The sequence below is a fragment of the Anomaloglossus baeobatrachus genome, chromosome 2 (assembly GCF_048569485.1).
Source record: "Anomaloglossus baeobatrachus isolate aAnoBae1 chromosome 2, aAnoBae1.hap1, whole genome shotgun sequence".
NCBI classification, from domain to species: Eukaryota; Metazoa; Chordata; class Amphibia; order Anura; family Aromobatidae; genus Anomaloglossus; species Anomaloglossus baeobatrachus.
The window spans coordinates 789,505,226-789,793,583 of NC_134354.1; the positions used below are offsets into that span (position 1 = coordinate 789,505,226).

General features: G+C 49.9%; 1 long non-coding RNA gene across 1 annotated transcript; it reads right to left on the bottom strand.

The window, feature by feature from the left end:
- Positions 1-5,342: 5,342 nt before the first annotated feature.
- Positions 5,343-184,168, bottom strand: LOC142290761 (uncharacterized). The gene is made up of 3 exons (XR_012750381.1): positions 184,084-184,168; positions 183,777-183,849; positions 5,343-5,434 (listed from the first exon to the last, which is right to left on the bottom strand). It is a non-coding gene; the product is annotated as an uncharacterized LOC142290761 (long non-coding RNA).
- Between the last annotated feature and the right edge of the window lie 104,190 nt (positions 184,169-288,358).

Below are 288,358 nucleotides of genomic sequence, written 5' to 3' on the forward strand. Positions count from 1 at the left end.
TGCATGGGGGACGGGCGATCGGTGCATGGGGGACAGGCGATCGGTGCATGGGGGATGGGCGATTGGTGTATCGGGATAGGCGATCGGTGCATGGAGAACGGGCGATCGGTGCATGGGGGACAGGCGATCGGTGCATGGGGGACGGGAGATCGGTGCATGGGGGATGGGCGATTGGTGCATGGGGATAGGCGATTGGTGCATGGGGGACGGGCGATCGGTGCATGGGGGACGGGCGATCGGTGCATGGGGGACGGGCGATCGGTGCATGGGGGACGGGCGATCGGTGCATGGGGGACGGGCGATCGGTGCATGGAGGACGGGCGATCGGTGCATGGGGGACGGGCGATCGGTGCATGGGGGACGGGCGATCGGTGCATGGGGGACGGGCGATCGGTGCATGGGGGACGGGCGATCGGTGCATGGGGGACGGGCGATCGGTGCATGGGGGACGGGCGATCGGTGCATGGGGGATGGGCGATTGGTGTATCGGGATAGGCGATCGGTGCATGGAGAACGGGCGATCGGTGCATGGGGGACAGGCGATCGGTGCATGGGGGACGGGAGATCGGTGCATGGGGGATGGGCGATTGGTGCATGGGGATAGGCGATTGGTGCATGGGGGACGGGCGATCAGTGCATGGGGGACGGGCGATCGGTGCATGGGGGACAGGCGATCGGTGCATGGGGGACAGGCGATCGGTGCATGGAGGACGGGCGATCGGTGCATGGGGGACGGGCGATCGGTGCATGGGGGACGGGCGATCGGTGCATGGGGGACGGGCGATCGGTGCATGGGGGACGGGCGATCGGTGCATGGGGGACGGGCGATCGGTGCATGGGGGACAGGCGATCGGTGCATGGGGGATGGGCGATTGGTGTATCGGGATAGGCGATCGGTGCATGGAGAACGGGCGATCGGTGCATGGGGGACAGGCGATCGGTGCATGGGGGACGGGAGATCGGTGCATGGGGGATGGGCGATTGGTGCATGGGGATAGGCGATTGGTGCATGGGGGACGGGCGATCGGTGCATGGGGGACGGGCGATCAGTGCATGGGGGACGGGCGATCGGTGCATGGGGGACAGGCGATCGGTGCATGGAGGATGGGCGATCGGTGCATGGGGGGCAGCGATCAGTGAATAGGGGATGGGCGCTCGGTGCATGGAGAACGGGCGATCGGTGCATGGGGGACGGGCGATCGGTGCATGGGGGACGGGCGATCGGTACATGGAGGACGGGCAATCGGTGCATGGGGAACGGGCGATCGGTGCATGGGGGACGGGCGATCGGTGCATGGGGGACGGGCGATTGGTGCATGGGGGACGGGTGATCGGTGCATGGGGGACGGGCGATTGGTGCATGGGGGACGGGCGATCGGTGTATGGGGGACGGGCGATCGGTGTATGGGGGACGGGCGATCGGTGTATGGGGGACGGGCGATTGGTGCATGGGGGACGGGCGATCGGTGTATGGGGGACGGGCGATCGGTGTATGGGGGACGGGCGATCGGTGTATGGGGGACGGGCGATCGGTGCATGGGGGACGGGCGATCGGTGCATGGGGGACAGGTGATCGGTGAATAGGGGATGGGCGCTCGGTGCATGGGGACGGGCGATCGGTGCATGGGGGACGGGCGATCGGTGCATGGGGGACGGGCGATCGGTGCATGGGGGACAGGCGATCGGTGCATGGGGGACGGGCGATCAGTGCATGGGGACGGGTGATCGGTGCATGGGGGACGGGCGATCGGTGCATGGGGGACAGGCGATCGGTGCATGGGGGACAGGAGATCGGTGCATGGGGGATGGGCGATTGGTGTATCGGGATAGGTGATCGGTGCATGGAGGACGGGCTATCGGTGCATGGGGGACCGGCGATCGGTGAATAGGGGATGGGCGCTCGGTGCATGGAGACGGGCGATCGGTGCATGGGGGACGGGCGATCGGTGCATGGGGGACAGGCGATCGGTGCATGGGGGACGGGCGATCAGTGCATGGGGGACGGGCGATCGGTGCATGGGGGACGGGTGATCGGTGCATGGGGGACAGGCGATCGGTGCATGGGGGATGGGCGATTGGTGTATCGGGATAGGCGATCGGTGCATGGAGAACGGGCTATCGGTGCATGGGGGACCGGCGATCGGTGAATAGGGGATGGGCGCTCGGTGCATGGGGGACGGGCGATTGGTGCATGGGGGACGGGCGATCGGTGCATGGGGAACGGGAGATCGGTGCATGGGGGATGGGCGATTGGTGCATGGGGGACGGGCGATTGGTGCATGGGGGATGGGCGATTGGTGTATCGGGATAGGCGATTGGTGCATGGAGAACGGGCGATCGGTGCATGGGGGACAGGTGATCGGTGCATGGGGGACGGGAGATCGGTGCATGGGGGATGGGCGATTGGTGCATGGGGATAGGCGATTGGTGCATGGGGGACGGGCGATCGGTGCATGGGGGACGGGCGATCGGTGCATGGGGGACGGGCGATCGGTGCATGGGGGACGGGAGATCGGTGCATGGGGGACGGGCGATCGGTGCATGGGGGACGGGCGATCGGTGCATGGGGGACGGGCGATCGGTGCATGGGGGACGGGAGATCGGTGCATGGGGGACGGGCGATCGGTGCATGGGGGACGGGCGATCGGTGCATGGAGGACGGGCGATCGGTGCATGGGGGACGGGCGATCGGTGAATAGGGGATGGGCGCTCGGTGCATGGAGAACGGGCGATCGGTGCATGGGGGATGGGCGATTGGTGCATGGGGGGCAGCGATCAGTGAATAGGGGATGGGCGCTCGGTGCATGGAGAACGGGCGATCGGTGCATGGGGGATGGGCGATCGGTGCATGGGGGACGGGCGATCGGTGCATGGGGGACGGGCGATCGGTGCATGGGGGACGGGCGATCGGTGCATGGGGGACGGGCGATCGGTGCATGGGGAACGGGCGATCGGTGCATGGGGGACAGGCGATTGGTGCATGGGGGACGGGCAATCGGTGTATAGGGTATGGGCAATCGGGGGACGGATGATCGGTGCACAGTGACCTCTCCGTGGTCCCATCCATCACTATGGTACACAGCGTCCCCGGATGGACAGGTTCAGGTGGTTGGGTAGAGCCATCATTGGAGCAGTCATAGTTCCCAGCGTTCGGTGGTCCGGTCCTCACCAGTTTGCAGCACTTTTCCTGGCTCCTTGTCTCCGCTGTATCTGGGACGTTGCGGGGCGTCGCGCCGTGGAGCACAATCTAGGACGCACAATCTAGGACACAACCAAGTTTCCGTTCTACTAACACTTGCTGGTGCCGGGGGAGCGGAGCCGGTATCTGTGCCACCAGAGCGCCTTTATATCCCGACCTCAGCAGCTCCGTCTCCCCAAACGCCGGACCCCCACCCCTCCGCGCAGCTGTGACCGGGATCTGCAGCACATGGCTAATTCCAAATTCTGCTTCTCTGCACTGCACCCCCCGGGGTCCGCAGAGGACGAGGCTCCACGGTCTGCGTTACAGCAGCACTCCCCGCAGACGCCGCGCGCTCATTCATTATTCACTGTCCTCATTCACACAAAGTCAGCAATCTGCCGAGAAAGCGGAAAAACCGCCAAAAGAGGATATCAAAGGACGACCACGAGGGAGGCGAAACCCGGACACCGAGGGGAGGACAGTCAGGAGGTCACACCGCAGCCAGTATAACCAGGCGTATGACAGCAGGGGGCGCTAGAGAGCAGAAAGGGTGAAATGCAGCCATCACTGCACCCAGAGCATCCAACAGGGAGAGAAGGAAGACCCCCCACACACTGGATATAGGGAGACCCCCGACACACTGGATATAGGGAGACCCCCGACACACTGGATATAGGGAGACCCCCGACACACTGGATATAGGGAGACCCCCGACACACTGGTCATAGGGAGACCTCCGACACACTGGATATCAAGAGACCCCCGACACACTGGATATAGGGAGACCCCCGACACACTGGTTATAGGGAGACCTCCGACACACTGGATATAGGGAGACCCCCGACACACTGGATATCAGGAGACCCCCGACACACTGGTCATAGGGAGACCTCCGACACACTGGATATAGGGAGACCCCCGACACACCGGATATAGGGAGACCCCAGACACACTGGTTATAGGGAGACCCCCGACACACTGGATATCAAGAGACCCCCGACACACTGGATACAGGGAGACCCCCGACACACTGGATATCAGGAGACCCCCGACACACTGGATATAGGGAGACCCCCGACACACTGGATATAGGGAGACCCCCGACACATTGGATATCAGGAGACCCCCGACACACTGGATATAGGGAGACCCCCGACACACTGGATATCAAGAGACCCCCGACACACTGGATATAGGGAGACCCTCGACACACTGGATATCAAGAGACCTCCGACACACTGGATATCAGGAGATCCCCGACACACTGGTTATAGGGAGACCCCCGACACACTGGATATAGGGAGACCCCCGACACACTGGATATCGGGAGACCCCCGACACACTGGATATCGGGAGACCCCCGACACACTGGATATAGGGAGACCCCCGACACACTGGATATAGGGAGACCCCCGACACACTGGATATCGGGAGACCTCCGACACACTGGATATCAAGAGACCCCCCACACACTGGATATCAAGACAAACCCGACACACTGGATATCAAGACAAACCCGACACACTGGATATCGGGAGACCCCAGACACACTGGTTATAGGGAGACCCCCGACACACTGGATATCGGGCGTCCCATCTACATCAGTGTCTGCTCCCAGAGAAAAGATGAATCTCAGGAGACACCAGAGACCCAGAGCCACAAATACTACACAGCACCGCAAGCTGCAATATTACACCACTATTCACACAGTGCACTGCATATACACAGGAAAGGGTCAGAAATAATGGAATCATCATATACTCCACAGCTGCACTCACTATTCTGCTGGTGCAGTCACTGTGCACATACATTACTGATCCTGTGTTACCTCCTGTATTATACTCCAGAGCTGCACTCACTATTCTGCTGGTGCAGTCACTGTGTACATACATTACATTACTGATCCTGAGCTACATCCTGTATTATACTCCAGAGCTGCAGTCACTATTCTGCTGGTGCAGTCGCTGTGTACATACATTACATTACTGATCCTGTATTATACTGCAGAGCTGCACTCACTATTCAGCTGAGGTGTTGTGGTAGAGCCTATCTGAAAGACAACTCTTTCAGTGACAATGACAGCTGTATTATGAGCGCTGCACTGGAGTATAATTCTGCCTGTGATCGGTGACTTTGGTTTGTGTTGCTCCATGTTGCACTCACCACTTTTGGCAGGACAGAAGTGATGGCATCTTTGATGGCTTCGCGGAGGCGCGGGATGTCGATGGCGGAACCAAGTGTCAGCAAAGCGTCCTGTGGGGAGAGAAGGCAGAAGTGAATGAGCGGAAAGAAGAACACTGCAGCCTTCTAGGCCAATCACTTAAGGAACGCTGTGTCATCTAATTCTCAGAGCTGAGGGTTTGTTACAGTTGTATCCAGTCTGCACTGACTTCTGATGAGTTTTCCCTGCACTGACACATTGTAACATTTTTCCTATCTGTAATTTGTAATATACGTGAAAAGATGAAGAATCCCCACAAATAGTGCTGAATGTTCTGATCGCAGAAGGCGCCGTTCGAGGACACAATGCTTCTCCTCCGGTTATTTCATTTTTCATTATTATTTCAATTTTGTTTATAATAAAGGATGAGATTACAATAAAATGATAAATTCTCCCCCCTCACTCCTCCCCTCTGCTCTGGCGGACGTCCCCGTCCCCAGCTCCGGCAGACGACGCTCCACGTGGCGCTATCCATCCTATACATTGCTGTGATCACTCCTTTGTACCATATCTGCGGGTGCAGCCGCCGCCGGCTTACAGCTTTGTTCATTTCTACAGTCACATCATCAGATCACAGACAGTGCGCTGCAGTGTAAAGCACAGGGGACTGAGATCCATCCTCTATACAGACTCCTGAGCCCCCCTGTATGAGCACAGAATGATGATTCTGGACCTCGCTGCCGAGCATGGATATCTATATCGATCTGCCTCATCCACCTCCTGATAGATATACAGTACCTTGAAAAAGTATTCATACCCCGTGAACTTTTCCATACTTACACTTTCACGTTACACCCACAAACCTACTTGTATGTTATTGGGATTTTATGTGTAGGACCACTTTCTCTGTCCTTTGGGGTCTGTTTCTCCAGCTTTGCGCATTTATGCTCTGATCTAAACCCTCCATTGTGGCTCTGCAGGATGTTGGGGGTTGTTGTCTTGCTGGAAGGTGAACCTACGCCCCAGTCTCACGTCTTCTGCAGCCTCTAACAGATTTTCCTCCAGGATTGCCCTGTATTTAGCTCCATCCATTTTCCCATTAACTCTGACCAGCTTCCCTGCCCCTGCTGAAGAGAAGCCTCCTCACAGCAGGATGTGGCCTCCACCATGTGTGACGGTGGGGAGGGAGTTTTCAGGGTGATGTGCAGAGTTAGTTTTCTGCCACACATAGCATTTTGTATTTGGCCTAATAAGTTTTACTTTGGACTCATCTGACCAGAGACCTACTTCCACCTTCCATTTAGATGGGGACATTATATATATATATATATATATATATGAGTGTGAGATTTGGGGGGGGGAACTATATATACTGTGTTTCCCAGAAAATAATGCAGGGTCTTATAATATTTTTTGCTTCGAAAGATGCACTAGGGCTTATTTTCAGGGAATGTCTTACATTTCTTTGCTTTTTTGATGAAGGGTCCTGCTGTGTTCTTCAAGAGGAATCTGTCAGGCCATAATGATACCTAGTATATCCTGAAATAGTGCTTGGACAGGATATGTAACTTTTACTGATGTATGTTGCCCCGTTGTGTTACTGTAAATCATGGAAAACTTAGCATTGCACATCGGCTGTTAATGCAAAATGAATATTCGCCCCTTCCCCCACCCATAATTCCTCGCACCTCCTGACCTGAGCATGACAGCTGCCTTGAAATACAAGCCTTGCAATCTAAGAAAAAGACTGATGGTACATCCTACCCTTCTAATGTGAACAGGTGCAAACTGAAAATGAAACATAGTACCATAAAGAAGTGCAGCTGTCTCCTTTTTGAAACACACGCCGTCACGCTCGGGTCAGGAGAGCCGCCGGTCAGTCCGAGGATGGCTAGCGAGCCTCGAGTGAGTAATACGGCAGTCTGACTGCCATGAATCATTGACGTTGGCACAGAGCGGTGGGAGGGATTATGGATGGGGGAAGAGGGGGGAAGAGGTGAATATTCATTTTGTATAAACAGCAGGCGCAATTATACATTTTCTGAGTTTTACATTTACACAACGGGGCAACATACAGCAATAAAAGTTACATCTCCTGAAACGGCTGTACAGGCCCTACCGCAGGATACTATCAGCATGGTGCACAAAAATGAACCCCAAATGGGGCTTATTTTTTGAGTAGGGCTTATATTTCAGGCAAACTGCAAAAAGCTTGAAAAATCCTACTAGCACTTATTTTCAGAATAGGTCATATATATATTGTCACGGGGTCCTTCTCCGATATCACACAATCAACAGAATGAAAGATGAGTGCGCAATCCAAAGAACATTTACTCCATGCAATCCAGAGGGTTCATAAAAATAATCCACCACAAAGAGGGTAAAATAGTCCAGGAACAAGCATACAGTCCAGTAAGGGATACATGTCTAGGTCTCTCTGGGAAGCCTCAGCTTCTCCCACAGAGAATAAGTCAGTCACAATCCTCCAGCAGTCATTTTCCAGGGAAATCGGGGTGTCTCAATGGCTCGCTGGGGTGCTGCCTGTAGCCGCAGCTTCTAACCTCAGAGGATGAATCTTCTTGCTTTTCTTTGTAGTTTCCAGCCGGACTAACTAATCTCCAGGTAAAACAGAGAGTTTAGGTGGATCCCAGGCCCCCTCCCCCAGACTTAGTGACAAAAGCCCAGCAGGGGGTGATTAACCTGCAAACAGGACAATGTACACACAAGGAATACAGAATGGACAGAGCAGCACACCTAAAGTACGAACCTGCACAAAACTATACACAACCCCCCATACTCCACCATCACATATATCCCAGGGCAAACTGAGACCAAATTACAGGACGGTAGACAGCAACCACCTACCAGTAAGCACATAGCCCCACAAAAGTAAAGAACGTTCCCGATAACCCCATTAATTCGAGGTTGTAAAGAGCGGTCAGATGACTTGCAGCGTCATTCCTTCCCATGCACTTTAACATCACCCGAAAAACTCTATTTCCACTAAATTTCAGCCTCACCACAGAATGAGCGGCTTACATAATTTCCGTAATCTCACTGCTCTTGAGAAAGGGTTAACAAGAACAAGGCAGCTGATAGCAATGTGTTATGTGAATTATAAGAGCAGACTGGCTCCTTTAACAGAGGGCTGGTGTTTCAAATCATTGTCTTCTGTGCCATAATCACTGCATTACATCAAAAGGGATTTACAGGCAAGGACATTGCTGCTTGTGAGACTGCCCCTAAATCAACCAATTATTGGTTCACCAAGAAGTTCAAAGAGACAGGTTCAATCACTGTGAAGAAGCCTTCATATTGCCCAAGAAAAATCAGCAAGTGCAAGAATCGTCTCCTAAAGAGGAAACAGCTATGGGATCGTTGCAAGAAACCATTGCAGAGCTTGCCCCGGAATGGCAGCAGGCAGGTGTGAGGACAAGGCGTTTGGGGGCTGCCTAGTGTCAAGAAAGGCAGAAAAGCAGCCCCTTCCCTCCTATGATAAACACCAGGACCAGACTGAAAGTAGAGGGATTGGACTGGAGAGGCCGGGGTAAGGCTATCTGCAGACTGCTGGGACGTCTGGAAGGATGAAACGCTGCTCGCTGCCCTGAGTCCCTCCGCTGACCATTCATGTATGAGGTTGCTTCCATCCGTGGCCCTTATCTTCAGTGTATCTGGTAGTTGGGGCCCCTGTTATTTTGTTTTCCGTCGTCGTTGAGTGTTCGCAGCCTCGCTCTCTCAGGGTTCGGGGCGGCGGGGACGTGTCGGGGAGACAGAGAACATGATGGCCTCCTCCTCGGCTTCTGACCTTCCTCGCTGATTGAGGTTTTTTCGTGCCTTATGGAAATGTCACGAAATGCATGAGCGAGTCCCTGCGAAGCAAAGGCCGCACATAGACTGACAGCTAGAAGATGGAGGTCGGCGGTGTACTGTAAGGTGTGTGCTCTCATCACATTATATCAGTGATGTCATCACCAGGGGGAGGGGCTGACAACTCCTCACACACTATATACAGGCAGGTTGTCAGTAACAGGGGGCGGGACTGACAACCTCTCACACTATATACAGGCAGGTTGTCAGTAACAGAAGGTGGGACTGACAACCCCTCACACACTATATACAGGCAGGTTGTCAGTAACAGAAGGTGGGACAGACAACCCCTCACACCCTATATACAGGCAGATTGTCAGTAACAGGGGGCGGGACTGACAACCCCTCACACCCTATATACAGGCAGGTTGTCAGTAACAGAAGGTGGGACAGACAACCCCTCACACTCTATATACAGGCAGATTGTCAGTAACAGGGGGCGGGACTGACAACCCCACACACTCTATATACAGGCAGGTTGTCAGTAACAGGGGGTGGGACTGACAACCTCTCACACCCTATATACAGGCAGGTTGTCAGTAACAGGGGGCGGGACTGACAACCCCACACACTCTATATACAGGCAGGTTGTCAGTAACAGGGGGTGGGACTGACAACCTCTCACACCCTATATACAGGCAGGTTGTCAGTAACAGGGGGCGGGACTGACAACCCCACACACTCTATATACAGGCAGGTTGTCAGCAACAGGGGGTGGGACTGACAACCTCTCACACCCTATATACAGGCAGGTTGTCAGTAACAGGGGGCGGGACTGACAACCTCTCACACCCTATATACAGGCAGGTTGTCAGTAACAGGGGGCGGGACTGACAACCCCTCACACTCTATATACAGGCAGATTGTCAGTAACAGGGGGCGGGACTGACAACCCCTCACACCCTATATACAGGCAGGTTGTCAGTAACAGAAGGTGGGACAGACAACCTCTCACACCCTATATACAGGCAGGTTGTCAGTAACAGAAGGTGGGACAGACAACCTCTCACACCCTATATACAGGCAGGTTGTCAGAAAAGGGGGTTGGGCCGACAACCCCCCACACTCTATATACAAGAAGGTTGTCAGCAACAGGGGGCGGGACTGACAACCCCTCACACCCTATATACAGGCAGGTTGTCAGTAAAGGGGGTGGGGATGACAACCATTCACATTCTATATACAGGAAGAATGTCAGTAACAGTAACAGGGGGTGGGGCTGACAACCCCTCACATATTATATACAGGAAGGTTGTCAGTAACATGGGGCGGGACTGACAACCCCTCACACCCTATATACAGGCAGGTTGTCAGTAACAGAAGGCAGGGCAGAAAACCCCTCACACGCTATAAACAGGTAGGTTGTAAGTAAAAGGGGTGGGACTGACAACCTTTCCCACTCTATATATAGGCAGGTTGTCAGTACCAGGGGGTGGGGCTGACAACTTCTAACACACTATATACAGTCCAGTTGTCAGTAACAGGGGACGGGGCTGACAACCCCTCACACCCTATATACAGGCAGGTTGTCAATACCAGGGGGCGGCACTGACAACCCCTCACACCCTATATACAGGCAGGTTGTCAATAACACGGGGTGGGGCTGACAACCCCTCACACACTATATACAGGCAGGTTGTAAGTAAAAGGGGAGGGACTGACAACCTTTCCCACGCTATATACAGGCCGGTTGTCAGTAACAGAAGGCGGGGCTCATAACCCCACACCCTATACACAGGCCGGTTGTCAGGGGGCGGGACTGAAAACCTCACACCCTCTATACAGGCCGGCTGTCAGGGGGCAGGACTGACAACCTCACACCCTATATACAGGCTGGTTGTCAGGGGGCGGGGCTGACAACCTCACACCCTATATACAGGCCGGTTGTCAGGGGGCGGGGCTGACAACCTCACACCCTATACACAGGCCGGTTGTCAGGGGGCGGGGCTGACAACCTCACACCCTATACACAGGCCGGTTGTCAGGGGGCGGGGCTGACCTCTCTCCGCTGTGCACTGTGGACGCTGTTGCAGATTTTCGCTGCTCAAATAGAACGGATTCATCACATCGGGAGGAATATCGGCCACGAGATACGGGGGATACAGACGTGTGATGGAGGCGAGGACGGATGAAGGGGACAGATGCGGGGCTGAGCGGGGGATGGCGGACGACGAGAGGAGAGGTCACAGGCGTGAAGGGAAAGTGTAAAACAGAGGAATAATGGGACGACTTGTAATGGAGTCCTCCCAGTAATGAGGTATCGATCCCGCCGCCCGGCCTCCATCTGATCAATCAGCAGGAGCGGGGGAGGGGCGGACACAAAATATCCCATCACTGGGGTCCCTGAAGGCGGAAAACAACAGAAGACTTTACCGCAGAGACCGGGGACCACCATTATCCGGGTGATTCATCAGTTTATATTGGAAACTTCTGATATTTCCCAATATATCTGTTTCTAAAGCTCCTCAAGACCCCGCAAAGGGGAAGGAAAGGAGACGACGCAGCTGGAAAAGGTGACGGTAAACGAGCGCTGCAGGGGACCACCCATTATAACGGGGGTTTATAGCTGGAAATACTGATGCTAAAACGTAAGACAGACCCATAATGAGAATAAACCCTGCAGAAATGAAGAACCGAGGGGAAACACTAATCAAAAACGCAGGACGGTCCCGTCCTCACCGCGAATCATCCAACCGCAACCCCACGAGTCAGACACCCGCCCATAAGAAGCTACAGCACAAGAAACTACAGCACAACAAAAGAAAGGAGTCGGCGCATAAATCGGTGCAACACGTACCTATGGCTGTAGGTAATAAATAAAAATGTATCGTCCGTGCGATATTACAGGTGCCGAGATTAAAGGGATCCAATAGTTGTGTAAGGTCGGCTAGTGGTGAGCAAAAAAGCAAAACGAGGAAGAAAAAAAGGAGGAAGAAAAGGAAGAAGAAAAGGAAGACAAAAAAGAAAGAGAAAAGGAAAGAGGAAAGGAAGACGAAAAAGAAGAAGAAAAAGAAGAAGAAAAGGAAAGAGAAAAGGAAGAAGAAAAGGAAGACGAAAAGGAAGAAGAAAAGGAAGAAGAAAAGGAAGGAGAAAGAGAAAAGGAAAGAGAAAAGGAAAGAGAAAAGGAAGGAGAAAAGGAAAGAAAAGGAAGGAGAAAAGGAACGAGAAAAGGAAGAAGGAAAGGAAGAAGAAAAGGAAGGAGAAAAGGAAGGAGAAAAGGAAGAAGAAAAGGAAGGAGAAAAGGAAGGAGAAAGAGAAAAGGAAAGAGAAAAGGAAGGAGAAAAGGAAGGAGAAAAGGAAGGAGAAAAGGAAAGAGAAAAGGAACGAGAAAAGGAAGAAGGAAAGGAAGAAGAAAAGGAAGGAGAAAAGGAAGGAGAAAAGGAAGAAGAAAAGGAAGGAGAAAAGGAAGGAGAAAGAGAAAAGGAAAGAGAAAAGGAAGGAGAAAAGGAAGGAGAAAAGGAAAGAAAAGGAAGGAGAAAAGGAACGAGAAAAGGAAGAAGGAAAGGAAGAAGAAAAGGAAGGAGAAAAGGAAGGAGAAAAGGAAGAAGAAAAGGAAGGAGAAAAGGAAGGAGAAAAGGAAGGAGAAAGAGAAAAGGAAAGAGAAAAGGAAGGAGAAAAGGAAGGAGAAAAGGAAAGAGAAAAGGAAGGAGAAAAGGAAGGAGAAAAGGAAGGAGAAAAGGAAAGAGAAAAGGAAAGAAAAAGGAAGAAGAAAAGGAAGGAGAAAAGTAATGAGAAAAGTAATGAGAAAAGGAAGGAGAAAAGGAAGAAGAAAAGAAGAAAAGGAAGAAGAAAAGGAAGAAGAAAAGGAAGAAGGAAAGGAAAGAGAAAAGTAATGAGAAAAGGAACGAGAAAAGGAAGAAGAAAAGAAGAAAAGGAAGAAGAAAAGGAAGAAGAAAAGGAAGGAGAAAAGGAAGGAGAAAAGGAAAGAAAAAAGGAAGGAGAAAAGGAAGGAGAAAAGGAAAGAGAAAAGGAAGGAGAAAAGGAAGGCGAAAAGGAAGGCGAAAAGGAAGGCGAAAAGGAAGAAGAAAAGGAAGAAGAAAGCATGAAGAGAGTACTGGAAAAATGCTACAGATAAAGGAGGAAACTGGAAGAGGAAACTGATGAAGAAAAAAAAGGAACATAGGAAAAAGAGGAATAATACAGGAAAAAAAGAAGAAAAAAAGAATTAGTCACAAAATAAAGTAGTAAACAGAAGAGAATAATAAGAAAAAAATAGAAGAAAATAAAAGGAAAAAGAGGGAACGAAAATGAGGGAAAAAAAGATAATGAATAATAGCAAATAAACAAAAAAGAGGAATTGAAGTATAGAAAAAAAAGAAAGAAGATGAAAGAAAAAAGACGGAAGAAAAGAAAAAAGTAAAACAGAAAGAAGAAAGAAAGAAAAGGAAAGAAAAAAAGAAGGAAGGAAGGAAGGAAGGAAAGAAAGATGGAAGGGTCAAAAGAAGAAAGAAAGACAAAAGGAAGGAAGGAAAGAAAGAAAGATGGAAGGGTCAAAAGAAGAAAGAAAGATAGAAAAAAGGTAAGACGGAAGGAAGGAATAAAGAAAGACAAAAGGATAGAAGGAAAGAAAGATGGAAGGAACGAAAGAAGAAAGACAGAAAGAAGAAAGAAAAAAGGAAAGATGGAAGGAAAGAAGAAAGAAAGACAGAAGACAGAAAGAAAGAAAGAAAGAAAGAAAAAGGAAAAGAAAGAAAAGGAAGGGAAGAAAGAGAAAGAAAGTTCAGTGTCTTTGTGATTGTCGCACTTTGCATGGCTGCGTTTCCTCCAGATGATTTAGATTCAGAGAATGCCTCTTTCTAGAAGGCTCGCAGGCTTTGCTGACCCTCTGGCACCGGCTCACACCGCGGTTTCTTTACTTGTCGCAGGCTTTGCTGACCCTCTGGCACCGGCTCACACCGCGGTTTCTTTACTTGTCGCAGGCTTTGCTGACCCTCTGGCACCGGCTCACATCGCGGTTTCTTTACTTGTCGCAGGCTTTGCTGACCCTCTGGCACCGGCTCACACCGCGTTTTCTTTACTTGTCGCAGGCTTTGCTGACCCTCTGGCACCGGCTCACACCGCGGTTTCTTTACTTGTCGCAGGCTTTGCTGACCCTCTGGCAGCGGCTCACATCGCGGTTTCTTTACTTGTCGCAGGCTTTGCTGACCCTCTGGCACCGGCTCACACCGCGGTTTCTTTACTTGTCGCAGGCTTTGCTGACCCTCTGGCACCGGCTCACATCGCGGTTTCTTTACTTGTCGCAGGCTTTGCTGAACCTCTGGCACCGGCTCACACCGCGGTTTCTTTACTTGTCACAGGCTTTGCTGAACCTCTGGCACCGGCTCACACCGCGGTTTCTTTACTTGTCGCAGGCTTTGCTGAACCTCTGGCAGCGGCTCACACCGCGGTTTCTTTACTTGTCGCAGGCTTTGCTGAACCTCTGGCACCGGCTCACACCGCGGTTTCTTTACTTGTCGCAGGCTTTGCTGAACCTCTGGCACCGGCTCACATCGCGGTTTCTTTACTTGTCGCAGGCTTTGCTGAACCTCTGGCACCGGCTCACATCATGGTTTCTTTACTTGTCGCAGGCTTTGCTGAACCTCTGGCACCAGCTCACATCGCGGTTTCTTTACTTGTCGCAGGCTTTGCTGACCCTCTGGCACCGGCTTACATCGCGGTTTCTTTACTTGTCGCAAGCTTTGCTGACCCTCTGGCACCGGCTCACATCGCGGTTTCTTTACTTGTCGCAAGCTTTGCTGACCCTCTGGCACCGGCTCACATCGCGGTTTCTTTACTTGTCGCAGGCTTTGCTGACCCTCTGGCACCGGCTCACATCGTGGTTTCTTTACTTGTTGCAGGCTTTGCTGAACCTCTGGCACCGGCTCACACCGCGGTTTCTTTACTTGTCGCAGGCTTTGCTGAACCTCTGGCACCGGCTCACATCGCGGTTTCTTTACTTGTCGCAGGCTTTGCTGAACCTCTGGCACCGGCTCACATCGTGGTTTCTTTACTTGTCGCAGGCTTTGCTGAACCTCTGGCAGCGGCTCACATCGCGGTTTCTTTACTTGTCGCAGGCTTTGCTGACCCTCTGGCACCGGCTCACATCGCGGTTTCTTTACTTGTCGCAGGCTTTGCTGAACCTCTGGCACCGGCTCACATCGCGGTTTCTTTACTTGTCGCAGGCTTTGCTGACCCTCTGGCAGCGGCTCACATCGCGGTTTCTTTACTTGTCGCAGGCTTTGCTGAACCTCTGGCACCGGCTCACATCGCGGTTTCTTTACTTGTCGCAGGCTTTGCTGAACCTCTGGCACCGGCTCACATCGCGGTTTCTTTACTTGTCGCAGGCTTTGCTGACCCTCTGGCACCGGCTCACATCGCGGTTTCTTTACTTGTCGCAGGCTTTGCTGAACCTCTGGCACCGGCTCACATCACGGTTTCTTTACTTGTCGCAGGCTTTGCTGAACCTCTGGCAGCGGCTCACATCGCGGTTTCTTTACTTGTCGCAGGCTTTGCTGACCCTCTGGCACCGGCTCACATCGCGGTTTCTTTACTTGTCGCAGGCTTTGCTGAACCTCTGGCACCGGCTCACATCGCGGTTTCTTTACTTGTCGCAGGCTTTGCTGACCCTCTGGCACCGGCTCACATCGCGGTTTCTTTACTTGTCGCAGGCTTTGCTGAACCTCTGGCACCGGCTCACATCGCGGTTTCTTTACTTGTCGCAGGCTTTGCTGAACCTCCGGCACCGGTTCACATCGCGGTTTCTTTACTTGCCGCAGTTTTGGTAACGTTTATGAAACAAGTGACTTTTCCAAAAAAAAAATACAATTTTGGGCTTTGGTTAAGATTCATGAATTGTTTCCGCCAAGTTGTTGAATTTGGCACAAAAAATATCAGCAAAAACCAGAAGTCACTTATGAGAAAAACAGGACAGATGAATCCAGCCCAAAGTGGAGGGAAAAGATGCAGAAGAGGAGGAAAAGGAAGAAAAAGAAGACGTAAAAAAGAAAAGGGGAAAATAAAGAGGAAGGTGAAGGGGAGGCAAAAGAGGAAAAAAGAAAGGATAGGAAAATAGAAACAAGATGAGAAAAATAACGAAAATAAATACAAGAAAGATGGGAAGAAAAAGTGAAGGATGAGGAGAAATCTACAGAAGCCATAAATAACAAAGAATGAAAATATAAAAGAGCTACAAGAGGAAAACAGAAGAAAGGAAAGAAAAGGAGAAGAAGAAGAATGGAAAACGAGTGATGACGAGAACAAAGAAGAAACATAAGAGGAATAACCAGAAGATAAAGAAAGATAGAAGAAAAGAAACGGGAGGATAAAAAGAGGAACAAGAGAAAAAAGACAATAAGAAAATCTTAGCTGTTATGATCAGTAACTAAATAGCGCCCCCCAAAAACTGGATTTTCTCCCTGGACCCCCCTAGTTCTGATTCTTTAGGCCCTGATTGGACAGTTCACCCTGACCCCATCCCCCGGCCCCGGAGGTCACACACTTCTCTGCTATTAGTAAATATGAATCTCCTGATAAGGGCCCGCGTGACGTCCCTGGGGGTCCTGGGTTCGCTGAGACCCCCCCATGTGACTCGCAGATATAACTTTATGGCTGAGCACAGCCGATTTCTGGAAATTAAACCCAATTTTGATTTGGGAGCGGCGAGCGGTGGAGCGCTGGGGCGACCTGCATCAAATCTCATGAGTGGAGCGGTTTCACCGGTGTCAGGAGATGGCCAACGCTATAAGAAGATTGTCACCACCCTGACCCTGAGCTGCACACAGGGGCCAAGACCATACAGCGGTATAACCAGACAGGATCCACTCAGAACAGCCTCGCCATGGCCGACCACAGGAGCCGAGAGCATGAGCTCAGTGCCATATCCAGAGGTCGTCTGTTCAGAATAGATGTATGAGTGCTCAGAGCATAAACACTGCAGAGGTTACAGGGGTGGGGGGTCCGCCTGTCAGTGCTCAGACCATACACCATACACTGCAGAGGTTACAGGGGTGGGGGTCCGCCTGTCAGTGCTCAGACCATACACCGCATACTGCAGAGGTTACAGGGGTAGAGGTCCGCCTGTCAGTGCTCACACCATACACCACACACTGCAGAGGTTACAGGGGTGGGGGGGCAAACCTGTCAGTGCTCAGACCATACACCGCACACTGCAGAGGTTACAGGGGTGGGGGGGTCCGCCTGTCAGTGCTCAGACCATACACTGCACACTGCAGAGGTTACAGGGGTGGGGGGTCCGCCTGTCAGTGCTCAGACCATACACCGCATACTGCAGAGGTTACAGGGGTGGGGGGGCAAACCTGTCAGTGCTCAGACCATACACTGCAGACTGCAGAGGTTACAGGGGTGGGGGGTCCGCCTGTCAGTGCTCAGACCATACACCACACACTGCAGAGGTTACAGGGGTGGGGGTCCGCCTGTCAGTGCTCAGACCATACCCCACACACTGCAGAGGTTACAGGGGTGGGGGTCCGCCTGTCAGTGCTCAGACCATACACCGCACACTGCAGAGGTTACAGGGGTGGGGGGTCCGCCTGTCAGTGCTCAGACCATACACCACACATTGCAGAGGTTACAGGGGTGGGGGGTCCGCCTGTCAGTGCTCAGACCATACACCACACACTGCAGAGGTTACAGAGGTGGGGGTCCGCCTGTCAGTGCTAAGACCATACACTGCAGACTGCAGAGGTTACAGGGGTGGGGGGTCCGCCTGTCAGTGCTCAGACCATACACCGCACACTGCAGAGGTTACAGGGGTGGGGGGTCCGCCTGTCAGTGCTCAGACCATACACCACACACTGCAGAGGTTACAGAGGTGGGGGGTCCGCCTGTCAGTGCTCAGACCATACACCACACACTGCAGAGGTTACAGAGGTGGGGGTCCGCCTGTCAGTGCTCAGACCATACACCACACACTGCAGAGGTTACAGGGGTAGGGGGTCCGCCTGTCAGTGCTCAGACCATACACCGCACACTGCAGAGGTTACAGGGGTGGGGGTCCGCCTGTCAGTGCTCAGATCATACACCGCACACTGCAGAGGTTACAGGGGTGGAGGTCCGCCTGTCAGTGCTCAGACCATACACCGCACACTGCAGAGATTACAGGGGCGGGGGGTCTGCCTGTCAGTGCTCAGACCATACACCGCATACTGCAGAGGTTACAGGGGTGGGGGGTCCGCCTGTCAGTGCTCAGACCATACACCACACACTGCAGAGGTTACAGAGGTGGGGGGTCCGCCTGTCAGTGCTCAGACCATACACCACACACTGCAGAGGTTACAGAGGTGGGGGTCCGCCTGTCAGTGCTCAGACCATACACCACACACTGCAGAGGTTACAGGGGTGGGGGGTCCGCCTGTCAGTGCTCAGACAATACACCGCACACTGCAGAGGTTACAGGGGTGGGGAGTCCGCCTGTCAGTGCTCAGACCATACGCCGCACACTGCAGAGGTTACAGGGGTGGGGTCCACCTGTCAGTGCTCAGACCATACACCACACACTGCAGAGGTTACAGGGGTGGGGGGTCCGCCTGTCAGTGCTCAGACCATACACCGCACACTGCAGAGGTTACAGGGGTGGGGGGGTCCACCTGTCAGTGCTCAGACCATACACCGCACACTGCAGAGGTTACAGGGGTGGGGTCCACCTGTCAGTGCTCAGACCATACACCACACACTGCAGAGGTTACAGGGGTGGGGGGTCCGCCTGTCAGTGCTCAGACAATACACCGCACACTGCAGAGGTTACAGGGGTGGGGGGTCCGCCTGTCAGTGCTCAGACAATACACCGCACACTGCAGAGGTTACAGAGGTGGGGAGTCCGCCTGTCAGTGCTCAGACAATACACCGCACACTGCAGAGGTTACAGGGGTGGGGGGTCCGCCTGTCAGTGTTCAGACCATACACCACACACTGCAGAGGTTACAGGGGTGGGGGGTCCGCCTGTCAGTGCTCAGACCATACACCGCACACTGCAGAGGTTACAGGGGTGGGGGGTCCGCCTGTCAGTGCTCAGACCATACACCGCACACTGCAGAGGTTACAGGGGTGGGGGGGTCCGCCTGTCAGTGTTCACACCATACACCGCACACTGCAGAGGTTACAGGGGTGGGGGGTCCACCTGTCAGTGCTCAGACCATACACCACACACTGCAGAAGTTACAGGGGTGGGGGGTCCGCCTGTCAGTGCTCAGACCATACACCACACACTGCAGAGGTTACAGGGGTGGGGGGTCCACCTGTCAGTGCTCAGACCATACACCACACACTGCAGAAGTTACAGGGGTGGGGGGTCCGCCTGTCAGTGCTCAGACCATACACCACACATTGCAGAGGTTACAGGGGTGGGGGGGTCCGCCTGTCAGTGCTCAGACCATACACCACACACTGCAGAGGTTACAGGGGTTGGGGGTCCGCCTGTCAGTGCTCAGACTATACACCACACACTGCAGAGGTTACAGAGGTGGGGGTTCCGCCTGTCAGTGCTCAGACCATACACCGCATACTGCAGAGGTTACAGGGGTGGGGGGTCCGCCTGTCAGTGCTCAGACCATACGCCGCACACTGCAGAGGTTACAGAGGTGGGGGGTCCGCCTGTCAGTGCTCAGACAATACACCGCACACTGCAAAAGTTACAGGGGTGGGGGTCCGCCTGTCAGTGCTCAGACCATACACCGCACACTGCAGAGGTTACAGGGGTGGGGGGTCCGCCTGTCAGTGCTCAGACCATACAGTGCATACTGCAGAGGTTACAGGGGTGGGGGGTCCGCCTGTCAGTGCTCAGACCATACACCATACACTGCAGAGGTTACAGGGGTGGGGGGTCCGCCTGTCAGTGCTCAGACCATACAGTGCATACTGCAGAGGTTACAGAGGTGGGGGGTCCGCCTGTCAGTGCTCAGACAATACACCGCACACTGCAGAAGTTACAGGGGTGGGGGTCCGCCTGTCAGTGCTCAGACCATACACCGCACACTGCAGAGGTTACAGGGGTGGGGGTCCGCCTGTCAGTGCTCAGACCATACAGTGCATACTGCAGAGGTTACAGGGGTGGGGGGGGGTCCGCCTGTCAGTGTTCACACCATACGCCGCACACTGCAGAGGTTACAGGGGTGGGGGATCCGTCTGTCAGTGCTCAGACAATACACACTGTATCACATTGCTCTGCATGGCTGTTGTCCCTGAAGGAAGCCTCTTCTAAAGATGATGCACAAGAAAGCCGCAAACAGTTTGCTGAAGACAAGCAGACTAAGGACATGGATTACTGGAGCCGTCCTGGGGTCTGATGAGACCACGATAAACTTGTTTAGATCAGATGGTGTCAGTGTGTGCGGCGACTCCAGGTGAGGAGAACAAAGACAAGTGTGTCCTGCCTACAGTCAGGCATGATGGTGGAGGGTCAGGGTTTGGGGCTGCACAAGTGCTGCGGGCTGTGGGGACTACAGATCATTGAGGGAACCACGAATGCCAACATGTCCTGACACTGAAGCAGAGCAGGATCCCCTCCCTTCATATTCCAACATGAAAACGACCCGAAACACCTCCAAGACCCCCACTGCCTCGCTAAAGAATCTAAGGGTAAAGGTGCTGGACCGGCCGAGCGTCTCCAGACCTAAACCCTATGGAGCATCTGTGGGGCCTCCTCAAACAGAAGGTGGAGGAGGGAAGGTCTGTAACATCCACCAGCTCCGGGATGTCGTCATGGAGGATGAAGAGGATCCAGTGGCTCCTGTGAAGATCTAGTGACCTCCAGGACCAAGAGACGAAAATAATGGCGGCCACTCAAATTATTCCTTATAACATACAATTTATAAGATTGTATAATAAGTGATGTTTCCTGGTATTGCTGCTCTCAGCGGAGCGCCCCCTCTCCATGGTCATGTGTTACTGCAGCGCAGCAGATCTTCATCACAGCTGTGTCCATGAAGGAGCCGTGGCCACAAACGGAGGGTGAAATAAGTCATTGAACATGTCACCAACTTTCTAAGTGAATATATTTCTAGTGCTGCTAGCAACATGAATTTCTCCCCAGATGTCAGTAACAACCCGTCCAATACACACAGGCAACATGCTTGGTGTTTTGGGGTGATTTGCCTTTTCGCCTCCAAACATGGTGTATTATAGCCTCCAAAGGATTCAATTTTGGTCTCATCTGCCCAGACTATATTCTGCAGTATTTTACAGACTTGTCCAAATGTTGTTGAGTAACGTTTAAGCTCTTGAATATACTTTTTGTTCAAAAGTGGAGTCTTGCATGGGTGGCGTGCATACAGGGGCGTACACACAGGGGCGTACATACAGGAGCGTGCGTACAAGAGCGAGCATACAGTGGCGAGCATACAGGAGCGTGCATACAGGAGCGTGCATACAGGGGGCGTGCACACTGGAGCGTGCATACAGGGGGCGTGCATACTGGAGCGTGCACACAGGCCATGGAGGGGGAGAGCATTACTTATTGTTTTCTATTGAACACTTGTCCCTGCTGATTGCCGCTCCGTCTGTGGCCTCCTCAGGTGCGCTCGGCTCTTGGACAACTCTTGTGATAATTCCTTCCCTCCTCAGCGCCTGGTCGTGGCCGGTTTATGGTGGAACAATGTTCCTGCCACTTCTGGATTTCGGCCCCAGCAGCAGCTGTGCGCATGGCCCGGCACTGTGACTGACAGCTCGTGCTGCAGCGCATCTGCGCCCAAAGTGCCGGGGAACTTGTATCCGCGGCTCACAGACTTTAAGTGCTGTTAACATGCGGATTAACCCCATATCTGCAGATTCATAGCATAATGCAACGTGACAGGGGCCCTTTAAGCGCAGCACGACCTCTCCGCTTTGTTTTTGTCTCTGCGCTTCCTGATTCCTTTATGTTATGATCCTACAGAGACAGCGGCCGGGGAACCCCAAGAAAAACACTTTATTGTCCCCAAAACTGGTCTCGAGCGCTGAGGAGGCAGCGGAACCCCGAAACATGCAACAGGTTCTGACCCAAACAAAAAAAAAGAGCACAGCACAGCACAGCATAGTGCAACGCACACAGCAGAGCACAGCACAGCACATACAGCAGAGCACAGCACAGCACATACAGCAGAGCAAGGCATAGCGCAACACACACAGCATAGCGCAACACACAGCATAGCGCAACACACAAAGCATAGCGCAACACACACAGCAGAGCACAGCACAGCACATACAGCAGAGCACAGCACAGCACATACAGCAGAGCACAGCACAGCACATACAGCAGAGCACAGCACAGCACATACAGCAGAGCACAGCACAGCACATACAGCAGAGCAAGGCATAGCGCAACACACACAGCAGAGCACAGCACAGCACATACAGCAGAGCACAGCACAGCACATACAGCAGAGCACAGCACAGCACATACAGCAGAGCACAGCACAGCACATACAACAGAGCACAGCACATACAGCAGAGCACAGCACATACAGCAGAGCAAGGCATAGCGCAACACACACAGCATAGCGCAACATACAGCATAGCGCAACAAACACAGCATAGTGCAACACACACAGCATAGCGCAACAAACACAGCAGAGCACAGAACACAGCATAGCGCAGCACACACAGCATCGCACAGCATAGGGCAACACACACAGCAGAGCACAGCACAGCACATACAGCAGAGCACAGCACAGCACATACAGCAGAGCACAGCACAGTACATACAGCAGAGCACAGCACAGTACATACAGCAGAGCACAGCACAGCACATACAGCAGAGCAAGGCATAGCACAACACACACAGCATAGCGCAACACACAGCATAGCGCAACAAACACAGCATAGTGCAACACACAAAGCATAGCGCAACACACACAGCAGAGCACAGAACACAGCATAGCGCAGCACACACAGCATCGCACAGCATAGGGCAACACACACAGCAGAGCACAGCACAGCACATACAGCAGAGCAAGGCATAGCACAACACACACAGCATAGCGCAACATACAGCATAGCGCAACATACACAGCATAGCGCAACACACAGCATAGCGCAACACACAGCATAGCGCAACACACACAGCATAGTGCAACACACACAGCATAGTGCACCACACACAGCATAGCGCAGCACACACAGCAGAGCACAGCGCAGCGCATACAGCATTGCACAACACAGCACATACAGCAGAGCACAGCATAGCACAACACACACAGCATAGCACAGCACACACAGCATAGCGCAACACACACAGCAGAGCACAGAACACAGCATAGCGCAGCACACACAGCAGAGCAAGGCATAGCACAACACACACAGCAGAGCAAGGCATAGCACAACACACACAGCATAGTGCAACACACAGCATAGCGCAGAACACACAGCAGAGCACAGAACACAGCATAGCGCAACACACACAGCAGAGCACAGAACACACAGCATAGCGCAACACACACAGCAGAGCACAGAACACAGCATAGCGCAACACACACAGCAGAGCACAGAACACAGCATAGCGCAACACACACAGCAGAGCACAGAACACAGCATAGCGCAGCACACACAGCAGAGCGCAGCACACACAGCATCGCACAACACAGCACATACAGCAGAGCACAGCATAGCACAACACACACAGCATATGTGACGCCCTGGACTAGTCAGGTTGTCCCAGGTAGTCCCATGCACACACCCCCCTCCTTAAAAAGGTGACAGCAGCAAAACTTCAAAACCTTGTCACCACCCTCCAGTTTTGATGTCCACACCAGGGGGCGGAGCCAGGTGGTTGGCTCCGCCCACCGAGGAGTTCACCGGCCTGGAGGCGGGAAAACAGAGGGTAGATGATTAGCCTTGACAGTGAAGGAGAGAAGTCGAGCTCAAGGGCAGACCGGCGTCCAGGTCTGCCATAGTCTACCAGGTGGCTGGGTTGGAGCCCAGTCACCTCTGGTAAGGAGGCAGACGGTGGTGGCCGCCTGCAGGAGCTGGGATTACAGCCGGTGGAACCGTACGGCCCGGGGACGGGCGGTGGCCCGCCGGTACCGAACCGGGGAACCGATTGGAAACCGGAGCACCAGGAGGGGTACTCAGACCCAGTACGAGGCCCAGAACCCACAGGCTGAGTCAAATCAACTGATTGAGGACTGGACTTTAGGACCTTTCCCACACAAGACCCGACTGAAGACAACAGCCCAACCATAGGGGTAAAGCCACCGCCCAGGCATAGAGTCCCAAAGGGCCAGCGTCTGTGGGCACACAGGGCTCTCCCGACATACAGCAAGTCGGGGAGCGGACTACCATTGCTCAGGCATAGGAGTCATAACGTCTACACTAAAGAGGTGCAGGAGAAAGGTGGAAACCACCAACCCGTTAAGGGAGAAGCTGCAGCCGGCTGCGGGGACCGTTCATCATCCTGTTTGGTTTACCAGAGACTCCAGTGTATTGTGTCATAGTGAGTACACCAGTGCCTTCGGGCCGCGCACCGCGCCGCACCAGCACTCAGCACCTCCCTCGAGCCCCCGGGACCATCACTCCCCTACCCACGGAGGGGTCAACACCAAGCTGCACAACACCGTCCCCGGGAGGCCTAGTTAACGGCAGCGGTGGTGTCCATCCATTCACCACAACCCGTGGATGGCGTCACGAACTTAAATCCCCTACAAACCACCGCGGCCCCGGCCGTGGAACTTCCCCCACCAAAGTCCCTGCGTGTAGCGCCATTCCCCTTGCAGAGCGACGTGACCCCCGGGTCCGTGAAGAGCTGGAGCCACCACCCACCGTATGAGCACGGATCCGAGCGGCTCGACAGCCGGCCGAGCCCGCGGGGCGGTACACATACGCTCTTCTGGCGCTGTGAACAGGATTGAACCCATCCACTTACCTGTGGAAGTGCGCCTTGAAGTTATTGTCAGCGGAGTCCCCGTTGAAAAATTTGACGAATCCGCCATCTTGTCACTATCCAGTGGCGCGAAGTTTCCCGCCCAAGCCGTCTTCTCCAAGCAGAAAGGGCGCGAAAATGAAGTCCTGCCCCCTGAGAGCAGATCGGTGCAGAAAGCAAGCGGAGTGCCCCGAAAAGACCAAGGGGGGGCGGGCGAAGGTCCTGCCTCATGTGACTGAGGGGATAAAGGGCAGGGGCTCCAAGACTCTGCCACCCGTCTGGTTCCTGGACAAACAAGCTGCAACATGTCCGCCCCGTCAGAGAAGCCCGAATTCCCGGAGCCCGCGCCCGGAACAGCGGCATGGGTGGAAGCCTGGACGACTCTCATGTGTTGCCGCCTGCAAGTGCAGGTGAGGTACCTAATGGAGCAGTGGGCAACCGAGATGGGGGAGATAGCTTCGGCTGTGCGGGCACACGAGGTGGAGGCGAATTTGGATGAGCGGGTGAGCGACCCACGCCCCTATGTCCTGGAGGGACCGGCCACTGCGGCTGAGGGACCCGGTCTGCCCCCGCTTCCCCTGTCGCCTCCTCCACGGCCTGTTCTAGCTGTGGCTGCCCCCCCCGCTCGGTCTGCCGCCCCTCACACCGGCGGTGGAACCCATCCCAACTGCCCGTGAGGACCCACCTGTAGAAGCGGCCCACGGACGGCCGTATGCTCGGCCCGCACCGACCCCGTTACCCTGGAAGGTGCCCATCCCAGATGTAGCCCCGCCAGTCCCGGAAAAAGCGACGCCCAGAGAGACCCCAGCCCCGGCAGTCCGCCCAGCCAAGAGGGAGGCTGTCGCACACCGGAGACCCGCCCAGCCGGTAAAGCTGGCCGTTTCCCGACCCCAGGCCTCGGCTGAGGCAGCGCAGGGTTGTTGCTGTGAGGCAGCGCTCCAGGCCGCGACACAGCGGGGTTCCCCAGATGAGGTGCAGGTCGTGGCCGGCACGGGGGAACTCCAGCTGGGCCCAATCCGCGCGCAAGGAGGGCAAATGGACGCCCCATACTGGGAGTGACAGCAGCGCCAGCTAGGCCGGGAAATTGAAGCCCGGGAGAGGAAAAAGGAGGAGGTCCTGGCCCGCACCATAAAGGAGAAGGACAATCTCCGTAATGCTACCTTTCGGGTACGGGGCCCGAGGCACGAAGGCCAGGTCAGGAGGTTTGACCCCGACAGAGGGTGGGGGTTCGTGTTTGAGCCCGGCTTGGAAGCGGAGGTCTTTGTGTCCCGTCAGGACGTCTACCCCCACCTGCCCATGGGCCACCCGGACCGTGACCTGATCCCCGGAGAGCTGGTTAGCTACACCCGCCAATGTGGGGAGAGGGGCTGATTTGCCCTGCGTGTACAGAGGAGGGCACGCCATGAAGGCCCGGTGCGCTCCCAGACCCTTCCCCCACCGTACAGCCCTGGAGTGACCGTTGAGGCTGAGTACGAGGAGGATGAAAGTTAAAGGCAGCGGATCCCGGTTGCCAAGTTGAACAGTCCCCGTTGGGACCATACTGCTCGTTGTTTTTGCCCCGTTTTCATAAAGACAAGGCCAAGAACTTACAGGCCAACCCAAAAACTATTGGGCTTGTAAATAATCCCTAACTGGCCTTCCCGTTTCACAGCATCCGGAGAGGCAGACTGGGGAAACAGATGGCCGAGGCCCGCCACCATTGCAACCAGTGGCCATCCTCCGGGTCAGGGGCCCCCTGGACGTGGGGCCTCCGAGAGACAAGCAGATGTGAAACCTGCACCCGTCCCGTTGGACAACACCTGGGCCCGTTCCTGGACTGGGAAAAAGGGGTGCTGCCCACTTCTTAGAGGCAGCATCAAGGCTAGGATTGTTTGGGTGGGTGACTGAAGGATCCGGTCCCATTCCCGCATTAATAAAACTGTTGTTATGGTTTGCAACGTTTAAGCATGTGCCTCCCATAAGGGAACATTCGAAAAAAATGCATACTGTTTAAAAATCTTTTATCTTTTTGTAGTTACAAAATAAACCGGCGATGGACAGGCAACCCGCGGACGTTCTGCATTCAACCAAGGTGAACACACAGCATAGCGCAGAACACACAGCAGAGCACAGAACACAGCATAGCGCAACACACACAGCAGAGCACAGAACACAGCATAGCGCAGCACACACAGCAGAGCGCAGCACACACAGCATCGCACAACACAGCACATACAGCAGAGCACAGCATAGCACAACACACACAGCATATGTGACGCCCTGGACTAGTCAGGTCGTCCCAGGTAGTCCCATGCACACACCCCCCTCCTTAAAAAGGTGACAGCAGCCAAACTTCAAAACCTTGTCACCACCCTCCAGTTTTGATGTCCACACCAGGGGGGGCGGAGCCAGGCGGTTGGCTCCGCCCACCGAGGAGTTCACAGGCCTTGAGGCGGGAAAACAGAGGGTAGATAATTCGCTTTGACAGTGGAGGAGAGAAGTCAAGTTCAAGGGCAGAGCTGTGACCAGGCCTGCCATAGTCTACACCAGGTTTCTGGGTTGGAGCCCAGTCACCTCTGGCAAGGAGGCAGACGGTGGTGGCCGCCTGGAGGAGCTGGGATTACAGCCGGTGGAACCGTAGGGACCGGGGACGGGTGGTGGCCCGCCGGTACCGAACCGGGGAACCGATTGGAAACCGGAGCACCAGGAGGGGTACTCAGACACAGTACGAAGCCCAGAAACCACTAGGCTAAGCCGAATCAACTGATTGAGGACTGGACTTTAGGACCTTTCCCACACAACACCCGACTGAAGACAACAGCCCAACCATACAGGATAAAGCCACCACCCAGGCATAGAGTCCCAAAGGGCCAGCGTCTGCGGGCACACAGGGCTCTCCCGACATACAGCAAGTCGGGGAGCGGACTACCATTGCTCAGGCATAGGAGTCATAACGTCTACACTAAAGAGGTGCAGGAGAAAGGTGGAAACCACCAACCCGTTAAGGGAGAAGCTGCAGCCGGCTGCGGGCACCGTTCATCATTCCGTTTGGTTTACCAGAGACTCCAGTGTGTTGTGTCATAGTGTGTACACCAGTGCCTTCGGGCCGCGCCGCACCAGCATCCAGGCCCCCGGGACCATAACTCCCCTACCCACAGAGGGGTCAACACCAAGCTGCACAACACCGTCCCCGGGAGGCCTAGTTAACGTCAGCGGTGGTGTCCATCCATTCACCACAACCCGTGGGTGGCGTCACGAACTTACAAACCATACCACCGCGGCCCCGGCAGTGGAACTTCCTACCGAAGTCCCTGCGTGTAGCGCCAACCCCCTTGCAGAGCGATTTGACCCCCGGGTCCGTGAGGAGCTCGAGCCACCACCCACCATACGAGCACGGGTCCGAGCAGCTCGGCAGCCGGCCGAGCCCGCGGGGCGGTACACATAGCGCAACACACACAGCAGAGCACAGCACATACAGCAGAGTACAGCATAGCGCAACACATACAGCACAGCACAAGACAGCACAACACAACCAGCAGAGCACAATATAGCATAACACACAGCACAGCACAACATAACGCAACATACACAGCACAAAACGAGCACCGGAGATACGAGCACTGGAGATACAAGCTCTAGAAATACGAGCGCTGGAGATACGAGCGCTGGAGATACAAGCTCTGGAGATACGAGCTCTGGAGATACGAGCGCTGGAGATACGAGCACCGGAGATACGAGCACCGGAGATACGAGCACCGGAGATACGAGCACCGGAGGTACGAGCACCGGAGGTACGAGCACCGGAGGTACGAGCACTGGAGATACGAGCATTGGAGATACGAGCAATGGAGACACGAGAACTGGAGGTATGAGAAACTGGAGCTACGAGATCTGGAGATACGAGATCTGGAGATACGAGATCTGGAGAAACGAGTTCTGGAGGTACGAGCACTGGAGGTATGAGCACTGGATGTACGAGCACTGGAGGTACGAGCACTGGAGAAACGAGTTCTGGAGGTACGAGCACTGGAGAAACGAGTTCTGGAGGTACGAGCACTGGAGGTATGAGCACTGGAGATACGAGATCTGGAGGTATGAGATCTGGAGATAAGAGCACTGGAGGTACGAGAAACTGGAGATACGAGAACTGGAGATACGAGCTCTGGAGATACGAGCTCTGGAGGTACGAGAACTGGAGGTATGAGCTCTAAAGATACAAGATATGGAGATACGAGAAACTGGATATACGAGAAACTGGAGGTGCGAGAAACTGGGGAAACAAGAAAATAGAGATACGAGTGCTGGAGATACGAGCGCTGGAGATACGAGCGCTGGAGATACGAGCACCGGAGATACGAGCACCGGAGATACGAGCACCGGAGATACGAGCACCGGAGGTACGAGCACTGGAGATACGAGCACCGGAGATACGAGCACCGGAGATACGAGATCTGGAGATACGAGCATCAGATATACGAGCACTGGAGGTACGAGCGCTGGAGGTACGAGCACTGGAGATACGAGCACTGGAGATACGAGCAATGGAGACACGAGAACTGGAGGTATGAGAAACTGGAGCTATGAGATCTGGAGATACGAGATCTGGAGATACGAGATCTGGAGAAACGAGTTCTGGAGGTACGAGCACTGGAGGTACGAGATCTGGAGGTATGAGATCTGGAGATACGAGCACTGGAGGTACGAGAAACTGGAGATACGAGCTCTGGAGATATGAGCTCTGGAGATACAAGATCTGGAGATACGAGATCTGGAGGTACGAGCACTGGAGGTACGAGCTCTGGAGGTACAAGATATGGAGATACGAGAAACTGGATAGACGAGAAACTGGAGGTGCGAGAAACTGGAGATACGAGCTCTGGAGATACGAGCTCTGGAGATACAAGATCTGGAGATACGAGATCTGGAGGTACGAGCACTGGAGATACGAGCACCGGAGATACGAGCACTGGAGATACGAGCACTGGAGATACGAGCACTGGAGATACGAGCACTGGAGATACGAGCACTGGAGATACGAGCACTGGAGATACGAGCTCTGGAGATACGAGCTCTGGAGATACGAGCACCGGAGATACGAGCACCGGAGATACGAGCACCGGAGATACGAGCACCGGAGATACGAGCACTGGAGATACGAGCACTGGAGATACGAGCACTGGAGATACGAGCTCTGGAGATACGAGCACCGGAGATACGAGCACCGGAGATACGAGCACCGGAGATACGAGCACCGGAGATACGAGCTCTGGAGATACGAGCACTGGAGATGCGAGCACTGGAGATACGAGCACCGGAGATACGAGCACTGGAGATGCGAGCACTGGAGATACGAGCTCTGGAGATACGAGCACCGGAGATACGAGCACCGGAGATACGAGCACTGGAGATACGAGCACCGGAGATACAAGCACTGGAGATACGAGAACTGGAGATACGAGCACCGGAGATACGAGCACTGGAGATACGAGCTCTGGAGATACGAGCACTGGAGATGCGAGCACTGGAGATACGAGCACTGGAGATACGAGCACCGGAGATACGAGCACTGGAGATGCGAGCACTGGAGATACGAGCTCTGGAGATACGAGCACTGGAGATGCGAGCACTGGAGATACGAGCACTGGAGATACGAGCTCTGGAGATACGAGCACCGGAGATACGAGCACTGGAGATACGAGCACTGGAGAAACGAGCACTGGAGATACGAGCACCGGAGATACGAGCTCTGGAGATACGAGCACCGGAGATACGAGCACCGGAGATACGAGCACTGGAGATACGAGCACCGGAGATACGAGCACTGGAGATACGAGCTCTGGAGATACGAGCACCGGAGATACGAGCACTGGAGATACGAGCACTGGAGATACGAGCACCGGAGATACGAGCACTGGAGATACGAGCACCGGAGATACGAGCACTGGAGATACGAGCACTGGAGATACGAGCTCTGGAGATACGAGAACTGGAGATACGAGCACTGGAGATACGAGCACTGGAGATACGAGCACTGGAGATACGAGCACTGGAGATACGAGCACTGGAGATACGAGCACTGGAGATACGAGCACCGGAGATACGAGCACTGGAGATACGAGCACTGGAGATACGAGCACTGGAGATACGAGCACTGGAGATACGAGCACTGGAGATACGAGCACCGGAGATACGAGCACTGGAGATACGAGCACTGGAGATACGAGCTCTGGAGATACGAGAACTGGAGATACGAGCACCGGAGATACGAGCACTGGAGATACGAGCACTGGAGATACGAGCACTGGAGATACGAGCACTGGAGATACGAGCGCTGGAGATACGAGCACTGGAGATACGAGCACTGGAGAAACGAGCACTGGAGATACGAGCACTGGAGAAACGAGCACTGGAGATACGAGCACTGGAGATACGAGCTCTGGAGATGCGAGCACTGGAGATACGAGCACTGGAGATACGAGCTCTGGAGATACGAGCACTGGAGATACGAGCACTGGAGATACGAGATCTGGAGATACGAGCACTGGAGATACGAGCGCTGGAGATACGAGCGCTGGAGATACGAGCGCTGGAGATACGAGCACTGGAGATACGAGCACTGGAGAAACGAGCACTGGAGATACGAGCACTGGAGAAACGAGCACTGGAGATACGAGCACTGGAGATACGAGCTCTGGAGATGCGAGCACTGGAGAAACGAGCACTGGAGATACGAGCACTGGAGATACGAGCTCTGGAGATGCGAGCACTGGAGATACGAGCACTGGAGATACGAGCACTGGAGATACGAGCACTGGAGATACGAGCACTGGAGATACGAGCTCTGGAGATACGAGCACTGGAGATATGAGCACTGGAGATACGAGATCTGGAGATACGAGCACTGGAGATACGAGCGCTGGAGATACGAGCACCGGAGATACGAGCACCGGAGATACGAGCACCGGAGATACGAGCACCGGAGATACGAGCACCGGAGATACGAGCACCGGAGATACGAGCACTGGAGGTACGAGCACCAGAGATACGAGCACTGGAGATACGAGCACCGGAGATACGAGCACTGGAGGTACGAGCACCAGAGATACGAGCTCTGGAGATACGAGCACCGGAGATACGAGCACTGGAGATGATACGGCACTGGTTGTTATTCCAACAGAGATGTATCTCCAGCTTCTCAATACCACTGGAGACACATGCACTGTAGAATACACCCAGGCCACAGCCTCTTCTTCCTGATGTCTCCTCCTCTGTAGACTGCGCCAAGACGTCTTCTCTGCCCGGAGGAATATGTCACTGCCATCGGATGGTAGACAGATACAAGACAGAAACCCGACCAGTGACCAGTAACATCGTCTTAGTGATAATGGCTGCCAGACTCCGTGCCCACCGCGGTGTTACCCCGTTATTAGGGGGGTGAATGGCGTCCGGAGTACAATGACCGCGGTCTCTTCACTCTCCATCACTTGCTCCTCACATTTGCAGCAGTTTGTGGTCGGTCGCTGCCGGCGCTGACAGATTTCAGGCTCGTCAACAAAATGGAAAATATGGTGTCATGCCGCTCAGCAAGAGGCAGGTGTGTAACAGCTGTCACCAGGCCGCCGCCAATCACCAGCTGCCGCCAATCACCAGCTGCCGCCAATCACTAGCTGCCGCCAATCACCCAGGCAGCACCACTTACAGGACACAATTCCAGGAGCTCCCAGGACCAGAGGAATGTCACAGCCCCTAATCAGTGCTTACCTATAGTGCCCGCCGTCCCCACAAGTGCCCCCTGAACACTCCACCACAGTGCCCTCTGCACCCTCCCCTGCAGTGCCCTCTGCACCCTCCTCCCCTGCTGTGCCCTCTGCCCTCATCACCCTCCTCCGCTGTGCCCTCTGCACCCTCCTCCCCTGATGTGCACTCTGCACCCTCCTCCGCTGTGCCCTCTGCCCTCAGCACCCTCCTCCACTGTGCCCTCTGCCCTAAGCACCCTCTGCCGTAAGCACCCTCCTCCCCAGTGCTCTCTGCCTTCAGCACCCTCCTCCCAGGGGCCCTCAGCACCTTCCTCCCCAGTGCTCTCTGCCCTCAGCACCCTCCTCCCCAGTGCCCTCAGCACCCTCCTCCCCAGTGCCCTCAGCACCTTCCTCCCCAGTGCTCTCTGCCCTCAGCACCCTCCTCCCCAGTGCCCTCACCACCTTCCTCACCAGTGCTCTCTGCCCTCAGCACCCTCCTCCCCAGTGCCCTCAGCACCCTCCTCCCCAGTGCCCTCAGCACCTTCCTCACCAGTGCTCTCTGCCCTCAGCACCCTCCTCCCCAGTGCCCTCAGCACCCTCCTCCCCAGTGCCCTCAGCACCTTCCTCACCAGTGCTCTCTGCCCTCAGCACCCTCCTCCCCAGTGCCCTCAGCACCTTCCTCACCAGTGCCCTCTGCCCTCAGCACCCTCCTCCTCAGTGCCCTCAGCACCCTCCTCCCCAGTGCCCTCAGCACCTTCCTCACCAGTGCTCTCTGCCCTCAGCACCCTCCTCCCCAGTGCCCTCACCACCTTCTTCACCAGTGCTCTCTGCCCTCAGCACCCTCCTCCTCAGTTCCCTCAGCACCCTCCTCCCCAGTGCTCTCTGCCCTCAGCACCCTCCTCCCCAGTGCCCTCAGCACCTTCCTCACCAGTGCTCTCTTCCCTCAGCACCCTCCTCCCCAGTGCCCTCAGCACCTTCCTCACCAGTGCCCTCTGCCCTCAGCACCCTCCTCCTCAGTGCCCTCAGCACCCTCCTCCCCAGTGCTCTCTGCCCTCAGCACCCTCCTCCCCAGTGCCCTCAGCACCTTCCTCACCAGTGCTCTCTTCCCTCAGCACCCTCCTCCCCAGTGCCCTCAGCACCTTCCTCACCAGTGCTCTCTGCCCTCAGCACCCTCCTCCTCAGTTCCCTCAGCACCCTCCTCCCCAGTGCCCTCTGCCCTCAGCACCCTCCTCCTCAGTGCCCTCAGCATCCTCCTCCTCAGTGCCCTCAGCACCCTCCTCCCCAGTGCCCTCTGCCCTCAGCACCTTCCTCACCAGTGCCCTCTGCCCTCAGCACCCTCTTCCCAGTGCCCTCAGCACCCTCCTCCCCAGTGCCCTCTGCCCTCAGCACCCTCCTCCCCAGTGCCCTCAGCACCCTCTTCCCCAGTGCCCTCTGCCCTCAGCACCCTCCTCCCCAGTGCCCTCAGCACCCTCCTCCCCAGTGCTCTCTACCTTCAGCACCCTCCTCCCCAGTGCCCTCAGCACCTTCCTCCCCAGTGCCCTCTGCCCTCAGCACCCTCCTCCCCAGTGCCCTCAGCACCCTCTTCCCCAGTGCCCTCTGCCCTCAGCAATCTCCTCCAAAAGATGGGTAACAACCAATGCATCATTATAGCTCCCATACGTGATGTCACCCAGCTTTCCTACTCTCCTGATTGGAAAATCTATATCTAAAGTGATCCATCTCCAGCTATTGGAGTTCTGTATAACTTGAAGATCTGACATTCAGGAGTCTCAGAAAGCTGGGTGCCTGCCCGCATAGTGCCTCAGTCAGCCGCAGATTGATGGTGGTTACTAAAACCGATGCTTGGGGGTCTGCATGTGCACATACTCCCATGCAGGAGCTCAGGAAAGCTGAGTGACAGCCCCAGTGATAGTTGGTCTCCATGTATCAGCGGCTGCAGATTGATACAATGTATCTTGTATCTGACCACGTCTGGGATAACAGCTCCGCGACAGATGGCTGCATGTTCCGTACGGCTGCGGAGAGGTTTCCCAGCAACGTGAGCGCGGAGGAATGCTGTTTACTGATCTCAGAGCGGAGCATACAGTGAATAGTGTGTGACAGCACAGCCGGATGTGTCACACAACCACCGGCGACACAATCACTGGCGGCACAACCACCGGCGACACAATCACTAGCTGCACAACCACCGGCGGCACAATCACTGGCTGCACAACCACCGGCGACACAATCACTGGCTGCACAACCACCAGCAGCACAACCACCGGCAGCACAACCACCAGCAGCACAACCACCGGTGGCACAATCACTGGCGGCACAACCACCGGTGACACAATCACTAACTGCACAACCACCGGCGGCACAATCACTGGCTGCACAACCACCGGCGGCACAATCACTGGCTGCACAACCACCGGCGACACAATCACTGGCTGCACAACCACCGGCGGCACAATCACTGGCTGCACAACCACCGGCAGCACAATCACTGGCTGCACAACCACCGGCAGCACAATCACTGGCTGCACAACCACCGGTGGCACAATCACTGGCGGCACAACCACCGGTGACACAATCACTAACCGCACAACCACCGGCGGCACAACCACCGGCGACACAATCACTGGCTGAACAACCACCGGCGGCACAATCACTGGCTGCACAACCACCGGCGACACAATCACTGGCTGCACAACCACCGGCGGCACAATCACTGGCTGCACAACCACCGGCGACACAATAACTGGCTGCACAACCACCGGCGGCACAATCACTGGCTGCACAACCACCGGCAGCACAATCACTGGCTGCACAACCACCGGCGGCACAATCACTGGCTGCACAACCACCGGCGACACAATCACCGGCTGCACAACCACCGGCAGCACAACCACCAGCAGCACAACCACCGGCGGCACAACCACCGGCGGCACAATCACTGGCTGCACAACCACCGGCGACACAATCACTAGCTGCACAACCACCGGCGGCACAATCACTGGCTGCACAACCACCGGCGGCACAATCACTAGCTGCACAACCACCGGCGGCACAATCACTGGCTGCACAACCACCGGCGGCACAACCACTAGCTGCACAACCACCGGCGGCACAATCACTAGCTGCACAACCACCGGCAGCACAATCACTGGCTGCACAACCACCGGCGGCACAATCACTGGCTGCACAACCACCGGCGACACAATCACCGGCTGCACAACCACCGGCAGCACAACCACCAGCAGCACAACCACCGGCGGCACAACCACCGGCGGCACAATCACTGGCTGCACAACCACCGGCGACACAATCACTAGCTGCACAACCACCGGCGGCACAATCACTGGCTGCACAACCACCGGCGGCACAATCACTGGCTGCACAACCACCGGCGGCACAATCACTACCTGCACAACCACCGGCGGCACAATCACTGGCTGCACAACCACCGGCGACACAATCACTAGCTGCACAACCACCGGCGACACAATCACTGGCTGCACAACCACCAGCAGCACAACCACCGGCAGCACAACCACCGGCAGCACAACCACCGGCGGCACAATCACTGGCGGCACAACCACCGGCGACACAATCACTGGCTGAACAACCACTGGCGACACAATCACTGGCTGAACAACCACCGGCGACACAATCACTAGCTGCACAACCACCAGCAGCACAACCACCGGCGACACAATCACTAGCTGCACAACCACCGGCAGCACAACCACCAGCGGCACAATCACTGGCGGCACAACCACCGGCGACACAATCACTAGCTGCACAACCACCGGCGACACAATCACTGGCTGAACAACCACCGGCGACACAATCACTGGCGGCACAACCATCGGCGGCACAACCACCGGCGGCACAATCACTGGCGGCACAACCACCAGCAGCACAACCACCGGCGACACAATCACTAGCTGCACAACCACCGGCGACACAATCACTTGCTGAACAACCACCGGCGACACAATCACTAGCTGAACAACCACCGGCGACACAATCACTGGCGGCACAACCACCAGCGGCACAATCACTGGCGGCACAACCACCGGCGACACAATCACTGGCGGCACAACCACCGGCGACACAATCACTGGCTGCACAACCACCAGCGGCACAACCACCGGCAGCACAACCACCGGCGACACAATCACTAGCTGCACAACCACCGGCGTCACAATCACTAGCTGCACAACCACCGGCGACACAACCACTAGCTGCACAACCACCGGCGACACAATCACTAGCTGCACAACCACCGGCGACACAATCACTGGCTGAACAACCACCGGCGACACAATCACTGGCTGAACAACCACCGGTGACACAATCACTGGCGGCACAACCATCGGCGGCATAACCACCGGCGGCACAACCACCAGCGGCACAATCACTGGCGGCACAACCACCGGCGACACAATCACTAGCTGCACAACCACCGGCGACACAATCACTGGCTGCACAACCACCGGCGACACAATCACTAGCTGCACAACCACCGGCGACACAATCACTGGCTGCACAACCACCGGCGACACAATCATTAGCTGCACAACCACCGGCGACACAATCACTGGCTGAACAACCACCGGCGACACAATCACTGGCGGCACAACCATCGGCGGCACAACCACCGGCGGCACAATCACTGGCGGCACAACCACCAGCAGCACAACCACCGGCGACACAATCACTAGCTGCACAACCACCGGCGACACAATCACTGGCTGAACAACCACCGGCGACACAATCACTGGCGGCACAACCACCAGCGGCACAATCACTGGCGGCAGAACCACCGGCGACACAATCACTGGCGGCACAACCACCGGCGACACAATCACTAGCTGCACAACCACCGGCGACACAATCACTGGCGGCACAACCACCGGCGACACAATCACTAGCTGCACAACCACCGGCGACACAATCACTAGCTGCACAACCACCGGCGGCACAATCACTACCTGCACAACCACCGGCGGCACAATCACTGGCTGCACAACCACCGGCGACACAATCACTAGCTGCACAACCACCGGCGACACAATCACTGGCTGCACAACCACCAGCAGCACAACCACCGGCAGCACAACCACCGGCAGCACAACCACCGGCGGCACAATCACTGGCGGCACAACCACCGGCGACACAATCACTGGCTGAACAACCACTGGCGACACAATCACTGGCTGAACAACCACCGGCGACACAATCACTAGCTGCACAACCACCAGCAGCACAACCACCGGCGACACAATCACTAGCTGCACAACCACCGGCAGCACAACCACCAGCGGCACAATCACTGGCGGCACAACCACCGGCGACACAATCACTAGCTGCACAACCACCGGCGACACAATCACTGGCTGAACAACCACCGGCGACACAATCACTGGCGGCACAACCATCGGCGGCACAACCACCGGCGGCACAATCACTGGCGGCACAACCACCAGCAGCACAACCACCGGCGACACAATCACTAGCTGCACAACCACCGGCGACACAATCACTTGCTGAACAACCACCGGCGACACAATCACTAGCTGAACAACCACCGGCGACACAATCACTGGCGGCACAACCACCAGCGGCACAATCACTGGCGGCACAACCACCGGCGACACAATCACTGGCGGCACAACCACCGGCGACACAATCACTGGCTGCACAACCACCAGCAGCACAACCACCGGCAGCACAACCACCGGCGACACAATCACTAGCTGCACAACCACCGGCGACACAATCACTAGCTGCACAACCACCGGCGACACAACCACTAGCTGCACAACCACCGGCGACACAATCACTAGCTGCACAACCACCGGCGACACAATCACTGGCTGAACAACCACCGGCGACACAATCACTGGCTGAACAACCACCGGTGACACAATCACTGGCGGCACAACCATCGGCGGCATAACCACCGGCGGCACAACCACCAGCGGCACAATCACTGGCGGCACAACCACCGGCGACACAATCACTAGCTGCACAACCACCGGCGACACAATCACTGGCTGCACAACCACCGGCGACACAATCACTAGCTGCACAACCACCGGCGACACAATCACTGGCTGCACAACCACCGGCGACACAATCATTAGCTGCACAACCACCGGCGACACAATCACTGGCTGAACAACCACCGGCGACACAATCACTGGCGGCACAACCATCGGCGGCACAACCACCGGCGGCACAATCACTGGCGGCACAACCACCAGCAGCACAACCACCGGCGACACAATCACTAGCTGCACAACCACCGGCGACACAATCACTGGCTGAACAACCACCGGCGACACAATCACTGGCGGCACAACCACCAGCGGCACAATCACTGGCGGCAGAACCACCGGCGACACAATCACTGGCGGCACAACCACCGGCGACACAATCACTAGCTGCACAACCACCGGCGACACAATCACTGGCGGCACAACCACCGGCGACACAATCACTAGCTGCACAACCACCGGCGACACAATCACTAGCTGCACAACCACCGGCGGCACAACCACCGGCAACACAACCACCGGCAGCACAACCACTAACCACCGGCGCCACAACCACCGGCAGCTCAACCACCGGCAACACAACCACCGGCAGCACAACCACTAACCACCGGCGCCACAACCACCGGCGGCACAACCACCGGCGGCACAACCACCGGCAGCACAACCACCGGCGACACAATCACTGGCGGCACAATCACTGGCTGCACAACCACCGGAGGCACAATCACTGGCGGCACAATCACTGGCAGCACAATCACTGGCAGCACAACCACCGGCGGCACAACCACCGGCAGCAAACCACCGGCGACACAATCACTGGCGGCACAATCACTGGCTGCACAACCACCGGAGGCACAATCACTGGCGGCACAATCACTGGCAGCACAACCACCGGCGGCACGATCACCGGCGGCACAACCACTAACCACCAGTGGCACAATCACCGGAGGTTCGACCTCCAGTGGCATGATCACCAGCGGCAGAATCACCGGCGGCACTTCACTGACCCCAAACACATCCCAAGAAAATGGATAAAATGTCCGCGGCGGGGAGAAATCCGGTCCATGCTGCATAACTGAAGTGTCCGGCATACGGGGAGGGGGTGAAGATTTATACACAACAATTCTGTAACCCAGGAGTCAGGAAATTATAGCACCCATGTAACAGTACTAGTATCCAGCAACATCCACACATTGTATACAGGGGGGATGAAGACTTATATACAACGGTGCTGTAATCCAGGAGTCAGGAAATTATAGCACCCATGTAACAGTACTAGTATCCAGCAACATGCACACATTGTATACAGGGGGGGTGAAAACTTATATACATTAATGCTGTGGAGGGTGAAGACTTATATACATTGATGCTGTAACCCAAGAGTCAGGGAGTTATAGCGCCCATGTAACATTACATGTATCCAGCAACATCCACACATTGTATACAGGGGGATGAAGACTTATACACATTGGTGCTGTAACCCACAAGCCAGGAAGTTATAGCGCCCATGTAACATTACATGTATCCGGATGGGGGTGTGTGTGAAGACTTTTACACATTGGTGCCGTAACCCAGGAGCCAGGGAGTTACAGCACCCAGGTAACAGTATATTCTGTGCACAGCCTCCAGTGTGTAATCCCAGTGACCTGTGTGAGGGGATTATGTGTTCTGCTCCAAAACCACAGAAAATGGAAAAGCCAGGACTCTACAGGAGCACAGAGTATTTCAGGGAGTGAGTTGGCTGATCCTGTGGAAGGGCGGGTAGATCAGCGCTCTCATTGTGGAAGGCAACAGACATGGTAAAATAGTACAATTAGCAGAAGCGCAGCTCATCTTGAGAGAGATGACGGACAGCGGAAGTGACAGGTTCTCCCAGCAGCACAGAGTATTTCAGTGAGTGAGTCGGCTTCAACTGTGGAAGGGCGGGTAGATGAGCGCTCTCATTGTGGAAGGCAACAGACATGGTAAAATAGGTAATTTCAGCAGAAGCGCAGCTCATCTTGAGAGATATGACGGACAGCGGAAGTGACAGGTTCTCCCAGCAGCACAGAGTATTTCAGGAGGGTTCCCTGGTGTGTGCACAGCTGCAGCAGGAGGCCAGTTATTAGAGGCTATGACTCTCGGGTCCCCCTCTGTGCCCTCACGTCGCGTCATCTGTACTCCGCGCTCCACACACAATTCCAGGCAGATTCTTGTTTATGAATCTGAAATGTGACCCCGCGACCTATAAATCAGGAGGGTGAAACGTCATCAGCTCCGAGCTCCAGAAAGCAACCGGACTCCAGAAAACGCCTCAGGACTCCAGAAAACGCCCCAGGACTCCAGAAAACGCCCCAGGACTCCAGAGAACACCCGGACTCCAGGGAACACCCGGACTCCAGAGAACACCCGGACTCCAGAGAACACCCGGACTCCAGAGAACACCCGGACTCCAGAGAACACCCGGACTCCAGAGAACACTCGGACTCCAGAGAACACTCGGACTCCAGAGAACACTCGGACTCCAGAGAACACTCGGACTCCAGAGAACACCCGGACTCCAGAGAACACCCGGACTCCAGAGAACACCCGGACTCCAGAGAACACCCGGACTCCAGGGAACACCCGGACTCCAAGGAACACCCGGACTCCAGGGAACACCCGGACTCCAGAGAACACCCGGACTCCAGGGAACACCCGGACTCCAGAGAACACCCGGACTCCAGAGAACACCCGGACTCCAGAGAACACCCGGACTCCAGAGAACACCCGGACTCCAGAGAACACCCGGACTCCAGAGAACACCCGGACTCCAGAGAACACCCGGACTCCAGGGAACACCCGGACTCCAGGGAACACCCGGACTCCAGGGAACACCCGGACTCCAGGGAACACCCGGACTCCAGAGAACACCTGGACTCCAGGGAACACTCGGACTCTAGAGAACACCCGGACTCTAGAGAACACCCGGACTCCAGAGAACACGTGGACTCCAGGGAACACCCAGACTCCAGGGAACACCCGGACTCCAGGGAACACCCGGACTCCAGGGAACACCCGGACTCCAGAGAACACCCGGACTCCAGAGACTGCCGGCAGCGATAGGAAACGTAAGAAAAACGGAGAAGTGACGGGAATGAAACCAGCTCAGCAAGAAATCCCCATTGTGGACGAACTACAAGAACCAGCAGAGCGGAGGAACACTCAACATAACAGACTGCGCAGAACACCGCGGCTAAATAACAGGAGAAACAATTCCTGATGTGCGAGGACTTATCGATCTGTTATATGATTATTCAATTTTGTTTTAGAAAGTGAGATCATAAATCGGGGTGGGGGCTCCCATCATTCCCCCAAAGAGAGCTTCATGGCCGAGCAGCTGCAGCCGTACATCACCAAGCACAATGCCGAGCCGTACATCACCAAGCACAATGCTGAGCCGTACATCACCAAGCACAATGCCGAGCCGTACATCACCAAGCACAATGCTGAGTCATACATCACCAAACACAATGCCGAGCCATACATCACCAAGCACAATGCTGAGCCATACATCACCAAGCACAATGCTGAGCCATACATCACCAAGCACAATGCTGAGCCGTACATCACCAAGCACAATGCCGAGCCGTACATCACCAAGCACAATGCTGAGCCATACATCACCAAGCACAATGCTGAGCCGTACATCACCAAGCACAATGCTGAGCCATGCATCACCAAGCACAATGCCGAGCCGTACATCACCAAGCACAATGCCGAGCCGTACATCACCAAGCACAATGCTGAGCTGTACATCACCAAGCACAATGCTGAGCCGTACATCACCAGGCACAATGCCGAGCCATACATCACCAAGCACAATGCCGAGCCGTACATCACCAAGCACAATGCTGAGCCGTACATCACCAGGCACAATGCCGAGCCGTACATCACCAAGCACAATGCCGAGCCGTACATCACCAAGCACAATGCTGAGCCGTACATCACCAAGCACAATGCTGAGCATTGGATAGAGCAGTGTAAAGCTGCCACCACTAGATTCTTTAGAAGTGTCTAATATGCAGCAGCCGTACATCACCAAGCACAATGCTGAATGTTGGATGGAGTGATGTAAAGCCACCACCACTGGACTCTGTAGAAGACGTGTCCTGTATGCAGCAGCCGTATATTACCAAGAACAATGCTGAGCTTCGGATCAAGCGGTGTAAAGCCCCCAGCAATGGACTCTGGAGGAGAAGTATCCTGTATGCAGCATACATCACCATTTTTGGTGATGCACTTGCTCCATGTTTGGTGATGCACTTGCTCCATGTTTGGTGATGCACTTGCACCATGTTTGGTGATGCACTTGCTCCATGTTTGGTGATGCACTTGCTCCATGTTTGGTGATGCACTTGCTCCATGTTTGGTGTTGCACTTGCTCCATGTTTGGTGATGCACTTGCTCCATGTTTGGTGATGCACTTGCTCCATTTTTGGTGATGCACTTGCTCCATGTTTGGTGATGCACTTGCTCTATATTTGGTGATGCACTTGCTCCATGTTTGGTGATGCACTTGCTCTATATTTAGTGATGCACTTGCTCCATATTTGGTGATGCACTTGCTCCATCTTTGGTGATGCACTTGCTCCATCTTTGGTGATGCACTTGCTCCATCTTTGGTGATGCACTTGCTCCATCTTTGGTGATGCACTTGCTCCATCTTTGGTGATGCACTTGCACCATCTTTGGTGATGCACTTGAACCATGTTTGGTGCTGCACTTGCTCCATGTTTGGTGATGCACTTGCTCCATATTTGGTGATGCACTTGCTCCATGTTTGGTGTTGCACTTGCTCCATGTTTGGTGATGCACTTGCTCCATGTTTGGTGATGCACTTGCTCTATGTTTGGTGATGCACTTGCTCCATGTTTGGTGATGCACTCTCTCCATGTTTGGTGATGCACTCTCTCCATGTTTGGTGTTGCACTTGCTCCATGTTTGGTGATGCACTTGCTCCATGTTTGGTGATGCACTTGATCCATGTTTGGTGATGCACTTGCTCCATGTTTAGTGATGCATTTGCTCCATGTTTGGTGATGCACTTGCTCCATGTTTGGTGATGCACTTGCTCCATGTTTGGTGATGCACTTGCTCCATCTTTGGTGATGCACTTGCACCATGTTTGGTGATGCACTTGCTCCATGTTTGGTGATGCACTTGCTCCATCTTTGGTGATGCACTTGCTCCATGTTTGGTGATGCACTTGCTCCATGTTTGGTGATGCACTTGCTCCATCTTTGGTGATGCACTTGCACCATGTTTGGTGATGCACTTGCTCCATGTTTGGTGATGCACTTGCTCCATATTTGGTGATGCACTTGCTCCATGTTTGGTGTTGCACTTGCTCCATGTTTGGTGATGCACTTGCTCCATGTTTGGTGATGCACTTGCTCCATATTTGGTGATGCACTTGCTCCATGTTTAGGATGCACTTGCTCTATATTTGGTGATGCACTTGCTCCATCTTTGGTGATGCACTTGCTCCATGTTTGGTGATGCACTTGCTCCATCTTTGGTGATGCACTTGCACCATGTTTGGTGATGCACTTGCTCCATGTTTGGTGATGCACTTGCTCCATATTTGGTGATGCACTTGCTCCATGTTTGGTGTTGCACTTGCTCCATGTTTGGTGATGCACTTGCTCCATGTTTGGTGATGCACTAGCTCCATATTTGGTGATGCACTTGCTCCATGTTTGGTGATGCACTTGCTCCATGTTTGGTGTTGCACTTGCTCCATGTTTGGTGATGCACTTGCTCCATGTTTGGTGATGCACTTGCTCCATGTTTGGAGATGCACTTGCTCCATGTTTGGAGATGCACTTGCTCCATGTTTAGTGATGCACTTGCTCCATATTTGGTGATGCACTAGCTCCACATTTGGTGATGCACTTGCTCCATGTTTGGTGTTGCACTTGCTCTATATTTGGTGATGCACTTGCTCCATGTTTAGTGATGCACTTGTTCTATATTTGGTGATGCACTTGCTCCATGTTTGGTGATGCACTTGCTCCATGTTTGGTGATGCACTTGCTCCATGTTTGGTGATGCACTTGCTCCATGTTTGGTGATGCACTTGCTCCATGTTTGGTGATGCACTTGCTCCATGTTTAGTGATGCACTTGCTCCGTGTTTGGTGATGCACTTGCTCTATATTTGGTGATGCACTTGCTCTATATTTGGTGATGCACTTGCTCCATGTTTGGTGATGCACTTGCTCCATGTTTGGTGATGCACTTGCTCCATGTTTGGTGATGCACTTGCTCCGTGTTTGGTGATGCACTTGCTCTATATTTGGTGATGCACTTGCTCTATATTTGGTGATGCACTTGCTCCATGTTTGGTGATGCACTTGCTCCATGTTTGGTGATGCACTTGCTCTGTATTTGGTGATGCACTTGCTCTATATTTGGTGAAGCACTTGCTCTATATTTGGTGATGCACTTGCTCCATGTTTGGTGATGCACTTGCTCCATGTTTGGTGATGCACTTGCTCCATGTTTGGTGATGCACTTGCTCCATGTTTGGTGATGCACTTGCTCCATGTTTGGTGATGCACTTGCTCCATGTTTGGTGATGCACTTGCTCTATATTTGGTGATACACTTGCTCTATATTTGGTGATGCACTTGCTCTACATTTGGTGATTAACTTGCACCATAATTAGGCACATCCATAGAGATCTAGTAATAACAGGACTAATAATACTGGTAATAATCCCGTGAGTCACGCGACGCCTGACCTGGAGCTGGTTATTACCAGCAGAGTCATCCGCTATTTTGGGAGCGCTCCGCGTCTACAACTAACAGAGTTCGGAAGAAATATGTTACATTTATAGATGATTAGGAATTCACACAAGACGAAAGCGGCGCAATCTGTCATTCATCAGGGAGACGAGTGCGATTAGTGCTGCAGATGTCAGCAGAGCCGGCTGCCAAGAGGCGCCGAGCAGCAGAGCCGCCCCGTCCGGTCATCCGGCATCCGATAGTCCAGGAATCTCTTTACATAGACTCCTGAGTTGTCATGCAAGAGCCGAGGGAAATTTTTTAGGAATAGCCCCGACGGCAGCAGAATGTCAGCCATTAATGCCAGAATCTGGAGCTCAATCACAGAAACAAGTCACCAGAACGGCTCCGGCGTCCTCCATCATCTACACGAAGGATCTGGGATATTTGTCATCTCCTCCCCAGGGTCCGCCGGTCCCCGTCCCCTCCATTGTTGGAGTCTTTGCCTGCAAACAAATTGAGGAAATCCTGTGGAGCTGCTCGTGTTCTGCGACCAATGTGTCCAGGAATAAAGACACCGAGAGGGCGGAATCTGCCGATAACAACGTGCTTAATGGCGAGCGGCCGCGGCGTTATCTCTCCGGCCGCCGCGGCGTTATCTCTCCGGCCGCCGCTCAGGATGTTATAACCAGATTCTCTACAAGATCAATGCACAAAACAGGAGCCGAGACAACAAACGCCGAAAACAGCTGATAACTGCGAGCAAAAGAGCAGCCATAATACTGAGGACAGATTACATAAATCATGTACCCAAAACACAACCCGCAAACCACGAAGAAGAGCAGCATCATAGCAGATATATTATTACACACAGGGGCAGTATTATAGCAGATATATTATTACACACAGGGGCAGTATTATAGCAGATATATTATTATACACAGGGGCAGTATTATAGCAGATATATTATTACACACAGGGGCCGTATTATAGCAGATATATTATTACACACAGGGGCAGTATTATAGCAGATATATTATTATACACAGGGGCAGTATTATAGCAGATATATTATTACACACAGGGGCCGTATTATAGCAGATATATTATTACATACAGGGGCAGTATTATAGCAGATATATTATTACACACAGGGGCCGTATTATAGCAGATATATTATTACACACAGGGGCAGTATTATAGCAGATATATTATTACACACAGGGGCCGTATTATAGCAGATATATTATTACATACAGGGGCAGTATTATAGCAGATATATTATTACACACAGGGGCCGTATTATAGCAGATATATTATTACACACAGGGGCAGTATTATAGCAGATATATTATTACATACAGGGGCAGTATTATAGCAGATATATTATTACACACAGGGGCCGTATTATAGCAGATATATTATTACACACAGGGGCAGTATTATAGCAGATATATTATTACACACAGGGGCCGTATTATAGCAGATATATTATTACACACAGGGGCAGTATTATAGCAGATATATTATTACACACAGGGGCAGTATTATAGCAGATATATTATTACACACAGGGGCAGTATTATAGCAGATATATTATTACATACAGGGGCCGTATTATAGCAGATATATTATTACACACATGGGCAGTATTATAGCAGATATATTATTACACACAGGGGCAGTATTATAGCAGATATATTATTACACACAGGGGCAGTATTATAGCAGATATATTATTACACACAGGGGCAGTATTATAGCAAAAAAATTATTACACACAGGGGCCGTATTATAGCAGATATATTATTACACACAGGGGCCGTATTATAGCAGTTATATTATTACACACAGGGGCCGTATTATAGCAGATATATTATCACACATGGGTAGTATTATAGCAGATATATTATTACACACAGGGGCAGTATTATAGCAAAAAAATTATTACACACAGGGGCCGTATTATAGCACATATATTATTATACACAGGGTCAGTATTATAGCAGTTATATTATTACACACAGGGGCAGTATTATAGCAGATATATTATTACACACAGGGGCAGTATTATAGCAGATATATTCTCACACACAGGGGGCAGTATTATAGCAGATATATTATTACACATGAGGCAGTATTATAGCAGTTATATTATTAAACACGAGGGCAGTATTATAGCAATTATATTCTTGTATATAGGAGCAGTATTATAGTAGTTATATTCTTGTACATAGGGGCAGTATTATAGCAGTTATATTATTGTACATAGGGGCAGTATTATAGCAGTTATATTCTTGTACATAGGGGCAGTATTATAGTAGTTATATTCTTGTACATATTGGGCAGTATTATATTAGTTATATTCTTGTACATAGGGGCAGTATTATAGTAGTTATATTCTTGTACATAGGAGCAGTATTATAGTAGTTATATTCTTGTACATAGGGGCAGTATTATAGTAGTTATATTCTTGTACATAGGGGGACAGTATTATAGTAGATATATTCTTGTACATAGGGGTAGTATTATAGTAGTTATATTCTTGTACATAGGGGCAGTATTATAGCAGTTATATTCTTGTACATAGGGGGCAGTATTATAGTAGTTATATTCTTGTACATAGGGGCAGTATTATAGTAGTTATATTCTTGTACATAGGGGCAGTATTATAGTAGTTATATTCTTGTACATAGGGGGACAGTATTATAGTAGATATATTCTTGTACATAGGGGTAGTATTATAGTAGTTATATTCTTGTACATAGGAGCAGTATTATAGTAGTTATATTCTTGTACATAGGGGCAGTATTATAGTAGTTATATTCTTGTATATAGGGGCAGTATTATAGCAGTTATATTCTTGTACATAAGAGCAGTATTATAGTAGTTATATTCTTGTACATAGGGGGCAGTATTATAGTAGTTATATTCTTGTACATAGGAGCAGTATTATAGTAGTTATATTCTTGTATATAGGGGCAGTATTATAGTAGTTATATTCTTGTACATAGGGGGGCAGCATGGAGCTGTAGTGAGGGTCTCTCGCTGTCCCATTCTCCGCACATCAACCCCATATTCATGTATTGGGGGCTTCTCCTGTCGGGGGTCTTAGCTGTTTATCCGGGGACATTTCTCCTTCGCCGCCATTTGGTTGTCACTAATGTAACACTTGACCTCGTCACAGTACAGCTATAATTCCCCGTCCTCCGCTTTTTTCACAGTTCACAGAATGTCACCGGATGAAATAAATAGCGGCAGTGACACCTGTCAGTCGGGCTCCGAGGCTCCTCATTGTGACGGAGGAGGGAGAGCGACGTAGCGAGACAAGATGCCTCCGACTCCGGCACGTTCAGAGCTGGTGGCATAGTGGTTACAGCAATCCTAGGCGGTGTATGCAGTATGTCACAAAAATGAGTACACCCCCTGACATTTCTGGAAACGTTTTATTATAACTTCTTCTGTGACAGCGCTACATATCTGACCCGGTGATACAATGTACAGTGTCAGTGTGCAGCTTGTATACAATGTACAATGTCAGTGTGCAGCTTGTATACACTGTACAGTGTCAGTGTGCAGCTTGTATACAATGTACAATGTCAGTGTGCAGCTTGTATACAATGTACAGTGTCAGTGTGCAGCTTGTATACAATGTGCAGTGTCAGTGTGCAGCTTTATACAATGTACAGTGTCAGTGTGCAGCTTGTATACAATGTACAGTGTCAGTGTGCAGCTTGTATACAATGTGCAGTGTCAGTGTGCAGCTTGAATACAATGTGCAGTGTCAGTGTGCAGCTTGTATACAATGTAGTGTCAGTGTGCAACTTGTATACAATGTACAGCATCAGTGTGCAGCTTGTATGCAATGTACAGTGTTAGTGTGCAGCCTGTATACAATGTGCAGTGTCAGTGTGCAGCTTGTATACAATGTGCAGTGTCAGTGTGTAGCTTGTATACAATGTGCAGTGTCAGTGTGCAGCTTGTATACAATGTGCAGTGTCAGTGTGCAGCTTGTATACAATGTGCAGTGACAGTGTGCAGCTTGTATACAATGTGCAGTGTCAGTGTGCAGCTTGTATACAATGTGCAGTGTCAGTGTGCAGCTTGTATACAATGTGCAGTGTCAGTGTGCAGCTTGTATACAATGTGCAGTGTCAGTGCGCAGCTTGTATAACAATGTGCAGTGTCAGTGTGCAGCTTGTATACAATGTGCAGTGTCAGTGTGCAGCTTGTATACAATGTGCAGTGACAGTGTGCAGCTTGTATACAATGTGCAGTGTCAGTGTGCAGCTTGTATACAATGTGCAGTGTCAGTGTGCAGCTTGTATACAATGTGCAGTGTCAGTGTGCAGCTTGTATACAATGTGCAGTGTCAGTGCGCAGCTTGTATAACAATGTAAAAAACTCATCACAGCCATTAATGTCTAAACCGCTGGCAACAAAAGTGAGTACAGCCTTATGTGAAAATGGCCAAATTGTGCCTAATTAATTAGCCATTTTCTCTTCCTGGTGTCATAACTCAGGTGTGAATGGGGGGCAGGTGCGTTTCATTTGGGGTTATCGCTCACACTCTCTCATACTGGTCACTGGAAGTTCAGCATGGCTCCAAATGGCAAAGAATTCTTTGAGGATCTGTAAAAAAAAGAATTGTTGCTCTACATAAAGATGGCCAAGGCTATAAGACGATTGTCACATCGTGAACCTGAGCTGCACACGGTGGCCAAGACCATACAGCGGTATAACCAGACAGGATCACTCATAACAGGCCTCACCATGGCCGATCACAGAAGCTGCGTGCACGAGCTCAGTGTCATATCCAGAGGTCGTCTGTTCAGAATAGACGTCTGAGTGCGGCCAGCATTGCTGCAAAGATTACAGGGGTGGGGGTCTGCCTGTCAGTGCTCAGACCATACACCACACAGTGCAGAGGTTACAGGGGTGGGGGTCCGCCTGTCAGTGCTCAGACCATACACCACACACTGCAGAGGTTACAGGGGTGGGGGGTCCGCCTGTCAGTGCTCAGACCATACTCCACACACTGCAGAGGTTACAGGGGTGGGGGGTCCGCCTGTCAGTGCTCAGACCATACACCGCACACTGCAGAGGTTACAGGGGTGGGGGGTCCGCCTGTCAGTGCTCAGACCATACACTATACACTGCAGAGGTTACAGGGGTGGGGGGTCCGCCTGTCAGTGCTCAGACCATACACCGCACACTGCAGAGGTTACAGGGGTGGGGGGTCCGCCTGTCAGTGCTCAGACCATACACCACACACTGCAGAAGTTACAGGGGTGGGGGGTCCGCCTGTCAGTGCTCAGACCATACACCGCACACTGCAGAGGTTACAGGGGTGGGGGGTCCGCCTGTCAGTGCTCAGACCATACACCGCATACTGCAGAGGTTACAGGATGGAGGGTCCGCCTGTCAGTGCTCAGACCATACACCGCACACTGCAGAGGTTACAGGGGTGGGGGTCCGCCTGTCAGTGCTCAGACCATACACCGCATACTGCAGAGGTTAAAGGGGTGGGGGTCCGCCTGTCAGTGCTCAGACGATACACCACACACAGCAGAGGTTACAGGGGTGGGGGTCCGCCTGTCAGTGCTCAGACCATACTCTGCACACTGCCCTTTACTACTTTAAAAGGGGTGACCCTGGTACATCACATAGGAGACCCAGAGTCTGTACAATGTGATGTATATGCAGCAGTCTTGGTGTCTCACATATGGAAGAAACCAAAACTGCAGTATATACATCACACAAGAGACACTGAGACTGCTGCATATACATCACACAGAAGACATGCTTGGAGTAGCAAAATCAACAGTCGGGTACATTCTGAGAAAAAAGGAATTTACTGGTGAGCTTGGGAACTCAAAAAGGCCTGGGCGTCCACGGATGACAACAGTGGTGGATGATCGCCGCATACTTTCTTTGGTGAAGAAGAACCCGTTCACAACATCAACTGAAGTCCAGAACACTCTCAGTGAAGTAGGTGTATCTGTCTCTAAGTCACCAGTAAAGAGAAGACTCCATGAAAGTAAATACAAAGGGTTCACATCTAGATGCAAACCATTCATCAATTCCAAAAATAGACAGGCCAGAGTTACATTTGCTGAAAAACACCTCATGAAGCCAGCTCAGTTCTGGAAAACTATTCTATGGACAGATGAGACAAAGATCAACCTGTACCAGAATGATGGGAAGAAAAAAGACTGGAGAAGAAAGGGAACGGCACATGATCCAAGGCACACCACATCCTCTGTAAAACATGGTGGAGGCAACGTGATGGCATGGGCATGCATGGCTTTCAATGGCACTGGGTCACTTGTGTTTATTGATGACATAACAGCAGACAAGAGTAGCCGGATGAATTCTGAAGTGTACCGGGATATACTTTCAGCCCAGATTCAGCCAAATGCCGCAAAGTTGATCGGACGGCGCTTCATAGTACAGATGGACAATGACCCCAAGCATACAGCCAAAGCTACCCAGGAGTTCATGAGTGCAAAAAAGTGGAACATTCTGCAATGGCCAAGTCAATCACCAGATCTTAACCCAATTGAGCATGCATTTCACTTGCTCAAATCCAGACTTAAGACGGAAAGACCCACAAACAAGCAAGACCTGAAGGCTGCGGCTGTAAAGGCCTGGCAAAGCATTAAGAAGGAGGAAACCCAGCGTTTGGTGATGTCCATGGGTTCCAGACTTAAGGCAGTGATTGCCTCCAAAGGATTCGCAACAAAATATTGAAAATAAAAATATTTTGTTTGGGTTTGGTTTATTTGTCCAATTACTTTTGACCTCCTAAAATGTGGAGTGTTTGTAAAGAAATGTGACAATTCCTACAATTTCTATCAGATATTTTTGTTCAAACCTTCAAATTAAACGTTACAATCTGCACTTGAATTCTGTTGTAGAGGTTTCATTTCAAATCCAATGTGGTGGCATGCAGAGCCCAACTCGCCAAAATTGTGCCACTGTCCAAAGATTTCTGGACCTAACTGTACATAACATGGGAGACACTGAGATTGCTGTATATACATCACGTGAGAGACACTAACCCTGCTGTATACCTCACATAGGAGATACCGAGACTGTTGTTTATACATCACATAGGATACACAAACTGCTGTATGCATCCCATTGGATGCACCAAGACTACTGTATATACATCACATAGAAGACATCGAGACTGCTACATATACATCACATTGGAGACACTGAGACTGCGATATATACATAACATAGAAGATACCAAAGCTATTGCATATACATCACATGGGAAACATCGAAACTGCTGCATATACATCACATAAGAGACACCAAGACTGCTGTATATACATCATATAGGAGACACCAAGACTGCTGTGTACATCACAAAGGATATGCTGAGACTGCTGTATATACATCCCATAGGGTAAACTAAGACTGTCATTGAGACTGCTGTATATACATCACATAGGATACACTAAGACTGCAATATACATCCTATAATAGACACTAGACTGCTGTAAATACACATATCAAATGGGAGACACAGACTTGTATATGGGTCATGAGACACAGACTGCTGTATGGACATCACATGGGAGACAGTGACACTATTGTATACATCACAACATCACATAGGATACACTAAGACTGCTGAATTATACAGGAGACACTGAGACTGCAGCATATATATCATATATTATGCACTAAAATTGCTGTCTATATATCACATAGGATATACTAAGACTGCCATATACATTACATAAGACACTAGACTGCTGTATATACACATCACATGGGAGACACTAAGACTGTTGTATATACATCACAAGAGAGATACAGACTGCTGTATACATTACATAAGATACACTGAGACTGCTGTATATATATATGAGACATCGAGTTTGCTGTATAAATCACATAGGATACACATAAAAGACATACATAACAAAAGAGTCACTGAGACTGCTGTATATACACATCACATGTGAGATACAGAGTGTTGTATATACATCACAAGAGAGACACCAAGACTGCTGTGTATATATTGCATATAAGATACTGAGACTGCCACATACATCACATAAGAGAGACAGACTGCTGTATATACATCACATAGGATATACTAAGACTGCTGTATAAAACACATAGCAGACACAGACTCAGACTGCTGTATATACATCACATAGAAGACACTGAGACTTCTGTATATACACTGATGAGAAAAAAGGGTAACAATGTTCTGAACGTTTGCCTTTCAGGCTCCAGATCTCTCCATCCTCTACAGCTTTGAGCGTGAGACGACCTTCATTTTATAGACAATCATCTTGGCTTCTCATACATAAATGTGACTTGTAACTATTTAACATATGATTAATCATGCAGATTATTGTTACTGTTTTGCTCCTGATGGTGGGAAAAATGTGCACATTATTATAGCCATCACAAGAAGTCATAAGAAGTGAGGCCGAGTCTTCTAGTCACTAAAGACATAATAGTAATGACGTGTCTTGGCCTTTAAGAGAAATCTTAAGAAGCTAGCACAGACCAAGAAGGTGCAATAGACTCGGACACTATTGGGTCCCACAAGAATCCAGCATTAATGGATCCTAAACAGTCATTACCATTGTGGACAGCGGACCACAGCAATTAGAGATGAGCTAATTAATTCAAGAAATATTCAGACGCCGGTCACTTCTAACATTTTGCAATTTGATTTTTGCAAATCAGCAAAAATGTGTCGGTCAACGTACGTTTTACACATTGCAGAATTTAGCATCAGTCACAGGAAGAGGACATGAGCTCAGGGGCATCTGCACAGACCTCCCCATAATGAACTGCAGCTAGTGCATCACATGGTACAGCTCAGCCAATCAGAATGGACTATCACAGCCAGTATAAAAACCAAGGCAGGGAATGCAGCAGCCAAAGGGTAAAGAGAAAACATCAGGGCTTCCAGCTCAGCAATAGGAGGGAGGGTGACCCTGACTGTTAGGATCAGCGAATATTTGACTTCACCTTAAAACGCGCAGTATCCGCCCTCTCTAAACACTTTTGCACCAAGGAAATATTTCAGCTCTATAAAATATAGGTCTAGAAGGGGTTAAAAAGCCTCATTAGTGTCAGAAAGCGGAATAAACTGTTACTTGCGTGTGAATCAGACGGATCCGCGTCCTGCAGGTCCCAGTATAAACCCCTCATTGTCTATTTCCCACTGCCGTGGCTATAAACCCACCATGGGTGTGAAACGCGTAGTCTGTGTGTTTCTTTTTTGGATACTTTTAATCACCGTATTGCAGCAGGATCTACGTCACATTTATCCTGTTGTCTACAAGTTCGGGAACGATCCGTGAAACCATCTCAACTTACTATTGATAACAGATAAAATACTCTGCTGAACGGTGACCTGACTGCTTCTTTTTCTATTTGTATAGATAAGGGAGGTGCCAGATCCAGTGTGATTGATCGTGATCTGGGGGAGCTGAATCTGCACAGTTTTTTCATTTTTAATGCACTAGAAAGCAACAGTTTGTTGTTTTCACTCTTAATGCACTAGAAAGCAGCAGGGTTTTTTCAATCTTAATGCACTAGAAAGCAACAATTTGTTTTTTTTCATTCTTAATGCACTAGAAAGCAGCATTTTTTTTTCAATCTTCATGCACTAGAAAGCAGATTTCTTTAATTCTCATTGCTCTAGAGAGCTGCAGTTTTTTACATTCTTAATGCACTAGAAAGCAGCAGGTTTTTTCATTCTTAATGCACTAGAGAGCAGCAGGTTTCTTTCATTCTTAATGCACTAGAGAGTACCAGGTTGTTTTTTTTTCATTCTTTCTGCACTAAAAAGCAGCAGGGTTTTTTTCAGTCTTAATGCACTAGAAAGCAGCAACTTTTTTCACTCTTAATGCACTAGAAAGCAGCAGGTTTTTTAATGCTTAATGCACTAGAAAGCAGCAGTTTTTTTTTTTCATTCTTAATGCACTAGAAAGCAGAAGGTTTTTTCTTAGTGCTTAATGCACTAGAAGCAGCAGTTTTTTTCATTCTTAATGCACTAGAAAGCAACAGGTGTTTTTCATTCTTAATGCACTAGAGAGCAGCAGGTTTCTTTCATTCTTAATGCACTAGAGAACACAAGATTTTTTCATTCTTTATGCACTAGAAAGTAGCAGTTTTTTCAGTCTTAATGCACTAGAAAGCAGCAAGTTTTTTAATTGTTAATGAACTAAAAAGCAGAAGGTTTTTTCACTCTTAATGCACTAGAAAGCAGCAGGTTTTTTAATGCTTAATGCACTAGAAATCAGCAGGTTTTTATCATTCTTAATGCACTAGAAAGCAGAAGGTTTTTTTCTTAGTGCTTAATGCACTAGAAGCAGAAGGTTTTTTCATTCTTAATGCACTAGAAAGCAACAGGTTTTTTTCATTCTTAATGCACTAGAGAGCAGCAGGTTACTTTTATTCTTACTGCACTAGAAAGCAGCAGGTGTTTTTCATTCTTAATGCACTAGAGAGCAGCAGGTTTCTTTCATTCTTAATGCACTAGAGAACACAAGATTTTTTCATTCTTTATGCACTAGAAAGTAGCAGTTTTTTTCAGTCTTAATGCACTAGAAAGCAGCAAGTTTTTTAATTGTTAATGAACTAAAAAGCAGAAGGTTTTTTCACTCTTAATGCACTAGAAAGCAGCAGGTTTTTTAATGCTTAATGCACTAGAAATCAGCAGGTTTTTATCATTCTTAATGCACTAGAAAGCAGAAGGTTTTTTTCTTACTGCTTAATGCACTAGAAGCAGAAGGTTTTTTCTTAATGCTTAATGCACTAGAAGCAGCAGTTTTTTTCATTCTTAATGCACTAGAAAGCAACAGGGTTTTTTTCATTCTTAATGCACTAGAGAGCAGCAGGTTAGTTTTATTCTTACTGCACTAGAAAGCAGCAGATGTTTTTCATTCTTAATGCACTAGAGAGCAGCATGTTTCTTTCATTCTTAATGCACTAGAGAACACAAGATTTTTTTCAGTCTTAATGCACTAGAAAGCAGCAAGTTTTTTAATTCTTAATGAACTAAAAAGCAGAAGTTTTTTTCACTCTTAATGCACTAGAAAGCAGCAGGTTTTTTTAATGCTTAATGCACTAGAAAGCAGCAGGTTTTTATCATTCTTAATGCACTAGAAAGCAGCAGTTTTTTTAATTCTTAATGCACTAGAGAGCAGCAGGTTTCTTTTATTCTTAATGCACTAGTAAGCAGCAGGTGTTTTTCATTCTTAATGGACTAGAGAGCACCAGGTTTTTTACATTCTTTCTGTTTTTTCCAGTCTTAATGCACTAGAAAGCAGCACTTTTTTTAATTCTTAATGCCCTAAAAAGCAGCAGGTTTTTTTTTCATTCTTAATGCACTAGAAAGCAGCAGCAAGCTACAGAAAAAAATATCTGCAATTTAAAAAAAAATAAAGACATTTAAAGGTGCTGTCCGGCTTTAGGGGTACTTTGCACACTACGATATCGCAGGTATGATGTCGGTGGGGTCAAATCAAAAGTGACGCACATCCGGCGTCGCTGTCGATATCGTAGTGTGTAAATCCTTTATGATACGATTAACGAGAGTAAAAGCGTCGTAATCGTATCATCGGTGTAGTGTCCGACATTTCTATAATTTAGCTGCAGCGACGGTACGATGTTGTTCCTCGTTCCTGCGGCAGCACACATCGCTGTGTGTGAAGCCGCAGGAGCGAGGAAAATCTTCTACCTGCGTCACCATGGCACACACCGTCTATGCGGAAGGAAGGAGGTGGGCGGGATGTTTATGTCCCGCTCATCTCCGCCCCTCCTATTGGCCGCCTGCTGTGTGACGTCGCTGTGACACCGCACGACCTGCCCCCTTAGGAAGGAGGCAGTTCGCCGGCCAGAGCGACATCGAAGGGCAGGTGAGTGCATGTGAAGCTGCCGTAGCGATAATGTTCGCTACGGCAGCAATCACAAGATATCGCTGCTGCGACGGGGGCGGGTACTATCGCACTCGGCATCGCAAGCATCGGCTTGCGATGTCATAGTGTGTAAAGTAACCCTTAGAGTACTGCAGTCACCCTATGTGGGGGCAGACTTGTGATTCCTCCCATTGCGCACACTGCAGGCTGTTAGATTTCTCCACTACCAGTGCAATTTGCATATATGTGGTCACATGCCGATTAAACGTGTGTGGCCTCTCTCAATGAAAGTGAACTGAGCAATTCTCCGCTACCAATGCAGTTTGCATATATGCTGTCACATGCCAACTAGACGTGTGCAGCCTTGGTCAATGCAAGGGAACTGAGCGAGGTCAGATAAGTCTAGTAGGAATGTGATCGAAAGTATGAGAATCACATAGTTGTGGTGACCTGACCACCCGCTCCCGGCACTGGAGAATCCTTCACAGCACTGGCACCAGCTGTCAGGCCGCATTACTGCCAGTTGTCTCCAGCAAGCATATTAGTGGGGAAGAAGCAGAGGGCATTAAAGAATACATGGCACATCACTTGTCTCACTGACAGAGGAAGATGTTACCTCTGGCAGCAACACTATCAGTTTGGTTAAAATGAGGATGCTTTTGGCTGCTGCTTGACGCTACTTACTACCAACCATTCGAATCAGGACGTCCTGGAGTACATCTACGAGTTTTGCACTTGAGAGACTACAACCCTCAGCAGGTGTTCACCACCCCCTTGTAACAGAGCAGGCGACGAATATGAGGATATCTGCTTTACCAAGGGGCATTTATCATATTACATCCAGAGTAATTAAAATGCATCGTCTACATTCTCCTGTTATAGGAAGGGTGATCGGGGGGGAGTCAGAGGTGCGAGATCCGGGATAATGGACTGTGTATAATTGAGGCGATGGGCTGCGGCGCAGGAACGATAAGTTTATTAGTGAAGAAAATGCCGCACGCTGTTCTAATAAACATTTTTATGGGAAACCTATTTATCTATCGAGGGTAATGGCCCAGAATGGCGGAATGGCTGCTGGTAGTTTATGGAGCAGACGATCATCTCACCCCAAGAAAACACAAAGTCAAACCTCTCCGTGTAATGGGGACGCGAGCATCATCCACCTCTCAGGGCTCAGTCTTTACACTTTCATGTCATTTAATTGAGATTGCAGTAAATAGTTTTTTTTCCCATTTTCAGGACCACCAGGGGGCGACCTCATTATGTTACTCATCTATATTATATATAGACTGATACCTGACTTTCCAATATAGTAACAACCAAGAGATTATTCATATGGAAGTGACTGGTGATGTCATAACTGATGACATCATAACGGGCCGAAGTCATCAATAAGATGCAGATTGTGACATCCATTATCATGGACAGGGCATTAAAGGAGTTAAAAATAATGGCACCAGCCCTGTTTATAGGAATTGCAGCTCAGGACTTTGAAGTGAATGGCGCAGAGATGCAGTACCACACACAACCTGTAGACAGGCGCTGTTTTTACAGTGCCTTGTGAAAGTATTCACCCCCCTTGAATTGTTCAACCTTTTCTCACATTTCAAGCTTCAAACATAAAGATAAAATGTTAATGTTCTGGTGAAGAATCAACAACAAGTGACACAATTGTGAAGTTGAAGCAAATTTATTGCTTATTTTAAACTTTTTAAAAAATAAATAACTGAAAATTATCCTAGCTATAGCAGAATGTCTCGACCCACCAGCTCAGCGAACCGCAAATGAAAGGGCGGCTACTGATGGCTGAATCGCAGTGCCGATAGCATTGGAGCGGCGCTGGTCTGGCTGGTGCCAGTAGATGCCTGGTGAAAATGGAGGATAGAAGTTCTCAAAAGTTACGTGAAAGTCCGGTTACCCCGAAGATTTATTGTTCGGACCTCGCAGATTTCGCCATGATTGTTGGATCCTCACAGTATGACATTTCCAGCCCCTGTGTATGGGCACTGCTGCTCTTACCCCCATTAACCCCTTCATGCCCGGCCCCATGCACCCAGCCTTAGCACCGTGCCAATGTGACGTGGTGCCAGTTGTATTTCCTACTGGAATAAATGGTGGCAATCTCTCATCTCATATTATCCGGGGCAGATGGAGGGGTTTATGTTACATTCCAGCCCACAATATCCAGATCCTTCTGACGTTACTAATTCCTGGGATGTTTTATCGGAGACTCGTCCAGTAATTATCTCTATACCCCCCCTTCCTCGGTCGCAGTTGTCTGCGCCGCTCCGTGCCATTACTGAGGTCAGGAAAGCGACTGCCCGGTAATATCTGGGGAAGAGTGCGGCTCAGCCTCATCCTGCTGATTAGGGGACGGGATGTGGCAGCGTCACCTCTATTTGTTGCTCTCGCTAAGTGATTGTCTGATTAATAACTTCCTGATGAAGTGAAGAGGTGCGATCCGATCATGTGGTGACAGGAGGCCGCCGGGGGTTAGATGTGGGGACCGGACCCTGCTGGACCATGTCACCCAATCACAAAAAAAACTAGAAATCCAAAAAAATCATTAAAGAAGCAGAATAAATCTTCAGTCCTTGGAATTCTATTTGTAACCACAACATTCTATCTGTAAACACAACACTCTATTAGTAAACACAATATTTTATTTGTAAACAGGATATTCTATTTGTAACCACAACGTTCTATTTGTAACCACAGCGTTCTATTTGTAAACACAACATTCTATTTGTAAACACAACATTCTATTTGTAAACACAACATTCTCTCTGTAAACCCATTCTATTTGTAAACACGACATTCTATTTGTAAACACGACATTCTATTTGTAAACACGACAATCTATCTGTAAACACAACATTCTATCTGTAAACACAACATTCTATTTGTAAACAGAATATTCTATTTGTAAACACGACAATCTATCTGTAAACACAACATTCTATCTGTAAACAGAACATTCTATTTGTAAACAGAATATTCTATTTGTAAACACGACATTCTATTTGTAAACACGACATGCTATCTGTAACCACAACATTCTATTTGTAAACGCGACATTCTATTTGTAAACCCAACACTTCATTTGTAAACAGGATATTCTATTTGTAAACAGGATATTCTATTTGTAAACACAACATTCTATTTGTAAACACAACATTCTATTTGTAAACACAATATTCTATTTGTAAACACAATATTCTATTTGTAAACACGACATTCTATTTGTAAACACAACATTCTATTTGTAAACACGACATTCTATTTGTAAACACGACATTCTATTTGTAAACACGACATTCTATTTGTAAACACAATATTCTATTTGTAAACACGACATTCTATTTGTAAACACAATATTCTATTTGTAACCACAACATTCTATTTGTAAACACGACATTCTATTGGTAAACACGACATTCTATTTGTAACCATGACATTCTATTTGTAAACACAACATTCTATTCGTAAACATGACGTTCTATTTGTAAAAACAGCATTCTCTTTTGCTACATTGTATCTCAGTGATACATTATTACACAGTTCTCATGTTTTCGAGCCCCGGGTGCTGCAGATCTGCTGCGGGGATCGAGCTGCTTCATGGATTCTACTTTTCCTACGGCTGTGAATGTTTCATCCAGAGATCTGGAATATGATCCGGTGCCAGCTGCCCGCTCTCCACAGCCGGCGCCGGTGATGGATGCTCCACCCAGGGTGACCCTCCGGTTGCCCCCAGGGGCTGATTTGTTCTACATTGGTAATAAATGACCTGTGAAGACCAGTTCAGAACCTTTCTGAGATACTTTGTGTCGGCTGTTCTGCAGATTATCTACATTACTGATTATCTTCCTTCAGAGCAAAGTACCAGTAATAATGTGCCGGACATGGATGACAGCCCCCAATATCCCCCAGCATCAGCCTATCTGCACCCGCTGTGTAAACCAGGTGACATTGGAACAATGCAGAAGAATGCACGGACCAAAGACAATAAGTGGGGACAAAGATCATCCTGAGCCGCCTGCTTCATCTGTGGAAACCTAGAGGGCTCCCCTGGGAGATATTGCACAGACTCTGCTCACAAGCTCCGCACCTGTGTTATGTGCGGCCCGGCCTCATCCTCCAGTCACAGCTCAATCTGTAATGTTTCATATTCTTATGTTTGGGCCGAACAAGAACTCAGAGAAAGGCACCAATGTATTACACAGCCGCCATGCTGCCAGATTATGCCCCCAGGAGCAGAAAACTGGCACAGTGACCCCCACCAGCAGCTGGCACGCAGAAATGAGCAGCGGGTACGGGGCCTGCAAGTGCAAAGGATCAGGGAGCGCAGATGGAGGGGGACTCGGTGCAGAGAATGTGACTATATATCAATCACAGCAGCACCAGAACAGACGTCCTCACTGACCACCGGGCACAGATCACGTCTACAGATACCACATAACCACAGCAGAAAAGAGGACCCGGAACATCTGCCAGATCCACAGCAAAGACAGGAAGAAGAGGACACAGAAACACCCAAAGGATACGACCCGCAACCTCCGACCCCCAGAGACGCCCGACTGTAATCAGTGCTCACAGGAAGATATGGAGATTATACAGAGCCCCCCGAATCCAACAGGAAAAGTACAACTACAACTAAAATATTACCGCCCGTATGTACAAGGATATACTGGAACTGCTATAATACTGCCCCCTATGTACAAGAATATAACTACTATAATACTGCCCCCTATATACAAGAATATAACTACTATAATACTGCCTCTATGTACAAGAATATAACTACTATAATACTGCCTCTATGTACAAGAATATAACTACTATAATACTGCTCCTATGTACAGGAATATAACTACTATAATACTGCTCCTATGTACAAGAATATAACTACTATAATACTGCCCCTATGTACAAGAATATAACTACTATAATACTGCCTCTATGTACAAGAATATAACTACTATAATACTGCTCCTATGTACAAGAATATAACTACTATAATACTGCCTCTATGTACAAGAATATAACTACTATAATACTGCCTCTATGTACAAGAATATAACTACTATAATACTGCTCCTATGTACAAGAATATAACTACTATAATACTGCCTCTATGTACAAGAATATAACTACTATAATACTGCCCCTATGTACAAGAATATAACTACTATAATACTGCCTCTATGTACAAGAATATAACTACTATAATACTGCCTCTATGTACAAGAATATAACTACTATAATACTGCTCCTATATACAAGAATATAACTACTATAATACTGCTCCTATATACAAGACTATAACTACTATAATACTGCCCCCTATGTACAAGAATATAACTACTATAATACTGCTCCTACAGTTAGGTCCAGAAATATTTGGACAGTGACACAAGTTTTGTTATTTTAGCTGTTTACAAAAACATGTTCAGAAATACAATTTATATATATATATATATATATATATATATATATATATATATATATATATATATATATATAACATGGGCTGAAAGTGCACACTCCCAGCTGCAATATGAGAGTTTTCACATCCAAATCGGAGAAAGGGTTTAGGAATCATAGCTCTGTAATGCATAGCCTCCTCTTTTTCAAGGGACCAAAAGTAATTGGACAAGGGACTCTAAGGGCTGCAATTAACTCTGAAGGCATCTCCCTCGTTAACCTGTAATCAATGAAGTAGTTAAAAGGTCTGGGGTTGATTACAGGTGTGTGGTTTTGCATTTGGAAGCTGTTGCTGTGACCAGACAACATGCGGTCTAAGGAACTCTCAATTGAGGTGAAGCAGAACATCCTGAGGCTGAAAAAAAAGAAATAATCCATCAGAGAGATAGCAGACATGCTTGGAGTAGCAAAATCAACAGTCGGGTACATTCTGAGAAAAAAGGAATTGACTGGTGAGCTTGGGAACTCAAAAAGGCCTGGGCGTCCACGGATGACAACAGTGGTGGATGATCGCCGCATACTTTCTTTGGTGAAGAAGAACCCGTTCACAACATCAACTGAAGTCCAGAACACTCTCAGTGAAGTAGGTGTATCTGTCTCTAAGTCACCAGTAAAGAGAAGACTCCATGAAAGTAAATACAAAGGGTTCACATCTAGATGCAAACCATTCATCAATTCCAAAAATAGACAGGCCAGAGTTACATTTGCTGAAAAACTCCTCATGAAGCCAGCTCAGTTCTGGAAAAGTATTCTATGGACAGATGAGACCAAGATCAACCTGTACCAGAATGATGGGAAGAAAAAAGTGTGGAGAAGAAAGGGAACGGCACATGATCCAAGGCACACCACATCCTCTGTAAAACATGGTGGAGGCAACGTGATGGCATGGGCATGCATGGCTTTCAATGGCACTGGGTCACTTGTGTTTATTGATGACATAACAGCAGACAAGAGTAGCCGGATGAATTCTGAAGTGTACCGGGATATACTTTCAGCCCAGATTCAGCCAAATGCCGCAAAGTTGATCGGACGGCGCTTCATAGTACAGATGGACAATGACCCCAAGCATACAGCCAAAGCTACCCAGGAGTTCATGAGTGCAAAAAAGTGGAACATTCTGCAATGGCCAAGTCAATCACCAGATCTTAACCCAATTGAGCATGCATTTCACTTGCTCAAATCCAGACTTAAGACGGAAAGACCCACAAACAAGTAAGACCTGAAGGCTGCGGCTGTAAAGGCCTGGCAAAGCATTAAGAAGGAGGAAACCCAGCGTTTGGTGATGTCCATGGGTTCCAGACTTAAGGCAGTGATTGCCTCCAAAGGATTCGCAACAAAATATTGAAAATAAAAATATTTTGTTTGGGTTTGGTTTATTTGTCCAATTACTTTTGACCTCCTAAAATGTGGAGTGTTTGTAAAGAAATGTGACAATTCCTACAATTTCTATCAGATATTTTTGTTCAAACCTTCAAATTAAACGTTACAATCTGCACTTGAATTCTGTTGTAGAGGTTTCATTTCAAATCCAATGTGGTGGCATGCAGAGCCCAACTCGCCAAAATTGTGTCACTGTCCAAAGATTTCTGGACCTAACTGTATATACAAGACTATAACTACTATAATACTGCCCCCTATGTACAGGAATATAACTACTATAATACTGCCCCCTATGTACAAGAATATAACTACTATAATACTGCCCCCTATGTACAAGAATATAACTACTATAATACTGCCCCCTATGTACAAGAATATAACTACTATAATACTGCCCCTATGTACAAGAATATAACTACTATAATACTGCCCCCTATGTACAAGAATATAACTACTATAATACTGCCCCCTATGTACAAGAATATAACTACTATAATACTGCCCCCTATGTACAAGAATATAACTACTATAATACTGCTCCTATATACAAGAATATAACTACTATAATACTGCCCCTATGTACAAGAATATAACTACTATAATACTGCCCCCTATGTACAAGAATATAACTACTATAATACTGCCCCCTATGTACAAGAATATAACTACTATAATACTGCCCCCTATGTACAAGAATATAACTACTATAATACTGCCCCCTATGTACAAGAATATAACTACTATAATACTGCCCCTATATACAAGACTATAACTACTATAATACTGCCCCTATGAGCAAGAATATAACTACTATAATACTGCCCCTATGTACAAGAATATAACTACTATAATACTGCCCCCTATGTACAAGAATACAATTACTATAATACTGCCCCTATATACAAGAATATACCTACTATAATACTGCCCCCTATGTACAAGTATATAACTACTATAATACTGCCCCTATATACAAGACTATAACTACTATAATACTGCCCCCTATATACAAGAATATAACTACTATAATACTGCCCTTATATACAAGAATATAACTACTATAATACTGCCCCTATGTACAGTATATATCTGCTATAATGCTGCTTTGTATGTACAGTATATGATTGCGGTATTTCTCGGCTGGTTTCCCGGTTCTCGGTGGCATAGTGCGGAGTTTGGTCGCATATATAGGGTGCGGTTGTCAGTGATTTGTCAGGAGACCTTTCTCTACCCCCTCTTTATTCGGCATTATGGGGGCTGCGGGTCGCTCTCGGCTCCGGGGCTCCCGGTTTCTTCTCCTCTCTGGAGATGGTGACAATCATAAATAATAATGGCGGCTGAGGAAAGCTCCGGCCATTAGCCTCATGACGTTTTGCATTATTGACGCCTGTCTTGTTGTAAATCCACAAACCGGCTGTTTCTTTTAACCCTGCGCACGCGGCTGGAGCGCGCTGTGTGGACTATGGCGCCTCGGGGCCCGCGCAGCGTTTCTGTATACTAATGCCTCCAGTGCTGTGTATATTAGGCATGGCGGACTCCAGAAAGCCTTCTGTTCACGGCTCTGATTGATGTTGACTTATTTCTACGTATACCTTAAGGTCCAGTCACACTAAGCAACTTACCAGCGATCCCAACAACGATAGGGATCGCTGGTAAGTTGCTAGGAGGTTGCTGGTGAGCTGTCACACTGCGACGCTCCAGCGATCCCACCAGCAACCTGACCTGGCAGGGATCGCTGGAGCGTGGCTACACGAGTTGCTGGTGAGCTCACCAGCAACCAGTGACCAGCCCCCAGTCTCCTAGTTACAGCACACATCAGGTTAATTAACCCGATGTATGCTGCAGCTAAATGTGCACAGAGCAGGGAGCAGCGCACACTGAGCGCTGGCTCCTTGCTCTCCTAGTTACAGCACACATCGGGTTAATTGCCTGATGTGTGCTGCAGCTATCTGTGCACAGAGCAGGAGCCGGCAGCACAGGCAGTGAGAGGGAGGAGGCTGGTATCAAAGGTAAATATCGGGTAACCAAGGACAGGGCTTCTTGGTTACCCGATGTTTACATTAGTTACCAGCCTCAGCAGAAGCTGGCTCCCTGCTCACTGCACATTAGTTGTTGCTGTCTCGCTGTCACACACAGCGATCTGTGCTTCACAGCAGGACAGCAACAACTAAAAAATGGCCCAGGACATTCAGCAACAACCAACGACCTCACAGCAGGGGCCAGGTTGTTGCTGGATGTCACACACAGCAACATCGCTAGCAACGTCACAAAAGTTGTTCGTTACCAGCGATGTTGCTAGCGATGTTGCTTAGTGTGACGGGGCCTTTACCATCACATAAAGATAAACACTGGACAGTATCAAAAAGGATTAAAAAATACATTGACGTGGGGTCCCCTCCATTTTTCTAAAATCAGCCAAGATACAGCAGACAACTGGGGGCTGATATTATTAGGGTGGGAGGGCCATCGTTATTTGGTCCTTTCCAGCCTAATAATAGCAGCCCAGAGCCACCCCAGAAGCGGCGCATCCACAAGATGCGCCAATTCTGGTGCTGGACCCAACTCTTCCCGTTGCCCTGGTGCGGTGGCAATCAGGGTAATAAGGAGTTAATAGCAGCCCACAGCAGCCACTAAGTCCTAGATTAGTGATGGCAGGTGTCTATGAGACCTCACCCCCCATCACTAATCTGAAAGTGACAGTAAATAAACACAAACACTGAAAAAATCCTTTATTTGAAAAAAAAAGACAAAAAGACCCCTCTTTCACCACTTTATTAACCCCCAAACACCCAACCAGGTACGACAAAATCCACATAAGGTCCGACAGCAATTCAGCTCTGCTACATCCCTGTCCTGTCACAGTGACTACCATAGAGCATGACTGCCCACTGACAGCAGACAGAGCCGCGCAATAAGAATGAACTCAGGCAGTAGTGCGGTGCCCCGCAGCTGTGACGTCAGGGGTTCACCTGAGTTCATTCTCGGCACACGGCTTTGTCTCTGATTTGCGGTCACAGGTGAAGGACTCCAGCTGTGAATGGAAATTACATGAGTGACGTCACCACTGATCGCGCTGCTCACTTCAGTCAATTGGGTGATTTGGTGTCACAGGTGGAGGACTGCAGCTGTGGCCGCGGGTAACCTGAGTGACGTCACCGCTGATTGTGCGACTCACTTCAGATGCTGTGTGTAGCTCACAGCGAGGGGTCATGCTCTATGGCCACTCGCTGTGAGTGTCAGATGTAGCAGTGCTCGAAGTGTCATGGGACGTCGTGTGGATTATGACGGACCTGGAAGAGTGTTTGGGGGGTTAATAAAGTGGTGAAAGAGGGGGCTTTTTTGTCTTTTATTTAAAATAAAGGATTTTTTGGTGTTCGTGTTTATTTACTGTCACTTACAGATTAGTGATGGGGGTGTCTCAGATGCCTGCTGTTACTAATCTAGGACTTAGTAGGAGCTGTGGGCTGCCATTAACTCATTATTACCCCGATTGCCACCGCACCAGGGCAATCGGGATGAGCTGGGTAAAGTCGCATCTAATGGATGCAGCAATTCCGGACGGCTGCAGACTGATATTTTTAGGCTGGGGGGCTCCCCATAAAATGGGTCTCCCCAGCCTGAGAATACCAGCCCCCAGCTGTGAGGCTATATCTTGGCTGGGTATCAAAATTGAGAGTGAACCACATGGCGATTTTTTTAATTAATTATTTTACTGTACTATATAGACTCGCCCACGAGTGGCTGTGATTGGTTACAGTCAGACAGCTGTCACTCAGCGTGGGGCGTGTCTGACTGCAACCAATCACAGACGCCGGTGGGCGGGGAAGCAGCTAATATGAAATGAGCCTGATGAGCGGCCGGCACTTTCAGAAGCAGGAGAGAGTTTAGTCATCTGTGCTTTCTACTCATGCAGGAGGGGAGACCCGGAGATCAGATTCCTTACACCTCACACATACCTGCTCTAAGCCTTGGAGGGGGGGGGGTTCTTCTTTCCCCTGAATGTTGCTGCCTGCTTATGATTGGCTGGCATATACCCCACACACATCCAGAGCTGTATTCATTATTCTGCATATACCCCAGACACATCCAGAGCTGTATTCATTATTCTGCATATACCCCAGACACATCCAGAGCTGTATTCAGAATTCTGCCTATATCCAGTAACTTCCAGAGCTGCGCTCATTGTTGCACTGCCTCTGTTCTCTGGTTATTGGGAAGCAGCTCTGGGTGTGACAGCCGTTTCCCTCAGACGAGCCGCCCGCGGGATGACACAGGGTTTGTGTAAGTGTCGCCTGCTTGGCTTTGTAGTCAGTCGCCACTTCCAGGAGACTCGGCCCGTGTCAAGGACGGACGCTTCCTGTTGATGTCCTATTGTGGAAATATCCGCAGCTCCAGCGAGCGGCCGCCGACTGCACGGAGCGCAGGAAATGGCAGGTACCGGGGCAGATCTTCTGCGCAGCGACCTTGAACCGGAGGAAAGCAAGAACGTGTCAGTGCGGAGAAGAATAGTAGGAAACGAGCAGTGCACACTGACACTGCTGAGTGCAGAAAACACAAGGAAACGAGCGGTCCACACTGACACCGCCGAGTGCAGAAAACACAAGGAAACGAGCGGTGCACACTGACACCGCCGAGTGCAAGAAACACAAGGAAACAAGCGGTGCACACTGACACCGCTGAGTGCAAGAAACACAAGGAAACAAGCGGTGCACACTGACACCGCTGAGTGCAGAAAACACAAGGAAATGAGCAGTGCACACTGATACCGCCGAGTGCAGAAAACACAAGGAAACGAGCGGTGCACACTGACACCGCCGAGTGCAAGAAACACAAGGAAACAAGCGGTGCACACTGACACCGCCGAGTGCAGAAAACACAAGGAAACGAGCGATGCAACTGACACCGCTGAGTGCAAGAAACACAAGGAAACAAGCGGTGCACACTGACACCGCTGAGTGCAGAAAACACAAGGAAATGAGCAGTGCACACTGACACCGCCGAGTGCAGAAAACACAAGGAAACGAGAGGTGCACACTGACACCGCCGAGTGCAGAAAACAGAAGGAAATGAGCGGTGCACACTGACACCGCCGAGTGCAGAAAACACAAGGAAACGAGCGGTGCTGACTGACACCACTAAGCGCACAAAACACAAGGAAACGAGCAGTGCACACTGACACCGCCGAGCGCAAGAAACCCAAGGAAACGAGCAGTGCACACTGACACCGCTGAGTGCAGAAAACACAAGGAAACGAGCAGTGCACACTGACACTGCTGCGTGCAAGAAACACAAGGAAACGAGCAGTGCACACTGACACCGCCGAGTGCAGAAAACACAAGGAAATGAGCAGTGCACACTGACACCGTTGAATGCAGAAAACACAAGGAAACGAATGGTGCACACTGACATCGCTGAGTGCAGAAAACACAAGGAAATGAGTGGTGCACACTGACACCACCGAGTGCAGAAAACACAAGGAAACGAGCGGTTCACACTGACACTGCCGAGTGCAGAAAACACATGGAAACGAGCGGTTCACACTGACACCACTGAGTGCAAGAAACACAAAGAAACGAGTGGTGCACACTGACACCGTAGAGTGCAAGAAACACAAGGAAACGAGCAGTGCACACTGACACCGTTGAGTGCAAGAAACACAAAGAAACGAGCGGTGCACACTGACACCGTTGAGCGTGCAAAACACAAGGAAACGAGTGGTGCACACTGACACCACCGAGTGTACAAAACACAAGGAAACGAGCGGTGCACACTGACACCGCCGAGTGTACAAAACACAAGGAAACTAGCGGTGCACACTGACACCACCCAGTGTACAAAACACAAGGAAATGAGCGGTTTATACTGACCCCGCCGAGTGTACAAAACACAAGGAAACGAGCGGTGCACACTGACACAACCGAGTGCACAAAACATATGGAAATGAGCGGTGCACACTGACACAACCGAGTGCACAAAAGTAACAAAACACAAGGAAACAAGCGGTGCACACTGACACCGCTGAGTGCAAGAAATTCAAGGAAACGAGCGGTTTATACTGACGCCGCTGAGTGCAAAAAACACAAGGAAATGAGCAGTTCACACTGACACTGCTGAATGCAAGAAACACAAGGAAACGAACGGTGCACACTGACACCGCCGAGTGCATAAAAGTGACAAAACACAAGGAAACGAGCGGTGGACACTGACACCGCTGAGTGCAAGAAAACACATTTCTATCAGTAATACCAGAGTCGTTGGCGGCGCACCAGGAGCGCAAGTCAAAGGAAAATCGAATCGCAGCCAATCACAACAGTCAGAGGGGTCACATAGGAACTGCTGCTCTGCTCATCCTGAGCCTCCTGCTTCATACATAGAATGACTCAGTGAAGAGTGACACCGAGACATCACGGTCAGCCATGGGCAAGGTGGGGGCCACTACCGATCAATGGGGCCCCAGCGTCTGCATTCACTATGTCTGCCTATACAGAAGCCCAGCATAAACCCTCTGTGCTGCTGTGAGCAGCGTTGGGCCGCTGCACAGGTGAATGGCAGAGATTTTCCAGCTCCTCACCTCTCTGCTTGCTGTCAGTGAATAGGATCATGAAGAAACGCTGGTCACAGCTGGTGGTGTCTGCACAGAACTGTCATCCTACAATGTCATGGAGCGGCGCCCCCCGGGAATATACTGACGGCCCCTCGCAGGTGTCAGCCATGGCCTCTGACTGACAGGTGGTGACAGGAGGAATTGCCAATGGACGTATCTAATCCCCAACAAACCAGGGGGGCCTGTCCTGCCGGGGGTCGCGCTGTCCCCGGGCTTCTTCCTCACAGACAGTGCCACAATGCGGCAGGACGGTTTCTACATTGCAGGGAGAGGCCGCACAGGAGGGAGAGGCCGCACAGGAGGGAGAGGCCGCACAGGAGAGAGAGGCCGCACAGGAGAGAGAGGCCGCACAGGAAAGAGAGGCCGCACAGGAGGGAGAGGCCGCACAGGAGGGAGAGGCCGCACAGGAGAGAGAGGCCGCACAGGAAAGAGAGGCCACACAGGAGGGAGAGACCGCACAGGAGGGAGAGACCGCACAGGAGGGAGAGGCCGCACAGGAAAGAGAGGCCGCACAGGAAAGAGAGGCCGCACAGGAAAGAGAGGCCACACAGGAGGGAGAGGCCGCACAGGAGGGAGAGGCCGCACAGGAGAGAGAGGCCGCACAGGAGAGAGAGGCCGCACAGGAGAGAGAGACCGCACAGGAGGGAGAGGCCGCACAGGAGGGAGAGGCCGCACAGGAGGGAGAGGCCGCACAGGAGGGAGAGGCCGCACAGGAGAGAGAGGCCGCACAGGAGGGAGAGGCCGCACAGGAGAGAGAGGCCGCACAGGAGGGAGAGGCCGCACAGGAGGGAGAGGCCGCACAGGAGGGAGAGGCCGCACAGGAGAGAGAGGCCGCACAGGAGAGAGAGGCCGCACAGGAGGGAGAGGCCGCACAGGAGGGAGAGGCCGCACAGGAGGGAGAGGCCGCACAGGAGGGTGAGGCCGCACAGGAGAGAGAGGCCGCACAGGAGAGAGAGGCCGCACAGGAGAGAGAGGCCGCACAGGAGGGAGAGGCCGCACAGGAGGGAGAGGCCGCACAGGAGAGAGGCCGCACAGGAGGGAGAGGCCGCACAGGAGAGAGAGGCCGCACAGGAGAGAGAGGCCGCACAGGAGGGAGAGGCCTCACAGGAGAGAGAGGCCGCACAGGAGGGAGAGGAGGGAGAGGCCGCACAGGAGGGAGAGGCCGCACAGGAGAGAGAGGCCGCACAGGAGGGAGAGGCTGCACAGGAGAGAGAGGCCGCACAGGAGGGAGAGGCTGCACAGGAGAGAGAGGCCGCACAGGAGGGAGAGGCTGCACAGGAGAGAGAGGCCGCACAGGAGGGAGAGGCCGCACAGGAGGGAGAGGAGGGAGAGGCCGCACAGGAGGGAGAGGCCGCACAGGAGGGAGAGGCTGCACAGGAGAGAGAGGCCGCACAGGAGGGAGAGGAGGGAGAGGCCGCACAGGAGAGAGAGGCCGCACAGGAGGGAGAGGCCGCACAGGAGAGAGAGGCCGCACAGGAGGGAGAGGCTGCACAGGAGAGAGAGGCCGCACAGGAGAGAGAGGCTTCACAGGAGGGAGAGGCTTCACAGGAGGGAGAGGCCGCACAGGAGGGAGAGGCCACACAGGAGGGAGAGGCCGCACAGGAGAGAGAGGCCGCACAGGAGGGGGAGGCCGCACAGGAGGGAGAGGCTTCACAGGAGGGAGAGGCTTCACAGGAGGGAGAGGCTGCACAGGAGGGAGAGGCCGCACAGGAGGGAGAGGCCGCAAAGGAGGGAGAGGCCGCACAGAAGGGAGAGGCCGCACAGGAGAGAGAGGCCGCACAGGAGGGAGAGGCCGCACAGGAGAGAGAGGCCGCACAGGAGGGGGAGGCCGCACAGGAGGGAGAGGCCGCACAGGAGGGAGAGGCCGCACAGGAGGGAGAGGCCGCACAGGAGGGAGAGGCCGCACAGGAGAGAGAGACCGCACAGGAGAGAGAGGCCGCACAGGAGGGAGAGGCCGCACAGGAGGGAGAGGCCGCACAGGAGAGAGAGGCCGCACAGGAGGGGGCGGCCGCACAGGAGAGAGAGGCCGCACAGGAGAGAGAGGCCGCAAAGGAGGGAGAGGCCGCACAGGAGGGAGAGGCCGCACAGGAGAGAGAGGCCGCACAGGTGGGAGAGGCCGCACAGGAGGGAGAGGCCGCACAGGAGGGAGAGGCCGCACAGGAGAGAGAGGCCGCACAGGAGAGAGAGGCCGCACAGGAGAGAGAGGCCGCACAGGAGAGAGAGGCCGCACAGGAGGGAGAGGCCGCACAGGAGGGAGAGGCCGCACAGGAGGGAGAGACCGCACAGGAGGGAGAGGCCGCACAGGAGGGAGAGGCCGCACAGGAGAGAGAGGCCGCACAGGAGAGAGAGGCCGCACAGGAGAGAGAGGCCGCACAGGAGGGAGAGGCCGCACAGGAGAGAGAGGTCGCACAGGAGGGAGAGGCCGCACAGGAGGGAGAGGCCGCACAGAAGGGAGAGGCCGCACAGGAGGGAGAGGCCGCACACGCACAGGAGAGAGGCTGCACAGGAGAGAGGCTGCACACAGTGACTGCACAGGAGGGAGGGGCTGCACACAGTGACTGCACAGGAGGGAGGGGCTGCACATAGTGACTGCACAGGAGGGAGGGGCTGCACACAGTGACTGCACAGGAGGGAGGGGCTGCACACAGTGACTGCACAGGAGGGAGGGGCTGCACACAGTGACCGCACAGGAGGGAGAGGCTGCACACAGTGACTGCACAGGAGGGAGGTTGCACACAGTGACTGCACAGGAGGGAGGGGCTGCACACAGTGACTGCACAGGAGGGAGGTTGCACACAGTGACTGCACAGGAGGGAGGTTGCACACAGTGACTGCACAGGAGGGTGAGGGTGTCAGCCATTAGATTTAGGAGACTTTTAATGAGCTGAATGCAGAGCTTTCTTCTTCTTCATCCCTGTCTGGGCGCCAGCTGTGTGCGCAGCCTCCTCCCCAGACCCCGGCTGCTCCTGAGAATCCGCCTCTGACAGTTACACATCACAGTGCAGAATCTGGCTGCAGGAGGGTGATATCGTCCAATCACACATCACACGGATCCAGCAGCTCTGGACCCCACATCTACCCGGCACTCAGGACCCTGAGAAAGCTGGGTGTGTGGGAGCGGTGGGGGATGAGGCCTGCTGGGACATTAGTTGTTGCTGAGTAATATGGGGTCTTCAACCTGTGCTGCATTGTTGGTGCGCAGACTCCTGCCCCCTCATTGTGAGCTCATTAGCACTCTCTCCGCATCCGGGCATTAATGAGATGCCAGTCTCACCCACACAGAGCTGCTAAAAACAGGCGGCAGCCGGGAGAGGGGGCAATGCAGGCATCTGATAGAATCCCCCCTCACTTACACCTCTGCTTGCTGTCAGTGAATGGCCCCAATATCTAGACCCATAAACCTCTTATCTCTGTGTCCATGGAAAGTCGACTGTGCAGACTGTGCAATGACCGGCGCCTGGGACTGTGCAGACTGTGCAATGACCGGCGCCTGGGACTGTGCAGACTGTGCAATGACCGGTGCCTGGGACTGTGCAGAGCGTGCGGTGACCGGTGCCTGGGACTGTGCAGACTGTGCAATGACCGGTGCCTGGGACTGTGCAGAGCGTGCGGTGACCGGCGCCTGGGACTGTGCAGACTGTGCAATGACCGGCGCCTGGGACTGTGCAGACTGTGCAATGACCGGTGCCTGGGACTGTGCAGACTGTGCAATGACCGGTGCCTGGGACTGTGCAGAGCGTGCGGTGACCAATGCATGGGACTGTGCAGAGCGTGCGATGACCGGCGCCTGGGACTGTGCAGAGCGTGTGATGACCGGCGCCTGGGACTGTGCAGAGCGTGAGATGACCGGCGCCTGGGACTGTGCAGAGCGTGCGATGACCGGCGCCTGGGACTGTGCAGAGCGTGCGATGACTGGTGCCTGGGACTGTGCAGAGCGTGTGATGACTGGTGCCTGGGACTGTGCAGAGCGTGCGATGACCGGCGCCTGGGACTGTGCAGAGCGTGCGATGACCGGCGCCTGGGACTGTGCAGAGCGTGTGATGACTGGCGCCTGGGACTGTGCAGAGCGTGCGATGACCGGCGCCTGGGACTGTGCAGACTGTGCAATGACCGGTGCCTGGGACTGTGCAGAGCGTGCGATGACCGGCGCCTGGGACTGTGCAGAGCGTGCGATGACCGGCGCCTGGGACTGTGCAGAGCGTACGATGACCGGCGCCTGTGACTGTGCAGAGCGTGCGATGACTGGTGCCTGGGACTGTGCAGAGCGTGCGGTGACCGGTGCCTGGGACTGTGCAGAGCGTGCGATGACTGGCGCCTGGGACTGTGCAGAGCGTGCGATGACTGGCGCCTGGGACTGTGCAGAGCGTGCGATGACCGGCGCCTGGGACTGTGCAGAGCGTGCGGTGACCGGTGCCTGGGACTGTGCAGAGCGTGCGATGACTGGCGCCTGGGACTGTGCAGAGCGTGCGATGACTGGCGCCTGGGACTGTGCAGAGCGTGCGATGACTGGCGCCTGGGACTGTGCAGAGCGTGCGGTGACCGGCGCCTGGGACTGTGCAGAGCGTGCGGTGACCGGCGCCTGGGACTGTGCAGAGCGTGCGGTGACCGGCGCCTGGGACTGTGCAGAGCGTGTGATGACTGGTGCCTGGGACTGTGCAGAGCGTGCGGTGACCGGTGCCTGGGACTGTGTAGAGCGTGCGATGACTGGCGCCTGGGACTGTGCAGAGCGTGCGATGACTGGCGCCTGGGACTGTGCAGAGCGTGCGATGACCGGCGCCTAGGAATGTGCAGAGCGAGCGATGACCGGCGCCTGGGACTGTGCAGAGCGTGCGATGACCGGCGCCTGGGACTGTGCAGAGCGTGCGATGACCGGTGCCTGGGACTGTGCAGAGCGTGTGATGACCGGCGCCTGGGACTGTGCACAATGTGTGATGACCGGCGCCTGGGACTGTGCAGAGCGTGCGATGACCGGCGCCTGGGACTGTGCAGAGCGTGCGGTGACCGGCGCCTGGGACGGTGCAGAGCGTGCGGTGACCGGTGCCTGGGACTGTGCAGAGCGTGCGGTGACCGGTGCCTAGGACTGTGCAGAGCGTGCGATGACCGGTGCCTAGGACTGTGCAGAGCGTGCGGTGACCGGTGCCTAGGACTGTGCAGAGCGTGCGGTGACCGGTGCCTAGGACTGTGCAGAGCGTGCGGTGACCGGCGCCTGGGACTGTGCAGAGCGTGCGATGACCGGTGCCTGGGACTGTGCAGAGCGTACGATGACTGGTGCCTGGGACTGTGCAGAGCGTGCGATGACCGGCGCCTGGGACTGTGCAATGACCGGTGCCTGGGACTGTGCAGAGCGTGCGATGACCGGCGCCTGGGACTGTGCAGAGCGTGCGGTGACCGACGCCTGGGACTGTGCAGAGCGTCTGATGACCGGCGCCTGGGACTGTGCAGAGCGTGCGGTGACCGGTGCCTGGGACTGTGCAGAGCGTGTGGTGACCGGTGCCTGGGACTGTGCAGAGCGTGCGATGACCGGCGCCTGGGACTGTGCAGACTGTGCAATGACCGGCGCCTGGGACTGTGCAGAGCGTGCGGTGACCGGCGCCTGGGACTGTGCAGAGCGTGCGGTGACCGGTGCCTGGGACTGTGCAGAGCGTGCGGTGACCGGCGCCTGGGACTGTGCAGAGTGTGCGGTGACCGGTGCCTGGGACTGTGCAGAGCGTGTGGTGACCGGCGCCTGGGACTGTGCAGAGCGTGCGGTGACCGGTGCCTGGGACTGTGCAGAGCGTGTGGTGACTGGTGCCTGGGACTGTGCAGAGCGTGCGGTGACCGGCGCCTGGGACTGTGCAGAGCGTGCGGTGACCGGCGCCTGGGACTGTGCAGAGCGTGCGGTGACCGGTGCCTGGGACTGTGCAGAGCGTGCGATGACCGGTGCCTGGGACGGTGCAGAGCGTGCGGTGACCGGCGCCTGGGACTGTGCAGAGCGTGCGGTGACCGGCGCCTGGGACTGTGCAGAGCGTGCGGTGACCGGCGCCTGGGACTGTGCAGAGCGTGCGGTGACCGGCGCCTGGGACTGTGCAGAGCGTGCGGTGACCGGCGCCTGGGACTGTGCAGAGCGTGCGGTGACCGGCGCCTGGGACTGTGCAGAGCGTGCGATGACCGGCGCCTGGGACTGTGCAGAGCGTGCGGTGACCGGTGCCTGGGACTGTGCAGAGCGTGCGGTGACCGGTGCCTGGGACTGTGCAGAGCGTGCGGTGACCGGTGCCTGGGACTGTGCAGAGCGTGCGATGACCGGTGCCTGGGACTGTGCAGAGCGTGCGATGACCGGCGCCTGGGACTGTGCAGAGCGTGCGGTGACCGGCGCCTGGGACTGTGCAGAGCGTGCGATGACCGGTGCCTGGGACTGTGCAGAGCGTGCGATGACCGGTGCCTGGGACTGTGCAGAGCGTGCGGTGACCGGCGCCTGCGACACTTTACTGACTGGATAAACACATATAAAGTTTATTGTCAGGAGCTTTTATATGATGGATACGAACATCCACGCGGCAGCCCGGACCCCGCGTCCTCATCATCCTGTTTACCCACAATCCCAGCAATTTACTCACCGAGGACAGAAATTTACTGCCCTGTAAAAAGTGCACATAAAAAAAACTATCATCAGCTGCCGGGAGCCCAGACCGTTACAAGGGTCATCATCACCGCAGATTGTCAGCTCCACGGACAAGACACCAGCGAGGAATCAGCTCTGACCACAGCTGTACTGATCCTTAGTTACCTCATGTATTATACTCCAGAGCTGCACTCACTATTCTGCTGGTGCAGTCACTGTGTACATACATTACATTACTGATCCTGAGTTACCTCCTGTATTATACTCCAGAGCTGCACTCACTATTCTGCTGGTGCAGTCACTGTGTACATACATTACATTACTGATCCTTAGTTACCTCCTGTATTATACTCCAGAGCTGCACTCACTATTCTGCTGGTGCAGTCACTGTGTACATACATTACATTACTGATCCTGAGTTACCTCCTGTACTATACTCCAGAGCTGCACTCACTATTCTGCTGGTGCAGTCACTGTGTACATACGTTACAGCTGCCTGGTGCAGGCCATGTCATACTTTGTGGCTGATTTGTGTCCCAAAATGTTATTCTAGGATCCTGTCGAAGGTTCTGCCAAAATAATAAAACATAAGAGGTATGAAAACTTTTGCAAAACTCATATTTCCCACTTTTTCGTGGTTCTGGCTTTGTGGTCCCTCCGTCTCGTGGTCCTATGGTAGAGGATGGCGGCGCCCGCTCTATAGCAGCTGCGTTAATTGACATTTTAATCACACTTGATGGTGTAATTAGTTGGTGGCATGGCGCCCATCAGGCAGAACGCAGGGTCTCTGGATGCAGAGGCGCGACGCAGCACCTGGCAGGAGTCTGCAATAACTGGCACCGCACAGCAGAGCCCCGCGCGGCTGCAGATACCGCTTATCTCCACGCTGGACACAGGCTGACATTTCTAAAGGGTAAATCAGCAGCAAAGGAAACAGGGATAAAGGGAACGAGCAGGATACAAATGTATCTAGTGCGATTAACCCCGTCACTGCCAACTGCTAGATGAGCCCGGGAGATAAGAAAACCGATGGAACTGTCTATGTGATTGTTATTATCTGCTGATATATGAATAAATATACGGTCCTGTTTATATATCTCAGTATTGTGTATACTCTGCCTTGAAAAAGTATTCATACCCTGTAATCATTTCCACATTTTTTCACATTACACCCACAAACTTAATTGTATGTTATTGGGATGTTTTGTCATTTTATGTGATATCAACACAAAGTGACAAGTATTTGTGCATTCTAAACAGAATGATACATGGCTTTTAAAGTATTTAAAATATATAAATGTGAAACTTGGGACGTGCATATGTATTCAGCCCCCTATAGTCCGATATCCTCAAATAAAAACCTGAGTGATTAATCGCCTCCAGAAGTCACATAATTAGTAGATTGCGTCCATCTGTGAGTAATAACTACAGCTGTTCTGTGGCCGAGGAGGTTTGTGTGAGAACCTTAGAGATCAAACAGCATCATGAAAACCAAGGAACACACCGGACAGGTCAGGGATAAAGAGGAGGAAAGCAGGGTTAGGTTATAGAAAATAGCCCAAGCTCTGAACATCTCACAGAGCACTGTTCAATCCATTATCCAAAAACGTAAGGAGTGCGGCAAAACTGCAAGACATGGCCGTCCACCGAAAATGAGATCCTAAGAAGAAAAGCAACCAAGAGACTCATAATGATTGGAGGAGCTGCAGAGATCACAGCTCAGGTGTGAGAATCTGTGCACAGGACGAGTATTAGTCATATATTCCACAAATGTGACCTCTATGAAAGAGGGGTAAGAAGAAAGACACTTTTGAAAGCAAGAAGCCCTAAGAAGGCCATGTGAGGGACACAGCGAGTATGTAGATGAAGATGCTCTGGTCAGAAGAGAAGAATGGAGAACTTTTTGGCCAAACACAAAATGCTATGTGTGGTGGAAAACTAACTCTGCACATCACCCTGAAAACACCATCCCCACAGTCACACATAATGGAGACCGCATCCTGCTGTGGGGAGGCTTTTCTCCAGCAGGGGCAGGGAAGCTGGTCAGACGTAATGGGAATCCTGGAGGAAAACCTGTTAAAGGCTGAAGAAGACCTGAGACCGGGATGTAGGTTCACCTTCCAGCAGGACAACAACCCCCAACATCCTGCAGATCTCGAATGGAATCTGTGTGTGAACGGCCGAGTCACAGTCCAGACTGAACACCACTGAGAATCTGTGACAAGACGGGAAAGTCACCGATCACAGACGTCTCCAAACAATGTCACCTCTAAATGTGCAAAGCTGGGGAGACCCCAAAATACAGGGAAAGGTGGTCCTACAGAGTGCTGACTCAGCAAGGATGAATACACGTCACAATTTTCATATATATATATTTTTACAAAACCAGGAGACATTTCCTTTACGCTTCAAGAATACTTCTACTTAGTGTTGGTGTCACGGAAAATTGCAATAACATACAGTTAGGTTTGTGGGTGTAATGTGAAAAAACATGGAAACTTTCTCAGGGTATGAATACTTTTTCAAGGCTGGGTGTTATCCTCAGTATCTGTATTATTCTGTATATATACACTGCACAGTACCACTTCTCCTGTCCTACAGTGCTGACCAAAACTATTGGCACCCCTGTAATTCTGTCAGAGAATCCTCAGTTTCTTCCTGAAAATGATTGCAATCACAAATTCTTTGGTATTATCTTCATTTAATTTGTCTTCAATGAAAAAAAAAATTGACATAAAGCCAAATTGGATATAATTCCACACCAAACATAAAATGGGTGTGGACAAAAGTATTGGCGCTGTTTGAAAAATCCTGTGCTGCTTCTGTAATTTGTGTAATAACAGCGCCTGTAACTTACCTGTGGCACCTAACAGGTGCTGGCAATAATAAATCACACTTAAAGCAGGTGACATGGATTAAAGTTGACTCAGCCTTTGTCCTGTGTCCTTGTGTGCACCACATTGAGCATGGAGAAAAGAAAGAAGACCAAAGAACTGTCTGAGGACTTGAGATTCCAAATTGTGAGGAAGCATGAGCAATCTCAAGGCAACAAGTCCATCTCCAAAGACCTGAAAGTTCCTGTGTCTACGGTGCGCAGTGTCATCAAGAAGTGTAAAGCCCATGGCGCTGTGGTAACCTCCCTAGATGTGGAGGGAAAAGAAAAATTGACGAGAGATTTCAACGAAAGATTGTGCGGATGGTGGATAAAGAACCTCGACTAACATCCAAACAAGTTCAAGCTGCCCTGCAGTCCGAGGGTACAACAGTGTCAGCCCGTACTATCCGTCAGTGTCTGAATGAAAAGGGTCTGTATGGTAGGATACCCAGGAAGACCCCACTTCTTACCCCGAGACATAGAAAAGCCAGGCTGGAGTTTGCCAAAACTTACCTGAGAAAGCCTAAAACGTTTTGGAAGAATATTCTCTGGTCAGATGAGACAAAAGTAGAGCTTTTTGGGAAAAGCCATCAACATAGAGTTTACAGGAAAAAAAAAGAGGCATTCAAAGAAAAGAACACAGTCCCTACAGTCAAACATGGCGGAGGTTCCCTGATGTTTTGGGGTTGCTTTGCTGCCTCTGGCACTGGACTGCTTGACCGTGTGCATGGCATTATAAAGTCTGAGGACTACCAACACATTTTGCAGCATAATGTAGGGCCCAGTGTGAGAAAGCTGGGTCTCCCTCAGAGGTCATGGGTCTTCCAGGAGGACAATGACCCAAAACACACTTCAAAAAGCACTAGAAAATGGTTTGATAGAAAGCACTGGAGACTACTAAAGTGGCCAGCAATGAGTCCAGACCTGAACCCCATAGAAGACCTGTGGAGAGATCTCACAATGGCAGTTTGGAGAAGGCACCCTTCAAATCTCAGGGACCTGGAGCAGCTTACAAAGAAGAATGGTCTAAAATTCCAGCAGAGCATTGTAAGAAACTCATTGATTGTTACCAGAAGTGGTTGTGCGCAGTTATTTTGGCTAAAGGTTGTCAATACTTTTGTCTGGCCCATTTGTGGAGTTTTGTGTGAAATGATTAATGATTTGATTTTTGTTTCATTCTCTTTTGTGTTTTTTCATTGCAAGCAAAATAAATGAAGATAATAAAACCAAAGAATGTGATTGCAATCATTTTCAGGAAGACACTGGAGTATTATCTGACAGAATTGCAGGGGTGCCAATACTTTTGGCCAGCACTGTATATACTGGGTGTATTGCTCAGCACCTGATGCTGCCTGTATGTTATCACTACTGATGATCGGGCGTCCTGCTCTAGGTTAATGTGGCAGGTGATATTCGCTGTCATGGAGAAGCACAAAAAAACAATAGCTGCTCCCGGAGACTTCCTCCACAATTACCTTATACACTCATGTGTGGATTATATTCTGAGACGCTCTGATCCGTCCTGACAGCTCCACAATGAGAAAGAAGACGCCGCACCGCGAACGGGTGATAAGAGGAAACCGCCGAGGCAACGGAGAAAGAAGGATAGATAGATACGGTCATATGAAAAAGTTTGTGCACCCCTATTAATGTTAACCTTTTTTCTTTATAACAATTTGGGTTTTTGCTATTTCAGTTTCATATATCTAATAACTGATGGACTGAGGAATATTTCTGGAGTGAAATGAGGTTTATTGTACGAACAGAAAATGTGCAATCCGCATTTAAACAAAATTTGATAGGTGCAAAAGTATGGGCACCTCAACATAAAAGTGACATTAATATTTTGTAGCTCCTCCTTTTGCAGAAATCACAGCCTCTAGTCGCTTCCTGTAGCTGTTAATGAGTTCCTGGATCCTGGATGAAGGTAGATTTGACCATTCCTGTTTACAAAACAATTCCAGTTCAGTTAAGTTTGATGGTCGCCGAGCATGGACAGCCGCTTCACATCATCCCACAGATTTTCAATGATATTCAGGTCTGGGGACTGGGATGGCCATTCCAGAACATTGTAATTGTTCCTCTGCATGAATGCCTGAGTAGATTTGGAGCGGTGTTTTGGATCATTGTCTTGCTGAAATATCCATCCCCTGCGTAACTTCAACTTCGTCACTGATTCTTGCACATTATTGTCAAGAATCTGCCGATACTGAGTTGAATCCATGCGACCCTCAACTGTAACAAGATTCCTGGTGCCGGCATTGGCCACACAGCCCCAAAGCATGCTGGAACCTCCACCAAATTTTACTGTGGGTAGCAAGTGCTTTTCTTGGAATGCCGTGTTTTTTGCCTCCATGCATAACGCCTTTTTGTGTGACCAAACAACTCAATCTTTGTTTCATCAGTCCACAGGACCTTCTTCCACAATGTAACTGGCTTGTCCAAATGTGCTTTTGCATACCTCAGGCGACTCTGTTTGTGGCGTGCTGCAGAAACGGCTTCTTTCGCATCACTCTCCCATACAGCTTCTCCTTGTGCAACGTGCGCTGTATTGTGACCGATGCACATTGACACCATCTGCAGCAAGATGATGCTGCAGGTCTTTGGAGGTGTCTGTGGATTGTCCTTGACTGTTCTCACCATTCTTCTTCTCTGCCTTTCTGATATTTTTCTTGGCCTGCCACTTCTGGGCTTAACAAGAACTGTACCTGTGTTCTTCCATTTCCTTACTATGCTCCTCACAGTGGAAACTGACAGGTTAAATATCTGACACAACTTTCTGTACCTTCCCCTGAACAACTATGTGAATAATCTTTGTTTTCAGATCATTTGAGAGTTGTTTTGAGGAGCCCATGATGCCACTCTTCATAGGAGATTCAAATAGGAGAGCAACTTGCAAGTGGCCACCTTAAATACCTTTTCTCATGATTGGATGCACCTGCCTATGAAGTGCAAAGCTCAATGAGGTTACAAAACCAATTTAATGCTTTAGTAAGTCAGTAAAAAGTAGCTAGGAGTGTTCAAATCAAGAAATTCATAAGGGTGCCCATACTTTTGCACCGGTCAAATTTTGTTTAAATGTGGATTGCACATTTTCTGTTAGTACAATAAACCTCATTTCGATCCAGAAATATTCCTCAGTCCATCAGTTATTAGATATATGACACTGAAATAGCAAAACCCAAATTGTTATAAAGAAAAAAGGTTAACATTAATAGGGGTGCCCAAACTTTTTCATATGTCTGTAGATATATAGAGGGATAGATAGATAGAGGGATAGATAGAGGGATAGATAGATAGATAGATAGATAGATAGATAGATAATAGAGGGATAGATAATAGATAGATAGATAGATAGATAGATAGATAGATAGATAGATAGATAGATAGATAGATAGATAGAGGGATAGATAGATAGATAGATAGATAGATAGATAGATAGATAGATAGATAGATAGATAGATAGATAGATAGATAGATAGATAGATAAACAAGCCATAGAGACCCTGAAAAACAAGGCCTTCAAGACCTTCTATGCCATCCGAAGGAAATTGTATCATCTGAAGCCACCAGTGAGGGTCTGGTTAAAAATCTTCGATTCCATCATTGCCCCAATCCTCCTGTACGGCAGCGAAGTCTGGGGCCCTCACACTTACCCAGATTGGTCAAGGTGGGATTCCAGCCCAACAGAAATATTCCACCTGGAATTCTGTAAGCACCTTCTCCAGGTCCATCGAAGCACCTCCAACAGCGCCTGTCGAGCCGAGCTGGGCAGATTCCCTCTACACCTAGCAGCTCTGAAGAGGTCACTATCATTTCAGGCTCACCTACAGAGTAGCAATCCAAGCTCCCATCACCACAAAGCTCTGATACATATACGTGGGCCAGATGAACCAGGACCCCGGGCACAGCTCTCCCAAACCCAACTGGACAAAATAACCAATCACAGCAGCCTGACAAGAACCAGAATCAGGAAGGTGGTAGACGAGGGCCAGGAGAGGTATGTCAGTGACTGGAGGACCGACATCAACACCTCACAGAAACTGACCACGTACCAGAGTCTACAGAGAGACTACAGACTGGCCCCATATCTGGAGAAAATCCCGGACCCCAGAGACCGCAGGACCCTGAGCCGATATAGACTCAGTGCCCACAGTCTAGCCATCGAATCCGGCCGACACAAGCAGAGCTACAAGCCCAGGGAGGACAGACTGTGCCAACACTGTGACCTGGAGGCCGTGGAGGATGAAACCCACCTCCTGCTACACTGCACCAAGTACTCAGCAGTGAGGGACACTCACTTCAGGAGACTCTCCCATCTCTTCCCGGATTTCAGCTCCATGAAGGAGGAAGAGAAAATATATATCCTGCTGGGGGAAGAAGAGAGCGCAGTGGAGATAGCAGCGCGGTATGTGAGCGAATGCCATAGACTCCGAGAAAGAGAACTATGATAAGCCATGGACTTCCATAGCCCCCCATCCCAGATGTGGCCCCCCCAATCCCCACCCTGGATATGTCCCATCCACCGTTACCACAGTCCCCACCGTGGATATGCCCCATCATAAGCCATGGACTTCCATAGCCCCCATCCTAGAAGTGCCCCCACAGTCCCCACCGTGGATATGCCCCATCATAAGCCATGGACTTCCATAGCCCCCCATCCCAGATATGGCCCCCCAATCCCCACCCTGGATATGCCCCAACCACCGTTACCACAGTCCCCACCCTGGATATGCCCCATCCACCGTTACCATAGTCCCCACCCTGGATATGCCCCATCATAAGCCATGGACTTCCATAGCCCCCATCCTAGAAGTGCCCCCACAGTCCCCACCCTGGATGTGCCCCATCCATCCTTCCTACAGTCCCCACCCCCCATCCCCACAGCCCCAGCCCCTAATGTACACTTGCTTTGGCAAAACTAATTTGTATTTGGTCCTGCCAATAAAGCTTATTTGATTTGATAGATAGATAGATAGATAGATAGATAGATAGATAGATAGATAGATAGATAGAGGGAGAGATAGATAGATAGATAGATAGAGGGATAGAAAGATAGATAGATAGAGGGATAGATAGATAGATAGATAGATAAAGGGATAGATAGATAGATAGATAGATAGATAGAGGGATAGATAGATAGATAGATAGATAGATAGATAGATAGATAGATAGATAGATAGATAGATAGATAGATAGATAGATAGATAAAGGGATAGATAGATAGATAGATAGATAGATAGATAGATAGATAGATAGATAGATAGATAGATAGATAGATAAAGGGATAGATAGATAGATAGATAGATAGATAGATAGATAGATAGATAGATAGATAGATAGATAGATAGATAGATAGATAGATAGATAGAGGGATAGATAGATAGAGGGATAGATAGATAGATAGATAGATAGATAGATAGATAGATAGATAGAACCTGCCCTTAATATTTGTAAGCCAGGAGAGGAATGTCTGATACAAGTGGTTCATGTTCTTTGGTATAACTGTGAGTGACCCCCTCCATGGATGAGAAGCTGCCATACATTGTGAGTGACCCCCTCCATGGATGAGAAGCTGCCATACATTGTGAGTGAGTCCCTCCATGGATGAGAAGCCCCCACACATTGTGAGTGACCCCCTCCATGGATGAGAAGCCCCCACACATTGTGAGTGGCCCCCTCCATGGATGAGAAGCCCCCACACATTGTGAGTGACCCCCTCCATGGATGAGAAGCCCCCACACATTGTGAGTGACCCCCCCATGGATGAGAAGCCCCCACACATTGTGAGTGACCCCCCCATGGATGAGAAGCCCCCACACATTGTGAGTGACCCCCTCCATGGATGAGAAGCCCCCACACATTTTGAGTGACCCCCTCCATGGATGAGAAGCCCCCACATATTGTGAGTGACCCAATGGATGAGAAGCCACCACATATTCTGAGTGACCCCCTCCATGGATGAGAAGCCCCCACATATTCTGAGTGACCCCCCCCCCATGGATGAGAAGCCCCCACATATTGTGAGTGCCCCCTCCATGGATGAGAAGCCCCCACATATTGTGAGTGACCCAATGGATGAGAAGCCACCACATATTCTGAGTGACCCCCTCCATGGATGAGAAGCCCCCACATATTCTGAGTGACCCCCCCCCCATGGATGAGAAGCCTCCACATATTCTGAGTGACCCCCCCCCCATGGATGAGAAGCCACCACATATTCTGAGTGACCCCCTCCATGGATGAGAAGCCACCACATATTCTGAGTGACCCCCCCCATGGATGAGAAGCCACCACATATTCTGAGTGACCCCCTCCATGGATGAGAAGCCACCACATATTCTGAGTGACCCCCCCCATGGATGAGAAGCCACCACATATTCTGAGTGACCCCCCCCCATGGATGAGAAGCCACCACATATTCTGAGTGACCCCCTCCATGGATGAGAAGCCACCACATATTCTGAGTGACCCCCCCCATGGATGAGAAGCCACCACATATTCTGAGTGACCCCCTCCATGGATGAGAAGCCCGAAGCCCCCACATATTGTGAGTGACCCCCTCCATGGATGAGAAGCCCCCACATATTGTGAGTGACCCCCTCCATGGATGAGAAGCCCCCACATATTGTGAGTGCCCCCTCCATGGATGAGAAGCCCCCACACATTTTGAGTGACCCCCTCCATGGATGAGAAGCCCCCACACATTTTGAGTGACCCCCTCCATGGATGAGAAGCCCCCACACATTTTGAGTGACCCCCTCCATGGATGAGAAGCCCCCACACATTGTGACTGACCCCCTCCATGGATGAGAAGCCCCCACATATTGTGAGTGACCCCTTCATGGATGAGAAGCCCCCACACATTTTGAGTGACCCCCTCCATGGATGAGAAGCCCCCACACATTGTGAGTGACCCCCTCCATGGATGAGAATCCTGCACTCAGAGTTCATTGATTTGTCGATAAATGTAACAATTTATGGAATGTTTACAGTTACAGATGATACATGCTGTAGATCGATGAAGCTTTTAACTACATTCTAATGAATTATCTTGGTGGTCTCTGCCCCTCGGGGACCCCCGTATATTATATTTCGCCCTCTTTTCTTCTTCTGACATTCGTTGCCATTTGAAGTCCGGACAATTCGGAGTCTTGACACAATGGTGGCGATTTTCCCCTCATTGTTCAGTGGAGACGAGGAGATTCCCTGTGGGGCGATAGTCAGCCGCCCGGACCACTGATAGATGGGGCCATGTGCGTCTGGTGACGTCATGGGTAGTGTTACCATGGTGGGTGTGAGGGGGTCCGGCTGCCACAGTGCCAGTCACAGAAGGTCATCACACGCCTGCTCATACCAGGAGAATTACCCAAAGGCCAGCCATGTACTGTTAGTGTTATCATAGGGCCGCTGGGCCTTAAAGCAAATGGAACGCGCCCTTCAGCTGTTTTGCACAGGTATAAGGACCGGAGAGACAGATTTATTATAGGGAGCTATAATAACAATGAGCTAAGGGTCAATTAGTGTTGTCATAGGGCCACAAGCAAAATTAGTTTTTTTCACCATATATATTACTAAAACCAGCATATAACTGATTATTAAAAGAGACAGTACTTCAAACAAATCAGAAATATTAGGAAATCAATGGTATCATTCACTGACTGCAAGCAGAGATCTTAAAGATGCTGCATAATACACAGTGCACATAAGAAAGATCCAGAACGGGTCAGAAAACTCACTGACAGGTGCAATGAGGTCCTAGGGACCACCCAGTGCAGGAGCCCACCCCCCGGCTGTGGAGATCTAGAACAATCTGACAAGTGCCCCCAATAAGGGCTGAAATGAAGGAGCCGCAATGACAGAGGACTGGACGCTGCACTTCCTGAGATGTGTAGGCTGCTGACAGGACGTCTTGTGAGGAGCCCCCCAGCGCTGGTCAGGGGCGCAGGGCCGAGCGCTTCCTGTGCTTTAGGATTTCCTGGACAATTCTGAAATGATAAATACGAGATGGACAGAGGAGAAGCCAATCCGAACAAGCAGAGCTGCAGTGTAAAGCATGGGAGGATGGACAGAGGAGGAGCGGGCTGTGCAAAAAGCCAATCTGAACAAGCAGAGCTGCAGTGTAAAGCATGGGAGGATGGACAGAGGAGGTGCGGGCTGTGCAAGAAGCCAATCTGAACAAGCAGAGCTGCAGTGTAAAGCATGGGAGGATGGACAGAGGAGGAGCGGGCTGTGCAAGAAGCCAATCTGAACAAGCAGAGCTGCAGTGTAAAGCATGGGAGGATGGAGAGAGGAGGAGCGGGCTGTGCAAGAAGCCAATCTGAACAAGCAGAGCTGCAGTGTAAAGCATGGGAGGATGGAGAGAGGAGGAGCGGGCTGTGCAAGAAGCCAATCTGAACAAGCAGAGCTGCAGTGTAAAGCATGGGAGGATGGACAGAGGAGGAGCGGGCTGTACAAGAAGCCAATCTGAACAAGCAGTGCTGCAGTGTAAAGCATGGGAGGATGGACAGAGGAGGAGCGGGCTGTGCAAGAAGCCAATCTGAACAAGCAGAGCTGCAGTGTAAAGCATGGGAGGATGGAGAGAGGAGGAGCGGGCTGTGCAAGAAGCCAATCTGAACAAGCAGAGCTGCAGTGTAAAGCATGGGAGGATGGACAGAGGAGGAGCGGGCTGTGCAAGAAGCCAATCTGAACAAGCAGAGCTGCAGTATAAAGCATGGGAGGATGGACAGAGGAGGAGCGGGCTGTGCAAGAAGCCAATCTGAATAAGCAGAGCTGCAGTGTAAAGCATGGGAGGATGGACAGAGGAGGAGCGGGCTGTGCAAGAAGCCAATCTGAATAAGCAGAGCTGCAGTGTAAAGCATGGGAGGATGGACAGAGGAGGAGCGGGCTGTGCAAGAAGCCAATCTGAACAAGCAGTGCTGCAGTGTAAAGCATGGGAGGATGGACAGAGGAGGAGCGGGCTGTGCAAGAAGCCAATCTGAACAAGCAGAGCTGCAGTGTAAAGCATGGGAGGATGGACAGAGGAGGAGCGGGCTGTGCAAAAAGCCAATCTGAACAAGCAGAGCTGCAGTATAAAGCATGGGAGGATGGACAGAGGAGGAGCGGGCTGTGCAAGAAGCCAATCTGAACAAGCAGAGCTGCAGTGTAAAGCATGGGAGGATGGACAGAGGAGGAGCGGGCTGTGCAAGAAGCCAATCTGAACAAGCAGAGCTGCAGTATAAAGCATGGGAGGATGGACAGAGGAGGAGCGGGCTGTGCAAGAAGCCAATCTGAACAAGCAGAGCTGCAGTGTAAAGCATGGGAGGATGGACAGAGGAGGAGCGGGCTGTGCAAGAAGCCAATCTGAACAAGCAGAGCTGCAGTGTAAAGCATGGGAGGATGGACAGAGGAGGAGCGGGCTGTGCAAGAAGCCAATCTGAACAAGCAGAGCTGCAGTGTAAAGCATGGGAGGATGGACAGAGGAGGAGCGGGCTGTGCAAGAAGCCAATCTGAACAAGCAGTGCTGCAGTGTAAAGCATGGGAGGATGGAGAGAGGAGGAGCGGGCTGTGCAAGAAGCCAATCTGAACAAGCAGTGCTGCAGTGTAAAGCATGGGAGGATGGAGAGAGGAGGAGCGGGCTGTGCAAGAAGCCAATCTGAACAAGCAGAGCTGCAGTGTAAAGCATGGGAGGATGGACAGAGGAGGAGCGGGCTGTGCAAGAAGCCAATCTGAACAAGCAGAGCTGCAGTGTAAAGCATGGGAGGATGGACAGAGGAGGAGCGGGCTGTGCAAGAAGCAAATCTGAACAAGCAGAGCTGCAGTGTAAAGCATGGGAGGATGGACAGAGGAGGAGCGGGCTGTGCAAGAAGCCAATCTGAACAAGCAGAGCTGCAGTGTAAAGCATGGGAGGATGGACAGAGGAGGAGCGGGCTGTGCAAGAAGCCAATCTGAACAAGCAGAGCTGCAGTGTAAAGCATGGGAGGATGGACAGAGGAGGAGCGGGCTGTGCAAGAAGCCAATCTGAACAAGCAGTGCTGCAGTGTAAAGCATGGGAGGATGGAGAGAGGAGGAGCGGGCTGTGCAAGAAGCCAATCTGAACAAGCAGTGCTGCAGTGTAAAGCATGGGAGGATGGAGAGAGGAGGAGCGGGCTGTGCAAGAAGCCAATCTGAACAAGCAGTGCTGCAGTGTAAAGCATGGGAGGATGGAGAGAGGAGGAGCGGGCTGTGCAAGAAGCCAATCTGAACAAGCAGAGCTGCAGTGTAAAGCATGGTACAAGAAAAAAACAGGAGCTAGAACCTCTAATGGGTCAACAGAAAGATTTCAGACTGCCTGATACCACTGTGGACAATGCAGCCGAGACATGGAGCATAGCTTTCCTCTAATAGAGCAGCGTGGAAGTGTAAAACATGGGGCAGGGACAAGGCAGCAGCAGGAATCTCAAATGACAGAATGTTAATTCTAGAAGACATCTGTCTCCCATAGACAGCAGCTGAGCTGGAGATGATCGTAGATGTGCCTGAAGAGAGCAGAGCTGCAGTATAAAGCACAGAAATAGAATACAGCCATAAACTGAGGCTATAAAGAGACAGAAAACGATTTCCGACCACTGTGTACTCCAATGCACAATGTAGGTAAGCTCCAGTCACTGATCATACATGTGCCCCTATAAAGCAGAACTGCAGTATAAAGCATGGTGGAGGGACAGCAGCAGTCTGAACCTCATTTCAGACCTCATCAGAGCCTAGTCAATACGGAGATGAGCTCCAGTCATTGATCATAGCTGAGGCCTGATGAAGCAGAGCTGCAGTGTAAAGCATGAAGCTGTGGACATGATTGAGGGCCAGGCCTCAAATAACACAGAAGGCTCAGTTATGACTCCTTCAGATTCTGATACCCAATACAGCAATGCTTCAGTCATTGATCACAGCCCTGGTCTAATGAAGCAGCGCTGCAGTGTAAAGCATGAGGTAAGGACAGGGCAGGAGACTTGGCTTCTGGTGACACAGGAGGTGGATTTCAGAATGTCAGCATCTAATACACAGGTCAGGTAAGCTCCAATCACTGATAAAGATCCATAGCCTAATGAAGCAGCGCTGCAGTGTAAAGCATGAGGCAAGGCTGAAGCTTAAGCTTCTGGTGACACAGGAGGTGGATTTCAGTATATCTCCAGTTATCAATCATAGCTGTAGCATAATGAAGCAGCGCTGCAGTGTAAAGCATGAGGCAGGACTGCAGACTACGCCTCTGATGGCACAGGAGTAGTGATAGCACAAATGATGGTAGAAATGCTCAGAAGTGACACACCAATGGCTCCAGTACAGCGAGGGGCACAACCTGGGGGGAATAAAGACCCCTGTGTCTCCGGGATGCAGCCTGTCAGGTCGCTGCACGTCACGGGCGGAGGTAACATGCACGCGCTGAAAATGATATTTGTCTGTTACTCTCCAGCTCCTGGGAAGGTAAATACCGGCGACGCACAACCATCAGCCCCCCACTGCGGAGACCCTCGTGTCATGTGACCCAAGGAAAGACAGCGCTGATACAATGTAACATCCCACATCCAGAGCAACCAATCACAGAGCAGCATTATTTTATCATTGTAGATAAATGAATGAACTCTGCATTCTGATTGGTTACTAAGAAGCCCATGTTCATAATCGCAATAGTGCACCCGGTCTTGTGACGATGGATGATGATGGATGTCGTAAGAAGCCACAGAGAGCCACGAGCCACAACATCCACCGACAACACGTGCAAGAGCAGCGCTGCCTCTGCCACCCCCATCCACAAAGGCCGCAGCGTGTTATGTCACCCAGCGGCCACTGGGGGCACTGTTGTCTCCAGAGACATTCCCACTGGTGGTCAGTTTGAAGGGTTTCAGGTTTGGGCTTCTGGTTGGGTTTTGGGAATCATTTGTTCCAAGTTGGGTTTGGCCTTCAGTAATGGGACCTCAAGGTCTGGACTTGTGATTGGCTGTAGATGGTGAATGGTCGTGGTCAGGATGGGTTTGGGGCCATGAGAAACTGCTTGAGGTTTGGTTTTGGCTCTTAAGGTGTGAGATTAAGGTTGGCCAAATGCCTTGAATAGTGAGATTCAGATGAATAGTGAGATTCAGGTTGGGTCGAGGCCTTGGATCCAGAGATTATGGTTGGATTTAGGGCTTGAAGCGTGAGATTTAGGTGAATTGTGAGATTTAGGTTGTGTTTAAGCCTTGAAATGAAAGATTCAGGTTGGTTTTAAGACTTGATACAGGTGAATTTGTTGATGCAACTTGGGATTTACGTCTTAAGGTATGGGATTCAGGTCCAGCTAAAGCCTTGAAGTGTGCGATTCCGGTTGAGTTTAAGCCTTTAATTGTGCGATTCAGGTTGGGTTTAGGGCTTGATTTCTGAGATTCAGATGAATTGTGAGATGAAGATTGGGATTTAGGTCTTAAAATATGGGATTCAGGTTGGGTTTAATTCTTGAAGTATGGGATACAGGTGAATTGTGAGATTCCGGTTGGGTTTAGTGCTTGAAGAGAGGCATTGATGTTGGGTTTAGGCCTTGAAGTAGGGGACACAGGTTGGGTTTAGGTCTTGACTTGTAAGATTCAGGTTGAGCTTAAGCCTTGAAGTGTGGGATTCAGATGAATTGTGAGCTTTAGGTTGGGTTTAAGACCTGAAGTGTAATATTCAGGTTGCGTTAAAGCCTTGAAGTGTGGGATTCCAGTTGAATTTAAGCCTTTAATTGTGGGATTAAGGTTGAGTTTAGGCCTTAATTTGACAGATTCAGGTTGGGTTTAGGCCTTAATTTGACAGATTTAGGTTGGGTTTAGGCCTTAATTTGACAGATTCAGGTTGGGTTTAGGCCTTAATTTGACAGATTTAGGTTGGGTTTAGGCCTTGATTTGACAGATTTAGGTTGGGTTTAGGCCTTGATTTGACAGATTTAGGTTGGGTTTAGGCCTTAATTTGACAGATTCAGGTTGGGTTTAGGGCTTGATTTGACAGATTCAGGTTGGGTTTAGGCCTTAATTTGACAGATTCAGGTTGGGTTTAGGCCTTAATTTGACAGATTCAGGTTGGGTTTAGGCCTTAATTTGACAGATTCAGGTTGGGTTTAGGCCTTAATTTGACAGATTCAGGTTGGGTTTAGGCCTTAATTTGACAGATTCAGGTTGGGTTTAGGGCTTGATTTGACAGATTCAGGTTGGGTTTAGGCCTTAATTTGACAGATTCAGGTTGGGTTTAGGCCTTAATTTGACAGATTCAGGTTGGGTTTAGGCCTTAATTTGACAGATTCAGGTTGGGTTTAGGGCTTGATTTGACAGATTCAGGTTGGGTTTAGGCCTTAATTTGACAGATTCAGGTTGGGTTTGGGCCTTAATTTGACAGATTCAGGTTGGGTTTAGGCCTTAATTTAACAGATTCAGGTTGGGTTTAGGCCTTAATTTGACAGATTCAGGTTGGGTTTAGGGCTTGATTTGACAGATTCAGGTTGGGTTTAGGCCTTAATTTGACAGATTTAGGTTGGGTTTAGGCCTTAATTTGACACATTCAGGTTGGGTTTAGGCCTTAATTTGACACATTCAGGTTGGGTTTAGGCCTTAATTTGACAGATTCAGGTTGGGTTTAGGCCTTAATTTGACACATTCAGGTTGGGTTTAGGCCTTAATTTGACAGATTCAGGTTGGGTTTAGGCCTTAATTTGACACATTCAGGTTGGGTTTAGGCCTTAATTTGACAGATTCAGGTTGGGTTTAGGGCTTGATTTGTGAGATTCAGGTGAATTGTGAGATGCAGATTGGGATTTAAGTCTTAAAATATGGGATTCAGGTTGGGTTCAAGCCATGAAGTGGGGGATACAGGTGAATTGTGAGATTCGGGTTGGGTTTAGGGGAAGGGGGGCATTGAGGTTGGGTTTAGGTCTTTAATTGTGACAGTCAGATTGGGTTAAAGCCTTGAAGTGTGGCACAGGTTGGGTTTAAGGCTTTATCTGTGGTATATCAGGTTGGGGTTAAGCCTTGAAGTGTGGGATTTAGGTCGGGTCTTGAGTCTTGGGGAACAGACTTAGAGTTTGGTATTGAGAGGTGTTCTGCTTGGGTTTAAGCCTTGAGGTGCATGATTTCAGGTCAGGTCTCGGCAGTCAGGTGATATATTTTCTTTTTTAATGACAATTATACTTTAAGTCAATGTCTCACTATTAAAGGTCCTAAGGTGCTGATATGGGGCTGATATGCGGCTGATAGGGGGCAGATATGGGGCTGATATGGGGCTGATATGGGGCTGATATGGGGCTGATATGGGGCTGATATGGGGATGATATGCGGCTGATAGGGGGCTGATATGGGGCTGATAAGGGGCAGATATGGGGCAGATATGGGGCAGATATGGGGCAGATATGCGGCTGATATGGGGCTTGAGGAAGACAACCACATATATGTACATTACATATTCCGGACCCAGTACAACCAGTGCAATAATCCTCCATACCATATCAGACTGAGGACACAACCAGCTGTCCATTGGCTTATTTAGGATTAATGATTAGTTTCCATGGGCCAAAAATGTCTGTGTTGCAGAAGTATGTGCCCCCTAAGCTCTGGGTCACATAGCAGCCTTTGCCCCGAAATTCAGACCTCAAGATCATATTCTAGGCTCTAAACAAATGACATGTAAGAAGACCCCCAGAGCCATGGAAGCCCCCAAACACCGGGTCTGGTGTCCGCTGTGCCATTCTAGAACAGCTCCTGCCAAATGACGCAGGTTATCGGTGTCTATTAAAAACATTTTTGAAACTGGCAAAAACCTTTGAGGGCAGCTGTAACGCACAATGTCCGTCACACACGGTGCCCGATGTGATCCACGAGCCCTGCAGTCACACACAGAGCTTAAAATAACCACAAAGATAAAAAGAGCCTAAAATAAAACGCAGAAGACAACTGCAACAATGTAACATCTACAGCGCAACATCACACATTGTGTCACATGTACAGTGTAACATTGTATCATACATTGTGTCACATGTACAGTGTAACATTGTATCATACATTGTGTCACATGTACAGTGTAACATTGTATCATACATTGTGTCACATGTACAATGTAACATTGTATCATACATTGTGTCACATGTACTCTGTAACATTGTATCATACATTGTGTCACATGTACAGTGTAACATTGTATCATACATTGTGTCACATGTACAGTGTAACATTGTATCATACATTGTGTCACATGTACTCTGTAACATTGTATCATACATTGTGTCACATGTACAGTGTAACATTGTATCATACATTGTGTCACATGTACAGTGTAACATTGTATCATACATTGTGTCACATGTACAGTGTAACATTGTATCATACATTGTGTCACATGTACTCTAACATTGTATCATACATTGTGTCACATGTACAGTGTAACATTGTATCATACATTGTGTCACATGTACAGTGTAACATTGTATCATACATTGTGTCACATGTACAGTGTAACATTGTATCATACATTGTGTCACATGTACAATGTAACATTGTATCATACATTGTGTCACATGTACTCTGTAACATTGTATCATACATTGTGTCACATGTACAGTGTAACATTGTATCATACATTGTGTCACATGTACAGTGTAACATTGTATCATACATTGTGTCACATGTACTCTGTAACATTGTATCATACATTGTGTCACATGTACAGTGTAACATTGTATCATACATTGTGTCACATGTACAGTGTAACATTGTATCATACATTGTGTCACATGTACAGTGTAACATTGTATCATACATTGTGTCACATGTACAGTGTAACATTGTATCATACATTGTGTCACATGTACTCTGTAACATTGTATCATACATTGTGTCACATGTACAGTGTAACATTGTATCATACATTGTATCACATCTACAGTGTAACATTGTATCATACATTGTGTCACATGTACTCTGTAACATTGTATCATACATTGTGTCACATGTACAGTGTAACATTGTATCATACATTGTGTCACATGTACAGTGTAACATTGTATCATACATTGTGTCACATGTACAGTGTAACATTGTATCATACATTGTGTCACATGTACAGTGTAACATTGTATCATACATTGTGTCACATCTACAGTGTAACATTGTATCATACATTGTGTCACATGTATAGTGTAACATTGTATCATACATTGTGTCACATGTACAGTGTAACATTGTATCATACATTGTGTCACATGTATAGTGTAACATTGTATCATACATTGTGTCACATGTACTCTAACATTGTATCATACATTGTGTCACATGTACAGTGTAACATTGTATCATACATTGTGTCACATGTACAGTGTAACATTGTATCATACATTGTGTCACATGTATAGTGTAACATTGTATCATACATTGTGTCACATGTACAGTGTAACATTGTATCATACATTGCATCACATGTACAGTGTAACATTGTATCATACATTGTGTCACATGTATAGTGTAACATTGTATCATACATTGCGTCACATGTACAGTGTAACATTGTATCATACATTGTATCACATGTACAGTGTAACATTGTATCATACATTGTGTCACATGTACTCTGTAACATTGTATCATACATTGTGTCACATGTACAGTGTAACATTGTATCATACATTGTGTCACATGTACTCTGTAACATTGTATCATACATTGTGTCACATGTACAGTGTAACATTGTATCATACATTGTGTCACATGTACAGTGTAACATTGTATCATACATTGTGTCACATGTACAGTGTAACATTGTATCATACATTGTGTCACATGTACAGTGTAACATTGTATCATACATTGTGTCACATGTACAGTGTAACATTGTATCATACATTGTGTCACATGTACAGTGTAACATTGTATCATACATTGTGTCACATGTACAGTGTAACATTGTATCATACATTGTGTCACATGTACAGTGTAACATTGTATCATACATTGTGTCACATGTACAGTGTAACATTGTATCATACATTGTGTCACATCTACAGTGTAACATTGTATCATACATTGTCACATGTATAGTGTAACATTGTATCATACATTGTGTCACATGTACAGTGTAACATTGTATCATACATTGTGTCACATGTATAGTGTAACATTGTATCATACATTGTGTCACATGTACTCTAACATTGTATCATACATTGTGTCACATGTACAGTGTAACATTGTATCATACATTGTGTCACATGTACAGTGTAACATTGTATCATACATTGTGTCACATGTATAGTGTAACATTGTATCATACATTGTGTCACATGTACAGTGTAACATTGTATCATACATTGCATCACATGTACAGTGTAACATTGTATCATACATTGTGTCACATGTATAGTGTAACATTGTATCACATCATACACTGGATCATGATCGGCCCCGGGCAGAACTCAGTCCTGGGAAGATATTCATTTCATACAGTTCCCAATAGTAGGATCTTGGGATGAGGGACCCCCCGGGACCCCCGTCGTCCCCTCGCACACCCAGGGCGCAGGGAAGTTACCTGCAGGTCTATAGAGGCTCCGCAGCCCATCGTCATCGTCGTCTCCAGCAGCTGCTGTCACAATGGTGTGGAGTCCATGAGTTTGAGTGACTGGATGTGACAGCGGAGCGGGGAGAGGAAATGAAGGTGAAGCTCCGGCCGAGCGCAGGCTTCCTATGAAGTTGTGTACAGGAAAGAGGCGGATGACAGGCTGCCCGGTGCAGGGTCCCATCTGTGTGCTCTGGGCGCAGCCTCCTACCAGGGACGTTACACTGAACCTGACCTACATTGTCACCAGCGAGGATATGGAGTGTGGGACTATGCAGAGCGTCAACCCTAAACCTATAGAGACATGGAGATCTGGAGTGTGGGACTATGCAGGGCATCACCCCTAAACCTAAAGAGACATGGAGATCTGGAGTCAGGGACTATGCAGAGCGTATCCCCTAAACCTAAAGAGACACGGAAATCTGGAGTGAGGGACTATGCAGAGCATCACCCCTAAACCTATAGAGACATGGAGATCTGGAGTCAGGGACTATGCAGAGCGCCCTAAACCTAAAGAGACATGGAAATCTGGAGTGAGGGACTATGCAGAGCGCATCCCCTAAACCTATAGGGACGCTGGACATCTGGAGTGTGGAGACTATGCAGAGCACATCCCCTAAACCTATTACAAAACAGAAATCTATTAAATGTTTATGTGACCCCCCTTCAAAAAGTCACTGCGTGGGAAGTTTTTTTGGTGTTATATCACAGTCTGGCCACTAGGAGCGCTGCTCTCTGCTGTCTCTTGTGACATTTCCAGCACAGGTTGCACTCATGGTAGTCACCTAGACTAGAAACAAACAGTTGCTAGGCAACCTGTAATCACACATTCTATAACCTACACCAAAAAGAAAAGAAACAAGATCACTGAGAAAGGGTCAACTACTGAGAATACAGCCTCAATCACTGCAGAGGAGGAAGGTGTACAGGGCAGTATATACAACCACCTGCCCGAAGCATCAATGCCCCTACAGCTACATGCACTGTCACATGCTGAGACCTGTAGTGCTCCACTGGCCCTGACGTTCCAAGGCTACAATGCAACACTTGTCACTCCTCCTCCAAACACCCAGCAGCCGTCACATATATATATACACACAGTATATAAAGCCGAGAGGATTCACATTCCTCCAGACCGAGAGAAACAAGATTCCTAAAGTAACAGCAGCCATGGGATTCTCACATACACCCCGACAAAAGATCAGGTGGATCTTTAGATCTCCTTCCAAAATACAGGAACATATGTACTATAATACTGCCCCAGTGTACAAGAATATAACTACTATAATACTGCCCCAGTGTACAAGAATATAACTACTATAATACTGCCCCAGTGTACAAGAATATAACTACTATAATACTGACCCAGTGTACAAGAATATAACTACTATAATACTGCCCCTATGTACAAGAATATAACTACTATAATACTGCCCCTATGTACAAGAATATAACTACTATAATACTGCCCCTATATACAAGAATATAACTACTATAATACTGCTCCCTATATACAAGAATATAACTACTATAATACTGCTCCCTATATACAAGAATATAACTACTATAATACTGCCCCTATGTACAAGAATATAACTACTATAATACTGCCCCCTATATACAAGAATATAACTACTATAATACTGCCCTTATGTACAATAATATAACTACTATAATACTGCCCCCTATGTACAAGAATATAACTACTATAATACTGCCCCAGTGTACAAGAATATAACTACTATAATACTGACCCAGTGTACAAGAATATAACTACTATAATACTGCTCCCTATATACAAGAATATAACTACTATAATACTGCCCCTATGTACAAGAATATAACTACTATAATACTGCCCCCTATATACAAGAATATAACTACTATAATACTGCCCTTATGTACAATAATATAACTACTATAATACTGCCCCCTATGTACAAGAATATAACTACTATAATACTGCCCCTATATACAAGAATATGACTACTATAATACTGCCCCTATGTACAAGAATATAACTACTATAATACTGCCCCCTATGTACAAGAATATAACTGCTATAATACTGCCCCTATGTACAAGAATATAACTACTATAATACTGCCCCTATGTACAAGAATATAACTACTATAATACTGCCCCCTATATACAAGAATATAACTGCTATAATACTGCCCCTATGTACAAGAATATAACTACTATAATACTGCCCCCTATGTACAGGAATATAACTACTATAATACTGCTCCTATGTACAAGAATATAACTACTATAATACTGCTCCTATGTACAAGAATATAACTACTATAATACTGCTCCTATATACAAGAATATAACTACTATAATACTGCCCCCTATGTACAAGAATATAACTACTATAATACTGCCCCCTATATACAAGAATATAACTACTATAATACTGCCCCTATGTACAAGACTATAACTACTATAATGCTGCCCCTATGTACAAGAATATAACTACTATAATACTGCCCCCTATGTACAAGACTATAACTACTATAATGCTGCCCCTATGTACAAGAATATAACTACTATAATACTGCACCCTATGTACAAAAATATAACTACTATAATGCTGCCCCTAGGTACAGGGATATAACTGCTATAATACTGAGCACAGAGTTCGCTCTGCCCGTCCTCCGGGTTCTGTGTGTTGCCAATCATCCGGGCTCACAGATACAATCACAATATACTGGATTTACTGACAAATAGCACACAGAGTGGAGACGAGTGGTGGGAGCAGTAATCCACTCTGCGTCTCGCTCATCGGCCGCCGTTCGGGGGATTAGAGACAGATTTTCATATCTTTCTTCCTGCTCTTATACAGAATAATAGAATGTGACAATGACATAAAGAGCGACCTCACCTAGAAAGCTGCAATTTCATCATGCAATCAGATCTGCACAATCTGCAATATTCATACCTGTAATGTCAGGCATATTATGGGCTGTCGTTAACCTTTACACAATGAGACTTTAGAAAAACCCATTTCTTATGGCAATAAGTTATTAGATGAAGAAACCCCCCGGTCATGAAGGATGGTGGAGCGAGAAGACGATCGCCGCTGCCCTATGGCTCCGGAATGAGTTAAGTGTCAGTGTGACATCAGCATTGGAAGCATTGCACTAATTAGATTACAGTAATTATGCTACCTGAGGGAAGAGCCGCTAATAGGGAAGAGTGGACGCAAACGACATGGAACTAATTAATGGTAACTGGTAGCGGAAAATGCTGGAGTTCAACGCACTTCAATGCACTGCTCCTTCTGAGGAGACCCCTCTAGGAGGCCACAAATTTCATCCCTGGTCCTCAACATTCATTAGACTCATTCACCCCATTCCTGGTCCTCATCCTTCTATAGACTCATTCATCCCATTCCTGATCCTCATCCTTCTATAGACTCATTCATCCCATTCCTGGTCCTCATCCTTCTATAGACTCATTCACCCCATTCCTGATCCTCATCCTTCTATAGACTCATTCACCCCATTGCTGGTCCTCATCCTTCTATAGACTCATTCATCCCATCCCTGGTCCTCATCCTTCTATAGACTCATTCATCCCATTTCTGATCCTCATCCTTCTATAGACTCATTCATCCCATTGCTGGTCCTCATCCTTCTATAGACTCATTCATCCCATTCCTGGTCCTCATCCTTCTATAGACTCATTCATCCCATTCCTGGTCCTCATCATTCTATAGACTCATTCATCCCATTCCTGGTCCTCATCCTTCTATAGACTCATTCATCCCATTCCTGGTCATCATCCTTCTATAGACTCATTCATCCCATTCCTGGTCCTCATCCTTCTATAGACTGATTCATCCATTCCTGTTCCTCATCCTCCAATAGACCATTCTTGGTCCTCATCCTTCATTAGACTCATTCATACCATTACTGGTCCTCATCATGCATTATACTCATTCATCCATTCCTGGCCCTTATCCTTTATAGACTCATTCCTCCTTTCTTGGTCCTCATCCTTCTATAGACTCATTCATCCATTCCTGGTCCTTATCCTTCTATAGACTCATTCATCCCATTCCTGGTCCTCATCCTTTTATAGACCATTTCTGGTCCTCATCCTTCTATAGACTATTCCTGGTCCACATTCTTCTATAGACTATTCCTGGTCCTCATCCTTCTATAGACTCATTCATCCATTCTTGGTCCTCATCCTTTTCTAGACTCATTCATCCATTCATGGTCCTCACCTTCTATAGACTATTCATGGTCCTCATCCTTCTATAGACTATTCATGGTCCTCATTATTCTATAGACCATTCGTGGTCCTCATCCTTCTATAGACCATTCGTGGTCCTCATCCTTCTATAGACCATTCCTGATACTCATCCTTCTATAGACTCATTCATCCATTCCTGTTCCTCATGCTTCTATAGACTCATTCATAAATTCCTGGTCTTTATCCTTCTATAGACTCATTCATCCCATTAATGGTCCTCATCCTTCTAACGAGTTATTTCTCCATTCCTGGTCCTCATCCTTCTATAGACTCATTCACCCCATTCCTGGTCCTCATCCTTCTATAGACTCATTCATCCCATTCCTGGTCCTCATCCTTCTATAGACTCATTCATCCCATTCCTGATCCTCATCCTTCTATAGACTCATTCATCCCATTCCTGATCCTCATCCTTCTATAGACTCATTCATCCCATTCCTGGTCCTCATCCTTCTATAGACTCATTCATCCCATTCCTGGTCCTCATCCTTCTATAGACTCATTCATCCCATTCCTGGTCCTCATCCTTCTATAGACTCATTCATCCCATTCCTGGTCCTCATCCTTCTATAGACTGATTCATCCATTCCTGTTCCTCATCCTCCAATAGACCATTCTTGGTCCTCATCCTTCTATAGACCATTCCTCCATTCCTGGTCCTCATCCTTCTATAGACCATTCCTCCATTCCTGGTCCTCATCCTTCTATAGACTATTCATGGTCCTCATCCTTCTATAGACTATTCATGGTCCTCATCCTTCTATTGACTATTCATGGTCCTCATCCTTCTATAGACCATTTCTCCATTCCTGGTCCTCATCCTTCTATAGACCATTCCTCCATTCCTGCTCCTCATCGTTCTATAGACTCATTCATCCCATTCCTGGTCCTCATCCTTCTATAGACTCATTCATCCCATTCCTGGTCCTCATCCTTCTATAGACTCATTCATCCCATTCCTGGTCCTCATCCTTCTATAGACTCATTCATCCCATTCCTGGTCCTCATCCTTCTATAGACTGATTCATCCATTCCTGTTCCTCATCCTCCAATAGACCATTCTTGGTCCTCATCCTTCATTAGACTCATTCATACCATTACTGGTCCTCATCATGCATTATACTCATTCATCCATTCCTGGCCCTTATCCTTTATAGACTCATTCCTCCTTTCTTGGTCCTCATCCTTCTATAGACTCATTCATCCATTCCTGGTCCTTATCCTTCTATAGACTCATTCATCCCATTCCTGGTCCTCATCCTTTTATAGACCATTTCTGGTCCTCATCCTTCTATAGACTATTCCTGGTCCACATTCTTCTATAGACCATTCCTGGTCCTCATCCTTCTATAGACTCATTCATCCATTCTTGGTCCTCATCCTTTTCTAGACTCATTCATCCATTCATGGTCCTCATCCTTCTATAGACTATTCATGGTCCTCATCCTTCTATAGACCATTCGTGGTCCTCATCCTTCTATAGACCATTCGTGGTCCTCATCCTTCTATAGACCATTCCTGGTACTCATCCTTCTATAGACTCATTCATCCATTCCTGTTCCTCATGCTTCTATAGACTCATTCATAAATTCCTGGTCTTTATCCTTCTATAGACTCATTCATCCCATTAATGGTCCTCATCCTTCTAACGAGTTATTCCTCCATTCCTGGTCCTCATCCTTCTATAGACTCATTCACCCCATTCCTGGTCCTCATCCTTCTATAGACTCATTCATCCCATTCCTGGTCCTCATCCTTCTATAGACTCATTCATCCCATTCCTGATCCTCATCCTTCTATAGACTCATTCATCCCATTCCTGATCCTCATCCTTCTATAGACTCATTCATCCCATTCCTGGTCCTCATCCTTCTATAGACTCATTCATCCCATTCCTGGTCCTCATCCTTCTATAGACTCATTCATCCCATTCCTGGTCCTCATCCTTCTATAGACTCATTCATCCCATTCCTGGTCCTCATCCTTCTATAGACTGATTCATCCATTCCTGTTCCTCATCCTCCAATAGACCATTCTTGGTCCTCATCCTTCTATAGACCATTCCTCCATTCCTGGTCCTCATCCTTCTATAGACCATTCCTCCATTCCTGGTCCTCATCCTTCTATAGACTATTCATGGTCCTCATCCTTCTATAGACTATTCATGGTCCTCATCCTTCTATAGACTATTCATGGTCCTCATCCTTCTATAGACTATTCATGGTCCTCATCCTTCTATTGACTATTCATGGTCCTCATCCTTCTATAGACCATTTCTCCATTCCTGGTCCTCATCCTTCTATAGACCATTCCTCCATTCCTGCTCCTCATCCTTTTATAGACCATTCCTCCATTCCTGGTCCTCATCCTTTTATAGAACATTCCTCCATTCCTGATCCTCATCCTTCTATAGACTATTCATGGTCCTCATCCTTCTATAGACTATTCATGGTCCTCATCCTTCTATAGAGCATTCATGGTCCTCATCCTTCTATAGACTATTCATGGTCCTCATGCTTCTATAGACTATTCATTGTCCTCGTCCTTCTATAGACCATTCCTGGTCCTCATCCTTCTATAGACTCATTCATCCCATTCATGGTCCTCATCCTTCTATAGACTCATTCATCCATTCCTGGTCCTTATCCTTCTATAGACTTATTCATCCATTCCTGGTCCTCATCATTCTATAGGCTCATTCCTCCATTCATGGTCCTCATCCTTCTATAGATCATTCCTCCATTCCTGGTCCTCATCCTTCTATAGACTATTTATTCATGGTCCTCATCCTTCTATAGACCATTTATGCATTCCTGGTCCTCATCCTTCTATAGACCATTCATCCATTCCTGGTCCTCATCATTCTATAGACTCATTCCTCCATTCATGGTCCTCATCCTTCTATAGACCATTCCTCCATTCCTGGTCCTCATCCTTCTATAGACTATTCATCCATTCCTGGTCCTCATCCTTCTATAGACTATTCATCCATTCCTGGTCCTCATCCTTCTATAGACTATTTATTCATGGTCCTCATCCTTCTATAGACCATTCATCCATTCCTGGTCCTCATCCTTCTACATTAATCCCGTTCCCAGTACTGTAGGATTCTGAGACACATCAGTAAAGATTATTCATCCAATTATCGATATCTCAGTAAGACGGTGGAGATGTTTCCATCTTGTTGATCTCCATTTTGAGACATCTTTTTCTCCTTTCCGTTCTCTGGGAATTATAAATCTTCCCCTGTCCTCACGTTTATCATGTCTTAGGACGTCCAGATCCTCGCAGCAGATTGGGAAATCTTCACCGCTTCTTGGCTCTATGTCATTTGCTCTGGAGGTTTCCATCAGATGAAGGATCACATTCATCTCCAGGAATAATCAGCTTCTCCCGGATCACAATCGATAACGTGAGTTATAACAGTGATAATTCAGCCGAATTCTGGATCCTTATGTAAAGTTCTTACAGATTGTTCATGGTTATTGGGAGAATTTAAATGGTCATAATCCATGATATTTCGTATATCATCTTTATTCATAAGAATCTTTTATATAAGTCCTATTCATTGGAAGGGAACAAATAGTTCCTATCCATTGGGAGAGATCACATGGTCCTCCTTATCCATTAGGATTGATCCCATGGTACTTACCAATTAGGATAGATCACATGGTCCTTATCCATTGGGAGAGTTCACATGGTCCTTAACCATTAGGATAGATCACATGGTCCTTATCCATTAGGATAGATCACAAGGTCCTTATCCATTAGGATACATCACATGGTCCTTATCCATTAGGATAGATCACATGGTCCTTATCCATTAGGATAGATCACAAGGTCCTTATCCATTAGGATACATCACATGGTCCTTATCCATTAGGATAGATCACATGGTCCTTATCCATTGGGATAGATCACATGGTCCTTATTAATTGGAAGAGATCACGTGGGCCTTATCCATTGGGAGAGATCACATGCTCATTATCCATTAGGAGAGATCACGTGGTCCTTATCCATTGGGAGAGATCACATGGTCTTTATCCATTAGGATAGATCACATGCTCCTTATCCAATAGGATAGATCACATGGTCTTTATCCATTAGGATAGATCACATGGTCCTTATCCATTAGGATAGATCACATGGTCCTTATCTATTGGGAGAGATCATATGGTCCTTATCCATTGGGAGAGATCACATGGTCTTTATCCATTAGGATAGATCACATGGTCCTTATCCATTAGGATAGATCACATGGTCCTTATCTATTGGGAGAGATCATATGGTCCTTATCCATTGGGAGAGATCACATGGTCTTTATCCATTAGGATAGATCACATGGTCCTTATCCATTAGGATAGATCGCATGGTCCTTATCCATTAGGATAGATCACATGGTCCTTATCCATTAGGATAGATCACATGGTCCTTATTCATTAGGATAGATCACATGGTCCTTATCCATTGGGGTAAATCACATGCTCCTTATCCATTGGGAGAGATCATATGGTTCTTATCCATTGGGAGAGATCACGTGGTCCTTATCCATTGGCAGAGATCACATGGTCCTTATCCATTGGGTGAGATCAAGTGGTCCTCATCCATTGGGAAAGATCACATGCTCCTTATCTATTGGGAGAGATCACGTGGTCCTTATCAATTGGCATAGATCACATGGTCCTTATCCATTAGGATAGATCATATGGTCCTTATTCATTAGGATAGATCACATGGTCCTTATCCATTGGCAGAGATCACATGGTCCTTATCCATTGGCATACATCACATGGTCCTTATCCATTAGGATAGATCATATGGTCCTTATTCATTAGGATAGATCACATGGTCCTTATCCATTGGGAGAGATCACATGGTCCTTATCCATTGGGAGAGATCAAGTGGTCCTCATCCATTGGGAGAGATCACATGGTCCTTATCCATTAGGATAGATCACATGTTCCTTATCCATTGGGAGAGATCACATGGTCCTTATCCATTGGCATAGATCACATGGTCCTTATCCATTAGGATAGATCACATGGTCCTTATACATTGGGATAGATCACATGCTCCTTATCCATTGGCAGAGATCACATGCTCCTTATCCATTGGCATACATCACATGGTCCTTATCCATTAGGATAGATCATATGGTCCTTATTCATTAGGATAGATCACATGGTCCTTATCCATTGGCAGAGATCACATGGTCCTTATCCATTGGGAGAGATCACATGGTCCTTATCCATTAGGATAGATCACATGTTCCTTATCCATTGGGAGAGATCACATGGTCCTTATCCATTGGCATACATCACATGGTCCTTATCCATTAGGATAGATCACATGGTCCTTATACATTGGGATAGATCACATGCTCCTTATCCATTGGGAGAGATCACGTCGTCCTTATCCATTGGGAGAGGTCACATGGTCCTTATCTATTAGGATAGATCACATGGTCCTTATCCATTAGGATAGATCACATGGTCCTTATTCATTAGGATAGATCACATGGTCCTTATCCATTGGGAGAGATCACATGGTCCTCATCCATTGGGAGAGATCACATGGTCCTTATCCACTGAGAGAGATCACGTGGTCTTTATCCATTGGCAGAGATCACATGGTCCTTATCCATTGGGAGAGATCAAGTGGTTCTCATCCATTGGGAGAGATCACATGGCTCTTATCCATTGGGAGAGATCACATGGTCCTTATCCATTGGGAGAAATCACATGGTCCTTATCCATTGAGAGAGATCACATGGTCCTTATCCATTGGCAGAGTTCACATGGTCCTTATCCATTAGGATAGATCACATGGTCCTTATGCATTGGGAGAGAACACATGGTCCTTATCCATTGGGAGAGATCACATGGTCCTTATCCATTGGGAGAGATCACATGGTCCTTATCCATTGGGAGAGATCACATGGTCCTTATCCATTGGGAGAGATCACATGGTCCTTATCCATTAGGATAGATCACATGGTCCTTATCCATTGGGAGAGATCTCATGGTCCTCATGTATTTGGGAAGTTCTCATGGTCCTTATCTTACCAGGATCCTTCAGTCCATTCTTTGATTCCGGGTCGATACAATGTCCTTCTTGACCCCTCTTCTTCCGGACTCATCATCCCACGAGTCCATTAGAACTTTTTGTTTATTCCCGTTTCTTCTAAATCTTCCCTGGAAACATTTTATCACTTTGCAATCTATAATTCTTTTCGCTGGATACTTATTTTACCGTTTTTTTCGGTCTCTTCCACATTTTGACCACAGCCGTTGCCAAGAACGAGCAGATCCAAATTCTCATTCTCGCCCCCAGAAGAGGACAGGTGTGCGCAGCCCGCGCTCATGAAGATTAATGAGGCCGTCACTGCAGCCAAATGAGGTCAAAAAGCTGCTTCCGACACTCATTCATCTCTATGGAGCAGAACCTCATCGTCCTCCACTGTCTGGGAAGAAGGATTTGGGGAAACTTCTTATTGACAATAGTGGGAATTACAAAGTTCAGACCCCGACTATTGTAACACTGAAGAGCGGAAAATAGCAAAAAGGTTCTTTATACAAAGTATCTCTAATTGTGACATCAGCTCAATCCAGAAAGTATCAGTCCCCTCCCTCCACTGCCAGCGGCACACATTCTCCCCCTCCACCCAACAAATGAGGCAAGATATGGTATTTGCTACCAAAACTTTCTAATAGAGGAAAAAAACTATGATTTTATAAAGTAAATAATTGAAAATAAATAACGAGTATATCCCTCCCTGCAGCAAGAGCAGAGAGAATGTATTATTTCAGAGGAATACAATTGCCGTCGACTAACGAGACGAGTGTCAGAGGCCGGACGGGATGAGACCCCGGTGATGAGCGACGGCTCTGCCCGGATAATTACATCAGACAACGTTTAATGTACAGGAGTCAAGAATCCTCAGTACATAAGACAGACCCCCAAACTGATCAATATTCCTCCCCCCCACCCCCGGAGTAATGTAATCAGGCCGAAGAGGGTAACAGGGGACTAACGATGGAGACGTATACGAAAAAGAGAATATAAGGAGCTCCACTGTATAGAGACACTGGAGGAGCACAACACAGTATAGAACATAAAAAACAAGAAAATACTGCCCCTATATACAAGAATATAACTGCTATAATACTGCCCCTATATACAGGAATATAACTACTATAATACTGCCCCAGTGTACAAGAATATAACTACTATAATACTGCCCCCTATGTACAAGAATATAACTACTATAATACTGCCCCTATATACATGAATATATCTACTATAATACTGTCCCCTATGTACAAGAATATAACTACTATAATACTGCCCCTATGTACAAGAATATAACTACTATAATACTGCCCCAGTGTACAAGAATATAACTACTATAATACTGTCCCCTATGTACAAGAATATAACTACTATAATACTGCCCCTATATACAGGAATATAACTACTATAATACTGCCCCAGTGTACAAGAATATAACTACTATAATACTGCCCCCTATGTACAAGAATATAACTACTATAATACTGCCCCTATATACATGAATATATCTACTATAATACTGTCCCCTATGTACAAGAATATAACTACTATAATACTGCCCCTATGTACAAGAATATAACTACTATACTACTGCCCCTATGTACAAGAATATAACTACTATAATACTGCCCCTATATACATGAATATATCTACTATAATACTGTCCCCTATGTACAAGAATATAACTACTATAATACTGCCCCAGTGTACAAGAATATAACTACTATAATACTGCCCCCTATGTACAAGAATATAACTACTATAATACTGCCCCTATATACATGAATATATCTACTATAATACTGTCCCCTATGTACAAGAATATAACTACTATAATACTGCCCCTATGTACAAGAATATAACTACTATACTACTGCCCCTATGTACAAGAATATAACTACTATAATACTGCGCCCTATGTACAAGAATATAACTGCTATAATACTGCCCCTATGTACAAGAATATAACTACTATACTACTGCCCCTATGTACAAGAATATAACTACTATAATACTGCCTTTATGTACAAGAATATAACTACTATAATACTGCCCCTATGTACAAGAATATAACTACTATACTACTGCCCCTATGTACAAGAATATAACTACTATAATACTGCGCCCTATGTACAAGAATATAACTGCTATAATACTGCCCCTATGTACAAGAATATAACTACTATACTACTGCCCCTATGTACAAGAATATAACTACTATACTACTGCCTTTATGTACAAGAATATAACTACTATAATACTGCCCCTATGTATAAGAATATAACTACTATACTACTGCCTTTATGTACAAGAATATAACTACTATAATACTGCCCCTATGTACAAGAATATAACTGCTATAATACTGCCCCTATGTACAAGAATATAACTACTATAATACTGCTCCTATATACAAGCGTATAACTACTATAATACTGCCCCTATGTACAAGAATATAACTACTATAATACTGCTCCTATATACAAGAATATAACTGCTATAATACTGCCCCTATGTACAAGAATATAACTACTATAATACTGCTCCCTATGTACAAGAATATAACTACTATAATACTGCCCCTATGTACAAGAATATCACTAATATAATACTGCCCCTATGTACAAGAATATCACTAATATAATACTGCTCCTATGTACAAGAATATAACTACTATAATACTACCCCTTATGTAAAAGAATATAACTGCTATAATACTGCCCCCTATGTACAAGAATATAACTACTATAACACTGCCCCTATATACAGGAATATAACTACTATAATACTGCTCCCTATGTACAAGAATATAACTACTATAATACTACCCCTTATGTACAAGAATATAACTGCTATAATACTGCCCCTATGTACAACAATATAACTGCTATAATCCTTAGTTACTTATTAATCACAAAGTTGAAACCTTTCCATTTAAACAGAAGTCAGTGGATAGACCTTCCCTGTATATTAGTACCCAGGGTATTTCGGTGAAGGACGAGGTGTGAGCACTATATAGTTGTGGGCGAGGGGTGAGAGCGGTTAATTTCTGATTTGCACCTCGGGCACAGTGGTTGAACCAGTCACAGCAAAGCTGGAAAAATGTCTTCGCTCCATAAATTACCAATTAACTGTGAATATGAATGAATGGCCGACCGCTCGCTTCTCTGCCCCCGGGAAAGTCAGCGGATTCATGTGTACGGCGCCAGGAACATGGCGTGCGAAGCAGATCGCAGGAGATACACCAAGATGGCGACTCTGGCTACACCAAAAGCTTACAGTGCAAGGGCACCTCACGTATACTGTCTGATAACAGAGAATAGTAGCAGTGGAATTATCCCGGCGCTCTCATATAACCAGGACAGGTCGGATTCTACCGCCAGTTAATGAAGAACAAAATCAGCTGGTCTAATTAATGGCCGATAAAAAGGTGTCTCATTACCAAGGTGCCACACAAGAAACATCTCATGATGGGTAAAACCAGTGAGCTGTCTCAAGACCTTCACAACCTTATTGTAGTAAAACATACTGATGGCATTGCTTATAGAAGAATTTTTAAACTGCTGAAGGCTCCAGTACTCTCATATAACCGGGATAGGTCAGGATTTCCCCCCGGCGCTCTCATATACCCGGGACAGGTCAGGATTTCCCCCCGGCACTCTCATATACCCGGGATAGGTCAGGATTTCCCCCCGGCACTCTCATATACCCGGGATAGGTCAGGATTTCCGCCCGGCACTCTCATATACCCGGGACAGGTCAGGATTTCCCCCCGGCACTCTCATATACCCGGGACAGTTGAGGATGTCCCCCCGGCGCTCTCATATACCCGGGACAGGTCAGGATTTCCCCCCGGGCATTCTCATATACCCGGGATAGGTCAGGATTTCACCCCGGCACTCTCATATACCCGGGACAGGTCAGGATTTCCCCGGCACCCTCATATACCCGAGACAGGTCAGGATTTCCCCCCGGTGCTCTCATATACCCGGGACAGGTCAGGATTTCCCCCGGCACTCTCATATACCCGAGACAGGTCAGGATTTCCCCCCGGTGCTCTCATATACCCGGGAAAGGTCAGGATTTCCCCCCGGCACTCTCATATACCCGGGACAGGTCAGGATTTCCCCCCGGCACTCTCATATACCCGGGACAGGTCAGGATTTCCCCCCGGCACTCTCATATACCCGGGACAGGTCAGGATTTCCCCCCGGCACTCTCATATATCCGGGACAGGTCAGGATTTCCCCCCGGCACTCTCATATACCCGGGACAGGTCAGGATTTCCCCCGGCACTCTCATATACCCGGGACAGGTCAGGATTTCCCCCCGGCGCTCTCATATACCCGGGATAGGTCAGGATTTCCCCCTGGCGCTCTCATATACCCGGGACAGGTCAGGATTTCCCCCGGCGCTCTCATATACCCGGGACAGGTCAAGATTTCCCCCCGGCACTCTCATATACCCGGGACAGGTCAGGATTTCCCCGGCGCTCTCATATACCCGGGACAGGTCAGGATTTCCCCCCGGCACTCTCATATACCCGGGACTGGTCAGGATTTCCCCCCGGCGCTCTCATATACCCGGGAAAGGTCAGGATTTCCCCCCGGCACTCTCATATACCCGGGACAGGTCAGGATTTCCCCCCGGCACTCTCATATACCCGGGACAGGTCAGGATATCCCCCCGGCACTCTCATATACCCGGGACAGGTCAGGATTTCCCCCGGCACTCTCATATACCCGGGACAGGTCAGGATTTCCCCCCAGAACTCTCATATACCCGGGACAGGTCAGGATTTCCCCCCGGCGCTCTCATATACCCGGGACAAGTCAGGATTTCCCCGGCGCTCTCATATACCCGGGACAGGTCAGGATTTCCCCCCGGCGCTCTCATATACCCGGGACAGGTCAGGATTTCCCCCCGGCACTCTCATATACCCGGGATAGGTCAGGATTTTCCCCCGGCGCTCTCATATACCCGGGACAGGTCAGGATTTTCCCCGGCACTCTCATATACCCGGGACAGGTCAGGATTTCCTCCCGGCACTCTCATACACCCGGGACAGGTCAGGATTTCCCCCCGGCACTCTCATATACCTGGGACAGGTCAGGATTTCCCCCCGGCACTCTCATGTACCCGGGACAGGTCAGGATTTCCCCGGCGCTCTCATATACCCGGGACAGGTCAGGATTTTCCCCCGGCACTCTCATATACCCGGAACTGGTCAGGATTTTCCCCCGGCACTCTCATATACCCGGGACAGGTCAGGATTTCCCCCCGGCACTCTCATATACCCGGGATAGGTCAGGATTTCCCCGGCGCTCTCATATACCCGGGACAGGTCAGGATTTCCCCGATGCTTTCATATACCCGGGACAGGTCAGGATTTCCCCGATGCTCTCATATACCCGGGACAGGTCAGGATTTCCCCCCGGCACTCTCATATACCCGGGACAGATCAGGATTTCCCCCCGGCGCTCTCATATACCCGGGACAGGTCAGGATTCCCCCCTGGCGCTCTCATATACCCGGGACAGGTCAAGATTTCCCCCCGGCACTCTCATATACCCGGGACAGATCAGGATTTCCCCCCGGCGCTCTCATATACCCGGGACAGGTCAGGATTTCCCCCCGGCGCTCTCATATACCCGGGACAGATCAGGATTTCCCCCCGGCACTCTCATATACCCGGGACAGATCAGGATTTCCCCCCGGCGCTCTCATATACCCGGGACAGGTCAGGATTTCCCCCCGGCGCTCTCATATACCCGGGACAGGTCAGGATTTCCTCCCGGCACTCTCATATACCCGGGACAGGTCAGGATTTGCCCCCAACACTCTCATATACCCGGGACAGGTCAGGATTCCCCCCTGGCACTCTCATATACCCGGGACAGGTCAGGATTTCCCCCCGGCACTCTCATATACCCGGGACAGGTCAGGATTTCCTCCCGGCACTCTCATATACCCAGGACAGGTCAGGATTCCCCCCTGGCACTCTCATACACCCGGAACAGGTCAGGATTTCCCCGATGCTCTCATATACCCGGGACAGGTCAGGATTTCCCCCCCCCCGGCACTCTCATATACCCGGGAAAGGTCAGGATTTCCCCCCGGCGCTCTCATATACCCGGAACAGGTCAGGATTTCCCCCCGGCACTCTCATATACCCGGGACAGGTCAGGATTCCCCCCTGGCACTCTCATATACCCGGGACAGGTCAGGATTCCCCCTGGCACTCTCATATACCCGGGACAGGTCAGGATTCCCCCCTGGCACTCTCATATACCCGGGACAGGTCAGGATTCCCCCCTGGCACTCTCATATACCCGGGACAGGTCAGGATTCCCCCCTGGCACTCTCATATACCCGGGATAGGTCAGGATTTTCCCCCGGCACTCTCATATACCCGGGACAGGTCAGGATTCCCCCTGGCACTCTCATATACCCGGGACAGGTCAGGATTTGCTCCCGGCGCTCTCATATACCCGGGACAGGTCAGGATTTCCCCCGGCGCTCTCATATACCCGGGACAGGTCAGGATTTCCCCCCGGCGCTCTCATATACCCGGGATAGGTCAGGATTTCCCCCCGGCGCTCTCATATACCCGGGACAGGTCAGGATTTCCCCCCCAGGAACTCTCATATACCCGGGACAGGTCAGGATTTCCCCCCGGCACTTTACTACACCCAGGACAGGTCAGGATTTCCCCCCGGCACTGTCATATACCCGGGACAGGTCAGGATTTCCCCCCGGCACTCTCATATACCCAGAACAGGTCAGGATTTTCCCCCGGCACTCTCATATACCCGGGACAGGTCAGGATTTCCCCCGGCGCTCTCATATACCCGGGACAGGTCAGGATTTCCCCCCGGCGCTCTCATATACCCGGGATAGGTCAGGATTTCCCCCCGGCGCTCTCATATACCCGGGACAGGTCAGGATTTCCCCCCCAGGAACTCTCATATACCCGGGACAGGTCAGGATTTCCCCCCGGCACTTTACTACACCCAGGACAGGTCAGGATTTCCCCCCGGCACTGTCATATACCCGGGACAGGTTAGGATTTCCCCCCGGCACTCTCATATACCCAGAACAGGTCAGGATTTTCCCCCGGCACTCTCATATACCCGGGACAGGTCAGGATTTCCCCCCGGCGCTCTCATATATCCGGGACAGGTCAGGATTTCCCCCCGGCACTCTCATATACCCGGGACAGGTCAGGATTTCCCCCCGGCACTCTCATATACCTGGGACAGATCAGGATTTCCCCCGGCACTCTCATATACCCGGGACAAGTCAGGATTTCCCCCCGGCACTCTCATATACCCGGGACAGGTCAGGATGTACCCCCGGCACTCTCATATACCCGGGACAGGTCAGGATTTCCCCCCTGGCGCTCTCATATACCCGGGACAGGTCAGGATTTCCCCCCGGCACTCTCATATACCCAGAACAGGTCAGGATTTTCCCCCGGCACTCTCATATACCCGGGACAAGTCAGGATTTCCCCCCGGCACTCTCATATACCCAGAACAGGTCAGGATTTTCCCCCGGCACTCTCATATACCCGGGACAGGTCAGGATTTCCCCCCTGGCGCTCTCATATACCCGGGACAGGTCAGGATTTCCCCGATGCTCTCATACACCCGGAACAGGTCAGGATTTCCCCCCGGCACTCTCATATACCCGGGACAGGTCAGGATTCCCCCCCCCGGCACTCTCATATACCCGGGACAGGTCAGGATTTCCCCCCGGCACTCTCATATACCCGGGACAGGTCAGGATTTCCCCCCGGCACTCTCATATAACCGGGACAGGTCAGGATTTCCCCCCGGCACTCTCATATACCCGGGACAGGTCAGGATTTCCCCCGGCACTCTCATATACCCGGGACAGGTCAGGATTTCCCCCCGGCACTCTCATATACCCGGGACAGGTCAGGATTTCCCCCGGCACTCTCATATACCCGGGACAGGTCAGGATTTGCCCCCGGCGCTCTCATATACCCGGGACAGGTCAGGATTTGCCCCCGGCGCTCTCATATACCCGGGACAGATCAGGATTTCCCCCCGGCGCTCTCATATACCCGGGACAGGTCAGGATTTCCCCCCGGCGCTCTCATATACCCGGGACAGGTCAGGATTCCCCCCTGGCACTCTCATATACCCGGGACAGGTCAGGATTTCCCCCCGGCACTCTCATATACCCAGGACAGGTCGGGATTTCCCCGATGCTCTCATATACCCGGGACAGGTCAGGATTTCCCCCCGGCACTCTCATACACCCGGAACAGGTCAGGATTTTCCCCCGGCACTCTCATACACCCGGGACAGGTCAGGATTTCCCCCCGGCACTCTCATATACCTGGGACAGGTCAGGATTTCCCCCCGGCACTCTCATGTACCCGGGACAGGTCAAGATTTCCCCCCCGGCACTCTCATATACCCGGGACAGATCAGGATTTCCCCCCCGGCGCTCTCATATACCCGGGACAGGTCAGGATTTGCCCCCAACACTCTCATATACCCGGGACAGGTCAGGATTCCCCCCTGGCACTCTCATATACCCGGGACAGGTCAGGATTTCCTCCCGGCACTCTCATATACCCGGGACAGGTCAGGATTTGCCCCCGGCGCTCTCATATACCCGGGACAGGTCAGGATTTCCCCCGGCGCTCTCATATACCCGGGACAGGTCAGGATTTCCCCCCGGCGCTCTCATATACCCGGGACAGGTCAGGATTTCCCCCCGGCGCTCTCATATACCCGGGACAGGTCAGGATTTCCCCCCCCCCCCCCGGCACTCTCATATACCCGGGACAGGTCAGGATTTCCCCCCGGCACTCTCATATACCCGGGACAGGTCAGGATTTCCCCCCGGCACTCTCATATACCCGGGACAGGTCAGGATTTCCCCCCGGCACTCTCATATACCCGGGACAGGTCAGGATTTCCCCCCGGCACTCTCATATACCCAGGACAGGTCAGGATTTCCCCCCGGCACTCTCATATACCCGGGACAGGTCAGGATTTCCCCCCGGCACTCTACTATACCCAGGACAGGTTAGGATTTCCCCCCGACACTCACATATACCCGGGACAGGTCAGGATTTCCCCCCGGCACTCACATATACCCGGGACAGGTCAGGATTTCCCCCCGGCACTCTCATATACCCGGGACAGGTCAGGATTTCCCCCCGGCACTCTCATATACCCGGGACAGGTCAGGATTTCCCCCCGGCACTCTCATATACCCGGGACAGGTCAGGATTTCCCCCCGGCGCTCTCATATACCCGGGACAGATCAGGATTTCCCCCCGGCACTCTCATATACCCGGGACAGGTCAGGATGTCCCCCCGGCACTCCCATATACCAGGGACAGGTCAGGATTTTCCCCCCGGCACTCTCATATACCCGGGACAGGTCAGGATGTCCCCCCGGCACTCCCATATACCAGGGACAGGTCAGGATTTTCCCCCCGGCACTCTCATATACCCGGGACAGGTCAGGATTTCCCCCCGGCACTCTCATATACCCGGGACAGGCCAGGATTTGCCCCCAGCGCTCTCATATACCCGGGACAGGTCAGGATTTCCCCCCGGCACTCTCATATACCCGGGACAGGCCAGGATTTGCCCCCAGCGCTCTCATATACCTGGGACAGGTCAGGATTTCCCCGGCACTCTCATATACCTGGGACAGGTCAGGATTTCCCCCCGGCACTCTCATATACCCGGGACAGGTCAGGATTTCCCCCCGGCACTCTCATATACCCGGGACAGGTCAGGATTTCCCCCCGGCACTCTCATATACCCGGGACAGGTCAGGATTTCCCCCCGGCACTCTCATATACCCGGGACAGGTCAGGATTTCCCCCTGGCGCTCTCATATACCCGGGACAGGTCAGGATTTCCCCGGCACTCTCATATACCCGGGACAGGTCAGGATTTCCCCCCGGCACTCTCATATACCCGGGGCAGGTCAGGATTTTCCCCCGGCGCTCTCATATACCCGGGACTGGTCAGGATTTCCCCCGGCGCTCTCATATACCCGGGACAGGTCAGGATTTCCCCCCGGCACTCTCATATACCCGGGACAGGTCAGGATTTGCCCCCGGCGCTCTCATATATCCGGGACAGGTCAGGATTTCCCCCCGGACCTCTCATATACCCGGGACAGGTCAGGATTTGCCCCCGGCACTCTACTATACCCAGGACAGGTCAGGATTTCCCCCCGGCACTCTCATATACCCGGGACAGGTCAGGATTTCCCCCCGGCGCTCTCATATACCCGGGACAGGTCAGGATTTGCCCCCGGGACTCTACTATACCCAGGACAGGTCAGGATTTCCCCCCGGACCTCTCATATACCCGGGACAGGTCAGGATTTGCCCCCGGCACTCTACTATACCCAGGACAGGTCAGGATTTCCCCCCGGCACTCTCATATACCCGGGACAGGTCAGGATTTGCCCCCGGCACTCTACTATACCCAGGACAGGTCAGGATTTCCCCCGGCACTCTCATATACCCGGGACAGGTCAGGATTTCCCCCCGGCGTTGACCCATCGCTCCTCCGCATGTTGCGCCCGTGTCCGTCACAGACACCGGTTACGGTGATAGCGGTTTGGTGGCGGTTCGCTGGTAGCGGTGGGCGGTGTAATAGATGAGTTCTGCTCACCGTGTCTGCGGCAACAGCGCACCGGGACAGCGATCACCATGTTTATTTAGCGGTGGTAATGCTCACTGATGTGACGAGCGGCGCCGAGGAGCGACTGACCCCGCTGCTCCCAATCATTGTAATTACAAGACAATATTCTACCTCCATCTCCATCACCCCGACCCTCCGGAGGAAGAAACGAGACTTCACCAGCGGGGGCAGAACGGTTATTAAAGGAGCAGGCGCCCCTCAAATCCTGCTCCATACAAGATAATGCTAACTCCAATCACTTCCAGAGCTGCATTCACAATACTGCTGCTTGCTATAACAAAACCATCCGTAATTGAGGGAAATCATGTCATATCCTCCAATCACTTTCAGAGCTGCAGTCACTATTCTGCTGTTACATTGTGTCTTATCCTCCAGTCACCTCCAGAGCTGCAGTCACTATTCTGCTGTTACATTGTGTCTTATCCTCCAATCACTTTTAGTGCTACATACACAATTCATACAGCAGAATAGTGACTGTAGCTCTGGAGGTGACTGAAGGATAAGACACAATGTAATAGCAGAATAGTGACTGCAGCTCTGGAGGTGACTGAAGGATAAGACACAATGTAACAGCAGAATAGTGACACTGCAGCTCTGGAGGTGATTGAAGGATAAGACACAATGTAATAGCAGAATAGTGACTGCAGCTCTGGAGGTGACTGGAGGATAAGACATGATGTAATAGCAGAATAGTGACTGCAGCTCTGGAAGTGACTGGAGGATAAAACACGATGTAACAGCAGAATAGTAACTGCAGCTCTGGGGGTGACTGGAGGATAAGACATGATGTAACAGCAGAATAGTGACTGCAGCTCTGGAGGTGACTGGAGGATAAAACACAATGTAACAGCAGAATAGTGACTGCAGCTCTGGAGGTGACTGGAGGATAAGACACAATGTAACAGCAGAATCGTGACTGCAGCTCTGGAGGTGACTGGAGGATAAGACACAATGTAACAGCAGAATCGTGACTGCAGCTCTGGAGGTGACTGGAGGATAAGACATGATGTAACAGCAGAATAGTGACTGCAGCTCTGGAGGTGACTGGAGGATAAAACACGATATAACAGCAGAATAGTAACTGCAGCTCTAGGGGTGACTGGAGGATAAGACATGATGTAACAGCAGAATAGTGACTGCAGCTCTGGAGGTGACTGGAGGATAAGACATGATGTAACAGCAGAATAGTGACTGCAGCTCTGGAGGTGAGGACCTGATGTAACATTGTAGTAATGAATGGCGGCTGCAGGTTGCTGTGCTCTTGCCCCTGATCTTTAGGTTATGTAACCAGTGATCGGGGTCCGCAGCCCCCCGGGGGTCGCACCCGAGACTCGTCCTCGTACAGAACTTTCCATATGAGGATGAGCTGAATCGCAGATGTGTCGCAGACACAAGATTAAGGCGATGACGGCGGAAATAAATATTTTTAGCTCCCTGATCCCCAGATGCTGGACATGAAGCGCATGGGAACGCGTGTAAGGCACTGGCCTCATCAGCAGCAGCTGCATCCAGGGGAGGGGGTACAGTGTATCCGAGGAGAGAGGAGCCCACATGGAGGGGGTACAGTGTATCCGAGGAGAGAGGAGCCCACATGGAGGGGGTACAGTGTATCCGAGGAGAGAGGAGCCCACATGGAGGGGGTACAGTGTATCCGAGGAGAGAGGAGCCCACATGGAGGGGGTACAGTGTATCCGAGGAGAGAGGAGCCCACATGGAGGGGGTACAGTGTATCCGAGGAGAGAGAGGAGCCCACATGGAGGGGGTACAGTGTATCCGAGGAGAGAGGAGCCCACATGGAGGGGATACAGTGTATCCGAGGAGAGAGGAGCCCACATGGAGGGGGTACAGTGTATCCGAGGAGAGAGAGGAGCCCACATGGAGGGGGTACAGTGTATCCGAGGAGAGAGGAGCCCACATGGAGGGGGTACAGTGTATCCGAGGAGAGAGAGGAGCCCACATGGAGGGGGTACAGTGTATCCGAGGAGAGAGGAGCCCACATGAAGGGGGAACAGTGTATCCGAGGAGAGAGAGGAGCCCACATGGAGGGGGTACAGTGTATCCGAGGAGAGAGAGGCCAACATGGAGGGGGTACAGTGTATCTGAGGAGAGAAACCAATCCACATGGAGGGGGTACAGTGTATCCGAGGAGAGAGGAGCCCACATGGAGGGGATACAGTGTATCCGAGGAGAGAAGAGCCCACATGGAGGGGGTACAGTGTATCCGAGGAGAGAGGAGCCCACATGGAGGGGGTACAGTGTATCCGAGGAGAGAGAGGAGCCCACATGGAGGGGGTACAGTGTATCCGAGGAGAGAGAGGAGCCCACATGGAGGGGGTACAGTGTATCCGAGGAGAGAGAGGAGCCCACATGGAGGGGGTACAGTGTATCCGAGGAGAGAGAGGAGCCCACATGGAGGGGGTACAGTGTATCCGAGGAGAGAGAGGAGCCCACATGGAGGGGGTACAGTGTATCCGAGGAGAGAGAGGAGCCCACATGAAAGGGGTACAGTGTATCCGAGGAGAGAGAGGAGCCCACATGGAGGGGGTACAGTGTATCCGAGGAGAGAGAGAGGCCAACATGGAGGGGGTACAGTGTATCTGAGGAGAGAAACCAGTCCACATGGAGGGGGTACAGTGTATCCGAGGAGAGAGAGGAGCCCATATGGAGGGGGTACAGTGTATCCGAGGAGAGAAACCAGTCCACATGGAGGGGGTACAGTGTATCCGAGGAGAGAGAGGAGCCCACATGGAGGGGGTACAGTGTATCCGAGGAGAGAGAGGAGCCCACAAGGAGGGGGTACAGTGTATCCGAGGAGAGAGAGGAGCCCACATGGAGGGGGTACAGTGTATCCGAGGAGAGAGAAGAGCCCACATGGGTTATCAACATCCCATAGAGACACAGAGGAGTCGGCGACCCCTAAAGCGATGGCGGCCGCCCCTGAGAGAGGGGTCGGGGGGGGGGGGGATTGGACATCGTATGAAGGAGGAATCCACAGAATTCAGCCCCATCCTAACATTGTATCCTAAGCCTTAACCCCTCCACTGCCAACCAGAATGTCAGGGGCAGCAGAAAAACTAATATTCCACGTCCTGTCCATCACTCTGCACCCAGGTAAAGACCAGGGGCAACTTCTTCATTTTATCACCACCAGGGGTCACTGTTTTCTGATTCAGTAAATTGTGACAGCGCCATCTGCAGGTCACATGAGGAGTTACACAAAACCGAAAAACTGAGGGAAATCCACTCAAAATAACACCGTAGCATTCCACTAATACTGTGATCACACGGCAGCTGAGATCACACTGGATCATTTCCACATTGAATTGTTCCTTATTTCTATCAATGTCTCCTGCAGTGTAAAGAATGGAGATGGAGGGTCACTAATATGACGGATCCCATAATCTGTAGAAAGCCACTGAGAGACAAACTGAAGTCTTTTCAGGTAGAAAATCAATACAGGAGATTGTCACATTCATGCCACAACCAGGATTGGCCAAAAATTCCTGCAGCTCCTTTAATGTTGCCGTCGGCCTCCTGGACCAGTTCTAGGTAATTGGTGCAAACTGTAAGCCCCTTCTTGATGGCGTCGTCACTTTGCTCTATGGTAGATCTTAAGCTTTGGAAACGTTTATGAGCCTTCTCCTTACTGACAACTTTCCCCATTGAGACCCTTTGCTGTGTTGTCAGCAGTTTACAGACCAGAACATGTCAGGAAAATCCGCTCAGAACAGCGACACTTTTCTGGGGTTAATCAGAAGCGCTGTAAATGACGGCGGCCGAGCGCTGATATTGTGTACTATGGGGATAATGTCAACACAACCACATGTATAAGAGGGTGTGAACACTTACGCAACCAACTTACTTTAGTTTTACTTCCACTTTAAAATGATTTCAACGTTTCGCAATGGATTTGTACAGATAATGGGCGACATTAAAGGGGGAAACAGTTGTGAAATGTTTCTTCTTGTGACAATTATTTTACATGACAAATACTGGCATTTTAACATGGATGAATCCTGCAGTGTAAAGCATGGTGGGTCTGACACTGATATAATCACGGGGACGCATCGTACGGCCGCTGGACGATCAAGGCTATACCAAACGTTTTGGTAAAAAGTTATCACTCTCCGTTTTTTCCTCCTTTTTCCATTATTTTCTTTAGCCCCCGTGATACCCCCTCCCTGGCGGGCGCGGTCACGTCTCCTCCGGACGCCGGTATTTGATATTCATCATTGGAAGCATCAATCACGCGGCTCCGAGCGGCCCAGGAACGTGAAGCCACCGACGGCAGCCGGCGCCGGCTAATGTGTGTGCACAGCGCAGACCGAGCGAGACGGCACAAAGGAGCGAAAACATGACAAAATGGCCATAAAAAGAGACAGAAGCAAATAGAGGATACATGGACCAATATTACGGGTACATGCACTTTATAGGCTGCGGTGGGGGGTAATGACCGGAGAGCGGAGGATGAGGGGGGTAATGACAGGAGAGCAGAGGATGAGGGGGGTAATGACAGGAGAGCGGAGGATGAGGGGGGTAATGACAGGAGAGCGGAGGATGAGGGGGTAATGACAGGAGAGCGGAGGATGAGGGGGGGTAATGACAGGAGAGCAGAGGATGAGGGGGTAATGACAGGGGAGCGGAGGATGAGGGGGATAATGACAGGAGAGCAGAGGATGAGGGGGTAATGACAGGGGAGCGGAGGATGAGGGGGGTAATGACAGGAGAGCGGAGGATGAGGGGGGTAATGACAGGAGAGCGGAGGATGAGGGGGTAATGACAGGAGAGCGGAGGATGAGGTGGTAATGACAGGAGAGCAGAGGATGAGGTGGTAATGACAGGAGAGCGGAGGATGAGGGGGTAATGACAGGAGAGCGGAGGATGAGGGGGTAATGACAGGAGAGCGGAGGATGAGGTGGTAATGACAGGAGAGCGGAGGATGAGGGGGTAATGACAGGAGAGCGGAGGATGAGGGGGGTAATGACAGGAGAGCGGAGGATGAGGGGGTAATGACAGGAGAGCGGAGGATGAGGGGGTAATGACAGGAGAGCAGAGGATGAGGTGGTAATGACAGGAGAGCGGAGGATGAGGGGGTAATGACAGGAGAGCGGAGGATGAGGGGGTAATGACAGGAGAGCGGAGGATGAGGTGGTAATGACAGGAGAGCGGAGGATGAGGGGGGTAATGACAGGAGAGCGGAGGATGAGGGGGGTAATGACAGGAGAGCAGAGGATGAGGGGGTAATGACAGGAGAGCGGAGGATGAGGGGGGTAATGACAGGGGAGCGGAGGATGAGGGGGGTAATGACAGGAGAGCAGAGGATGAGGGGGTAATGACAGGAGAGCGGAGGATGAGGGGGGTAATGACAGGGGAGCGGAGGATGAGGGGGGTAATGACAGGAGAGCAGAGGATGAGGGGGTAATGACAGGAGAGCGGAGGATGAGGGGGGTAATGACAGGAGAGCGGAGGATGAGGGGGGTAATGACAGGAGAGCGGAGGATGAGGGGGGTAATGACAGGAGAGCAGAGGATGAGGGGGTAATGACAGGAGAGCGGAGGATGAGGGGGGTAATGACAGGGGAGCGGAGGATGAGGGGGGTAATGACAGGAGAGCAGAGGATGAGGGGGTAATGACAGGGGAGCGGAGGATGAGGGGGATAATGACAGGAGAGCGGAGGATGAGGGGGGTAATGACAGGAGAACGGAGGATGAGGGGGTAATGACAGGAGAGAGGAGGATGAGGGGGGTAATGACAGGAGAGGGGAGGATGAGGGGGTAATGACAGGAGAGGGGAGGATGAGGGGGTAATGACAGGAGAGCGGAGGATGAGGGGGGTAATGACAGGAGAGCGGAGGATGAGGGGGTAATGACAGGAGAGCGGAGGATGAGGGGGTAATGACAGGAGAGCGGAGGATGAGGGGGTAATGACAGGAGAGCGGAGGATGAGGGGGTAATGACAGGAGAGCGGAGGATGAGGGGGTAATGACAGGAGAGCGGAGGATGAGGGGGGTAATGACAGGGGAGCGGAGGATGAGGGGGTAATGACAGGAGAGCGGAGGATGAGGGGGGTAATGACAGGAGAGCGGAGGATGAGGAGGTAATGACAGGAGAGCAGAGGATGAGGGGGGTAATGACAGGAGAGCGGAGGATGAGGGGGGTAATGACAGGAGAGCGGAGGATGAGGGGGTAATGACAGGAGAGCGGAGGATGAGGGGGTAATGACAGGAGACCGGAGGATGAGGGGGTAATGGCAGGAGAGCGGAGGATGAGGGGGGTAATGACAGGAGAGCGGAGGATGAGGGGGTAATGACAGGAGAGCAGAGGATGAGGGGGGTAATGACAGGAGAGCGGAGGATGAGGAGGTAATGACAGGAGAGCGGAGGATGAGGGGGGTAATGACAGGAGAGCGGAGGATGAGGGGGGTAATGACAGGAGAGCGGAGGATGAGGGGGTAATGACAGGAGAGCGGAGGATGAGGGGGTAATGACAGGAGACCGGAGGATGAGGGGGTAATGACAGGAGAGCGGAGGATGAGGGGGTAATGACAGGAGAGCGGAGGATGAGGGGGGTAATGACAGGAGAGCGGAGGATGAGGGGGTAATGACAGGAGAGCGGAGGATGAGGGGGGTAATGACAGGAGAGCGGAGGATGAGGGGGTAATGACAGGAGAGCGGAGGATGAGGGGGGTAATGACAGGAGAGCGGAGGATGAGGGGGTAATGACAGGAGAGCGGAGGATGAGGTGGTAATGACAGGGGAGCGGAGGATGAGGGGGTAATGACCGGAGCGGAGGATGAGGGGGGTAATGACAGGGGAGCGGAGGATGAGGGGGGTAATGACAGGGGAGCGGAGGATGAGGGGGTAATGACAGGAGAGCGGAGGATGAGGGGGGTAATGACAGGAGAGCGGAGGATGAGGGGGTAATGACAGGAGAGCGGAGGATGAGGTGGTAATGACAGGGGAGCGGAGGATGAGGGGGTAATGACCGGAGAGCGGAGGATGAGGTGGTAATGACAGGGGAGCGGAGGATGAGGTGGTAATGACAGGGGAGCGGAGGATGAGGGGGTAATGACAGGAGAGCGGAGGATGAGGTGGTAATGACAGGGGAGCGGAGGATGAGGGGGGTAATGACAGGAGAGCGGAGGATGAGGGGGGTAATGACAGGAGAGCGGAGGATGAGGGGGGGGTAATGACAGGGGAGCGGAGGATGAGGGGGGTAATGACAGGAGAGCGGAGGATGAGGGGGGGGTAATGACAGGAGAGCGGAGGATGAGGGGGGGGTAATGACAGGGGAGCGGAGGATGAGGGGGTAATGACAGGAGAGCGGAGGATGAGGGGGTAATGACAGGAGAGCGGAGGATGAGGGGGTAATGACAGGAGAGCGGAGGATGAGGGGGTAATGACCGGAGCGGAGGATGAGGGGGGTAATGACAGGAGAGCGGAGGATGAGGAGGGTAATGACAGGAAAGCGGAGGATGAGGGAGTAATGACAGGAGAACGGAGGATGAGGGGGGTAATGACAGGAGAGCGGAGGATGAGGGGGGTAATGACAGGAGAGCGGAGGATGAGGTGGTAATGACAGGAGAGCGGAGGATGAGGGGGTAATGACCGGAGCGGAGGATGAGGGGGGTAATGACAGGAGAGCGGAGGATGAGGGGGGTAATGACAGGAGAGCGGAGGATGAGGGGGGTAATGACAGGAGAGCGGAGGATGAGGGGGGTAATGACAGGAGAGCGGAGGATGAGGGGGTAATGACAGGAGAGCGGAGGATGAGGGGGGTAATGACAGGAGAGCGGAGGATGAGGAGGTAATGACAGGAGAGCGGAGGATGAGGGGGGTAATGATAGGAGAGCGGAGGATGAGGGGGGTAATGATAGGAGAGCGGAGGATGAGGGGGGTAATGACAGGAGAGCGGAGGATGAGGGGGTAATGACAGGAGAGCGGAGGATGAGGGGGGTAATGACAGGAGAGCGGAGGAAGAGGGGGGTAATGACAGGAGAGCGGAGGATGAGGGGGTAATGACAGGAGAGCGGAGGATGAGGGGGTAATGACAGGAGAGCGGAGGATGAGGGGGTAATGACAGGAGAGCGGAGGATGAGGGGGTAATGACAGGAGAGCGGAGGATGAGGGGGGTAATGACAGGAGAGCGGAGGATGAGGGGGGTAATGACAGGAGAGCGGAGGATGAGGGGGTAATGACAGGAGAACGGAGGATGAGGGGGGTAATGACAGGAGAGCGGAGGATGAGGGGGTTAATCACCGGAGCGGAAGATGAGGGGGGTAATGACAGGAGAGCGGAGGATGAGGGGGGTAATGACTGGAGAGCGGAGGATGAGGGGGGTAATGACAGGAGAGCGGAGGATGAGGGGGGTAATGACAGGAGAGCGGAGGATGAGGGGGGTAATGACAGGAGAGCGGAGGATGAGGGGGGTAATGACCGGAGAGAGGAGGATGAGGGGGGTAATGACAGGAGAACGGAGGATGAGGGGGGAAATAACCGGAGAGAGGAGGATGAGGGGGTAATGACAGGAGAGCGGAGGATGAGGGGGGTAATGACAGGAGAGCGGAGGATGAGGGGGTAATGACAGGAGAGAGGAGGATGAGGGGGGTAATGACAGGAGAACGGAGGATGAGGGGGGTAATGACCGGAGAGCGGAGGATGAGGGGGGTAATGACAGGAGAGCGGAGGATGAGGGGGGTAATGACCGGAGAGAGGAGGATGAGGGGGTAATGACAGGAGAGCAGAGGATGAGGGGGGTAATGACAGGAGAACGGAGGATGAGGGGGTAATGACAGGAGAGCGGAGGATGAGGGGGGTAATGACAGGAGAGCGGAGGATGAGGGGGGTAATGACAGGAGAGCGGAGGATGAGGGGGGTAATGACAGGAGAGCGGAGGATGAGGGGGGTAATGACAGGAGAGCGGAGGATGAGGGGGGTAATGACAGGAGAGCGGAGGATGAGGGGGGTAATGACCGGAGAGAGGAGGATGAGGGGGGTAATGACAGGAGAACGGAGGATGAGGGGGGTAATGACCGGAGAGCGGAGGATGAGGGGGGTAATGACAGGAGAGCGGAGGATGAGGGGGGTAATGACCGGAGAGAGGAGGATGAGGGGGGTAATGACAGGAGAGCGGAGGATGAGGAGGTAATGACAGGAGAGCGGAGGATGAGGGGGTAATGACCGGAGAGCGGAGGATGAGGGGGGTAATGACAGGAGAGCGGAGGATGAGGGGATAATGACAGGAGAGCGGAGGATGAGGAGGTAATGACAGGAGAGCGGAGGATGAGGGGGTAATGACAGGAGAGAGGAGGATGAGGGGGTAATGACAGGAGAGCGGAGGATGAGGGGGTAATGACCGGAGAGAGGAGGATGAGGGGGTAATGACAGGAGAGAGGAGGATGAGGGGGTAATGACAGGAGAACGGAGGATGAGGGGTAATGACCGGAGAGCAGAGGATGAGGGGGGTAATGACAGGAGAACGGAGGATGAGGGGGTAATGACAGGAGAGAGGAGGATGAGGGGGGTAATGACAGGAGAACGGAGGATGAGGGGGTAATGACAGGAGAGCGGAGGATGAGGGGGGTAATGACAGGAGAGAGGAGGATGAGGGGGGTAATGACAGGAGAGCGGAGGATGAGGGGGGTAATGACAGGAGAGCGGAGGATGAGGGGGTAATGACCGGAGAGCGGAGGATGAGGGGGTAATGACAGGAGAGCGGAGGATGAGGGGGTAATGACAGGGGAGCGGAGGATGAGGGGGGTAATGACAGGAGAGCGGAGGATGAGGGGGGTAATGACAGGAGAGCGGAGGATGAGGGGGTAATGACAGGAGAGCGGAGGATGAGGGGGGTAATGACAGGAGAGCGGAGGATGAGGGGGTAATGACAGGAGAGCGGAGGATGAGGGGGTAATGACCGGAGAGAGGAGGATGAGGGGGGTAATGACAGGAGAGCGGAGGATGAGGGGGTAATGACAGGAGAGCGGAGGATGAGGGGGGTAATGACAGGAGAGCGGAGGATGAGGGGGTAATGACAGGAGAGCGGAGGATGAGGGGGTAATGACAGGGGAGCGGAGGATGAGGGGGGTAATGACAGGAGAGCGGAGGATGAGGGGGGTAATGACAGGAGAGCGGAGGATGAGGAGGTAATGACAGGAGAGCGGAGGATGAGGGGGTAATGACAGGAGAGCGGAGGATGAGGGGGTAATGACCGGAGAGCGGAGGATGAGGGGGGTAATGACAGGAGAGCGGAGGATGAGGGGGTAATGACAGGAGAGCGGAGGATGAGGAGGTAATGACAGGAGAGCGGAGGATGAGGGGGTAATGACAGGAGAGAGGAGGATGAGGAGGTAATGACAGGAGAGCGGAGGATGAGGGGGTAATGACAGGAGAGAGGAGGATGAGGAGGTAATGACAGGAGAGCGGAGGATGAGGGGGTAATGACAGGAGAGCGGAGGATGAGGAGGTAATGACAGGAGAGCGGAGGATGAGGAGGTAATGACAGGAGAGCGGAGGATGAGGGGGTAATGACAGGAGAGCGGAGGATGAGGGGGTAATGACAGGAGAGAGGAGGATGAGGGGGTAATGACAGGAGAGAGGAGGATGAGGGGGTAATGACAGGAGAACGGAGGATGAGGGGGTAATGACCGGAGAGAGGAGGATGAGGGGGTAATGACAGGAGAGAGGAGGATGAGGGGGTTAATGACAGGAGAACGGAGGATGAGGGGGTAATGACAGGAGAGAGGAGGATGAGGGGGGTAATGACAGGAGAACGGAGGATGAGGAGGTAATGACAGGAGAGCGGAGGATGAGGGGAGTAATGACAGGAGAGCGGAGGATGAGGGGGGTAATGACAGGAGAGCGGAGGATGAGGGGGGTAATGACAGGAGAGCGGAGGATGAGGGGGTAATGACAGGAGAGCGGAGGATGAGGGGGGTAATGACAGGAGAGCGGAGGATGAGGGGAGTAATGACAGGAGAGCGGAGGATGAGGGGGTAATGACAGGAGAGCGGAGGATGAGGGGAGTAATGACAGGAGAGCGGAGGATGAGGGGGGTAATGACAGGAGAGCGGAGGATGAGGGGGGTAATGACAGGAGAGCGGAGGATGAGGGGGGTAATGACAGGAGAGCGGAGGATGAGGGGGGTAATGACAGGAGAGCGGAGGATGAGGGGGGTAATGACAGGAGAGCGGAGATGAGGGGAGTAATGACAGGAGAGCGGAGGATGAGGGGGGTAATGACAGGAGAGCGGAGGATGAGGGGGGTAATGACAGGAGAGCGGAGGATGAGGGGGGTAATGACAGGAGAGCGGAGGATGAGGGGGGTAATGACAGGAGAGCGGAGGATGAGGGGGAGTAATGACAGGAGAGCGGAGGATGAGGGGGTAATGACAGGAGAGCGGAGGATGAGGGGAGGTAATGACAGGAGAGCGGAGGATGAGGGGGGGTAATGACAGGGGAGCGGAGGATGAGGGGGGGGGTAATGACAGGAGAGCGGAGGATGAGGGGGGTAATGACAGGAGAGCGGAGGATGAGGGGGGTAATGACAGGAGAGCGGAGGAGTGAGGGGGGTAATGACAGGAGAGCGGAGAGGGATGAGTAATGACAGGAGAGCGGAGGATGAGGGGGGTAATGACAGGAGAGCGGAGGATGAGGGGGGTAATGACAGGAGAGCGGAGGATGAGGGGGGTAATGACAGGAGAGCGGAGGATGAGGGGGGTAATGACAGGAGAGCGGAGGATGAGGGGGGTAATGACAGGAGAGCGGAGGATGAGGGGGGTAATGACAGGAGAGCGGAGGATGAGGGGGGTAATGACAGGAGAGCGGAGGATGAGGGGGGTAATGACAGGAGAGCGGAGGATGAGGGGGGGTAATGACAGGGGGAGCGGAGGATGAGGGGGGGTAATGACAGGAGAGCGGAGGATGAGGGGGGTAATGACCGGAGAGCGGAGGATGAGGTGGTAATGACAGGAGAACGAGGATGAGGGGGTAATGACAGGAGAACGGAGGATGAGGGGGGGTAATGACAGGAGAGAGGAGGATGAGGGGGTAATGACAGGAGAGCGGAGGATGAGGGGGGTAATGACGGGAGAGCGGAGGATGAGGGGGGTAATGACAGGAGAGCGGAGGATGAGGGGGGTAATGACAGGGGAGCGGAGGATGAGGGGGGTAATGACAGGAGAGCGGAGGATGAGGGGGGTAATGACAGGAGAGCGGAGGATGAGGGGGGTAATGACAGGAGACCGGAGGATGAGGGGGGGGGGGTAATGACAGGGAGAGCGGAGGATGAGGAGGTAATGACAGGGGAGCGGAGGATGAGGGGGGTAATGACAGGAGAACGGAGGATGAGGGGGGTAATGACAGGAGAGAGGAGGATGAGGTGGTAATGACAGGGGAGCGGAGGATGAGGGGGGTAATGACAGGAGAGCGGAGGATGAGGGGGGTAATGACCGGAGCGGAGGATGAGGGGGTAATGACAGGAGAGCGGAGGATGAGGGGGGTAATGACAGGAGAGCGGAGGATGAGGGGGGTAATGACCGGAGCGGAGGATGAGGGAGTAATGACAGGAGAACGGAGGATGAGGGGGGGTAATGACAGGAGAGCGGAGGATGAGGGGGTTAATCACCGGAGCGGAGGATGAGGGGGGTAATGACAGGAGAGCGGAGGATGAGGGGGGTAATGAAAGGAGAGCGGAGGATGAGGGGGTTAATCACCGGAGCGGAGGATGAGGGGGGTAATGACAGGAGAGCGGAGGATGAGGGGGGTAATGACAGGAGAGCGGAGGATGAGGGGGGTAATAACAGGAGAGCGGAGGATGAGGGGGGTAATGACAGGAGAGCGGAGGATGAGGGGGGTAATGACAGGAGAGCGGAGGATGAGGGGAGTAATGACAGGGGAGAGGAGGATGAGGGGAGTAATGACAGGGGAGAGGAGGATGAGGGGGGTAATGACAGGAGAGCGGAGGATGAGGGGGTAATGACAGGAGAGCGGAGGATGAGGGGGGTAATGACAGGAGAGCGGAGGATGAGGGGGGTAATGACAGGAGAGCGGAGGATGAGGGGGGTAATGACAGGAGAGCGGAGGATGAGGGGAGTAATGACAGGGGAGAGGAGGATGAGGGGGTAATGACAGGAGAGCGGAGGATGAGGGGGTAATGACAGGAGAGCGGAGGATGAGGGGGGTAATGACAGGAGAGCGGAGGATGAGGGGGTAATGACAGGGGAGCGGAGGATGAGGGGGGTAATGACAGGAGAGCAGAGGATGAGGGGGTAATGACAGGAGAGCGGAGGATGAGGGGGTAATGACAGGAGAGCGGAGGATGAGGGGGGTAATGACTGGAGAGCGGAGGATGAGGGGGTAATGACAGGAGAGCGGAGGATGAGGGGGTAATGACAGGAGAGCGGAGGATGAGGGGGGTAATGACAGGAGAGCGGAGGATGAGGGGGGTAATGACAGGAGAGCGGAGGATGAGGGGGGTAATGACAGGGGAGCGGAGGATGAGGGGGTATGACAGGAGACGGAGGATGAGGGGGTAATGACAGGGGAGCGGAGGATGAGGGGGGTAATGACAGGAGAGCGGAGGATGAGGGGGGTAATGACAGGAGAGCGGAGGATGAGGGGGGTAATGACAGGAGAGCGGAGATGAGGGGGGTAATGACAGGAGACGGAGGATGAGGGGGGTAATGACAGGAGAGCGGAGGATGAGGGGGGTAATGACAGGAGAGCGAGGATGAGGGGGGTAATGACAGGAGAGCGGAGGATGAGGGGGGTAATGACAGGGGAGCGGAGGATGAGGGGGGTAATGACAGGAGAGCGGAGGATGAGGGGGGGTAATGACCGGAGAGCGGAGGATAAGGTGGTAATGACAGGAGAGCGGAGGATGAGGGGGGTAATGACAGGAGAACGGAGGATGAGGGGGGTAATGACAGGAGAACGGAGGATGAGGGGGGTAATGACAGGACAGCGGAGGATGAGGGGGGGTAATGACAGGAGAGCGGAGGATGAGGGGGTAATGACAGGAGAACGGAGGATGAGGGGGGTAATGACAGGAGAACGGAGGATGAGGGGGGGTAATGACAGGACAGCGGAGGATGAGGGGGGTTAATGACAGGAGAGCGGAGGATGAGGGGGGTAATGACAGGAGACCGGAGGATGAGGGGGTAATGACAGGAGAGCGGAGGATGAGGAGGTAATGACAGGGGAGCGGAGATGAGGGGGGTAATGACAGGAGAGCGGAGGATGAGGGGGGTAATGACCGGAGCGGAGGATGAGGAGAGTAATGACAGGAGAACGGAGGATGAGGGGGGTAATGACAGGAGAGCGGAGGATGAGGGGGTTAATCACCGGAGCGGAGGATGAGGGGGGTAATGACAGGAGAGCGGAGGATGAGGGGGGGTAATGAAAGGAGAGCGGAGGATGAGGGGGTTAATCACCGGAGCGGAGGATGAGGGGGGGTAATGACAGGAGAGCGGAGGATGAGGGGGGTAATGACAGGAGAGCGGAGGATGAGGGGGGGTAATGACAGGAGAGCGGAGGATGAGGGGGTAATGACAGGAGAGCGGAGGATGAGGGGGGTAATGACAGGAGAGCGGAGGATGAGGGGGGTAATGACAGGAGAGCGGAGGATGAGGGGGGGTAATGACCGGAGCGGAGGATGAGGGAGTAATGACAGGAGAACGGAGGATGAGGGGGTAATGACAGGAGAGCGGAGGATGAGGGGGTTAATCACCGGAGCGGAGGATGAGGGGGGTAATGACAGGAGAGCGGAGGATGAGGGGGGTAATGAAAGGAGAGCGGAGGATGAGGGGGTTAATCACCGGAGCGGAGGATGAGGGGGGGTAATGACAGGAGAGCGGAGGATGAGGGGGGTAATGACAGGAGAGCGGAGGATGAGGGGGGGTAATGACAGGAGAGCGGAGGATGAGGGGGTAATGACAGGAGAGCGTGAGGATGAGGGGGTAATGACAGGAGAGCGGAGGATGAGGGGGGTAATGACAGGAGAGCGGAGGATGAGGGGGGTAATGACAGGAGAGCAGAGGATGAGGGGGGTAATGACAGGAGAGCGGAGGATGAGGGGTAATGACAGGAGAGCGGAGGATGAGGGGGGTAATGACTGGGAGAGCGGAGGATGAGGGGGTATGACAGGAGAGCGGAGGATGAGGGGGGTAATGACAGGAGAGCGGAGGATGAGGGGGTAATGACAGGAGAGCGGAGGATGAGGGGGGTAATGACAGGAGAGCGGAGGATGAGGGGGGTAATGAAAGGGGAGCGGAGGATGAGGGGGTAATGACAGGAGAACGGAGGATGAGGGGGGGTAATGACAGGGAGCGGGAGGATGAGGGGGTAATGACAGGGGAGCGGAGGATGAGGGGGGTAATGACAGGGGAGCGGAGGATGAGGGGGTAATGACAGGAGAGCGGAGGATGAGGGGGGTAATGACAGGAGAGCGGAGGATGAGGGGGGTAATGACAGGAGAGCGGAGGATGAGGGGGTAATGACAGGAGAGCGGAGGATGAGGGGGGTAATGACCGGAGAGCGGAGGATGAGGGGGGTAATGACAGGGGAGCGGAGGATGAGGGGGGTAATGACAGGGGAGCGGAGGATGAGGGGGTAATGACAGGAGAACGGAGGATGAGGGGGGGTAATGACAGGGGAGCGGAGGATGAGGGGGGTAATGACAGGGGAGCGGAGGATGAGGGGGTAATGACAGGAGAGCGGAGGATGAGGGGGGTAATGACCGGAGAGCGGAGGATGAGGGGGGTAATGACAGGGGAGCGGAGGATGAGGGGGGTAATGACAGGGGAGCGGAGGATGAGGGGGTAATGACAGGAGAGAGGAGGATGAGGGGGGGTAATGACAGGAGAGCGGAGGATGAGGGGGGTAATGACAGGGGAGCGGAGGATGAGGGGGTAATGACAGGAGAGCGGAGGATGAGGGGGGTAATGACAGGGGAGCGGAGGATGAGGGGGTAATGACAGGAGAGCGGAGGATGAGGGGGGTAATGACAGGGGAGCGGAGGATGAGGGGGTAATGACAGGAGAGAGGAGGATGAGGGGGTAATGACAGGAGAGAGGAGGATGAGGGGGGTAATGACAGGAGAGCGGAGGATGAGGGGGGTAATGACAGGAGAGCGGAGGATGAGGGGGTAATGACAGGAGAGCGGAGGATGAGGGGGGTAATGACAGGAGAGCGGAGGATGAGGGGGGTAATGACAGGGGAGCGGAGGATGAGGGGGGTAATGACAGGAGAGCGGAGGATGAGGGGGGTAATGACAGGGGAGCGGAGGATGAGGGGGTAATGACAGGAGAGCGGAGGATGAGGGGGTAATGACAGGAGAGCAGGAGGATGAGGGGGGTAATGACAGGAGAGCAGAGGATGAGGGGGTAATGACCGGAGAGCAGAGGATGAGGGGGTAATGACAGGAGAGCGGAGGATGAGGGGGGTAATGACAGGAGAGCGGAGGATGAGGGGGGTAATGACAGGGGAGCGGAGGATGAGGGGGTAATGACCGGAGAGCGGAGGATGAGGGGGGTAATGACAGGAGAGCGGAGGATGAGGGGGGTAATGACAGGAGAGCAGAGGATGAGGGGGTAATGACCGGAGAGCGGAGGATGAGGGGGTAATGACAGGAGAGCGGAGGATGAGGGGGTAATGACAGGAGAGCGGAGGATGAGGGGGTAATGACAGGAGAGCGGAGGATGAGGGGGGTAATGACAGGAGAGCGGAGGATGAGGGGGGTAATGACAGGAGAGCGGAGGATGAGGGGGGTAATGACAGGAGAGCGGAGGATGAGGGGGGGTAATGACAGGAGAGCGGAGGATGAGGGGGGTAATGACAGAAGAGCGGAGGATGAGGGGGTAATGACAGGAGAGCGGAGGATGAGGGGGGTAATGACAGGGGAGCGGAGGATGAGGGGGGTAATGACAGGAGAGCGGAGGATGAGGGGGGTAATGACAGGAGAGCGGAGGATGAGGGGGGTAATGACAGGAGAGCGGAGGATGAGGGGGGTAATGACAGGAGAGCGGAGGATGAGGGGGGTAATGACAGGAGAGCGGAGGATGAGGGGGGTAATGACAGGAGAGCGGAGGATGAGGGGGGTAATGACAGGAGAGCGGAGGATGAGGGGGTAATGACAGGAGAGCGGAGGATGAGGGGGGTAATGACAGGAGAGCGGAGGATGAGGGGGTAATGACAGGAGAACGGAGGATGAGGGGGGTAATGACAGGAGAACGGAGGATGAGGGGGGTAATGACAGGAGAGCGGAGGATGAGGGGGGTAATGACAGGAGAACGGAGGATGAGGGGGGTAATGACAGGGGAGCGGAGGATGAGGGGGGTAATGACAGGAGAACGGAGGATGAGGGGGGGTAATGACAGGGGAGCGGAGGATGAGGGGGTAATGACAGGAGAGCGGAGGATGAGGGGGGTAATGACAGGGGAGCGGAGGATGAGGGGGTAATGACAGGAGAGCGGAGGATGAGGGGGGTAATGACCGGAGAGCGGAGGATGAGGGGGGTAATGACAGGGGAGCGGAGGATGAGGGGGGTAATGACAGGGGAGCGGAGGATGAGGGGGGTAATGACAGGAGAGAGGAGGATGAGGGGGGTAATGACAGGAGAGCGGAGGATGAGGGGGGTAATGACAGGGGAGCGGAGGATGAGGGGGTAATGACAGGAGAGCGGAGGATGAGGGGGTAATGACAGGAGAGCGGAGGATGAGGGGGTAATGACAGGAGAGCGGAGGATGAGGGGGTAATGACAGGAGAGCGGAGGATGAGGGGGGTAATGACAGGGGAGCGGAGGATGAGGGGGTAATGACAGGAGAGCGGAGGATGAGGGGGGTAATGACAGGAGAGCAGAGGATGAGGGGGTAATGACAGGAGAGCAGAGGATGAGGGGGTAATGACAGGAGAGCGGAGGATGAGGGGGGTAATGACAGGGGAGCGGAGGATGAGGGGGGTAATGACAGGAGAGCGGAGGATGAGGGGGGTAATGACAGGAGAGCGGAGGATGAGGGGGGTAATGACAGGAGAGCGGAGGATGAGGGGGGTAATGACAGGAGAGCGGAGGATGAGGGGGGTAATGACAGGAGAGAGGAGGATGAGGGGGGTAATGACAGGAGAGCGGAGGATGAGGGGGGTAATGACAGGGGAGCGGAGGATGAGGGGGGTAATGACAGGAGAGCGGAGGATGAGGGGGGTAATGACAGGGGAGCGGAGGATGAGGGGGTAATGACAGGAGAGTGGAGGATGAGGGGGGTAATGACAGGGGAGCGGAGGATGAGGGGGTAATGACAGGAGAGCGGAGGATGAGGGGGGTAATGACAGGGGAGCGGAGGATGAGGGGGTAATGACAGGGGAGCGGAGGATGAGGGGGTAATGACAGGGGAGCGGAGGATGAGGGGGTAATGACAGGAGAGCGGAGGATGAGGGGGGTAATGACAGGAGAGCGGAGGATGAGGGGGTAATGACGGGAGAGCGGAGGATGAGGGGGGTAATGACAGGAGAGCGGAGGATGAGGGGGGTAATGACAGGAGAGCGGAGGATGAGGGGGTAATGACGGGAGAGCGGAGGATGAGGGGGTAATGACAGGAGAGCGGAGGATGAGGGGGGGTAATGACAGGAGAGCAGAGGATGAGGGGGTAATGACAGGAGAGCAGAGGATGAGGGGGTAATGACAGGAGAGCAGAGGATGAGGGGGTAATGACAGGAGAGCGGAGGATGAGGGGGGTAATGACAGGAGAGCGGAGGATGAGGGGGGTAATGACAGGAGAGCGGAGGATGAGGGGGGTAATGACAGGAGAGCGGAGGATGAGGGGGGTAATGACAGGAGAGCGGAGGATGAGGGGGGTAATGACAGGAGAGCGGAGGATGAGGGGGGTAATGACAGGAGAGCGGAGGATGAGGGGGGTAATGACAGGAGAGCGGAGGATGAGGGGGTAATGACAGGAGAGCGGAGGATGAGGGGGGTAATGACAGGAGAGCGGAGGATGAGGTGGTAATGACAGGAGAGCGGAGGATGAGGGGGGTAATGACAGGAGAGCGGAGGATGAGGGGGGTAATGACAGGAGAGCGGAGGATGAGGGGGTAATGACAGGAGAGCGGAGGATGAGGGGGGTAATGACAGGGGAGCGGAGGATGAGGGGGGTAATGACAGGAGAGCGGAGGATGAGGGGGGTAATGACCGGAGAGCGGAGGATGAGGTGGTAATGACAGGAGAACGGAGGATGAGGGGGGTAATGACAGGAGAACGGAGAATGAGGGGGGTAATGACAGGACAGCGGAGGATGAGGGGGGTAATGACAGGAGACCGGAGGATGAGGGGGTAATGACAGGAGAGCGGAGGATGAGGAGGTAATGACAGGGGAGCGGAGGATGAGGGGGGTAATGACAGGAGAACGGAGGATGAGGGGGGTAATGACAGGAGAGCGGAGGATGAGGGGGTAATGACAGGGGAGCGGAGGATGAGGGGGGTAATGACAGGAGAGCGGAGGATGAGGGGAGTAATGACAGGGGAGCGGAGGATGAGGGGAGTAATGACAGGGGAGCGGAGGATGAGGGGGTAATGACAGGAGAGCGGAGGATGAGGGGGTAATGACAGGAGAGCGGAGGATGAGGGGGTAATGACAGGAGAGCGGAGGATGAGGGGGGTAATGACAGGAGAGCGGAGGATGAGGGGGGTAATGACCGGAGCGGAGGATGAGGGAGTAATGACAGGAGAACGGAGGATGAGGGGGGTAATGACAGGAGAGCGGAGGATGAGGGGGGTAATGAAAGGAGAGCGGAGGATGAGGGGGTTAATCACCGGAGCGGAGGATGAGGGGGGTAATGACAGGAGAGCGGAGGATGAGGGGGGTAATGAAAGGAGAGCGGAGGATGAGGGGGTTAATCACCGGAGCGGAGGATGAGGGGGGTAATGACAGGAGAGCGGAGGATGAGGGGGGTAATGACAGGAGAGCGGAGGATGAGGGGGGTAATGACAGGAGAGCGGAGGATGAGGGGGGTAATGACAGGAGAGCGGAGGATGAGGGGGTAATGACAGGAGAGCGGAGGATGAGGGGGTAATGACAGGAGAGCGGAGGATGAGGGGGGTAATGACAGGAGAGCGGAGGATGAGGGGGGTAATGACAGGAGAGCAGAGGATGAGGGGGTAATGACAGGAGAGCGGAGGATGAGGGGGGTAATGACAGGAGAGCGGAGGATGAGGGGGGTAATGACTGGAGAGCGGAGGATGAGGGGGTAATGACAGGAGAGCGGAGGATGAGGGGGTAATGACAGGAGAGCGGAGGATGAGGGGGGTAATGACAGGAGAGCGGAGGATGAGGGGGGTAATGACAGGGGAGCGGAGGATGAGGGGGTAATGACAGGAGAACGGAGGATGAGGGGGAGTAATGACAGGGGAGCGGAGGATGAGGGGGTAATGACAGGAGAGCGGAGGATGAGGGGGGTAATGACAGGAGAGCGGAGGATGAGGGGGGTAATGACAGGAGAGCGGAGGATGAGGGGGGTAATGACAGGAGAGCGGAGGATGAGGGGGGTAATGACAGGGGAGCGGAGGATGAGGGGGTAATGACAGGGGAGCGGAGGATGAGGGGGATAATGACAGGAGAGCGGAGGATGAGGGGGGTAATGACAGGGGAGCGGAGGATGAGGGGGTAATGACAGGAGAGCGGAGGATGAGGGGGGTAATGACCGGAGAGCGGAGGATGAGGGGGGTAATGACAGGGGAGCGGAGGATGAGGGGGGTAATGACAGGGGAGCGGAGGATGAGGGGGTAATGACAGGAGAGAGGAGGATGAGGGGGGTAATGACAGGAGAGCGGAGGATGAGGGGGGTAATGACAGGGGAGCGGAGGATGAGGGGGTAATGACAGGAGAGCGGAGGATGAGGGGGGTAATGACAGGAGAGCGGAGGATGAGGGGGGTAATGACAGGGGAGCGGAGGATGAGGGGGTAATGACAGGAGAGCGGAGGATGAGGGGGGTAATGACAGGAGAGCGGAGGATGAGGGGGGTAATGACAGGAGAGCGGAGGATGAGGGGGGTAATGACAGGAGAGCGGAGGATGAGGGGGGTAATGACAGGAGAGCGGAGGATGAGGGGGTAATGACAGGAGAGCAGAGGATGAGGGGGGTAATGACAGGAGAGCGGAGGATGAGGGGGGTAATGACAGGAGAGCGGAGGATGAGGGGGTAATGACAGGAGAGCGGAGGATGAGGGGGGTAATGACAGGAGAGCAGGAGGATGAGGGGGGTAATGACAGGAGAGCGGAGGATGAGGGGGGTAATGACAGGAGAGCGGAGGATGAGGGGGGTAATGACAGGAGAGCGGAGGATGAGGGGGTAATGACAGGAGAGCAGAGGATGAGGGGGGTAATGACAGGAGAGCGGAGGATGAGGGGGGTAATGACAGGAGAGCGGAGGATGAGGGGGGTAATGACAGGAGAGCGGAGGATGAGGGGGGTAATGACAGGGGAGCGGAGGATGAGGGGGGTAATGACAGGAGAGCGGAGGATGAGGGGGGTAATGACAGGGGAGCGGAGGATGAGGGGGGTAATGACAGGAGAGCGGAGGATGAGGGGGTAATGACAGGAGAGCGGAGGATGAGGTGGTAATGACAGGAGAACGGAGGATGAGGGGGATAATGACAGGAGAGCGGAGGATGAGGGGGGTAATGACAGGAGAGCGGAGGATGAGGGGGGTAATGACAGGAGAGCGGAGGATGAGGGGGGTAATGACAGGAGAGCGGAGGATGAGGGGGGTAATGACAGGAGAGCGGAGGATGAGGGGGGGGGGTAATGACAGGAGAGCGGAGGATGAGGGGGTAATGACAGGAGAGCGGAGGATGAGGGGGGTAATGACAGGAGAGCGGAGGATGAGGTGGTAATGACAGGAGAGCGGAGGATGAGGGGGGTAATGACAGGAGAGCGGAGGATGAGGGGGTAATGACAGGAGAGCGGAGGATGAGGGGGTAATGACAGGAGAGCGGAGGATGAGGGGGGTAATGACAGGAGAGCGGAGGATGAGGGGGGTAATGACAGGAGAGCGGAGGATGAGGGGGGTAATGACAGGAGAGCGGAGGATGAGGGGGGTAATGACAGGAGAGCGGAGGATGAGGGGGTAATGACAGGAGAGCGGAGGATGAGGGGGGTAATGACAGGAGAGCGGAGGATGACGGGGGGGTAATGACAGGAGAGCGGAGGATGAGGGGGGTAATGACAGGAGAGCGGAGGATGAGGGGGGTAATGACAGGAGAGCGGAGGATGAGGGGGGTAATGACAGGAGAGCGGAGGATGAGGGGGGTAATGACAGGAGAGCGGAGAATGAGGGGGGTAATGACAGGAGAGCGGAGGATGAGGGGGTAATGACAGGAGAGCGGAGGATGAGGGGGGTAATGACAGGGGAGCGGAGGATGAGGGGGTAATGACAGGAGAGCGGAGGATGAGGGGGTAATGACAGGAGAGCGGAGGATGAGGGGGGTAATGACAGGAGAGCGGAGGATGAGGGGGGTAATGACAGGAGAGCGGAGGATGAGGGGGTAATGACAGGGGAGCGGAGGATGAGGGGGGTAATGACAGGAGAGCGGAGGGATGAGGGGGTAATGACAGGAGAGCGGAGGATGAGGGGGGGTAATGACAGGAGAGCGGAGGATGAGGGGGGTAATGACAGGAGAGCGGAGGATGAGGGGGGGTAATGGACAGGAGAGCGGAGGATGAGGGGTAATGACAGGAGAGCGGAGGATGAGGGGGTAATGACAGGAGAGCGGAGGATGAGGGGGGTAATGACAGGAGAGCGGAGGATGAGGGGGGTAATGACAGGAGAGCGGAGGATGAGGGGGGTAATGACAGGAGAGCGGAGGATGAGGGGGGTAATGACAGGAGAGCGGAGGATGAGGGGGATAATGACAGGAGAGCGAGGATGAGGGGGGTAATGACAGGAGAGCGGAGGATAGAGGGGGGTAATGACAGAAAAGCGGAGGATGAGGGGGGTAATGGACAGGAGAGCGGAGGATGAGGGGGGTAATGACAGGAGAGTGGAGGATGAGGGGGTAATGACAGGAGAGCGGAGGATGAGGGGGATAATGACAGGAGAGCGGAGGATGAGGGGGGTAATGACAGGAGAGCGGAGGATGAGGGGGGTAATGACAGGAGAGCGGAGGATGAGGGGGGTAATGACAGGAGAGCGGAGGATGAGGGGGGTAATGACAGGGGAGCGGAGGATGAGGGGGTTAATGACAGGAGAGCGGAGGATGAGGGGGGTAATGACAGGGGAGCGGAGGATGAGGGGGTAATGACAGGAGAGCGGAGGATGAGGGGGTAATGACAGGAGAGCAGAGGATGAGGGGGGTAATGACAGGAGAGCAGAGGATGAGGGGGTAATGACAGGAGAGCGGAGGATGAGGGGGGGTAATGACAGGAGAGCGGAGGATGAGGGGGGTAATGACAGGAGAGCGGAGGATGAGGGGGGTAATGACAGGAGAGCGGAGGATGAGGGGGGTAATGACAGGAGAGCGGAGGATGAGGGGGGGTAATGACAGGAGAGCGGAGGATGAGGGGGGTAATGACAGGAGAGCGGAGGATGAGGGGGTAATGACAGGAGAGCGGAGGATGAGGGGGGTAATGACAGGAGAGCGGAGGATGAGGTGGTAATGACAGGAGAGCGGAGGATGAGGGGGGTAATGACAGGAGAGCGGAGGATGAGGGGGGTAATGACAGGAGAGCGGAGGATGAGGGGGGTAATGACAGGAGAGCGGAGGATGAGGGGGGTAATGACAGGAGAGCGGAGGATGAGGGGGGTAATGACAGGAGAGCGGAGGATGAGGGGGTAATGACAGGAGAGCGGAGGATGAGGGGGGTAATGACAGGAGAGCGGAGGATGAGGGGGTAATGACAGGAGAGCGGAGGATGAGGGGGGTAATGACAGGAGAGCGGAGGATGAGGGGGGTAATGACAGGAGAGCGGAGGATGAGGGGGGTAATGACAGGAGAGCGGAGGATGAGGGGGGTAATGACAGGAGAGCGGAGGATGAGGGGGGTAATGACAGGAGAGCGGAGGATGAGGGGGGTAATGACAGGAGAGCGGAGGATGAGGGGGGTAATGACAGGAGAGCGGAGGATGAGGGGGGTAATGACAGGGGAGCGGAGGATGAGGGGGGTAATGACAGGAGGAGCGGAGGATGAGGGGGTAATGACAGGAGAGCGGAGGATGAGGGGGGTAATGACAGGAGGAGCGGAGGATGAGGGGGGTAATGACAGGAGAGCGGAGGATGAGGGGGTAATGACAGGGGAGCGGAGGATGAGGGGGGTAATGACAGGAGAGCGGAGGATGAGGGGGTAATGACAGGAGAGCGGAGGATGAGGGGGGTAATGACAGGAGAGCGGAGGATGAGGGGGGTAATGACAGGAGAGCGGAGGATGAGGGGGGTAATGACAGGAGAGCGGAGGATGAGGGGGTAATGACAGGAGAGCGGAGGATGAGGGGGTAATGACAGGAGAGCGGAGGATGAGGGGGGTAATGACAGGAGAGCGGAGGATGAGGGGGGTAATGACAGGAGAGCGGAGGATGAGGGGGGTAATGACAGGAGAGCGGAGGATGAGGGGGGTAATGACAGGAGAGCGGAGGATGAGGGGGATAATGACAGGAGAGCGGAGGATGAGGGGGGTAATGACAGGAGAGCGGAGGATGAGGGGGGTAATGACAGAAAAGCGGAGGATGAGGGGGGTAATGACAGGAGAGCGGAGGATGAGGGGGGTAATGACAGGAGAGCGGAGGATGAGGGGGGTAATGACAGGAGAGCGGAGGATGAGGGGGATAATGACAGGAGAGCGGAGGATGAGGGGGGTAATGACAGGAGAGCGGAGGATGAGGGGGGTAATGACAGGAGAGCGGAGGATGAGGGGGGTAATGACAGGAGAGCGGAGGATGAGGGGGGTAATGACAGGAGAGCGGAGGATGAGGGGGGTAATGACAGGAGAGCGGAGGATGAGGGGGTAATGACAGGGGAGCGGAGGATGAGGGGGTAATGACAGGAGAGCGGAGGATGAGGGGGGTAATGACAGGGGAGCGGAGGATGAGGGGGTAATGACAGGAGAGCGGAGGATGAGGGGGTAATGACAGGGGAGCGGAGGATGAGGGGGGTAATGACAGGAGAGCGGAGGATGAGGGGGGTAATGACAGGAGAGCGGAGGATGAGGGGGGGTAATGACAGGAGAGCGGAGGATGAGGGGGGTAATGACAGGAGAGCGGAGGATGAGGGGGTAATGACACGAGAGCGGAGGATGAGGGGGTAATGACAGGAGAGCGGAGGATGAGGGGGTAATGACTGGAGAGAAGGACGTACAATGTCACATAACAGACTGCACGCCTGAGGCACGATAGGTGTGGGGACCGCGCTCATCCACGTTTGTTTCTTTATTTCCTGTTACTTTGTATTTTACAGATGTTGAAGAAATTATCTATTTTCCATCCAATTAATCATAAAACGAAGCAGCGAGGAAGGGGCTAAAAAGATAGCAGCAGAATAGAGACTGCAGCTCTGGAGGTGACTGGAGGATAAGACATGATGTTACAGCAGAATAGTGACTGCAGCTCAGAGGTGACTGGAGGATAAGACATAATGTAACAGCAGAATAGTGACTGCAGCTCTGGAGGTGACTGGAGGATAAGACATGATGTAACAGCAGAATAGATACTGCAGCTCTGGAGGCGACTGGAGGATAAGACATGATGTTACAGCAGAATAGTGACTGCAGCTCTGGAGGTGACTGGAGGATAAGACATGATGTAACAGCAGAATAGAGACTGCAGCTCTGGAGGCGACTGGAGGATAAGACATGATGTTACAGCAGAATAGTGACTGCAGCTCAGGAGGTGACTGGAGGATAAGACATAATGTAACAGCAGAATAGTGACTGCAGCTCTGGAGGTGACTGGAGGGTAAGACATGATATAACAGCAGAATAGTGACTGCAGCTCTGGAGGTGACTGGAGGATAAGACATAATGTAACAGCAGAATAGTGACTGCAGCTCTGGAGGTGACTGGAGGGTAAGACATGATGTAACAGCAGAATAGTGACTGCAGCTCTGGAGGTGACTGGAGGATAAGACATGATGTAACAGCAGAATAGTGACTGCAGCTCTGGAGGTGACTGGAGGATAAGACATGATGTAACAGCAGAATAGTGACTGCAGCTCTGGAGGTGACTGGAGGATAAGACATGATGTAACAGCAGAATAGTGAGTGCAGCTGTGGAGGTGACTGGAGGATAAGACATGATGTTACAGCAGAATAGTGACTGCAGCTCAGGAGGCGACTGGAGGATAAGACACGATGTAACAGCAGAATAGTGAGTGCAGCTCTGGAGGTGACTGGAGGATAAGACATAATGTAACAGCAGAATAGTGACTGCAGCTCTGGAGGTGACTGGAGGATAAGACATGATGTAACAGCAGAATAGAGACTGCAGCTCTGGAGGCGACTGGAGGATAAGACATAATGTAACAGCAGAATAGTGACTGCAGCTCTGGAGGTGACTGGAGGATAAGACATGATGTAACAGCAGAATAGTGAGTGCAACTGTGGAGGTGACTGGAGGATAAGACATGATGTAACAGCAGAATAGAGACTGCAGCTCTGGAGGCGACTGGAGGATAAGACATGATGTTACAGCAGAATAGAGACTGCAGCTCTGGAGGTGACTGGAGGATAAGACATGATGTAACAGCAGAATAGAGACTGCAGCTCTGGAGGTGACTGGAGGATAAGACATGATGTAACAGCAGAATAGTGAGTGCAGCTGTGGAGGTGACTGGAGGATAAGACATGATTTAACAGCAGAATAGAGACTGCAGCTCTGGAGGCGACTGGAGGATAAGACATGATGTTACAGCAGAATAGTGACTGCAGCTTCAGGAGGTGACTGGAGGATAAGACATAATGTAACAGCAGAATAGTGACTGCAGCTCTGGAGGTGACTGGAGGGTAAGACATGATGTAACAGCAGAATAGTGAGTGCAGCTCTGGAGGTGACTGGAGGATAAGACATAATGTAACAGCAGAATAGTGACTACAGCTCTGGAGGTGACTGGAGGATAAGACATAATGTAACAGCAGAATAGTGACTGCAGCTCTGGAGGTGACTGGAGGGTAAGACATGATGTAACAGCAGAATAGTGACTGCAGCTCTGGAGGTGACTGGAGGATAAGGCATGATGTAACAGCAGAATAGTGACTGCAGCTCTGGAGGTGACTGGAGGATAAGACATGATGTAACAGCAGAATAGTGACTGCAGCTCTGGAGGTGACTGGAGGATAAGACATGATGTAACAGCAGAATAGTGACTGCAGCTCTGGAGGTGACTGGAGGATAAGACATGATGTAACAGCAGAATAGTGAGTGCAGCTGTGGAGGTGACTGGAGGATAAGACTGATGTAACAGCAGAATAGTGAGTGCAGCTGTGGAGGTGACTGGAGGATAAGACATGATGTAACAGCAGAATAGTGAGTGCAACTGTGGAGGTGACTGGAGGATAAGACATGATGTAACAGCAGAATAGTGAGTGCAGCTCTGGAGGTGACTGGAGGATAAGACCTGATGAATGCAGCAGAATAGTGAGTGCAGCTCTGGAGGTGACTGGAGGATAAGACCTGATGAATGCAGCAGTGGTTATGGACCTGGACCTTGCTGCTTTTGATGTTGTTCCCACTGTTCATATTCACTTTTGTTTTCTTGTTGGAATTTATCTTGGATGAATAATCTCTTTCTATGAATAGGACCGGCGCTGTCCGCTTTGGAGTCTGCGTCTTCTGCTCTTGATCCCTGGGACCGGGCTCTGGAGAGGGGACTTTGGCTTCTTTTAGTAAAACAAAAATAGTTTTAAAACACAGAATTCCCCTTTATTTGCGGCATGTCAGGCAGTGAGGGGTAGATGAGTGCTCGGAGGGTCAGGCAGTGAGGGGTAGATGAGTGCTCGGAGGGTCAGGCAGTAAGGGGTGGATTGAGTGCTCGGAGGGTCAGGCAGTGAGGGGTGGGTGAGTGCTCGGAGGGTCAGGCAGTGAGGGGTAGATGAGTGCTCGGAGGGTCAGGCAGTGAGGGGTAGATGAGTGCCTCGGAGGGTCAGGCAGTGAGGGGTAGATGAGTGCTCGGAGGGTCTGGCAGTGAGGGGTAGATGAGTGCTCGGAGGGTCAGGCAGTGAGGGGTGGATGAGTGCTCGGAGGGTCAGGCAGTGAGGGGTGGGTGAGTGCTCGGAGGGTCAGGCAGTGAGGGGTGGATGAGTGCTCGGAGGGTCAGGCAGTGAGGGGTAGATGAGTGCTCGGAGGGTCAGGCAGGGAGGGGTGGATGAGTGCTCGGAGGGTCAGACAGTGAGGGGTGGATGAATGCTCGGAGGGTCAGGCAGTGAGGGGTGGATGAGTGCTCGAAGGGTCAGGCAGTGAGGGGTGGGTGAGTGCTCGGAGGGTCAGGCAGTGAGGGGTGGGTGAGTGCTCGGAGGGTCAGGCAGTGAGGGTGGGTGAGTGCTCGGAGGGTCAGGCAGTGAGGGGTGGGTGAGTGATCGGAGGGTCAGGCAGTGAGGGGTGGATGAGCGCTCGGAGGGTCAGGCAGTGAGGGGTGGATGAAGTGCTCGGAGGGTCAGACAGTGAGGAGTGGGTGAGCGCTCGGAGGGTCAGGCAGTGAGGGGTGGGTGAGCGCTCGGAGGGTCAGGCAGTGAGGGGTGGATGAGCGCTCGGAGGGTCAGGCAGTGAGGGGTGGATAAGTGCTCGGAGGGTCAGGCAGTGAGGGGTGGGTGAGTGCTCGGAGGGTCAGGCAGTGAGGGGTGGGGTGAGTGCTCGGAGGGTCAGGCAGTGAGGGTGGGTGAGTGCTCAGGGGGTCAGGCAGTGAGGGGTGGATGAGTGCTCGGAGGGTCAGACAGTGAGGAGTGGGTGAGCGCTCGGAGGGTCAGGCAGGGAGGGGTGGATGAGCGCTCGGAGGGTCAGGCAGTGAGGGGTGGATAAGTGCTCGGAGGGTCAGGCAGTGAGGGGTGGGTGAGTGATCGGAGGGGTCAGGCAGTGAGGGGTGGATGAGCGCTCGGAGGGTCAGGCAGTGAGGGGGTGGATAAGTGCTCGGAGGGTCAGGCAGTGAGGGGTGGATGAGTGCTCGGAGGGTCAGGCAGTGAGGGGGTGGGGTGAGTGATCGGAGGGTCAGGCAGTGAGGGGTGGATGAGTGCTCGGAGGGTCAGGCAGTGAGGGGTGGGTGAGTGCTCGGAGGGTCAGGGCAGTGAGGGGTGGGTGAGTGCTCGGAGGGTCAGGCAGTGAGGGGTGGGTGAGTTCTCGGAAGGTCAGGCAGTGAGGGGTGGATGAGCGCTCGGAGGGTTAGGCAGTGAGGGGTGGGTGAGCGCTCGGAGGGTCAGGCAGTGAGGGGTGGATGAGTGCTTGGAGGGGTCAGGCAGTGAGGGGTGGATGAGTGCTCGGAGGGTCAGGCAGTGAGGGGTGGATGAGCGCTCGGAGGGTCAGGCAGTGAGGGGTGGGTGAGTGCTCGGAGGGTCTGGCAGTAAGGGGTGGATGAGTGCTCGGAGGGTCAGGCAGTGAGGGGTGGATGAGTGCTCGGAGGGTCAGGCAGTGAGGGGTGGGTGAGTGCTCGGAGGGTCAGGCAGTGAGGGGTGGGTGAGTGCTCGGAGGGTCAGGCAGTGAGGGGTGGGTGAGTGATCGGAGGGTCAGGCAGTGAGGGGTGGATGAGCGCTCGGAGGGTCAGGCAGTGAGGGGTGGATGAGTGCTCGGAGGGTCAGACAGTGAGGAGTGGGTGAGCGCTCGGAGGGTCAGGCAGGTGAGGGGAGGGTGAGCGCTCGGAGGGTCAGGCAGTGAGGGGTGGATGAGCGCTCGGAGGGTCAGGCAGTGAGGGGTGGATAAGTGCTCGGAGGGTCAGGCAGTGAGGGGTGGGTGAGTGCTCGGAGGGTCAGGCAGTGAGGGGTGGGTGAGTGCTCGGAGGGTCAGGCAGTGAGGGTGGGTGAGTGCTCAGGGGGTCAGGCAGTGAGGGGTGGATGAGTGCTCGGAGGGTCAGGACAGTGAGGAGTGGGTGAGCGCTCGGAGGGTCAGGCAGGGAGGGGTGGATGAGTGCTCGGAGGGTCAGGCAGTGAGGGGTGGATGAGTGCTCGGAGGGTCAGGCAGTGAGGGGTGGATGAGCGCTCGGAGGGTCAGGCAGTGAGGGGTGGGTGAGTGCTCGGAGGGTCTGGCAGTAAGGGGTGGATGAGTGGCTCGGAGGGGTCAGGCAGTGAGGGGGTGGATGAGTGCTCGGAGGGTCAGCAGTGAGGGGTGGGGTGAGTGCTCAGAGGGTCAGGCAGTGAGGGGTGGATGAGGTGCTCGGAGGGTCAGGCAGGTGAGGGGTGGGGTGAGTGCTCGGAGGGTCAGGCAGTGAGGGTGGATGAGTGCTCGGAGGGTCAGGCAGTGAGGGGTGGGTGAGTGCTCGGAGGGTCAGGCAGTGAGGGGTGGGTGAGTGCTCGGAGAGTCAGGCAGTGCGGGGTAGGTGAGTGCTCGGAGGGTCAGGCAGTGAGGGGTGGGTGAGCGCTCGGAGGGTCAGGCAGTGAGGGGTGGGTGAGTGCTCGGAGGGTCAGGCAGTGAGGGGTGGGTGAGTGCTCGGAGGGTCAGGCAGTGAGGGGTGGGTGAGTGCTCGGAGGGTCAGGCAGTGAGGGGGTGGGCGAGTGCTCCGAGGGTCAGGCAGTGAGGGTGGGGTGAGTGCTCCGAGGGGTCAGGCAGTGAGGGGTGGGTGAGTGCTCCGAGGGTCAGGCAGTGAGGGGTGGGTGAGTGCTCGGAGGTGTGAGCTGCTCGCCTGTCACTTTTAATTCCTGTGTTATTACAATGTAGCAAATCTGTGTCTTTATTTAGAACCTTGGAGAGTTCCAACATTCCGAGGAGGGAGGGGCATGAGATGACTGAGGAGGAGGGAGGGGCAGTGAATGAGGGGCATGAGATGACTGAGGAGGAGGGAGGTGCAGTGAATGAGGGGCATGAGATGACTGAGGAGGAGGGAGGTGCATGAGATGACTGAGGAGGGGGGAGGGGGGTGCAGTGAATGAGGGGCATGAGATGACTGAGGAGGAGGGAGGGGCAGTGAATGAGGGGCATGAGATGACTGAGGAGGAGGGAGGGTGCATGAGATGACTGAGGAGGGGGGAGGGGGTGCAGTGAATGAGGGGCATGAGATGACTGAGGAGGAGGGAGGTGCAGTGAATGAAGGGGCATGAGATGACTGAGGAGGAGGGAGGTGCATGAGATGGACTGAGGAGGGGGGAGGGGGTGCAGTGAATGAGGGGGCATGAGATGACTGATGGAGGAGGGGGGGCAGTGAATGAGGGGCATGAGATGACTGAGGAGGAGGGGGGCAGTGAATGAGGGGCATGAGATGACTCAGGAGGGAGGGGGGAAGTGAATGAGGGGCATGAGATGACTGAGGAGGGGGGGAGGGGGGGCAGTGAATGAGGGGCATGAGATGACTGAGGAGGGGGGAGGGGGGAAGTGAATGAGGGGCATGAGATGAATGAGGAGGGGGGAGGGGGTGCAGTGACTGAGGAGGAGGGGGTGCAGTGAGTGAGGGGCATGAGATGAATGAGGAGGGGGGAGGGGGTTGCAGTGAGTGAGGAGGAGGGGTGCAGTGAGTGAGGGGCATGAGATGAATGAGGAGGGGGGAGGGGGGTGCAAGTGAGTGAGGAGGAGGGGGTGCAGTGAGTGAGGGGCATGAGATGAATGAGGAGGGGGGAGGGGGTGCAGTGAGTGAGGAGGAGGGGGTGCAGTGAGTGAGGGGCATGAGATGAATGAGGAGGGGGGAGGGGGTGCAGTGAGTGAGGGGCATGAGATGACTCAGGAGGGGGGAGGGGGTGCAGTGACTGAGGAGGAGGGGGGTGCAGTGAGTGAGGGGCATGAGATGAATGAGGAGGGGGGAGGGGGTGCAGTGAGTGAGGAGGAGATGGTGCAGTGAGTGAGGGGCATGAGATGAATGAGGAGGGGGGAGGGGTGCAGTGAGTGAGGAGGAGGGGGTGCAGTGACTGAGGAGGAGGGGGTGCAGTGAGTGAGGGGCATGAGATGAATGAGGAGGGGGGAGGGGGTGCAGTGACTGAGGAGGAGGGGGTGCAGTGAGTGAGGGGCATGAGATGAATGAGGAGGGGGGGAGGGGGTGCAGTGACTGAGGAGGAGGGGGTGCAGTGAGTGAGGGGCATGAGATGAATGAGGAGGGGGGGAGGGGGTGCAGTGAGTGAGGAGGAGGGGGTGCAGTGAGTGAGGGGCATGAGATGAATGAGGAGGGGGGAGGGGGTGCAGTGAGTGAGGGGCATGAGATGACTGAGGAGGGGGGGAGGGGGGCAGTGAATGAGGGGCATGAGATGACTGAGGAGGGGGGTGCAGTGAATGAGGGGCATGAGATGACTGAGGAGGAGGGGGGGCAATGACTGAGGGGCATGAGATGACTCAGGAGGGGGGAGGGGGTGCAGTGAGTGAGGGGTCATGAGATGACGGGGGAGGGGGTGCAGTGAGTGAGGGGCATGAGATGAATGAGGAGGGGGGAGGGGGTGCAGTGAGTGAGGGGCATGAGATGACGGGGGAGGGGGGTGCAAGTGAGTGAGGGGCATGAGATGACTGGGGAGGGGGGAGGGGTGCAGTGAGTGAGGGGCATGAGATGAATGAGGAGGGGGGAGGGGTGCAGTGAGTGAGGGGCATGAGATGAATGAGGAGGGGGGAGGGGGTGCAGTGAGTGAGGGGCATGAGATGAATGAGGAGGGGGGAGGGGTGCAGTGAGTGAGGGGCATGAGATGAATGAGGAGGGGGGAGGGGGTGCAGTGAGTGAGGGGCATGAGATGACTGGGGAGGGGGGAGGGGTGCAGTGAGTGAGGGGCATGAGATGACTGGGGAGGGGGGGAGGGGTGCAGTGAGTGAGGGCATGAGATGAATGAGGAGGGGGGAGGGGTGCAGTGAGTGAGGGGCATGAGATGAATGAGGAGGGGGAGGGGTGCAGTGAGTGAGGGGCATGAGATGACTGGGGAGGGGGTGCAGTGAGTGAGGGGCATGAGATGACGGGGGAGGGGGTGCAGTGAGTGAGGGGCATGAGATGACTGGGGAGGGGGGAGGGGGTGCAGTGAGTGAGGGGCATGAGATGACGGGGGAGGGGGTGCAGTGAGTGAGGGGCATGAGATGACTGGGGAGGGGGGAGGGGTGCAGTGAGTGAGGGGCATGAGATGAATGAGGAGGGGGGAGGGGTGCAGTGAGTGAGGGGCATGAGATGACTGGGGAGGGGGTGCAGTGAGTGAGGGGCATGAGATGACTGGGGAGGGGGGAGGGGGTGCAGTGAGTGAGGGGCATGAGATGACGGGGGGAGGGGGTGCAGTGAGTGAGGGGCATGAGATGACTGGGGAGGGGGGAGGGGTGCAGTGAGGTGAGGGGGCATGAGATGAATGAGGAGGGGGGAGGGGGTGCAGTGAGTGAGGGGCATGAGATGACTGGGGAGGGGGGAGGGGGTGCAGTGAGTGAGGGGCATGAGATGAATGAGGAGGGGGGAGGGGGTGCAGTGAGTGAGGGGCATGAGATGAATGAGGAGGGGGGAGGGGTGCAGTGAGTGAGGGGCATGAGATGGCCGGGCATGGGTACAGTGGAGTGACAGAACCCCGCATTGTCCTGCAGACACCGCTCTCCCAGTAATAGTTCATGCAGTGAAATCCCCGCTCTCTCATCTCCCCATACATCCAGTGCAGTGGCTCCTCGCTCGCTCCGCTGCGCGCCCCCTCACAGATAGCGGCTGCTCCATTTATACTCCCAGGTGTCCAGAAAATCGATAAGACGATAATCGCCAAAAGCGGAGCGGTGTCTCCTCCTCACCTCCGATCCCCACATTCCAGGACAGAGGCGTCCACCGCCCCCCATCCCCGATAACTATAAAGCCCCCTCCTCCCTCTCGCAGCATGCTGGATATTGACAAATCTTTACACTGAAGTTAATTGCAGCATTTATCTATGCATCAAGAGCGGCGCGCCCAAGCAGAACGCTGCACTTACCGAAGCCCCGCAGCGCAGAGCCAGTCACTCAGCAAAGAGCCACTGACTAAATCATGAGAGAGCCCACACCTGGGGACGCCGCACAGCAGGGCTAATCTAATACACAGCAGTATTATAGCAGTTATAGTCCTGTACATAGGGGCAGTATTATAGTAGTTATATTCTTGTACATAGGGGCAGTATTATAGTAGTTATATTCTTGTACATAGGGGCAGTATTATAGTAGTTATATTCTTGTAAGTAGGAGCAGTATTATAGCAGTTATATTCTTATACATAGGGGGCAGTATTATAGTAGTTATATTCTTGTATATAGGGGCAGTATTATAGTAGTTATATTCTTGTATATAGGGGCAGTATTATAGTAGTTATATTCTTGTAAGTAGGAGCAGTATTATAGTAGTTATATTCTTGTACATAGGGGGGCAGTATTATAGTAGTTATAATCTTGTACATAGGAGGCAGTATTATAGTAGTTATATTCTTGTAAATAGGAGCAGTATTATAGTAGATATATTCTTGTACATAGGGGGCAGTATTATAGTAGTTATATTCTTGTACATAGGGGGCAGTATTATAGTAGTTATATTCTTGTAAGTAGGAGCAGTATTATAGTAGTTATATTCCTGTACATAGGGGGCAGTATTATAGTAGTTATATTCTTGTACATAGGGGGCAGTATTATAGTAGCTATATTCTTGTACATAGGGGCAGTATTATAGTAGTTATATTCTTGTACATAGGGAGCAGTATTATAGTAGTTATATTCTTGTACATAGGGGCAGTATTATAGTAGTTATATTCTTGTATATAGGGGCAGTATTATAGTAGTTATATTCTTGTATATAGGGGCAGTATTATAGTAGTTATATTCTTGTATATAGGGCAGTATTATAGTAGTTATATTCTTGTACATAAGGGCAGTATTATAGTAGTTATATTCTTGTACATAGGGGCAGTATTATAGTAGTTATATCTTGTATATAGGGGCAGTATTATAGTAGTTATATTCTTGTATATAGGGGCAGTATTATATTAGTTATATTCTTGTACATAAGGGCAGTATTATAGTAGTTATATTCTTGTATATAGGGGCAGTATTATAGTAGTTATATTCTTGTATATAGGGGCAGTATTATAGTAGTTATATTCTTGTATATAGGGGCAGTATTATAGTAGTTATATTCTTGTACATAGGGGCAGTATTATAGTAGTTATATTCGTGTACATAGGGGGCAGTATTATAGTAGTTATATTCTTGTACATAGGGGGCAGTATTATAGTAGTTATATTCTTGTACATAGGGGGCAGTATTATAGTAGTTATATTCTTGTACATAGGGAGCAGTATTATAGTAGTTATATTCTTGTATATAGGGGCAGTATTATAGTAGTTATATTCTTGTACATAGGGGCAGTATTATAGTAGTTATATTCTTGTACATAGGGGCAGTATTATAGTAGTTATATTCTTGCACATAGGGGCAGTATTATAGTAGTTATATTCTTGTACATAGGGGGCAGTATTATAGTAGTTATATTCTTGTAAGTAGGAGCAGTATTATAGTAGTTATATTCCTGTACATAGGGGGCAGTATTATAGTAGTTATATTCTTGTACATAGGGGGCAGTATTATAGAGCTATATTCTTGTACATAGGGGCAGTATTATAGTAGTTATATTCTTGTACATAGGGAGCAGTATTATAGTAGTTATATTTTTGTACATAGGGGCAGTATTATAGTAGTTATATTCTTGTATATAGGGGCAGTATAATAGTAGTTATATTCTTGTACATAGGGGCAGTATTATAGTAGTTATATTCTTGTACATAGGGGGCAGTATTATAGTAGTTATATTCGTGTACATAGGGGGCAGTATTATAGTAGTTATATTCTTGTACATAGGAGCAGTATTATAGTAGTTATATTCTTGTACATAGGAGCAGTATTATAGTAGTTATATTCTTGTACATAGGGGCAGTATTATAGTAGTTATATTCGTGTACATAGGGGGCAGTATTATAGTAGTTATATTCTTGTACATAGGGGGCAGTATTATAGTAGTTATATTCTTGTACATAGGGGGCAAGTATTATAGTAGTTATATTCTTGTACATAGGGAGCAGTATTATAGTAGTTATATTCTTGTATATAGGGGCAGTATTATAGTAGTTATATTCTTGTACATAGGAGCAGTATTATAGTAGTTATATTCTTGTACATAGGGGCAGTATTATAGTAGTTATATTCGTGTACATAGGGGGCAGTATTATAGTAGTTATATTCTTGTATATAGGAGCAGTATTATAGTAGTTATATTCTTGTACATAGGGGGCAGTATTATAGTAGTTATATTCTTGTACATAGGGGGCAGTATTATAGTAGTTATATTCTTGTATATAGTAGTTATAGTATTATGCACCTGACTCTCGTTCGTTCCTGGATTTTATTACAGCATTATTTTGTATTTTCTGTGTTCCCCTAGCTCTATCTGGCTGCCGCACCAGCGCCCATGTCTCCACCCAGACCAGCGGACTTAGAGGATCCACCGTGTGAGCCCTCATATTATAGTGGTATACTCCTGCACAGTATATAGCCAGTAATATCTCGTCATCTGACGCTGGTGTCTGTATACTGCGCAGTGAGCATCCGCAGACGAGATTCAGGACAGTTATTCGCTGTAATTTATTTCCCTGTGATTAGAGGTCATTTCTGATAAGACATCACATAATAAAGGTGCGTTATATATTACATATCCTCCCCTCCTGCAGATATACGGATGATATTATTACCCGCGCCACAAGCCGGAGACGTTTCCAAATTAAGAGAGACAAACATTGTGGATTCCTGTAATTGGGTTTTGGCTGAGGGGCTCTGCTTTTCCTCTAGGTGAAGTGCGGAGTCCTCAATGACAAACTCCAAGAGCTGCTCGTTTCCTCCGGGCAGGACCAGTGCACAGCGGACCCCACGGATTGTGAGCTCTGAGGGTCAGTGTCAGACGTGTCTATATGAGGAGAGATTGGAGACCCTCCCCCAGCAGCAAAAACATTATTGTACAAAATGTTAAAAGTTTTTAAAGTTAAACTTTTGCAATCCTTCACATCCTAACTTCCCCTTTTTTTCCTCCTTCCCTATCCATCAACAATTGTTTATTAATTGTAAGAAATCATTTGACTTATTACAAATTAATATGATGTTTTTACATGACCTTTCCCATATATGTTATATAATCCCTAATAAAAATATTTTAAAACAAAAAAAAAAGTTTTTAAAGGCCGGGGACGCAGGCCGGGGAGGGGACGCAGGCCGGGGGAGGAGAGCCGGGGAGGGGACGCAGGCCGGGGGAGGGGACGCAGGCCGGGGGAGGAGAGCCGGGGAGGGCCGGGGAGGGGACGCAGGCCGGGGAGGGGACGCAGGCCGGGGGAGGAGAGCCGGGGAGGGGACGCAGGCCGGGGGAGGAGAGCCGGGGAGGGGACGCAGGCCGGGGAGGAGACGCAGGCCGGGGAGGAGACGCAGGCCGGGGAGGGGACGCAGGCCGGGGAGGGGACGCAGGCCGGGGAGGGGACGCAGGCCGGGGAGGAGACGCAGGCCGGGAGGAGACGCAGGCCGGGAGGGGACGCAGGCCGGGGAGGGGACGCAGGCCGGGGAGGGGACGCAGGCCGGGGAGGAGAACCGGGGAGGGGACGCAGGCCGGGCAGGAGACGCAGGCCGGGGAGGGGACGCAGGCCGGGGAGGGGACGCAGGCCGGGGAGGGGACGCAGGCCGGGGGAGGAGAGCCGGGGAGGGGACGCAGGCCGGGCAGGAGACGCAGGCCGGGGAGGGGACGCAGGCCGGGGGAGGAGAGCCGGGGAGGGGACGCAGGCCGGGGAGGGGACGCAGGCCGGGGGAGGAGAGCCGGGGAGGGGACGCAGGCCGGGGGAGGAGAGCCGGGGAGGGGACGCAGGCCGGGGAGGAGACGCAGGCCGGGGAGGAGACGCAGGCCGGGGAGGGGACGCAGACCGGGGAGGGAACGCAGGCCGGGGAGGGGACGCAGGCCGGGGAGGGGACGCAGGCCGGGGAGGGGACGCAGGCCGGGGAGGAGACGCAGGCCGGGGAGGGGACGCAGGCCGGGGAGGGGACGCAGGCCGGGGAGGGGACGCAGGCCGGGGAGGGGACGCAGGCCGGGGGAGGAGAGATGTACAGACATGACGGCACAGCATCATAGCTGATTCTTTCTTTAAGGTAAAACATAAAGCTAATATGAGCTAATAACAGTGTCTTGTTTTTATTTTTTTAATCCCCTCTGTTCATGTCCTTCAGGTTTCCATATTTTGGACTACATCGGATTCAGTGGATTACTTTGGCATCATCATGGCTTTTGTTATTATTTATTTATTTTTTTTAAATATTTTTTGGGGGGTGTGGTTTTTTTTCTCTCTATGGTTTGGTGTGGTGTTACTTGCCGGGTTAGTAAAGGGGGAGTCTCATAGACGCCTCTCCATTACTAACTCCTAGGCTTGATGCCAGCTGTCAATTCACAGCTGACATCTACCACCCCCCCCCCCAAAATATTACCCCGATTGCCACCGCACCAGGGCAATCGTGAAGAGCCGGGTAAAGCTCCAGAATTGGAGCATCTAATGGATGTGCCACTTCTGGGGTGACTGCAGGCTTCTATTTTGAGACTGGGAAGGGCACAATAACCATGGGCCTCCCCAGATTCATAATACCATCCCCCAACTGCCTGCGCTACTAGCACTGGTTTATCGAAAATAGGGGGACCCCCAAGTAATTTATTTACTTTGTTCCTAGCAGCATCCGGGCATTTTCCCCACATGGAAAAGCTTGTTGATTGGCTGCGCTGCAGACTTTCAGTAAACTTTATTCAGCTTCCCGAATTGTAAACTCGACCACAGACTCCCTGAGACGTCCGTATCTGGATCTGAGCACAGGACTGAGATTTTACCTGTATCTTCTATGGGGCTGTTATTGTTTCGTTATACCTGTGTGCTGCAGAGAAGACTGTTACTGACTGTCGGAAGTTTATGGAATCAATAAATCTTCTTTGTTTGCACAAGAAACTGCGTGCCTGTGTGAACGCTGCCACCTGGAAGCGAGTGAATCCCTACAACTGGTGTCTGAAGTGCGGGAGGAAATCCCATTGAGCCCAGGTGATTACTGAGTGGTATCTGTATGTCCTGGTGAAAACAGCTACAGCACTGCAAACTGGGGCCGGAAGCACGGCGGAGCGGATAAAGCAGCTACAGCACTGCAAACTGGGGCCGGAAGCACGGCGGAGCGGATAAAGCAGATACAGCACTGCAAACTGGGGCCGGAAGCACGGCGGAGCGGATAAAGCAGCTACAGCACTGCAAACTGGGGCTGGAAGCATGGCGGAGCGGATAAAGCAGATACAGCACTGCAAACTGGGGCTGGAAGCATGGCGGAGCGGATAAAGCAGCTACAGCACTGCAAACTGGGGCCGGAAGCACGGCGGAGCGGATAAAGCAGCTACAGCACTGCAAACTGGGGCCGGAAGCATGGCGGAGCACATAAAGCAGCTACAGCACTGCAAACTGGGGCCGGAAACACGGCGGAGCGGATAAAGCAGATACAGCACTGCAAACTGGGGCCGGAAGCATGGCGGAGCGGATAAAGCAGGTACAGCACTGCAAACTGGGTCCGGAAGCATGGCAGAGCGGATAAAGCAGGTACAGCACTGCAAACTGGGGCCGGAAGCACGGCGGAGCGGATAAAGCAGCTACAGCACTGCAAACTGGGGCCGGAAGCATGGCGGAGCGGATAAAGCAGCTACATCACTGCAAACTGGGGCCGGAAGCACGGCGGAGCAGATAAAGCAGATACAGCACTGCAAACTGGGGCCAGTAGCATGGCGGAGCGGATAAAGCAGCTACAGCACTGCAAACTGGGGCTGGAAGCATGGCGGAGCGGATAAAGCAGCTACAGCACTGCAAACTGGGGCCGGAAGCATGGCAGAGCGGATAAAGCAGCTACAGCACTGCAAACTGGGGCCGGAAGCATGGCGGAGCGGATACAGCAGATACAGCACTGCAAACTGGGGCCGGAAGCATGGCAGAGCGGATAAAGTAGCTACAGCACTGCAAACTGGGGCTGGAAGCATGGCGGTGCAGATAAAGCAGCTACATCACTGCAAACTGGGGCTGGAAGCATGGCGGAGCGGATAAAGCAGCTACAGCACTGCAACCTGGGGCCGGAAGCATGGCAGAGCGGATAAAGCAGGTACAGCACTGCAAACTGGGGCCGGAAGCATGGCAGAGCGGATAAAGCAGGTACAGCAACTGCAAACTGGGGCCGGAAACACGGCGGAGCGGATAAAGCAGCTACAGCACTGCAAACTGGGGCCGGAAGCATGGCGGAGCGGATAAAGCAGCTACATCACTGCAAACTGGGGCCGGAAGCACGGCGGAGCGGATAAAGCAGATACAGCACTGCAAACTGGGGCTGGAAGCATGGCAGAGCGGATAAAGCAGATACAGCACTGCAAACTGGGGCCAGTAGCATGGCGGAGCGGATAAAGCAGCTACAGCACTGCAAACTGGGGCTGGAAGCATGGCGGAGCGGATAAAGCAGCTACAGCACTGCAACCTGGGGCCGGAAGCATGGCAGAGCGGATAAAGCAGCTACAGCACTGCAAACTGGGGCCGGAAGCACGGCGGAGCGGATAAAGCAGCTACAGCACTGCAAACTGGGGCCGGAAGCACGGCAGAGCGGATAAAGCAGCTACATCACTGCAAACTGGGGCCGGAAGCATGGCAGAGCGGATAAAGCAGCTACATCACTGCAAACTGGGGCTGGAAGCATGGCAGAGCGGATAAAGCAGCTACAGCACTGCAAACTGGGGCCGGAAGCACGGCAGAGCGGATAAAGCAGCTACAGCACTGCAAACTGGGGCCAGAAGCATGGCGGAGCGGATAAAGTAGCTACAGCACTGCAAACTGGGTCCGGAAGCATGGCGGTGCAGATAAAGCAGATACAGCACTGCAAACTGGGGCCGGAAGCATGGCGGAGCGGATAAAGCAGCTACAGCACTGCAAACTGGGGCCAGTAGCATGGCGGAGCGGATAAAGCAGCCAGTCCAGGGGCTCCTGGCAGAAGATGTCCGGTCAGGGAGACGGCACTGCCTGCAAGCCAAAGCGGGCGAACAGTACCTTGCAGACAATGACTCTGGGGGGCGCCGTTCGAGGCTTTAATGACTGTATTTCAGAAAGTGGCAATGGGCAGAGGTCCTGCTGCCTCCATATCTTACTGGGGAACCACAGAAAGGAACAACAACCTCGCCCTGCAGGATACAATGGAGTACGGCAGCTAAAGGTGGAGAATATGGCTCCTCTGGGCGTAACCCCGGCAGTCCGGGTACGACGGGTGCACCACTGGGGCCATCATAGGGACAAGCCGCCTCACTCCGAGATGTTTGACCTCCAGCACCTGGTCCAAAAATGGCTGCGGCCCGAGAGCTGCTCTCTAGCCCAGATAGTGGAGTGGTGATGGACCGATTTCTCCACTCACTACCTAAGTCCGTACAAGGCTGGGCTGCCCAAGGAGAGCCCCAGAATGCAGATGTCCTGGTGGGCCTCGTGGAAAGATACTCAGCTGTGGACAACTCCCTGAACTATCAAGGGAGCCTGAGGTCATCTGTCTACGATGCCCAAGACCTCGGAGGGAGCGCCCAAAGACCCAGGAGGAGTCACAGCTGAGTTTAAGGGGTACATCTCGTTGCATTGTCTCTTGGAGGTGTCATGCCTATGTCATATACCCGGCCGATGTTCCCTGACCTCAGAACCAATGGACAGGAGCATGGGCCTGCGCTGCTCCTACCTCGCCTACCATGTTCCTCATCCGGGTGAGGGGCTTCAGGTTTGCCGGGTAACGGTGTGCAAGTAGCTGGACTTCTGGACTCTGGGAATTTTGGTGACCTGGACACATGTGTCAGGCCCTGGGAGGGTGGAAGCCATCAGGTGTGTTCATGAAGACGTGAAGAACCTACCTATGGCCCAGGTCCACATTGTGGGACATGCAAGCATATCCTGTGCCAAAGTGATGGCCGGGTAAAAGTGCACCGGCCCAAGCATCAAGTAAGACAATCGAAGCCTGAGGATCGTATATTTGGGAGGGTTCCCACAGTGTAAGGCATTTACCAAGTGGCAGTGACCCCATGATGGGATGGCAGCCCCCGACTTTGGGCAGAGGGGAAGGTATGTAGCCAAGCCACGAAGGACTGGGCTCATTCCCCAGCTCGGCAGGACCTGATTAGAGGCACCAGTCTAGCTTTTTACTAGAGCTAGGAAATGGGTTCACTGGATGTTCAGTCCCCTGGGGGAAAAGGGGGCAACTAAGATCCGGGGGGCTGCAATGTAACACTTTTGGGCACCCAGCGACCATATGATCTCCAGGTCCCGAGGAAGGACCCTTCTACTGACTGCATTGTGGTCTCTGAGTATTATGTATCCGTCAGCGGAATACAGAGGTGGTAATAAACCCATTCTGTCTTCTTCCCCGGATGAGACCTAATGTTGTTACATTGTAACAGTTTTAACCCCGCGCTCTAACTTTACATTGCCGCCGAGGTTGTCGCTTTACGGTCAGGATGGGATAAATCTGCAACTAATATGTAATTTCAGCAGGAAATCTGGGAAGTGGGGGATATTGACCCACAAAGACCGGGGACATCTTTTAAAGGGTGGAGTGAAAAAAGCGAGAATCCTTATGGGGAAACAAGTGCACAAAGGCAGTGATCCTTCAGGATGGATAATAATGGGGATCCGTGCTCCGCTGAACGGACAATCCCCGTGTCCAGCGATGGGCACTCAGGATAATTGACCATTTGCTTCTGCAGTCACTCGCCTGTCAGTCCGGCAGCCTTATTACCGCCGCCAGCGTCTGCAGCCGGTCAGCATGAGAAAGCGATAATCGATAGCTGCCCTGACGGTCAATCATTTAAAGTGACCATCACCCCTGAGTGCTCACTAGCCTCCAGGTCTGACGGCTAACCAATGGCGTTTATAATGCACAGTCAATAAGGGGTGACAGACCGCGGCCCCCACAAAGCAAAAGCCCCCGAAACAGCAAGAAAAATATGTTTCTTAATTAGCTAAGAGGTGTGTATTCTGGCCAAATCTAATAGCACAAACCCTGCAATGTGCGCACCATTCACACAATGATGATTACACTGCGGGATCCCACTTTACTTATCAATGTGTATTAAAAAAACTAAACCGCAATTTATATACATTGAAGGGTATATAACTAATACAATACTGCCCCCTATATACAAGAATATACCTACTATAATACTGCCCCCTATATACAAGAATATAACTACTATAATACTGCTCCCTATGTACAAGAATATAACTACTATAATACTGCTCCCAATATACAAGAATATAACTACTATAATACTGCCCCTATATACAAGAAATATACCTACTATAATACTGCCCCCCTATATACAAGAATATAACTACTATAATACTGCCCCTATATACAAGAATATAACTACTATAATACTGCCCCTATATACAAGAATATAACTACTATAATACTGCCCCTATATACAAGCATATAACTACTATAATACCGCCCCTATATGCAAGAATATAACTACTATAATACCGCCCCTATGTACAAGAATATAACTACTATAATACTGCTCCTATGTACAAGAATATAACTACTATAATACTGCCCCTATGTACAAGAATATAACTAATACAATACTGCCCCCTATGTACAAGAATATAACTACTATAATACTGCTCCTATGTACAAGAATATAACTACTATAATACTGCCCCTATGTACAAGAATATAACTAATACAATACTGCCCCCTATGTACAAGAATATAACTACTATAATACTGCTCCTATGTACAAGAATATAACTACTATAATACTGCCCCCTATATACAAGAATATAACTACTATAATACTGCTCCTATGTACAAGAATATAACTACTATAATACTGCCCCCTATATACAAGAATATAACTACTATAATACTGCTCCTATGTACAAGAATATAACTACTATAATACTGCTCCTATATACAAGAATATAACTACTATAATACTGCTCCTATGTACAAGAATATAACTACTATAATACTGCCCCTATATACAAGAATATAACTACTATAATACTGCTCCTATGTACAAGAATATAACTACTATAATACTGCCCCCTATATACAAGAATATAACTACTATAATACTGCTCCTATGTACAAGAATATAACTACTATAATACTGCCCCTATGTACAAGAATATAACTACTATAATACTGCCCCTATATACAAGAATATAACTACTATAATACTGCACCCTATGTACAAGAATATAACTACTATAATACTGCCCCATGTACAAGAATATAACTACTATAATACTGCCCCTATGTACAAGAATATAACTACTATAATACTGCCCCCTATGTACAAGAATATAACTGCTATAATACTACTCCTATGTACAAGAATATAACTGCTATAATACTGCCTCCTATGTACAAGAATATAACTACTATAATACTGCCCTTATATACAAGAATATAACTGCTATAATACTGCCCCTATGTACAAGAATATAACTGCTATAATACTGCCCCTATGTACAAGAATATAACTACTATAATACTGCCCCCTATATACAAGAATATAACTACTATAATACTGCTCCTATGTACAAGAATATAACTACTATAATACTGCCCCTATGTACAAGAATATAACTACTATAATACTGCTCCTATGCACAAGAATATAACTACTATAATACTGCCCCCTATGTACAAGAATATAACTACTAAAATACTGCCCCTATGTATAAGAATATACCGTAACTACTATAATACTGCTCCTATGTACAAGAATATAACTACTATAATACTGCCCCTATGTACAAGAATATAACTACTATAATACTGCCTCCTATGTACAAGAATATAACTACTATAATACTGCCCCCTATGTACAAGAATATAACTGCTATAATACTGCCCCTATGTACAAGAATATAACTACTATAATACTGCCTCCTATGTACAAGAATATAACTACTATATACTGCCCCCTATGTACAAGAATGTAACTGCTATAATACTGCTCCTATGTACAAGAATATACCTACTATAATACTGCCCCCTATATACAAGAATATAACTACTATAATACTGCCCCTATATACAAGAATATAACTACTATAATACTGCCCCTATATACAAGAATATACCTACTATAATACTGCCCCCTATATACAAGAATATAACTACTATAATACTGCCCCTATATACAAGAATATAACTACTATAATACTGCCCCTATATACAAGAATATAACTACTATAATACTGCCCCTATATACAAGCATATAACTACTATAATACCGCCCCTATATGCAAGAATATAACTACTATAATACCCGCCCCTATGTACAAGAATATAACTACTATAATACTGCTCCTATGTACAAGAATATAACTACTATAATACTGCCCCTATGTACAAGAATATAACTACTATAATACTGCTCCTATGTACAAGAATATAACTACTATAATACTGCCCCTATGTACAAGAATATAACTAATACAATACTGCCCCCTATGTACAAGAATATAACTACTATAATACTGCTCCTATGTACAAGAATATAACTACTATAATACTGCCCCCTATATACAAGAATATAACTACTATAATACTGCTCCTATGTACAAGAATATAACTACTATAATACTGCCCTCTATATACAAGAATATAACTACTATAATACTGCTCCTATGTACAAGAATATAACTACTATAATACTGCTCCTATATACAAGAATATAACTACTATAATACTGCTCCTATGTACAAGAATATAACTACTATAATACTGCCCCTATATACAAGAATATAACTACTATAATACTGCTCCTATGTACAAGAATATAACTACTATAATACTGCCCCCTATATACAAGAATATAACTACTATAATACTGCTCCTATGTACAAAAATATAACTACTATAATACTGCCCCTATGTACAAGAATATAACTACTATAATACTGCCCCTATATACAAGAATATAACTACTATAATACTGCACCCCTATGTACAAGAATATAACTACTATAATACTGCCCCATGTACAAGAATATAACTACTATAATACTGCCCCCTATGTACAAGAATATAACTACTATAATACTGCCCCTATGTACAAGAATATAACTACTATAATACTGCCCCTATGTACAAGAATATAACTACTATAATACTGCCCCTATATACAAGAATATAACTACTATAATACTGCCCCTATGTACAAGAATATAAACTACTAAATACTGCCCCTATGTACAAGAATATAACTACTATAATACTGCCCCTATATACAAGAATATAACTACTATAATACTGCCCCTATATACAAGAATATAACTACTATAATACTGCCCCTATGTACAAGAATATAACTACTATAATACTGCCCCTATGTACAAGAATATAACTACTATAATACTGCCCCTATATACAAGAATATAACTACTATAATACTGCCCCCTATGTACAAGAATATAACTACTATAATACTGCCCCCAAGCTGTGAGGTTGTGTTGAGCAGTTCTCCTGATGTCTGGAGCAAGCCCAGGGCGGGGCCCCCCTGGGCGGGGAAGCTCCCCAGGCAAGGCCCAGGCTTCCCGGCCTACACTGGGACATGGCTCCCAGGCCTCTTCCATTGGGAATACCACCCCCAGAGTCGCTGTGAGACCTGTGAATGTAGCACAAAGCTCCAGCAACAAAGGAGAAAGTAAGGAATCGGTGTGTAATGTTTTGGGAGGAAAACCAACTCCAAGTGCAGCAAAGAAGCCGGAATATGTCTCTAAAGAAATGCAGCAAAGTGTAAAGTCTTGTAATTCCTGCAGAGAAGCCCCGGTCAGTGCACAGCTCCAGCCAGGAGCTCAGCTTCCATCACCATCAGCTGTGCAGCTCAGCTCTCCAGCCCGCAGACAGAGGACATCTTTGGAGAAGCAGACCCTGCAAGAAAATCTCCGGCAGCAGCATTGTGGTGTCCGGCATGGCGAGCTCAGGCCGCACCAGGTCGCAGTCCAGTGCCTGGGTCCAGCAAGGCCACCATGCAGACATCTGTGGTGGAGGCCTGTAACAAGCCTGTGTTCAAGGTCCCTGCACCTGTGGCCAAGCCTGAAGCTGTGGATACAGTGTGTGTGCCCGAGCCGCAGCTAGCGGATGAGATGCCTGGACTAGTCAGAAGACTGGGTGAGTTGCAGTCGATGAAAGGCATGCTGCAGGCGGAGATAGACTGTCTCTATAATCTAAGGGCCACTTTAGATCCTGCCCTGACCTCTGTGTGTGACCAGAGACTGAACAAAAAGGGTTTGGAGCTGGCGAGTGTGGTGCAGGACATGGACACTGTGCTGGAGAGTATGGGGCCCCTGAAGGAGACATGGACTCTGTGCTGGAGAGTATGGGGCCCCTGAAGGAGTCCTATATGACCCAGGAATGTTTGGCCTCCCATAGGCAGGACTGTGCTGTGGAGACCCCTGATGTGCAGTCAGAGGCCGCTTGGGACGAGATCCCCCAGCAGCAGACGCGACCGGTGATACAGGCGGCCAGATTCTGCTTTCAGGATGGGACACAACTGCAGCTACAGGAGCTTACACCTCAGACAGTGGAGGCACTACAAGTCCCAGAGTGCCCCACACAGGAGCAGGACCTTCCATGTGTGACTGTCTGTGCTGCTGAAGCCGGTGCACAGCCTGGGGATGGTGTTGTTGTGCCTGTGGGGTCGGGGGCTGGAGGGGATTCACAGTCTGTGATGGACATTGCACAATGTGATGATGATGATGATGCTGCTCATGTTGATGTGCATGACATATGTGACTTTCCCCCCTTTGCTATCTAACCCGCAAGGTGTACCAGCCCCCCCTGCTACAGACCCTCGTCCTGTCCGTCAGCCCAGGGTGTCCCGGCAGGTGCCCCCCAGGAATGCCTGGAGCCGCGGCGCCCCATCCTTCACCTCCGGCGCCCATTATACCGGTCAGACTTTCAAGCGTATTAATGTTGTGCGTTTTAAGTACATAGGTCCCAAGGAGGTTCTGCCGCAGCGCAGGTTTGTGGTGAGGGAGCTGCTGTGCCACCAGATGGGGTTTGTACCGCGTGAGATCCTGGCGATCTCTAATCTGCAGGACGGGCAGGGCTATGACGTCAGCTTTAAGCTCATGTCTGACCTGGACAGGTTCTGGGCCGATTACCCCAAGTTCAGGGACACCGAGGACTGGAATGAGTTTTTGTTGGTCCCTATTTCCAGGCCAGATACTGTTACTGTGAATGTCACCTTCTGGAATGAAGGCCGTTCCCCCACAGGACATCGAGGTGTGGCTCCGGAGACATTGTGACCTCGTCTCTGGCCCTCACCAAGGTCAGAGATGAGGACGGTATCTGGACTATGGGGTGGAAGGTCCTGGTGAAGCTGAGGCAATATAACAACATCACTGCCCACCTGCCCAACTCCTTCTTCATTGGGAGGGAGAAGGGGAGATGTTACTACCCCGGGGCAGCCCCGAAAGTGCTTCAAATGTGGTAAAACTGGTCATCTGGCCAATGCCTGTACCGTGGTGAAGTGCAGCCTGTGTGGGGACATCGGTCATGTCGCTGCAGACTGCCGGGACGTCAGGTGCAACCTCTGTGGTAAGATGGGCCATCCTCACCGGAACTGTCCAGACGCCTGGCACAACCTCTGCAGAGAGTTCCCTGATGAGGATGTGATGGCAGGGGCAGAGGCTCAGGAGGTGGTGGCAGAGGCCCAGGAGGTGGTGGCGGAGGCTCAGGAGGTGGTGGTAGAGGCTCAGGAGGTGGTGGCAGAGGCCCAGGAGGTGGTGGCGGAGGCTCAGGAGGTGGTGGCAGAGGCCCAGGAGGAGGTTTTACCATCAGGAGAGGTACTGCCCAACCCAGATGTCCCCCGGGAGTCCGCTCAAGTAATACCAGAGCAGGAGGGTGAGGAGGGGAACATGGAGGGTCGTCCCTCAGGTCCAGCAGTCTCAGGTGGCCCCCCCTTCAGCATCTGTATCTGATGACTGGACCATTAGTCAGAATAAAAGGAAGAAGAAACACGCGTCCTCCCGTAGACCTGAGGCTGCATGTGACAGGGCGAGTAAGAAGGTCCAGAGCTCTGTGGGTGCGATGGTCGTGTCCAACAAGTATGGGGCTTTGTCCCATGATGATGATTTTGAGAGGGAATTGGGGACACTTGAATGTGACAGGGACATAGAGGAACATCCCCCGCCAAAGCGGAGGCCCCTCTCTGTAGACCCTCAGGTAGAATCTGCCATGGACACCGGTGGTGGACAGAACGTCCCTGACTCGGATGATGAGTATCACTCTGCTCCGTCTATATATTGTATGGTGATTGCTGAGTTTCATTGATGCTTCATTCCCCGCACAGGTGTGGACTCGTTACTTTATTTCTGTATTTAATCTGATTATTTAGTGCCGGTGTCTGTGTAACCTCAGTGACTTGTGGCCTGTATTAATGCGAGTTTTTGTTTCTTATACATGTATTTATGTTTGTTTTTTCTAATAAAAATTGCCCCCTATGTACAAGAATATAACTGCTATAATACTACTCCTATGTACAAGAATATAACTGCTATAATACTGCTCCTATGTACAAGAATATAACTACTATAATACTGCCCTTATATACAAGAATATAACTGCTATAATACTGCCCCCTATGTACAAGAATATAACTGCTATAATACTGCCCCTATGTACAAGAATATAACTACTATAATACTGCCCCCTATATACAAGAATATAACTACTATAATACTGCTCCTATGTACAAGAATATAACTACTATAATACTGCCCCCTATGTACAAGAATATAACTACTATAATACTGCCCCTATGTACAAGAATATAACTACTATAATACTGCCTCCTATGTACAAGAATATAACTACTATAATACTGCCCCCTATGTACAAGAATATAACTGCTATAATACTGCCCCTATGTACAAGAATATAACTACTATATATACTGCCTCCTATGTACAAGAATATAACTACTATATACTGCCCCTATGTACAAGAATGTAACTGCTATAATACTGCTCCTATGTACAAGAATATAACTACTATAATACTGCCCCCTATGCACAAGAATATAACTACTATAATACTACCCCTATGTACAAGAATATAATTACTATAATACTGCCCCCTATGTACAAGAATATAACTACTATAATACTGCCCCTATATACAAGAATATAACTACTATAATACTGCCCCCTATGTACAAGAATATAACTACTATAATACTGCCCCTATGTACAAGAATATAACTACTATAATACTGCCCCTATATACAAGAATATAACTACTATAATACTGCCCCATGTACAAGAATATAACTACTATAATACTGCCCCTCTGTACAAGAATATAACTACTATAATACTGCCCCCTATGTACAAGAATATAACTACTATAATACTACTCCCTATGTACAAGAATATAACTGCTATAATACTGCCTCCTATGTACAAGAATATAACTACTATAATACTGCCCCTATGTACAAGAATATAACTACTATAATACTGCTCCTATGCACAAGAATATAACTACTATAATACTGCCCCTATGTACAAGAATATAACTACTAAAATACTGCCCCTATGTATAAGAATATAACTACTATAATACTGCTCCTATGTACAAGAATATAACTACTATAATACTGCCCCTATGTACAAGAATATAACTACTATAATACTAACCCTATGTACAAGAATATAACTACTATAATACTGCTCCTATATACAAGAATATAACTAATATAATACTGCCTCCTATGTACAAGAATATAACTACTATAATACCGCCCCCTATATACAAGAATATAACTGATATAATACTGCCCCTATGTACAAGAATATAACTACTATATACTGCCCCTATGTACAAGAATATAACTACTATAATACTGCCCCTATGCACAAGAATATAACTACTATAATACTGCCCCCTATGTACAAGAATATAAACTACTATAATACTGCCCCTATGTACAAGAATATAAACTACTATAATACTGCCCCTATATACAAGAATATAACTACTATAATACTGCACCCTATGTACAAGAATATAACTACTATAATACTGCCCCATGTACAAGAATATAACTACTATAATACTGCCCCTATGTACAAGAATATAACTACTATAATACTGCCCCCTATGTACAAGAATATAACTACTATAATACTGCCCCCTATGTACAAGAATATAACTACTATAATACTGCCCCTTATGTACAAGGAATATAACTACTATAATACTGCCCCTATGTACAGGAATATAACTACTATAATACTGCTCCTATGTACAAGAATATAACTGCTATAATACTGCCTCCTATGTACAAGAATATAACTACTATAATACTGCCCCTGTGTACAAGCATATAACTACTATAATACTGCCCCCTATATACAAGAATATAACTACTATAATACTGCCCCTGTGTACAAGCATATAACTACTATAATACTGCCTCTATGTACAAGAATATAACTACTATAATACTGCCCTTATATACAAGAATATAACTGCTATAATACTGCCCCCTATGTACAAGAATATAACTACTATAATACTTCCCCCCTATGTACAGGAATATAACTACTATAATACTGCCCCTGATGTACAAGAATATAACTACTATAATACTGCCCCCTATATACAAGAATATAACTACTATAATACTGCTCCTATGTACAAGAATATAACTACTATAATACTGCCCCTATGTACAAGAATATAACTACTATAATACTGCTCCTATGCACAAGAATATAACTACTATAATACTGCCCCCTATGTACAAGAATATAACTACTATAATACTGCCTCCTATGTACAAGAATATAACTACTATAATACTGCCTCCTATATACAAGAATATAACTACTATAATACTGCCCCCTATGTACAAGAATATAACTGCTATAATATTGCCTCCTATGTACAAGAATATAACTACTATAATACTGCCTCTATGTACAAGAAAATAACTACAAAAATACTGCCCCTATGTATAAGAATATAACTACTATAATACTGCTCCCTATGTACAAGAATATAACTACTATAATACTGCCCCTTTGTACAAGAATATAACTGCTATAATACTGCTCCTATGTACAAGAATATAACTACTATAATACTGCCCCCTATGTACAAGAATATAACTAGTATAATACTGCTCCTATGTACAAGAATATAACTACTAAAATACTGCCCCTATGTATAAGAATATAACTACTATAATACTGCTCCTATGTACAAGAATATAACTGCTATAATACTGCCCCCTATGTATAAGAATATAACTGCTATAATACTGCCCCTATGTACAAGAATATAACTACTATAATACTGCCTCTATGTACAAGAAAATAACTACAAAAATACTTGCTGCCCCTATGTATAAGAATATAACTACTATAATACTGCTCCTATGTACAAGAATATAACTACTATAATACTGCTCCTATGTACAAGAATATAACTACTATAATACTGCCCCTATGTACAAGAATATAACTACTATAATACTGCCCCTATGTACAAGAATATAACTACTATAATACTGCCCCCTATGTACAAGAATATAACTAGTATAATACTGCTCCTATGTACAAGAATATAACTACTAAAATACTGCCCCTATGTATAAGAATATAACTACTATAATACTGCTCCTATGTACAAGAATATAACTGCTATAATACTGCCCCCTATGTATAAGAATATAAACTGCTATAATACTGCCCCTATGTACAAGAATATAACTACTATAATACTGCCTCTATGTACAAGAATATAAATACTATAATACTGCCTCCTATGTACAAGAATATAACTACTATAATACTGCCTCTATGTATAAGAATATAACTACTATAATACTGCCTCCTATGTACAAGAATATAACTACTATAATACTGCCTCTATGTACAAGAATATAACTGCTATAATACTGCCCCCTATGTACAAGATATAACTGCTATAATACTGCCCCCTATGTACAAGAATATAACTACTATAATACTGCCCTTATATACAAGAATATAACTACTATAATACTGCCCTTATATACAAGAATATAGCTACTATAATACTGCCCTTATATAAAGGGAATATAACTGCTATAATATAATACTGCAGTATTGTGACCCGGTTCCTTCTTTCCTCCTGATGTCGGGCTATGTTGCTGTGCGTGGTGACAGAGGGCGGTTATTCTGTAGATTCTGTATTATTCCTATACACTGTGATTATTATTAGCGGTATTATATTCCGGGGCCGTCCGCTCTCCCTCCCTCTTACATACCGTACACCCGGCTGATATTATTACACGCGCCACAAGCCGGAGACGTCCCAAATTACTGGAGACAAACATTGTGGCTGGGAGTAATTGGATTTTGCTGTTGTCGGGCTCCGCTTTTCCTCGGTGTAAGTGAAGTGCGGCGCGGAGTCCTCAATGACAAATTCTGCCAAGTGCTGCTCGTTAGCTCCGGGCAGGATCATGTGCGCAGCGGACCCCACGGATCGTGAGCTCTGCGGGTTAGACGTACACACACTAGTTACATGTTAGTAAAGCAGTGACTTGTATCACATGGTATTTATTTCCTTCTGTTAGGGGGTGTGTTCACATTTATCACTATTTCCATTTGTCTGAGCTGAAAATAGTCCATGAAAAAGACGAGTCGTTTCTACACCAATGCTGCGAGCGGAATGCTTCACTAAGGAAGAACAGTGCGGACTGGTGGAGGCAAAAAAAACTAATGAAGGCAAAAAATACTAATGAAGACCAGTGGGGACTGGTGGAGGCAAAAAATACTAATGAAGACCAGTGCGGACTGGTGGAGGCAAAAAATACTAATGAAGACCAGTGGGGACTGGTGGAGGCAAAAAATACTAATGAAGACCAGTGGGGACTGGTGGAGGCAAAAAATACTAATGAAGACCAGTGGGGACTGGTGGAGGCAAAAAATACTAATAAAAATCAGTGGGGACTGGTGGAGGCAAAAAATACTAATGAAGACCAGTGCGGACTGGTGGAGGCAAAAAATACTAATAAAAATCAGTGGGGACTGGTGGAGGCAAAAAATACTAATGAAGACCAGTGGGGACTGGTGGAGGCAAAAAATACTAATGAAGACCAGTGGGGACTGGTGGAGGCAAAAAATACTAATGAAGACCAGTGCGGACTGGTGGAGGCAAAAAATACTAATGAAGACCAGTGGGGACTGGTGGAGGCAAAAAATACTAATGAAGACCAGTGGGGTATGGTGGAGGCAAAAAATACTAATGAAGACCAGTGGGGACTGGTGGAGGCAAAAATACTAATGAAGACCAGTGCGGACTGGTGGAGGCAAAAAATACTAATAAAAATCAGTGGGGACTGGTGGAGGCAAAAAATACTAATGAAGACCAGTGCGGACTGGTGGAGGCAAAAAATACTAATAAAAATCAGTGGGGACTGGTGGTGGCAAAAAATACTAATGAAGACCAGTGCGGACTGGTGGAGGCAAAAAAATACTAATGAAGACCAGTGGGGACTGGTGGAGGCAAAAAATACTAATGAAAACCAGTGCGGACTGGTGGAGGCAAAATATACTAATGAAGACCAGTGGGGACTGGTGGAGGCAAAATATACTAATGAAGACCAGTGGGGACTGGTGGAGGCAAAAAAATACTAATGAAGACCAGTGGGGACTGGTGGAGGCAAAAAATACTAATGAAGACCAGTGGGGACTGGTGGAGGCAAAAAAATACTAATGAAGACCAGTGGGGACTGGTGGAGGCAAAAAAATACTAATGAAGACCAGTGGGGACTGGTGGAGGCAAAAAATACTAATGAAGACCAGTGGGGACTGGTGGAGGCAAAAAATACTAATGAAGACCAGTGGGGACTGGTGGAGGCAAAAAAATACTAATGAAGACCAGTGGGGACTGGTGGAGGCAAAAAAATACTAATGAAGACCAGTGGGGACTGGTGGAGGCAAAAAATACTAATGAAGACCAGTGGGGACTGGTGGAGGCAAAAAATACTAATGAAGACCAGTGGGGACTGGTGGAGACTGATGAAGGCAGCCAGGAGAATAATGGTGACAACTAATGATGACTTGTTCATATTGGTGAATGCCAGTGGAGACTGGTGGGGACTGGTGCAGATTAATGGACACTGGTTAGAGGGGTTAATTTCTAAAAACATTGCAAGGTGCTGGTAAAATTGTGCAACTTTTCCAATTTACCTCTTATTAAAAATCCTCTCCATTCTCAAGAGCAGAGGGATATTAATGTTATAGTTCACTGCGCTTTGTCTAGGCTGTCGGCCACCTCTGGAGTTCATCAGAGGTGGCTGGTTTCCTAAGCAACGAGTGTGCACTTGGCAGCTGTTTGCGATACATCTTGCCGCTGGCCGGGATGCTGGATCCTGAGCTCCTGTAATGATGCAGAGGCAAAGCTTCCTCTGCTGACAGCAAGGAGAGAGGATGGTGCCGGTCAGCTGTGTGGTGAAGACCTGGTAGTGACTGGGGAAGACTGGTAATGACTGGGAAGATAGGTAGTGACTGGGGAAGACTGGTAATGACTGGGGAAGATAGGTTAGTGACTGATGAAGACAGGTAGTGACTGATGAAGACCGGTAGTGACTGGGGAAGACCGGTAGTGACTGGGGAAGACTGGTAATGACTGGGGAAGATAGGTAGTGACTGATGAAGACAGGTAGTGACTGATGAAGACAGGTAGTGACTGATGAAGACAGGTAGTGACTGATGAAGACAGGTAGTGACTGATGAAGACAGGTAGTGACTGATGAAGACAGGTAGTGACTGATGAAGACAGGTAGTGACTGAGGAAGACAGGTAGTGACTGAGAAGACAGGTAGTGACTGGGGAAGACAGGTAGTGACTGGGAAGACTGGTAATGACTGGGGAAGACGAAACAGGGTCAAGGTCACTGGGAAGACAACAGGTAGTGACTGGGGAAGACAACAGGTAGTGGCTGGGGAAGACCGGAAGTGACTGGGGAAGACAACAGGTAGTCACTGGGGAAGACAACAGGTAGTCACTGGGGAAGACAACAGGTAGTCACTGGGGAAGACAACAGGTAGTCACTGGGGAAGACAACAGGTAGTGACTGGGGAAGACAAAGGTAGTGACTGGGGAAGACCGGAAGTGACTGGGGAAGACAACAGGTAGTCACTGGGGAAGACAACAGTAGTGACTGGGGAAGACAACAGGTAGTCACTGGGGGAAGGAGGGAAGGGGACGGAAGACAAAGGTAGTGACTGGGGAAGACAACAGGTAGTGACTGGGGAAGACAACAGGTAGTGACTGGGGAAGACAACAGGTAGTGACTGGGGAAGACAACAGGGTAGTGACTGGGAAGACAACAGGTAGTGACTGGGGAAGACAACAGGTAGTGACTGGGGAAGACAACAGGTAGTGACTGGGGAGACAACAGGTAGTGACTGGGGAAGACAACAGGTAGTGACTGGGGAAGACAACAGGTAGTGACTGGGGAAGACAGGCAGTGACTGAGAAAGACAGGTAGTGACTGAGGAAGACAGGTAGTGACTGGGGAAGACCGGTACGTGACTGGAGAAGACCGGTAGTGACTGGGGAAGACAGGTAGTGACTGAGGAAGACAGGTAGTGACTGAGGAAGACAGGTAGTGACTGGGGAAGACCGGGTAGTGACTGGGGAAGACCAGGTAAGTGACTGGGGAAAGACCGGTAGTGACTGGGGAAGACAACAGGTAGAGTGACTGGGGAAGACCGGTATTTGAATGTTAAAAAGCACCAGATAGGGACTGGTGGAGACTAAAAAAGGGAATACTGGTAAAGATTGATGAGGGCTATGGAAAAACTAGAGATACACCAGTAGCCCATTGAGCGAGAAAAGAGGACTAGAGACAAGTGAAGACTGGTAGAGACTAGGAAGGCCGTAAAAACTGACCGAGTACTACTGGGGAAGAATGGGGAAAACTGGTAAATACTGGTGACCTCACCAAGATCGGGGAGCACCAATGTATACTGGTGGAAACTGGTGCAGAATGGTGAAAACTCATGCAGACTGGTAATGAATAGAGAAGACTGGTAAAGAGGGAAGACGACTATGGGAGACCGATGCGGAATAATTACTGAGAAAACGACAAATTCTGAAGAGACATGTAAGACTTGTAATGCTGCTTAAAGATGGAGACTGATAAAAAAGGGTGAAGACTAGTGAGGATGCCTCTCTGTGGCCCCTCCTCCCCTGACGCTCCTCCCTCTTCCAGTTCTCCGACTCCTTCCTCTATTTTGTCTGTAGCTTCCACCCTCTCTTCTGTTTTTTGTAGCCCCACCCCTCTCCAGTAGCCGCAACCTCTCCTCCTGTAGCCCCACCCTCTCTCCTCCTGTAGCCCCACCCTCTCTCCTCCTGTAGCCCCACCCTCTCTCCTCCTGTAGCCCCACCCTCTCTCCTCCTGTAGCCCCCACCCTCTCCAGTAGCCCCACCCTCTCCTCCTGTAGCCCCACCCTCTCTCCTGTAGCCCCACCCTCTCTCCTCCTGTAGCCCCCACCCTCTCTCCTCCTGTAGCCCCACCCTCTCTCCTCCTGTAGCCCCACCCTCTCTCCTCTGTAGCCCCACCCTCTCTCCTCCTGTAGCCTCACCCTCTCTCCTCCTGTAGACACACCCTCTCTCCTCCTGTAGACACACCCTCTCTCCTCTGTAGACACACCCTCTCTCCTCCTGTAGCCCCACCCTCTCTCCTCCTGTAGCCCCACCCCTCTCCAGTAGCCCCACCCTCTCCTCCTGTAACCCCACCCCTCTCTCCTGTAGCCCCACGCTCTCTCCTCCTGTAGCCCCAACCCTCTCTCCTCCTGTAGCCCCACACTCTCTCCTCCTGTAGCCCCACACTCTCTCCTCCTGTAGCCCCACGCTCTCTCCTCCTGTAGCCCCACGCTCCTCTCCTCCTGTAGCCCCACGCTCTCTCCTACTGTAACCCCACGCTCTCTCCTACTGTAACCCCACGCTCTCTCCTACTGTAACCCCACACTCTCTCCTACTGTAACCCCACACTCTCTCCTACTGTAACCCCACACTCTCTCCTACTGTAACCCCACACTCTCTCCTACTGTAGCCCCACACTCTCTCCTCCTGTAGCCCCACGCCCTCTCCTCCTGTAGCCCCACCCTCTCTCCTGTAGCCCCACGCTCTCTCCTCCTGTAGCCCCACCCTCTCTCCTCCTGTAGCCCCACCCTCTCTCCTCCTGTAGCCCCACACTCTCTCCTCCTGTAGCCCCACACTCTCTCCTCCTGTAGCCCCACGCTCTCTCCTCCTGTAGCCCCACGCCCTCTCCTCCTGTAGCCCCACGCTCTCTCCTACTGTAACCCCACGCTCTCTCCTACTGTAACCCCACGCTCTCTCCTACTGTAACCCCACACTCTCTCCTACTGTAACCCCACACTCTCTCCTACTGTAACCCCACACTCTCTCCTACTGTAACCCCACACTCTCTCCTCCTGTAGCCCCACACTCTCTCCTCCTGTAGCCCCACGCCCTCTCCTCCTGTAGCCCACACTCTCTCCTCCTGTAGCCCCACACTCTCTCCTACTGTACCCACACTCTCTCCTCCTGTAGCCCCACACTCTCTCCTCCTGTAGCCCCACACTCTCTCCTACTGTAACCCCACACTCTCTCCTCCTGTAGCCCACACTCTCTCTCCTGTAGCCCCACACTCTCTCCTCCTGTAGCCCCACACCTCTCTCCCTCCTGTAGCCCCACACTCTCTCCTACTGTAACCCCACACTCTCTCCTCCTGTAGCCCCACACTCTCTCCTACTGTACCCCACACTCTCTCCTCCTGTTGCCCCACGCTCTCTCCTACTGTAGCCCCACGCTCTCTCCTCCTGTAGCCCCACGCCCTCTCCTCCTGTAGCCCACACGCTCTCTCCTACTGTAACCCCACGCTCTCTCCTACTGTAACCCCACGCTCTCTCCTACTGTAACCCCACACTCTCTCCTACTGTAACCCCACACTCTCTCCTACTGTAACCCCACACTCTCTCCTACTGTAACCCCACACCCTCTCCTCCTGTAGCCCCACGCTCTCTCCTCCTGTAGCCCCACGCCCTCTCCTCCTGTAGCCCACGCCCTCTTCCTCCTGTAGCCCCACGCCCTCTCTTCCTGTAGCCCCACGCCCTCTCTTCCTGTAGCCCCACGCCCTCTCTTCCTGTAGCCCCACGCTCTCTCTCCTCCTGTAGCCCCACACTCTCTCCTCCTGTAGCCCCACACTCTCTCCTCCTGTAGCCCCACACTCTCTCCTCCTGTAGCCCCACACTCTCTCCTCCTGTAGCCCCCACACTCTCTCCTCCTGTAGCCCCACACTCTCTCCTCCTGTAGCCCCACACTCTCTCCTCCTGTAACCCCACACTCTCTCCTCCCTGTAACCCCACACTCTCTCCTCCTGTAACCCCACACTCTCTCCTCCTGTAACCCCACACTCTCTCCCTCCTGTAGCTCCACCCTCTCTCCTCCTGTAGCCTCATCCTCTCTCCACTGTAACCTCACCTCTCTCCACTGTATCCCCACCCTCGCTACACTGTAGCCCCACCCTCTCATCCTCCTGTAGCTCCACTCTCATCCTCCTGTAGCTCCACCCTTTCTCCTTTAGTCTCACCCTCTTCTCATGTAGCACCACCCTCTCCTCTGTAGCTCCACCTTCTCCTCTGTAGCCCCACCCTCTCCTCTGTAGCCCCACCCTCTCCTCTGTAGCCCCACCCTCTCCTCTGTAGCCCCACCCTCTCCTCTGTAGCCCCCACCCTCTCCTCTGTAGCCCCACCCTCTCCTCTGTAGATCCACCCTCTCATCTGTAGATCCACCCTCTCCTCTGTAGCCCCACCCTCTCCTCTGTAGCCCCACCCTCTCCTCTGTAGCCCCACCCTCTCCTCTGTAGCCCCACCCTCTCCTCTGTAGCCCCACCCTCTCCTCTGTAGCCCCACCCCTCTCCTCTGTAGCCCCACCCTCTCCTCTGTAGATCCACCCTCTCCTCTGTAGCCCCACCCTCTCCTCTGTAGCCCCACCCTCTCCTCTGTAGCCCCACCCTCTCCTCTGTAGCCCCACCCTCTCCTCTGTAGCCCCACCCTCTCCTCTGTAGCCCCACCCTCTCCTCTGTAGATCCACCCTCTCCTCTGTAGCCCCACCCTCTCTCCAGCTGTAGCTCCAAAAAGTGAGACAATTTTAATGAATGTAGTAAATTTGGGAAGTTTTTGCTGTTTTGTATCTCGCCAGCATCTTTGTTCTTCGGGGTTGGGAGATACGATGGGCACAGGACCCGGAAATCGCTTCAGTAAGCTCAGTAAGCTTCAGGAAGCTGGGACCCCCGAACACTGACTCCGGGGGCTCAAAATGCATCCTCCAAGAGGGCGAGTCTCGGGATAGCGGAGACATCACTTCTAAAGGACCACAAGAGGACTCTTGATACATGAAATATCCTGACAATTAATGTCACCCTGCCAACAGGCCACAAGTACAGAGGGGCATCCAGGGGTTACATAGGACTGCAGGTGACATCTACTACATTATCTGTACTCAGAGATATCACTGTGTTATCTGTGGTGTTACATAGGACTGCAGGTGACATCTACTACATTATGTGTACTCAGATATATCACTGTGTTACATAGGACTGCAGGTGACATCTACTACATTATCTGTACTCAGATATATCACTGTGTTACATAGGACTGCAGGTGACATCTACTACATTATCTGTACTCAGATATATCACTGTGTTACATAGGACTGCAGGTGACATCTACTACATTATCTGTACCCAGATATATCACTGTGTTATCTGTGGTGTTACATAGGACTGCAGGTGACATCTACTACATTATCTGTACCCAGATATATCACTGTGTTACATAGGACTGCAGGTGACATCTACTACATTATCTGTACTCAGATATATCACTGTGTTACATAGGACTGCAGGTGACATCTACTACATTATCTGTACCCAGATATATCACTGTGTTACATAGGACTGCAGGTGACATCTAGTACACTCTGGTTCTTATATTTCCAGCTCTTGCGGTGTGCTATATTGTATTATATTACATGTCACTGTATTTGGTATTTTCAGTCCTCATCATCCTGTCCTCCTCTCTCTTTCCTGCTCTCTCTTTCCTTCCTCCTCTCTCTTTCCTCCTCTCTCCTTCGTGACCTCTACTTCCTCCTCCCTTCCTCACCCTCTCTCCTTCCTCTCCCCTTCCCCCTCTTTCCTCCTCTCTCCTTCCCTCTTCTTCCCCCTCTCTCCTTCATTCTCTGGTCTTCCTCCTCTCTCCTTCCCCCCTCTCTCCATCCTCTTTCCTCCTCTATCCTTCGTTCTCTGTCCTTCCTCCTCTCCCCTTCCTCCTCTCTCTTTACTCCTTCCTCTCTCCTCCTTACTCTCTCCTCCTCTCTCCTTCCTCTTTCCTTCATTCTCTGTCCTTCCACCTTCCTCTCTCCTTCCTCTCTCCTTCCTCCTCTCCCCTTCTTCCACTCTCTTTCCTCCTCTCTCCTCCCCCCCTTCCTCCTTCTCTCACCTTCCCCCTCTCTCCTTCCCCCTCTCCCCTTCCTCCTCTCTCCTTCCCCCTCTCCCCTTCCTCCTCTCTCCTTCCCACTCCCTCCTTCCTCTTTCTCCTCCTCTCTCCTTCCCCCTCTCACCTTCCCCCTCTCTCCTTCCCCCTCTCTCCTTCCCCCTCTCTCCTTCCCCCTCTCCCCTTCTTCCTCTCTCCGTCCCCCTCTTCCCTTCTTCCTCTCTCCTTCCCCCCTCTCCTTTCCCCTCTCTCCTTCCTCCTCTCTCCTTCCCCCTCTCTCCTTCTCTCTTCCTCTCTCCTTCTCCCTCTCTCCTTCCTCTTTCCTTCTCTCTTTCCTCTTCTCTCCTTCCTCCTTCTTCCTTCTCTCCCCTTCCTCCTCTCTCCTTCCCACTCTCTCATTCCTCTTTCCTCCTCTCCCCTTCCTCCTCTCTCCTTTCTCCTTCTTCCTCCCTCCTCCCCCCTCTCCCCTTCCTCCTCTCTCATTCCCCCTCTCTCCTTCCTCTTTCCCCCTTTCCCATTCCTCCTCTCTCATTCCTCTTTCCCCCTCTATCCTTCCCCCTCTCTCCTTCCTCTTTCCCCCTCTATCCTTCCCCCTCTCTCCTTCCTCTTTCTTCCTCTATCCTTCCTCCTCTCTCATTCCTCTTTCCCCCTCTCCCCTTCCTCCTCTCTCATTCCTCTTCCCCCTCTCCCTTTCCTCCTCTATCCTTCCTCCTCTATCCTTCCTCCTCTCTCCTGCGCTCTCGGTGACATCAGTTACAATATGTATTAGACAATTTCTTACATTTCAATTCAATAAGTGGGAGACAACATTCTGCAAAACCCACAGTCTGAAGAGTGAGCGGCACATGCTGGGAGTACTTGTGCCACATCTGCTGGGAGTACTTGTGCCACATCTGCTGGGAGTACTCGTGCCACATCTGCTGGGAGTACTCGTGCCACACCTGCTCGGAGTACTTGTGCCACACCTGCTCGGAGTACTTGTGCCACACCTGCTCGGAGTACTTGTGCCACATCTGCTCGGAGTACTAGTGGCACACCTGCTCGGAGTACTTGTGCCACACCTGCTCGGAGTACTTGTGCCACATCTGCTCGGAGTACTAGTGGCACACCTGCTCGGAGTACTAGTGCCACACTTGCTCGGAGTACTTGTGCCACACCTGCTGGGAGTACTTGTGCCCCACCTGCTGGGAGTACTCGTGCCCCACCTGCTGGGAGTACTCGTGCCACACCTGCTCGGAGTACTTGTGCCACACCTGCTCGGAGTACTTGTGCCACACCTGCTCGGAGTACTTGTGCCACATCTGCTCGGAGTACTAGTGGCACACCTGCTCGGAGTACTAGTGCCACACCTGCTCGGAGTACTTGTGCCACACCTGCTCGGAGTACTTGTGCCACATCTGCTCGGAGTACTAGTGGCACACCTGCTCGGAGTACTTGTGCCACACCTGCTCGGAGTACTTGTGCCACATCTGCTCGGAGTACTAGTGGCACACCTGCTCGGAGTACTAGTGCCACACTTGCTCGGAGTACTTGTGCCACACCTGCTGGGAGTACTTGTGCCCCACCTGCTGGGAGTACTCGTGCCCCACCTGCTGGGAGTACTCGTGCCCCACCTGCTCGGAGTACTTGTGCCACACCTGCTCGGGGTACTTGTGCCACACCTGCTCGGAGTACTTGTGCCACACCTGCTGGGAGTGCTTGTGCCACACCTGCTGGGAGTGCTTGTGCCACACCTGATAGGAGTACTTGTGCCACACCTGATGGGAGTACTTGTGCCACACCTGCTGAGAGTACTAGCACCACACCTGCTGGGAGTACTAGCGCCACACCTGCTGGGAGTACTTGTGCCACACCTGATGGGAGTACTTGTGCCACACTTGCTGGGAGTACTAGCGCCACACCTGCTGAGAGTACTAGCGCCACACCTGATGGGAGTACTTGTGCCAAACCTGATGGGAGTACTTGTGCCACACCTGATGGGAGTACTTGTGCCACACCTGCTGAGAGTACTTGTGCCACACCTGCTGGGAGTACTAGTGCCACACCTGCTGAGAGTACTAGCGCCACACCTGCTGGGAGTACTAGTGCCACAACTGCTGAGAGTATTTGTGCCACACCTGCGGGGAGTACTAGCGCCACACCTGCTGGGAGTACTAGTGCCACACCTGCTGGGAGTATTTGTGCCACACCTGCTGGGAGTATTTGTGCCACACCTGCTGGGAGTATTTGTGCCACACCTGCTGGGAGTATTTGTGCCACACCTGCTGGGAGTATTTGTGCCATACCTGCTGGGAGTACTAGCGCCACACCTGCTGGGAGTACTAGGGCCACACCTGCTGGGAATAGTAGTACCACACCTGCTGCCCGGGGTCTCAGGCCACTGATTGTCAGCCACACTTTGCTCACTGAGGAAACATCCTCAAATACCAGATCCCAACACTACAACTCCCAGCCTGCCTCCGGAGACTACGCCTCAGACGCCCCTCTCCCCATGGGTGCAGGGTAGATGTGCGGCTCCCACCACTTCAGGTGCCACCTGCTGCCACTTTTACCAGCTATCATCCTAGGACAGTAATGGGGTCTGCACAAGTTCATGGTGCTCGTAGCAGCTGCGCCCCCCTCCCCTCCAGTGTGTGGCCCCCCGCTCCTCCAGCTTGTGGCTCCTCCAGTGTGGCCCCTCCAGTGTGTGGCCCCCGCTCCTCCAGTGTGTGGCCCCCGCTCCTCCAGTGTGTGGCCCCCGCTCCTCCAGTGTGTGGCCCCCGCTCCTCCAGTCTGTGGCCCCCGCTCCTCCAGTGTGTGGCCCCCGCTCCTCCAGTGTGGCTCCTCCAGTGTGTGGCTCCTCCAGTGTGTGGCCCCTCCAGTGTGTGGCCCCCGCTCCTCCAGTGTGTGGCCCCTCCAGTGTGTGGCTCCTCCAGTGTGGCTCCTCCAGTGTGTGGCTCCTCCAGTGTGTGGCTCCTCCAGTGTGTGGCCCCTCCAGTGTGTGGCCCCCGCTCCTCCAGTCTGTGGCCCCTCCAGTGTGTGGCCCCCGCTCCTCCAGTGTGTGGCCCCTCCAGCCTGTGGCTCCTCCAGCCTGTGGCCCCCCCCGGTGCCCCGGTGTCTTACCTGTAGGGCTTCGGAGCATCCTCCTCCCGGAGCGGCGGAGTCTTCAGCCTTCAGGAAGACCTGCTGCCCCCGTCTAAAGAAATGGATAAGGGCAGTGAGAATGTGGTGCAGGATGAGGACCATGCTGCGGCGGCGCCCGGTGCCCGGCTGCCCGGGGTGGCATGCACACAGCCGCACACATGCACTCACACTACATGGATGACGGGCACACACGAGTCCTGAGGAGAAGGCACGTCCTCTGCACGGCCGCCCCTCCCCGCGCCATCCCTCACTCCCACCCGGGCTCCAAACCAAAGGGGAGACGCACCTGCTGCTGCCCAGAGCGCCGGGGCAAGCGGAGCGCAGGATCCACATGGCTGCGGCACCGGAGCAGGGACCGGCGGGGGCGAGAGCGACTGCGGCCACAGCCTGCGCTCCCGAACGCCACACGGTCCTAGCGCCGGCACACGGCGGCACAGCGGGGTCCGCACCGGCCGGGGGGCGCACTGAGGGGAGAGAAGCGGGGGGCACTGAGGAAGGAAGAATAGGGGGCACTGAGGGGAGAGAAGCGGGGGGCACTGAGGAAGGAAGACTGGGGGACACACTGAGGGGGGGAAAAGAAGGGAGCACTGAGGAAGGAAGACTGGGGGCACTGAGGGGGGGGAAAGCGGGGAGCACTGAGGAAGGAAGACTGGGGGCACTGAGGGGGGGGGAAAGCGGGGGACACACTGAGGACGGAAGACTGGGGGACACACTGAGGACGGAAGACTGGGGGACACACTGAGGACGGAAGACTGGGGGACACACTGAGGAAGGAAGACTGGGGGACACACTGAGGACGGAAGACTGGGGGACACACTGAGGACGGAAGACTGGGGGACACACTGAGGACGGAAGACTGGGGGACACACTGAGGACGGAAGACTGGGGGACACACTGAGGAAGGAAGACTGGGGGACACACTGAGGGGAGAAGAATGGGGGGACACACTGAGGAAGGAAGACTGGGGGACACACTGAGGACGGAAGACTGGGGGACACACTGAGGACGGAAGACTGGGGGACACACTGAGGAAGGAAGACTGGGGGACACACTGAGGACGGAAGACTGGGGGACACACTGAGGACGGAAGACTGGGGGACACACTGAGGACGGAAGACTGGGGGACACACTGAGGACGGAAGACTGGGGGACACACTGAGGACGGAAGACTGGGGGACACACTGAGGACGGAAGACTGGGGGACACACTGAGGACGGAAGACTGGGGGACACACTGAGGACGGAAGACTGGGGGACACACTGAGGACGGAAGACTGGGGGACACACTGAGGACGGAAGACTGGGGGACACACTGAGGACGGAAGACTGGGGGACACACTGAGGAAGGAAGACTGGGGGACACACTGAGGACGGAAGACTGGGGGACACACTGAGGACGGAAGACTGGGGGACACACTGAGGACGGAAGACTGGGGGACACACTGAGGACGGAAGACTGGGGGACACACTGAGGAAGGAAGACTGGGGGACACACTGAGGACGGAAGACTGGGGGACACACTGAGGACGGAAGACTGGGGGACACACTGAGGACGGAAGACTGGGGGACACACTGAGGACGGAAGACTGGGGGACACACTGAGGACGGAAGACTGGGGGACACACTGAGGACGGAAGACTGGGGGACACACTGAGGACGGAAGACTGGGGGACACACTGAGGAAGGAAGACTGGGGGACACACTGAGGACGGAAGACTGGGGGACACACTGAGGACGGAAGACTGGGGGACACACTGAGGACGGAAGACTGGGGGACACACTGAGGACGGAAGACTGGGGGACACACTGAGGACGGAAGACTGGGGGACACACTGAGGAAGGAAGACTGGGGGACACACTGAGGACGGAAGACTGGGGGACACACTGAGGACGGAAGACTGGGGGACACACTGAGGACGGAAGACTGGGGGACACACTGAGGACGGAAGACTGGGGGACACACTGAGGACGGAAGACTGGGGGACACACTGAGGACGGAAGACTGGGGGACACACTGAGGACGGAAGACTGGGGGACACACTGAGGACGGAAGACTGGGGGACACACTGAGGAAGGAAGACTGGGGGACACACTGAGGACGGAAGACTGGGGGACACACTGAGGACGGAAGACTGGGGGACACACTGAGGACGGAAGACTGGGGGACACACTGAGGAAGGAAGACTGGGGGACACACTGAGGACGGAAGACTGGGGGACACACTGAGGAAGGAAGACTGGGGGACACACTGAGGAAGGAAGACTGGGGGGCACACTGAGGAAGGAAGACTGGGGGACACACTGAGGGGGGGAAAAGAAAGGAGCACACTGAGGACGGAAGACTGGGGGACACACTGAGGGGAGAAGAATGGGGGACACACTGAGGGGAGAAGAATGGGGAGGCACTGAGAGGAGAGAAGCGGGGGGCACACTGAGGACGGAAGACTGGGGGACACACTGAGGGGGGGAAAAGCGGGGGGCACACTGAGGACGGAAGACTGGGGGGCACTGAAGGGGGGAAAAGCGGGGGGGCACTGAGGAAGGAAGAATGGGGGACACACTGAGGAAGGAAGACTGGGGGCACACTGAGGGGAGAGAAGCGGGGGACACACTGAGGAAGGAAGACTGGGGGCACTGAGGGGGGGAAAAGCGGGGGGCACACTGAGGGGAGAAGAATGGGGAGGCACTGAGGGGAGAGAAGCGGGGGGCACACTGAGGGGAGAAGAATGGGGAGGCACTGAGGGGAGAGAAGCGGGGGGCACACTGAGGGGAGAGAAGCGGGGGGCACTGAGGGGAGAGAAGCGGGGGGCACACTGAGGGGAGAGAAGTGGGGGGCACACTGAGGAGGGAAGAAGGGGACACACTGAGGGGCGGGGACCCTTGAGGGGGCAAGAAGCGGGGGGGCGTCAGGGACTGGAACATATAAGGGGATGGTATAAAGACAAATAGATACAGTATATCACAGAAGTGAGTACACCCCACAGTCATTAATATCTAAACCGCTGGCAAAAGAAGTGAGTGCACCCCTAAGTGAAAATGGCCCCATTGTGCCCTTGGTGTGAGTACTTTGAGTGGCCGCCATTATTTACGTCTCTTGGGTCTGGAGGTCACTGGAGCTTCACAGGAGCCGCAGTATCCTCTTCATCCTCCATGACGACCTCCCGGAGCTGGTGGATGGTAGAGACCTCTCGCTCATCCACCTTCCGTGTGAGGAGGCCCCACAGATGCTCAATAGGGTTTAGGTCTGGAGACGCTCGGCCGGTCCAGCACCTTCACCCTCATTTTCTGTAGCGAGGCAGTGGGGGTCTTGGAGATGTTTGGAGTCTTTATGATGGAATATGAGGGGAGGGGATCCTGCTCTGCGTCAGTGTCACAGGACATGTCAGCATTCGTGGTTCCCTCAATGATCTGTAGCCCCTACAGCCGGCAGCACTCATGCAGCCCCAAACCATGACCCTCCACCACCATGCCTGACTGAAGGCAGGACACACTTGTCTTTGTGCTTCTCACCTGGCGCTGCCGCACACGCTCACACCATCTGACCCAAATAAGTTTATTTTGGTCTCATCAGACCCCAGGACGGCTCCAGGAATCCATGTCCTTAGTCTACTTGTCTTCAGCAAACTGTTTGCGTCTTTCTTGTGCATCATCTTTAGAAGAGGCTTCATTCTGGGACAACAGCCATGCAGAGCAATTTTTTTCGATACACTCAGAGAATTCTTTGCCATGCGGAGCCATTCCACCTTCCAGTGACCAGTATGAGAGAGGGTGTGAGCGATAACACTGACTGTAACACACCGGCTCCTTCAGTCACTCCGAGACCTTGTAACACTAATGAGTCACATGACACCAGAGAGGGGAAATGGCTAATTGGGCACAATGTGGCCATTTTCACTTAGGGGTGTACTCATTTTGTTGCCAGCGGTTTAGACATTAAGGCTATGTGTCCACGGGAGAATGTAGCTGCGGATTTTTCTGCATCAAAATCCGCAGCTTTCCCGCAAAATCCGCACCTTTTCAAAGGTGCGGATTTGCCGCAAATTTACCGCGGATTTGGTGCGGATTTTTTTTTTCCCAATTTTAAAGCCAAAATCCGGATGAAAATCCGCAACAATAATTGACATGTTGCAGATTTTTCCGGATCAAAATCCGCACCCGCTGCGGAAAAATCCGCAGCGTGGGCACAGCATTTCCAAAATGCCATAGAAATGGCTGGGAAGTGCCTGAGCTGCAGATTTTCGGGAAATCCGCGGCCTTTCCGCGAGAAATCCGCGGCAAAATCCGCGCATTTTCCGCTGCGTGGGCACATAGCCTAATGGCTGTGCTGAGTTATTTACACTGTTGTACAATCTGCACACTGACACTGTACATTGTATACAAGCTGTACACTGACAATGCACTTTGTATAGAAGCTGCACACTGACACTGCACATTGTATACAAGCTGCACACTGGCAATGCACTTTGTATAGAACCTGCACACTGACACTAAATTGTATACCAGCTGCACACTGACACTGCACATTGTATAGAATCTGTGCACTGACACTGTAAATTGAACACAAGCTGCACACTGCACATTGTATAGAAGCTGCACACTGACACTGCACATTGTATAGAAGCTGCACACTGACACTGCACAATGTATAGAAGCTGCACACTGATCCTGCATATTATATACAAGCTGCACACTGACACTGTTCATTGTATACAAGCTGCACACTGACACTGCACATTGTATACAAGCTGCGCACTGACACTGTACATTGTATACAAGCTGTGCACTGACACTGTAAATTGTATACAAGCTGCACACTGACACTGCACATTGTATACAAGCTGCACACTGACACTGCACATTGTATACAAGCTGCGCACTGACACTGTACATTGTATACAAGCTGCACACTGACACTACGTTGTATACAAGCTGCGCACTGACACTGTAAATTGTATACAAGCTGCACACTGACACTGCACATTGTATAGAAGCTGCGCACTGACACTGTACATTGTATACAAGCTGCACACTGATGCTGTACGTTGTATACAAGCTGCACACTGACGCTGTACATTGTATACAAGCTGCACACTGACACTGTACATTGTATACAAGCTGCACACTGACACTGCACATTGTATACAAGCTGCGCACTGACACTACATTGTATACAAGCTGCACACTGACACTGTACATTGTATACAAGCTGCACACTGACACTGCACATTGTATACAAGTTGCGCACTGACACTGTACATTGCATACAAGCTGCACACTGATGCTGTACATTGTATACAAGCTGCACACTGACACTGTACATTCTATACAAGCTGCACACTGACACTGTACATTGTATACAAGCTGCGCACTGACACTGTACATTGTATACAAGCTGCACTCTGACACTGTACATTGTATACAAGCTGCGCACTTACACTGTTCATTGTATACAAGCTGCACACTGACACTGCACATTGTATAGAAGCTGCGCACTGACACTGTACATTGTATACAAGCTGCACACTGACACTGCACATTGTATATAAGCTGCGCACTGACACTGCACATTGTAGCACTCGGTCAGATCTGCAGTGCTGTCCCAGGAGAAGATATAATAAAATATTTACAGAAATGTCAGGGGGTGTACTCACTTATGTGATATACTATAGATAAAATAAAGATATATAATAGATAATGGATGGATATAACTTGTCCATTGTCCAGCATCGGTCAGGATGGGAGTCGTTCTATGTGATGCCCTCAGTCCTGCCTGTGCAGCCCGTTCTCTGCACTTTGTGCCCGGAACTGTGCTGTGCTGTGCAGTGACGCTGTGCTGGGCTGTGCGGCTGCGCTGTGATGTGACGCTGTGCTGTGACGCTGTGCTGGGCTGTGACGCTGCGCTGGGCTGTGACGCTGTGCTGTGCTGGTCTGTGAGGCTGCGCTGGGCTGTGAGGCTGCGCTGGGCTGAGACGCTGCGCTGGGCTGTGACGCTGTGCTGTGCTGTGACGCTGTGCTGGGCTGTGAGGCTGCGCTGGGCTGTGACGCTGTGCTGTGCTGTGACGCTGTGCTGGGCTGTGAGGCTGCGCTGGGCTGTGACGCTGTGCTGTGCTGTGACGCTGTGCTGGGCTGTGAGGCTGCGCTGGGCTGTGACGCTGTGCTGTGCTGTGACGCTGTGCTGGGCTGTGAGGCTGCGCTGGGCTGTGACGCTGTGCTGGGCTGTGAGGCTGCGCTGTGCTGTGAGGCTGCGCTGGGCTGTGACGCTGTGCTGTGCTGGGCTGTGAGGCTGCGCTGGGCTGTGACGCTGTGCTGGGCTGTGACGCTGTGCTGGGCTGTGAGGCTGCGCTGGGCTGTGAGGCTGTGCTGGGCTGTGACGCTGTGCTGTGCTGTGACGCTGTGCTGGGCTGTGAGGCTGCGCTGGATGGGAGCAGGCGGCTCATTATTGTGAATGATGGGGGTTGTTTTTCTCTCCTGCAGATCTTGTGTAAAGTTGTGATTTCTGATCTGACTGATGCCGTGTTGTCATGGAGACATTGTGTGCTGTAAAGCGCCGTCCACATCACTGTCCACACGAGTAAAATACAGAACGGCCAATGAATACGCAGATTAGGGGCGGCTCGGTGCAGATTAGGGGCGGTTCGGTGCAGATTAGGCGCGGCTGGGTGCAGATTAGGGGCAGCTGGGTGCAGATTTGGGGCGGCTTGGTGCAGATTAGGGTCAGCTTGGAGCAGATAAGGGGCGGCTCAGAGCAGATTAGGGTCGGCTTGAAGCAGATTAGGGGTGGCTCGGTGCAGATTAGGGGCAGCTCGGAGCAGATAAGGGGCGGCTTGGAGCAGATTAGGGGCGGTTTGAAGCAGATTAGGGGTGGCTCGGTGCAGATTGGGGGCGGCTCGGTGCAGATTGGGGGCGGCTCGGAGCAGATTAGGGGCAGCTCGGAGCAGATTAGGGGCAGCTTGGTGCAGATTAAGGGTGGCTCGGTGCAGATTGGGGCAGTTTGGTGCAGATTAGGGGCAGCTCAGTGCAGATTAAGGGCGGCTCGATGCAGATTAGGGGCAGCTCGGAGCAGATTAGGGACGGCTTGGTGCAGATTAGGGGCAGCTCGGTGAAGATTAAGGGCAGCTAGGTGCAGATTAAGGGTGGGTCAGTGCAGATTGGGGCAGCTCGGAGCAGATTAGGGGCAGCTCGGAGCAGATTAGGGGTAGCTCGGAGCAGATTAGGGGCAGCTCGGTGCAGATTAAGGGTGGCTCGGTGCAGATTAGGAGCAGATTGGGGGCGGCACAGTGCAGATTATCGTCGGTTTGGAGCAGATTGGGGCGGCCCGGAACAGATTAGGGGCGGCTCAGAGTAGATTAGGGGCGGCTCGGTGTTGATTAGGGGCGGATCCGTGTAGATTAGGGGCGGTTCGGAGCCTCAGGGATTTTTTGCTCTAGTTCTGGTTTCAATCCCTCCCAGGACAACAGCAAGGAGTTTGTTTGTTCTCCCGGGTTTCTGTGCTTTCTTCCACATTCTACTATTTTTGCTCCACTCCACATACACAGTGATAGGGAATGTAGACTGTGAGCCCCGATGGGGACAGAGATGATGATGTCTGTAAAGCAAACACTGAAGATCAGAAAGTAAGGAGGAACCTTATTTCCCAAATCACAACCCCCCCCCCCCCGATCACAAAATCTGTAACTCGGCAAAGAAGAAGATTTGATGACTGCTTTGCACCCTCTTGGCATTCTCTTGATGAGCTTCACGAGGCAGTCACCGGAAATGGTCTTCACTTCACAGGTGCGCCCTGTCAGGTATAATATGTGGGATTTCTTGCCTTATAAATGGGGTTGGGCCCATCAGTTGTGTTGTGCAGAAGTCTGGTGGATACACAGCTGATAGTCCTACTGAATACACTGGTAGAATTTGTATTATGGCAAGAACAAAGCAGCTAAGTAAAGAAAAACGAGCGGCCATCATTACTTTAAGAAATGAAGGTCAGTCCGAAAAATTGGGAAAACTTTGAAACATTGAGTTTCAGCTCCTCCAGAGATTTTCTCTTGGGTTCAGGTCTGGAGACCGGCTCGGCCACTCCAGGAGCTTGAAATGCTTTTTATGGAGCCGCTCCTTGGTTGTCCTGGCTGTGTATTTCGGGTCTTGTGTTGCTGGAAGACCCAGCCATGACCCATCTTCAATGCTCGTACTGAGGGAAGGAGGTTATTAGCCAAAATTTCGCGATACATGACGCCATCCATCTTCTCTCCAATACGGTGCAGTCGTCCTGTCCCCTTTACAGAAAAGCCCCCCACCCAAAGTTTGATCCCCCCACCCCCCGCTTCACAGTTGGAACGGTGTTCTTGGGCTTCTATTCATCCAAACACAGCGAGTGAAGTAGATACCAAAAAGTTGTTTTTTGGTCTCCTCTGACTACATGACCTTCTCGCATGCCTCCTCTGGATCATCCAGATGGTGATTGGGGAACTTCAATCTGGTCTGGACATGTGGTGGTGTGAGCAGGGGACATTGCGTGCCCTGCAGGATTATATTCCATGACGGCATAGTGTGTTACTAATGTTAATATTTGAGACTGTGGTCACAGCTCTCTTCAGGTCACTGACCAGGTCCTTCTGTGTAGTTTTTGGTCGATTCCTGGCCTTTGTCAGAATCGTCCTTACCCCACGAGGTGAGATCTTGCATGGAGCCCCAGACTGAGTAAGATTGACAGTCATCTTGTGTTTATTCCATTTTCTAATAATTTCATCAACAGTTGTTGCCTTCTCACCAAGCTGCTTGCCTATTGTCCTGCAGCCCATCCCAGCATGTGCAGGTCTACAGTTGTGTCCCTGGTGTCCTTAGACAGCTCTTTGGTCTTGGCCATGGTGGAGAGGCTGGAGTGTGATGGAGTGTGTGGACAGGGGTCTATTATACAGGTGACAAGGTCACACAGGGGCAATAAATCCAGGTAATGAGTGCAGACATACATCCAGAGCAAGTGATAAGGCATCAGAGCCCACTTCTGGCGCATGAAAGTGATTTGTCCCAAGGCAAGGAGAGTGAAGCGCCTGATGATTGTGACCAAACACTGTTAAGTGATCCCGGTACAGACAGTTCCGACAAGACTGGCACTGTGGTGGCACCGGAGGTGAGTAAACTGTTAATATTTTAAAAGGGTGAAACGTTCAGATTGAGAAGGGATTGTCCACATTGTGGCAGCCCCTTTAAACTTCTGAATAATATGTGCAGCTGTAGTAACAGTAACAGCCGGCTGTGTGGAGACGTCTTATAGCCTTTACCTGCAACATATTTGTCTGTAATTGTCTTTCTAATATCCTGAGACAACTCTCCCTGAGCTTTCTTTGCTCCATGTTCAATTTGGTACACACCATGATAACAAACAGCACAGTGACTACTTTTCAACCTGTAAATATGCAACTGACTGATTACAAGTCTGTAGACACCTGTCATTCTCGTTCAGGTCATTTATATTTTTTCTTTTTTTACATTTATCTGTACTCAGAGAGTTATCACTGTGTTATCTGTGGTGTTACATGGGACTGCAGGTTACATCTACTACATTATCTGTCCTCAGAGATATCACTGTGTTATCTGTGGTGTTACATAGGACTGCAGGTGACATCTACTACATTATCTGTCCTCAGAGAGATATCACTGTGTTATCTGTGGTGTTACATGGGACTGCAGGTGACATCTACTACATTATCTGTACTCAGAAAGATATCACTGTGTTATCTGTGGTGTTACATGGGACTGCAGGTGACATCTACTACATTATCTGTACTCAGAGATATCACTGTTATCTGTGGTGTTACATAGGACTGCAGGTGACATCTACTACATTATCTGTCCTCAGAGATATCACTGTGTTATCTGTGGTGTTACATAGGACTGCAGGTGACATCTACTACATTATCTGTACTCAGAGAGATATCACTGTATCTGTGGTGTTACATAGGACTGCAGGTGACATCTACTACATTATCTGTCCTCAGAGAGATATCACAGTGTTATCTGTGGTGTTACATGGGACTGCAGGTGACATCGAATACATTATCTGTACTCAGAGATATCACTGTGTTATCTGTGGTGTTACATAGGACTGCAGGTGACATCTACTACATTATCTGTACTCAGAGATATCACTGTGTTATCTGTGGTGTTACATAGGACTGCAGGTGACATCTACTACATTATCTGTACTCAGAGAGATATCACTGTATCTGTGGTGTTACATAGGACTGCAGGTGACATCTACTACATTATCTGTCCTCAGAGAGATATCACAGTGTTATCTGTGGTGTTACATGGGACTGCAGGTGACATCGAATACATTATCTGTACTCAGAGATATCACTGTGTTATCTGTGGTGTTACATAGGACTGCAGGGGACATCTACTACATTATCTGTACTCAGAGAGATATCACTGTGTTATCTGTGGTTTTACATGGGACTGCAGGTGGCCCATGCTCGTGTTTCCTGTTTGTCTGGTGTTTTGTGTATTTTCCGGTTATTACATGGGTTGCACATGATGTTTCGAGGCTTCCAGGACGGTTTATCCCAGGATTAAGCTCCTCGGTCACTGGAAATAATCGTCTGGCATTTACTCAGCAATGATCCTTCTCACAGAGACTTTCTGCTCCACAAGAGGGCGCCGGCGACACCACAGCTCAGCCCTAGTGGCTCCTGTGAGGAACTGCAGGTGACTATTAAAGGGAACATATGATACGCGCTGCCCAACCCGTCAGATATCAGGTATCGGCTGTGTGATATCAGTCCGGTATGTCTGACTCTGGACCGCTGCGGCATGTCAGAGAAAAAGACTTTTAATAGCTGTTGGTGACCGAGCGGCGCTGGAGACTGGTGGATCCCAGCACAATCTCTGATGATAGACCCGGAGGCTGATACATAGGGTCAACCATCACATACAGCTCAGCAGACAGTATCACACAGGAGAGGATTAGATACACAGCTGAGCAGACAGTATCACACAGGAGAGGATTAGATACACAGCTCAGCAGCCAGTATCACACAGGATAGGATTAGATACAAAGCTCAGCAGCCAGTATCACACAGGAGAGGATTAGATACACAGCTCAGCAGACAGTATCACACAGGAGAGGATTAGATACACAGCTCAGCAGACAGTATCACACAGGAGAGGATTAGATACACAGCTCAGCAGACAGTATCAGACAGGAGAGGATTAGATACACGGCTCAGCAGACAGTATCACACAGGAGAGGATTAGATACACAGCTCAGCAGACAGTATCACGCAGGAGAGGATTAGATACACAGCTCAGCAGACAGTATCACACAGGAGAGGATTAGATACACAGCTCAGCAGACAGTATCACACAGGAGAGGATTAGATACACAGCTCAGCAGACAGTATCACACAGGAGAGGATTAGATATACGGCTCAGCAGACAGTATCACACAGGAGAGGATTAGATACACGGCTCAGCAGACAGTATCACACAGGATAGGATTAGATACACGGCTCAGCAGACAGTATCACACAGGAGAGGATTAGACACACGGCTCAGCAGACAGTATCGCACAGGATAGGATTAGATACACGGCTCAGCAGACAGTATCACACAGGAGAGGATTAGACACACAGCTCAGCAGACGGTATCACACAGGAGAGGATTAGATACACAGCTCAGCAGACAGTATCACACAGGAGAGGATTAGACACACAGCTCAGCAGACAGTATCACGCAGGATAGGATTAGATACACAGCTCAGCAGACGGTATCACACAGGAGAGGATTAGATACACGGCTCAGCAGCCAGTATCACACAGGATTGGATTAGATACACAGCTCAGCAGACAGTATCACACAGGAGAGGATTAGATACACGGCTCATCAGACAGTATCACGCAGGATAGGATTAGATACACAGCTCAGCAGACGGTATCACACAGGAGAGGATTAGATACACGGCTCAGCAGCCAGTATCACACAGGATTGGATTAGATACACAGCTCAGCAGACAGTATCACACAGGAGAGGATTAGATACACAGCTCAGCAGAATGTATCACACAGGATAGGATTAGATACACGGCTCAGCAGACAGTATCACACAGGATAGGATTAGATACACGGCTCAGCAGACAGTATCACACAGGAGAGGATTAGATACACGGCTCAGCAGACAGTATCACACAGGAGAGGATTAGATACAGCAGCAGTATGTTCCTGAGGACCCCTGTGCTATTCCGGGCAGGGGTCTTTCTCCAGCAGTTTTCCTTCCTCCGGTGCCATATGAGGTGTAGTGTGGACTCTGTGGACCGAGGTCTCTGCACAGATCTCTGCTGGTTGTGACAATGTATCAGATTGGAGTGCGCAGCTCGGAGCTTTGTCCAGACTTGGATACATTGTATCCCGTTAGCGGAGAGTCACACTAGTCCCGGCCACAAGCTCTGAGACTGACAAGTTCTGGTTCCCCATTGTCCCTCTTCAGTGTTCGCTGTTGCTCGGCTGTTGCTATGGTTACTGACACGATTATAAACATTCCATCAGTTGTTACATTTTATTGACAAATCCATGAAGTTTCTTCACAGATGGAATATTCCGGCGCCGCCTCCGATTTCTCCAGATTCTGCGCCCCCCGATATCTGCTTCTGATCCGGACTGATGACCCGTGCTGGTCTCATCAGAGCTCAGAGATTATCACAATTTATGGGGTTTTGTTATTTTTTGAGGATCAACCGCAAGCTATCAATGGGGCTGAGACCTGGGGAGTTTCCCGCCTATAGACAAAAAAAAATCAATGTATTGTTCCCCGACACTTCTTTTGTGACCCGGTCTCCAAAATGGGGAAAAAGCATCATCACCGCATTGTCCTGGATGATGTGAGTAGTAGTTCTTGGAGGAGGTTTAGATCCTATTTCTTATTATTTATTCATTGTCATGTTCTTAGGTATGATTGTGAGTGACCCCCTCCATGGATGAGAAGACCCCACATATTGTGAGTGACCCCTCCATGGATGAGAAGCCCCCACATATTGTGAGTGACCCCTCCATGGATGAGAAGCCCGCACACATTGTGAGTGACCCCCTCCATGGATGAGAAGCCCCCACATATTGTGAGTGACCCCTCCATGGATGAGAAGCCCCCACACATTGTGAGTGACCCCCTCCATGGATGAGAAGCCCCCACACATTGTGAGTGACCCCCTCCATGGATGAGAAGCCCCCACACATTGTGAGTGACCCGCTCCATGGATGAGAAGCCCCCACACATTGTGAGTGACCCCCTCCATGGATGAAAAGCCCCCACATATTGTGAGTGACCCCCTCCATGGATGAGAAGCCCCCACACATTGTGAGTGACCCCCTCCATGGATGAGAAGCCCCCACATATTGTGAGTGACCCCCTCCATGGATGAGAAGCCCCCACACATTGTGAGTGACCCCCTCCATGGATAAGAAGCCCCCACATATTGCGAGTGACCCCCTCCATGGATGAGAAACCCCCACACATTGTGAGTGCCCCCCTCCATGGATGAGAAGCCCCCACACATTGTGAGTGACCCCCTCCATGGATGAGAAACCCCCACACATTGTGAGTGCCCCCCTCCATGGATGAGAAGCCCCCACATATTGTGAGTGACCCCCTCCATGGATGAGAAGCTCCCACATATTGTGAGTGAGCCCCTCCATGGATGAGAAACTCCCACACATTGTGAGTGACCCCCTCCATGGATGAGAATCCCCCACATATTGTGAGTGCCCCCTCCATGGATGAGAAGCTCCCACATATTGTGAGTGCCCCCTCCATGGATGAGAAGCCCCCACACATTGTGAGTGCCCCCTCCATGGATGAGAAGCTCCCACATATTGTGAGTGAGCCCCTCCATGGATGAGAAGCCCCCACACATTGTGAGTGCCCCCTCCATGGATGAGAAGCCCCCACATATTGTGAGTGCCCCCTCCATTGATAACAAACCCCCAGAAATTGTGTGACCCCCTTCATGCATGAGAAGCCCCCAAATAGTGAGAGTGAGCCCCTCCATGGGGATGAAGTCCCCACATTTGAGTGGTCTCCGGAGGCTTTATTGTTGACACCCTGCACTCATGTCACCTCTTCTCTCTGGACAATCATCCTTCTAGATGTCTCAAACAGTGTGAATAGGTTTTATCAGAGTAATTAACCCTTCCACCGTCCTCTCCAGTCCAGCCTCTAGATTTCTGCAGCATATTCATTTTTTTCTTGATGTTTTCCTTAGAGATAAGTGGCTTCTTTGCTGCCTTTCCTGACACCAGGCCAGTGTCCAAAAGCTTTTCCTTCACTGTGCCCGCAGATGACCTGTGCCTCTCTCTGCTCCTGGTTCTGCGCCTCTCTCTGCTCCTGGTTCTGCGCCTCTCTCTGCTCCTGGTTCTGCGCTGCTCTCTGCTCCTGGTCCTGCGCCTCTCTCTGCTCCTGGTTCTGCGCCTCTCTCTGCTCCTGGTCCTGCGCCTCGCTCTGCTCCTGGTCCTGCGCCTCTCTCTGCTCCTGGTCCTGCGCCTCTCTCTGCTCCTGGTTCTGCGCCTCTCTCTGCTCCTGGTTCTGTGCCTCTCTCTGCTCCTGGTTCTGTGCCTCTCTCTGCTCCTGGTTCTGCGCCTCTCTCTGCTTCTGGTTCTGCGCCTCTCTCTGCTCCTGGTCCTGCGCCTCTCTCTGCTCCTGGTTCTGCGCCTCTCTCTGCTCCTGGTCCTGCGCCTCTCTCTGCTCCTGGTTCTGCGCCGCTCTCTGCTCCTGGTTCTGCGCCGCTCTCTGCTCCTGGTCCTGCGCCTCTTTCTGCTCCTGGTTCTGCGCCGCTCTCTGCTCCTGGTCCTGCGCCGCTCTCTGCTCCTGGTTCTGCGCCGCTCTCTGCTCCTGGTCCTGCGCCGCTCTCTGCTCCTGGTTCTGCGCCTCTCTCTGCTCCTGGTTCTGCGCCTCTCTCTGCTCCTGGTTCTGCGCCTATCTCTGCTCCTGGTTCTGCGCCTCTCTCTGCTCCTGGTCCTGCGCCGCTCTCTGCTCCTGGTCCTGCGCCTCTCTCTGCTCCTGGTTCTGCGCCTCTCTCTGCTCCTGGTTCTGCGCCACTCTCTGCTCCTGGTCCTGCGCCGCTCTCTGCTCCTGGTTCTGCGCCTATCTCTGCTCCTGGTTCTGCGCCTCTCTCTGCTCCTGGTTCTGCGCCTCTCTCTGCTCCTGGTTCTGCGCCTCTCTCTGCTCCTGGTTCTGCGCCACTCTCTGCTCCTGGTCCTGCGCCGCTCTCTGCTCCTGGTTCTGCGCCTATCTCTGCTCCTGGTTCTGCGCCTCTCTCTGCTCCTGGTTCTGCGCCTCTCTCTTCTCTCCCCTCTTCTCTCCGTGTTAGTGGAATACCATTACTTATATCTCCAATGGAGAAGAGCAAAAGCATGAAGAGTCTCAGAGGGAAGAGAAAACCGAATACGTATATAAGGAGGAAAGCAGATAATAAGAAAATAGGGATAGAAGCTTTACTGATATAAATAATGAAGACAGGAGTAACTTGGATTCGCACGGATCTCACATTCAGCCTCTATTACTGCAAGAGCCACTAAGAAGGCATAATAATGGATCTAGTAATGAATGTGGAAATGGAGATTGTAGATAGAAATTTGTTACAATTTTACTATTAGAATGTAACCAATAACTTATGTAAAAATATTATTTCCATCTGAAAGTTGTTTGTAGCTGTTAAATTCATAAAGACTTGATACATATCATGTATCTGTATACAGGGAGCTCCCCCTAGTGGTGGCTGCAGACAGGATCTTATCATGTATCTCTGTATACAGGGAGCACCCCCTAGTGGTGGCTGCAGACAGGATCTTATCATGTATCTTTGTATACAGGGAGCTCCCCCTAGTGGTGGCTGCAGACAGGATCTTATCATGTATCTCTGTATACAGGGAGCACCCCCTAGTGGTGACTGCAGACAGGATCTTATCATGTATCTCTGTATACAGGGATCTCCCCCTAGTGGTGGCTGCAGACAGGATCTTATCATGTATCTCTGTATACAGGGAGCACCCCCTAGTGGTGGCTGCAGACAGGATCTTATCATGTATCTCTGTATACAGGGAGCACCCCCTAGTGGTGACTGCAGACAGGATCTTATCATGTATCTCTGTATACAGGGATCTCCCCCTAGTGGTGGCTGCAGACAGGATCTTATCATGTATCTCTGTATACAGGGAGCTCCCCCTAGTGGAGGCTGCAGACAGGATCTTATCATATATCTCTGTATACAGAGAGCTCCCCCTAGTGGTGGCTGCAGACAGAATCTTATCATGTATCTCTGTATACAGGGAGCTCCCCCTAGTGGTGGCTGCAGACAGGATCTTATCATATATCTCTGTATACAGAGAGCTCCCCCTAGTGGTGGCTGCAGACAGAATCTTATCATGTATCTCTGTATACAGGGAGCTCCCCCTAGTGGTGGCTGCAGACAGGATCTTATCATATATCTCTGTATACAGGGAGCTCCCCCTAGTGGTGGCTGCAGACATGATCTTATCTTGTATCTCTGTATACAGGGAGCTCCCCCTAGTGGTGGCTGCAGACAGGATCTTATCAAGTACCTCTGTAAACAGGGAGCTCCCCCTAGTGGTGAATGCAGACAGGATCTTATCATGTATCTCTGTATACAGGGAACTCCCCCTAGTGGTGGCTGCAGACAGGATCTTATCATGTATCTCTGTATACAGGGAGCTCCCCCTATTGGTGGCTGCAGACAGGATCTTATCATGTATCTCTGTATACAGGGAGCTCCCCCTAGTGGTGGCTGCAGACAGGATCTTATCTTGTATCTCTGTATACAGGGAGCTCCCCCTAGTGGTGGCTGCAGACAGGATCTTATCATGTATCTCTGTATACAGGGAGCTCCCCCTAGTGGTGAATGCAGACAGGATCTTATCATGTATCTCTGTATACAGGGAACTCCCCCTAGTGGTGGCTGCAGACAGGATCTTATCATGTATCTCTGTATACAGGGAGCTCCCCCTAGTGGTGGCTGCAGACAGAATCTTATCATGTATCTCTGTATACAGGGAGCTCCCCCTAGTGGTGGCTGAAGACAGGATCTTATCATGTATCTTTGTATACAGGGAGCTCCCCCTAGTGGTGGCTGCAGACAGGATCTTATCATGTATCTCTGTATACAGGGAGCTCCCCCTAGTGGTGACTGCAGACAGGATCTTATCATGTATCTCTGTATACAGGGATCTCCCCCTAGTGGTGGCTGCAGACAGGATCTTATCATGTATCTCTGTATACAGGGAGCTCCCCCTAGTGGTGGCTGCAGACAGGATCTTATCATATATCTCTGTATACAGAGAGCTCCCCCTAGTGGTGGCTGCAGACAGAATCTTATCATGTATCTCTGTATACAGGGAGCTCCCCCTAGTGGTGGCTGCAGACAGGATCTTATCATATATCTCTGTATACAGAGAGCTCCCCCTAGTGGTGGCTGCAGACAGAATCTTATCATGTATCTCTGTATACAGGGAGCTCCCCCTAGTGGTGGCTGCAGACAGGATCTTATCATATATCTCTGTATACAGGGAGCTCCCCCTAGTGGTGGCTGCAGACATGATCTTATCTTGTATCTCTGTATACAGGGAGCTCCCCCTAGTGGTGGCTGCAGACAGGATCTTATCAAGTACCTCTGTAAACAGGGAGCTCCCCCTAGTGGTGAATGCAGACAGGATCTTATCATGTATCTCTGTATACAGGGAACTCCCCCTAGTGGTGGCTGCAGACAGGATCTTATCATGTATCTCTGTATACAGGGAGCTCCCCCTATTGGTGGCTGCAGACAGGATCTTATCATGTATCTCTGTATACAGGGAGCTCCCCCTAGTGGTGGCTGCAGACAGGATCTTATCTTGTATCTCTGTATACAGGGAGCTCCCCCTAGTGGTGGCTGCAGACAGGATCTTATCATGTATCTCTGTATACAGGGAGCTCCCCCTAGTGGTGAATGCAGACAGGATCTTATCATGTATCTCTGTATACAGGGAACTCCCCCTAGTGGTGGCTGCAGACAGGATCTTATCATGTATCTCTGTATACAGGGAGCTCCCCCTAGTGGTGGCTGCAGACAGGATCTTATCATGTATCTCTGTATACAGGGAGCTCCCCCTAGTGGTGGCTGCAGACAGGATCTTATCATGTATCTCTGTATACAGGGAGCTCCCCCGAGTGGTGGCTGCAGACAGGATCTTATCATGTATCTCTGTATACAGGGAGCTCCCCCTAGTGGTGGCTGCAGACAGGATCTTATCATGTATCTCTGTATACAGGCAGCTCCCCCGAGTGGTGGCTGCAGACAGGATCTTATCATGTATCTCTGTATACAGGGAGCTCCCCCTAGTGGTGGCTGCAGACAGAATCTTATCATGTATCTCTGTATACAGGGAACTCCCCCTAGTGGTGAATGCAGACAGGATCTTATCATGTATCTCTGTATACAGGGAGCTCCCCCTAGTGGTGGCTGCAGACAGGATCTTATCATGTATCTCTGTATACAGGGAGCTCCCCCTATCGGTGGCTGCAGACAGGATCTTATCATGTATCTCTGTATACAGGGAGCTCCTCCTAGTGGTGACTGCAGACAGGATCTTATCATGTAGCTCTGTATACAGGGAGCTCCCCCTAGTGGTGGCTGCAGGCAGGATCTTATCATGTATCTCTGTATACAGGGAGCTCCCCCTAGTGGTGGCTGCAGACAGGATCTTATCATGTATCTCTGTATACAGGGAGCTCCCCCTAGTGGTGGCTGCATACAGGATCTTATCATGTATCTCTGTATAGAGGGAGCTCCCCCTAGTGGTGGCTGCAAACAGGATCTTATCATGTATTTCTGTATACAGGGAGCTCTCCCTAGTGGTGGCTGCAGACAGGATCTTATCATGTATCTCTGTATACAGGGAGCTCCCCCTAGTGGTGGCTGCAGACAGGATCTTATCATGTATCTCTGTATACAGGGAGCTCCTCCTAGTGGTGACTGCAGACAGGATTTTATCATGTATCTCTGTATACAGGGAGCTCCCCCTAGTGGTGGCTGCAGACAGGATCTTATCATGTATCTCTGTATACAGGGAGCTCCCCCTAGTGGTGAATGCAGACAGGATCTTATCATGTATCTCTGTATACAGGGAGCTCCCTCTCGTGGTGGCTGCAGACAAGATCTTATCATGTGTCTCTGTATACAGGGAGCTCCCCCTAGTGGTGGCTGCAGACAGGATCTTATCATGTATCTCTGTATACAGGGAGCTCCCCCTAGTGGTGGCTGCAGACAGGATCTTATCATGTATCTCTGTATACAGGGAGCTCCCCCTAGTGGTGGCTGCAGACAGGATCTTATCATGTATCTCTGTAAACAGGGAGCTCCCCCTAGTGGTGGCTGCAGACAGGATCTTATCATGTATTTCTGTATACAGGGAGCTCCCCCTAGTGGTGGCTGCAGACAGGATCTTATCATGTATCTCTGTATACAGGGAGCTCCCCCTAGTGGTGGCTGCAGACAGGATCTTATCATGTATCTCTGTATACAGGGAGCTCCTCCTAGTGGTGGCTGCAGACAGCATCTTATCATGTATCTCTGTATACAGGGAGCTCCCCCTAGTGGTGACTGCAGACAGGATCTTATCATGTATCTCTGTATACAGGGAACTCCCCCTAGTGGTGACTGCAGACAGGATCTTATCATGTGTCTCTGTATACAGGGAGCTCCCCCTAGTGGTGGCTGCAGACAGGATCTTATCATGTATCTCTGTATACAGGGAGCTCCCCCTAGTGGTGGCTGCAGACAGGAGGTTATCATGTATCTCTGTATACAGGGAGCTCCCCCTAGTGGTGGCCGCAGACAGGATCTTATCATGTATCTCTGTATACAGGGAGCTCCCTCTAGTGGTGGCTGCAGACAGGATCTTATCATGTATCTCTGTATACAGGGAGCTCCCCCTAGTGGTGGCTGCAGACAGGATCTTATCATGTATCTCTGTATACAGGGAGCTCCCCCTAGTGGTGTCTGCAGACAGGATCTTATCATGTATCTCTGTATACAGGGAGCTCCCTCTAGTGGTGGCTGCAGACAGGATCTTATCATGTATCTCTGTATACAGGGAGCTCCCTCTAGTGGTGGCTGCAGACAGGATCTTATCATGTATCTCTGTATACAGGGAGCTCCCCCTAGTGGTGACTGCAGACAGGATCTTATCATGTATCTCTGTATACAGGGAGCTCCCCCTAGTGGTGGCTGCAGATAGGATCTTATCATGTATCTCTGTATACAGGGAGTTCCCCCTAGTGGTGAATGCAGACAGGATCTTATCATGTATCTCTGTATACAGGGAGCTCCCTCTCGTGGTGGCTGCAGACAGGATCTTATCATGTATCTCTGTATACAGGGAGCTCCCCCTAGTGGTGGCTGCAGACAGGATCTTATCATGTATCTCTGTATACAGGGAGCTCCCCCTAGTGGTGGCTGCAGACAGGATCTTATCATGTATCTCTGTATACAGGGAGCTCCCCCTAGTGGTGACTGCAGACAGGATCTTATCATGTATCTCTGTATACAGGGAGCTCCCCCTAGTGGTGGCTGCAGACAGGATCTTATCATGTATCTCTGTATACAGGGAGCTCCCCCTAGTGGTGGCTGCAGACAGGATCTTATCATGTATCTCTGTATACAGGGAGCTCCCCCTAGTGGTGACTGCAGACAGGATCTTATCATGTATCTCTGTATACAGGGAACTCCCCCTAGTGGTGGCTGCAGACAGGATCTTATCATGTATCTCTGTATACAGGGAGCTCCCCCTAGTGGTGGCTGCAGACAGGATCTTATCATGTATCTCTGTATACAGGGAACTCCCCCTAGTGGTGGCTGCAGACAGGATCTTATCATGTATCTCTGTATACAGGGAACTCCCCCTAGTGGTGGCTGCAGACAGGAGCTTATCATGTATCTCTGTATACAGGGAGCTCCCCCTAGTGGTGGCTGCAGACAGGATCTTATCATGTATCTCTGTATACAGGGAGCTCCCCCTAGTGGTGACTGCAGACAGGATCTTATCATGTATCTCTGTATACAGGGAGCTACCCCTAGTGGTGGCTGCAGACAGGATCTTATCATGTATCTCTGTATACAGGGAACTCCCCCTAGTGGTGGCTGCAGACAGGATCTTATCATGTATCTCTGTATACAGGGAGCTCCCCCTAGTGGTGGCTGCAGACAGGATCTGATCATGTATCTCTGTATACAGGGAGCTCCCCCAAGTGGTGACTGCAGACAGGATCTTATCATGTATCTCTGTATACAGGGAACTCCCCCTAGTGGTGGCTGCAGACAGAATCTCAAATATATTTATAACTAATTAGCACATTTTATGTTTTGTATTCTAAAAGCTTTGAGTGTTTTAAAGATATTAAGATAAGGATAAATTAAGAAGTAGAATTAAGAAATGATTTACATGTATTTATTTGCATAGCACTGATATTATCCCAGATCTTGCACAATTGTACAGAGCGTTAGGAGCATAGAGATTATAGCAGAAAAATTGTAGGATTGTCAAATTAAGGAACAGGGAAAACAGCAGATGAAATAGAATTATAAAGCAATACAAAATATTGGATTATCGATCACAAAAGCCGTGAACTACACGGTTCATAAAGTGGGAGAATCTGGATTATCATTTAAGAACAGGAATTAAGATTAACAACAGAATGAGACGTTTTCAAGAAGGAATTATTATTAAGTGTAATACAAATGTCGGGGGAGAATCACTTTAATGATAGAGGTGACACTGAAGCAATTAGGATTATCTCACAGGATTAAATGTTATTTGTTTGTAATCGCAATGATAATAAAGCAGAAGATGCAGTGGATAATGGGATTAAGTGCAGAAATGGGGATTAACCAGTAGGAGATGGACAGGATTTTGGATTTTCATGTCACATATTAAAATGTTAGAAAGTTGGTGGGAAGTGTCCGGGGCAGGATCACGGAGCCCAGGATGGGGATGACAGAGCCAAGGATGGGTAAGACGGAGCCAAAGACGGAAATGACAGAGCCAAGGATGGGTAAGACGGAGCCAAGGACAGCGGAGCCAAGGATGAGGATGACAGAGCTAAGGATGTAGCTGGAAGAGCCCAGGATGGGGATGACTGAGCCCAGGATGGGGATGACTGAGCCCAGGATGGGGATGACTGAGCCCAGGATGGGGATGACTGAGCCCAGGATGGGAATGATGGAGCCAAGGATGGGGATGACAGAGCCAAAGACGAAGATGACAGACACAAGGATGGGGATGACGGAGCCCAGGATGGGGATGACGGAGCCCAGGATGGGAATGACGGAGCCAAGGATGGGGATGACAGAGCAAAGACTAAGATGACAGAGCCAAAGACTAAGATGACAGAGACAAAGACTGGGATGACTGAGCCCCGGATGGGGATGACTGAGCCCAGGATGGGGATGACTGAGACAAGGATGGGGATGACGGATCTAAGGATGTGGCTGGCAGAACCAAGGATGGAAATGACGGCGCCCAAGATGGGGATGATGGAGCCAAGGATGGGGATGATGGAGCCAAGGATGGGGGTGACGGAGCCATGGATGGGGATGACAAAGCAAAGGATGGGGATGACTGAGCCAAGGATGGGGATGACTGAGCCCAGGATGGGAATGACGGAGCCAAGGATGGGGATGACAGAGCCAAGGACGGAAATGACAGAGCCAAGGATGGGTAAGACGGAGCCAAGGACGGCGGAGCCAAGGATGAGGATGACAGAGCTAAGGATGTAGCTGGAAGAGCCCAGGATGGGGATGACGGAGCCCAGGATGGGAATGACGGAGCCAAGGATGGGGATGACAGAGCAAAGACTAAGATGACAGAGCCAAAGACTAAGATGACAGAGACAAAGACGGGGATGACTGAGCCCAGGATGGGGATGACTGAGACAAGGATGGGGATGACGGATCTAAGGATGTGGTTGGCAGAACCAAGGATGGAAATGACGGAGCCCAAGATGGGGATGACGGAGCCCAGGAGGGGGATGACTGAGCCCAGGACGGGGATGACTGAGCCCAGGACGGGGATGACTGAGCCCAGGATGGGCATGACTGAGCCCAGGATGGGGATGACGGATCTAAGGATGTGGCTGGCAGAGCCAAGGATGGAAATGACGGAGCCCAAGATGGGGATGATGGAGCCAAGGATGGGGATGATGGAGCCAAGGATGGGGATGACGGAGCCATGGATGGGGATGACGGAGCCATGGATGGGGATGACAAAGCCAAGGATGGGGATGACGGAGCCTAGGATGGGGATGACGGAGACAAGGATGTGGCTGGCAGAGCCAAGGATGGAAATGACGGAGCCAAGGAAGGGGATGACGGAGCCAAGGAAGGGGATGACGGAGCCAAGGAAGGGGATGACGGAGCCAAGGATGGGGATGACGAAGCCAAGGATGGGGATGACGGAGCCAAGGATGGGGATGACAGAGCCAAGGATGGGGATGACGGAGACAAAGATAGCGATGACGGAGACTTTCACAACAGGAATCGTGTAGCGGAAATATAACCAAAATGTGAGCGTGAAAATATTTCACCAAAATTCTGTGACAGTTCCATGTATGAAGTGAATGTGGAGCAGGAATAAAAGGGTGCAGGGATTAGGAGTTGGAAGTCAGATTATCGCACAGGATAATCTCTGCAGATTATCACCCCGAGCAGTAAACTTCACAGCAGGAGAATGGGGGGATTTGTGGATAAACATTTCTGGAGTTTGTCTTCTTAGCCCGGATAAAGCACTTTAAGATGTGAGACGTGGGCAAGATGCGGAGGACGGACTGCTAGGAGGATTACCGCGCAGGAATTAGGCTTCTCAGGCCGGATTATCAGGACAGAATTAAGGGATTTCTGCAGAATAAACAGCCGGATTCTCATCCAAAGCTTCTGGTTGTAACAAAAGAAGAATTGGAAATTCTATAGATCTCATCCATGAGACAACCCAGGCTTCTCATACAGCCACGTCACAGGTGGCAAACCGTGGCCAAGAGGTCTCACGTGGCCCCCAAGTGCTCAGCGTCCACCACGAACAATGGCTGCTCATTAGTGATGAGCGAGTGGTTGACTATTCGTAGTCTCTGCTGTTAGTGAGTTCTGTCCGCTACTCGCATATTCGTTACTAGTGGCGGCTGCAATGTAAGTCAATGGGAAATACTCGCTAAATAGCGAAAAACACGAACGCCCTTCCTCTCGTGCGAGTAGCGGACACTACTCACAGCATAGAGACTACGAATAGCGGACTACTCGCTCCACACTACTGCTCATACCGTTACAGGAGAGATGGGCACAACCATCGTCACCCTCCAATATGAGCTACGAGCGATATAACAATTACAGTGGAGTTGCATTTTATGTTCCCTATGACGCTATTATATGTGCTCTCTATGGCACTATTATATGTGCTCTCTATGGCACTATTATATGTGCTCTCTATGGCGCAATTATATGTGCTCTCTATGGCAGTATTATATGTGCTCTCTATGGCACTATTATATGTGCTCTCTATGGCGCTATTATATGTGCTCTCTATGGCAGTATTATATATGCTCTCTATGGCGCTATTATATGTGCTGTATATTACACTATTATATGTGCTCTCTATGGCACTATTATATGTGCTCTCTATGGCACTATTATATGTGCTCTCTATGGCACTATTATATGTGCTCTCTATGGCACTATTATATGTGCTCTCTATGGCGCTATTATATGTGCTCTCTATGGCAGTATTATATGTGCTCTCTATGGCGCTATTATATGTGCTGTATATTACACTATTATATGTGCTCTCTATGGCACTATTATATGTGCTCTCTATGGCACTATTATATGTGGTCTCTATGGCAGTATTATATGTGCTCTCTATGACGCTATTATATGTGCTCTCTATGGCACTATTATATGTGCTCTCTATGGCACTATTATATGTGCTCTCTATGGCAGTATTATATGTGCTCTCTATGACGCTATTATATGTGCTCTCTATGGCACTATTATATGTGCTCTCTATGGCACTATTATATGTGCTCTCTATGGCGCTATTATATGTGCTCTCTATGACGCTATTATATGTGCTCTCTATGGCACTATTATATGTGCTCTCTATGGCACTATTATATGTGCTCTCTATGGCACTATTATATGTGCTCTCTATGGCAGTATTATGTGTGCTCTCTATGGCAGTATTATATGTGCTCTCTATGGCACTATTATATGTGCTCTCTATGGCACTATATGTGCTCTCTATGGCGCTATTATATGTGCTGTATATTACACTATTATATGTGTTCTTTATGGCACTATTATATGTGCTCTCTATGGCGCAATTATATGTGCTCTCTATGGCAGTATTATATGTGCTGTCTATGGCACTATTATATGTGCTGTATATTACACTATTATACAGTCAGGGCCAGAAATATTTGGACAGTGACACAAGTTTTGTTATTTTAGCTGTTTACAAAAACATGTTCAGAAATACAATTCTATATATAATATGGGCTGAAAGTGCACACTCCCAGCTGCAATATGAGAGTTTTCACATCCAAATCGGAGAAAGGGTTTAGGAATCATAGCTCTGTAATGCATAGCCTCCTCTTTTTCAAGGGACCAAAAGTAATTGGACAAGGGACTCTAAGGGCTGCAATTAACTCTGAAGGCGTCTCCCTCGTTAACCTGTAATCAATGAAGTAGTTAAAAGGTCTGGGGTTGATTACAGGTGTGTGGTTTTGCATTTGGAAGCTGTTGCTGTGACCAGACAACATGCGGTCTAAGGAACTCTCAATTGAGGTGAAGCAGAACATCCTGAGGCTGAAAAAAAAAGAAAAAATCCATCAGAGAGATAGCAGACATGCTTGGAGTAGCAAAATCAACAGTCGGGTACATTCTGAGAAAAAAGGAATTGACTGGTGAGCTTGGGAACTCAAAAAGGCCTGGGCATCCACGGATGACAACAGTGGTGGATGATCGCCGCATACTTTCTTTGGTGAAGAAGAACCCGTTCACAACATCAACTGAAGTCCAGAACACTCTCAGTGAAGTAGGTGTATCTGTCTCTAAGTCACCAGTAAAGAGAAGACTCCATGAAAGTAAATACAAAGGGTTCACATCTAGATGCAAACCATTCATCAATTCCAAAAATAGACAGGCCAGAGTTACATTTGCTGAAAAACACCTCATGAAGCCAGCTCAGTTCTGGAAAAGTATTCTATGGACAGATGAGACAAAGATCAACCTGTACCAGAATGATGGGAAGAAAAAAGTGTGGAGAAGAAAGGGAACGGCACATGATCCAAGGCACACCACATCCTCTGTAAAACATGGTGGAGGCAACGTGATGGCATGGGCATGCATGGCTTTCAATGGCACTGGGTCACTTGTGTTTATTGATGACATAACAGCAGACAAGAGTAGCCGGATGAATTCTGAAGTGTACCGGGATATACTTTCAGCCCAGATTCAGCCAAATGCCGCAAAGTCGATCGGACGGCGCTTCATAGTACAGATGGACAATGACCCCAAGCGTACAGCCAAAGCTACCCAGGAGTTCATGAGTGCAAAAAAGTGGAACATTCTGCAATGGCCAAGTCAATCACCAGATCTTAACCCAATTGAGCATGCATTTCACTTGCTCAAATCCAGACTTAAGACGGAAAGACCCACAAACAAGCAAGACCTGAAGGCTGCGGCTGTAAAGGCCTGGCAAAGCATTAAGAAGGAGGAAACCCAGCGTTTGGTGATGTCCATGGGTTCCAGACTTAAGGCAGTGATTGCCTCCAAAGGATTCGCAACAAAATATTGAAAATAAAAATATTTTGTTTGGGTTTGGTTTATTTGTCCAATTACTTTTGACCTCCTAAAATGTGGAGTGTTTGTAAAGAAATGTGACAATTCCTACAATTTCTATCAGATATTTTTGTTCAAACCTTCAAATTAAACGTTACAATCTGCACTTGAATTCTGTTGTAGAGGTTTCATTTCAAATCCAATGTGGTGGCATGCAGAGCCCAACTCGCCAAAATTGTGTCACTGGCCAAAGATTTCTGGACCTAACTGTATGTGCTCTCTATAGCACTATTATATGTGCTCTCTATGGTGCTATTATATGTTCTGTATATTACACTATTATATGTGCTCTCTATAGCACTATTATATGTGTTCTTTATGGCACTATTATATGTGCTCTCTATAGCACTATTATGTGTGCTCTCTATGGCAGTATTATGTGTGCTCTCTATGGCAGTATTATGTGTGCTCTCTATGGCAGTATTATGTGTGCTCTTTATGGCAGTATTATATGTGCTCTCTATGGCACTATTATATGTGCTCTCTATAGCACTATTATATGTGCTCTCTATGGCACTATTATTTGGGCTATTTATTTGCTATTTGCAGTGTCATGAGACATCTTATGATTTGTACAATATTCTCTAATAATTGACCAAGAGCTAACAATCTACACCGACCCGCCACATGCAGCTGCTCCCTCCCTATTGTAATCAAGGAAACTTTCAAGAACTTTTTATGGCCAACATCTTGTAGCCAACCTAGCTTGACTGTATGGGGATGTGGAGGAGGCGACCAGGTCCAGAAAAGGACCATGTGTCCACAAACAGCCCCCCAATCCCCCCATGAGATCACCAGCACAGAGGTGACTGCTGCTAATAAAAGGTCCACAGTGTACAATGCCAGGAGGATACATGATGATGTAGCAATCCACGTTTTCTTAAGTAGTACCTCCCTCCATATCTCTGAGCCATGTCAGTGACCCGGGTGCGGTCATTTCCTTTTCTTTATCCCTTTTATTTCATGTAACTGTCTATATTGTATTGTATTGTATTCTATTGTATTGTATTGTATTGTTTCCCTTTGTAAAATGTATATTTTATAAACACGGCCTACTCTTTGGGATTGACTATATAAAATGTAATATTGTCGTTCCTCTTGCTCTATAAATTGCAACCCCGAGACTATACATTACCTGCAACAGGCGTCCAATCGGTCTGTAAAATGATTGGTGCTGGCAGTAAATACCTTTATGTGTTATTGTGAAGCTTGGCAGTGACGGTATAAAGGTGTATATATATATATATATATATATTCCATGTGCTGGAAAAAATGATATATATTATACCATCACTGTGGGCACCCCAATAACCGCACTAATAGTGGAAGCAGCCGCCCTTTTTTATGGGGGTTCTGTGGCTGACTTTGTTATGGGGTGCACTATGACTGGCATTGTTATGGGGGCTCTGTGGCCGGTTTTGTTATGAGGGCATTATTACTTGTACTTTGTTATGGGGGCTCTTTGGCTGACTGTTGGCACTATGGCTGACTGTTATGGGGGCACAGTGTCTATTATTGTTATGGGGGACTGTGGCTGGTATGCTTATGAGGGCATTATTGCTTGCACTGTTATGGGGCATTCAGGCTGATATTGTTATGGGGCACTATGGCTGTTATTGCTATCGTGGCACTGTGGCTGTTATTGCTATGGTGGCACTATGGCTGGTATTGTTATGGGGCACTGTGGCTGTTATTGCTATGGGGGCATTGTAACTGTTATTGCTATGGGGGCATTGTGGCTGATATTGTTATGGGGCACTAATGCTGTTATTGTTATGGGGGCACTATTGCTATTATTGCTATTGGGCATTGTAGCGGTTATTGCTATGGGGGCATTGTGGCGGTTATTGCTATGGGGGCATTGTGGCTGATATTGTTATGGGGGCACTATTGCTGTTATTGTTATGGGGCACTATTGCTGTTATTGCTATGGGGGCATTGTGGCTGATATTGTTATGGGGGCACTATTGCTGTTATTGCTATGGGGGCACTATGGCTGTTATTGCTATGGGGGCATTGTGGCTGTTATTGTTATGGGGGCACCATGGCTGTTATTCTTATGAGGCGCTGTGGCTGTTATTGCTATGGGGGCACTATTGCTGTTATTGTTATGGGGGTACTATTGGTGTTATTGTTATGGGGGCACTATTGCTGTTATTGTTATGGGGGTACTATGACTTTGTTATGGAGGCACTCTACTTTTGTTCTTAGTCTTCTACATTTGTACACTTTTTGAGGCCTGATCTTGGCTCTTGCATTGCCGTCTGTCCCCCCCTTCATGCAGCCGTCTGTTCCCCCCCGTGATCACATCGCCTGCGCAGGAGGACAGAAGAATTTCTTGTATTCTATTCATGCATTTTGGCTGCCCCCGCAGCCCCCCGCAGCCCCCCGCAGCCCCCCGTCCCGGGCTATTCTGGGCAGGCAGACGCTCGGGTGTCTATCAGCTGGCGATGAGTCTCTGGGATGAGAGTGGATGGAGGTGAGGGCAGCACCGGTGCTTCCGGGCCACATGCCGCCATTACTGCCTCCGGTCACAGATCAGACGCTCACACCTACTAAATGCTATAAATGAACTTCCTCTCATCCCTGTGACATCCCGGTCATTGTACCCGAGTGTGCGGCGCCTGCCCAAAAATATGTGACCCCACAAGGCAGCCAGTCATGTGTCAGTAGTAATGGACACTGCTGGCTCAGTGCTGCCCCCTGCAGCCCGTGTTACAGTATGGTTACTACAATGTAGCCTCTAATCCCAGTATACATTGGAGGTTACCTGGAGCTGGACCTCATCTCCCGGGCTCTGGCGTCTTCTGACTACTCCACCCATGGTCCGCACATGCAGGTGACAGTGATCGGGTGTCATGTCTGCGGCATGTCGTGGGCGCTCTCGTGTTACATGACGCGTCACCTGCGTCACTCACATGTATAACATGCAGGAATGCAAAACATTATACACACCTTAAAGGACAACACACCTAATATTACAGATAGTGAACCCCCCCCCCCCCATACAGTGACAAGCAGGAAACAGATGTTTCCATTCACTGACAGCAAGCAGATTATGAAATCTACAGGATTCCATACATAGGGCCACAGATCATTAGTAATTTTGACACAGTAGGAATCTCAAGATTAATAAGGAGAGAGGGGAAAAATGGCCGCTTCATAGTTGTACCCTGTACAGCGCCCTCCTGACAATTGTGGCTGTGCCTGGTACTGCACTCTTTATTGACTGTTCGAGGCTGCAGTACCGGGCACAGGCACATAAATGGGCAGGAGTGAGGTGACCGGACACTATTCTACAGATCCTGGAGGGCCAGGGGGTCATTCATTGATGGCATAAAGTAACTTCCAATAATCCCACCATAATCTAGATTGGGTAACGCTCACATATAATCGATAGATGGTTAAATCTGCGCAAACCAAGCGCAGAGTGAACCAGTGAGAGCCAAATATTGTGCAGGGTACATGTAATAGAAGTATGTTATCGCTCTGTACCACCCTCCTGTATCGTTGTGTTTGCACCACTAGATGGCGCCGTGATGTAGTCTGCTCCGTGCTGATCAGGGCGATATGGACAGTGCACCATGCGATCTCATGGAGGATTGCAATTAAACTTTTTTTTTGTTTTTAACCAAATGATATTAATATTGTAAAAGACATATCTATTTCTATACATTTGGGCTAAAATATTTTTAAGGAGCATCATAGAGAGGAATAAATCTATAATAATAATAATAAAAAATTATAGAATAATAAAGCACACCATGTGGCCAGGTATGGAATTACAATGACATAGCAGCACACCATGTGGCCAGGTATGGTATTACAATCACATAACAGCACACCATGTGGCCAGGTATGGAATTACAATGACATAACAGCACACCATGTGGCCAGGTATGGAATTACAATGACATAGCAGCACACCATGTGGTCAGGTAGGGTATTACAATGACATAACAGCACACCATGTGGTCAGGTAGGGTATTACAATGACATAACAGCACACCATGTGGTCAGGTAAGGTATTACAATGACATAACAGCACACCATGTGGTCAGGGAGGGTATTACAATCACATAACAGCACACTATGTGGCCAGGTATGGTATTACAATGACATAACAGCACACTATGTGGCCAGGTATGGTATTACAATCACATAACAGCACACCATGTGGCCAAATATGGTATTACAATGACATAACAGCACACTATGTGGCCAGGTATGGTATTACAATCACATAACAGCACACCATGTGGCCAGATATGGTATTACAATGACATAACAGCACACCATGTGGTCAGGTATGGTATTACAATGACATAACAGCACACCATGTGGCCAGGTATGGTATTAGAATCTCATAACAGCACACCTTGTGGTCAGGTAGGGTATTACAATGACATAACAGCACACCATGTGGTCAGGTATGGTATTACAACCACATATCAGCACACCATGTGGTCAGGTATGGTATTACAATCACATAACAGCACATCTTGTGGTCAGGTATGGTATTACAATCACATAACAGCACACCTTGTGGTCAGGTAGGGTAATACAATGACATAACAGCACACCATGTGGTCAGGTATGGTATTACAACCACATAACAGCACACCATGTTGTCAGGTATGGTATTACAATCTCATTACAGCACACCATGTGGTCAGGTATGGTATTACAATGACATAACAGCACACCATGTGGTCAGGTATGGTATTACAATCTCATTACAGCACACCATGTGGTCAGGTATGGTATAACAATCACATAACAGCACACCATGTGGCCAGATATGGAATTACAATCACATAACAGCAAACCTTGTGGCCAGATATGGAATTACAATCACAGAACAGCAAACCTTGTGGTCAGGTAGGGTATTACAATGACATAACAGCACACCTTGTGGCCAGATATGGAATTACAATCACATAACAGCACACCATGTGGTCAGGTATGGTATTACAACCACATAACAGCACACCTTGTGGTCAGGTATGGTATTACAATCACATAACAGCACACCATGTGGTCAGGTATAGTATTACAATCTCATAACAGCACACCTTGTGGCCAGGTATGGTATTACAATCTCATAACAGCACACCTTGTGGCCAGGTAGGGTGTTACAATCACATAACAGCCCACCATGTGGTCAGGTAGGGTATTACAATGACATAACAGCACTCCATGTGGTCAGGTATGGTATTACAATGACATAACAGCACTCCATGTGGTCAGGTAGGGTATTACAATGACATAACAGCACACCATGTGGTCAGGTATGGTATTACAATCACATAACAGCCCACCATGTGGTCAGGTAGGGTATTACAATCACATAACAGCCCACCATGTGGTCAGGTAGGGTATTACAATGACATAACAGCACACCATGTGGTCAGGTAGGGTATTACAATGACATAACAGCACACCATGTGGTCAGGTATAGTATTACAATCTCATAACAGCACACCTTGTGGCCAGGTATGGTATTACAATCTCATAACAGCACACCTTGTGGCCAGGTAGGGTGTTACAATCACATAACAGCACACCATGTGGTCAGGTAGGGTATTACAATGACATAACAGCACTCCATGTGGTCAGGTATGGTATTACAATGACATAACAGCACTCCATGTGGTCAGGTAGGGTATTACAATGACATAACAGCACACCATGTGGTCAGGTATGGTATTACAATCACATAACAGCCCACCATGTGGTCAGGTAGGGTATTACAATCACATAACAGCCCACCATGTGGTCAGGTAGGGTATTACAATCACATAACAGCACACCATGTGGTCAGGTAGGGTATTACAATCACATATCATCACACCATGTGGTCAGGTAGGGTATTACAACCACATAACAGCACACCATGTGGTCAGGTAGGGTATTACAATGACATAACATCACACCATGTGGTCAGATAGGGTATTACAATGACATAACATCACACCATGTGGTCAGGTAGGGTATTACAACCACATAACAGCACACCATGTGGTCAGGTAGGGTATTACAATGACATAACATCACACCATGTGGTCAGGTAGGGTATTACAATGACATAACATCACACCATGTGGTCAGGTAGGGTATTACAACCACATAACAGCACACCATGTGGTCAGGTAGGGTATTACAATGACATAACATCACACCATGTGGTCAGGTAGGGTATAACAATGACATAACAGCACACCATGTGGTCAGGTAGGGTATAACAATGACATAACAGCACACCATGAGGTCAGGTAGGGTATTACAATGACATAACAGCACACCATGTGGTCAGGTAGGGTATTACAATCACATAACAGCACACCATGTGGTCAGGTAGGGTATTACAATGACATAACATCACACCATGTGGTCAGGTAGGGTATAACAATGACATAACAGCACACCATGTGGTCAGGTAGGGTATAACAATGACATAACAGCACACCATGAGGTCAGGTAGGGTATTACAACCACATAACAGCACACCATGTGGTCAGGTAGGGTATAACAATGACATAACAGCACACCATGTGGTCAGGTAGGGTATAACAATCACATAACAGCACACCATGTGGTCAGGTAGGGTATAACAATGACATAGCAGCACACCATGTGGTCAGGTAGGGTATAACAATGACATAGCAGCACACCATGTGGTCAGGTAGGGTATTACAATGACATAACAGCACACCATGTGGTCAGGTAGGGTATTACAATCACATAACATCACACCATGTGGTCAGGTAGGGTATTACAACCACATAACAGCACACCATGTGGTCAGGTAGGGTATAACAATCACATAACAGCACACCATGTGGTCAGGTAGGGTATAACAATGACATAGCAGCACACCATGTGGTCAGGTAGGGTATAACAATGACATAGCAGCACACCATGTGGTCAGGTAGGGTATTACAATCACATAACATCACACCATGTGGTCAGGTAGGGTATAACAATGACATAGCAGCACACCATGTGGTCAGGTAGGGTATAACAATGACATAGCAGCACACCATGTGGTCAGGTAGGGTATAACAATGACATAGCAGCACACCATGTGGTCAGGTAGGGTATAACAATGACATAGCAGCACACCATGTGGTCAGGTAGGGTATTACAATGACATAACAGCACACCAGGTGGTCAGGAGGGGTAATGCACATAGGTGACTTTATTTGCAGTTTTTTAGGACACCTGAGCAGGTAATCTGATTGGACGGCCACATGTATGTGCACAGTACAGCTACAGGCGCTGGCTTGGATATCCGCGTATACAATACGACCCTCACTAACCTATATGATTAATTAAGCGTTATCTGGAAGTTGGCAAAGTCACAGAGTGTCTCCTGGAGGCGCTGATTAGCCGCAGTGTTTGCAGAGCGGTGCGCCCGCTCCTTCCAGAGGAGATGTGGGGATATCAAGGTGAAAGGCACAGGAAAGGCAGAAGCACCGCCGCTCCCGCCTCACCGGCTGCACGTGGCCACAGGAGCCCACGGGGCCATGAGAAGACACGATATTCCAGGCCTCGGATTGCTGTCAGCGAACTTTGCTTATAACCAGGTCTGGTGTTCTCCAGAGCTGAGAGTTTGTTACAATTGCACACAGTCTAGATCTGCTGCAGATCTCCAGCTATTGTGGAACTACAACTCCCAAAGTGGCTTCAAACCTTCATGCTGGACATTGTAATTTCACATCAGCTGCTGACCGCTGCAGACAATCGCCCATAAGCTGGAACCAGTCAGCAGTTTTTTGGAGGTAAAATGCATCAGTCTAGATCTCGGTGTGATCGCCCAGACTGGATTCAATAGTAACAGACTCTCAGCTCGGAGATGGCAGATCCTGAGATCTCTCCCTGCTGACATCTCACCCTGATTCCTGACATCTGAGTCTAATTCCTGACATCTGATCCTGATTCCTTACATCTGATCGAGATTCCTGACATCTGATCCCGATTATTGACATCTGATCTTGATTCCTGACATCTGATCTTGATTCCTGAAGTTTGATCCTGATTCCTGACATCTGATCCTGATTCCTGACATCTGATCCCGATTCCAGACATCTGATCCCGATTCCTGACATCTGAGCCTGATTCCTGACGTCTGATCCCGATTCCTGACATCTGATCCTGATTCCTGACATCTGATCCTGATTCCTGACATCTGATCCTGATTCCTGACGTCTGATCCCGATTCCTGACATCTGATCCCGATTCCTGACATCTGATCCCGATTCCAGACATCTGATCCTGATTCCTGACATCTGAGCCTGATTCCTGACGTCTGATCCCGATTCCTGACATCTGATCCTGATTCCTGACATCTGATCCTGATTCCTGACGTCTGATCCCGATTCCTGACATCTGATCCCGATTCCTGACATCTGATCCCGATTATTGACATCTGATCTTGATTCCTGACATCTGATCTTGATTCCTGACGTCTGATCCCGATTCCTGACATCTGATCCCGATCCCTGACATCTGATCCCGATTCCTGACATCTGATCTTGATTCCTGATGTTTGATCCTGATTCCTGACACACACATTGCACACAGTCTAGATCTACTGCAGATCTCCAGCTATTGTGGAACTACAACTCCCAAAGTGGCTTCAAACCTTCATGCTGGGCATTGTAATTTCACATCAGCTGCTGACCGCTGCAGACAATCGCCCATAAGCTGGAACCAGTCAGCAGTTTTTTGGAGGTAAAATGCATCAGTCTAGATCTCGGTGTGATCGCCCAGACTGGATTCAATAGTAACAGAATCTCAGCTCTGAGATGGCAGATCCTGAGATCTCTCCCCGCTGACATCTGAGTCTGATTCCTGACATCTGAGTCTGATTCCTGACATCTGAGTCTGATTCCTGACATCTGATCCTGATTCCTGACATCTGAGTCTGATTCCTGACATCTGATCCTGATTCCTGACATCTGATCCCGATTCCTGACATCTGATCCCGATTCCTGACGTTTGATCCCGATTCCTGACGTTTGATCCCGATTCCTGACGTTTGATCCCGATTCCTGACATCTGATCACGATTCCTGACATCTGATCTTGATTCCTGACATCTGATCTTGATTCCTGAAGTTTGATCCTGATTCCTGACATCTGGTCTTGATTCCTGACATCTGATCCCGATTCCTGACATCTGATCCCGATTCCTGACATCTAATCCCGATTCCTGACATCTGATCCCGATTCCTGACATCTGATCGTGATTCCTGACATCAAATCCCGATTATTGACATCTGATCCCGATTATTGACATCTGATCTTGATTCCTGACATCTGATCTTGATTCCTGAAGTTTGATCCTGATTCCTGACATTTGATCCTGATTCCTGACATCTGATCCCGATTCCTGACATCTGATACTGATTCCTGATATTTGATCCCGATTATTGACATCTGATCCCGATTATAGACATCTGATCTTGATTCCTGACATCTTATCCCGATTCCTGACATCTGATCTTGATTCCTGATGTTTGATCCTGATATCTGATCCTGATTCCTGACATCTGATCTCGATTCCTGATGTTTGATCCTGATTCCTGACGTCTGATCCCGATTCCTGACATCTGATCCCGATTCCTGACATCTGATCCCGATATTTGACATCTGATCTTGACTCCTGACATCTGATCTTGATTCCTGAAGTTTGATCCTGATTCCTGACATCTGATCTTGATTCCTGACATCTGATCCTGATTCCTGACATCTGATCCCGATTCCTGACATCTGATCCCGATTCCTGACATCTGATCCCGATATTTGACATCTGATCTTGATTCCTGACATCTGATCTTGATTCCTGAAGTTTGATCCTGATTCCTGACATCTGATCTTGATTCCTGACATCTGATCCTGATTCCTGACATCTGATCCCGATTCCTGACATCTGATCCCGATTCCTGACATCTGATCCCGATTCCTGATGTTTGATCCTGATTCCTGACACACACATTGCACACAGTCTAGATCTACTGCAGATCTCCAGCTATTGTGGAGCCACAACTCCCAAAGTGGCTTCAAACCTTCATGCTGGGCATTGTAATTTCACATCAGCTGCTGACCGCTGCAGACAATCGCCCATAAGCTGGAACCAGTCAGCAGTTTTTTGGAGGTAAAATGCATCAGTCTAGATCTCGGTGTGATCGCCCAGAGTGGATTCAATAGTAACAGAATCTCAGCACTAAGATGGCAGATCCTGAGATCTCTCCCCACTGACATCTGAGTCTGATTCCTGACATCTGATCCTGATTCCTGACATCTGATCCTGATTCCTGACATCTGATCCCGATCCCTGACATCTGATCCCTGTTCCTGACATCTGATCCCGATTCCTGACATCTGATCCCGATTCCTGACATCTGATCCCGATTCCTGACATCTGATCGTGATTCCTGACATCTGATCCCTGTTCCTGACATCTGATCCTGATTCCTGACATCTGATTCTGATTCCTGACATCTGATCTTGATTCCTGATATCTGATTCCGATTCCTGACATCGGATCCTGATTCCTGACTTCTGATCCCGGTTCCTGACATCTGATCCCGATTCCTGACAGATCGGCCTTTGCAGTTTTCTCTGGGCTGATTATATCGCTCCATGTGCCGTGATGCAGTAAGTGATGGGTAACATCATTATGACCAGAGTCACCGAAGCCGGTGCCGCTCAGCCAGAGACAGGAATGAGATTAACATTTGGGAGTACCGGACTCCAGGACCCCAGAACTGGGGGGCTACAGACAAGCATATGCTCCCTATAGGTGACCCCCATCACCGCTAAGCTCTGATACACCTATATATCTCTGCTCATCCAGAGCCGCCAGCTGCATGAATAAGATGCTGGACCTTCAATAAAGAGTGGCACAATATCCGGAGTGGAGGGGGCTGATTACTGGTGGTGGAGGGGGCTGAGCACCGGGGGTGGAGGGGGCTGAGCACTGGGGGGGGACGTTGCGCCGCTCACGTGTCATCCATTGTACACAGCGCTATTCTCTTCCGCGGCCTCGAAGCGGGGACGTGCGAGCGGAGCGGCTTTTATGTGGAGCCAAGGTCTCGCGTGGGAGAAGCTTCACATGCGACATCTTGTGTATGTTTTATATTAATCAAGGACGATTCAACAACAATCGAGAACCGCGTGACCGACGACGAGGAGCGACATCAGCGCCCAGATCCGCACCGATGACCTCGGAATATCCGACAGGGAATAATGAGGCCGAGATACAAAGAGACTAGGAGGGCAGAGAAGCCCAGGTTATACCGGCACATGCACATCACCATATAAGAGGATGTGTGAATAAAACCGGCTGTACATATAGAATTATATACAGGAGATGCCCAGGTTATACCAGCTGTACATATATAATTATATACAGGAGATGCCCAGGTTATACCAGCTGTACATATATAATTATATACAGGAGATGCCCAGGTTATACCAGCTGTACATATATAATTATATACAGGAGATGTCCAGGTTATACCAGCTGTACATATATAATTATATACAGGAGATGCCCAGGATATACTGGCTGTACATATATAATTATATACAGGAGATGCCCAGGTTATACCGGCTGTACATATATAATTATATACAGGAGATGCCCAGGTTATACCGGCTGTACATATATAATTATATACAGGAGATGCCCAGGTTATACCGGCTGTACATATATAATTATATACAGGAGATGCCCAGGTTATACCGGCTGTACATATATAATTATATACAGGAGATGCCAGGTTATACCAGCTGTACATATATAATTATATACAGGAGATGCCCAGGTTATACCGGCTGTACATATATAATTATATACAGGAGATGCCCAGGTTATACCGGCTGTACATATATAATTATATACAGGAGATGCCCAGGTTATACTGGCTGTACATATATAATTATATACAGGAGATGCCCAGGTTATACCAGCTGTACATATATAATTATATACAGGAGATGCCCAGGTTATACCGGCTGTACATATATAATTATATACAGGAGATGCCCAGGTTATACCGGCTGTACATATATAATTATATACAGGAGATGCTCAGGTTATACCGGCTGTACATATATAATTATATACAGGAGATGCCCAGGTTATACCGGCTGTACATATATAATTATATACAGGAGATGCCCAGGTTATACCGGCTGTACATATATAATTATATACAGGAGATGCCCAGGTTATACCAGCTGTACATATATAATTATATACAGGAGATGCCCAGGTTATACCGGCTGTACATATATAATTATATACAGGAGATTCCCAGGTTATACCGGCTGTACATATATAATTATATACAGGAGATGCCCAGGTTATACCAGCTGTACATATATATAATTATATACAGGAGATGCCCGGGTTATACCGGCTGTACATATATAATTATATACAGGAGATGCCCAGGTTATACCGGCTGTACATATATATAATTATATACAGGAGATGCCCAGGTTATACCAGCTGTACATATATAATTATATACAGGAGATGCCCAGGTTATACCGGCTGTACATATATAATTATATACAGGAGATGCCCAGGTTATACCGGCTGTACATATATAATTATATACAGGAGATGCCCAGGTTATACCAGCTGTACATATATAATTATATACAGGAGATGCCCAGGTTATGCCAGCTGTACATATATAATTATATACAGGAGATGCCCAGGTTATACCAGCTGTACATATATAATTATATACAGGAGATGCCCGGGTTATACCAGCTGTACATATATAATTATATACAGGAGATGCCCGGGTTATACCGGCTGTACATATATAATTATATACAGGAGATGCCCAGGTTATACCGGCTGTACATATATAATTATATACAGGAGATGCCCAGGTTATACCAGCTGTACATATATAATTATATACAGGAGATGCCCAGGTTATACCGGCTGTACATATATAATTATATACAGGAGATGCTCAGGATATACCCGCTGTACATATATAATTATATACAGGAGATGCCCAGGTTATACCAGCTGTACATATATATAATTATATACAGGAGATGCCCAGGTTATACCGGCTGTACATATATATAATTATATACAGGAGATGCCCGGGTTATACCGGCTGTACATATATAATTATATACAGGAGATGCCCAGGCTATACCGGCTGTACATATATAATTATATACAGGAGATGCCCAGGTTATACCGGCTGTACATATATAATTATATACAGGAGATGTCCAGGTTATACCGGCTGTACATATATAATTATATACAGGAGATGCCCAGGTTATACCAGCTGTACATATATAATTATATACAGGAGATGCCCAGGTTATACCGGCTGTACATATATAATTATATACAGGAGATGCCCAGGTTATACCGGCTATACATATATAATTATATACAGGAGATGCCCAGGTTATACCGGCTGTACATATATATAATTATATACAGGAGATGCCCAGGTTATACCGGCTATACATATATAATTATATACAGGAGATGCCCAGGTTATACCGGCTGAACATATATAATTATATACTGGAGATGCCCAGGCTATACCGGCTGTGCATATATAATTATATACAGGAGATGCCCAGGTTATACCAGCTGTACATATATAATTATATACAGGAGATGCCCAGGTTATACCGGCTGTACATATATAATTATACACAGGAGATGCCCAGGTTATACCGGCTGTACATATATAATTATATACAGGAGATGTCCAGATTATACCAGCTGTACATATATAATTATATACAGGAGATGTCCAGGTTATACCAGCTGTACATATATAATTATATACAGCAGATGCCCAGGTTATACCGGCTGTACATATATAATTATATACAGGAGATGCCCAGGTTATACCGGCTGTACATATATAATTATATACAGGAGATGTCCAGATTATACCGGCTGTACATATATAATTATATACAGGAGATGCCCAGGTTATACCGGCTGTACATATATAATTATATACAGGAGATGCCCAGGTTATACCAGCTGTACATACAGTTAGGTCCAGAAATATTTGGACAGTGACACAAGTTTTGTTATTTTAGCTGTTTACAAAAACATGTTCAGAAATACAATTCTATATATAATATGGGCTGAAAGTGCACACTCCCAGCTGCAATATGAGAGTTTTCTCATCCAAATCGGAGAAAGGGTTTAGGAATCATAGCTCTGTAATGCATAGCCTCCTCTTTTTTAAGGGACCAAAAGTAATTGGACAAGGGACTCTAAGGGCTGCAATTAACTCTGAAGGCGTCTCCCTCGTTAACCTGTAATCAATGAAGTAGTTAAAAGGTCTGGGGTTGATTACAGGTGTGTGGTTTTGCATTTGGAAGCTGTTGCTGTGACCAGACAACATGCGGTCTAAGGAACTCTCAATTGAGGTGAAGCAGAACATCCTGAGGCTGAAAAAAAAGAAAAAATCCATCACAGAGATAGCAGACATGCTTGGAGTAGCAAAATCCACAGTCGGGTACATTCTGAGAAAAAAGGAATTGACTGATGAGCTTGGGAACTCAAAAAGGCCTGGGCGTCCACGGATGACAACAGTGGTGGATGATCCCCGCATACTTTCTTTGGTGAAGAAGAACCCGTTCACAACATCAACTGAAGTCCAGAACACTCTCAGTGAAGTAGGTGTATCTGTCTCTAAGTCACCAGTAAAGAGAAGACTCCATGAAAGTAAATACAAAGGGTTCACATCTAGATGCAAACCATTCATCAATTCCAAAAATAGACAGGCCAGAGTTACATTTGCTGAAAAACACCTCATGAAGCCAGCTCAGTTCTGGAAAAGTATTCTATGGACAGATGAGACCAAGATCAACCTGTACCAGAATGATGGGAAGAAAAAAGTTTGGAGAAGAAAGGGAACGGCACATGATCCAAGGCACACCACATCCTCTGTAAAACATGGTGGAGGCAACGTGATGGCATGGGCATGCATGGCTTTCAATGGCACTGGGTCACTTGTGTTTATTGATGACATAACAGCAGACAAGAGTAGCCAGATGAATTCTGAAGTGTACCGGGATATACTTTCAGCCCAGATTCAGCCAAATGCCGCAAAGTTGATCGGACGGCGCTTCATAGTACAGATGGACAATGACCCCAAGCATACAGCCAAAGCTACCCAGGAGTTCATGAGTGCAAAAAAGTGGAACATTCTGCAATGGCCAAGTCAATCACCAGATCTTAACCCAATTGAGCATGCATTTCACTTGCTCAAATCCAGACTTAAGACGGAAAGACCCACAAACAAGCAAGACCTGAAGGCTGCGGCTGTAAAGGCCTGGCAAAGCATTAAGAAGGAGGAAACCCAGCGTTTGGGGATGTCCATGGGATCCAGACTTAAGGCAGTGATTGCCTCCAAAGGATTCGCAACAAAATATTGAAAATAAAAATTCTTTTTTTGGGTTTGGTTTATTTGTCGAATTACTTTTGACCTCCTAAAATGTGGAGTGTTTGTAAAGAAATGTGTACAATTCCTACAATTTCTATCAGATATTTTTGTTCAAACCTTCAAATTAAACGTTACAATCTGCACTTGAATTCTGTTGTAGAGATTTCATTTCAAATCCAATGTGGTGGCATGCAGAGCCCAACTCGCGAAAATTGTGTCACTGGCCAAAGATTTCTGGACCTAACTGTATATAATTATATACAGGAGATGCCCAGGTTATACCGGCTGTACATATATAATTATATGATCCACAATGAAGAGATGAAAGGTCGCACTCCAAAGGTCGAATAAAATATTTTTCTTTTTATTCCACGATCACATCAGGGGTACAGGTAGTGAGGGAGGATGAGGGTGTGCCACGTCGGACGATGGCAGCCGTTTCGCAAGTAACCTTGCTTCTACGGGTCCAGTGCCACCAAAGTCCCAAAAGCAGACAACCACCCACAGAGAGGGATAGGGCAACTGTGACGCCCTGGCAAAACCAGGGTGTCACAGAGCCTGCAGAAATCCAGCAAAGTGCAGGCCATTCTCCTCCTTGGTAACCTGATCCCACACCAGTGCAGCAGGACAGACACCCCCCCCCAGTGTAAGAACTAAACTGAGCAGGAGGGGAGGGGCGAGAGCAGAGTGTGTGGGGAGAGGGAGAGGAGAGGAGCCCGGAGTTCTAGCTCCCGGGCTGCTACAGAAGCGTGCTCCAAAAGGGCCGGGACAGGCTGTTAGTGAGGAAGGGACTTGAGGTGACCGGGGCAGGGTAGTGGCCCGCCGGTATCGAGAGAGATCCCGGATCACTGCAGGGGAGTGGACTCCCCGTTCCCGGCCGAGGAGGAAAGAAAGAGAAAGAGTGGAGAAAGAGGCACCTGACTGCAGGGAAAGAACAGGGGTCTGCTGCACCGTGCGTGGGACATAAACACCCTCCGTACCGAAGGCTGCGGACTCCGGCAGTTTCTAGTTTACCAGTGACTCTGTGTGGTTCAATTGTGAGTACAACAGTGCCATCAGGCACCGCACCGCAGCACTGAGCCCTGCAGCACGCTCCCTTCTACCGGGCCCCGGGACACCAGCCCCTACCCACGGAGGGGCCAACACCTCAGCTGCTCCCCGCCATCGCTCCCGGGAACCCCCGTCACCAGCAGCGGTGGTGCCCACCATCACTACAACCCCGTGGGTGTTGTCACAACCGACATCCCACCACCAAACCTCCCCCTTTTCACTCGTGAGCGAGGAGGCGCTGCTCGAGCCCCCGGGTCCGGCCCCGTGCTTGAGCCACCGAGGAGCAGAAGCACCGGACCCAAGCACCAGAGATTCCCCAGGCGAGCGGCGTTCCCCAAAACCCCCTCTCCGCCCGCGACACAACCGCCAGGGCCCGATAGATCCCACAGGTCAGTGTCAGCGGGCACGGCTCCTCAGGTACACAACAAGCAGGGAGCGGACTCCTGTGTTCCATACCGGGAAGTCCAAACACACAACCACAACTAGTGCACAGGAAGAGACGGCAACCACCAGCCCGGGTGGGGGAACAGAGTACAATCGGCCGCGGCGGCCGGCCACCAGCACCTTGGTTTACCAAAAGACTTGCGTGATTCATTTAATTGTGAGTAACCAAACATCCCCTGATACGTCCGGGCGCGCAAGCCCCTGCCATTGCCATCCCTTGCACCAATACACCGGGTCCCGGTGCAACCATCCCTACCCACGGAGGGGTTAACATCCGGCTGCCACTACATCTCCCCCGGGTATCCCACAACAGCAGCGGTGGTGTCCCACTTCACCACACACCGTGGGTGACGTCAAGAACTGAAGACGGCCAAGGCCGTACATCTACATCCCCCCCCCTTTTTATTTCGGCGTGTCCGCATGACCCCCAGGTCCGGAGGATCCCTCGAGCCACGCAGCGGGTCTGGATCCTAGCAGCGCCAGCTGCTGGCATGGGGGCGGCAAACATGTAACGACAGGTGAGACATGTAACGAGAGGTGAGACATGTAACGACAGGTGAGACATGTAATGACAGGTGAGACATGTAATGACAGGTGAGACATGTAATGAGAGGTGAGACATGTAATGATAAGTGACACATGCAACGAGAGGTGAGACATGTAACGAGAGGTGAGACATGTAACGAGAGGTGAGACATTCCTGCAGTCAGCAGCTAAATGCACGCTCCATCAAAACGTGCAACATCTGTGGCATTGTGCTGTGTGATAAAACTGCACACTTTAGAATTACCTTTTTTTGTGGCCAGCCTAAGGTGCACCTCTGCAGTAATCATGTGGGCCAGCCTAAGGCGCACCTGTGCAATAATCATGCGGGCCAGCCTAAGGCACACCTATGCAGTAATCATGCTGGCCAGGCTAAGGCACACCTGTGCAATAATCATGCTGGCCAGCCTAAGGTGCACCTGTACAATAATCATGCATGCCAGACTAAGGCGCACCTGTGCAGTAATCATGCTGGCCATCCTAAGGCACACCTGTGCAATAATCATGCTGGCCAGCCTAAGGGGCAACTGTGCAATATTCATGCTGGCCAGCCTAAGGCGCACCTGTGCAATAATCATGCTGTGTAACAGCATCTTGTTGGAATATCTCGGCAGAGGAGAAGTGCTCACTTACACAGGCTTACACACAGGAGATCCTACAGACTCATGGTTTTCTAAGCTTTTCCTTCCCAGCAACCTTGGAGTTTCCGCCGCACACCAGTGACCCCCCCCCCCCCCCCCACCGTCATCATGGCTTCACGTTCTGCGGTCTCGGTTTTGGCTTTCTCCGCGCCGTCGGTCACTTCCTAAAAACTTCTTAGACTGATTAATAGCAGTTTGATGATGATGTGACGGGCGCAGCTGGTGAAAGCGTCTGATTAAAAACATTATTAAAGTCATAGATCAGACTCATAGGAAAGTAATAAGACGTCTGAGGCTGAGAAGAAGACGTCTCACTAATTACATTGTATAAAGAAGAGGGTTTAATGGCGGAAAAAAGGAGCAGAAGCCAATGCTAAGGAAGGGAGGAAGACATGGGACACATCCAGCATAAAGGATAACTGTGGCTTCTAATATACAGGAGGTCTTGTATTACGTCTCCATCTACTTGTAATGCCCCATCTGGCCACATGGGGCGCTGTTATTGATACATTTTAATTATAGCACATCTAATCACATAATGTCCTTTTATGTTAATAAAGCCAAGATTCTTTACTATTACTAATCCTTATGTAATGGCTACTATGTGGCTACAGCCGCTAACAAATTCCACTTGCAATACCTCAACCAACCACAGGGTGTGCTGTGAGGAGCCTGAGGCCGCTGGCAGGTATGCCTGCAGTACCTCTTCTGGCCAGCGGCTGTGCTCTTCCTGTTGCACATTGCGTTATGTCGCCACCTAGTGGAAGCAATTTCCATTTTCTGCTCATTAAAAATGATGCACGATATAAAGTTATATTGTTACCGGTATAAAGAAATGAATCAATAATCTGCCCGTCTGGTGTATTCTAGTCTCTAGCTTTGGACACAATCGGGCTTCTAGATCAGCGCCTCGGGATCTCCTCTTTGTGTTGCAGCCGCCTCTCGCCGCACCCCGTGTTCCTCCGCCACGGTCAGAGGATTTGATAACACAAAGGATGATTTGCCGCCACAGAGATGAATATAATACCGCCCCGGAATTCATCTCTGCTGCGATCACAAATCTTTTCTGGCGACACTTGATTTTTTCTTACAAAGAAATGTGCAGAATATAAATCGCAGCTGCCGTCCTGGGAAGTCTTCAACTGAGACCTCCAGCGACAATGACCCTTCAGCGGCACCCCCAAATAAAAGCCGCTATGGAGAAATGATCGCCCCGGGAAGGGGGTCTGGAAAAAGCAATCAACAAGTCAGACCCCACACACACACCCCCCACCCCCTCAATACATATTTTAAAGGTCAAAAAGAACAGTGTTATAAAAACACGACACAAAAATTCAGAGAAATGTAACAATTATATAAACGATGTGTAAACTTTACTAATTGCTCTTTATTGTGTTTTGTACATGCATAAAGAGAAGAGGGACGAAAGACAGTGCCCTAATCCCCTACTAAAAAGTGCGACTTGTGCCGCCTGATCCCGCATTTATACCATTGACGGTCCAGGGATGAGGTGACCCCGGTGCACAGTATAGGTGGGCACAGATCATAATGTATATATTTGGATTTATCATTGTGTTATGTGAGTGATTGGACAGATCGGGTCACACGCCACAGGAGAGATGGGTGATCTCAGGGTTAATACATGGGATGGAAAAACATCCCATCTCTAATAATGTCTGGGCAGTATGCAACGGAGGGGTGGGCAGTATGCAACGGAGGGGTGGGCAGTATGCAACGGAGGGGTGGGTAGTATGCAACGGAGGGGTGGGCAGTATGCAACGGAGGGGTGGGTAGTATGCAACGGAGGGGTGGGTAGTATGCAACGGAGGGGTGGGTAGTATGCAACGGAGGGGTGGGCAGTATACAACGGAGGGGTGGGCAGTATGCAACGGAGGGGTGGGTAGTATGCAACGGAGGGGTGGGTAGTATGCAACGGAGGGGTGGGCAGTATGCAACGGAGGGGTGGGCAGTATGCAACGGAGGAGTGGGCAGTATGCAACGGAGGGGTGGGTAGTATGCAACGGAGGGGTGGGTAGTATGCAACGGAGGGGTGGGTAGTATGCAACAGAGGGGTGGGTAGTATGCAACGGAGGGGTGGGTATTATACAACAGAGGGGTGGGTAGTATGCAACGGAGGGGTGGGTATTATGCAACAGAGGGGTGGGCAGTATGCAACGGAGGGGTGGGTAGTATGCAACGGAGGGGTGGGTAGTATGCAACGGAGGGGTGGGTAGTATGCAACGGAGGGGTGGGTAGTATGCAACGGAGGGATGGGTAGTATGCAACAGAGGGATGGGTAGTATGCAACAGAGGGGTGGGCAGTATGTAACGGAGGGGTGGGTAGTATGCAACGGAGGGGTGGGTAGTATGCAACGGAGGGGTGGGTAGTATGCAACGGAGGGATGGGTAGTATGCAACGGAGGGGTGGGCAGTATGCAACGGAGGGGTGGGTAGTATGCAACGGAGGGGTGGGTAGTATGCAACGGAGGGGTGGGTAGTGTGCAACGGAGGGGTGGGTAGTATGCAACGGAGGGGTGGGTAGTATGCAACGGAGGGGTGGGTAGTATGCAACGGAGGGGTGGGTAGTATGCAACGGAGGGGTGGGCAGTATGCAACGGAGGGGTGGGTAGTATGCAACGGAGGGGTGGGTAGTATGCAACGGAGGGGTGGGTAGTATGCAACGGAGGGGTGGGTAGTATGCAACGGAGGGGTGGGTAGTATGCAACGGAGGGGTGGGTAGTATGCAACGGAGGGGTGGGTAGTATGCAACAGAGGGGTGGGTAGTATGCAACGGAGGGGTGGGTAGTGTGCAACGGAGGGGTGGGCAGTATGCAACGGAGGGGTGGGCAGTGTGCAACGGAGGGGTGGGTAGTGTGCAACGGAGGGGTGGGCAGTATGCAACGGAGGGGTGGGCAGTATACAACGGAGGGGTGGGCAGTATGCAACGGAGGGGTGGGCAGTATGCAACGGAGGGGTGGGTAGTGGTGCGATTCATCGGGAACAACGGTTATAGAATCATAGAATCCTAGAATATTAGAAGTAAAGAATCATAGAATGTTACCATTATACACTGTGTGCAGAATTATTAGGCAGATGAGTATTTTGATCACGACACTTGTTATACATGTCGTCCTACTCCAAGCTGTATAGGCTGAGCGCCAACTACCAATGAAGTAACTCTGGTGATGTGCATCTCTGTAATGAGGAGGGGTGCGGTGTAATGACATCAACACCCTATATAAGGGGTGCTTAATTATTAGGCAACTTCCTTGCCTTTGCCAAATGGGTCAGAAGAGAGATGTGACGGGCTCTGAAAAGTCCATATTGTGCGATGTCTTGCAGAGGGACGCAGCAGTCTTGAAATTGCCAAACGTTTGAAGCGTGATCACCGAACAATCAAGCGTTTCATGGCAAATAGCCAACAGGGAGGGTCGCAAGAAGCGTGCTGGGCAAAAAAAGCGCAAAATAACTGCCCATGAATTGAGGAAAATCAAGCGAGAAGCTGCCAAGATGCCATTTGCCACCAGTTTGTCCATATTTCAGAGCTGCAACGTTACTGGAGCATCAAAAAGCACAAGGTGTGCCATACTCTGGAACAGGCCAAGGTAAGGAAGGCTGAAAACCACCACCTCTGACCAAGAAACATGAGATAAAACCTCAAGACTGGGCCAAGAAATATCTGAAGACTGATTCTTCACAGGTTTTATGGACTGATGAAATGAGTGACTCTTGATGGGCAGATGGACGGGCCAGAGGCTGGATCAGTAAAGGGCAGAGAGCTCCACTCCAACTCAGACGCCAGCAAGGTGGAGGTGGGCACTGGTGTGGGCTGGGGTCAGCAAAGATCAACTTGTGGGACCTTTTCAGGTTGAGGATGGAGTGAAGCGCAACTCCCAGACCTACTGCCAGTTTCTGTAAGACAACTTCGTCAAGCAGTGGCACAGGAAGAAGTCGGTATCGTTCAAGAAAAACATGATTTTCATGCAGGACAATGCTCCATCACATGCATCCAACTACTCCACAGCGTGGCTGGCCAGTAAAGGTGTAAAAGATGAAAAAATAATCTGAACCCCATAGAGAACCTGTGGTCCTTCATAAAAGGAGTATCATACCACTGCAAATCTCCCAAGACCCGGCCGTCCATCCAAACTGTCATCTCACACAAGGAGAAGACTGATCAGAGATGCAGCCAAGAGGCCCATGATCCCTCTGGATGATCTGCAGAGATCTACAGCTAAGGAGGGAGAGTCTGTCCATAGCACAACAATCAGTCTTACACTGCACAAATCTGGCCTTTATGGAAGAGTGGCAAGAAGAAAGCCATTTCTCAAAGATTGCCATAAAAAGTATTTTTTAAAGTTTGCCACAAGCCACCTGGAGACACCAAACATGTGGAAGAAGGTGCTCTGGTCAGATGAAACCAAAATCAAACAATTTGGGCACAATGCCAAACGATATGTTTGGCGTAAAAGCAACACAACTCATCACCCTGAACACACCATCCCCACTGTCAAACATGGTGGTGGCAGCATCATGGTTTGGGCCTGCTTTTCTTCAGCAGGGTCAGGGAAGATGGGTAAAATTGATAAGAAGATGGATGGAGCCAAATACAGGACCATTCTTGAAGAAAACCTGTTGGAGTCTGCAAAAGACCTGAGACTGGGACAGAGATTTGTCTTCCAACAAGACAATGATCCAAAACAAAGCAAAATCTACAATGGAATGGTTCACAAATAACCGTATCCAGGTGTTAGAATGGCCAAGTCACAGCCCAGACCTGAACCCAATTGAGAATCTGTGGAAAGAGCTGAAAACTGCTGTTCACAAACGCCTCCATCCAACCTCACTCAGCTCCAGCTGTTTACAAAGGAAGAATGGGCGAGAATTTCACCTCTCCATGTGCAAAACTGATAGACACATACCCCAAGAGACTGCAGCTGTAATCGCAGCAAAAGGGGGCGCTACAAAGTATTCACTTACAGGGGATGAATAATATTGCACGCCACAATTTACAGTTATTTATTTGTTTTATAAAAGTTTAAAATAAGCAACAAATTTCCTTCAGCTTCACAATTGTGTCACTTGTTGTTGATTCTTCACCAGAACATTAACATTTTATCTTTATGTTTGAAGCCTGAAATGTGGGAAAAGGCTGAAAAATTCAAGGGGCTGAATACTTTCGCAAGGCACTGTATCTCTGCGCCGGAGCTGTATACACAAAACGGGTCAAAAACTGTTTTTATTCTTACTTTTGGAAGCACGGAAGTACAGTTGCAAAAGTATACACACCCATTTTTGGTTCATTCATGAACGTTATGCACATTTAAAGGGATTGTCCTTTCTTGACACCTTCTGATACAATTTTATCTTCTCTTTTATTGACCATTTACATAATCATTTTATCTTGTGGATCCGCAGTTTCTCCGGGGTCATCAGGGGAAGATATTCTGGAGCCTCGGCGCCCCCCGGTCAGAGATTTATGTGACTCCATAAACCATTCATCTGAAGACACCGATGATTTCCCTGGGGCTTTAGCGCACACGCCTGACACCAGGCTGCCGAAATCAATGAGGCTCCAGACGGCTTGTGACGAAGAAAGAGAAATATGGAAGTCTCCAAACATCAGCAGGAAGCACGGCCCCTCATTATCAATCCCCAACCCCCCTAATTATCACCCCCCCGTCATTATCAATCCCCTCCCCCTCATTATCAATCCCCCCTCATTATCAATCCTCTCCCCCCTCATTATCAATCCCCAACCCCCCTAATTATCACCCCCCGTCATTATCAATCCCCCCCTCATTATCAATCCCCCCTCATTATCAATCCTCTCCCCCCTCATTATCAATCCCTACCCCCTCATATCAATCCCCCCCTCATTATCAATCCCCCCCCTCATTATCAATCCCCAACCCCCCTAATTATCACCCACCCCCCGTGATTATCAATCCCCCCCTCATTATCAATCCCCAACCCCCCTAATTATCACCCACCCCCCGTCATTATCAATCCCCTCCCCCTCATTATCAATCCCCCCTCATTATCAATCCTCTCCCCCCTCATTATCAATCCCCTCCCCCTCATTATCAATCCACCCTCATTATCAATCCTCTCCCCCCTCATTATCAATCCACCCTCATTATCAATCCCCTCCCCCTCATTATCAATCCCCCCTCATTATCAATCCCCTCCCCCCTAATTATCAACCCCCCCACATTAACAATCCCCTTCCCCCTCATTATCAATGCCCCCTCATTATCAATCCTCTCCCCCCTCATTATCAATCCCCTCCCCCCCTTATTATCAATCCCCCCCTCTTTATCAATCCCCCCTCATTATCAATCCCCTCCCCCCTCATTATCAATCCCCCCCTCATTATCAATCCCCTCCCCACCTTCATTATCAATCCCCCCTCATTATCAATCCTCTCCCCCCTCATTATCAATCCCCCCCTCATTATCAATCCCCCCCTCTTTATCAATCCCCCCTCATTATCAATCCCCTCCCCCCTCATTATCAATCCCCCCTCATTATCAATCCCCTCCCCACCTTCATTATCAATCCCCCCCCATTATCAATCCCCTCCCCCCGTCATTATCAATCCTCTCCCCCCTCATTATCAATCCCTACCCCCTCATATCAATCCCCCCCTCATTATCAATCCCCCCTCTCATTATCAATCCCCCCTCATTATCAATCCCCTCCCCCCTCATTATCAATCCCCCCCCTCATTATCAATCCCCCCCAGATTCTCTAGTGTAGGAATGCTATGATCTCTCCATCACTTTACGGAAGGGGTTAATTCCATGAAGGACGACCGCTCCAAAGTTGCGCTTGTGACGGTCAGTCCATTGCTCTAAACTATAGGGGCTGCAAAGCGGGGACATAACGGATGATGGTTGCTATGGAAACACAACAATTCCATGGCAGCACCTGTAGGATGGGAGGATTATTGCGGAAAGTGCACTGATAATTATAGGTGCGCGCGGCGGCGGCGGAGGCCGTGACACCACTCATTGTTTTCCTCCTTTGTTCCTTTTACAATATATCGGTTCTCAGAAACTTGTTTAAAAAGTGTAACTCAGCGGTGGAAGAGTTAATGAAAAACCGTAAGCGCAACAACGTAACAGGACAGTCAATGAGCCCGGACTGAAGAAGAGCCCCAAAAATCAGAGCGGAGGGGTCTGAAGAAGCAGAATGGGGGGGGGGCTGCCGCAGGACACTTCATCAATAAGAATGGATACAAGAAATGACAGCAAAAAATAAATACACAAGATAAAAGCACAGTAAGTGGCGCTGTACAGTGAGGGGCGACCCCGGAGTGTAAAGAGTCCGTACTGGGTAACTAGTGTCCATGACCGGACCCCCAACATTTCTGAGGGATCTCCATGCAACTGGATTCGGCCCCCGGCTAATGAGCAAAATAAAGGAAAAATAAAATAAGGAATAAAGCAAGAGCGTTACGAATCCCGGCCGCTCATTAACCCTCATACATATTCACTGCTTCCCCCGCCCACCCGCGGTTCCGAAATCTGTGATTGGTTGTAGTCAGACACGCCCTCAGCCTGTGTGACAGCGTCTCTGATTGGTTGGAATCCCCACACACTGTCTGCATCAATATATTGGTGTAAAAATATATCAATAAATTGGCGTGGTGTCCCCCCATAGATAAAGCCATGGCTACAGGCTGCAGCCCCCGGCCGTGCGCTTATCTTGGCTGTTATAACCATGAAAGACAGGAGCTTTAAAGGCAATATACAAAAAATTTTTATTAATCACAAAGTTAAAAACAGCAAATAATTAACCCCAATTGTGGAAAAAATACTAAAAAGTGCTATTTAGATGTTATTCAGGGATGACACCCACAGGAATGCGAGAAACAGGGGTCAGGAAAACTCTATAGGAAAGTAATAGGGAGCCCAAATAATCGAGGGTCATACCATCAACATAGGCAAATATGGTACGACTGCCATTCAGACACCCACAAAGAAATCGAGGCAGACGTTGGGTTAAATTGTAATTATATATTCATAATTGGCTTACCCATGATTAATTCACCTCACACCTCATCTCCCACATACACAAAACCCCTCCTATCTTGGCTGTGCACCAAAATAAGATAAATCATTTTAAAAACTGGCGTGCGGTACCCCCAATTTTGTTACCCAGCCATGATAAAGCTGACAGCTGGGGGCTGGTATTCTCAGGGTGGAGAGACCCATAGTTATTGGGTCCCCGCAGCCTAAAAGTAGCAGCCTGCAGCCGCCCAGGATTGTCACATTCATTAGATCCGACAATCTGGCACTTTATCCAGCTCTTCCCGATCTATCTGGTGCGGTGGCAATCAGGGTAATATGAGGGCTTAACGACAGCTCATAGCTGCCACTAAGCCCTATATTGGTAATAATGGGAGGCATCTATGAGACCCCCTCATTACTAATCTGTAAGGGAAAGTAAAACACAAACACAAAAAATGTATTTGAAATAAAATACAAAAAATCCACCCTCTTTCACCAATTTAATAACCCCTAAAACACCCGATGTAATCCACACAAGGTCCCACAATGATCCTGGTCTTTCTTCATACTCAAGTCACAGCACATGGGCACAGAACATGACCGCTTGCTGTGGCTTCAGGCAGACACTGACTGAGCTTCAGCTGTGAGCGATGACGTCACTCAGTTTATTTGCAGTCACAGCTGGATGTTCCCACGGTACCTCACATGTGACTGCAGGTAATCTGACCTCAGGTGACCTCATTGAACTCAGTGACCTCACCTAAGGTGAACTCAATCAGATCTGCATCTCCTGGCAGAAAACCGCGTTTTTTCCCCAAGAGATGCAGATATGATGCAGAAATTTATATACCAAATTCCTGCACCAAATCTGAATCTTCTGAAAAAAAACCGCATCAAAACACGGTGCGGATTTGGTGCGACTTTTTAGCTGTATGCTTTGTCTGCACTGGGTATTACAAAGGATCCTCCGCCAATTTATTTATTTTTACACCAATATAGGGACGCAGACAGCGCGTGTGATTCCAACCAATCACAGATGATGTCACACAGAGTGGGGGCGCGGTCTGACTGCAACCAATCACAGACGCTGTGACAGGACAGGAGGAGTGGTCAACATTAAAAGTTTAAAAAGTTGTGAAATGTTTCTTCTTGGTAAGAATATTTTACATTACAAAAACTTGGCTTTTTAACAGGGGTGTGTAGACTTTATATACACTTTATGTGTACATGCACAGAATGATACTGAGAAATGCGTACAGGACAGTGATACTGTGCAGGGGCCACACAGACAGAACGTTGTATTGATATAGGTATATACCGTATATTATATTATACGGTCAGTGACGGTAACATTACAGTGCGCACACACAGCGCCACCTAATGGAGCACAAGCAGAAAGGATAACTGTTTTCTATTTTCCCGTTGACTCTGTTCTCTAATCTGCCCGAGAGCTGAGCGAAGGAGCTGACAATCTATAAGAGCCCGCACCGGTGTCCTGCCATTTGTTCTAATCCTATGTTTTTGCCTTTGAGGCTCCTCTTGCCCTTGCTTTGTCCTAATGTGTTCACAATGAAATCTTCTGCAGATGAAACACCAGAGGTGACAGATATTTATTTACCTCCCTGGGACACAAGATAAAGGAGCAACGGAGCATCAATCACTGCATCCTGCTACAAGCCATGTCCGGAATCACAGCCCAGCATACTGATCACTATGTAACAATAATATCATCATCCTCATCCTCATCATCATCATCATCATCATCATCATCATCAACTAATGCACTGTAAGGAGGAAACATGGAGCACGAGGTCTGTTAACAGGATCTGCTAGCATCACACCCACCACTAGGGGGAGCTCCCTGTATACAGAGATACATAATAAGATCCTGTCTGCAGTCACCACTAGGGGGAGCTCCCTGTATACAGAGATACATGATAAGATTCTGTCTGCAGTCACCACTAGGGGGAGCTCCCTGTATACAGAGATACATGATAAGATCCTGTGTGCAGACACCACTAGGGGGAGCTCCCTGTATACAGAGATACATGATAAGATCCTGTCTGCAGTCACCACTAGGGGGAGCTCCCTGTATACAGAGATACATGATAAGATCCTGTGTGCAGACACCACTAGGGGGAGCTCCCTGTATACAGAGATACATGATAAGATCCTGTCTGCAGTCACCACTAGGGGGAGCTCCCTGTATACAGAGATACATGATAAGATTCTGTCTGCAGCCACCACTAGAAGGAGCTCCCTGTATACAGAGATACATGATAAGATTCTGTCTGCAGTCACCACTAGGGGGAGCTCCCTGTATACAGAGATACATGATAAGATCCTGTCTGCAGCCACCACTAGGGGGAGCTCCCTGTATACAGTGATACATGATAAGATCCTGTCTGCAGTCACCACTAGGGGGAGCTCCCTGTATACAGTGATACATGATAAGATCCTGTCTGCAGTCACCACTAGGGGGAGCTCCCTGTATACAGAGATATATAAGATCCTGTCTGCAGCCACCACTAGGGGAGCTCCCTGTATACAGAGATACATGATAAGATCCTGTCTGCAGCCACCACTAGGGGGAGCTCCCTGTATACAGAGATACATGATAAGATCCTGTCTGCAGCCACCACTAGGGGGAGCTCCCTGTATACAGTGATACATGATAAGATCCTGTCTGCAGCCACCACTAGGGGGAGCTCCCTGTATACAGAGATACATGATAAGATCCTGTCTGCAGCCACCACTAGGGGGAGCTCCCTGTATACAGAGATACATGATAAGATCCTGTCTGCAGCCATCACTAGGGGGAGCTCCCTGTATATAGAGATTCATGATAAGATCCTGTCTGCAGCCACCACTAGGGGGAGCTCCCTGTATACAGAGATACATGATAAGATCCTGTCTGCAGCCATCACTAGGGGGAGCTCCCTGTATATAGAGATTCATGATAAGATCCTGTCTGCAGCCACCACTAGGGGGAGCTCCCTGTATACAGAGATACATGATAAGATCCTGTCTGCAGCCACCACTAGGGGGAGCTCCCTGTATACAGAGATACATGATAAGATCCTGTCTGCAGCCACCACTAGGGGGAGCTCCCTGTATACAGAGATACATGATAAGATCCTGTCTGCAGCCATCACTAGGGGGAGCTCCCTGTATACAGAGATACATGATAAGATCCTGTCTGCAGCTACCACTAGGGGGAGCTCCCTGTATATAGAGATTCATGATAAGATCCTGTCTGCAGCCACCACTAGGGGTAGCTCCCTGTATACAGAGATACATGATAAGCTCCTGTCTGCAGCCACCACTAGGGGGAGCTCCCTGTATATAGAAATACATGATAAGATCCTGTCTGCAGCCACCACTAGGGGGAGCTCCCTGTATACAGTGATACATGATAAGATCCTGTCTGCAGTCACCACTAGGGGGAGCTCCCTGTATACAGAGATATATAAGATCCTGTCTGCAGCCACCACTAGGGGAGCTCCCTGTATACAGAGATACATGATAAGATCCTGTCTGCAGCCACCACTAGGGGGCGCTCCCTGTATACAGAGATACATGATAAGATCCTGTCTGCAGCCACCACTAGGGGGAGCTCCCTGTATACAGTGATACATGATAAGATCCTGTCTGCAGCCACCACTAGGGGGAGCTCCCTGTATACAGAGATACATGATAAGATCCTGTCTGCAGCCACCACTAGGGGGAGCTCCCTGTATACAGAGATACATGATAAGATCCTGTCTGCAGCCATCACTAGGGGGAGCTCCCTGTATATAGAGATTCATGATAAGATCCTGTCTGCAGCCACCACTAGGGGGAGCTCCCTGTATACAGAGATACATGATAAGATCCTGTCTGCAGCCATCACTAGGGGGAGCTCCCTGTATATAGAGATTCATGATAAGATCCTGTCTGCAGCCACCACTAGGGGGAGCTCCCTGTATACAGAGATACATGATAAGATCCTGTCTGCAGCCACCACTAGGGGGAGCTCCCTGTATACAGAGATACATGATAAGATCCTGTCTGCAGCCACCACTAGGGGGAGCTCCCTGTATACAGAGATACATGATAAGATCCTGTCTGCAGCCACCACTAGGGGGAGCTCCCTGTATACAGAGATACATGATAAGATCCTGTCTGCAGCCACCACTAGGGGGAGCTCCCTGTATACAGAGATACATGATAAGATCCTGTCTGCAGCCACCACTAGGTGGAGCTCCCTGTATATAGATATATATATGATTCTGTCTGCAGCCGCCACTACATGACTATACGCAGTAATCTTTCGGGTGGTTTCTGCAGAATGGGTCAGGTATATAATGTATGAGCGGTTCTGTTCCTGTAGAATTCTGTTTGTTGGGTTTTTCTTTCTTCATGTGTGATAGATGTGTGATAGATGTGTGATAGATGTGTGATAGATGTGTGTGATAGATGTGTGATAGATGTGTGTGATAGATGTGTGATAGATGTGTGATAGATGTGTGATAGATGTGTGTGATAGATGTGTGATAGATGTGTGATAGATGTGTGATAGATGTGTGATAGATGTGTGATAGATGTGTGTGATAGATGTGTGATAGATGTGTGATAGATGTGTGTGATAGATGTGTGATAGATGTGTGATAGATGTGTAATAGATGTGTGTGATAGATGTGTGTGATAGATGTGTGATAGATGTGTGATAGATGTGTGTGATAGATGTGTGATAGATGTGTGATAGATGTGTGTGATAGATGTGTGTGATAGATGTGTGATAGATGTGTGATAGATGTGTGTGATAGATGTGTGATAGATGTGTGATAGATGTGTGTGATAGATGTGTGTGATAGATGTGTGATAGATGTGTGATAGATGTGTGTGATAGATGTGTGATAGATGTGTGATAGATGTGTGTGATAGATGTGTGATAGATGTGTGATAGATGTGTAATAGATGTGTGTGATAGATGTGTGATAGATGTGTAATAGATGTGTGATAGATGTGTGATAGATGTGTGATAGATGTGTGTGATAGATGTGTGTGATAGATGTGTGATAGATGTGTGATAGATGTGTGTGATAGATGTGTGATAGATGTGTGATAGATGTGTGTGATAGATGTGTGATAGATGTGTGATAGATGTGTGATAGATGTGTGTGATAGATGTGTGATAGATGTGTGATAGATGTGTGATAGATGTGTGATAGATGTGTGATAGATGTGTGTGATAGATGTGTGATAGATGTGTAATAGATGTGTGATAGATGTGTGTGATAGATGTGTGATAGATGTGTGATAGATGTGTGTGATAGATGTGTGATAGATGTGTGATAGATGTGTGATAGATGTGTGTGATAGATGTGTCATAGATGTGTGATAGATGTGTGTGATAGATGTGTGATAGATGTGTGATAGATGTGTGATAGATGTGTGTGATAGATGTGTGATAGATGTGTGATAGATGTGTGATAGATGTGTGATAGATGTGTGTGATAGATGTGTGTGATAGATGTGTGATAGATGTGTGATAGATGTGTGATAGATGTGTGTGATAGATGTGTGTGATAGATGTGTGATAGATGTGTGATAGATGTGTGATAGATGTGTGATAGATGTGTGATAGATGTGTAATAGATGTGTGATAGATGTGTGATAGATGTGTAATAGATGTGTGATAGATGTGTGATAGATGTGTGATAGATGTGTGATAGATGTGTGATAGATGTGTGATAGATGTGTGATAGATGTGTGTGATAGATGTGTAATAGATGTGTGATAGATGTGTGTGATAGATGTGTGATAGATGTGTAATAGATGTGTGATAGATGTGTGTGATAGATGTGTGATAGATGTGTGATAGATGTGTGTGATAGATGTGTGATAGATGTGTGATAGATGTGTGATAGATGTGTGATAGATGTGTGATAGATGTGTGTGATAGATGTGTGATAGATGTGTGATAGATGTGTGATAGATGTGTGATAGATGTGTGATAGATGTGTGTGATAGATGTGTGATAGATGTGTGATAGATGTGTGTGATAGATGTGTGATAGATGTGTGATAGATGTGTGATAGATGTGTGATAGATGTGTGATAGATGTGTGATAGATGTGTGATAGATGTGTGTGATAGATGTGTGATAGATGTGTGATAGATGTGTGATAGATGTGTGTGATAGATGTGTGATAGATGTGTGATAGATGTGTGATAGATGTGTGATAGATGTGTAATAGATGTGTGATAGATGTGTGTGATAGATGTGTGATAGATGTGTGATAGATGTGTGTGATAGATGTGTGATAGATGTGTGATAGATGTGTGATAGATGTGTGTGATAGATGTGTGATAGATGTGTGTGATAGATGTGTGATAGATGTGTGATAGATGTGTAATAGATGTGTGATAGATGTGTGATAGATGTGTGATAGATGTGTGTGATAGATGTGTGTGATAGATGTGTGATAGATGTGTGATAGATGTGTAATAGATGTGTGATAGATGTGTGATAGATGTGTGATAGATGTGTGATAGATGTGTGATAGATGTGTGATAGGTGTGTGATAGATGTGTGATAGATGTGTGATAGATGTGTGATAGGTGTGTGATAGATGTGTGATAGATGTGTGATAGATGTGTGATAGATGTGTGATAGATGTGTGATAGATGTGTGTGATAGATGTGTGATAGATGTGTGATAGATGTGTGATAGATGTGTAATAGATGTGTGATAGATGTGTGATAGATGTGTGATAGATGTGTGATAGATGTGTGATAGATGTGTGTGATAGATGTGTGATAGATGTGTGTGATAGATGTGTGATAGATGTGTGATAGATGTGTGATAGATGTGTGATAGATGTGTGATAGATGTGTGATAGATGTGTGTGATAGATGTGTGATAGATGTGTGATAGATGTGTGATAGATGTGTGATAGATGTGTGATAGATGTGTGATAGATGTGTGATAGATGTGTGTGATAGATGTGTGATAGATGTGTGATAGATGTGTAATAGATGTGTGATAGATGTGTGATAGATGTGTGATAGATGTGTGATAGATGTGTGATAGATGTGTGTGATAGATGTGTGATAGATGTGTGATAGATGTGTGATAGATGTGTGATAGATGTGTGTGATAGATGTGTGATAGATGTGTGATAGATGTGTGATAGATGTGTGATAGATGTGTGATAGATGTGTGATAGATGTGTGATAGATGTGTGATAGATGTGTGTGATAGATGTGTGATAGATGTGTGATAGATGTGTGATAGATGTGTGTGATAGATGTGTGATAGATGTGTGATAGATGTGTGATAGATGTGTGTGATAGATGTGTGATAGATGTGTGATAGATGTGTGATAGATGTGTGATAGATGTGTGATAGATGTGTGATAGATGTGTGATAGATGTGTGATAGATGTGTGATAGATGTGTGATAGATGTGTGTGATAGATGTGTGATAGATGTGTGATAGATGTGTGTGATAGATGTGTGTGATAGATGTGTGATAGATGTGTGATAGATGTGTGATAGATGTGTGATAGATGTGTGATAGATGTGTGATAGATGTGTGATAGATGTGTGATAGATGTGTGATAGATGTGTGATAGATGTGTGATAGATGTGTGATCCGCTCGGTGATTGGGCCCCGCACTCTGTATTATACTGTATACCCTGCATGTGCTGTATATAGCGTGTCCTCCCCATGCACATGATGTATATGTATATGATATCTGTAGCGGGGGCGGTGCGTGCAGTCAGCTCGGGGTTAATCAGCCGTCTCTAATGCTTTATTCAGCAATTCTGAAATGAGTAATTAGCGAGCGCAGGATTGTGCTGCATTAAGCAGATGACGAGATATTGATGGCTTTATCGATTGTTGCTGCACGGCTGCCAGGAATGAGCGGGCACAGGACCAGCTGCTGCACCGACGCCCGGTGGCATGGTCCATCACTCACCATGTCAGGCCCATCACTCACCACGTCAGGCCCATCACTCACCATGTCAGGCCCATCACTCACCACGTCAGGCCCATCACTCACCATGTCAGGCCCATCACTCACCATGTCAGGCCCATCACTCTCCATGTCGGGCCCATCACTCACCATGTCAGGCCCATCACTCACCACGTCAGGCCCATCACTCACCATGTCAGGCCCATCACTCACCATGTCAGGCCCATCACTCACCACGTCAGGCCCATCACTCACCATGTCAGGCCCATCACTCACCACGTCAGGCCCATCACTCACCATGTCAGGCCCATCACTCACCATGTCAGGCCCATCACTCTCCATGTCGGGCCCATCACTCACCATGTCAGGCCCATCACTCACCACGTCAGGCCCATCACTCACCATGTCAGGCCCATCACTCACCATGTCAGGCCCATCACTCACCACGTCAGGCCCATCACTCACCACGTCAGGCCCATCACTCACCATGTCAGGCCCATCACTCACCATGTCAGGCCCATCACTCACCGTGTCAGGCCCATCACTCACCATGTCAGGCCCATCACTCACCATGTCAGGCCCATCACTCACCGTGTCAGGCCCATCACTCACCATGTCAGGCCCATCACTCACCATGTCAGGCCCATCACTCACCATGTCAGGCCCATCACTCACCGTGTCAGGCCCATCACTCACCCCGTCAGGCCCATCACTCACCATGTCAGGCCCATCACTCACCACGTCAGGCCCATCACTCACCACGTCAGGCCCATCACTCACCACGTCAGGCCCATCACTCACCACGTCAGGCCCATCACTCACCACGTCAGGCCCATCACTCACCATGTCAGGCCCATCACTCACCATGTCAGGCCCATCACTCACCATGTCAGGCCCATCACTCTCCATGTCGGGCCCATCACTCACCATGTCAGGCCCATCACTCACCACGTCAGGCCCATCACTCACCATGTCAGGCCCATCACTCACCATGTCAGGCCCATCACTCACCACGTCAGGCCCATCACTCACCACGTCAGGCCCATCACTCACCATGTCAGGCCCATCACTCACCATGTCAGGCCCATCACTCACCGTGTCAGGCCCATCACTCACCATGTCAGGCCCATCACTCACCATGTCAGGCCCATCACTCACCGTGTCAGGCCCATCACTCACCATGTCAGGCCCATCACTCACCATGTCAGGCCCATCACTCACCATGTCAGGCCCATCACTCACCGTGTCAGGCCCATCACTCACCCCGTCAGGCCCATCACTCACCATGTCAGGCCCATCACTCACCACGTCAGGCCCATCACTCACCACGTCAGGCCCATCACTCACCACGTCAGGCCCATCACTCACCATGTCAGGCCCATCACTCACCATGTCAGGCCCATCACTCACCACGTCAGGCCCATCACTCACCATGTCAGGCCCATCACTCACCATGTCAGGCCCATCACTCACCGTGTCAGGCCCATCACTCACCATGTCAGGCCCATCACTCACCATGTCAGGCCCATCACTCACCATGTCAGGATCATCACTCACCATGTCAGGATCATCACTCACCGTGTTAGGCCCATCACTCACCGTGTCAGGATCATCACTCACCATGTCAGGCCCATCACTCACCTTGTCAGGCCCATCACTCACCATGTCAGGCCCATCACTCACCATGTCAGGCCCATCACTCACCATGTCAGGATCATCACTCACCATGTCAGGATCATCACTCACCGTGTCAGGCCCATCACTCACCGTGTCAGGATCATCACTCACCGTGTCAGGCCCATCACTCACCGTGTCAGGCCAATCACTCACCGTGTCGCACCCATCACTCACCGTGTCAGGCCCATCACTCACCGTGTCAGGCCCATCACTCACCGTGTCAGGTCCATCACTCACCGTGTCAGGCCCATCACTCACCGCGTCGGACCCATCACTCACCATGTCAGGCCCATCACTCACCATGTCAGGCCCATCACTCACCATGTCAGGATCACTCACCATGTCGGGCCCATCACTCACCACGTCAGGCCCATCACTCACCATGTCAGGCCCATCACTCACCATGTCAGGCCCATCACTCACCATGTCAGGCCCATCACTCACCGTGTCAGGCCCATCACTCACCTTGTCAGGCCCATCACTCACCATGTCAGGCCCATCACTCACCATGTCAGGCCCATCACTCACCATGTCAGGCCCATCACTCACCATGTCAGGATCATCACTCACCGTGTCAGGCCCATCACTCACCGTGTCAGGCCCATCACTCACCGTGTCAGGCCAATCACTCACCGTGTCGCACCCATCACTCACCGTGTCAGGCCCATCACTCACCGTGTCAGGCCCATCACTCACCGTGTCAGGCCCCATCACTCACCGTGTCAGGCCCCATCACTCACTGTGTCAGGTCCATCACTCACCGTGTCAGGCCCATCACTCACCGCGTCGGACCCATCACTCACCGTGTCAGGCTCATCACTCACCATGTCAGGATCACTCACCATGTCGGGCCCATCACTCACCATGTCAGGCCCATCACTCACCGCGTCGGACCCATCACTCACCATGTCAGGCCCATCACGCACCATGTCAGGCCCATCACTCAGCATGTCGGGATCATCACTCTCCATGTCGGGCCCATCACTCACCATGTCAGGCCCATCACTCACCATGTCAGGCCCATCACTCACCATGTCGGGATCATCACTCTCCATGTCGGGCCCATCACTCACCATGTCAGGCCCATCACTCACCGTGTCAGGCCCATCACTCACCATGTCAGGCCCATCACTCACCGTGTCAGGCCCATCACTCACCATGTCAGGCCCATCACTCACCATGTCGGGATCATCACTCTCCATGTCGGGCCCATCACTCACCATGTCGGGTCCTCTAATGATAGACGATACATAACTGATGCAGAATATCAGCCGGCGCCCGCGGTGCACAACGTGTGGATTGTGATCGTCACCCAACCATCGGCCGGTGACAGATGAACTCCGGAGTTCACATATTGTTGCAGATGAGGCGGCTCCTGGTGACCGCTCCATACTGGAGGAGATGAGGTGCAGAGGTGACCCCACGCTGCCTCCCAAAAGTGCGGTCTAAATAGCAAATACTGTCAGTGCTGGAAATGTCTCATCCCTTAGTTTAAATAGAGCCTCTATGAGAAGAGGTTGTGCCCCCCGATATATAGTCAGGACTCCTGTATCACCCTAGCTACGGGGAAGTACCAAGCGAATGGTGAAAGGGAAGGGGACCCCTGCGTCTAGGGAAGGGGGAGATGGTGACCCCTGACCAAACCTACTGCAGGTCCCTGGGGTTCCTCACCACCCTAGATAGGTTCCGCCCTGAGCCGGATAACTGACCCTAGGATTACCCCTAGTGGGGGTAATCATAATGTGTGGGGGCTATCATACTGTGCAGAGGGCTAGTGGGGTTATCATACTGTGTGGAGGGCTAGTGGGGGTAATCATACTGTGTGGAGGGCTAGTGGGGGTAATCATAATGTGTGGAGGGCTAGTGGGGGTAATCATACTATGTAGAGGGCTAGTGGGGGTAATCATACTGTGTGGAGGGCTAGTGGGGGTAATCATACTGTGTGGAGGGCTAGTGGGGGTAATCATACTGTATGGAGGGCTAGTGGGGGTAATCATACTGTGTGGAGGGCTAGTGGGGGTAATCATACTATGTGGAGGGCTAGTGGGGGTAATCATACTGTATGGAGGGCTAGTGGGGGTAATCATACTGTGTGGAGGGCTAGTGGGGGTAATCATACTATGTGGAGGGCTAGTGGGGGTAATCATACTGTGTGGAGGGCTAGTGGGGGTAATCATACTGTATGGAGGGCTAGTGGGGGTAATCATACTGTGTGGAGGGCTAGTGGGGGTAATCATACTGTGTGGAGGGCTAGTGGGGGTAATCATACTATGTGGAGGGCTAGTGGGGGTAATCATAATGTGTGGAGGGCTAGTGGGGGTAATCATACTGTGTGGAGGGCTAGTGGGGGTCATCATACTGTATGGAGGGCTAGTGGGGGTAATCATACTGTGTGGAGGGCTAGTGGGGGTAATCATACTGTGTGGAGGGCTAGTGGGGGTAATCATACTATGTGGAGGGCTAGTGGGGGTAATCATAATGTGTGGAGGGCTAGTGGGGGTAATCATACTGTATGGAGGGCTAGTGGGGGTAATCATACTGTATGGAGGGCTAGTGGGGGTAATCATACTGTGTGGAGGGCTAGTGGGGGTAATCATACTGTGTGGAGGGATAGTGGGGGTAATCATACTATGTGGAGGGATAGTGGGGGTAATCATACTGTGTGGAGGGCTAGTGGGGGTAATCATACTGTGTGGAGGGCTAGAGGGGGTAATCATACTGTGTGGAGGGCTAGTGGGGGTAATCATACTGTGCAGAGGGCTAGAGGGGGTAATCATACTGTGTGGAGGGCTAGTGGGGGTAATCATACTGTGCGGAGGGCTAGTGGGGGTCATCATACTGTGTGGAATGCTAGTGGAGGTAATCATACTTTGTGATGGGCTGAGGGTGGTCCATCATACTGTATGGAGGACTGTGTGGGGGCTATCATACTGTGCAGAGGGCTAGTGGGGTTATCATACTGTGTGGAGGGCTAATGGGGGTAATTATATTATGTGGAGGACTGTGTGGGGGCTATCATACTGTGCAGAGGGCTAGTGGGGTTATCATACTGTGTGGAGGGCTGGTGGGGGCCATCATGCTGTGTGGAGGGTTGGTGGGGGCCATCATACTGTGTAGAGGGCTGTGTGGGGCCATTATACTGTGTGGAAGGCTAGTGGAGGGCAACATACTGTGTGGAAGGCTATGTGGGGTCCATCATACTGTGCGGAAGGCTATGTGGGGTCCATCATACTGTGCAGAGAGCTGTATGGGGGCGATTATACTGCATTAAGGGCTGTGTGGGGGATCACAGTTGGGGATCATACTCTGTTGGGGGTCACCATACTATACTTTATGGGTGTACTGTAAGGTCAATCTGGGGGCCTCAATAGGAGGAAAATTACTTTGTAAGGGCTGAAAAGTTGTGAAATGTCGTCTGCTGCGACCCAGACAACTTATTTATTTACTTTTTGGGGGTGAGGGGCAATTAGAACTTCTGGTTTGGGGCCCCATTTTTAGGAATTGCAGCCATTTTTCTGCAAAACCTCCTCATTTCATAGGCCAGAAAGTAATTGGACAAAGTAACTTTCCCATAAATAAAATGTTCATTTTTAACCCTTTGAAGAGAATTGTTAACAGCAATGACTAAAGTTTTTCAGCCATGGACGTAAACATCGATGGTCTCCTCCAGAGTGAGGCTTTCATCCATGGACGTCACCATCAATGGTCTTCTCCAGTGTGAGGCTTCCAGCCATGGACATCACCATTGATGGTCTCCTCCAGTGTGAGGCTTTCATCCATGGACGTCACCGTCGATGCTCTCCTCCAGTGTGAGGCTTTCATCCATGGACGTCACCGTCGATGCTCTCCTCCAGTGTGAGGCTTTCATCCATGGACGTCTCTATCAACTATCTCCTTCGGTGCGAGGCTTCCTGCCATGGATGTCTCCATCACTGGTTCCTTCTGGTGTGACGCTTCCAGCCATGGAGGTTTCCATCGCTGGTTTCCTCCAGTGTTAGGCTTTAGGCCATGGATGACTGGTGTGAGGTTTTTGGCCATGGACGTCTCCATCGCTGGTCTCCTCCGGTATTAGGCTTTCAGCCATGGACATCTCTATCGCTGATCTCCTCCAGTGTGAGGTTTTTGCCATAGACATCTCTATCGCTGATCTCCTCCAGTGTGAGGCTTCCGGCCATGGAAGTCTCCATTGCTGGTCTCCTCCGATATGAGGCTTTCGGCCAAGGATGTCTACATCGCTGGTTAACTCCAGTGTTAGGCTTTCGACCATGGATGTCTCCATCAATGGTTTTCTCTGGTGTGAGGCTTCTAGCCATGGATGTCTCCATCGCTGGTCTTCTCCAGTATGAGACTTTCGGCCATGGATGTCTACATTGCTGGTTTCTTCTGGTGTGAGGCTTTCGGCCATGGAAGTCTCTATTGCTGGTTTTCTCCGGTGTGATGTTTTCGCTGTGGACATCTCCATCGCTGATCTCCTCCAGTGTGAGGCTTCTGGCCATGGACGTCTCCATCGCTAGTCTCCTCCTGTTTGAGGCTTCTAGCCATGGATGTCTACATATCTGGTCTCTTCTGGTGTGAGGCTTTCAACGTTGGACGTCTCCATCACTTGTCTCCTCTGGTGTGAGGCTTCCGGCCATGGACGTGTCCATTGCTGGTCTCCTCTGGTGTGAGGCTTCTGGCCATGGATGTCTCCATCGCTGGCCTCCTCAAGTGTGAGGCTTCTGGCCTTGGAGGTCTCCATCAATGGTCTCCTCCGGTGTGAGGCTTTGCCACCTTTACTGCGGTGTCTTCAGTCGTGTTTTGTTTGTGGCTCTTTCTCCTTCAGGTTTGTCTTAATCTTGTGAAATGCAGCTCGATGGGGCAGAGATTTGGTGAGGACTCGGCCATTGCAGAATATTCCACTTCACTTTTGCAGGATGTTTTGGGTCATAGTCCATCTGTCTGTGAAGCGTCGTCCGATCATTACTGCGTTTGGTTGAATCTGAGCAGAAACTCTCGACTTCTGCACTTCAGAATTCATCTATCTTCAGTCCCATCATCAATAACTACTAGTGCCCGAGGGCCATTGTTATCGTAACATGCCTGGCCAGCACACCGACTACATCCTCAATAACCACGAGTGCACCAGGGCCATTGAGAGTCAGTACAGCGCCTCCGCCATGTGTTACAGAGGACGTGCTTGCTCTGGATCAGGAGCCGCTTCAAACCTTCACCAGACTTTCTTCTTCCATCATTCTGGTGCAGGTTGATCTTAGTCTCATCCATCCTCTGCTGCTTTTCCAGAACTGGGCGTGTTTTTTGGATGTTTTTTGGCAAAATTTGCAGGACCGTGAGTGGATTGCGTCCAACTTGGCTCCAGCACCCATCACTCCCACTCATGGCTGAGCGCTTCAAATTGCATCCAGACTGGAGAGGTTCATCCAAATACCAGTCTCTATCTCTGAGGAATAATGACCACTGTAAGTGACCAAATGGGCGACCTAAAAAAGGACATACATGACAAGCAAAAAGATAATCCTTCTGGGCTCTCAATCACATTCAAGCATGTCTCCACCAAAATCTGCTCCAAGGCCTCTTCTCCACGTTCCCAGTGTTGGTGTATACTGGTCAGGTCTCTTCTCCACGTTCCCAGTGTTGGTGTATACTGGTCAGGTCTCTTCTCCATGTTCCCAGTGTTGGTGTATACTGGTCAGGTCTCTTCTCCACGTTCACAGTGTTGGTGTATACAGGTCAGGTCTCTTCTCCACGTTCCCAGTGTTGGTGTATACTGGTCAGGTCTCTTATTCACGTTCCCAGTGTTGGTGTATACTGGTCAGGTCTCTTCTCCATGTTCCCAGTGTTGGTGTATACTGGTCAGGTCTCTTATTCACGTTCCCAGTGTTGGTGTATACTGGTCAGGTCTCTTCTCCATGTTCCCAGTGTTGGTGTATACTGGTCAGGTCTCTTATTCACGTTCCCAGTGTTGGTGTATACTGGTCAGGTCTCTTCTCCACGTTCCCAGTGTTGGTGTATACTGGTCAGGTCTCTTATTCACGTTCCCAGTGTTGGTGTATACTGGTCAGGTCTCTTCTTCACGTTCCCAGTTTTGGTGTATACTGGTCAGGTCTCTTCTCCATGTTCCCAGTGTTGGTGTATACTGGTCAGGTCTCTTCTCCATGTTCCCAGTGTTGGTGTATACTGGTCAGGTCTCTTATTCACGTTCCCAGTGTTGGTGTATACTGGTCAGGTCTCTTCTCTGTGTTCCCAGTGTTGGTGTATGCTGGTCAGGTCTCTTCTCCACGTTCCCAGTGTTGGTGTATACTGGTCAGATCTCTTCTCCATGTTCCCAGTGTTGGTGTATACTGGTCAGGTCTCTTCTTCACGTTCCCAGTGTTGGTGTAAACTGGTCAGATCTCTTCTCCATGTTCCCAGTGTTGGTGTATACTGGTCAGGTCTCTTATTCACGTTCCCAGTGTTGGTGTATACTGGTCAGGTCTCTTCTCCGTGTTCCCAGTGTTGGTGTATGCTGGTCAGGTCTCTTCTCCACGTTCCCAGTGTTGGTGTATACTGGTCAGGTCTCTTCTCCATGTTCCCAGTGTTGGTGTATACTGGTCAGGTCTCTTCTCCATGTTCACAGTGTTGGTGTATACTGGTCAGGTCTCTTCCCCATGTTCCCAGTGTTGGTGTATACTGGTCAGGTCTCTTCTCCACATTCCCAGTGTTGGTGTATACTGGTCAGGTCTCTTCTCCACGTTCCCAGTGTTGGTGTATACTGGTCAGGTCTCTTCTTCACGTTCCCAGTGTTGGTGTATACTGGTCAGGTCTCTTATTCACGTTCCCAGTGTTGGTGTATACTGGTCAGGTCTCTTCTCCATGTTCCCAGTGTTGGTGTATACTGGTCAGGTCTCTTCTCCACGTTCCCAGTGTTGGTGTATACTGGTCAGGTCTCTTCTCCATGTTCCCAGTGTTGGTGTATACTGGTCAGGTCACTTCTCCATGTTCCCAGTGTTGGTGTATACTGGTCAGGTCTCTTCTCCACGTTCCCAGTGTTGGTGTATACTGGTCAGATCTCTTCTCCATGTTCCCAGTGTTGGTGTATACTGGTCAGGTCTCTTCTCCATGTTCCCAGTGTTGGTGTATACTGGTCAGGTCTCTTCTCCATGTTCCCAGTGTTGGTGTATACTGGTCAGGTCTCTTCTCCACGATCCCAGTGTTGGTGTATACTGGTCAGGTCTCTTCTCCACGTTCCCAGTGTTGGTGTATACTGGTCAGGTCTCTTATTCACGTTCCCAGTGTTGGTGTATACTGGTCAGGTCTCTTCTTCACGTTCCCAGTTTTGGTGTATACTGGTCAGGTCTCTTCTCCACGTTCCCAGTGTTAGTATATACTGGTCAGGTCTCTTCTTCACGTTCCCAGTTTTGGTGTATACTGGTCAGGTCTCTTCTCCACGATCCCAGTGTTGGTGTATACTGGTCAAGTCTCTTCTCCATGTTCCCAGTGTTGGTGTATACTGGTCAGGTCTCTTCTCCACGTTCCCAGTGTTGGTGTATACTGGTCAGGTCTCTTCTCCATGTTCCCAGTGTTGGTGTATACTGGTCAGGTCTCTTATTCACGTTCCCAGTGTTGGTGTATACTGGTCAGGTCTCTTCTCCATGTTCCCAGTGTTGGTGTATACTGGTCAGGTCTCTTCTCCATGTTCCCAGTGTTGGTGTATACTGGTCAGGTCTCTTATTCACATTCCCAGTGTTGGTGTATACTGGTCAGGTCTTTTCTCCATGTTTCCAGTGTTGGTGTATACTGGTCAGGTCTCTTCTTCACGTTCCCAGTTTTGGTGTATACTGGTCAGGTCTCTTCTCCACGTTCCCAGTGTTGGTGTATACTGGTCAGGTCTCTTCTCCATGTTCCCAGTGTTGGTGTATACTGGTCAGGTCTCTTCTCCACATTCCCAGTTTTGGTGTATACTGGTCAGGTCTCTTCTCCCCGTTCCCAGTGTTAGTATATACTGGTCAGATCTCTTCTCCATGTTCCCAGTGTTAGTATATACTGGTCAGGTGTCTTCTCCACGTTCCCAGTTTTGGTGTATACTGGTCAGGTCTCTTCTCCACGTTCCCAATGTCCCAATGTTGGTGTATACTGGTCAGCTCTCTTGAGGATGCATACAGCTTTTTCTTCACCCACGGGTGTTAGATTGGGTTGAGGTTTGGGGACTGTGGGGACAATCCAGCTACTCTACTTCATTGTCGTTGAACCATTTCTTCTCCAGTCTTGCTGTATGCTTTGTGTCGTTGTCCTGCTGGACACTATGTTGTCCTTTTTAAACCCATAAACCAACATATAGTCAGTATTGAGACCACCATCTATCCTGGTCAATTATCCAACGCCTTTGGCAGTTAACACCCACGTATCATCAGGCTTCCTCCACTAAACAGGACAGTTCCTCCAGTTTCTCGATCCATTCTCCCCTTTTCCCTTGTTTCTTCCCATTTCGCACATCAGAGCCATCTAGTGACTTTCGTCTCATTGCTCCAAATCCCCCGTTTCCAATCTTCCCCTCTTCGTTCTTCTTTGTAATCTCGAAGCGATGCTTCTTATGATGATATTGAAGTTGAGTCTTCACCTTTTTTCGGGGCCACCATTCCCAGACTTGTGTAACGCGCGTCACTCGGTGCTTCATGAGCGTTTGTGATCTCACTATTATGGAGCAGACGAGCCGCCTCCACTGCCGGGGGTCACCAGAACTGATAGACCTTGTGATGAGCGACTTGTTGGTTTCAATATTTTGCCTGGACATCACCTCTTGGCTTCTGAATGGATGGACTTCATGTCTTATTCTTCCACCTGTCATGGCCTCACATGACGCAGTTTGACAATTTGATGATGCTGCTTCTCTTTTCTATGTATGACATAGCCAAGATGATTGTCTATAAAATGATCCCGCAGAAATAACGTACGTTGGGTGGGAGATCCTGAGAGCAGAAGGTGGAAACCCTGCAGAGAACTTTGAGACATGGCTACCAAAGGTCTAGGGAAAAGACCCTCTCTCTTCATTTTTTTAAGGTGGAGAGGGTACGCCGAGCCCCCACTCGCCCTCCCCCATGCCCCATTCTTATGCAGCTTCTACATTTTACAGATCGACACCCCATCCTTCGGAGGGCCAGAATCTTAAATAAAACACCTTTCCATAGAGGACAGCAAGGTCTCCATTTTCCCAGACTTTTCAATGGAAGTAAAGAGGAAAACAGAGCAATTTCCGAGATATTAAGAAGCGGCTCAGAAATGTGAGGATTTTGTACTCTGCCGTTTTCTGCCAAAATACAAGTTTCTGCAAATAGAGACGCTGAAGTCTTTGATTCTCCAGCTGCTTCTTTATCCTGGCCTGATTCTAATGAAGGAGCCGAGCAAAGAAACCCCTCCGGATCTTCTGTCTTATTGAAACGCGACTCACGACTGCTAAACTATCGGTAGTTCTGTTTATCACGCTCTAAGCGGAGAAATTAGCTGGAAACACCCCCCGATATTCTCAACTAAATATACTAAGGGACATGTATATCCAGGATCATGGCCAGTGCCACCAGAGGAGCTGACTCCAGGGGACACCAGAGGAGCTGACTGCAGGAGCCACCAGAGGAGCTGACTCCAGGGGACACCAGAGGAGCTGACTGCAGGAGCCACCAGAGCAGCTGACTCCAGGGGACACCAGAGGAGCTGACTCCAGAGGACACCAGAGGAGCTGACTCCAGAGGACACCAGAGGAGCTAACTCCAGGGGACACCAGAGGAGCTAACTCCATGGGACACCAGAGGAGCTGACTGCAGGAGCCACCAGAGGAGCTGACTCCAGGGGACACCAGAGGAGCTGACTCCAGGGGACACCAGAGGAGCTGACTGCAGGAGCCACCAGAGGAGCTGACTCCAGGGGACACCAGAGGAGCTGACTCCAGGGGACACCAGAGGAGCTGACTCCAGGGGACACCAGAGGAGCTGACTCCAGAAGACACCAGAGGAGCTAACTCCAGGAGCCACCGGAGGAGCTGACTCCAGGGGACACCAGAGGAGCTGACTCCAGGGGACACCAGAGGAGCTGACTCCAGGAGCCACCGGAGCAGCTGACTCCAGAGGACACCAGAGGAACTGACTCCAGGAGCCACCAGAGGAGCTGACTGCAGGAGCCACCAGAGGAGCGGACTCCTGGAGCCACCAGAGGAGCTGACTCCAGGAGCCACCAGAGGAGCTGACTCCAGAGGACACCAGAGGAGCTAACTCCAGAGGACACCAGAGGAGCTGACTCCAGGAGCCACCAGAGGAGCTGACTCCAGGGGACACCAGAGGAGCTGACTCCAGAGGACACCAGAGGAGCTGACTCCAGGAGCCACCAGAGGAGCTGACTCCAGGAGCCACCAGAGGAGCTGACTCCAGAGGACACCAGAGGAGCTGACTCCAGGGGACACCAGAGGAGCTGACTCCAGGGGACACCAGAGGAGCTGACTCCAGGGGACACCAGAGGAGCTGACTCCAGAGGACACCAGAGGAGCTGACTCCAGGGGACACCAGAGGAGCTGACTCCAGGGGACACCAGAGGAGCTGACTCCAGGAGCCACCAGAGGAGCTGACTCCAGGGGACACCAGAGGAGCTGACTCCAGAGGACACCAGAGGAGCTGACTCCAGGAGCCACCAGAGGAGCTGACTCCAGGAGCCACCAGAGGAGCTGACTCCAGAGGACACCAGAGGAGCTGACTCCAGGGGACACCAGAGGAGCTGACTCCAGGGGACACCAGAGGAGCTGACTCCAGGGGACACCAGAGGAGCTGACTCCAGAGGACACCAGAGGAGCGGACTCCAGGAGACACCAGAGGAGCTGACTCCAGGGGACACCAGAGGAGCTGACTCCAGGAGCCACCAGAGGAGATGACTGCAGGAGCCACCAGAGAAGCTGACTCCAGGAGCCACAGGAGGAGCTGACTCCAGGGGACACCAGAGGAGCTGACTCCAGGAGCCACCGGAGGAGCTGACTCCAGGGGACACCAGAGGAGCTGACTCCAGGAGCCACCAGAGGAGCTGACTCCAGGGGACACCAGAGGAGCTGACTCCAGGAGCCACCAGAGGAGCTGACTCCAGGAGCCACCAGAGGAGCTGACTCCAGGAGCCATCAGAGGAGCTGACTCCAGGAGCCACCAGAGGAGCTGACTCCAGGAGCCACCAGAGGAGCTGACTCCAGAGGACACCAGAGGAGCTGACTCCAGGAGCCACCAGAGGAGCTGACTCCAGGGGACACCAGAGGAGCTGACTCCAGGAGCCACCGGAGGAGCTGACTCCAGGGGACACCAGAGGAGCTGACTCCAGGGGACACCAGAGGAGCTGACTCCAGGAGCCACCAGAGGAGCTGACTCCAGAGGACACCAGAGGAGCTGACTCCAGGAGCCATCAGAGGAGCTGACTCCAGGAGCCACCAGAGGAGCTGACTCCAGGAGCCACCAGAGGAGCTGACTCCAGAGGACACCAGAGGAGCTGACTCCAGGAGCCACCAGAGGAGCTGACTCCAGGGGACACCAGAGGAGCTGACTCCAGAGGAAACCAGAGGAGCTGACTCCAGAGGACACCAGAGGAGCTGACTCCAGGAGCCACCAGAGGAGCTGACTCCAGAGGACACCAGAGGAGCTGACTCCAGGAGCCACCAGAGGAGCTGACTCCAGGGGACACCAGAGGAGCTGACTCCAGAGGAAACCAGAGGAGCTGACTCCAGAGGACACCAGAGGAGCTTACTCCAGGGGACACCAGAGGAGCTGACTCCAGGGGACACCAGAGGAGCTGACTCCAGGGGACACCAGAGGAGCTGACTCCAGGGGACACCAGAGGAGCTGACTCCAGGGGACACCAGAGGAGCTGACTCCAGGGGACACCAGAGGAGCTGACTCCAGGGGACACCAGAGGAGCTGACTCCAGGAGCCACCAGAGGAGCTGACACCAGAGGAGCTGACTCCAGAGGACACCAGAGGAGCTGACTCCAGGAGCCACCAGAGGAGCTGACTCCAGGGGACACCAGAGGAGCTGACTCCAGAGGAAACCAGAGGAGCTGACTCCAGAGGACACCAGAGGAGCTTACTCCAGGGGACACCAGAGGAGCTGACTCCAGGGGACACCAGAGGAGCTGACTCCAGAGGACACCAGAGGAGCTGACTCCAGGGGACACCAGAGGAGCTGACTCCAGAGGACACCAGAGGAGCTGACTCCAGAGGACACCGGAGGAGCTGACTCCAGGGGACACCAGAGGAGCTGACTCCAGAGGACACCAGAGGAGCTGACTCCAGGGGACACCAGAGGAGCTGACTCCAGGAGACACCAGAGGAGCTGACTACAGGGGACACCAGAGGAGCTGACTCCAGGGGACACCAGAGGAGCTGACTCCAGGGGATAACAGAGGAGCTGACTCCAGGGGACACCAGAGGAGCTGACTCCAGGGGATAACAGAGGAGCTGACTCCAGAGGACACTAGAGGAGCTGACTCCAGGAGCCATCAGAGCAGCTGACTCCAGAGGACACCAGAGGAGCTGACTCCAGGGGACACCAGAGGAGCTGACTCCAGGAGCCACCAGAGGAGCTAACTCCAGGAGCCACCAGAGGAGCTGACTCCAGGGGACACCAGAGGAGCTGACTCCAGGGGACACCAGAGGAGCTGACTCCAGGGGACACCAGAGGAGCTGACTCCAGGGGACACCAGAGGAGCTGACTCCAGGGGATAACAGAGGAGCTGACTCCAGAGGACACTAGAGGAGCTGACTCCAGGAGCCATCAGAGCAGCTGACTCCAGAGGACACCAGAGGAGCTGACTCCAGGGGACACCAGAGGAGCTGACTCCAGGAGCCACCAGAGGAGCTAACTCCAGAAGCCACCGGAGGAGCTGACTCCAGGAGCCACCAGAGGAGCTGACTCCAGGAGCCACCGGAGGAGCTGACTCCAGGAGCCACCGGAGGAGCTGACTCCAGGGGACACCAGAGGAGCTGACTCCAGGGGACACCAGAGGAGCTGACTCCAGGGGATACCAGAGGAGCTGACTCCAGGGGACACCAGAGCTGCTGACTCCAGGGGACACCGGAGGAGCTGACTCCAGGAGCCACCGGAGGAGCTGACTCCAGGAGCCACCGGAGGAGCTGACTCCAGGGGACACCGGAGGAGCTGACTCCAGGGGACACCGGAGGAGCTGACTCCAGGGGACACCAGAGGAGCTGACTCCAGGGGACACCAGAGGAGCTGAGTCCAGGGGACACCAGAGGAGCTGACTCCAGGGGACACCAGAGGAGCTGACTCCAGGGGACACCAGAGGAGCTGACTCCAGGGGACACCAGAGGAGCTGACTCCAGGGGACACCAGAGGAGCTGACTCCAGGGGACACCAGAGGAGCTGACTCCAGAGGACACCAGAGGAGCTGACTCCAGGGGACACCAGAGGAGCTGACTCCAGGAGCCACCAGAGGAGCTGACTCCAGGAGCCACCAGAGGAGCTGACTCCAGGGGACACCAGAGGAGCTGACTCCAGGAGCCACCAGAGGAGCTGACTCCAGGGGACACCAGAGGAGCTGACTCCAGGGGACACCAGAGGAGCTGACTCCAGGGGACACCAGAGGAGCTGACTCCAGGGGACACCAGAGGAGCTGACTCCAGGGGACACCAGAGGAGCTGACTCCAGGGGACACCAGAGGAGCTGACTCCAGGAGCCACCAGAGGAGCTGACTCCAGGGGACACCAGAGGAGCTGACTCCAGGGGACACCAGAGGAGCTGACTCCAGGGGACACCGGAGGAGCTGACTCCAGAGGACACCGGAGGAGCTGACTCCAGGGGACACCAGAGGAGCTGACTCCAGGGGACACCAGAGGAGCTGACTCCAGGGGACACCAGAGGAGCTGACTCCAGGGGACACCAGAGGAGCTGACTCCAGGGGACACCAGAGGAGCTGACTCCAGGGGACACCAGAGGAGCTGACTCCAGGGGACACCAGAGGAGCTGACTCCAGAGGACACCAGAGGAGCTGACTCCAGAGGACACCAGAGGAGCTGACTCCAGGGGACACCAGAGGAGCTGACTCCAGAGGACACCAGAGGAGCTGACTCCAGGGGACACCAGAGGAGCTGACTCCAGAGGACACCAGAGGAGCTGACTCCAGGAGCCACCAGAGGAGCTGATTCCAGGAGCCACCAGAGGAGCGGACTCCAGAGGACACCAGAGGAGCTGACTCCAGAGGACACCATAGGATAGATAGATAGAGGTATAGATAATAAATAGATAGATAGATACAGTCATATGAAAAAGTTTGTGCACCCCTATTAATGTGAACCTTTTTTCTTTATAACAATTTGGGTTTTTGCTATTTCAGTTTCATATATCTAATAACTGATGGACTGAGTAATATTTCTGGATTGAAATGAGGTTTATTGTACTAACAGAAAATGTGCAATCCACATTTAAACAAAATTTGACAGGTGCATAAGTATGGGCACCTCAACATAAAAGTGAATAAACATAACATAAAAAATATTTTGTAGATCCTCCTTTTGAAAAAATCACAGCCTCTAGTCGCTTCCTGTAGCTGTTAATAAGTTCCTGGAGCCTGGATGAAGGTAGATTTGACCATTCCTGTTTACGAAACAATTCTAGTTCAGTTAAGTTTGATGGTCGCCGAGCATGGGCAGCCGCTTCACATCATCCCACAGATTTTCAATGATATTCAGGTCTGGGGACTGGGATGGCCATTCCAGAACATTGTAATTGTTCCTCTGCATGAATGCCTGAGTAGATTTGGAGCGGTGTTTTGGATCATTGTCTTGCTGAAATATCCATCCCCTGCGTAACTTCAACTTCGTCACTGATTCCTGCACATTATTGTCAAGGATCTGCTGATACTGAGTTGAATCCATGCGACCCTCAACTGTAACAAGATTCCCGGTGCCGGCATTGGCCACACAGCCCCAAAGGATGATGGAACCTCCACCAAATTTTACTGTGGGTAGCAAGTGCTTTTCTTGGAATGCCGTGTTTTTTGCCTCCATGCATAACGCCTTTTTGTATGACCAAACAACTCAATCTTTGTTTCATCAGTCCACAGGAGCTTCTTCCAGAATGTAACTGGCTTGTCCAAATGTGCTTCTGCATACCTCAGGCGACTCTGTTTGTGGCGTGCTTGCAGAAACGGCTTCTTTCGCATCACTCTCCCATACAGCTTCTCCTTGTGCAACGTGCGCTGTATTGTTGACCGATGCACAGTGACACCATCTGCAGCAAGATGATGCTGCAGGTCTTTGGAGGTGGTCTGTGGATTGTCCTTGACTGTTCTCACCATTCTTCTCTGCCTTTCTGATATTTTTCTTGGCCTGCCACTTCTGGGCTTAACAAGAACTGTACCTGTGTTCTTCCATTTCCTTACTATGTTCCTCACAGTGGAAACTGACAGTGTAAATCTATGAGACAACTTTTTGTATCTTCCCCTGAACAACTATGTTGAATAATCTTTGTTTTCAGATCATTTGAGAGTTGTTTTGAGGAGCCCATGATGCCACTCTTCATAGGAAATGCAAATAGGAGAACAACTTGCAAGTGGCCACCTTAAATACCTTTTCTCATGATTGGATGCACCTGCCTATGAAGTTCAAAGCTCAATGAGGTTACAAAACCAATTTAGTGCTTTAGTAAGTCAGTAAAAAGTAGTTAGGAGGGTTCAAAACAAGAAATTGATCAGGGTGCCCATACTTTTGCACCGGTCAAATTTTGTTTAAATGTGGATTGCACATTTTCTGTTAGTACAATAAACCTCATTTCAATCCAGAAATATTACTCAGTCCATCAGTTATTAGATATATGAAACTGAAATAGCAAAAACCCAAATTGTTATAAAGAAAAAAGGTTATAGCTAGGTTATAGGATAGATGGATAGATAGATAATAGATAGTAGATAGATAGATGGATAGATGGATGGATAGATAGATAAATAGATACATAGCTAGATACATAGATAGATAGATAGAGGGATAGATGGATAGATAGATAGATAGATAGATAGATAGATAGATAGATAGATAGAGGGATAGATAGATAGATAGATAGATAGATAGATAGATAGATAGATAGATAGATAGATAGATAGATAGATAGATAGATAGAGGGATAGATAGATAGATAGAGGGATAGATAGAGGTATAGATAGATAGATAGATAGATAGATAGATAGATAGATAGATAGAGGGATAGATAGATAGATAGATAGATAGAGGGATAGATAGATAGATAGAGGGATAGATAGATAGATAGAGGGATAGATAGAGGGATAGATAGATAGATAGATAGATAGATAGATAGATAGATAGATAGATAGAGGGATAGATAGATAGAGGGATAGATAGAGGGATAGATAGATAGATAGATAGATAGATAGATAGATAGATAGATAGATAGAGGGATAGATAGATAGATAGATAGATAGAGGGATAGATAGATAGATAGAGGGATAGATAGAGGGATAGATAGATAGATAGATAGATAGATAGATAGATAGAGGGATAGATAGATAGATAGAGGGATAGATAGATAGAGGGATAGATAGAGGGATAGATAGATAGATAGATAGATAGATAGATAGATAGATAGATAGAGGGATAGATAGATAGATAGATAGATAGAGGGATAGATAGATAGATAGATAGATAGATAGATAGAGGGATAGATAGATAGATAGATAGATAGATAGATAGATAGATAGATAGATAGATAGATAGATAGATAGAGGGATAGATAGATAGATAGATAGATAGATAGATAGATAGATAGATAGATAGATAGAGGGATAGATAGAGGGATAGATAGATAGATAGATAGATAGATAGATAGATAGATATAGATAGAGGGATAGATAGATAGATAGAGGGATAGATAGATAGATAGATAGATAGATAGAGGGATAGATAGATAGATAGATAGAGGGATAGATAGATAGAGGGATAGATAGATAGATAGATAGATAATAGATAGATAGAGGGATAGATGGATAGATAGATAGATAGATAGAGGGATAGATAAATAGAGGGATAGATAGATAGATAGATAGATAGAGGGATAGATAGATAGATAGATAGATAGATAGATAGATAGATAGATAGATAGATAGATAGATAGATAGAGGGATAGATAGATAGAGGGATAGATAGATAGAGGGATAGATAGATAGATAGATAGATAGATAGATAGATAGATAGATAGATAGAGGGATAGATAGATAGAGGGATAGATAGATAGATAGATAGATAGATAGATAGATAGATAGAATAGTTATGTTTTCCCTCTCTCTGCCCTTTATCCCCCCATATCTCCGGTACACTGGCACGGTCGGTGCCCGGATCATGCCCATCACCACGAGGCCATTTTTAATATTCAGCTGCGACTTATGTCAGCATCTTCTGATTTGATATTGGGATCAGACGTCCAAGAAATCTGCACATTTCTTTAATAATAATAAAATCTCTGCAGCAGCGACGGATCAATGAGACGTGACCTGCGACCGGCCCCAGCTGTCACCACATTAACGAGATCAATCATTTATGTATTATTTCAGTTTATTGTAATTTTAGTGATGAAGAAAAGATAAAGCAAGAACATGACAAATGGTATAACAGCAGCAAGACAGGGACATCATCAGCCGGAATAACTGCATAGAATTAGATATACAGTATATAGATATACAGTGCCTACAAGTAGTATTCAACCCCCTGCAGATTTAGCAGGTTTGATAAGATGCAAATAAGTTAGAGCCTGCAAACTTCAAACAAGAGCAGGATTTATTAACAGATGCATACATCTTACAAACCAACAAGTTTTGTTGCTCAGTTAAATTTTAATACATTTTCAACATAAAAGTGTGGGTCAATTATTATTCAACCCCTAGGTTTAATATTTTGTGGAATAACCCTTGTTTGCAATTACAGCTAATAATCGTCTTTTATAAGACCTGATCAGGCCGGCACAGGTCTCTGGAGTTATCTTGGCCCACTCCTCCATGCAGATCTTCTCCAAGTTATCTAGGTTCTTTGGGTGTCTCAAGTGGACTTTAATCTTGAGCTCCTTCCACAAGTTTTCAATTGGGTTAAGGTCAGGAGACTGACTAGGCCACTGCAACACCTTGAGTTTTTCCCTCTTGAACCAGGCCTTGGTTTTCTTGGCTGTGTGCTTTGGGTCGTTGTCTTGTTGGAAGATGAAATGACGACCCATCTTAAGATCCTTGATGGAGGAGCGGAGGTTCTTGGTCAAAAAATCCAGGTAGGCCGTGCTATCCATCTTCCCATGGATGCGGACCAGATGGCCAGGCCCCTTGGCTGAGAAACAGCCCCACAGCATGATGCTGCCACCACCATGCTTGACTGTAGGGATGGAATTCTTGGGGTCGTATGCAGTGCCATCCAGTCTCCAAACGTCACGTGTGTGGTTGGCACCAAAGATCTCGATCTTGGTCTCATCAGACCAGAGAACCTTGAACCAGTCTGTCTCAGAGTCCTCCAAGTGATCATGAGCAAACTATAGACAAGCCTTGACATGATGCTTTGAAGGTAAAGGTACCTTACGGGCTCGTCTGGAACGGAGACCATTGCGGTGGAGTACGTTACTTATGGTATTGACTGAAACCAATGTCCCCACTGCCATGAGATCTTCCCGGAGCTCCTTCCTTGTTGTCCTTGGGTTAGCCTTGACTCTTTGGACAAGCCTGGCCTCGGCACGGGTGGAAACTTTCAAAGGCTGTCCAGGCCGTGGAAGGCTAACAGTAGTTCCATAAGCCTTCCACTTCTGGATGATGCTCCCAACAATGGAGACAGGTAGGCCCAACTCCTTGGAAAGGGTTTTGTACCCCTTGCCAGCCTTGTGACCCTCCACGATCTTGTCTCTGATGGCCTTGGAATGCTCCTTTGTCTTTCCCATGTTGACCATGTATGAGTGCTGTTCACAAGTTTGGGGAGGGTCTTAATTAGTCAGAAAAGGCTGGAAAAAGAGATAATTAATCCAAACATGTGAAGCTCATTGTTCTTTGTGCCTGAAATACTTCTTAATACTTTAGGGGAACCAAACAGAATTCTGGTGGTTTGAGGGGTTGAATAATAAATGACCTCTGAATAAACTTTTCACAATTTAAAAAAAAAAATAAAAAAAGAAATAACATTCTTTTTTGCTGCATTTCACACTTCCAGGCTGATCTACAGTCCAAATGTCACAATGCCAAGTTACTTCCGAATGTGTAAACCTGCTAAATCTGCAGGGGGTTGAATACTACTTGTAGGCACTGTAGATACAGGTGGTATAACCTAGGAAAGGTATACCAGCCATACATAATGACTATATACAGGAGATGCCCAGGTTATACCAGCTGTACATATATAATTATATACAGGAGATGCCCAGGTTATACCGGCTGTACATATATAATTATATATAGGAGATGCCCAGGTTATACCAGCTGTACATATATAATTATATACAGGAGATGCCCAGGTTATACCAGCTGTACATATATAATTATATACAGGAGATGCCCAGGTTATACCAGCTGTACATATATAATTATATACAGGAGATGCCCAGGTTATACCGGCTGTACATATATAATTATATACAGGAGATGCCCAGGTTATACCAGCTGTACATATATCATTATATACAGGAGATGCCCAGGTTATACCGGCTGTACATATATAATTATATATAGGAGATGCCCGGGTTATACCGGCTGTACATATATAATTATATACAGAGACGCCCAGGTTATACCGGCTGTACATATATAATTATATACAGTAGATGCCCAGGTTATACCAGCTGTACATATATAATTATATACAGGAGATGCCCAGGTTATACCGGCTGTACATATATAATTATATACAGGAGATGCTCGGGTTATACTGGCTGTACATATATAATTATATACAGGAGATGCCCAGGTTATACCAGCTGTACATATATAATTATATACAGGAGATGCCCAGGTTATACCAGCTGTACATATATAATTATATACAGGAGATGCCCAGGTTATACCAGCTGTACATATATAATTATATACAGGAGATGCCCAGGTTATACCGGCTGAACATATATAACTATATACAGGAGATGCCCAGGTTATACCGGCTGAACATATATCATTATATACAGGAGATGCCCAGGTTATACCGGCTGTACATATATAATTATATATAGGAGATGCCCGGGTTATACCGGCTGTACATATATAATTATTTACAGGAGATGTCCAGGTTATACCGGCTGTACATATATAATTATATACAGTAGATGCCCAGGTTATACCAGCTGTACATATATAATTATATACAGGAGATGCCCAGGTTATACCGGCTGTACATATATAATTATATACAGGAGATGCCCGGGTTATACTGGCTGTACATATATAATTATATACAGGAGATGCCCAGGTTATACCAGCTGTACATATATAATTATATACAGGAGATGCCCAGGTTATACCGGCTGTACATATATAATTATATACAGGAGATGTCCAGGTTATACCGGCTGTACATATATAATTATATACAGGAGATGTCCAGGTTATACCGGCTGTACATATATAATTATATACAGGAGATGCCCAGGTTATACCAGCTGTACATATATAATTATATACAGGAGATGCCCAGGTTATACCAGCTGTACATATATAATTATATACAGGAGATACCCCGGTTATACCAGCCATATATAAATAACTATATACAGGAGCTGCCCAGGTTATACCAGCCATATATAAATAACGATATACAAGAGATACCCAGGTTATAGCAGCCATACATTGGTTGGTATAAGGGGTCGGCTGCATCCTGTATGATGATGACCCTTAATGTCAGCTGCTTCATTGATTGCACCAAGGTTAGTGATTGGGGAGAGCGGGGGAGGCACTGAGTGAGGTCGGAGTGCCACCTGCAAAACCAAACTAGGTTCCTCAGGTCACCCTGACACCACAGTGTGAACCAGGCATGGAGACACAGAATGTTTCGCAGACACGGCTGCGTCCTCTCTCCTTTTCTTTCCCCCCGCTATGTGGAGTAATCATGCCTTAGATGATTTGAGTATTGAGGCAGAAGAACCATCATCAGATGATACCACCCTGGAGACCTGACCAAGCTGACCCTGAAAGAAGAAAAGGGAGACGATCGGACTTTACTAGAACATCTACAAGACCAAAATCATAACAATCACCAACAATGGAGTCCACATGAAGATCAGCGATGAAGGATTAGAAGTGGTCTACAGCCCTCTTTTGGCAATCGTTAATCCTGGTGGTGGTCCAACAGCCGAGGTCAAGCATCGATTAGCACTGGAGCGTGCCGCCATGGTGAGCATGGACCGGCCGCCTCAGTCACAGGTAAAGATTGATCCCAATTGCAACATCTGATCGTTTAGACATGGAGACCCAAGAATGTAGATGAGAAACATTGATGCTTTTGAGTTTTACTGGAGAAGACCTGAATCCCATAGACAACAAGGATCACCAACATAGATGTCCCCGATCACAGAAACCCAGAGATATCTCCGAAACATGAGGTCACAAGATGGAAGCTGACCTACCCTGTGTCATGATTCCTATGTGCAGAACATTCTGTATCGTTCTACTATGCTCTCCTGCAGAGCCGGTATATGTTGCTTATGGTGCAGAGCGTTTTGCAGGATGAATGCTCTGCTGGTTGTTTCACAGCACTGGGTTTCACGCTGGTCCTGAGCGGTGATCTCTCAGATGCTTCTCGTTCCCGGTGATTGCTCTGCTTCATCAGGGAGTGTGTTAGCTCAAGACGCCGCCAGTCGTACTGCCTGGTTATAGTTTTGCTGTTGGCTCTCGTGGTGCTTAGTGTTCTGGTCCTGGTCTCTCGCCTTTGGACTGCTGTTGACCCATCTCTGCCATCCTCCCCTGTTTCTGTTGTGACTTCCCGGCTTCTGACCTCGGACTTCCTCCTGACCATGTCCCCACCTTCTCCCTGTATCTTGTATGTACTCTCCTGGAATCCTGACCTCAGCTTGTATCCTGACCTCTTCTCTGTCTGCCCCCGTGTACTGTCGTGTCCTCTGGTTTATGATCTCAGCCTGTCTAACTACCTCTCCATTTACTGTATACAAGTAGGTGTGGAGACACGGGGGTCAGTGGGTGCTCTCTTGTGGAGACACGGAGGTCAGTGGGTGCTCTCCTGTGGAGACACGGGGGTCAGTGGGTGCTCTCCTGTGGAGACACAGGGGTCAGTGGGTGCTCTCCTGTGGAGACACGGAGGTCAGTGGGAGCTCTCCTGTGGAGACACGGAGGTCAGTGGGTGCTCTCCTGTGGAGACACAGGGGTCAGTGGGTGCTCTCCTGTGGAGACACGGGGGTCAGTGGGTGCTCTCCTGTGGAGACACGGAGATCAGTGGGTGCTCTCCTGTGGAGACACAGGGGTCAGTGGGTGCTCTCCTGTGGAGACACGGAGGTCAGTGGGTGCTCTCGTCCGGTGGCCCGGCCACCTTTAGAAAGACAGCGTGGCTCAGGGCTCATCCCAACTGAACGCCGGCCTCCTTAACCGTGGGCGGAACACTACTCAGACAACACAGGGTGAGGGAATCACAATATTAAGACTTTATTGCATCCCCAAACAATTAACGGCACATAGCACATAACCAGCAAAACCACAGAAAGTAACCGGCAACAGAGTCTCCCCCTTCCGCTGCTCACCAGGGATTAGAATGTCCGTGCCTCAGAGGTTCCAGGGCTAATTACTCCAATCCAGCAGCACCCCGCTTTCGGTGGACACCCACCGAGAATGGAATAACGCCAGATTTAGGAAGCTGGCTGAGGTTCGCATAGTCTGTATTCAGATGACTGGATTGTTCCAAGCTGGATTCCTTCCTTAGGTAGTCCTTGATACCTCAGCCAAATCCTTGCATTCGATGCTGAAGTCCATGTAGTGTTATAATCCAGGTTTGGTTATGGCTTGCCAATCGGATCCGCAGGTCCTAGATTGATATCATGTAGCAAGAGTCTACCCGGGCAATGGACAGTCCTTCTTATACCCCTTGAGCTCTCCATTGAAACCATTGGGGTCTTCCCGATTGGTGGATAAGACTGGGCTCTTATTGGCTAGATTTCAAGCCGTATACAAAATATCCCTAGTAGTAATGGTCTATGGCAGAGACGAGGGAGGGACAGCTAAGTTACATCGCATCAAGCAATGCACATAGTAATACAATGGGAGGTTCGCATAATTGATTTGTCTGGGTGTCTGACCTTCACTGGCCAAGGCAATTACATGAGTCAACAAGAACTTTAACACTAGACTCCTAAGAGTCTTGTAGAAACAATGAGGGGCTTATCCCCCATTTATAAACAAGATATCATCATGTCTGGCTGAATTTTAAGAAACTTAACCCATGCTAGGCACTGACAGAGTCCATGTCGTGACAGTAGTGTCTAGCGCCACCTTGTGACAGTCATCACACCCTGGCCTGTGATGGATTAAATTCCCTAGAAAGGGGACGATACCCGGAATGGTCAGTGGTAAAAAGAAACAGGAGACTGGAGAGATATCAAGAAGAACAGAAGAATAAATCGCAAGTAACTGAAGGATATCAGGGAAGCCGGCGAGAGACGCCACGAGTCTCCGAGGGTCGGACACAATGGAATCACAATTAATGGCGGTATAACCAGGGCTTTCTCCCACCGCTGCAGGTGTAGGATGTGGCTGCTCATATGACGTCGCGCTCTCATTGGCGATATCTGCTGTGGATACTCTCAGCGCTGGGAGTAACTAATTGAATCCTTTCTACAATGTGATCTCATTACAGGGAGCCGAGGGGAAAAACCAATCTCCTGCACTTGTCGGGGGAGATATTTATGGCCGCACTAAATTCATTGTTTCCAAAGGCAAATCCTCCAATTTACACACTGGGTTAATCAGATTTCTTCTCGGATTTTCCGGCTCCTGATGCCTTTTTCTGGCTGCGACCTCCGGGTCTGTGATTGGCATGTCTCTTTAATGATTGGTTGTGACTTCTGTCAGTAAATATATCCGGATCTTTTATTATGTCCTCCATGTAATGGTGCCTTGTGATGTCATCGTGTGACCTCATCGGACGCGGGGCTGGCCAGTCCAGAGCCTCTTGGACCCCAGTGGTCTCATTAAGGATCAGGTGCATAAAACACCCAAACATATAAGAGAACGGCGAAATATGATGACTGGGAGGAAGATTCTGCATCTGTGATAGAAGGAAAGCAAGAGGTTAATGGCAGCTCCACCTGGAGTGATGTCAGAGCTGCGCTACCGGCCCTCCACCAATGAGATCTCTCCTCTTCTTGCAGCTCCGTCTTCCCTCTCGCAGCATGGAGGAATAGACTGCAGCTGCACATCCCTCCTCCCCCTTTGCTGCATTCTAGCTATGTTAGTATGGTTTTGCGCCACAGAAGTCATGGTGGTAATTAGAGGACAGATCTGCAGTGATTTTGCTCCATTTTGACCTCTTTGCACTTTCATGCATTATCTGGCACCATCCATGAATCTCCCGACGTGCCACATTTCATGACATTTGCGCCGTTTTTTATATATGGTATTGATATATGAGCGGAGATCAATCATCTCTCGGGATAATGTTTGTTATTCTCCAGTGAACTGGGCCTTCTGGTGACATTTCCTAATCTGCGGGAAGGGGGAGGGGGTGATTGTGACATCACGTCCATAATATTATACTCCAGGGAAGCGGCGCGGGATTACATTGTGTCACTGTGATGCATTGTATCCGGCTACAGCCGAGCGCGATTCATGTCAGGAACGCAGAAACGCTAAATGAGCAGAATATTTATTATGGACAGCACGCCGGGGGCCGGGAATACAGAGACATTTGGGGGACGTCGATTTATCAGGGGCTTTGATATCTTTACTAAAGAGAATTTACCCTGGAACCAAAAAATCCTCCGTGCAAAGAATTCCCTTACCAAGAGGCTGCAATGCTATTTATTAGTCATATTCTGAATTACCTAAATATTTGGCAGGAAACAATGGTTGTCATGGAGATAACAGCCACAAACTGCAACAATGTAGCAACCAGACTGTAACAATAGAGGAGGGGCTAATGTAAGGACGATGGACCGCGGAGGCCGGATCATTAAGAGGCTCGTGCAGACTGGGATGAAAGCCGGTCATATTCTGACACTGACTGCAACTCAGGCTCCTTAATTCAAGATCTCTGCTTGCTGTCAGAAAAATGGAAGAATTAAATACACAGATCCAGAGGCTGAACCCCATCCTGCCATAATCCGGCTCACAGCTGAGGGCTTGGTATCAAGTGTATTCAGACTAGAAAAAAAGACTTACATGTGAACTGCACTGATACATTGTAACAAACTATCAGAGGCTCACACAGAGGATTGTCTAGACTGGATACATTGTAACAAACTATCAGAGGCTCACACAGAGGATTGTCTAGACTGGATACATTGTAACAAACTATCAGAGGCTCACACAGAGGATTGTCTAGACTGGATACATTGTAACAAACTATCAGAGGCTCACACAGAGGATTGTCTAGGCTGGATATATTGTAACAAACTATCAGAGGCTCACACAGAGGATTGTCTAGACTGGATATATTGTAACAAACTATCAGAGGCTCACACAGATGATTGTCTAGGCTGGGTAAATTGTAACAAACTATCAGAGGCTCACACAAAGGATTGTCTAGGCTGGATACATTGTAACAAACTATCAGAGGCTCACACAGATGATTGTCTAGGCTGGATACATTGCAATAAACTATCAGAGGCTCACACAGAGGATTGTCTAGGCTGGATACATTGTAACAAACTATCAGAGGCTTCACACAAAGGATTGTCTAGGCTGGATACATTGTAACAAACTATCAGAGGCTTCACACAGAGGATTGTCTAGACTGTATACATTGTAATAAACTATCAGAGGCTCATGCAGAGAATTGTCTAGGCTGGATACATTGTAACAAACTATCAGAGGCTCGTACAGAGGATTGTCTAGACTGCATACATTGCAATAAACTATCAGAGGCTCACACAGAGGATTGTCTAGGCTGGATACATTGTAACAAACTATCAGAGGCTCACACAAAGGATTGTCTAGACTGGATACATTGTAACAAACTATCAGAGGCTCGTACAGAGGATTGTCTAGACTCAATACATTGTAATAAACTATCAGAGGCGCACACAGAGGATTGTCTAGGCTGGATACATTGTAACAAACTATCAGAGGCTCGTACAGAGGATTGTCTAGACTGCATACATTGCAATAAACTATCAGAGGCTCACACAAAGGATTGTCTAGACTGGATACATTGTAACAAACTATCAGAGGCTCACACAGATGATTGTCTAGGCTGGACACATTGTAACAAACTATCAGAGGCGCACACAGAGGATTGTCTAGGCTGGATACATTGTAACAAACTATCAGAGGCTCACACAGATGATTGTCTAGACTGGATACATTTTAATAAACTATCAGAGGCTCATGCAGAGGATTGTCTAGGCTGGATACATTGTAACAAACTATCAGAGGCTCACACAGATGATTGTCTAGGCTGGATACATTGTAACAAACTATCAGAGGCTTCACACAAAGGATTGTCTAGGCTGGATACATTGTAACAAACTATCAGAGGCTTCACACAGAGGATTGTCTAGACTGTATACATTGTAATAAACTATCAGAGGCTCATGCAGAGGATTGTCTAGGCTGGATACATTGTAACAAACTATCAGAGGCTCACACAGAGGATTGTCTAGACTGCATACATTGCAATAAACTATCAGAGGCTCACACAAAGGATTGTCTAGACTGGATACATTGTAACAAACTATCAGAGGCTCACACAGATGATTGTCTAGGCTGGACACATTGTAACAAACTATCAGAGGCGCACACAGAGGATTGTCTAGGCTGGATACATTGTAACAAACTATCAGAGGCTCACACAGATGATTGTCTAGACTGGATACATTTTAATAAACTATCAGAGGCTCATGCAGAGGATTGTCTAGACTGGATACATTTTAATAAACTATCAGAGGCTCATGCAGAGGATTGTCTAGGCTGGATACATTGTAACAAACTATCAGAGGCTCGTGCAGAGGATTGTCTAGACTGCATACATTGCAATAAACTATCAGAGGCTCACACAGAGGATTGTCTAGGCTGGATACATTGTTTCAAACTATCAGAGGCTCACACAAAGGTTTGTCTAGACTGCATACATTGTAACAAACTATCAGAGACTCACACAAAGCATTGTCTAGACTGGATACATTGTAACAAACTATCATAGGCTCACACAAAGGATTGTCTAGACTGTATACATTGCAATAAACTATCAGAGGCTCACACAGAGGATTGTCCAAACTGGATACATTGTTACAAACTATCAGAGGCTGTCACAAAGGATTGTCTAGACTGGAAACATTTTAACAAACCATCATATTCTTGCGCTGTGGGTGGGTTTAGCTCACAGAGGATTGTCTAGGCTGGATACATTGTAATAAACTATCAGAGGCTCATATAGAGGACTGTCTAGGCTGGGTACATTGTAAACTAACCCTCAGCCGTGAGATGTGCGAGGTCAAGACACGTTATCGGGCTCTGGAATAATTTGTCCGCATTTGCTGAAAACAAGTACAGTTCTTGAAATTGCTGAATAATTCCAATGCAATGTTTGTGAGACTCGTTAGTAAATAATTAAGGTTTCTTTATGTTAGACTGAACCGGCCCTTTAGTAACAATTGACAGGGTGCAGCAATGGTGGGTGCAGGGGTCCAAAGTCAGAAAGTCTTTCAGGTACTTTCCTAATAGAGGGTCTTGTGATGGGGGCTTGTACACCACAAGCTCCAGGGCCCCCACATCCCGCCACATCCACACACTCCACTAATGCACGAAGTCCAGGTATTATTTGTAGCTTCCCCTTTAATTGATCCCCTTCGCCTCTTGCACTGCAGCCGATGTTTGCGGCATGTATGATGGGGATGGGTTCGCAGCGCGGTCCGGACACGTTATTACCAGCATTATGGTAATGTCATTACCTCCGCGCTCTGCTCTAATTAGAAGAGCTCATTAATTACGTCACCACGATTATCCAATTATATCGAGTCAGAGGGAGAAAATGATGGATCCACAAACAAGAGACGGCAGCCATAGCTCGTACAGGTAATGGGGGTAGGGGTCCCCTCATCAGAGCAGCGCCCGCATATCTGCACACATCAGCTCATGCTCTCGCTCTCCACTCACATCCAAAGCTGCTTTCTAAATTCTACCAGAAACAGATTTCAGGTTCTCATCCCCATTGTCAGAAATGTGAACTATTAGCTCAGCTCGGAGTCACGGTCACCGGAGCTCCCACAATGCACTGCACCATGGAAGAGACCAGCTGCATGCAGGACGCAGCTTGGGATGTGACTGGAGTATAAAACATAATGCAGCTCAGAATCAGTCAAAATGAATAAAGCAAACAGCTTTGCATTAGTAATGCCCCAGTGCTGGGGGTCCAGCGGTGTAGTGTGGGCTGTGGCATAAGCATGGGTCTATCCTTAACCATAGCCCTAAATCTAACCCTAGCCCTAAATCTAACCCTAACCCTAAATCTAACCCTAGCCCTAAATCTAACCCTAGCCCTAAATCTAACCCTAGCCCTAAATCTAGCACTAGCCCTAAATCTAGCACTAGCCCTAAATCTAACACTAGCCCTAAATCTAACCCTAGCCCTAAATCTAACACTAGACCTAACTCTAACCCTAGTACTAAATCTAACCCTAGCCCTAAATCTAACCCTAGCACTAAATCCAACCCTAGCCCTAAATCTAATTCTAGCCCTAAATCTAACCCTAGCACTAAATCTAACCCTAGCACTAAATCCAACCCTAGCACTAAATCCAACCCTAGCCCTAAATCTAATCCTAGCCCTAAATCTAACCCTAGCCCTAAATCTAACCCTAGCACTAAATCTAACCCTAGCTCTAAATCTAACACTTGCCCTAAATCTAACCCTAGCCCTAAATCTAACCCTAGCTCTAAATCTAACCCTAGAACTAAATCAAACCCTAGCACTAAATCTAACCCTAGCCCTAAATCTAACCCTAACTCTAACCCTAGCCCTGAATCTAACCCTAGCACTAAATCAAACCCTAGCACTAAATCTAACCCTAGCCCTAAATCTAACCCTAACTCTAACCCTAGCCCTAAATCTAACCCTAGCACTAAATCAAACCCTAGCACTAAATCTAACCCTAGCACTAAATCTAACCCTAGCTCTAAATCTAACCTTAGCCCTAAATCTAACACTAGCCCTAAATCTAACCCTAGCACTAAATCAAACCCTAGCACTAAATCTAACCCTAGCACTAACTCTAACCCTAGCTCTAAATCTAACACTAGCCCTAAATCTAACACTAGCCCTAAATCTAACCCTAGCCCTAAATCTAACCCTAGCCCTAAATCTAACCCTAGCCCTAAATCTAACCCTAACTCTAACCCTAGCCCTGAATCTAACCTTAGCCCTAAATCTAACACTAGCCCTAAATCTAGCCCTAACTCTAACCCTAGCCCTGAATCTAACCTTAGCCCTAAATCTAACACTAGCACTAACTCTAACCCTAGCCCTAAATCTAACCCTAGCCCTAAACCTAACCCTAGCCCTAAATCTAACCCTAGCCCTAAATCTAACACTAACCCTAACTCTAACCCTAGTACTAAATCTAACCATAGCCCTAAATCTAACACTAGCCCTAAATTTAACACTAGCCCTAAATCTAGCCCTAACTCTAACCCTAGCCCTGAATCTAACCTTAGCCCTAAATCTAACACTAGCACTAACTCTAACCCTAGTACTAAATCTAACCCTAGCCCTAATTCTAACCCTAGCCCTAAATCTAACCCTAGCACTAAATCCAACCCTAGCCCTAAATCTAACCCTAGCCCTAAATCTAACCCTAGCTCTAAATCTAACACTGGCCCTAAATCTAACCCTAGCCCTAAATCTAACCCTAGCTCTAAATCTAACCCTAGCACTAAGTCTAACCCTAGCCCTAAATCTAACCCTAGCACTAAATCAAACCCTAGCACTAAATCTAACCCTAGCCCTAAATCTAACCCTAACTCTAACCCTAGCCCTGAATCTAACCCTAGAACTAAATCAAACCCTAGCACTAAATCTAACCCTAGCCCTAAATCTAACCCTAACTCTAACCCTAGCCCTAAATCTAACCCTAGCACTAAATCAAACCCTAGCACTAAATCTAACCCTAGCTCTAAATCTAACCTTAGCCCTAAATCTAACACTAGCCCTAAATCTAACCCTAGCACTAAATCAAACCCTAGCACTAAATCTAACCTTAGCCCTAAATCTAGCCCTAACTCTAACCCTAGCCCTGAATCTAACCTTAGCCCTAAATCTAACACTAGCACTAACTCTAACCCTAGCTCTAAATCTAACACTAGCCCTAAATCTAACACTATCCCTAAATCTAACCCTAGCCCTAAATCTAACCCTAACTCTAACCCTAGCCCTGAATCTAACCTTAGCCCTAAATCTAACACTAGCCCTAAATCTAGCCCTAACTCTAACCCTAGCCCTGAATCTAACCTTAGCCCTAAATCTAACACTAGCACTAACTCTAACCCTAGCCCTAAATCTAACCCTAGCCCTAAACCTAACCCTAGCCCTAAATCTAACCCTAGCCCTAAATCTAACACTAACCCTAACTCTAACCCTAGTACTAAATCTAACCATAGCCCTAAATCTAACACTAGCCCTAAATTTAACACTAGCCCTAAATCTAGCTCTAACTCTAACCCTAGCCCTGAATCTAACCTTAGCCCTAAATCTAACACTAGCCCTAAATCTAGCCCTAACTCTAACCCTAGCCCTGAATCTAACCTTAGCCCTAAATCTAACACTAGCACTAACTCTAACCCTAGCTCTAAATCTAACCCTAGCCCTAAACCTAACCCTAGCCCTAAATCTAACCCTAGCCCTAAATCTAACACTAGCCCTAAATCTAACACTAGCCCTAAATCTAGCACTAGCCCTAAATCTAACCCTAGCCCTAAATCTAACCCTAGCCCTAAATCTAACTCTAGCCCTAAATCTAACACTACCCCTAAATCTAACCCTAGCCCTAAATCTAACCCTGGCCATAAATCTAACCCTAGCCCTAAATCTAACCCTAGCCCTAAATCTAACACTACCCCTAAATCTAACCCTAGCCCTAAATCTAACCCTGGCCATAAATCTAACCCTAGCCCTAAATCTAACCCTAGCCCTTAATCTAACACTAGCCCTAAATCTAACCATAGCACTAAATCTAACCCTAGCCCTAAATAAAACCCTAGTACTAAATCTAACCCTAGCACTAAATCTAACACTAGCCCTAAATCTAACCCTAGCACTAAATCTAACCCTAGCCCTAAATCTAACCCTAGCCCTAAATCTAACCCTAGTCCTAAATCTAACCCTAGCCCTAAATCTAACCATAGCCCTAAATCTAACCCTAGCCCTAAATCTAACCCTAGAACTAAATCTAACCCTAGCCCTAAATCTAACCCTAGCCCTAAATCTAACACTAGCCCTAAATCTAACCCTAGAACTAAATCTAACCCTAGCCCTAAATCTAACCCTAGCCCTAAATCTAACCCTAGCCCTAAATCTAACCCTAGCCCTAAATCTAACCCCAGCCCTAAATCTAACACTAGTCCTAAATCTAACACTAGTCCTAAATCTAACCCTAGCCCTAAATCTAACCCTAGCCCTAAATCTAACCCTAGCCCTAAATCTAACCCTAGCCCTAAATCTAACCCTAGCCCTAAATCTAACCCTAGCCCTAAATCTAACCCTAGCCCTAAATCTAACCCTAGCCCTAAATCTAACTATAGCCCTAAATCTAACACTAGCCCTAAATCTAACCCTAGCCCTAAATCTAACCCTAGCCCTAAATCCAACCCTAGCCCTTAATCTAACCCTAGCCCTAAATCTAACCCTAGCCCTAAATCTAACCCTAGCACTAAATCTAACCCTAGCTCTAAATCTAACCCTAGCTCTAAATCTAATCCCTAAATCCAACCCTAGCCCTAAACCCTGGCCTTTTCCTAACCATGAACTGCACTGTAGCCCTAACCCCAGTTTGGGATAAAAGCATGACAGCTGCTTTTAGTAACAGATGCGGGTGCAGCACACGTGATTGAATATTGTCTTCATTCTTTCATCTCAATTGCTGCCTATACAAAGCAATACAACTAATAAACTAACTTTCTCTGCAGTGCTCTGCATAGGCAGCATCGGGCAAGAATCCACTGACATTCCACAACAATAAAGGGCATTTGCTCAATTAATGGTGGGGGCAGCGTAGCAAAATTTTGCACCCCCATCTTTGGCATTTGGAGCCACTACCCCGTCCCTTCTCAGCTATGCCCCTGCAGGGTGGTATGAGATGATCCCACTCTATGATGCCCGCGGGTAAGAGCACTGGTCGCTGGCACTCAGGGAAGGTGAAGTGAATCTGATGGGATTTGTCCTGAGTTTATTTGGTTCTAATAATCTCCTAATCTCCATATTATAATCTGGGAATGTCAGCGACTTCTCCATTATCTTCTGATAATTGCTAATTATCTGGTGCCAGGGGGCGATGCCATCATTAACCTCGCGCCGTGCTGCCGGTCACAAGATCCAGAATAGATAAAAAGAAAGAAATGAGGGAAATTTACAGCAAATTCACCAAAAATATCCACTTTGTGCCAAATAGAGATGTAGAGTCGCCCTCCCTGCTCTAAGCTCTACATGAAGGGGGGGGGGGGGCAGGCAGAGACCGGGCAAAGGAGGAAGGCAAGAAACCTAAAACAACACTCCTCAGCAATATAACCACGCAGAATTAATATGACCCATCATGGAGAATTGTCCAGGTAACAAAGAGTCAATGAGCTGCACAACCAACCGGGCAGCAGCAGAGGGCACAGCAGAAAGGGGGGCACTTTAGAGTCCAGGGCACAGTGGTTATTCTATATCAAGGACTCCAATCTGCTGAGGTATGTTTGACCAAATGAGTGTATGACAGATGACATCACTATTCCTGAGTGATGCTATCATCAATCCTTTGATAATGTCACTAATACAACGGAAAAGAAAACCCATTACCGACCCTGACTGGAGAACCAATCCAAGATAGACACAGGAGAAGTTCTAGTCAAGGATAAAACTATAAGGGATACAAACTCAGACCCTAGTGCCTGCGTGATGATGTCATCAATCCTTTGATGATGTCACTAATACTTCCAATGGAAAAGAAAATCCATTACCGACCCTTATACTGACTGCATAACCAATCCCAGATAGAGACAGGAAAAAATCTGGTGAAGCATAAAGCTATAAGGGGTAAAAACTCGGAATCTAGCACCTGAGTGAAGATGCCATATCATCAATCATTTGATGATATCACTAATACTTGCAATGGAAAAGAAAACCCATTACTGACCCTTTCACTGACTGCAGAACCAATCCCAGATAGAGACAGGAGAAGTTCTGGTCAAGGATAAAGCGATAAGGAGTACACACTCTTGAACCCTAGTGACTCAGTGATGATGTCATCAATTCTTTGATAATGTCCCTAATACTTCCAACAGAAAAGAAAACCCATTACTGACCCTTATCCTGACTGCATAACCAATCCCAGATAGAGACAGGAAAAATTCTGGTGAAGCATAAAGCTATAAGAGGTAAAAACTCGGATTCTAGCACCTGAGTGAAGATGCCATATCATCAATCATTTGATGATATCACTAATACTTGCAATGGAAAAGAAAACCCATTACTGACCCTTACCCTGACTGCAGAATCAAATCCCAGATAGAGACAGAAGAAGTTCTGGTCAAGCATAAAGCTATAAGGGGTACACACTGGGACCCAAGAGTCTGAGTGATGATGTAATCAATCCTTTGATAATGTCACTAATACCTGCAATGGAAAAGAAAACCCATTACCGACCCTTACCCTGACTGGAGAACCAATCCCATTTAGAGGCAGGAGAAGTTTTGATCAAGCATAAAGCTATAAGGGGTACACACTGTGACCCTAGTGACTGAGTGATGATGTCATCAATCCTTTAATGATGTCACTAATACTTACAATGAAAATGAAAACCCATTACCGACCCTTATCCTGACTGGAGAACCAATCCCATTTAGAGGCAGGAGAAGTTCTGGTTAAGGATATAGCTATACTGTAAGGGGTGCACACTGGGACCCAAGTGCCTGAAAGGGCCCATAAAACATAAGAAGTCACACCTAGGACACACAGTACAGAGTGAATGACATCAGGCACAATATTCAATTGGTATAATTGATACCCTACACGTCTACAGGAGACAGGACCATTGTGAGCAGAGATGGACATGGAGAAAGGTGTGATAGCAAAAGTAACAATGGGGTCTTCCTTGCTGTGCTGACTTACACCATTATATCCCTCCTCCCAGGAGGACTTTCAGGAGCCAGTCAGAAGAGACTCTCCAGCCCACCAGGGCCTTTAATAACCAGAGTTGAATGCTGAACTGACAATTATGATTCTGGTGTCTTTAACTCAAGCCAGTGATCTCTGTGTTGCCTATGGCTCCTGGGCCAGGGTGGTCTGCAGCCTCTGCCCCCCTATAGTGATGCCACATAGGTTTACATGAGTGTGGTTGGCAGATAACCGCACCCCGGCTACAGTAGGCGCCATTACGATGCAGAGCGGTCGTTGCGCCCGACATTGATATTCAGCTCCTGATGATGTTTTGTGAGTAATCACTCATTTATCTTCCATCTAATCTAATCTATCCTAAAAACGAGCCGCACGTTCCTCGCCAGGGCCCGCCAGCGCTCGCTGCTGGGATTTCTCACAAATTGCTGCACATCTGCATTGTGTAAAGACAATTACCAGGAAACATGTCTATTTGTAGGAGAACAGAACAAACCCACACAAACAGTAATTGGGGTTATATCGGAGGCGCCAGAGCGCGCGGCGGACTCATACCGTATTACCGAAATGTCACCGTGAGAAGGCAAACCTGCTATAACCTGGGCAATGCCTGTATATAATTATATATGTACAGCCGGTATAACCCGGGCATCTCCTGTATATAATTATATATGTACAGCCGGTATAACCTGGGCATCTCCTGTATATAATTATATATGTACAGCCGGTATAACCTGGGCATCTCCTGTATATAATTATATATGTACAGCCGGTATAACCTGGGCATCTCCTGTATATAATTATATATGTACAGCCGGTATAACCTGGGCATCTCCTGTATATAATTATATATGTACAGCTGGTATAACCTGGGCATCTCCTGTATATAATTATATATGTACAGCCGGTATAACCCGGGCATCTCCTGTATATAATTATATATGTACAGCTGGTATAACCTGGGCATCTCCTGTATATAATTATATATGTATAGCCGGTATAACCTGGGCATCTCCTGTATATAATTATATATGTACAGCTGGTATAACCTGGGCATCTCCTGTATATAATTATATATGTACAGCCGGTATAACCCGGGCATCTCCTGTATATAATTATATATGTACAGCCGGTATAACCTGGGCATCTCCTGTATATAATTATATATGTACAGCCGGTATAACCTGGGCATCTCCTGTATATAATTATATATGTATAGCCGGTATAACCTGGGCATCTCCTGTATATAATTATATATGTACAGCCGGTATAACCTGGGCATCTCCTGTATATAATTATATATGTACAGCCGGTATAACCCGGGCATCTCCTGTATATAATTATATATGTATAGCCGGTATAACCTGGGCATCTCCTGTATATAATTATATATATACAGCCGGTATAACCTGGGCATCTCCTGTATATAATTATATATGTACAGCCGGTATAACCTGGGCATCTCCTGTATATAATTATATATGTACAGCTGGTATAACCTGGGCATCTCCTGTATATAATTATATATGTACAGCTGGTATAACCTGGACATCTCCTGTATATAATTATATATGTACAGCTGGTATAACCTGGGCATCTCCTGTATATAATTATATATGTATAGCCGGTATAACCTGGGCATCTCCTGCATATAGTTATGTATGGCTGGTATAACCTGGACATCTCCTGTATATAATTATATATGTACAGCTGGTATAACCTGGGCATCTCCTGTATATAATTATATATGTACAGCCGGTATAACCTGGGCATCTCCTGTATATAATTATATATGTATAGCCGGTATAACCTGGGCATCTCCTGTATAAAATTATATATGTACAGCCGGTATAACCTGGGCATCTCCTGTATATAATTATATATGTATAGCCGGTATAACCTGAGCATCTCCTGTATATAATTATATATGTATAGCCGGTATAACCTGGGCATCTCCTGTATATAATTATATATGTACAGCCGGTATAACCTGGGCATCTCCTGTATATAATTATATATGTATAGCCGGTATAACCTGGGCATCTCCTGTATATAATTATATATGTATAGCCGGTATAACCTGGGCATCTCCTGTATATAATTATATATGTACAGCCGGTATAACCTGAGCATCTCCTGTATATAATTATATATGTACAGCCGGTATAACCCGAGCATCTCCTGTATATAATTATATATGTACAGCCGGTATAACCTGGGCATCTCCTGTATATAATTATACATGTACAGCCGGTATAACCTGGGCATCTCCTGTATATAATTATACATGTACAGCCGGTACAACCTGGGCATCTCCTGTATATAATTATACATGTACAGCCGGTATAACCTGGGCATCTCCTGTATATAATTATATATTGTGAGACTGTGACCGGGGTTGTCTATGACGGCCGGTATGTCTCGCCCCGGTTGTGCTCACTCCATGATAGAAAGTACATCCACTCTAGGGTTAATGCTGTTTCCTTACAGGCTGAAGGAAGGGTTAAATGCAAACAGGAACAAGGGCAGGTGTGCCGGGTGTGAGGGAGTGAACACAACTCCCTGAGTTCTCTGCTGGAGAGGCACATGTATATTGGTGTGGACTTTTGTTTGGACATTAAAACCGTGTGCTGTGAAACTTAATGCCTGGATCCCGTGTCTTCTGCTGCGCAGCCGACCGTGCTACCTCACATATGGTGGAGAATGCGGGCATCCCAGCCGGTGAGGTGTAGCTTCCTTTTCTGGTGACCCGGTAGCACATGTCCTGGATTCAAGCGGCTATACTACGGCCCAAACCCAGCGACACCATGGAGGAAATACTAAAGCAGCAGCAACAGATCAATGCACACCTGCTCCAATCCTTGAAATCGCAGGACCAAAGACACCAAGAACAGCTGGTTCAGGCCAATGCACGTCAGCAGCAAGCCTTACAATTGCAGGAACAAAGACACCAAGAACAGATGGTTCTCCTGGCCAAGTCGATCCGTGCTGGACCGGCAGCAACAACCCCGGGACCGGGTGACGACGGCAGCGTCCGGAAAGCGGTGAGACAAGCGTTGCAAAAGATGACCCCGGGGGATGATGTGGAAGCGTTCCTGGCGGTGTTTGAGCGGGTGGCCGAGCGGGAAAAGCTGCCGACCCCCCAGTGGGCTGAGGTATTGTCGCCCTATCTGACGGGGGAACCCCAAAAAGCGTACCTGGACCTCTGTACCGAGGACGCCATTGACTATGTGACCCTAAAAGCCGAAATACTGGCACGGTTGGGGGGGAATACCTATGTACGGGCTCAGCGGGTAAATCAGTGGTTCTATGAGGAAGCCAAACCCGTACGCTCCCAGGCCTATGACTTGTTGCATCTTGTAAAAAAGTGGTTACAGCCTGACACTCTGAGCCCGGCGCAGATGGTGGAAAGGGTAGTAGTGGATCGTTTGTGCGCACTTTACCCGTCACCGTTCAACGGTGGGTAGGACAGGGTGACCCGAGTACCCTGGACCAATTAGTGTCCCTGGTAGAGCGGCATGTGGCTACGCAGGACTTGATACGGGACACTGAGACTTTGCGTACCGCCCGTCGGTCCGGCCCCTCCAAGCCTAGGGCCAAGGACCCACCGCCGACACCGGTGCAGGAGTCCCCTACCGTCCCGTCTGAGGCCACGGCCGCCATTCCTGAGGTCCGGAAGGTTCTGTACCCTAAACGACAACCCGTCAAGGGGGTTTCCGTCCCCATTAGATGTTGGCGATGCCAGCGGGTGGGACATATGGAAGCCCAGTGTCCACTCACCACGGAGCCCATGGATTGTGGGGTTACCCGGCGGGGTTCAATGTATGCTCAGGTGGTGTGTACCGCTGACCTGGTCTCCCCAGAGACGGAGCCCCACTTGTGCCAAATACAGGTGAATGGATGTCCGGTTACAGGATTGTTGGATTCCGGAAGCTTAGTGACCCTTGTGCGATCCACCTTGAGGGCTAAAGTAAAGGCCACAGGACGTACCGTGGGGGTGGTTTGCATACATGGGGACCGCCGAGACTATCCCACAGGGATTGTCACCATCACAGCACCTTGCGGTCAGGTGCAACATGAGGTGGGACTTCTTAACACTCTTCCCTATGACGTGATCCTAGGAAGGGATCTACCCTATTTTTGGACTTTATGGAAGGGACCCCCTAAGTCTCCTCAGATATTGGTCAGTCCGGGACCTGAGCCCTACAATCCTGAATCCGGGACACCTGCCGTAGGGGTCCCCATGATAGGGACAGAATGTGAACCCGATAGGTCGCCCCTAGAGGTATTGGCAGGAGAGGCTGAGACGGTCGAACCCATCCCGGAGTTGGAGACGTCCCCGGATACGTTTGGGACTGCCCAACTCCAGGACCCTACATTAATACATGCCCGGAGTCGGGTGACAGTAATTGACGGGGTGGCACAGCTGCCCGGTGCCCAGGTAGGGTACCCCCATTTCGCTCTTAAGCAGGATTTACTCTACCGGGTAGATGAAATACGGGGCGTGGGGGTAGAGCAGTTGGTGGTGCCCCAGCCGCATCGTCGGCGGGTCCTCGACTTGGCTCATAAACACCTGATGAGTGGCCACCTAGGGGTCAAGAAAATGCAGGAGCGAATATTGCAAAGGTTCTATTGGCCCGGAGTCTTTGGGGAGGTAAAACGGTTCTGCGAAACCTGCCCGGAGTGTCAGCTTACCGCACCCCTGACCCATTTTCGCAGTCCGTTGGTACCGTTACCCATTATAGAAGTCCCTTTTGAACGGATAGGGATGGATCTGGTGGGACCCCTCGTAAAGTCCGCGCGAGGGCACCAACACATCCTAGTGATCGTTGACTATGCCACCCGGTATCCCGAGGCGATACCTCTCAGACATACTGCAGCAAAGCTTATAGCTCGGGAGTTGTTTGCTGTGTTCTGCCGGGTGGGGTTGCCCAAGGAGATCCTTACGGATCAGGGGACCCCAATCATGTCTAAAGTGACCAAAGAGCTATGCCGGCTACTCCAGATCAAGCAGTTGCGTACGTCTGTGTATCATCCTCAAACGGACGGTTTAGTCGAGCGTTTCAATAAAACCCTGAAAACCATGCTCAAAAGGGTAATTTCAAAAGACGGGAAAGACTGGGATATGATGCTTCCCTATTTGATGTTTGCCATACGAGAGGTGCCACAGGCATCCACGGGGTTTTCGCCTTTTGAGTTGTTATACGGGTGACATCCCCGGGGATTGTTGGACCTGGCAAAGGAAACATGGGAGCAAGAGCCCACCCCCCATAAAAGTGTGATTGAACACATTTTGGGTATGCAGAACCGCATAAGCGCGGTCATGCCAATTGTGAAGGAGCATTTACAGGAGGCTCAGGCCGCGCAAAGCGGCCGCTACAATAGACAAGCCACCGTGCGGACCTTTAAACCCGGGGATCGGGTGTTGGTATTAATCCCCACGGTGGAGAGTAAATTCCTGGCTCAGTGGCAAGGCCCCTACGAGATAAAGGAAAGAGTCGGGGTGGTTAACTATAAAGTATTGCAGCCCGGTAGGCGGAAACCTGAACAAATATACCATGTCAACCTATTAAAACCCTGGCAGGAACGGGAAAGCCTGATGGCTGTTTTTTCCCCATCTCCCTCCTCTTCGGGTCCTTCACCTCCGGCTCCAGCGACCTCCGGAGAGGACGAACCGGAAGTAAGGATTGGAGAAGCCCTCACCAAGACTCAGAGGCGAGAGGCCAGACGGTTGGTTCAGCAGAACCCCGATGTCTTCTCCGAGCTGCCCGGTAGGACCAGTCTGATACGACATGATATTGTCACCGAGCCCCACCTGAAGGTACGCCTGAAGTCATACCGGGTACCGGAGGCTCGACGACAAGCCATATCGGAGGAAGTAAAGACAATGTTACGCCTGGGGGTCATCGAAAAATCCCGGAGTGAATGGGCTAGCCCGATTGTCCTAATACCAAAACCCGATGGCTCCTTAAGGTTCTGCAATGACTTTAGGAGATTGAACGAAATATCCAAGTTCGATCTCTACCCCATGCCCCGGGTGGATGAGCTGATTGATAGGCTGGGACAGGCGCGATATTTTACCACGCTCGACCTGACCAAGGGGTACTGGCAGGTGCCACTGACGGAGTCCGCCAAGGAGAAAACCGCTTTTGTTACGCCGGAGGGTCTCTTCCACTATGTTGTCTTGCCTTTTGGGTTACATGGCGCTCCGGCCACGTTCCAGAGGTTGATGGACTTAGTGCTGGAACCCCACCAGGCGTATGCATCAGCGTACCTTGATGACATCATTATTTACAGCTCCGATTGGCAGACCCACTTGGAACAGGTACAAGCGGTGGTGGACGCGCTTCGAACAGCCGGATTGACAGCCAATCCCAAGAAATGTGTGTTGGGACTCACGGAAGCCCGCTACTTGGGCTACGTGATAGGCCAAGGAGTGATTAAGCCCCAAATTAACAAGGTTGAGGCGATCCAGAAGTGGCCTAGACCCCTGACCACGAAGCAGGTTAGGGCCTTCCTGGGTATCGTGGGGTACTACAGGAGGTTTGTAAAGGATTTTGCGGGACTATCAGCCCCCTTGACGGACCTTCTCAAAGGCAAGAAGTCCGTCATGGTGCGCTGGACTCCGCAGGCCGAGGACTCCTTCCGGGCCCTGAAGGGGGTTCTGTGCGGACAGCCCGTTCTTGTACACCCTGATTTCCGGAAGGAGTTCATAGTACAGACTGACGCCTCAGAGGTCGGCCTGGGGGCAGTGCTGTCTCAGGTGGTTCAGGGGGAGGAACACCCCGTCACCTTCTTAAGTAGGAAGCTCACCCCTCCCGAGCGGAATTATAGCGTAGTGGAGAAGGAGTGCCTGGCGATCAAGTGGGCCTTGGAGTCCCTACGCTATTACCTGCTGGGACGTCAGTTTCGCTTGGTGACGGATCACTCTCCACTGGTCTGGATGAGGTCCGCCAAGGAACGGAATGCCCGGGCTACCCGGTGGTTCCTTTCTCTGCAGAACTTCCGGTTTACGGTTGAACATAGGGCCGGTAGGTTGCAGGGCAACGCCGATGCCTTGTCCCGCGGCCCGTGTTTGATGGCGGGAGTTCAACCCCGCACGCTTGAACTGAGGGGGGGGGTATGTGAGACTGTGACCGGGGTTGTCTATGACGGCCGGTATGTCTCGCCCCGGTTGTGCTCACTCCATGATAGAAAGTACATCCACTCTAGGGTTAATGCTGTTTCCTTACAGGCTGAAGGAAGGGTTAAATGCAAACAGGAACAAGGGCAGGTGTGCCGGGTGTGAGGGAGTGAACACAACTCCCTGAGTTCTCTGCTGGAGAGGCACATGTATATTGGTGTGGACTTTTGTTTG